The following is a 237,612-nucleotide window of genomic DNA, read 5'->3' as shown; positions in this document are numbered from 1 at the left end:
GAATTGTATTTCCATCAAGTTCGGTCGATTTCCAGTCAGGTTGGTGTTGTACTTTATATATTGTGGGAGAGTAAAATCACCATTTCTGTTCCCTATAAAACTCCAGTCCATTCCGGGAATTTGAAATGGTATTGATCTTAAAACCTACCCATGGGCAGGTGGATGATAAATATAAAGTTTGGTTCAAATATCTTCAGTAGTTTTCAAGTTGTAAGAAATACGCTTTACGCGCACCCGCTCTTGCGTTAAGTCCGGTGGGACTTGTACCGAAAAACGGTCCGTTAATGATATCTCCCTTATTAATCCTGTTATCGAAATGATGCACATGAGAAAGAAGGTTAAGAAATTAATTTTCATTAAGGCAGGTAGATTTCCATTAAGTTTGGTTGTGTATATTTTGAGGGAGGGCAAAATCACAGTTTCGATTTCGTATAAACCCCAAGTCACTTCAAGGATTTAGAATCAATATTTGCCCTAAAACCTACCAAAGGACAGGTGGATTCTAAATATGAAGTTTGGTGGAAAAATATCCAGTAGTTTTCAAGTTATAGAAGGCCAGGCAAACAAACAGACACCAAAGATAAAAATTATGCAGATGGTCATCATTACACCTGAAACGGATAACTGTACGGAAAGTTCGCCAAAATAGTCAATGTACAGACACACGGTTGTTTCGATTTCATTTATATAGATAGAAGATAGACCGCTCCAGACCGACTTGCTTTTATTTATATATAATATACCGAGCCCGATAGCTACAGTCACTTAAGTGCGGCCAGTATCCAGTATTCGGGAGATCGTGTGTTCGAGCCCCACTGTCGGCAGCCCTGAAGATGGTTTTCCGTGGTTTCCCATTTTCACACCAGACAAATGCTGGGACTGTACCTTAATATTTTTGGCTATTTTGCTTAACGTCGCACCTACACAGATATGTCTTATGGCGACGATGGGATAGGAAAGGTCTAGGAAGTGGAAGGAAGCGGGAAACCACGGGAAGCCACAGAAAACCATCTTCAGGGCTGACGACAGTGGGGCTCGAACCCACTATCTCCCGATTACTGGATACTGGCCGCACTTAAGCGACTACAGCTATCGAGCTCGGTGGTACCTTAATTAAGGCCACGGCCGCTTCCTTCCCACTCCCAGCCCCTTCCTGCCTCATCGTCGCCATAAGACCTATCTGTGTCGGCACGACGTAAAGCAAATAACAAAAATATATATATGATATACAGACTAGCAATTATCCGCGGCTTAGCTCACGTGGATTTCGTAATTTGATCAAAGTTATCGTTCCTCGGCATTGTACTAAGACATTATCTGAAAACTCCTAAAGTATAAAAACTCATCCAAAAACTGAGTTTCATTTACCCCAGAAAATATTTCTAAACCATGTTTGTGGTATTACCTTTTGGGGCTAAGACGACCATGCGACATGGAACTGTACATGTGAGAAACAGTTATCTCTCAAGTCGAAAAAATAAATACATGTTTTTTTTATTATTTTAAAGGAGATTCCAAATACCTATTCCGACATCTGTAACGTCTTCAGTTTTTGAGATATAAGTATACTCAAAAAAGCAATTCAACTCCTGTTTTTCACCCCCCTCCTACCCTTTCAGTTGATTCCCCCCTCTCCAAAAGTGCGTGTTTCTGTATTTTTAAAGGAGATTCCAAATACCAATTTTCACATCTTTAACATCTTTCGTCTTTGAGATATAAGTATCCTCACACAAATAATTCAGCTAATTTTTCAATTCAGTCATCCCCCTTAAGTGAATTTTCCGAAGACAAAAGAAAACGCGCTTCTTTACTATGAAAGAATATTCCAAATACAATTATTCTTGCCTCTAACGTCTTCAATTTCTAAGATATAAGTATCCCCATAAAAATAATTAAACTATTTTCCACTTCTGTTCACCCCCTGTTACGTGAGTTCCCCGAAAACAAAAATGTATAGGTTCTTGTTCTTTTTTTAATGCTATTTGCTTTACGTCGCACCGACACAGATAGGTCTTATGGTGACGATAGGATAGGAAAGGCCTAGGAATGGGAAGCGGCCGTGGTGTGAAAATGGGAGACCACGGAAAACCATCTTCAGGGCTGCCGACGGTGGGGTTCGAACCCACTATCTCCTGGATGCAAGCTCACAGCTGCGCGCCCCTAACCCCGCGGCCAACCCCTCCGGTGCCTGTATATTTAAAGGACTTTCCAAATTTCAAATTTCTTGTCTCGAACATGTTAAGTTTTGACATATAATGTAGATGTACCGGTACTCATTCTAAAAATTCTCCCGCTTTTCCAATTCTTTTCAGCCCCTTAACTGGATTTTCAGAAAACAAAAAATACGTGTTTCATTCTTTTTGAAGGAGATTCCAAATACCAGTTTTCATGCCTGTACGTCTGTAACACCTTCAGTTTTTTTTAGACACATGTATATTCATAAGAATAATTCAACGTCTTCTTCACTTCTTTCCACCCCCTCTCCCGCCTTAAGTGGACTTTCCGAAAAAAAAAAAGTTTTTCGTTGTTTTGAAAGGAAATTCAAAATACCAACTTTCACGTCTGTAACAGCTTCATATTTTAAGATAAAGTATCCTGATAAACATATTTCAACTCCTTGTTTACTTGTTATCAACCCCACGCCCCTTACGTCGATATTCCGAAAAACAAAAAAACAAATGCGTGTTCCTTCATTCTTAAAGGATTTTCCAAATACTAATTTACACGTCTTTAACATCTTCAGTTTTTCAGATATAAGTATCCTCATAAAACGAATTCAACTCCTTTTTCACTCCAGCCCGTTTAGTTGATTCCCCCACCCCACCTCCAAAAGGTACGTGTTTCTTTATTCTTTTAAGGTGATTCCAAATACAAATTTCCACCTGTGTAACCTTAAGTTTTTGAGATATAAGTATCTCCATTAAAGGAATTAAATGTTTTCACTTCCTTTCACCCTCCACCCGTAAGTGAATTTTCCGAAAACCAGAAAAAAATGTTCCTTTATTTATAAAGAAGCTCCCAAATGCCAATTATCACGACTGTAACGTCTTCAGTTTTGAGATATATTCATCCTCATAAAAAGGAATTAAACTCCATTTACATCACCCCCTCCCCCAAATTGATCCCCCCAAATGCGTGTTTCTTTATTTATAAAGGAGATTCCGAATACTAATTTTCACGTCTGTAACATCTTTAGTTTTTGTGATATAAATATCCTCATACAAAGTATTCAACTAATTTTTCAATTAATTCACCCCCCTTAAGTCGATTTTCCAAAGACAAAAGATTACGTGTTTCTTTACTTTGAAAGAAAATTCCAAACAAATTTTGATGTCTGTAACACCTTCAGTTTTTGAGATATAAGTATCCTAATTAACATAATTCAACTCCTTTTCCACTCCACCCCCGCCCGTTAAGCTGGTTTCTCCCACCCAAAAAATGCGCGTTTCTTTATTTTTAAAGAAGATTCCTAATACGATTTTTCACGTTCGTAACATCCTTAGATTTTTTGGTATAACATTCTCATACAAATAATCCAACTATTCAATACCTTCACCCCACCCCCCGTTAAGAGTTTCTTTCCGAAAACCAAAGAATACGTGTTTCCTTACATTTAAAGGAGATTACAAATACTAATTTTCACGTCTGCAACATGTTTTTTAGATATACTGTAGGCACGCTAATATTAAAAAATCACCCCTTTTTCAGTTCACCTTAAGCGAGTTTTCCGAAAAAATATTTATGTTTCTTTACATTTACAGGAAATTCCAAATACGCGTTTTCAAATCTGTAATATGTTACGTGTCTGAGATAATTTGCAGATATAGTCTTTTTTAAAAATTCACCCCGTTTGTCACTCCTATTCACCCCCTATTCATCGGATTATCCAAAACCACAAAAATATGTGTTTCCTTATTTTCAAAGGAGATTCCAAATTTCAACTTTGACGTCTGTAACATCTTCAGATTTTGAGATATAAGTCTCCTCATAAAAGGTGTTCAACCATTTTTCCTCCTTTTTTAACCCCCCTTAATGGGATATTCTAAAAATATAAAATTCGTGTTTCTTTAGTTTTAAAGGAGATTCCAAATACCAATTTTTACGTTTGCAAACTTTTAAGTTTTTGAGATATAGATATGCTAATTTTAAAAATTCACTCCCTTAGCGACGGAATATCTAAAAATCCTCCCTTCAACTTTGATGTCTGTAACATCTTCAGATTTTGAGATATAAGTCTCCTCATAAAAGGTGTCCAACCATCTTTCCTCCTTTTTTAACCCTCCTTAATGAGATATTCTAAAAATATAAAATTCGTGTTTCTTTAGTTTTAAAGAAGATTCCAAATACCAATTTTTACGTTTGCAAACTTTTAAGTTTTTGAGATATAGATATGCTCATTTTAAAAATTCACTCCCTTAGCGACGGAATATCTAAAAATCCTCCCTTAGCGAGCACCTACATGTTAATATGAATGTATCCCCAAAATTTCATTTCTGTATGTCCAGTAGTTTTGGCTCGGCGAGGATGAATCAGTCAGTCAGTCAGTCAGTCAGTCAGTCAGTCAGTCAGTCAGTCAGAACATGTTCTTTTATATACTGGTATATAGATGACAGATAAGCAAAAGAACGTTTGTTAGTGCAGACGTCCACTTTGAGATTCACTACTCCTAAACGGTACATGCTATTAACAAACGGTTTGGGCCATTAGACGCCTCTTTTATCCTTATACGTGTTTGGTCCTAAAACATTTTCTCGTATCTCTCAAAGTTATGGGTTAAATTGAGTTCGAAACTTCGGATAAGGTGAAAATTGAATACATTTTTAACATTTTACATTACATTTTGCACACTTAAGTATAAGCAAGAATCATGAAATTTGGTTCACATATGGCTTTTGATTGTGCCAATGTGCACGCCAAACTTGATGAGTCTATCTTTCGTATAAGTGTATCAGACAATGATATATACGTGAAAAAATCACAAAATTTGCGAACAATCCGGAAATACAGCTAAATCTTACGTATAAGGGAGAGAAATACGACAAAATATCGTAGGGCCAAAGTTGTAGATTACTCCAAATTGAGCAGAGGTTGTGCCATCCGTTTTGTGATACGACGTACCGTTTAGCCAACAAATAGCTCAAAAGGAATATCTGCACAGTCATTAAATTCGCCTCCATATTTCGATATTTTGGGTGGTAAAAATTGAAAAATGTGAACATCTTGCAATTTTTCCGTCGGTTGCAATCTAAAAGCTATAATTTCGCCAAATTTCAATTTCTAGCTCGCCTGGCAGATTGTGCCGCCATCTTGATTTGGAGGAAGGGGATAAAAATGAGGAAATTCACGAATTTTTAAGCCCGCCAAACCTATAGGTTGTCGCTGTGGATAAATTATACGACTGCGTTCTTATGCTGAGCCTAAAATTTGAGGCCCACAACGTCCCCCCTTCGGAGAAATTTTAGAATTTTCGATTTTTGTAAGGGTGCAGGGGTCATTAGCTTCTCCGGTACCAAATTTCAAATTTCTGAGATTTCTGGAAATGCCTCATTAATTCACGTCTGTTTTCATTTTTATACCTTTATATATATATCGTTCCATACCGACATGCTTTTATATATATATATATATACATATATATATATATATATATATATAGATGCAAATAATTTTAGAGGAAACGCCTCTATGAGATTTAAAGAGTATTGATTTTAAATGCAGGCGTAGGAAGAGACTACCGTACATTTCAAACCCTCAAGACCAATTTGAATATATATTCCTTGTAAATTATAGCGTATATCCGTACAGAATATTAATATGTGTTTCTTTCGTATATTAAACTTGTGACCAAAGATTGAATTATTCTTCTCATTTAGTAATGTAGTCGTATTTCTCTCACAGTTAAGGTTCCCCTACTATAGAGATAATTGATATTTTCCCTGCGAACGCACCGTAGACCCGAAATGTTCACCGACTCAGCTAGAATGTTACTCGAGTAGGGGAGATGGGACTTCGACGCCGGGCTGAGTTCCAAGCTCTCATCGAAGGTGCTCCATTCTGATATATTTATGAGCCATGATATTTTGTTTATGTACTGAAGCCTCAGACAAGTACAGTATGAAGATCGCTCCGACTCAACTCCATTTCATCTCTAAGGTCAACACACTCTTAAATGAACTTATTTTCTAACTTACATATTTGATCAGTTACCTCTAATATTTTAGTATCTATCTTAAAATTTAGTGATTCACTCAACCCATCTATTTTATTATTGATCGCATTGTTACCATTAATTAATTCTTCCATTCGTTTATTACGATTTTCGTTATTAATATCAATCTTTCCCACCATTCGTTTATTATTATTTTCGTTACTACTAATAGTTATTTCACCCGGCGAGTTGGCCGTGCGCGTAGAGGCGCGGCTGTGAGCTTGCATCCGGGAGATAGTAGGTTCGAATCCCACCATCGGCAGCCCTGAAGATGGTTTTCCGTGGTTTCCCATTTTCACACCAGGCAAATGCTGGGGCTGTACCTTAATTAAGCCCACGGCCACTTCCAACTCCTAGGCCTTTCCTATCCCATTGTCGCCATAAGACCTATCTGTGTCGGTGCGACGTAAAGCCCCTAGCAAAAAATAATTATTTCCATCTGTTTTTTATTATTTTCGTTACTAATATCCATCTATTTCTTATTATTTTCGCTACTAGTAACAATATTTTTACTGAGCTCTGTGATTCTGGACATCAGCAAATTAAGAAGTTGGTTCATCCCCCCTGAGACTTCCTTTCGAGTTTCAACGTGCTTCTCAAATTCTGAACTTTTCTGAGTTACCTCAGAACCTTCCATCGAGTTGATCAGCTCCTTATTCTCAACCTCACCTTCGATATTTGTAGAAGCAATAGCCTCCTCGTCACGTGACTTGCTATTGTCTTCCTTTTTCATCTTTGGTTCACTAGTAATAGTACGGATCTCATTTTCCCTCTACAAATCCTTTCACATGCCCCAAAATACAAATATATAAGACAAAATTACACTCCTTACATTTACCGGTTATAATTCCGTTGACTTAGCCTATATGTGCATATTCTTCCCAAAATCGACCTATGGTTCTGAATTATTCGAGTCCCACGTTGCGGTGACACTTTGTGATTAGGTCAGAAATACATGTAACTATATATGGATTCGAATCTTGAATATCTCTAGGGTGTAGGGTAATCAGCTTACTTTGGCAGCATAACATATAGGTTCTGGGAAAAGGACATTGAATTTGGGTTTCCCCATTAAATCCAGAGGTTATCTGATCTACTATTCAAATAAAACAGTTGTATTTGATACTATTCTTTAAACTGGTAACTGAAATGACAAGACTTGTTGCGATAGTATAGATGATAATATAAGATTCTGAAATTACAACTGAAAGAAACCCTAGGCATTAAATTTGAAATCCTCTTAACCGGAGATTTAAAAGTTGTACAAGAAATTTATCCCTCACTGGTTCACGTAATTGTACCTTGAACACTTAGTGTTATTACGATGTACTCCTTTGAATTGGTATCAGCTGTAGGTATCTCAAAACCTATTTTGGTGATACATACTTTTAATTTTACAAACGAGATACAGCATGGCTTGAAATTATATTCACACTTCACAATCAACTTTACAAGTATTTCACTGATAACTGTTAGGCTGCATTACGAGGACTCAGTATTCGACTGTCACCAAACTGACACAAGAACTCGACTGAACAGATACGCGAAACACACTCCGAACATATAATCCATTTGGTCACTGACGACTATGTATCCTTGTCACTGTTCTATCTTCGACTGACTGACTGACTGACCAACTGTGGCCTCACTCTTCAAATGGCTATCCATCGACCAAGGCTCCATCCATCTGACAACAACACTTTATGGCAAGCCTCTCCATTCAACTCACTCCCTGACCAACTGTCGCTTCACTCTCCTTCCAACTGACTCCAAATGACTAGCTGCTATAGGATACAGCCCTTTACATAGACATTAGTTGTCACATGGTAGTACACCCACGTCAGAGTTAAAACAGACGTTATGTCACGCCCATCCAGCTACAAATGTTACAAATTGTGTTGAAATAGCCCCAGGCAAATTAGGAACTCCCTAAATATTCTCATCGCTAAAAGCATACAATGACAGAGCGATGACTCGACAGTTACTGAAACAGTATTGCACCATATGATGTAATATTTTAAAAGTAGTATCAAAAATAATTTATCCATATCCGCTTTTAATGCTAACACACACACATATACATACATAATAAAGTAAATACAGCAAAACAAGCGAAAATTAATTAACACATAGCGAAATCAGATTATAGAATTGAATCAAATAGTAACAATAGTTATAATGATAGTAATAATAATAATACAGACACAATATTAATACTAATACTAATAATAATACAGAGAAATATTTGTAAAGGGATTTGAACCGTTACAACACTGAGTGAAATGGTAGTTTAGGGAAAGGTTTAAAATTTAATTCTCAAATATTTATATCATTAGCGGTCCTTTCGATAAATACTACATAACTAAAGTTGTATAGATTTAAATTTCTGATCATTTGTCTTATACATTTTTACCGTACCGGGTATGATAACACAGATATTCATGAATTTGTATTTTTGTTGCCAAGTCCATAATATCAACGCCGAGCCACAATAAAATGTGTAAACAGAATTTAGTGAAAATCGGTATATAGAGTTGGAGAATAATAAACTACAGTCTAAGCTATAAACAATTGTATTCACCACGGATGAAACTGTAGTTTAGGGGAAGGCGCCTAAAATTTATTTTTAAGTACCTATGTTACTGGTCCTATCGAAAAGTACTACATAACAAAATTTATAGAGAATACAATTTCCGACAATTTATGTTTTATTCAGTTTTACTGCACCGACTATGATGAGAGTGGTATTTCAGAGTCGGAAGAAAACTAAATGTAAAGGTGTATAATATCGAAAGCGCATAACATTGATCAACAATAACATTACATTGACCACTCTTTGTTGTGATGTTTTTGTCTCCTATGCTGCCACTCAAATCCGATATATGGGATTACTGCTGCGTACCGAGTATAACAATCTGATTGGATACTGGCGGGAAATAGCTGGGGAGTTAGAAAACTTTCTTCTATAGAATGCCATTCCTCTGGTTCATACATTTTCTGATACTGCTGGTACGTAACACACTAGTTCATCATATTATTCCAGCTATTCGATCCCGTTGTTTTGAATGAGTAGTGTGCACACTTAAGGCAGAGGCTCACTTAGTAGTAGTAGTAGTAGTAGTAGTAGTAGTAGTAGTAGTAGTAGTAGTAGTAGTAGTAGCATGACCTGGTCTAGAATTACAATTAGGGCTGTTCCAAATTATGGCACCACAATTCACCACATAACACAACATTCAAAACTGAAAAGAGACGTTCCTGAAAAGCTTCTTCCTCTTAACGTTTATTACATTCTATATTCATTTCATTCCAAATTAGCAGTGAAAAGGGGTTTTTTTCCTCTGGTTTGGAGGAAAAATTTGCCTCCAAATTAGATACCGGTAGAATTTTCCCCCACCAGTGTAGTGAAGTGAGATTTTCTGACTCATCGGGCACTCCTGGGAAACAGATTAGTAAAAGGGCATAGTTCTTGCCGTGGGACTCTCCAGTATTCGACCCCCCTCCGCCCCGTCGATAAAAGACGAAGAGTGTTCACGGATCATAGCTGGGTACGGCTTGGTCATTCCAGCTCTGGAACTTTGGATTGTTAGATAGGCAGCGTAGTACTTTTCGTTAAAAGTGAGGAAATGTGTGGTTTTTTACTTGATCGAGTATTGCATATGAAAGCATTGCTTTTAATCTCGCCATTCCTACTGGCGCCATTGCAATGAACTATGTTCATTTCACTTGGGAAAACCACTAAGACAGTCTTTCTGAGGATGTAAAAAGGCAGGTGGAGAGTGAGTGTCAGTCATTATAATGAAAACTCCTCAACCTGATTGTGACTGATGGTAGGCAAGTGGGCTACAATTACAATGAAAATTCCCTAACCAAGTCTTCATATGTGGAAAGGCGTTTGGTGACTTCTCCGTCGCGTTTCTAGGGTAACGTTAAGAGCTATGCAATTTATTACCATCTTGCTCACAATGTGTACACTACCTAACCTCGAATTCTGTATACAATGGGGTAAAATTCCGTAGTTAAGCATGGGTACATCAGCTAGTAAACCTATCAATTATATAAATGATAACTATAAATTAACCTATAAATAGTTCTTTTCGACTTCATGACGGGGAATCGAACTCACGACTTCCAGGTGAACCGAGCACGTCCTTACCGCCTCGGCCAGGCAACCCCTTCACAGAATGTGTACAAAGATGCATACGCTGCTCTTTTTTTTGTTACTGGTTTAACGTCGCATTTACACATCAAAGGTTTTCGGCAACGAAAGGTTAGGAAAGTACTAGGATTGGGAAGGCAGTGGCCTTGGCCTTAACTGTGATACATTTGCCTGATGTGAAAATGGGAAACCACGGAAAACCATCTTCGGGGCTGCCGACGGTGAGATTCGAACCCACCATCTCCCGAATTCAAGCTCACAGCGCCGCGACCCTAACCGCACGGTCAACTCGCTCGGTCTGCGTGCGATAATAATAATAATAATAATAATAATAATAATAATAATAATAATAATAATAATAATAATCCAATATAAATTCACGACAGGCTTGTTTTTCAAAAGAAAGTTGCAGAAGTGAGAGACAATCCTGATTAACAACCTGCTATGCCACGGACCATCTCGGAGTACGAACTACCGAGGTGAAGCCTGAGGTTGAGGAACCTTTGGCTAGCCTGTGGAGAAAAAGGCGTTAACCTGAGTAAAATGAATAAATAAATACATAAATAGATAAGTAAAAAAATAAATAAACAATACGCGAGCGTTGAAACGACAAGAAAGCCTCTCATAATTGAAACCGCACAGTGTCCTGTACGGCTCATGGGAATGATATGTGCCTTTCTACTCCATTAAAATTACTCCTAAAGGTCGCGTCATTGGTAGCAGTATGGGCGATGGGGATCGAGCGGCGTCCGGCCAGAACGGAACCCGCGATAGAGCGCCTGCAAACAAAGGGAGGACAGAGCAAGAGCCAAGCCCCCGCGGAAATACCCTCTCAACTTGCAGAGAGAGATAGAAGAGGACGCGATGCTGGAGTAGTCAGATACGCCCCGAGGTGTGGCTTAGCTTCCCAGAGTTCCAAACTAACATAAGGAACTTCCGGTTTTTTATGCACGTGTCACGGGTGCCAACGTCGGATTTTGGCGCGTAAAAATGGGATGATATTTTTGATCCAGACATAGGAAAATTATGTGAGACGCACCATTGAATAGAGCGGAATTTTCTGCGGTTCCCAGACTAAAAATATGTAATAACTTATTCAGGGGAAGAAATGAGGTCACCAGCTGTCCAGATGTAATATATCGCTAACACATGTGAATACAACGGCGTCACCCAAGCTAAGAGTCGCGCTCAAAAGATGACTCCACCCTCCAAAGGACGCTATGAATTAATCAAAGGTGGGAAGCAAATTACATAAAAACTGCCGATCGTAGGTCCAGCACGCCTTGCTCAAATGAAAGAGGAGACAGAGGGCTGCAAGAGGCACTATTTAAATGTCTTCAATTCTTGGTATGAAAGGAGCTCTTGTTCTTAATGAACCGTGAACGTGTACGCCCCCAGGCTTCCGGCGGGCAAGATAGTATAGGCCGGGCTGGCCATCACAGGGGACAGTTGTTCTTTGCGGGTCGTTGAGACGGACACTGTGTCCCGCGGTGCTCCAGTTTACAGTCCGAAACCCTTGACCGCTTACTGAAAGTGCTATTGTGTCCAGCACGCCTTTGTGAAGTGAACGGGAGGCCAAACGAGCCTAGGTGAATTGTCTCTGTGCTGCGTGTCAAACTAGTTAATCCGCGAGCATAATTTACAAACAAGTAGCAGAATACGGCTGAGACAGTGCCGGTCTTAATGAGTCAGTGAAATTCATAATTTGGTATCACCCAAAGTGTTACTCTGAATCAGGGGGCTCGAGTCTCGTGAGCCACCCGATTCTTGCTGTGAACGCGCCCGCCGTGATTTGAAAGACCCTCTTATTCGTGGTGTAAACTCTGGAAATAGAGGCCGTGTGACGAGTGTAAAGTGTTACCCATTTTGGATTACTGTAAGATTTCAGCTGTGAACGAGTTCCCCAGGATGTCGGACTTGTATGGACCAGGGATGAAGGACTGCACGCCCGCCACCAACCGCGTGGTCATGCAGTACTAAGAGCTCCATCATGGGTCTCCCGTGGAAGGAGAAACAACGGCCACCAAACAGATGAGTGATGTCCAAATCTAATTTCTAAGCATGTCACATAACCGGGGGATAGGATTAGCTTTCTTTGTAAATATCAAAATGTTGTAAGATAATGCATGTCCTATATGGAAATTTTATTGATCTTTAGATAGTTGAAGTAAATTCAGGGGAGCTAAATTCCCGGACGACTCATTTTTTTTCTTTCTTAATGATTAGCTTATCGTGAGGGTTATATTTCTAGTAATATGTAGAATGTCCTAGCAAATATGGGAACAAGGTTAGGAGAATATTTGAGTTTCCCTTAGGGGTGGTTGGAACAATAGTGCTGGCGAGCAGGGAAAACCATGTCAAAATGTTGGTAGTTACTGTCCCACGTGGCTGTCGTATATGCCGGGGAAACTCATGGGTCAGTCAGTCAATGCATGCCTAGCTTACACATATAATCAGTGCATGTACAGCAAGAAAGAAGAAATCCCGACCGAGAGAGGTATATGTTGTGCTATTTAGGTAGGTGTGAGGAACCATGTGCAAGTCTCCCGTGATTTTTGAGTAATTGGCCAGTATGGTTTGGAGTGTTTTTTTTAATCTATAGCCGGGGTGAGACTCAGGGGCAGGAGTCGCTAATCTTTGGTCAGAAGATCTAAATATAGGTATATTTCCTGTGGTAGGAGCGAGGAGTGTGAAAAGGTGGACTGAAGGGGTCATGAGAGCCTTGTGCCCAAGGGAAGAAGATACGCGATATGAGACGTAGTGAGAGGGCCGAATGCCCGAGGAATTTGCGATGAGATGAGTTAGAAGTGATCGTGCCCACAGTCGACGTCGTGACGTTAATAATGAGAAGGGAGAGAATAAAAGAGTATTTCATGGGAATTCCACGATAATATGAATAAGCAAATGAAGTGGGCCATGGATATATGTCCCCGAGATGAAAGGGGTGGACGTGTGAGGGAGAGAAGAATCTGGCGTGGCCAATGAATGAGAAATGGCCGTGCGGATTGAATGGCTGCCCTTCCTTTTTTTTTGTGAGTGTCTGGCTCTCGCCCTCGTGACAGAAGGATCCCTTGCACCATTGTATTAAGACTTGGAGCCCTGTGTCTACCCGCGCTCCTCTGTTTGGTTTAAATGGCTTAGCTAAGAATACTTGTATAATGATAATATCACGGTGATTTTTAAAGGTATTTAATAAATGAGTAGGGATCTCCCCCAGATATCCGGTGATATGAGACTATAGCTATTCTAGGGATCTACAGAAACCCACAGTACCTCTCGGTCGGGAGTCGGCCAGGTCGACTCCGGATTATGATGGCGCTCTTGAGCGAGCTGCCCCAGGCGTGCGCCTTGGGCCGGAGACATTGATAACCATGCTGTTTCTTTCTAGGAATGGCTCTCCTTTGTGTATGAAGTGTATATATCCATATATCAGTGTATGTTTCGTAATTATGTGCATATATTTTTGAGTTCAAACAGAACCTATGTGCACGTTGTGTGGTCTTGGTGACAGATGAGGAGTCCGGGGTTTAGATAAATGGGATGTGTGTTTGTTTGTGTATCATGTAAATGTTTCTTGTAATATGAAAATTATGTAGCGTAGGCCCCGGTTATGTTCGTGCTAAGAACAACAAGTAATATGTGAATAGGGACATCAGATCATCTCACGGTGTGATCGACAGAATAACATAAAAATTTCATGAACGGTCTGAACTAATGAGGAAAGATGAACGATAGCAAGTCGCAAAACCTCAATCATACCGTTATGCAGACGACGCCCATGGGCGACTCATATTTTAAAGGGATCATTATTTTCTTTACCTCCCATATGTGGAGAGTCATTGTATAGAGCTGTGTCAATTTCTTAATATGTCATATTTGAATAAATTCGTATTCGTAACCCCTATTTTATGATTTTTGTCATTTGTAGCAGTGCTAAGCAGTATCCAATAGGCATTTGAACCCAGAGATCCTACTTTCATATTATAGACATAAGGCTCCATCTTAAGTATTTGTTTCTTTCTTTCGAACGTACCACTCCCCCAAGTGCTCAGGCTGCCGGGCCGGCACAGAAGTAGGAAGGGGAGCGGTTCGAAGCTCGTTAGGCAATTCGACCCGCTCTTCAATCCAATCTCATCCGTGGGTGTTTACACCGTTACGTGGAGGCATTCTTATGCGTGGGTCATCCATTCGAAGCCCGGAAGGGTGTATAATGAAAGTACTGTATTATCAACATATTAATACTGGCATTTGGAAATGTCCTTTGAATATAAATGACACAAAGTAACGCTATTTGTTGCTTCATTATTAAAATAATATTCCTTTGGTGATTATCATTATGAGGGGAAAAATGAACCACTGTTCTCTTTTCAAGTGGCTTCGTGTGGAAAGTAATGGGAAAGTATCACACTCCTCAGTTCCCTAGCACGCCTTTTCAGCAACACTTAGGCTGTTTGTGACAGCTAATAGTAGAGCTGTTGAAGACTAACATACAAAATACTCACTAACATACTGTAGCTCATAGTTCTGGGTTAATTTGAGCTTCAAAATCACTCTCCAGTAGTTGTGAAGAAACTATTTCCGTAAGAATGTAGAAAGGATTTATCCCACACTATCGTAACATGATGCTATAAGAGTCTCCCCAATTTCAGCGAATTCAATGCCTCGTTAAACTCTAATGAATGAAAAATGATAATTTGCTATTTCCGGCTATTGTTCGAAATATAATTACAGTAATGAAGTGGTACACGGTCAAATTTAATGTATTGTACGGACAAAATATTTATCCTACAACTAGACTATTCTTAACCTCCATAATATACATAGAGCGATTAGCCTGTACGGAATTCCTCTTAACTTCAGTACCAATCTAAGATCCACCTACCGATTATAAAGAAGAGAAATGTTGAGGTTGATACAGTAAAACTTGCTCGAAGTCGAATCGCAAAAAAAAACCCCGAATTAGACAAGATTCCGCATTACCCAAAACAGAGTTTTTGGCCAAATAACAATCATTATCACCGTTACACAAAATATGATACAGTATATATATTAAATTGAATGGTTTTTTTAAAACAGCTTTGACAAATCCATACGTCCATTCTACTGGACCGACTTGCATTATTTTTGTTTCGTTTTCACCGGAATTATCTGCCGATGATTCATGAGACATTGATAGGTCTCTTAAGTTCAGCCAACTTTGAGTAATCATAAAATCAAATCATTAAATGATCACTCCAATAACTGCAGGGGAAGGCTTACCTTTAACCGCACTACACTCTGTACTAAAGGATTGCTAAGCAATTAACACTTTCATTACCGGTAAATTCTGCTGTATGTGATTTTCATCCTTAGTAATGTTATTGCATGCAGCCATATTTGATTACTACCTCCGGAGCCAGAGAGGATACTCTTTGATTCTGTGACCTTCCCCAGCTTCTGAATATACTCAACAGATGGCGGAACGTTCCTAATAACTGCTAAGAGAAAACAGTCTACGTACGTACACAAACAGGAAGTTATCAAGTCTACTAGCCTTCTGTATGAACATTAATAAAGCACAGGGACAAACTCTTGAAACAGTGGGTCTACTTTCTCGAACAAGTATACAGCCAAGGCCAACTGTATGTTGCACCATCTCGGGCAAGATCGTTTAAAAATATTAAGATCCAGATACGGCCGAATGGTCGAAGCACAGAGAATATTGTTTGGAAAAAAATGTTATAAACTATATTACCGGTATTAAATGTTCATAACAATTAACTATTGAAAAGTGTAGGCAAAACAATATAAATGCGACAGGCTTATCAAGACGAGTTATCTGACCTATTTATAAGGAATGCTGTGGAGCAGCGTACGGGTCCGCTAGTAGTATTTTAAAATAGTAATTAGAGCTTACCCGTATCTAGCTACGTGTGATGCTCAGCTACCCAGATTGATGTACGTGGTACTGCAGTACACTGATTTATTATTATTATTATTATTATTATTATTATTATTATTATTATTATTATTATTACCCGTGGAGCATGAAGAGGTTAAAGAAGGTGCCGGGGTTAATGGGTCTATCTACAATGTCAAAATTAATTTAAAACTTGAACTGAATGTTATATTTCTTTTAGAACTTCAAACTTAACCATTTTTCACTGAATAAACACTGAAACATCAGGTACAGTACAATGACATTTTCATAAATTGGAACATTCAAGATTCCGACCTTGACAATTCTGGGCTACAAGTCCCTAGGTTACAAATTTACAATAGAAAGTGGTATTATTTAGTTAAGGGCACAATTCCCCTCATTCAAGAGCACTTGCTTCCTAAATTACAATATCTAGCTTCCCAAAGGCACACTTTACTGTTACGAAACTTTGAAAAAGAGCTAACAGGCTCTCAGTTTTCTCAGCCGACTCAAGGCAACATCACATGAAAACCTGACAATCTCTGACTTCTCAAGGCACTATTTACAAATTGAAATATTATTACACAGAGGTATCTCGTACCCACCCTACAGGGCCTTTGCGAAAAAGAACAGCTTAAATAAACGGCCCGAACACAAACTGAATTGAGGTGAACACTGCGCACCAGATAATGAAATATTAAAACCTATAAGGCTCTCAGCCGATGAAACAGGGGCTAATCCCAAGCTACTTGAGGTGGCTCGAATGGAAATAACTTTAATACATGACAGAAATGAAAGGTTGCGAAAATGTAGCCACCTTAAACTAAGATGAAGGGGAGCTCGAGAGGTAACTCACTCTCTATCCCCGATTTACAGTTAAAACTTAAGGAAAATTTTACATTAGCCCACAAGAAGACTTACATTTAGAAACGTTTGTTACATAGTTAAGGATTCGGACCTTCCCTTCGAATAAAGCTGCGGAGGTAGCAACAGAAAGGAGAATTTATGTGGCCATTACCTTATGGATGTTCTGCTGACCGAAGAAAGAGGCGGCCCCGCCTCCTGCCTTAACACACACACTAATACAGACGGATCAATTGACAAGAAAAGATGAAAAGCCGCAGTTTATATACCCTCAGGGAAAGTTCGAGAGGATTGTGGGCTACGCCGGACACACCCTCTCAATTTTATTGGTTAATCACAAAAGTTACACTCAAAATCGAACAATAAGCCTGTGATAGGTAGAAAATTAATTACAGAAATTTTTCATTGGCCAGATTCAAAACTGGCGGAAAAAAAAGGAAGTGTTGTCAACCCAAAAATAAATGAACATGGATTCAGTTATGGAAAACCTAGGAATATGAAACTTCTTTAAGTTATCAGTTCTTCCACCTTGCACCGGAGTGCATGATCAGAGCTTTTTGGTAGTGACATCTATGGAAAAATGTCCAAACTTCTTGATGTCTAGCAAACAAAAGAAGGAGAAAGTCAATCAGTTTAGGAAGCTTCACAATAACACATTTCCTCAATATTTTAGTGGTGACATCTGATTAAAGTACCAACTTCATGTGGTATCACTTTCACCTTTTGACCGATAGAGGAGTTCATTAAGGCGCTTATTTTGAATGCGCGGATTTTAGGTGTACCTTCCGGTACAATTATTATTATTATTATTATTATTATTATTATTATTATTATTATTATTATTATTATTATTATTATTATTATTATTATTATTATTATTGTGCTTTTCTACTACATACAGTATGATACATAGTATGTATACCATTTTGATACCATCACAACACTCTGTACAGTAGGCTTACTTCACAACACTAAGCTTTCTTCTACAGATCACACAATCCTTTTCTTTTCTTTTTTTTTACAATTGGCTTTACGTCGCACCGACACAGATAGGTCTTACGGCGACGGTGGGGTAGGAAAGGCCTAGAAGTGGGAAGGAAGCGGCCGTGGTCTTAATTAAGGTACGGTACAGCCCCAGGGTTTGCCTGGTGTGAAAATGGGAAACCACGGAAAACGATCTTCAGGGCTGCCGACATTGGGGTTCGAACCCAGTATCTCCCGGATGCAAGCTCACAGCTGCGCGCTCCCTACCGCATGGCCAACTCGCCCGGTGATTAAACAATCTAATAATGTCTTTCTGAATACAGTCTTGAGCTCAGTACTTTGATTCCAGCAACACTCTCCAATATAATTTCGTTTCATCATTAATCATTGCCCCAGAAGAGTGCGATAGGCTTCGGCAGCCGGCACAATTCCTATCCTCGCCGCTAGATGTGGGATTCATTCATTCCATTCCTGACCCGAATGAAATTGGAAAAAGGCTGTGGATTTCCATTCCCCTCTCCCTCGTAAAATGTATTTAAATTGTGCTCTGCGCATTTAAAACGTGTTTATTATTATTATTATTATTATTATTATTATTATTATTATTATTATTATTATTATTATTATTATTACGGAATTTTCGTGGTCCACAGAGGGATGAGAAGTGCCTGAGTTGAATGGGTGGTTAAGGAATTAACTAGAGCATGCGCTAGTAATTTTACCAGAGAGCCAATGAAAGGGGCGGGGGAATTATTACAAATAATAATACAAATAATAAGACAAGTTTTAAACGGGTGTTTTTATTATTAAGATCAAAACAAGATTTGAACCCATGAGCAGAATTTAGCACACCAAATTTGGAAATTTTATTTCTTTACTGTTGTTAAAATCAAGAGATAGAAAATCTGAATGAATAACAAACAACTAGCACAGGTTATTAATGAGCCCGTCAGCTCAAACAGTATCAGGGACTTAAAAGTTCGAAATTCAGGTCCAGAAACTTGAGATAATTACCAGTCAGTTAATTTACATAGAAAAGAGCATTATTGCCTTTGATCGGTACAATATTTTACAAGAGCACGATTTTCTCCAAGAAGGTACACTACTAAAGAGTCTGAGCTCCGAAATACCATAGTCTAGCCTTGCAGAGGCAGTCAGTTTCCTTTGATAGAAATTTACACTAGGAAACCTATCGGGTGACCTCACTTTAGGGCGTTCATCAATTACTCCACAATTACAACAACATTAAGCACTGTTCCTAAAGGGAACCAAGACGCCGAAACAGTTACCCAATTAACAGGGACATAATTGCCCATACTACATGGCCTTAATGGAAAAAGAAAATGGTTGCACATAACCGGCCATAAACAAAATGCAAGAGGGCGAAACACCTGCACTCCTTATATAAATTGTTAAAACCCTAAGTGGGCTTGGTACAGAGGCTAATCCTATAAAAATAAGGTGTGACTAAAGGAGGAACATGTAAGGCCGAGATAAGATTTACGAAATTTTGAAGTTTACTATTAAACCCAATTCAGCTTCCCGTCTCAGTGGAGGCTGAACGTGGACTTAAACTGTATTCAGAGCGTCATAGTTCGTTTCAATGACACATAAACAATGGAATCGACTTTAATATCGGTTATTTTCCATTATTGTTAATTGCCATCCCCTCGCATTCCCCACCCCCAGTGGGGGTTGATATGTTTCATCTCCATAGTATTCTTTTTCCAGGTGGTAAGTCATATGTGTACCAAGTTTCGTTGAGAGCTATTCTGGAACATACCCAGCGACCTCATAAACGATGCTATTCGACATTAATATAAGTCATTTTCGTTTATTTTTACATTTCACCACCTCCGCTAGGAGTGGTAGGGGTGTTTAACCCAACAATATTTGCTTCATATAGTAAATCATATGCGTACCAATTTTGTATGAGGGCTATGTGGGAACAAACACTCATGCATCCGTAATTTCGGTCATTTTGGACAATTTCTTCTCCAGCCTTTCTTCATGCCGATGGGGGCTGAAGATGGACTTCAACGACGTCCGGAGTGTCACTATTTTTCTCAGCGACCCCGAACAGTATGGATTCGACACTATTTTCGATCATTATTATAACTCAGCCCCCTCGCCCTCCGCCTTAACGGGTGCTTGTGGTGTCTTGCCACCATGAGGTTTGTCTCCTGATACTAAGTCTCAGGTGTACCAAGTTTGGTTGAAATCGCTCCAGTGGTTTAGGAGATCTAATACATACATTTCCATAGACCTATAGATAGATTAGAGAGACTCGACTTTGCTCTTTGAGAACCTCAGTTGCTCTTCGTTAGGAGTGAGTGACAACTCGTGTCATTCCACCATTGATATTCTATATTTTTCACAGATTTTTAAATATTTTACACATCTAATACACAGCTACGATTTTTATCTCCTCCCCAAAGTGAAAGAATCATTGCGTGGGAGACGGTTTGGAACACGACAGGACATTTGGTGGGTCTAGGTCTATCAGGGCTATTGTACTTTGGGATGTGACTGATGGCACTGTTCGACATTTCTTTGGCGGTGGATTATGCTTCCATTGCATCGATTGTTGTTTCGTCTGTGGCTCATGGTTATGAAGCCATGTCTCATCACCAGTCACAAGCCTAGCCATGAAGTCGGCTGGATTTTGATCATGGCGTTGCAAAAGTTCTCTGCATACGTCCACACGCCTCTGCTTTTCGTCTGCAGACAAAAATCCAGGAATCCAACAACAACAGGTCACTGCACCAAAGGGGTAATCCCACAGAGCGTAGAATAGCCACAGCGGCATACATTGGGGGAGGTCACTGCCTCAAGGGGGTAATCACACAGAGCGTAGAATAACCAGAGTGGCATATAGTGATGGCGTGAAAAATGCGCTATAATTTTACACTTCAAAGGCTAGTATGGGGAGGAGCACTTAGAAATGTCTCATTTTAATCTACTATTACACATAATAATATATAGCCGAAGAGTATTAAATAGACGTATCAAGTAATATATATATATACGGGAAGTGGATGGTAGCATTTTCATTTTCTTGGTAGCCTTTTGGGGGTGGGGGAGATGTGTGTGTGTGTGTGGAATTGTCAGTCGAGATTATTTCTTAAGTCATTAATCAGGGCTGTGGGGAAGTGTCAGTATGTTTTGCAGTGTGTGGAAATGTCAGTGTGGGGAACTGTCATGTAATCGTGTATATTCCACGCAAAGAAGGAACATAAGTTGCCTGCGTAGTAAGTGGTTGAAACGGAGAGTTGACAACGCTGTGTCTCGAATTGGGGAAATCCTGGCACCCCGTGGACGTGGAATGTAAACACAGCCGGCAAGTTAGGTTTCAAAAGGGTGCCGGTCGTTAACGAGGAAATTGCAAAAACTATAGAGGGGAAAGTTAACGGTATGCAGAGTACTAGAATATAGGGTAGGGGTAAGGAAATTATGTCGCTTGCTTCAAGCAACGTTTACGAGCTCGATATTGAGCATCCATTCCACAAATTATTAATTTATAGTTTTCGCCATCATTTCGGTTAAGTCAGGTTTTGCTTTAGCGAAGTTCAGTTAAACGTGATTTTACTATGTACAAAAAGAGTCACTTTTTTCTTTCTTAAACTTCACTGCAAGCAGAACATTTTGATAACTCGGTTTAGCCGGCATTTCGTTATCTTCCAAGTGTCCGGTACAGAGCAAGCTGGGTAAGAATGCCTTCTTCTTCTTCTTCTTCTTCTTCTTCTTCTTCTTCCTATGTTGCTGCTGCTGCTGCTTTTACTGCCTCATTGCACCACTTCAGTCAATAATTCTCTGATCGTCTTCTTCGATAGGTTTTCTTCCCGAACTGCCCAATAGCTTTTCATTCGTTCTGACCTTATCTTATTTTTATTTTTTTCAGTTTCTTTAAATTTCCTTTCTTTTTGTTTTGCAAGTCGTCCAGAGATTTTTCTAGTTCTTCCATATCCTCTATAATTTCCTTAATCCATCCTACTTGTTGCTTCAGATTCCAGAGTTTCTCCATATTTTTCCCTGGTAATCTGGTTTTTGGTGACCTCATAATGTGACCAAAGAATAGATCATCGTTTTCTGTATAGTAAATGTGACGGCCTCCCGTTCCCTGTACACCACTTCATTTGACACTATCCACCATTGTCTCTCCTTTTTATATTTTTTATGCACGTCCTTGCTATTCTTCTCTCCACTGTAACAAAACAGAAGATACATTTTACCAATTAAGTTAAATTAGGTTTGCCAGTGTTATAACTAAACATGTACAGCGTGATGTGTATTTTCTTGATTGTTCCAGAGAAATGTTATCACGGCATTTTCTATTCTTCTCCAGCAAATTGATGAGCTGACTGAAAGTGTGACTTTGAAAGCAAATTGTCTGAGCAACGACTTATGAGGCTGCGCTGGAATTCACATATTCACAATGGCATAATTATGAGGTCAGCCACTAAATGTATAACTCGTTTGAACCCATGACCTTTGTGCCCTAAGAACATTATGCATAATGTAACAATTAAACTAAAAGTTGGATTCTTGATAGCATGGATTTGACACGTGACGAGGGGGTGATTACCTTCGGTCCCACGCTCTGGGGTACGTGACGTCAACCACACGTGTCGACGGCGGAAGAATCTCAAGTCATTTTTATGAACTATTTCAAAGCGCGTGTACATGGCGTGACCACGCCAAGTCAAAAAAATATAGTGCCTATCAAAGGGGGTCAATCATCTCACAAATCGAACCCGTAAAAATTTTAAATGTCCGTGAACACCACCGCCAGAAGTGTAGCAAGCATGTAGTCACTTTCAAAACTCTTGAAATTACAGTTTAGGTAAGTCAGAAAATTTATAGAAATTTTCTTGGCGGCAAAGGGAGAGATCCGAGGAGAGGGGGTAACTGCTATAAATATGAAGGGACGCCATGACGAAGTCTCCTTCTCCGGCATTTGTGATACAAAGCGGACGAAAAATTGTTGAGCTGCTCTGCGAAATCAAACCAACGAAAGTAGACTGAGTTCAACTGCAGATTTTAGCCATTGCGGCTAAGTCTTGACTCCATGAGGAGATAGTTTTCTTGAGTGAAATAATGTACCAGATAGGACGGTCAAAGTACTGAATAAATTCTAATGTGATTAAGTAATTCGTGTGCGTAAATAACTATAGTCCATCGTGTGCACTCAACAAACAAGTGAAGGGTATTTTCTTTTTTTATGCTTTATTCCAGGAAACCTGAAGAAATTTAATAATGAACTGTGAAGCCATGAATGTAAAAATGGCTAAATAAAATGCCAGGGTCACAGGTGAGCCCTATGACGAATACTGGCGTGACATGAGGTAGGTGACTTTCCATCTTACTACCTCTTATATCTTGTCTCGTGATTTCTTGTATTTGAATGGGGATATACGACGCAGTGGTCACCCCCCACTAAGTTTTGTAAATGTGAGAGTACGACTAAAAGAGTCATTTGTTTTATTTTCCACTTGGATAAAATTTTGAAGTCTTGCGAGGGCCGTATAATGTTGTAAAAGTTATTGAATAGGGTTCCGAAGTGATATCACGTCCAATGTAGATCGTCATCCGTGTGAGTGTACTGCCTGTATTTTGTGATGTCAAAGTAAGATGTTCATTCGACGTAAAATTCTTCTTTCTGCAATTTGACGTTAATAATAATAATCCATGGTCACTCATTTTCAATCGAGTGGAAGCGCGCTGTCGGGTGAGAACCTAGGGTGATGAATTTGGTCACGGAGAGAAACATTTTTTTTAATGCCCATTTTAAACTGTGTCTGACTGACAAATAAAAGATCTAGTAGAATGTTTCAGTCATTTCTCGTAAAAATCAAGTTATTAAATACGATATCATTTATGCGAAGTTATTCATGATTAATGCATTGTGCGATATTAGACGTCGGGATTTCTAGTAAGGATTTTATTCCAGTTCTTTGTCGATGATAATTGTGGAGCTGGGAAACAGAGGTTAGTTTGTTGATATGAGATTCGTGAATCAGGTTGGACCTGTCATTGAAGCCGGGACACGGAAGCCCGAGGAATGTTTTATATGAGTTGAGATGAGATGTGCGAATCAGGTTAGAGTCCTGTCATTTGAAGCCGGGACATGATAGTCCGAGGAATATTTCATAATGTTGCGAATGGAAAGAAATTCATAGAAATCCATAGCGGTATAAATTGGCGACGCGTATAATTAGTGTGGGCATCTTGAAGCATAATCTGTGCATTTTGTTGGTTAGAATATCGTATTTGTTTAATTATGTCGGCAGAGTTTAAAAGGTGAGCATTTTGAGAAGCCAGTCAACTGGAACAAACAGGTGTTTCATGTAACTGCCAAGCGAACTGGGGGTGAGAGGCCTCGGCTGAGCGGGGATGTAACGGGAAAAGAGTGGAGTTGAGATTGTACTGTAATTCTCGGCCAGGGGAAACGTTAAAATGCTGGATTTAGTTGAAATTCATAGCCGGTAATGATCTAAGTATTGTGAAATACTGTAATTGGGGACGTAATGAACATTTGAAATCACGAACTTTGAGTATAAGGAACAGAGTAACCCAATTTCAGGGTTGTCCAAAATATAGAGCGATGGTCGTGATGATCGGATTGTCTGTGAGGGGTGTGCAAAATTCATAATGGTAATGACGAGATATGACATCGTAATTATATGGCGAGTTGTTTGGTTTGTACGTAGATTATTAGGATATCCAAGTGTTAATAACGGTTAGGACTAGATTAGATTTTAAGCGTGATATCACGAGACAGGATATATATAGCTGGACATGAATTATGTAAAATTCTTTTCCAGCCAGATAAACGTCGCAATATTGAACTCACATCACAGCTGCGTAGAAATTTGTGAAGAAACCAGAGTCCGCGGAGATAAAATTTGTTGTTCGTTAATATTTCGTTAAATCATTTAAATTTATTTAATTATTAAATTCATTGAAACCGCATTTGAAATAACTTTAATCAAGCGAATAACTTGGAGATGCATTCTGGAAATTTTAGTTTGTTTTCTGGGGAATATTAACATGTAAAGTAACGATTAAGGGGACATATCCGAAGGAAATGGATTTTACTGCCACAAAGTTTGTGAGCATTGCTATTGTTGTAATTATTGAACTTTGATTGATTGAGCAGTGAATGTGCTGGGGATAGTAAAGTGGAACTTTGGTCATCAACCGATGTAACTTAATTGTGTTTAGCCTTCAGCCTAGAAACTTGGATGGTCAGGGGGTCATCAACCTCAGTGACTTAGATTAGGGCCATATGCCATCGTAGCATCATTTCCTTGCGGTCATCATCCACAATGACTTTAAAGTAACTTAGAAGATTAGATGTCGGTCCATGACATAGACGCAGGTCACATCGATTCAATTAAGGGTCCATGCCGTAGAACCACTGTGTGGCACACACCGATTGGACGGCCTTAATTATACTCAGAGTCCAGAGTTCGTGTTACGAGGGCTGGACCATAACGAATCACTATGATGGTACACGTGGTCTAACATGGAAGCCGAATTTAAGGATTTCCAGACTTTCCTTTCTTAAATGATTAATAATTGAGACAATGGTTTCTAGTAAGAATGCCCATTAGGCAGTTACGTTAAAGTCTCACACCAGTGTTCTGACGTTTATGTAAAAATGATTGTGGTGTCCAGTGGACACAATTGACTTCTATGATACCATTGACATGCTTCAGAATTTTCCTGAATAAATAGGAATCTTTTAAACAGACCTTTCATTCCAGTAGATAGATTAGAATTAATGAACCCTACCTTTACCTCAGCAAGTGACGAAGAACCCGAAACGACCCAAGAGACAGATCTCATGAACTTTGCTGATAGGTAAGGAAGGTAGGTATCCCTCAATATGGACCTAAAGGGTTCACGTTCTATGATCGGGAGGAAGATTGCTTATTTTCCAGCGTGCTGTTAAATCCTCGTAGGGTCATAATGTTATCAATGTAGGTTTGTCTACACATTTACACAATACTGTTGATAATGGTGGTTCACATCTACAGTTCAGTTGAGCAAAACAAAATTACTCCCACTCTTAGATACTCATTTGTATCAGCACGATTTGAAATCAAATATCCATTACAACTTTTTCAACAGTGCTCCCATTGTGTAGAAAAACAGCTTCATGTACAGATGTATTTTACTGTGCTAAGACTTCCTTACCGATGTACGGAGGATTCAGGGAATATTTTCCAATAACATATTATTATTATGATCGTTAAAATGTTGAATTCTGAACGGTTTGACACCGTGGTTAGCCGGTTCGAGTACCGATGGTCGAAAACTTTAACCATCGGAATGTTGGCCGGCAGGGTACGGGAGGTGGTGGTATACAATTTCTAATCACTAGATTGCGTGCTAAAAGCCTGGATTAAATTTCAAACCTCTCCGCAGTTCTCATATGGAGTGAGGGCATGTGACGATGTTGGTGGTGATAAGTAAGTCCGTTAGTTGGAGATGTTAAGCCTTGAGCAGACCCCTTGATGCTATTCGACAGGAATAGGCTATGTGCCGACACCGGGTTTCACCATCTCCCTTCCTACTATCATATTTCACGTCATTCATTTCATCTCATTAACTTCTCTGACGAGGTTGACGTCAGGAAGGGCATTCGATTCTAAAAATTCGCTACGAATATTCATGTCACTTCACACCTGACGCCGTAGGGGAACAGCGCAAGGGGTTGGACATACATTATTATTATTATTATTATTATTATTATTATTATTATTATTATTATTATTATTATTATTATTATTATTATACCGGGGGTACACCCGCCACGCGCATTTAAATTAAGCGCCTTCTGTAATGTAAACCTTGAAACTACTAATACAAGAGGTTTCTACATTTCTCGACAGATGTCGCTAATATCAACTTATGTCGCGCCATCTGGAGTGAAGATGAACTATTAATTTTTAAAGTAATTTTGTATGTGAAGGTTTCCTAAACTGAATTGGCTATAGCTTATTTTTGATGTTGAAAAGTTATCAACACTTCTATCTCTTCCCGCCAACTGAAGATGTTGGCCAATGAGAAAATATGTACATTTATTTAAGCAACCAAACACGGTTTTTCATATTAATTGATTATACAATGAAAATTGTAGGTGTGTCAGGGCCTTGGCCCAGAGATTTCTGGAACCTTCTTCTCCGCTCTAAAAGCTGTGGCATTTGGGTCATGTTGTCATTGTGATCGCTTCAGTCTAGGGTGTGTTCGTAACGGAGGCGGGGGTTGCCTCGTCAATCTTCGGGAGGTCCACCAGCTCAAGGTAATGGCAGATCCTGTTTAACATGTGATGGTCTTTCAAAGCTAGCTCGAGAGGAAGGTTGAAGATCTTTAGTGCTGTAACTTTTGTTTTTCCCAAATGTAAATTTAAACCTTAATTGTAAATTTCAAACAAGTCGAACGAACTTCACCGAAATCAGGGAATAGAGAGTGAGGTACCCTCTTGTATTCCCTCTCAACTTGTTATTGAGGTGACTATGATTTTTAACTTTTAAATCTGTCTAGTAATTTCTGTTATCTAATTATTTTTCTCCATGTAGTCACCTACGTTTAGCCTCTGTAACGTCGGGCCATTAGCCCAAATAGGGTTTTATGTATTTCATGTAAATTTCAATGAGTGCAGGTTTTTGTCTCCTTACCATTTCGGTTTTCGGCCAGTAACTTGAACCTTTTGTTTTTACCAAAGGCCATGTAGAATGGGTACTTGTTACTCCTGTTAAAATCTATTTCATTCATTTCATGTTGATGATATCAGACTGTTGAGCAGTTAAGACAGTGAGTACTGTTTAATTTTTAATAAGTAGGTTATGCCTTTGATAGGCCTGGAAAGTGTAAATTTGTAGAGCAAAGATGCTCTTCCTACTGGTGTAAACGAAAGTGGGAGATCCGTCTACGTGACTGTTGATTGAAAGGAGCAGTAGGGTTCATGTAAAATTTGTAATTAGGAGCTTCAAATTCAGCCTGTAAAACTGTTATCTGATTATTCTAGATAGTCTTTCGAGCTCACGAGCTAAATGTGTACCTGATTTTGTTATTTTTTGGCAAAGTGTAAAATATAAATTTGAAAAAAGGAAGAGAATTAAATATAGTTCCAATTTTAAACTTTTAAATTAATCTTCTGACTGTTTTATATCCACCCAATCATGCCCGCACTTTCTTTCACCTCTGCGTTCCATAGAATCCCTGGAACAATTATTATTATTATTATTATTATTATTATTATTATTATTATCATTATTATTATTATTATTACTATTATTATTTTCTTAATCTGCTTACCCTCCAGGGTTGGTTTTTCCCTCGGACTCAGCGAGGGATCTCACCTCTACCGCCTCAAGGGCAGTGTCCTGGAGTTTCAGACTCTGGGTCGGGGGATACAACTGGGAAGGATGACCAGTACCTCGCCCAGGTGGCCTCTCCTGCTATGATGAACAGGGGCATTGCGGGGGGATGGGAAGATTGGAAGGGATAGACAAGGAAGAGGGAAGGAAGCGGTCGTGGCCTGGAGGAGAAGTGGGAAACCACGGAAAACCACTTCGAGGTTGGCTGAGGTGGGAATCGAACCCACGTCTACTCAGTTGACCTCCCGAGGCTGAGTGGACCCCGTTCCAGCCCTCGTACCACTTTTCAAATTTCGTGGCAGAGCCGGGAATCGAACCCGGGCCTCCGGGGGTGGCAGCTAATCACACTAACCACTACACCACAGGGGCGGACATTATTAATATTATTGACCTTAAAGTTACCGAGTCCGTATTCCCCAATTAACTGAGAATTATTGGTGAATATTTGGGCAGTTGGCCGACGAAGAGCTCACGGTGTACTTTGAAGGAAGGTTACTCAGACGTAACAGAAACCCGAAACATCTGCGGGTCACACTTGGTAGAATGCTCAGTAACAAACAATACCTATCAAGAACAGCAGCCAAAATCAAAACTCGAAATACCATTCTCCAGAAACTCTGTAGCACATGATGGGGATCCTCTGCATTGATACTCCGTACCTCGGAGTTGTTGAGGAATATTACTCTCCAACTTGGATGAATAGTACTCACACAGTACTTGTTGACACTCCGCTGAACCACACAATGCGTCTTATAACTGGTACAATCAGATCTACACCTACTTTCTGGCTACCCATACTTAGCCTCATACCTTCCCCTTCTATGCGGCGGGAAAGAGCAGTTGTACGGGAATACAGAAAAACGACTCGCCTCCTTGTTCACGCAGATATACCAACAATCAGTAAAGGAAGGCTTCGCTCTCATCACCTACCCCTGGAAACTGCAAGGATGTTAGTAGACAACGGGGTTAATATACATGACTGCCGGAGACAGAGATGGCAGATTAATGCCACGACAGAACACCTTAAGATGCCGTGCATATCGTCCAAGCCATCCGGCTTTGAATTGCCATGCATAATTTGGTCGGTTCTTAAAAGAATAAGAACCAACACTGGCCCATTTACTGCACAAGTGGAAGAAAATAACTTCTCCTAGTTTTGAGTGTGGCGCTGAAAAGCAGACTGTTTTCACCATGTACTGCATGAATGTCCTCTGAGAGCTTTCCCCGGCGATCCAACAGAGTTCCAGGTTATGGCGGAGGGATCAACAGACTACATTCGTGGCCTGGATATTAGTTTATGTTTATGATATAGTTGTTAATGTTAAATTTTAGTGATGTAGCCATACAATAAATAACTAAATAACTAACTAAATAAATAAATAAATAAATAAATAAATAAATAAATAAATAAATAAATAAATAAATAAATAAATAAATAAATAATGTTTGTCCAACCCTTGTCCCGTTCCCCTACGGCGTCAGGTATGAAGTGAGATGAATATTCGTACGAATTATTATTATTATTATTATTATTATTATTATTATTATTATTATTATTATTATTATTATTATTATTATTATTATTATTATTATTATACCAGGAGTACACCTTCCCTTCTTGTTTGTTTCGTGCGCCTTTTCTACTATGGCCTTCTCTGATAGCAACTCAGAACTTTCGAATTGTTGTCAAAGATTTCCCGTCGATCGTTAGATGGCTCTAACCGTCTAACGTAATTTTGGAATGAACTCTGGAGGGACAAGCCCAAACAAAATTGTGAGAAAGTTTCTGTATTGAAGTTGGTAATCCTATCGTGATTCTGATGTTATATTTTGTGTTTCCAGAGTTGTCTACGTTATTCCTGCTGCCTCCTCCAATTCTAGCCTACAAAAACCTAGAAAGTTAAATTATCACCAAGCACGGACCTGCTTTGTAACTTGTGGTCGCCCAATCATATCCTTGGATTGTAAGGTGTAGTTGGTCGGTAGATGCAGAATTAGTCTTGGCCCATAAGTGGCCACGGCTGGTCTGTGGTCCAACAGCTCTGCACTCTGACCGGCCAACCGAGCAGGGAAGGGGTGGCCACGGCTCTACCGTGGCTCTACGCTTCTGCATTCGGGAGATGGGACAGGGCTGGACCTCACGGCTGGCTCCAACAGTCGACTGTCCTGAGAATGGTTTTTCCGTGGTTTTCCATTCTCCTGCACTAAGGCGACTGCCGGGACTGTTCCTAGTTCAGGCCACGGCCGCCAACCCCCTCACCTTCTCCGAGCATCTCCACCGAAACAAATCGCCCGGCCTGAGAGACGACGTCACCGTCTAAGAGGCCTGCCTCTCTCTTTATGGGAGGAATTAAATCATTTTAATAGTAGTATAGTAGATGTAGTTATATCGTCAAAGATTTAATAAAATACAATTGGTCATAACATGTGAAAAACGGGTAGAAGGTTTTATGTGTAGACCCCATTTCTTAAACCAAAGCTCTTAAGGAATAGATTGAACATACGAAATGCAAGAAATATGGAATATGGTCAAACGTCCTGCAAAGGTACAGGAGTAAACTCTTCGTTGGTTCTTCTCTGCATTCTGCTCTATGATGCAATCTAGCGATTTATTCCCTGCAACATTAACCTCAATCCCATAAATCAATTGGATGGGTCTTATAGGTAGTTAAATCGTCAAGGATTTCATAAAACTGGTCATAATATCGTCCCTGCTCTGGCAAACTAACGAATCTGCAAATTGGCAAAACATTAGGAGAGTTGAAAGAAGTTGTGATTACTCATATCAAATCAATTTTGAAATTTAATGATTGGTTTCATGTGTTAGACATACAGAACGAGCTGCAAATGTGATACAATTTTAGAGGGTTAGACATTATATAAATAATAAAATCTAGACCAAAACTTCACAAGTACACTTTCCCTAGTTTGTCACTTTCGCTAGTTTGCCGTTGTGGGGACGATATGTGATGTACAGTAGAAGGTTTTACGTGTTGACGCCATTTTTGATACACTTCTTACAATTAAAAACAGCGCGCATTCAGATATGTTAATTCGGAAGCTCACTTCCATTATCAGAGAATATGCAAAATTAAAATATTAAAATCCACATAATTGTGTCGCCTTGATTTTAAAGTATAGAGGACAGTTGTGCTTGAGTTGATGGACAATGCCTGGTTCTTGGAGTTATTACGAATTCCATCCGGGGCCATAGGACCAAATGAACATGAATGTTGTTTACCAGTAGCCAGTTTTACAATATTAATGTGCGCTGATATAAAGTGTTCTTAATTTTAAGAAGTGTATCAAACCATCAGCGTCATTTACAATGGCTGTTACTATTTATAATCATTTTGACTCAGCCATTTTTTGATACTAAAACTTACCGAGCTCGATAGGTGCAGTAGCTTAAGTGCGGCCAGTGTCCAGTATTCGGGAGATAGTGGGTTCTAGCTCCACTGTCGGCAGCCCTGAAGATGGTTTTCCGTGGTTTCCCAATTTCACACCAGGCAAATGCTGGGGCTGTACCCTAATTAAGGCCACGGCTACTTCCTTCCCAGTCCTAGACCTTTTCTGTCCCATCGTCGCCATAAGACCTACCTGTGTCGGTGCGACGTAAAGCCAATAGCATATATATAATACCAAAACTCTTAACGGATAGACTGTAGAGACGAATAGCATGGAACATAAAATAGCAAGGGATATTTATGACAACAATCTAGCGATTTATTCTCTGGAAAATTAAGCTCAGTTCCAAAATGAGTGTCAAATGAATGCTTTACAGGTGACAGATTTTGCTCTACGATACAACATGAAACTTAAAATAGCAAGGGATATTTATGACAAAATCTAGCGATTTGTTCTCTGGAAAATTAACCTTAGTTCCTTGATCGAGTATGAAATTATTTCTTTCAGATGTGGATTACTTGCTTCAATCGTATGTACCATAGTTTTGTATCTCCTCTTCGTTTCTTGGTTCTTAAACGATGACGTATTTTCTTGACTTGCGCGAAGTTAGGGCTCTTGGCCCTCTCTTAAACTTAACCTCTGCAGTCATACATCATTGGGAGCAGAAATTAAGAGTACATAATAATAATATATTCACAATAACACATAACTTTTTTCTAACTCACAGTCATTAACGCACCCAGTCATGCAAATTAGTCAGCTGCATTCAGCAGGTAGTCTCGACAAAGCAGTCTTAAATTTTAAGTAGTGAGGTGGTATTTCTGACCCTGACAACCAGGGAATTCCAAAGTCTGGAACCCGTTACAATAAAAGAATTGTTATACATGGAGGATCGGTGCACATGAATGGAAAGGGAGGAGTCAGACCGGGTATTACTGCTGTGAAAGGACGACAAATACTTAAGCTAGGAAAAAATGTGTAGTAGTCTGCCTTCAGTGAGCAGTCGGTATATCTGTATCAGTATGTAATATGTTCGTCGTTTGTCAAGTTTCAGCCATGAAATAGTGTGATAGTATGGGGTGACATGTGTATCAGATTGTAAATAATCTAAGGCAACAATTACATAGCGTTCGCCGCTGAAGTTTCGCTCTTTTGTTGCATCTTCAAGAATAACGTCACATGAGTCGAAGATGGGAAACGCTAGTGATTGTATGAGTTTGACTCTCACATTACAAGGCAAAATACTGCTGTGTATTCCAAGAGAATGTACGCAAACTTTCGAGGTAACGAAATAATACGCATGAACTTAACAACATGTAATATTATATCAACAAACACTTGATAATACATCACAAATAGAAATTGTACCGCTTTTTTTCCCCCTGCAGTTTAGTACTGTTTGAACTTATTGCGAATTATCTATGTCGATTCTTTAAGCTTGTACATCTTTTCTAACCGAGAAATCATTAATCCAGCGCCATACGGTAAACAATATTACGTTTCACAAGCTTTGATGCAATATAATATCATAAACCAGCAGCAGTTTCTACTACTAAGCATGTAGTACTGATTTGACTAAATGATGAAATAGAGGGAAAGATTCAGAGCAGACTTCCCAATCTGCAACTAAAACGAAGACTCTACAGCAGGGCCTCTCAAACGCCCAAAATCTCAAGCGTGCAAATTGAGGCGCAGAGTTCCCGTGCACAGTGCATCGGTCCCACTCGACTCGGCTCGGACCAATGCTTCGTCTCTGGGCTACTCAGATAAAATCGGCTCAACTCGGCTCGGATTTGGAGCGTTAAGGAGCAAGTGAGGAAGAGGGAGGCAGGCGTGGGGAAAAAGAGATACAGCTATTAATCCAGGTTAGAAAAAACAGAGTTAAGAACATACGTATTAAAGTCAACGTTTAAGAATCAATAAAGGAAGAGGAATACAAAACAATGATATATACGATTGAATAGTAGCGGGGATTAGAAAGGGGTAGAGGGGCAGGAATTATTTTAAAAAGCTATTTGAAGAAGCCTTGTTCCCTATCAGCTAATTCTTTCCTTTATTTTCTTTAATTATTAACAAAATAATTAGCGAAAATTCCCACAAAGTGTCGTTTGTCGCGGCTAATTGATTTGTATAGAGCCGCAATAATTAGTGGAGACTTTGCATGTGCTGTGAGGAAGGGTAGTAGGGGTATTTTTTGCCAAGGTCATGGACACTGGGGTATGATTCACCCGTTTGCCGTTCGCATTCATCAGTCTGTCAGTCTCTTTAGTGTCTGTTAGTTTCTTAGTGTGTAGTCAAGTACTAAATGATTTTAATTGTATAATCACGCCGTACTTCTATTTAATTGTAGTACATGCGTAATATTGTTCCTTTGGTGAAAGTTTTATTGTATAGTATTGAATCAAAATCTCAAAAAAATCTAGTATTACCGGACTTAAGCTGGTAAACTTTCAACCAAAAACTTACCATTTTGAAGCTTTTTTTTTCAACTTTGATGTATATGCCTACGTATATCCCACTAACAATGGTACGTTTCGTCGCCTGTAATTTTTATCCTATCCGTTAGGAGTTTTGGTATCAAAAATGGCTGAGTCATGATCATTATAAAAATAAAAGCCGTTTTAAATACTGCCGATGGCTTGATAAGCTTCTTAGAATTAAAAACACTTCATATCAGCACACATTAAAACTGTATAATTGGCTACTGGTAAACAACGTTCATGTTCATTTGGTCCTCCGGCCCCGGATGGGATTCGTAATAACTCCAAGAACCAGGCATTATCAATCAACTCAAGCACAACTGACCTCTACATTTTAAAATCAAGGCGACACAATTATGTGGATTCTAATATTTTAATTTTGAATATTCTCTGATGATGGAAGTAAGCTTCCAAACACCGGTTGTGAATTAAAGAAATTTAATGTGCGCTGATATACACTTTTTTAGTTTTAAGAAGTGTATCGAAAATGGCGTCAACACATAAAACCTTCTACCCGTTTATCGCATATTATGACCAGTTTTATGATAACATCTAGGCATAACATTACATCTTAGCAGAATTTGGAGTGGACTTGAACAACAGACATCATCAGAGAAAGCTTAACTCAGTGTCTGAAAAGAAAAATTCATGGGAAAATTCTCTACGTTGTTTGAAATTAAGACTGGAGTCAGACGGGGTGATGGGTTATCAGTTAACACTGTGTGTAGGAGAAAATTATCCGTGAAGGGGAAGAACAAATTTCCAAGAAAGGTTTATAGAATCGAGTACACACTGGAGGATCGAAGAGGGGTGTCAAGATCAATTGCCTAGCATTTGCTGATGACCTAGTAATGTTGTCCAGAAACATAGGCAGATCTATAGAACAGATAAATCTACTCAAGGAACAAGCAGGAAAAGCAGGCTTCAGATTACCTTTGAAGAAATGTTCATTACAAACCTTAAAACTGCACCCTATCACCTAGTATAGTAATCCGACGAGAAGTCACCAGGATGCGGTGTTAGAGGTCCGAGGGCTGTCGCTCATGCGCCTGTCTCAAGTCTCAAGGCCTGACAATAACCATCTGTACCATCTGTGGAGACTTGCGAACTGAGTTCCTAATGCGAAGTTTCAAAGTGGTACTAGTTACACATTTACTGTATGTGCAGACAAGGTATGTTAGGACTGAGAGAGTTGAGAGCTTCACATACGTCGGCGAGATTGTCAAAATGAAAGCATGTGAAGGAGAAGCAACGAACAGCAGGCGAGAAAAGATAGCCACTGCTTTCCTTAGAACTCACAAACTTTATAAGATGAAAAAATCTCATTTCAGAAAGATCAAACACTACAACACTGTGATTAAAATGGAATGTCCATATGCTAGTGAAGGCCTCCGAATGACTGAGAAGGCTGGTCTAAGAGACGCTGGGAAGATTGAGAGAAAAGTTCTACGCAAGGTAATGGGTCTAAAAATTGTAAACTGACAATATACTGTAGGTTAAGGGGACGTGAATAACTCTAAGAGCAAAATGAACGACTGATGAAGTCTATTAGGAAAAGAAGAATGAAATTCTATGGACACCTTTTCAGAATGGACGGAAAGCGATCGACAAAACAAATCTTTCAGATACTTGAGAGTAGTCCTAAAGTTTCTGACAAGTCGTTCCGGGCAGTGAAGGGAGACTTCAACAAAGCTGGACTAAGGCGAGATGACATCTCAAATCGAGCACAGAACCAGTTAAAAATCAATAAGTTTAAGGGCTTATATGAAGAACAAAAGCGAAAAAGTGGTTGGACGACGGAAATATGGCAGACTGCCAAGAAAAGAATTCAGCAATTCTGGACTGAAAGAAAACCTTCCAAAAATATATAACAGTATTTAACGTTGTCTTAAATGGCCCTGAACGATAATAGTAATAATAATAATAATTATTATTATTATACCGGTTGGTACACCCCGACCCCGCAAGTTTAAATTGTGCGCCTAAAATAATCCCCTACAGGAGAAACTCCGAACTTTAAAATCTGTATTAAATCAATGGTTCCTTGGAAGATGTCACTACGGTAAATTTTGAAGTGTTCTGAACTGTGTCTATTTCGATTCGTGTTTGTTTGCTCTGTAGCAAGAGGTGTGGACATTCTCTTCCAGATGTCACTACCATAAAAACTATGACTGTGCGCCCTGGTGCGAAGTGAACGAACTGTTTTGAAGAAATTTTGTATCCCTAAGTTTGTTCTTTGTTAAATTTCTTTCTTTCATTTTTTGGGTTGGCAATATTGATCTCTTCTTCCGCCAGTTTTGAATTCTACCAATCACTAATTTTCTAAAATAATTTTCAGCCAATCATGTATATCTTCTCCAATGTTGTATGTAACTATTGCGTCCACCAATAAACAGAGTGGGTGTGGCGTTTTTCTTTCATGAAAGGTCTCGAAGTTTCCTTGTGGGTATAAAACTGCTGATTGTCATGGCTCGGCGCCACTTCATCGACATCTTGCTTAGTGTGTGATTATGTAGCAGGGGACGGGAAGCGCCTCTTTCTTCGGGCTGCAGTTCATCAACAAGGTAATGGCCGTTTAATAACTTTTTCTTGCTAGCTCAGCAGTTTAACCCACGGGGCGGGTTCGAAACTTTTCTCATGTAACCTACCTTGTAAAATGTAATATCTTTGTAAAACTCTATATCTTTAACCGCAAATTGGGATATGGAGTGCTTAACCCTCTCGAGCTCCCACTCATATTGTTTTGAGGTGACTACGTTTTCATAACCAATTTTCTTCTCTTCTTGAGGTAATAAAAGTTTTTCTTCTACGAGTCACCTCTCTAGTATGGGATTAGCCCCTGTGTAACCGGCCGAGTGCCACCTAGGTTTTAAGAAGTTTCATGTAGGAGTGCAAGCTACGCCTCCAGCCAATTTGGTATTTTAGGGCCATGTAATTAACCTGTTCTTTTCTGATAAGGCCCAGTAGATTGGGTACATGATACCCCTGTATAAATTTGTAAGTTGTGTCCAAGGGCAAGTGATGGTGAAAGTTGAGGTTGCCTGAAATAGGCGTGAGTAACTGAGAGCCTGTTAGTTCTCTCCGAATTGGATTTTTTGAGTGCTTCTAGAAGGCCTGAAGGTGTTTGTTGGGAGCAAGTGCTCCTTGTATGAAGGGGTTTTCTACCCCATGAATTATGTGTATGTAGGTAAAGCGGAGCTTGGAGCTCAGGATGTATGCCCGAGAGCTTTGTAAAATGTAGGGCTGATAGCCCAAGAGGGTAAAACCCCCCTAAAATTTGGATACCTCTAGTCTTGCTGTTTACTTGTAATAGTACCTCATTTTTGGCTTTAATCATTTCTTGTTGAACTTGTTGATATTCCAAATTATATGTAAATCTTGTTCTGTTTGAAAAATATAACCTTTGTTGAAGTTTTATATTAACTTTAAATTTCGTAGTTAGACCCATTCGCCGTCCGCACCTTCTTTCACCTCTGCTGAACCACCAAAACCCCGTAACAATAATAATAATAATAATAATAATAATAATAATAATAATAATAATAATAATAATAATAATAATAAAATCAATGGTAATCTTCCAGGTTTCACAAGAAGCCTGCTAGTTCTAAGTCTGGGAAACTGGAAGATAATTTGTCTCCAATAATTTTGATAGCCTCTTTCTCCTATGCCAAAATTGGGGTGAAGTAGATATATGTTTGTTCTAAAATTTGCACATGGTGTTAACGGCCGTTCGAAAGTTATTGCGAAATCTACAAAGCCTGGAAAATATCAAAATGAGAGACATGGCTCAAGTAAATGAAAATTATGCCAGGCTCAGCTAGGGGTATCATAGTCACCACCACGCGCTTCCAAGTTGAGAATCCTCGGGGAAACCAATCGGGCAGGAAGACCTCAGTGGCAGTTCTAAATGGGACAGCACCGAAGACGCAAATTGGCGTTCTCTATCTTATGCCTTACACAACATCAGCCGATTTATTTAGCGTAGTTTCAGCAGTGTTCTCTGTTGCTCAGATTTACAGTTCCCCCACTCTGACGGCGAGCAGCTGCCACTGCAGGAAGATAATAAAAAGGACTCGCTGATCTAAAGACATACAAGTTTTGAAAAAGAGATCACCGTAACGACCCCCTGTCCATACATCAGTTCACTGCCAACTAGCGCCAGTGTTTTCCTTTCAGTAATGACTCCACAATTCTGGAGATTAATCATTGGGTAATGAAGTACCCATAAAGAACGATGAAATATTGCTGCTATCGAAGATTGTTTCGCTGTTCGTATTGCACAGCGTGGCGCATTGTCCGTGAGCCAGGTCACTCAAGTGGACCGCTTCCTTCCTGGGCCGCTATGCAGAGCACTGGGAGAATTACAGCAGGTGAGAGAGAAAGGAAATATCTACAGTATTGCCTCAATTACTGTATTTTATGCGCGTTTGATCTAAATTATTTTAATCGATTCCTCTTCAACTACTTACTAGGTTCCATGTTTGTAGACGTCCTTTCAACATGGGACAACCGATGATTGCGGATATTTGCCCCATTTATTCATCATTATCATCAATTTTTCTGATCAATTGTTGCTATTTTGCGATAAATATGGACGTATCCTTTAACTCTCAGCTTACGAAGTAGCATTCCTGAGATGAATACTGGATGGTCATAACACAATATGAATCGCGGTAAGGAGAGCGGAATTCCTTCTTCTTGAGGCCCATCTTTTACTAAAGGTCGACGATCCTCCTGGTATTTTGAACTTTATATTCAGCAACTGTTAGGAGTGAATGTATACCTTTTCCGGTATATCTTATTTTACAAGTTGCTTTACGTAGCACTGACACAGATAGGTCTTATGGAGATGATAGGACAGGAAAGGGCTAGAAGTGGGAAGGAAGCGGCCATGACCTTAATTAAGGTACAGCTCCAGCATCTGCCTGGTGTGAAAACGGGAAACCGCAGAAAACCATCTTCAGGGCTGCCGACAGTGGGGTTCGAACCCACTATCTTCCGAATACTGGATACTGGACGCACTTAAGCGACTGCGACTATCGAGCTCGGTGTGTAGATTCCTAGGACATGATAATCGACGTCTCCCAGATCTGCGTTTCCCAGCAATCTTACCATGGGGTATCAAATGCAAAAGTTTCTACTTCTCTCTCCTCATGATATGACTGAGATATCCAACTTTATAAGCCTTGAGAAAGAGGAGAGCCGCAATGGTTTTACTCACTCATTCCATTAGAACTACACTCTTGACGTGTTCGGTGCACTAGATGCTAAGTATACGCCTGCAGCAACATTTTTGAAAATACGTTCTACAGACGCTCTGTGTTACAGTCCATCTTTGTATGCATACAACAACAAAGGGAAAAGACAAAATTTGCGAATGCGACCTCTACGATCAAGATGGAGTTGTCCACTGATAAAGCAAAATGTATGTCCTATTTATACCCATTTTTGACCTTTAATTATTTCTCATTTTAACTCTTCAGATATTTTATTTCTAGTGTCTGTATTCGATTCTTATCCTTCACTACTACTAGCCAGTTATAAACATTAGAACTACGTACAGAGGTGGTAAAATCATCATACTCAGTGTGAATATTGCAGTATATTATTCAAGTAATCAAGGCGCGGATAATCCTCTTAGTTTTTAAAACTTGTCACAATCTCGTTTGCTCGTAAACTTTCCTTATATGACATTTATTTTGGTGAACAACAAGAAAACAACAAAAAAAAAATCCCAGCTTGCTAATAAACAGAAACAATTCACGGCCAAACATTGGAAGCCATTCACCCTAATGGATATTTACTCGAGTACGCTTACACGAATCACTTTTCCTAGAAAATCTTTCCTCCAAAATGACAAATTCCTAAAACTAGTAAGTCCGAAAGATATCTGAAAATAGGATGAAGTACGAAGAAAATTATATATAATACTTTTTTGGGGACACTCAAATTTCTTGAATGAAATATTGCCGATTTCTTGAGGAAAAAGAGAAAAATCAGTATCGAGGAAAAATTCTTGGGTAGGCAATTAAAATTCTTGAGTAATAAATACACATTGTTTGTTTAATAAAGACAAATTTTTCAATAATATGGGTCTTATGGAAATAAAAACGCAGGCAGTATTTTCAAATATCCATAATGTAACTGAAAAATTATCACTAAAAAGACGACAATTGCAAAAATTAAAGCCAGAAAAGACATTTACAAACTTTATCTCCCTGCTAACTTCATGGTTTACATTCATAATTGGATGGTGTTAAGCGTCAATTCACCAAGCGCCAAAATTGATTTGTTTTAGATTATTGCACCATCTGGTAGCTAAAGGTGCAAACTTTACATAGGTTATTGTGCGGACTTTTATTCTCAATATGATTTCGCAGGAAATGAATTTTGACCAAACGTCAACCTCTCTATCATTAAATTGAAGTTTTGCATCAAGTGACCAACCACTATTTCTGAGTTTGAATTACGCATCTAATGACCACAACACAAGCGTGCAGTCACTTTGTCGTGTGATGTTAAATGTAGATTCTCGCGTCGCAGATTCCCGCGCAGGTTTTCTTCCTTGTTACACAGCTTTCGAGTTCGCATTGTTTCTCTGAAATGTGTCATCATTGTAGTTAACCTACTCTTTCTTTATTTACCGAAATCCCTCATTGTGGTAATAAGCCTAAGAACATAGCAATGGACCGTTATCCTCATATATCTCGGTCTGAGCGAATTCTCTTGTTAGCGAAGAATCAGATGCTTCAGGTGAGTAAACCTCAATAATCTTCTGTTAAATCACAAATCAGTGATTATAGGTATTGTTTTATGACTTTAAAATGCGTTCCTATCTTAGGAAACCGAATATATTTTAGAGGGTGCCATCACACCTGCAATTTATGTGCCCGTTTCAATAAACCCAGATCACTGACAGTCGACGAATAGCTTCATAACGCTGAGTTCAATGACAGATGACCGAAATTCTTTGGTTACATTACACGAATTTGTGGTAAGTTGATGCGGTCCGTTACCGTTACACTTGTTAGATATCATAATACGTCACTACACAATATGCTGCTAAACACACTTCTAAATAAGAAATTCAAACTGTGTACGCACGTTTGCTAGCTTTCCCTAAAATATTGAGTTTTTGTAATCGAAGAACCACTATTCTAGGAAAATAATACAACAGAGGAAGCTGTTTCAATTGCTTTGGAAGAATATGATGAGAAGCAGGCAACTTAAGGTGTAGATCCCACAACATTCTCTCCAGCAGGAGTTAGCCAAAAACACTCAAAACTCTCTCCGGCAGAAGTTAGCCAACAACACTTTACTGCAGTAAACAAATTTCAGGTGTGTTAAATGCGTTACTAAATATACTTAAAATTTCATTGATCTATTTAAGTTTCTTTATGCAGATTTATAACCTTAAATATTATTAATAGCAATAATTTTCTGTTTTTATTTAGGAGAAATCAAGGCCAGTAACTAGTGATTAAAGTGAATTATGCTCTGGAAGACCAAAGAAAGGGCGAAAAAGAATATATCCCAGCCAAAATAGGGAGGGAAAAAAAAGAAATATATAAGGAATGAAACATAACTCAGAGGGGAAAACTGAAGGAATCTAAGGAGTTTCGCGAGTATCTATGCCCTTTCAAATGTCTCTCCAAGTTAGGTGCTGAAAATGCTCAAAACGAATTTCAAAAATTCTATAATACAGATTCTCACGATGCTCAAACACCACTCATTTGCACCATGGTGAGTGAGCACGAAATAAAAAGGAAAAGAGTGAAAGATTCAAAGAGAAAAACAGTGACCAGGAAGTACGTCATATGTTCAGGTTTGCAGGACTTTCTTTCTCCAGAACTTTAGAACTTCCAGTGGCCGAGTACATCTAGCCTTAAGGAAGATAAAAAATCGCCAAGGATATAAGGGACCATCGAGGAATCGCCGGTGGAAGGAACAGATGCCCTCAGGAAAAGTTTCAAGAAATAGTTGACCACATAAATGTTTCCAAAATACAAATCACATTATGCAAAGAACAAACACAGAGAGCATTTCTGGCACCAGATATTACAATGAATGTGATGTACAATTTATATAAGTAGGAGTACGAAAATTCTGTGTCACTTTCTTTGTATAAAAGGATATTCATGACAGAATTCAATTTGCGAATAAAGAGCATCAAGAAGGACACGTGTAACCTCTGTGACATCTTACAGCTCCAGATTAATAATTCCTCGGGCGGCGAAAATAAAAACTTTGAAGACAAGAAGAAGGAACATCTTAAATATTTGAGAACCAAAAATCCTCCGATATGGAAAAATGAAAGTTGGATGAAAAACTGGAGCCGTTTTGTTTTGACCTTGAAGAAAACACTGCCATTGTCTCGTATTCCCACAAATGTCTTTTTTTACAAGCACCAGTTGTGGTTATATAACATAGGGATTCATAGTGGGAAAGATAATAAAGGTTATTGTTATGTCTGGTTGGAAGGAAAGGCAGGACGAGGGGCCCAGGAGGTTGGTTCCTGATTGTACAAGCATCTTATGGAAAACGTGCACAAAGCCAAAGAAGTCATATTGTGGTCAGATTCTTTCTCTCCGTGACAATGCTACAGGAGTTATTGTCCAGGGATCTGCCTGGCATCGAGCGCACCACAGAAACATTAATAGTAATCTTTATAGCATCTCTCCACTCGTTATAAGGCAGTCCTGTATGATCTCGCATCCAAGAGTTTGCTGGTGCGTACTCTTTGTAAAGTTGCATTCCGAGTCCTTTTTGCCGTAGTGAACACCAGGAGGTAAATTCACAGTCCTATTATTTTCTGATTTACGCGAGAAAAAAATCTACTGGTAAGGACATACTCCCTACAAAAAGAACAATGTTTTAATACCATGTATAAATTATCAGTATACATTGAAAATTGTAAAGACAAGAACAAGAGAAGAGAGACATAAAACCCTTAGTTATCTTTTACTCGTATTGGTGGTGGTATATAATTTCTAATGTCACTAGATTGCGTGCCAAAAGCCCGGGTTCAATGCCAAACCTCTTCGCAGTTTTCATATGAAGTGAGAGCACGTGACACCGTTGATGGTGGTTTGTCCGTCGTATGGGGACGTCAAGCCTTGGTGTTATTCGACGGTAGTAAACTATGTGCAGCACCGGGTTTCACCCTTTCTCTTACTAATATCATATAGCCTATCATATCATTTATTTCATCTAATTAACTCCTCTGGTGAGATTGCCGTCAAGAAGGGTACCAGTCGTAAAAATTGGCTACCGGGCAAGTTAGCCGTGCGGTTAGAGGTGCGCGGCTGTGAGCTTGCATCCGGGAGATAGTGGGTTCGAATCCCACTGTCGGCAACCCTGAAGATGGTTTTCCGTGGTTTCCCATTTTCACACCAGACAAATGCTGGGGCTGTATCTTAATTAAGGCCACGACCGCTTCCTTCCAACTCCTAGACCTTTCTTATCCCATCGTCGCCATAAGACCTATCTGTGTCGGTGCGACGTAAAGCCACTAGCAAAAAAAAAAAAAAAAAAAATTGCTACGAAGATTCATCTTACTTAATACCCGACACCGTAGAAAATTGGGACAAAGATTAACACGCACTCGTATTATTTCATAAATCGAGCATAACAAATGTCACTTCAAAAACCCTGGCATTTTGCTCTACAACCTTCAAAACTGCGAGTAATCCAGATGACGCCCACGATCTAGGACAGGGCCTCTCAGGGTGCATGCACCAGTGCATTGCGTTATGCACGGTTCAAAAGACGACTTCGCTTGGTTGACCAGTGTGCAGACCCCCACTCCTCGATTTGGAGCAATAGCGCTGTCTCTCTCTCTTTCCCCACGCTTGTCTCGCTCGCTCTTCCTCACTTGCTCCGTAGCGCTCCTAATCCGAGCTGAGTTGAGCCGATCTTAGCCGACTAGCCCAAAGACGAGGCGTTGGTCCGAGCCGAGCCGAGTGGGACCGATGCACTGTGCACAGGAACTCTGCGCCTCAGTTTGCACACGTGAGATTTTGAGCGTTTGAGAGGCCCTGATCTAGGAGAAGATTCAAGGGGCGTTATATGATTTTATCACAAAATTATGTTCTTATTTTGTGAAAGGTATATTACCATCCACCGAACTGGGACACTTCGGAGTCCCCGATGGAATCTTGGGGAGACTTGATCATAACTGACTAAAGTGGAAGTTAGTAGCGACCGGCTCTTAAGGACTCCCGGACGGTGTCCTCCCTAGAGAACGAAAATAGTTTTTTTATCCTTTCTCGAAATTTTAATCAAAAATTGGATTCGAATAATGCTAGGAAATATACAATTCATTGTAAAACTGCAAATTCTTGTCAATAAGGAAGTCTGTTCAGCAAAATCAAATTTGGGTGACTTTTAGCGCGTAGTTTACTGGTGAATGTTTTCAGGTTGATGATACTGTGTTACGGACTCTCGGGCTTCCGTCCGAGGATACAGTAAGGGTGAGGGGGTTGATATGTAAGGGGGAAGCGCGTTGGTGACCGGCTTCGGAGGGACGAAAGGTGTGGGAAGAGGCTCTAAGCTCGGCAGAGTCCGTAACAGTAAAGGTGTCCTCACTAATCCCTCTATGAGCATGCTCCAGTCAAATCTTCATGGTTGCATATAATAAAATTAAATAATAATTCATGTCATTGTTTGCCCTATTATTTATACTTGAATAAGAATAATACTGAAATGTAACAACTGAGACCAGGAATGTTGATTCAAATTGCAAACGTGAGGTAACATAAGCTTTTAGCTTGCATTCCGCATTTTGTGAGGGCTGGCAGCAGTGAGTTCGTTTTCGCGTGGAAGACTTAAATGAGTAGGCATAAGTTTGTAAATTATGTAAAGTACACAGCGAAGCCCAGCAAGTCTTGAGTAATAATAATAATAATAATAATAATAATAATAATAATAATAATAATAATAATAATAATAATAATAATAATAATAATAATAATAATAATAATAATAATAATAATAATAATAATAATAATAACGGTAAGAAGAGGAAGAAGAAGAAGACTTAAGTGGCCTTGTGAGGGTAAGATGACACCCTACCTTCCGATAACCACTGCTCCTAACTGCCAAGCAACTCTTACGTCGGACGAAAGCGTGCACTCGAAGGCGCAAGATTATTTGTGTTGCTGTAACTGTACAAGAGTATGATCCACAATTTTAGGTTAGGAAATGTTTGTATACGACTAGATCCCAATTTTAGGTTAGGAAATTTTCATAAAATAATTTATAATATAAAGTAGTAAATATCATGTGAGTTTTTAAAGATGTAAGAACATAATGTTGTAAGAAGAATGTGTAGTTAGGGAATATTGCATATGTTCATCATTAAATTTTGTATACATTTCTGTTTGGGTAAGAGTATGTAAACACGGCCTAGCAGTAAAGATTGTGCAAACTGGAAAACGGCGACTATATCGGGAAAGACGGTTGAAATCGGTTAAAAGTGTTGCAACATGTGGTTTAGAAACTCGGGGCAAGGCTGGGAAGTGTAGGGTGAAGATGCTAATCCATCTATGTGGATAAACGTGCGAGATCGCTATTTGCGGGTCGGTAGCTTGGTAACCAATCTGAAAGCTCCAATTTCGAAAGAGGTCACATTGACAAAGAGATGCTTGAAGATGTGGCAGTAGTAGTGTTGTTTCCAGTGGATTTTGGCGGACGCTACGCTACATGGAGCGAGCCTACGTGTACGCGTGCAACGAGAGTCTTAGCGATCTTATTATGGAGTGCTGGAGGAAGCATGCTGTGTGTGCGTGCTACGAGTTACTGTTCACGACTATTGCGGTTGCTGTTCATGGAGACTACCATTACGAAGGTTGCATTACTGTACCGTTATGGAGTCATGGCGAGTGCATAACTCGGCGGAAGATGTTAGGCTACATAGTGGTCTGTTTTAAGTAAGACTGTGGAATATTCCTCTCCGAGGAAATGCACACTGTGGGCAGTGTTTTATAGGTAATCTGGAGGTAATGTTTTGTTGTGCACAGAACTGATAATGACTTGACGAAACCGTAGGCCAATTGTTTACTGTATTACTTGCTTGTTCTTTGAATAATACGAGAGCGTTGTCGTTATATTAATAATCCCGCAGCAGACATTTTACATTGTGGATGTGTATGGCTTATTAATAGAGTATACTGAGGTGACTGGGATTGTTTGTTTTGTACTGTTATAACACGTGGTAAATAGATTCCACGGTGATAATGCTATTGTGCTAATGTATGTAAGGTTAGGAAGGGACAGTTTTTCTATCCGTAGGATATAACCAATTTGAAGCATAGCCTTCAGAACTATGGATAGTTGTGGTGTATAGCTTGTAGATGTTCTTTTGTGTATGATTATATTGGTCTCATCACGTGATGATTGTTGTTGGTGTTTGTCATGTTCTATTTTGTTTTGGGAGTGATTTCATGTAGTAAAAATTGTGTTAAATCTTTTATCAGTGGAGTAAGGAAAAACCTGGCGTGCTACCCAAATTTAATTTCAGGGGTAAACAGTAACAGGTAAGGTTATAAAGCAAGTTTGGAGCCTCGTCAGCCTGATGGCCGTTGCTTTGGGAGAGGGAATTCTTTCATGCTCTACCCAATCAATTATTCCTGTAAATCTTTTGCAGGTGGCGACTAATTTCGTTATTTATATTTTATTCTAGTTACAATTTATCCATTTCGTATTATCATTTCGCCAAAATACAACAGTGCTAGTTATTACTGTAGTGATATGGCGACATGTTGTATTCGTACCAGCAAGGATTTCTCATTCTCAAGCTTTGAGTTCACATGGATAGTGATAATGATCGAAAAAATGAACACTAGCTCCCTGGGATTCATGTTTTGCTTTGCCATGTTTACCTAATTTCCATATAAGATTCTCAATGATACTACACTGTAAATATAATCATCACTGTATAACAGACAACTCATAAGGGCAGCCTTAAGACCCGGTTTCGAAAACATTGTTAATGTTATACTATTTGTTTGTCCAACCCTTGTCCCGTTCCTCTACGGGGTCGTGTATGAGGTGGGATGAATCTGTCGTGGCGGGTTTTTATGATCGGATGCCCTTCCTGACGTCACCCTCATCAGAGGAGTTAATAAGATGAAATGAATGACGTGATATATGATAGTAAGAAGGGAGAGGGTGAAACCCGGTGCCGGCACATAGTCTACTCATGTCAAATAGCACCAAGGGGTCTGCTCGAGGCTTAACGTCCCCATCCGACGGCCGAATCACCAACAACAGCGTCATATGCCCTCACTCCATATGAACACTACGGAGAGGTTTGGAATTTAATCCAGGCTTTTGGCACGCAATCTAGGGATTAGATATTGTATATCACCACCTCCCCTACCCTGCCGGCCAACATTCTGATGGTGAACATTTTCCGACCAACGGGACACAAACCGGCTAACCTCGGCGTCAGACCGTTTAGACTTCAATGCCTTAACGATCATCGCCACCAGGCTAATGTGAAACTTTTTATTTAATATAAAAGAAACTCGATTTTGCTTATCTTTTTTCTGTCAAAGTTGTCAAGAAACGGTGCGGGAGAAGAGTACTACGACCGCTCCCCCCCTCTCCAACCTGAGATTCTACCGGCCGCCACTAGTGGAAGTGGTCCATTTAAAGTACGAATTCTGGTCACTTGTATCAATATTACACGTTTGACCCCGCATTGTACGATTGAAACATAACAAATTGATTCACACGACAGCCAGCGTGTTTAGGTAAAAATTTTCTCCTTGGATGATCTCTTTGCTAGCTGTACTCATCGCTCTCAGTGCAAATTGCGTTTGTTTCTTATACCGTTATCCATGTTATGGAGTTTCTTGAGAATAATTGAGCTCTCCCACGCGCAGAGGAATATGGCTGTCAAATAGAGGTGAGAGCACGCATTCATATAAATCAGATCTCTTTATATCAGCCGTAAGACGTCAACTGCTGAATGCACGACCGACCCTGATATTCATATCATAAAACTTGTGTGTTCTTAAATGCCACGCATATTACTCCGATTAAATATCACTATCGTATGCGTTCTAGATTTGAATTCAGGCTAATTTGTACGTATTCTATAGAGAGCCTGCACGGCCGCTCTTAGCGCCTCTAGCGAAATAAATCGGTAACGTTTTGGTGATCTTGTCTTGAGCGGTCAAGCCAGGCTGTGTAACTGTGGGTGTGAAATTGTGGTAGTTGTAGTGTATCAAAATGCCTAAATCAAAAAGAAACTGCTGTGCAATGAACTACCACAACACACGCATGGAAAAGGAATTACATTTCACACATTTCCTGGTCGTTCATGGGAATCTGACAGACGCAGGAAGTGGATTTGGGCTGTGGGAAGAATAAAGTAAATACTGTACCGTACCCTGGGGTAGGAACCCTGTAGGACGATGCCTCCATTTCCTGACTTAACATCCGACTAACTCAAGTGGGTAGAGAAGTGGGTTAAGTTGTCGCGGTTAAGTCTAAAATTCGAAGTTTAAAACTTATCTCTAAGTATCACAACAGGAATAATGGAGGTTTATCTCTAATGAGAAACACTAATATGGCGTAAGATAGGTTTATTGCATAAAATAACCCGAACCATACTACAATTCACAAGATAAAAATCAAATTAACCAACGGCTTGAAGCTAGCATCGAAATGAAATTAAATACAACCAAGGAAATACGGAAAACAAACATTATCAACGCAAAACAATTAAAATGAGGAAATGAAAATTCCATTTACAAAATTAAATATTGAGAAGTTTCATTATGAATCAACGTTATAGTCCAACGTTCTAGTTCATATGGAGTAACACCGTCGTAATAATCACGATTTTACAGATTTGTTTAATTTCGGGAAGGATGCCGCGATAAGCGCATCTAAACGTGATCTAAATTTGGACGTAGTGGGACATAATGATATGAAATACGAAAAATACTAGTGGCATTTCCCTACTTTATATTTACAACAATCAAAACAAGCTAAAATAATCAAAGTATTTACACTGGATCAGGTGGGTGGAAAACTTACAAAACTACACTGACTCGAAGTGAAACGCGGTTCACCAAAGATCTAGTCGGAACTAGATTAACATTGATCATCAACTCAGCATCGGGCTGTTCCCATTAATCAACAAGACAACAAACCAAAAATCACAATGAAATCACACAAATATACAATCCTGTAAAAGAAACAAACAATATAATTCAATAAACACAAGAAAAGCAACGGGCAACCATCCCGTTCATCTTACTGCATCGGCGTGCAGGGTAGCGCCCTTCATCAACTACAGATTTCCTGCTTGGCAATCAGCTGAAAAGAATATTAAAACTCAAGACTACTCTTGAAAATTCGTCGCTGTTTTGACAAGATTATATCACGGTAAATGCTCATCGCTTCACAAGTATGGTGTAACTTCGGCTGATAAACTGACCTTCATAGCGAGCTAATATTTGAACAACTGCTCGGAGATTCACATACAAAACGTACACATTGCCGGCATGCTACTATATTTCTCAACACACATGTAATAATCACTGGGCCTGACTATTACTTCACGGCAATTCTACGTCTCAATAATAATCCATCATACAATCACAGGCCTATTCTCACTTCACATATTTCTCATAAGATTTCCAGGTATGCACCACTGCCCGCATCATTGACTTCACATATTTTTCAGCATGCACTAAATTCTCATGTATATCCTGTAATCTCATCAGCCTTCTCATTACAAATCAGGGTTCGATTCCCTGTCTAATCATTGTTCAAAACAGTTTCCAACCCATATTAAAAGAACGTATTATAATCAACGGTGCACATACAGCTTCGCACGTCTCACAGCACCTGTAATGAATGCAGCAAGCATCCTATCTGTCACTAATCTCTCTAAATAAATAAATAAATAAATAAATAAAATTAAGTCTCGAAGCTGCGAGTGTGTAACTCGGGATGTTGATGATTTCAGCTATCTAATCCTCCTATTTCTACCAAAACAAAACACAGGAATAACCTTAAGCTAAATAACATGCATAATTCACACCAATAAAATCAAAATAAGACTTATCATTTCCCTCAATATCCCATCTAGCTAATTGTAAAGTAGAAGAAAGAAAAAGAAAGCATGCGATGCCAACCTGTCCGTATTTACAATAGCACAAATATAAAATAAACACATGCCGTCAGGCTAAAATTACACTAAAGAAAATCCCTAATCTAAGCCTCACTAGTATTAATCGTAATTCACAAGGCATGTCATTTAAACATATTACACGCGTCTTATCTTGGCAACTCCCAGGATATCTGGAGCGGGTGACATCCCCACTGTCATGAGTATCTACTCCATGATCATCAGCGTTTCAATAAGAGGATCCAATCTTCTTTCTTCTATAGGCGATGCCATCTTCTTAAAGCTAGTTCCTGTATAACAGCAACACACAAATTTCTGGTCAGTATTTCTTCACCGCTCTCTGTGCACGTTGCACCGAACAAATCCCCTGTCCGCTGCAATTACAAGCCAACGTGAATAAAGTAACACCAGCAACACGTTCACAATGTACAGTAAATATTATGGGTTTAAATACTGTCACTATGAGCGGCCCGCAGATCGATTCGAATAGTCTCTCGCGAAACGCGACCGGCCCGAAAGTAATACACGGATAAGCGTCTCTCGCTCGATTACCAGTCTACGGCGGAAATTACAGTTTGTTCCTTTAATACACGAACTTGTGACATAGCGCACTTGGCTAATTATTGCCGCACATAGTTTACACAACACTGTTCACAAGAAAAGAAATACACCGCCTTGGGTCGGTACGTCCGTAGAAAATTAAACTCCTGCCCACGTGGCAGCAATTACCCGTCCCGCGTACGCTTAAGTATCACACTGATATTCACTATTCGACCGCGCACCCAAAGAAAGGAGAACGGAGCGATGCTCACTACTCGACCGCACACAAAGAAAAGAGAACACTCCCAAAAGGTGGTGTGGTTAAGTAACTAAGCAGACGCCGTTATGGCTAGGGTATTCCCTGGAGATTCAAATGCTCAGCCAATCAGAGCTATTGTTTCACACAGTGTCTTTGCACTGAAATTAATATCAGATGCACTCATGATAACCTGATTACGGCTCAGACAATTTTTGTAATTTATTACTGAATATTTCTAGCTCTCAAATAACAAAACTGACCACTCTTTCTTGCTGAACACACCACGCGTAGAGCAATGTTGTTCATCCTGAAATGTTAACTCTGCGCGGTCCAGTATTCACAATAGCCACGCCCTCGCTTCCTAATTGGCTTAACACACCTCGTGGCCCAACGATCTCTGAACGTGCTGGGCTATGCTGATTCTGAGTAAAATTGGGCCGTTTCACACGGTCACTGGAAAGCTTCGCGCAAGTGTCCCGCGGCATTCTGTCTCCTGGACTTCCGGTCTCAACTGTAATCTGCTACTCTTCTAATGTCTGACTGCAGTCCACGTTTATAATACTGTTTAATACGCCATATAAGGCAATTTAATATTTCACATGAGCCGTCAGGGTACGGCGCAGTGCAGTACCTTATTTCATTTGTGACGTAAATCACACATTTCATATCACATATTTCAAACATACCAGGTATGCCACGCCAAGAACACGTTCTTTAAGTACACTTTGAAATAGTAAATTTCATTTCGAGTATGCATTTGCAGCAGGTTCGTACGTTTACATTCATGTCCTTCCATGTGCGCGTGTCTTGACTACACCGAATATTTATAATAATAATAATAATAATAATAATAATAATAATAATAATAATAATAATAATAATAATAATAATAATAATAATAATGTTTTCCTGCATTTCAGTGCAGATGGAACTCCACGAGAACCCACCAAATGCTCCGTCATTTGTAGTGAACATTTTGTTGGAGGAAAGCCAAGTAATATTGAAAATCATCCATCATGTGTTCATGAGAGCTTTAAGAGGAAACCGAAAAGAGAATGGGGTGTATCTCGGTTTGAAAGAACGAGTAAAGGAATGAAATGCTTAAATATACAAACGTCTCCTAATCAGGAAACTCATGAATTTATTGTGAAAAATTAGTGTGAAAAACTACATGAGTCGGTGCAAGCAGTATTGGAGATTGAAGCAACGACTTTCGAATTCACTTGTGTTTTTAGTGGGAATGATGTAGGCTTACAGTGCAACTCAAGCACAGTACCTCCAAGTATTTCGGAGAAGGTGGATAAAAGCTGTGGTCCCAACACCCCCATGGACATATGCAGGGGATTTCTTTGATACCAGAGCATAAAAGTGAGGATTTAACAAGTGTTTCATTTAAAACATTCAATTTTTTTTACTTTCTTTGTTCCTAAAGTGTCTATAAATATAAGTAGAAACGATGTTGTTTACTCTTTTTAATGAAAATGAAATTGGTTATAATCTTTCCTGTCTTGACCGTCATATTTGGTGTACATCGGACTACTGCTGCGCGAATATTTTTTACTGCTCTCGGAGTAGTCAAAAACCGCACTTCTAAATCTATTTTCTGGCCTAGCACACTATCCGTGCAAAATACTTTGCTTCGGCTTTTAAAACATTTTATCCTAACGCACGAATTATAATAGATTGCACATAAATGAAATCAGAAACGCCAGCAAGAATAGATGAGAGATGTTACTAGTACAAGTCATGTTATACATTTAAATTATATCTTCAACCATTCATCACCTTCACTTGGAAACTGAGTTTTAAATGCTCTATCAAGTATTTTTTCTTTTGTTAGCGTTAATATGAGAAGTATAAAAGTCGTCACTCAAAACAAACTCTCCAGAAATGAACACTGTGGAATCGTCTTGAAGTTGAAGCAACTCGTTCATGAGTTTATTAAAATTTGTTCTTATGCCAATACTGACGCTATTGTTGCACAACTCTTCACACAAACTTTTAGCTACCGATTCAGACTCTGTTTTCAGCTCCGCTCTAATAATTTCAGTCCAAGGCGAATTATCTATATCTGCTTTTCGTACTTCATCGATGGTAATAACAGAACCCTTGTCAGTTCTCGCCGTCTTCTTGGGAAATAGATCTTCAGCCTTCTTCCCTTTCACATATTTTATGGACCGTAGAAGATATAAAATCTACACTGTATTAATCATATTGTGAGCACTTAAATTTATTACATAATTAACAACGATAATTTTACATACCAGCTGTTTTCGAATTTGGCTTCCCCCATTCTTGCGGCAAATTTGTCTTACTACATTCTGAATCAGAATTGTAGTACTGTATAATAGCACATGCGTGTTTACAGCGCCCTCCGGCATCAGCCACACAGTCACAGTTTGATTCAACACAGTTTCGTTGATTGTTAAGCTGTAATAGAAGTTCGAAGTATTACAGACTTCACTAAATCACATAAAATTAAAATGTAAAATATAATTATGTTTAACAATAATGAGGTAACGTAATTACCTCAATTGTAACCTTGTAGGGGCTTTTGCTAACACTTGTCTGTCTTAGGACGAAGCCGGTAAGTGTACAACTGGGAACAGTTCGTCTTTCTTCAACATGCAACACATGGCCACTGTCAACTAGTTTCTGCGCTCTATTCACTGTTGACTTGAGACTATTTTGGAAGTGTATGTACTCAAGCCCATATTGTATTACAACTTCCATAGCACCACTTCATATCTTGACGACAAGATGAAACGATATTTTTTGCCGTTATTATGACGCAAGTCTTCTCTTCAGCGGAACGCACTCTCACCGTATTAATTCTCCGAACTCCACCAGATCGCTCTGTTACTAGTACCGTGCACGCTTCCTATACGCCGGTATTGTAGCTGATATATCCAGGGGATTCAGCTTATGACTTCCTCATATACCGCGGCACATACATCTCATTAAGGACATGTAGAACTGAATGTTGTAAATCCATAACTACTAGGAGAATTATTTTCAAAAGCTTCTCGGTGACATGATCATAATTTTGGGGGTTTATTGAAAAACGAACTTATATGTAAAAATTGACATTTTTAGGTTTTATGCTAATTCATAGCGAAATCGTTCCTTCAACGTGGTGACGAAAGGTTGTTATAATTAGTAACTACAAGTAGTATATTTCACATGAAATAAACAGACTGCCCGTTAAGAGGTATTTTGTGAATACAACTTCGACATTTAAATATGAAATAAACATTTGTACCTAGTACGACAATTTCTGAAAACCTAAAATTTATTTGGAAAGAAAATCTTCCTATTATTTATTCAGTTCGTTTGGTGGTATAAAGTCTTATATAACTTTGTTCACATTTAAAGAACTCTTTAAAAATGTTTATATGTGATGCAATCATTGCTAAAGAAACAATATATTTACTTTTATTCATATGTGGAATATAAATATTATTTTTTCTCTCCGTAAAAGTATGAAGTAGGTCTGATGATTGGAATGACGAAAAAATCCCTCTTTTTCCTCCAAATTTTGGAAACAGATGTCTCTGTCAATGACAACGTTTGGGGAAATTACCAACATTGCCTAAATGGGTTCATTAATAATTCTAAAAAGATCATTATTACAACTAGGTTACCATCTAAATTTCTTGAGAAATTAGAAAAGATTTAGAAAAGAAATAGATATAATCTTGAGATTATATCTATTTCTTTTCTAAATCTTAATGTAAAAGTATACTTTGGGTCAAGGCAGCCTGTACATGAGAGGAAATATTTCATAAATAAGTAAAATATTTTCACAAGAGCCATCGAATTTTATCGTTTATTCTGAATTATATTCTGAATTAGAATGTAATACCACAAATAGTTATAGAGTTAAAGATCATCATGATTTTAAAGGAGTATTTCCCTTGCAATTAATTTTTCATCTAATGAAACCCATGTAGACTAAGTTCAGAGAAGCCTTAGAAGATGAGTGTCCACTGGCATTAATGTCAGTGGTGATGTCCTAAACAACATCCACCTCCTTGATGAAATGAAATGGCGTATGGCTTTTAGTGCCGGGAGTGTCCGAGGACATGTTCGGCTCGCCAGGTGCAGGTCTTTCGATTTGACACCCGTAGGCGACCTGCGCGTCGTGATTAGGATGAAATGATGATGAAGACGACACATACACCCAGCCCCCATGCCAGAGAAATTAACCAATGATGGTTAAAATTCCCGACCCTGCCGGGAATCGAACGCGGGACCCCTGTGACCAAAGGCCAGCACGCTAACCATTTAGCCATGGAGCCGGACACCTCCTTGATGATACGGTAGTACCAGGCAGCAGCCTTACAGAGGTTTAACACAGGATTAAACTATTTTATTCTGTTCATGAACATGGTCAAGATGTTCTCTGAGCCGCAAAAACCAGGCTGTTTTGTGAATCAACGACAATATTGGAGATCAAATGTTACTCCAAAATGCGTGAAATGTGACCCTAATAAAGAAATATTATCTACGATTAAACTGGCCGGAAGTGCACTCGTCAGCATGAGGATTATCCTTTCCAGTAGGAATATCATTCTTCAACTCCATTTTCGCTAGAGGAATAAATATTAATAGCACTGACATGATGGTCCATTTCGATGTGTGTCTCTCTGTACCAACATGCTGTTCGAAGCTGCAAATGTCACTTCTACCTGAAAATTTTCCTTCTGACCATTACTTACGTGCCACATACTCCAGTGAGATAGCAGATGTTTTGAACAAACTGATAGGGTAGCAATAGGGAAGTCCGGACGTCGACAAATTATATATGGAAACATTCGAGAAGTCTGCACTGGCGAAAGTCTGTCTAGTTGGCCTTGACTGTGAGCGGCGGTACACAAACCTATCAAATGGTACCGGTATGTTGATGTCACTTCCTTCCTATTGTACCCGTAAAAATGTGTTCATATCTTTCAGGCGCTTGATATTAAATGAACGAGCATAATTCTTAACCTAGGGAGTGGCTTTATCATTGGAGCTGGTACAGAGAGAGGTATAGTTATCAATTTGAGAGATTATTTTGATAAATTGAGTTTATTGATCATCAAAAGCAAGTTCATATCACCTTCGTACAGCAGCGTGGAAGTGTCGTGGCTGGTTGGTACCTCCAAGTCCTGGGATGGTGCTGGACATCGACTGGGCAGGGACCACACCTGCTCGGATGAGGAGTTCTGGAATGTCTGGAGGTTCTGGAAGTGTCTCGACGTTCTGGAAATCTCGACGTTCTGGAATGTCCCGACGTTCTGAAATGTCTCGAAGATTGGCACACGTTCCTGGGTTCGATTCGAGACGTAACTCACACTTGAATTTCCTGCACGGCACTCCACACATTCAGGGCACTGTCTGAACAGATATGACCTTCTAATTATGGTTACTGCACTCTAGATATTAAATCAAAACGTTCTGGAATAATCACTCGAAGAACAAGTACTGGTAGAAATGCAAGTTCATAATGCAAGCTCACTGTAAGTCAGAATGTTCTAGAGGATTACTGTCACTGCAGTCCTAAATGCATAGTTCCGAAGATTTAAAACATATTGGCAATGAACTGAATAAGTAGCACTCGGAAACTGTCCTGTTGCATTAATAGGCGAAGTGAATAGCCATTAAAGAAAATAATATTTGAAAGAAAAAGTCTGACTTCATAAATTATGGATCACTCAAAATACTGGAAAGTTCTAGGCTTTCTGGAAATGCGATATGCGTATTCTGAATTGTCACAGTCTTTAAGAATCAAAACATAAGTCCCTGTGCAGCACTTGGAAAGTATTGCATATTTCACAATTAAACGTAATGTTTAATGTCCCCTAAGTTTCATAGTCTTTACAAAGCGTAAATTCAATGAGGCACTTGAGAAAACAAGTCACATCGTTCACACGAAGGTTTATGTTGGTGGGGCACAAGTTCATCCTACACGCTCGGAAAGTTTCAATGTTCCAGAAATTGATTCAAAAATACAAGTTCGAATAAGTTCGAAACGTAAGTTCAATGTGGTACACAACACTCGTGAAAATTCAAAGTCCTTTCAATCGTCGTCGAATAAGTAAGTCCCTATGTGGCACTTCAAAAAAAAAGTTCCAATGTGTAGAAATAACAAAGTTCCAATGTGCCAAAATATTAAAGTCCCAACACGACACTCGAAGAAAATAAAATTCCAACGTGTCGAAGTATTAAAGTTCCAACACGACACTCGAAGAAAATAAAGTTCCAATGACAGTGTTCCAGTATGTCACCTTAAGAAAATAATAAAGTCTTATCACGACACTTGGCGAAAATAACTAAGTTCCAATGAGACGCTTCAGAAGAATAACAGAGTTCTTATATGGCACTTTAAGAAAATATCAAAGTCTAATCACGACACACGAAAAAAAAGTTCCAATGTGTCAATATGACAAACTTCCAATACGATGCTCGCAGAAAACAAAGTCCCATTCAGGCACTTCAAGAATATGAGAAAGTCCCGATACAACACTTAGAGAAAATACCGAAATACTTGTATTTCGCAGACTGTCAACTAGAAGTTCGACACACAATACTTCTCCTGTCACCCGTGTCACAGAGACGGCGGAGTGACAGACACTGAATTCGTAGGTCGGGTGGTCCTCCTTTTATACACGTTCGCATGGAAGTGTCTAGAACTCGGGTACTATCTACTCTTATAACTTTTATAATACTTGGTGGATTTTCTTGAAATCTTAACAGATGATGTCCATTGTAAAAGATTTTTAAGATGGCAGTGTCAAAATAGCGATAAAGTAGCTCGAAATGTACTTTTGAGGATGAGCTGGAACATTACCATATATGGTAGCGGATAGCTGGCTTACGGCGGTCACGTCATTCGCTGGGTACGTCACTGCGTTCGGCGGGCTGCCTACCTTCCATCTCGCGCGAAGTTCAACAAACATGCTTCGGACTTCCCTCGTAGCGGTGTTCCCGGTACACTATGAACACACGGAAAAGATAAACTGCTGGAGTTTCTCCCGCATCTCAAGAGGATCCAAGCGAAAATTCAGCTCACGATGATGAGGAAAGTAGAGGGAGAATTCCCATTCCTACCCCACACATTGTACAAGAAGCCTGCACATACCGACCACTATCTGAATAACTACCCCAACCATCGTCTTAAACGGAAGCGGTTAATCTGGTAAGAAGGCTGTTTGAGGGATCCAAGTGGTTGTGTCAGCAGATCTGTATTAGAGGGAAGTGAAACATCCCTTCTGGACTTTATAAGGTAATAGATACGGCAAAACTGTGATCAAAAGGGTTGTTGAGTCCACTCCACGATCTAAAGACAAAAAAGAAGTCACTATTCACCTAAGATTTAAAGAATCATTCTGACAGATAGAGTTGGAGGGAGCAGCACTGCTCGTGCCAATGCGCGGTGTTACCATATTCCTGTATTCCTTTCTCCTTCCAGTAGCTTCCAGCCCAATTGTTCATTCGTTCAGACCACTTTGTTCAGTTGTACATAGCTCAGACGTGAGAGGTTTGGCAACTCCAAGCAACACGAGCTGGCCAGCAGGCTTATCTTCAAGGCAACTGCAGTGAGTCCACTCACGTTTCCATAGCAACCATACCCCATACTTCTTCTTCCCATCCACGCAGATAGTAAACGGACCTCCCTCTAAGAATGTAAGAATGCTTCTTTCAATATTACGACCTTAAAGAGAAAGGCATTTCTTCCTTACACCCCAGTGATTACGGAGAGAACTGGTAAGGTTTCAAAGCGTCACAGCATGAAGGCCGCTTTTACAACTATGAAGGAAATATCCAAGCAGTTACGCTCAGCTAAAGACCTCTCGGGACCGTCTCTCCAGCACATATGTGTACCGTTTTCTCGTTCGTGTGGGAAGATTTATGTCAGTGCCACCAAATGCAGCATTAACGCCAGGATGAATGAACATAAGCGCCATTGTCGTCTCATCCTATCTCTAAAATCTATGATGGTGGAGTAATTTCTTTCTTAGATCATGAGATAAAATCTACGAAAACCACGGTTCTGTCTATCATCAGTCAGTATCATTACTTTTTGCTAGTTGTATTACGTCGCACCGACACAGATAAGTCTTATGGCGACGATGGGAGAAGAAAGGCCTAGAAATGGGATGGAAGCGGCCGTGGCCTTAATTAAGGTACAGACCCAGCATTTGCCTGGTGTGAAAATGGGAAACTACGGAAGACCATTTTCAGGGCTGCCGACAGTGGGGTTCGAACCCACTACCTCCCGGATGCGAGCTCATAGCTGCGCGCTCCTAACCGCACGGTCAACTCGCCCGGTACTATCATTACCGTCTCTACCGAGAAGCTGTGCAGATAATTAAATATGAAAACTGTTCCAACAGAAATGACAAGCGCCTACAGATCAGCGGAGTTTGGAGAAAGATACTCACTGCCAAACGACAGAAGTGCGAAGGTAATGGGACAGAGTAAGCAGGCGTTACCAGCAACAATATGAGAGACAAGATAGTCAATGGTGGTACCACTACCTAGCCTTCAGATACTTTTGTACGGACGCACACCATCTCCTGTCATTCCGTCTTGATAAGGGATACGTGGAGTAGCTGATACGTCGACACTAAGAAATGTCCACACGGCCTAATATCCTGAATGACAATCTCAGCTTGTCAAATGTAGACAGGTATTGATGACCATCAAGGTACATAACCATGAGAAATGAACCGTATGAACTTCTCAAAATCATCATGGAGGGGAAAAGTGAAAGAAGGAAATCTATGGGAAGATGAGGAATTCTAGATTGACGCGTTAGTTCAAACGAAAATCTCGGCCACTTGCTAGGTCTCTTGAAATTTTCGGAGCCGTTGTTCAGTGGGTAATCATAATCAATTGGATAGGCTTACCCAACGTTCGGAGGCAGACGATATACTAAGGAGAAGAGAATATTCTTCGTGATTATTTCGGAGGAGACGACATCCTAAAGAGAAGAGAGTAGCCCCCGTTATTAATTTTTTTGTCGCGATAAACATTCTAAAGAACCAGAAAATATCGTAACTGCGCCTGCGAAAACCGCCATGTGATAATGTTGTGGGAGAAGCACTGACCCGCAACACGTATATTGTCCAGGAGCGAGAATTCTTTTAAATGACTCGCATAATATTGAACCTTAAACGACCGGGCAAGTTGGCCGTGCGGTTAGGAGCCCGCAGCTGTCAGCTTGCATTCGGGAGATAGTGGGTTCGAACCCCACTGTCGGCAGCCCTGAAGATGGTTTTCCGTGGTTTCCCATTTTCACACCAGGCAAATGCTGGGGCTGTACCTTAATTAAGGCCACGGCCACTTCCTTCCCACTCCTAGCCCCTTCCTCTCCCACTGTCGCCATAAAACCTGTCTGTGTCGGTGCAACGTAAAGAAAATAATAAAAAAACCTTAAATGACAGAATCTTATCGGAAAAAGTTCTCTCAGGTACAATGATGATATGTCATTCAAATGGTATTGTGATAAACTCTGAAATATTTCAGAACGTGTGTTTATTCATTGAAAAATATGTCAACAATTTGTTGTTTTTTTAATGTATAAAAGGCGAGGTCTCTGTGTTGTAGTGGTTAGTGTGATTAGCTGCCACCCCCCGGAGATACGAGGACAGGAACGGGGTCCATTCAGCCTCGGGAGGTCAACTGAGTAGAGATGGGTTCGATTCCCACCTCAGCCATCCTGGAAGTAGTTTTCCGCGGCTTCCCACTTCTCCTCCAAGCAAATGGCCGGATGGTACCTAACTTAAGGCCATGGTCGCTTCCTTACCTCTTCCTTGTCTATCCCTTCAAATCTTCCCATCTCCCCGTAAGGCCCCTCTTCAGCATAGTAGGTGAGGCCGGCTGGGCGAGGAAATATACGATCTTGGTAGCAGTGACTTGCGAGAAAAGATGACTGTCGATAATGTTTTGCAGTGACTTGCAAAAAAAGATGACTATCGACAATGTTTTGTTTACGTCCTGTAGGTAAAATGGCGGATAAAAGCAGTAAACTTTCTCCCAGTTTTACTTGTAACGAAATAGAATTGCTTGTGCAATTAGTACAGAAATATGTATATAGTCCGTGAAACAGTGGCCTTATGAATTCCTCCGAAATCTCCCATTTTAATAAAAATACTACGGGAAGCATAAAACCGCAGTGCTATCAGTATCTGACTGAGGGGTTCTACAGCATTATTTCTGAAATAGAGGGAAGTTACTTTATTTTCTAAAATTTACACTTTTGACATTTAAACAGTTCAAAAAGTCACTTTTACATTCTTACCTTTTCGTTGCATGTTTTATTGTAGCATCAATTTGCTGAAATAGGGTTATGACAGTCTGTTTTGTAAGCCTAAACCTATTTAAAAACTATTTTTCATTCCATATATGAAAGTTACGTCCCCTTTCTCGGAAAACTCGTAGTTCCCGTGGTCCTTCAATAATTGGAACCACTTCTTCGTCATCGCTTAGTATTTCTTGAAACACCTCAAAAATATCTTCGTGATCCATTCGTTCTGCGATGTTGTAAGGTTATGTATTGTTAAACTTGAGTTTAAACGGTGGATGAGTGGCAGTATAATTAATCTCTAGTTAAACCTAAGATTAAGTTTTATAATACGTGACTAACAGATAAACCGAAGTTTAAACTGAACCAACAGTTTAAACCTGTATTATAATACCTGCCCTTAGTGTAACACAGCACAGGTAAAAACACTGCTTGCCCTTGTCGTCTCTCGCAACATGGCGACACGCTTCTTACAAAAGACCTGCACCAAATTATTTAAAAATAATTACAGCAATGAAAACTGATACCAAAATATCATATTTTGGTTTAAAATGATGCTTTCTTGATGCGTAATGCATCTGAGATGGTATTTCGAACAAATTTTGATGAACATTTAACCATGACGAAGATAGGACCAAGTGTGAGGACTCAGCCATTATAGCATGGTAGTTTGTGGTGCCGCCACTACAAGCACTGCAAGCGATTATATCCAAAACATGCTCCAGTAATTCTGGCAAGCCGGGTATAGAAAAGTTCGGAAGATGTTACTGTTCGAGATATTTCAGAGAATAAGTTGAATTTCCTTTTCATTCAGTTCCTAAACTCAGTTCAAGCATGTATCTTATGTGGATTGATTAATCCAATAGTTCAGCATACCGTACTGTTTTGTGTCTGGCTGTAAGTCAGGCTATGGTAGAGTAGTTGATGATATGCGATTTTTTCACCACCGAAGGATAGAAATCAATTTCAAAAAGGGGCCAGAGCTATTCCACGGAAGGATGCTGAGTTAACACGCAATAGTAGAATTTGTCATGTTCATTTCTCTGACGATTTGATAGTAAAATCAGGTAATTTTATAGTGACTGGCGAAAAAGTAAATATCACTCGTGTGAGATGGAAATCACGTCCAGGAGCAGTGCCTCACAATTTCCCTAATTTGGCGAAAATACCATTCAAGTGAGATTAAGTCTCGTGAGAATCTCAACAGAAAAAAGAACCTAGAAATTATCAGGAAAAGAAGATTGAAGACGGGAATGCAGCACCGAATGGGGAATTAAAAGGTCATTCTAATGTTGATCAAAATTTGGGTCATTCTAGTGCAATTTCTGATGCCGAAAAGACAATATTACCGCTCAAAAATGCTAACCGAAATTTAATCCAGTCTCAACTCAGCAAAATCGAGAATTAATTTCTTGAGAAGCAGGTTAGAAATACACAGGTATTTAGTTAATCGATGTGGGGTGATATACTTTTTTTATTGTATCGATTCCACGGAGAACATTACAGTTGATCCTTCAGGAGCTGGCTGTTGTATTCGTACTGGGAGTTATGTGCTGTTTATCTGTATATGTACACTCCAGTAAACTGTGCTTTCCGCAACATGCGGTGAAAGCCGTAGCTGTTATTTCCACTTATACTTTTTCTCCATTGTACTCTGCCGTGGAATTTTGATTGTTATCGTGGTATTTTCATTGTTATCTCTCATTAATTTTTAAAGTACAGTGTATATACTTATCAGTTACGGAGTAACACGTTTCCTCTGACATCATTTCTAAGACCAGCTGATCGGTACTGTGGTGCTTGCCCACTCTAGCGCTGCCTGGCGGGGCGCGCTTGATCTCGAGGAGTCCTCACACTTATGCGTATATTTGTCATGATTTAACTTTTATCACACATTTATTCAACAACAATGCATAATGCCAATAAGAAGTAGGTCTAATAACACTCAGTCAATTCAGTTTCGAACGAGCTATTATTGCGCGAAGGTAACAATAGTCTTATGAGTTGTGCTATCTGATATTTTTCAAACATTATTTGAACAGTTCTTGATTTAATTTTTCTCTGATGTAATCGAATAAATTATTATATCTGAAATTCTGGTGTTCCGTAGTTACTGAAAAATGAAACTAACTTCAAGTACGAAGAACTAAATGGTGAATGGTTCAGCAGCTTAGATGTTAAAACACGGAAGCAGTCAAATTAAGCCTATTAAACAAGAATTTTTAATAATCTTACAGTTGTGAAGAAGCTCTTTGTTTATACAATTTGACAATATATTTATAATATCTACTGTACTTACTGTAATGAAATTTATATTAGTTATTCGTAGGTTTTACATTTTATTTGAAGGGGCCCGAAATTTTATTTTGGCAGGCGGGTCCGTATCACAGTCGGTGCGCCCCTTCTCGTACGGTAATAATTCATAGGTTTTACATTTTTTTATTTGAGGGGGCCGAATTTTTATTTGGGCAGGCGGGTCCATATCACAGTCGTTACGCCCCTCTAGTTCGGTAATAGTTATTCATAGGTTTTACATTTTATTTGAGGGGACCCGAATTTTAATTTTGGCAGACGGGTCCGTATCACAGTCGTTACGCCCCTCTCGTTCGATATTACTTGTTCATAGGTTTTTATTTTATTTGAGGGGACCCGAATTTTTATTTTGGCAGGCGGGTCCGCATCACAGTCGTTACGCCCCTTCTCGTACGGTAATAATTCATAGGTTTTACATTTTATTTGAAGGGGCCCGAATATTTATATTGGCAGGCGGGTCCGTATCACAGTCGTTACGTCCCTTCTCGTACGGTAATAGTTATTCATAAGTTTTACATTTTATTTTGAGGGGGCCCGAATTTTTATTTTGACAGGCGGGTCCGTATCACAGTCGTTACGCCCCTCTCGTTCGGTAATAGTTATTCATAGGTTTTACATTTTATTTCAGGGGGCCCGAATTTTTATTTTAGCAGGCGGATCCGTATCACAGTCGTTACGCCCCTGTCGTTCGGTAACAGTTATTCATGGGTTTTACATTTTATTGTAGGGGGCCCGAATTTTTATTTTGGCAGGTGGGTCCGTATCGCAGTCTTTACGTCCCTCTCGCTCGGTAATAGTTATTCATAGGTTTTACATTTTATTTGAGGGGGCCGGAATTTTTATTTTGTCATGCGGGTCCGTAGCACAGTCGTTACGCCCCTTCTTGTGTGATAATAGTTATTTAAGCAACAGCCACGAAAAGTGATCTTTCTTGCTTGTCTTGCTAGTTGCTTTACGTCGCACCGACACAGATAGGTCTTTTGGCGACGATAGGACAGGGAAGGGCTAGGAGTGGGAGGGAAAAGGCCGTGGCCTTATTGAAGGTACAGTCCCAGCATTTGCCTGGTGTGAAAATGGGAAACCACGGAAAACCATCTTCAGGGCTGCCGACAGTGGGGTTCGAACCTACTGTCTCCCGAATACTGGATACCGGCCGCACTTAAGCGACTGCAGCTATCGAGCTCGGTAAAAGTGATCTTTTACGTTACGTGTGAGATGGTTACGTGCTCATCAGAAGAGACAAGGAACGTAAACTTATCACTTTTGTGGCTCTTGTGTTCACTATTTAATTTCGTACTATGGTGAGTTTGCTTATTTTAAATTAAATATTTAATTATAAGTCATTTCGATACGACGCTACGCAAATAATCCTTTGACGATATTTTTCTTGTTTTGTTTCGTTGTGTATGTGTTGCTATGAAAGATATAAGAGGTGCGTACGTGCAGTTATGTGGACATAAATCGTAAAAATTAATGTTATCTTAAGCATTGAAGTGCCCAATAAGTAACCAGAGTCGTAAACATGGTCATCCGATCCTGAATTAATGAAGGTAATACGAACTTTATGGTATACTGTGATTTATACGGTATTCATCTGTCGGAAATGGTGATGGCAGATTACTTGAAATGGGAATGCAAGCACGCCATTTCAATGCTGAAAACATCTCTTAGCGGAATCAAACCACATTAACTCTGACCCGCCAACAACACACACGTCTAGTGTCAGCAGGAACATGAGACTGACGAGGTCGTGTCATTCGAGAGGAAGCCAGCTGAAAATAAGTTAGTTGGTTGGATCCGCATCCTTTCATTTCACGCGATGTTTGATTTGTATCGCCGTTTATTTTCCTGTTTCTCGCATTGCAGATTACATGTACTCACAATCCGCATATGAACGGTTTCACTACTTTGAGCAATTACAGACTATCCACTTCATTACCGTATCGATATTATAATCCAATCAATGAATGAAAAAAGGTTCCACCTAATCGATACTTTCTCTTTTTTATTTAGCTTTGGGCTATTTATAAAGACATTAATAATCACAGAACATGTTTCGATTGCTTAGCAATCATCATCGGCTGTTTACATGTAGCTTAGGTAAAAATAGCATAAAATCAATCTCTTAATTTGCATTAAAACATTAAAAACAGGTGTTAGTAGAAAGCGTATAGGTGGGAGGGGGGAGAGTGCATTGAGGGCGGTTGTTAGTTGAACATTAAACTTAATATTAAAAACACTTATTGGACTAAAATGTATTAGGTTCACTATAAGTCCTGAGAGCTTTTCCAATAAAATCACTTGCTGTTAAAAACTTGGGAGATTTTTGGTAAAATGTTCCTGTTGGAATGTTTATGAAGTGTTTATGTCTTCTTAAAACGGCTTCTGGTTTTCTTCCTCTTCACTTGTCTCTTATTAGGTGGAAAAGTGTGGCCCACTGTTGAATGAAGTCTACTATTTGGTGTTCGAGAATTTGTTAAGTTAGATCGTCTGTATTACGACCTGTAACCGGCAGAAAAATATTGCGTCTATTAGTAGTGGTCGCCTAGAAACGTATTGCATAGGGACGCTATTTAGTATTGACAGATGTGGGAATATAAACCTACCCTTGTCCAGTTTGTTTTCTTTACTTCCCGTGTTGCGGGTGTAGGTTTGTATCTGCTGTTCTCGACCTTGTGTTGTAGCGGTATCGATTAGGTGGAACCTTTTTTTCATTTATTGATTGGATTACTTTGAGCAACACAATTCGTGAAAATCTCAGATATCGCACGATACATTGATTCCAGCTACTCCATTAACAAAATATCTGTACCTTGAATGGTAGATTTCCCATTTAAAAAGGACTAAAGAAGTTCTTACTTTAATCAGAGGAGTTTAGACTAGCGGACTTTACACCTCAACATTAACACATGTATTTTAAGTGTCAATCATTATCATTGTTCTTTTAGTTCTACACAATTTTCTCGGTGTTTTATTTGTATGTAACATATTAAGCTAACATAACATAACATAACATAACATAACATAACATAACATAACATAACATAACATAACATAACATAACATAACATAACATAACATAACATAACAAAACATAACATAACATAACATAACATAACATAACATAACATAACAAAACATAACATAACATAACATAACATAACATAACATAACATAACATAACATAACATAACATAACATAACATAACATAACATAACATAACATAACATAACATAACATAACATAACATAACATAACATAACAAGATTTTTCTATCGTAAAGTGTTACGGTTCGTACATGAATTAGAAAACCTGAAATCACAGACGGACTTGCGTACTCACCAGATCTAAACCCAATGGATTTTGTAGCGTGGGGGTTATTGAAGGATGGAGTTCGTTCAGAAATAAAGTCGGGATCTAGAACGCTTGAATACAACTATTGAGTCTGAATTCACCAAAGTATTGCACCTGTCCAGGGGTCCAGGGCATCATTTAGTTATCTTAGTTCACAAATACAATGTCTGAATTGAATATGTTAGATGAGACCTTCAGAAACCAACCCCCGGCATCGAATTCCATCCTCCCTACTTTCACATCTTCCACGGCAGAGCTTGAGAGAAAAATGGGTCAATGGTTTGTTTGCTATAAAAATGGGCACTAAATTAATTATCTAGAAAGTAGGGGAATCTAAATATGAAAGGAATACGACTTTCACTACCAAATGGTAAAAATGGTGTTCCTTACTTTAAAAACATAACCTTTAACAAACTGAAAAAAACACATGCGAAGTTTGTGAACTTCCTAACTGTCTGACTGACTTTTGAGACATATAAATCTGAATTTAATATGGAAATTATGAATATCTGCATTTAAAATGGAAAATCTGAAAATTAATATTCATTTAATAAAATACAGACTCGTCGAACCCTGTACTCACACTTACTTGTTACCTGCTTACTTACACATACGTTATTTGAAGGGCGCCAGCTGCCACTCAGTACAGCAATAATAGAATGAGACTCTTGCCTATCTCTAGGGTGTGGGGTAATAAGCTTACTTTTGACAACATACCATATAAGTTCTGGGAAAAGGAGATTGGCGTTCGGTTTCCCCATTAATTTTGAGGTTAAGATATTTTACTTTCATTGAAATAAAACTATGAATTCGTTTGATAGAACAATATATATTCTTTAAATAATATATAAAAAAATAGTGAGTCTTGTTGCGATAAAACAGATGAGAATGTGAAATTATGACATTGCAACTGAAAGAAACTAGGCATGAATTTGAATTCTTCTTGACCGGACATTTAACAATTTATACGAAATATTTCCCTCACTGATTCACTTGACTGTACCTTCAACACTTTTAGTGTAATTACGACGTATTCCTTTGATCTGGTGTTTACTGTAGATGTGTCACGCCTAACTTGGTGATACATCCTTGTGACTGCTTCTTCTCCATATCATCTGACTTCTTTGTAAGTCAATATTGGCAGGTCCAGGGTTGCCCTCTCTGACTCCATGGTAAGCCTTGCGTCCGTGTCTTCAACTGAGTGAGCGACCAACCAACTTTTGGCCTCACTCTCTCAATGACCAATGATTAATGGCTCACTGAGTCTTCTCCATCTCTCGTTCACTGACCAACTAAGGCCTCTCGATCTAGTAGACTTCTTCACTGTACTGCTTCCGTTTAAGTAATGACTGACGCTACAATATGCATCCACCTTATATAGACGTTGGTTGACACAGCTACGTAATCTCCAGAAATAGCAATGACATACTCCCACCTACGCGACAGATATTACACACAGTGGTGAAATAGCCCTGCGACGGCCGACTCGCTGAGCGCATATCTAAATAAATACAATGCCGTAGCCATGAAGTGGCGATGACTTGGCAGAATCTCCACTAATCTTGCACAATGTCCCAACGTCACACCCAATCTCTGATATATACAACAATTCTCACTGTACAGGTATTGAGTGGTATTCTACACATATATGTATATATGTATACATCTAAGTACAATCTTGCAAGCAACAGGTAATTGCAAAATCGAATTGAATAAAACGGAGAATTACAATAATAGTAACAATATCACAGATAACATAATAATAATACTGACATAATAATAATAATAATAATAATAATAATAATAATAATAATAATAATAATAATAAAAAAATATAGATAAAATCATACAATAATAAAAATACAGATATCATCTTGTAACGGGATTTGAACCGTTACAATTCGCCTCCCTCATAAATAAATCGAAGAACAAAGAATCGATTGATTTATGAACAAAATTATATATATATATAACACTGACACATAAACACTTTAAATAAGTATACAACAATAATTTTCTTTTTCAGCATCCATACATTTTATAATACATCACATATGAGAATTTTTCTCGCACATTGCCATCGTAGATAACTGTTCAGTGTCCCATTCTCTTTTTATCTCATACAAATCACAAGAGTACAGCACTCAATTTAACACATACAAATAATTTTAAATGATTACACTACATTCTTCTTTTTTTTAACATATCAAAACTTTTTGTGAAATATCACTTATATCAGAACTGTTCTCGCATATTGTTATCACAGATAACTGTCCAATGTCCTGTTCTCCGTTTTTTTGTCACACAGTACATGACAATGTAGCACTTATTCTTCCAATACACCAATACGACACTTGGTTCACACGCATATCGCAGATGTTAGTTTTATTTTGCCAGTTTCTCACAAAATTTAAACATCTTACTCCTATTTCAACAAATCTCACGTGAAATACTTCTTTACATATATAATACTACAAATACCGACAATATCCCCTTCCTGATCTTTTAAGGAATATGCACACTTCCCGATACGGTTCACAACAGTGAAATACCCCTGATACAAAATAATAACTTCAACATATTTCCCGCCTCTGCAGATGATGAAAATGGAACTCTGAGTAGCACTCTGTCACTCAAACTGAATCAATTTTGCCCTTATAAACTTACATATCTCAATAGATCACATCCTTCTTGGCAACAATAATTAAAGAATCAATACTATGGCTACAAGATGGTTCAATTATTCCGTAATCCAGCATAATGTTTATTTGTTCTAAGACGTCACTAGCATTTTTAAGTTGAATGGGGTACTTACCTCCCACAAATGATGAATGGTCATGTACAACAAATTTGTTCATATACGTGTTCTTCCTCACTTACCACTAAATACCTCTCGATGCTTACCTAACATCGAATACAATTACTCCTCCTGTAATTCACTCAAATTACCTCACGTCACTGCCTCATACCGACGATCCCACGGATACTGGTCGTACAGGCACGTAACATACCCAACAAAACATTTCCTCTCACTAGGAACAACTTCACTTACCTCCCATATATTTCAAAGAACACACGTCACCAACACACTTACCTCAGACCATCATAATTAATACGTACTTCTTTGCTAGATTACTCCCAGAACAAACACACACCACCTAAATTAAAGTCTACTCTACTTCCATGATTTGCAACCAAGTCAGCTCCTAAAACAACTGAATACACAAGTTTTGGTACAACAAGGCATGGTTGAAAGTTACATATATCTTCAATTGACTGGTACTGCTATCATTTTATTTACTCACTTTGACTTACCCAACGGCTGTTACAATATCTAATAGTACCTTCATTTACCTTCACAATTTCCATCATCGGAGTTACTATCTCACTACTTACATCATATTCTCAGTATTATAAGTACTTACATCACTTACCAGAACACTTCTTACGTCTAACTTACTGCTACCATTAATTACTGCATGATCTACGACTACGGCACTACTTAAATATCTCACTTAACATTACTTAGGTCACAATCACACTATACGCTTAAATCTACTTTCACTACATAACTACTTATACTAAATACCAGTTCATCTTCTACCTTTGGACTGTTCACTTAATTTACCCGATTCCCTGTGAATCTGAAATACTCGGGCTCGACAACGACACCTGAATAACATTCATATTAAGACTATCATAGTCTCTCTGATAACTCAAACCCGTACGCCTCCCATCTTCCGATTCTCTCTGATTACTCTTCTGACCTTTTCTCTCATAACTCAAATACACACGCCTCCCATCTTCCGATTCTCTCGGATTACTCCTCTGATACTCTCTCTCACAACTCAAATTCATACGCCTCCCATCTTCCGATTCTCTCTCGGTACTCTTCTGACCACTATCACCATCAGCACAACTATTAATCCTCTGCGGATCATAATCACCCCCTCTCCTCTGATACACGGCTAACATTTTCCCCCTTCTCTCTACAATACCACTTTCCCCAGACATCATGCGCTCTCTCTCTCGTCCCTGTAAACATTCTTCCCAAAGCCTGTCAATGAACACTTTAAACTGTCCTAAATTAGACATATTATTCCAGTAAACTCGAAACCATTATCTACTTTCACCGACAAAAACATTAGACAAAATCTCCAACACATATTCCCATTCAATAATATTATTCCTCAACTTACTTGCAAATCTTTTCTCAACTACTTTTACAAATTCTATAGAACTGAACTGTTCTCCAGAAAACTTGGTTAAATCACGATCCCTACTGAATAAACCACTCGCTATTACCACTTCTCTCGCCGCCTCACCTGTACCTTTCTGCCGTATCACTCCCTGGCAGTTCTCAACTTCTTCTTCTTCTTCTTCTTCTTCTTCCGCTGCTCTCTCAGCATTCTCTTCCCCTATTCTCACGTCTTCCTTCAATTCTTCCTCTCTCTCTTTCACCTGCTGTGTTAGCGTTTCCCGTTCGTTCCGTAGTTCAGTGACCTCCACAAGTTTGCTTTCAATCTGTTCATTTCTACTAATCTGTTCCCTCGTCTCTTCCCCAACTGCATTGCAAATCCTGTCCAATCCTTCCTCGACTACCTCATGAATTTCTTCCCGATTACTCGAAATTTTATTACTTAATTCTACGATATTCTCTGTACATATTTCTTTGACTTGCTTGGTCTGAATATGAAGACTGCTCCGATTCAACTTCATTTCATCTTCATTTTCAACACACTCTTTATTTGACTTACGTTCTAACTTACATGTTTGCCCTGTTACCTCTAGTATCTTAGAATCTATATTACTAATGATCGCATTACAATTTTCGTTATTACTGTTAATTAATTCTTCCATCTGTTTCTTATTATTTTCATTACTAATACTACTAAAAAATTCTTTCATCTCTTTCAGCTCTTTCTTATTTTCATTACTGAGCTCGGTAAATCTGGCCATCAACAAATTAAAAAACCTTGGTTTATTCCCCCCGCGATTTCCTTTTGAGTTTCAGTGTGTTTCTCAATTTCTGCACTTTCCTGAATTAATTCAGAAGCTTCCATCGTATTCACCTGTTCCCTACTCTGAATTTCACCTTGGAAGTCCGCAGAAGCAATAACCTCGTCGTCACATGACTTGTTATTGTCTTCCTTGTCCATCTTTGGTTCACTAGTGATAGTACGCGATCTCAAATTAATTTCCCTCTTCAAATTCCTTGACATATCCCCAAAATACAAATATATATCACAAAATTACAATCCTGAATTTTACCGATAATGATTCCGTTGGCTTAAATGCGCACACTCTCCCCAAATGAACCTATGATATGCTGTCATTCAGAACAGATTCTGAATTTATTCGAGCCCCACGTTGGGCGCCACATTGTGAACTTCCTAACTGTCTGACTGACGTTTGAGACATATAAATCTGAATTTAATATGGAAATTATGAATATCTGCATTTAAAATGGAAAATCTGAAAATTAATATTCATTTAATAAAATACAGACTCGTCGAACCCTGTACTCACACTTACTTGTTACCTGCTTACTTACACATACGTTATTTGAAGGGCGCCAGCTGCCACTCAGTACAGCAATAATAGAATGAGACTCTTGCCTATCTCTAGGGTGTGGGGTAATAAGCTTACTTTTGACAACATACCATATAAGTTCTGGGAAAAGGAGATTGGCGTTCGGTTTCCCCATTAATTTTGAGGTTAAGATATTTTACTTTCATTGAAATAAAACTATGAATTCGTTTGATAGAACAATATATATTCTTTAAATAATATATAAAAAAATAGTGAGTCTTGTTGCGATAAAACAGATGAGAATGTGAAATTATGACATTGCAACTGAAAGAAACTAGGCATGAATTTGAATTCTTCTTGACCGGACATTTAACAATTTATACGAAATATTTCCCTCACTGATTCACTTGACTGTACCTTCAACACTTTTAGTGTAATTACGACGTATTCCTTTGATCTGGTGTTTACTGTAGATGTGTCACGCCTAACTTGGTGATACATCCTTGTGACTGCTTCTTCTCCATATCATCTGACTTCTTTGTAAGTCAATATTGGCAGGTCCAGGGTTGCCCTCTCTGACTCCGTGGTAAGCCTTGCGTCCGTGTCTTCAACTGAGTGAGCGACCAACCAACTTTTGGCCTCACTCTCTCAATGACCAATGATTAATGGCTCACTGAGTCTTCTCCATCTCTCGTTCACTGACCAACTAAGGCCTCTCGATCTAGTAGACTTCTTCACTGTACTGCTTCCGTTTAAGTAATGACTGACGCTACAATATGCATCCACCTTATATAGACGTTGGTTGACACAGCTACGTAATCTCCAGAAATAGCAATGACATACTCCTACCTACGCGACAGATATTACACACAGTGGTGAAATAGCCCTGTGGCGGCCGACTCGCTGAGCGCATATCTAAATAAATACAATGCCGTAGCCATGAAGTGGCGATGACTTGGCAGAATCTCCACTAATCTTGCACAATGTCCCAACGTCACACCCAATCTCTGATATATACAACAATTCTCACTGTACAGGTATTGAGTGGTATTCTACACATACGTATATATGTATACATCTAAGTACAATCTTGCAAGCAACAGGCAATTGCAAAATCGAATTGAATAAAACGGAGAATTACAATAATAGTAACAATATCACAGATAATATAATAATAATACTGACATAATAATAATAATAATAATAATAATAATAATAAAATACAGATAAAATCATACAATAATAAAAATACAGATATCATCTTGTAACGGGATTTGAACCGTTACAATTTATATACGAGAAATATGCCATATGATTTTACATAAAAGAAATATACATTAGCTTTCTGAATAGTGACTTAAATGTTTCTTCATTCCCTATCGGATTTGCATCTTTGCACTTCATACTCATAACGTTAACGAAGAGGCGTACCCCATCTAATGAATAAATGCTCGCTGACACCTACGAATTACGTAGGTGGTTTGAAAAGTTATCGGAATGTACTAGAATTAAGTATTTTACCTCGTTAGAACTGCTTTTATTTTTCAACATAGTCTCCCTGTAGACTAATGCATTTAGTCCAGCGATGTTCCAATGCCTTGATCCCATCTCGAAAATGAGATTCCTTCAGGCCTGCAAAATACCTCTCTAATTCGGCTGTCAGTTCTTCCCTTGTAGAAAATCTCCGTCCACTGAGGAAAATTTTCAGCTTGGTTTGGCAAGGAAAAAGGTCATCTTTCATCAGGACAACGCTGCTATAATTTGCTGCATCTAGAATCACTGATAGGCTCAAGTGTACTAGCCTAGTAACAATATTAGTCCTGTAATTCGTTACCTATTTCCTCTCATTTTGCCTATCAGAGTTAATAATAATCAGATAGGTATTGGCGCATCACACGTTCACCCAAACACTGTCTCTTGATACACGAACGCTTCCGATTATTCCAACACTTTGCGTATTACTGATACTACATTTGCCTGATTCACCGCATTTACAATTCGTAGGACGTATTACTCACTGAGTTTATGGTATTTAGCAGACGCTGTCCCTTCTGTCAGTATCACAGACATAAGCCGCTATTTTTTCTTGTAATTTTTACTTCGCGAATATGCTGCCGTGACGTTATTAACATCCCTATGGCACTTCCCTTTCTTTGTCTGTCCCACGTACCAATTAAGTTACGTATATATCAATTCGTACATAATAAACATCCCAATTACAACACGATTCAATGTAACTGAATAGCACTCGCTTCAATAGATTTACGTTGTTTCGCTCGTGACAGTAAAGTTTCACAACGAATGAATAAATTCATAACTCCTTACACTCGGGAAAGTAAATGCACAGGTCAGTAATTGATACCGTGTTTATAGATCACTGGGTAACACAGTATGTGCGAACCGCACAAGATTATGAATACACTGCATACGTGAGTCACTTCATACCAGCACAAGATGTAGAATATATTGAGTAAATTACTTCAGGTAGCTCTTTCCTAAAAAGGGGAGCTGGCCTGGCACTAGTGGAGGTGGAAGGCCACGCCTACTTTCCAAACAACGGTCTGCTAATATTTGCTTCTCACCGTCGATTGAGGTATCAAATGGAAGCTCAAATATTCTTCTTTTTACTTGATTAAATTTCATCCTGATCGCATCGTAGGGTCGCTCACAATCTCTAAGGCGTTACTTGATAATTTTCAGCTTTAGACGGCAAGCCGTGGGGATTCCTGGATTTCTGTCTCACGTTCAAGACCCGCATAAAGTGCGTCATTAGTGATGCATTAATTATGTAAGACATATCTTGATACCGGTACCATAAATCAGTATAAAATCCCCTGATTCGTATGACTCCTTACTCATAAATATTCATCTCATATCTCTCAATTTTTCTTATTATTATTCTTAATAACAACTGAAGACTGTAGGTTGGCATCATTGAATTTGTAGGGAAAATCACAGAGAGTTACTATTTCATGCGTTGACACGCCGTGATAAGACCCTCCTCTTGGCTTGAAACTACTCTCACGCGTAGCGTGGGTTCTCTCTTCCCTCTCAGCGGCGTGAGAGCGCTTTTTCACGGACCCGTTGTACGAGCTCTCTTTTCTCTCGTTACGCGCAACTAGACCCCACTTCTCCTGGCCAGCAGAGGGCCACTCGTGTCCCGGTCTGGGCAAAACATGCTGATTATGACACTATTTATCGTAGAATGTCGCGGAAAACGGCATATTGTATTAACAGGATATTATGACGTGCTCACTACGATGTAGTGAACGGTGTGAGTATCATCCCAGGATAAAACTGCTTCCATACGTACTTTTTATTATAATGTACCCGAGCAGTGAATGCCTTCTTGCTCTCCAGCCAGACACGAGCAAACGGCATATGTTTACATAATGAGAACATCTACCAGGTACTGATTTTAAGGACACGGCGGTACTGTTTGATACGTTCTGTTTACATTTGGATAAGAATCTTTTGCTCAATAAGCTACTGAATGTATCATGGGGCAACTCATTCTAAGTATGTCTTATGAGGGAGAAAGTCCATAACTTTGTGGTGGATAAGACCTTCTTAGGAGGATTTTTAACAGCAAGAGCATAGATGTTGATTGTTTTAATTTTGACTTCATCCAAGAGATCAATGGTGGTTGTTTTTAATATGAAGTTTCAAAGTGTTTCATCAACATTAAGAACAAACATAACAGATATTAATGCAATTTATACAAGCATTATAAAGGAAACCTTTTAGTGTGTGTGTTAATTTGTTTAGCGTTTTTAACTATTTGTGTTTTATGTGTAAGTTAGGTTAATGCATATTAGAATATGAGGAATTTTGGTTAATGATATCAAATTCGCTGTTGACGAGAGTTACCATCTCTCATCGTTTGGCCGGCGGGCGCACCCAGCTTATCTGCCTCCCGTTGACTCATCACTGCCCGTTACACAGCGCAGCGACATAAGGGGAATGCCCGAACTTCGCAGTTCAGGTCCGTGCTTAGAAGCGTATTAAGTATTGATCTTTCGCTGCAACTGTTCTCGAATTGTGAAGTCCTACTTCGGGGTATAATTCTCATAATGCTTCCACATGTATACGCGGTGGAGGATAGGGTGTTCATGTACGATAATTATGTGAAAACAGAGTCTTGCCGGGAAGTCGTTAGGCGATTTGTAATACACTTTTCAGGTGTACGCCCTCCACAAAGAGAGACCGTGCGGAAACTCGTAAACAAATTGAGAGGAACAGTTTCTTTACTCGATAAGAAGCGAAGTGTAAAAAACGGGTACTTAACGAGGAGAAAGTCAATGACATCGCAGAAAGGTTAGAACATACGCCTACAAAATCCCCAAGACAACTTGGACAAGAAGCCGGGGTTTCGAAGAGCTGAGCGTGGCTGGCTACGGAAATGTTGAAAATTGAAACCATTTCCAACATTTCCTCTCATAAGGTACGAGCTTATTTTCTTAATTCTTAATTACTAATTTTCTATATTCATATTTTGTTAGTTCTTATTTCCTTATTTTTAATTTTTACCTCATGTCATATACGGATAAGGTGAGCGAAGTGCTGTCCTTGTTGTTATAGCGCGGATCGGGGAGTGATGAGTCAACGGAAGGCAGATAAGCTGGGCGCGCCTGCCGGCCAACCGACGAGAGAAACTCACTGTAATAAATATTGACAGGGCGGACCTAGCAACTAAACGTGGCATTTTCGTAAGTGACTTATACCCCTTCCGCCTCTGTGGTGTAGTGGTTAGCGTGAATAGCTGCCACCCCCGGAGGTCCGGGTTCGATTCCCGGCTCTGCCACGAAATTTGAACAGTGGTACGAGGGCTGGAACGGGGTCCACTCAGCCTCGGGAGGTCACCTGAGTAGAGGTGGGTTCGATTCCCACCTCAGCCATCCTGGAAGTGGTTTTCCGTGGTTTCCCACTTCTCCTCCAGGCAAATGCCGGGATGGTACCTAACTTAAGGCCACGGCCGCTTCCTTCCCTCTTCCTTGTCTATCCCTTCCAATCTTCCCCATTCCCCGCAAGGCCCCTGTTCAGCATAGCAGGTGAGGCCGCCTGGGCGAGGTACTGGTCATTCTCCCCAGTTGTATACCCCGACCAAGAGTCTGAAGCTCCAGGACACTGCCCTTGAGGCGGTAGAGGTGGGATCCCTCGCTGAGTCTGAGGGAAAAGCCGAACCTGGAGGGTAAACAGATGATGATGATGATGATGATGACTTATAGCCCACCCTGTACAGAAATTCAGACATAGCATTTTCTATAGATAGGATTAATATTTATGCGGATGTTTGAAACTTTGATGAAAATGTAACTAACTCGCGCCCCCACTTCTGCAGGAAGCAGGAAATTGGGAAAATGGATTTGGATATTCTGTCACATTCTGCCTACAATTTTGACGTGGTGTTCTCTGACCTATCGGTTTTGTAAAGGAAAAGATTCCAGGGTCCGAGGGCTGTTTAAACGAAGGTCTGTCGCAAAAGTGTTTTCAAGCTTGCAGAATAGTGGAAAAATATGTGAAGAACTGGAGATTATTTTCAAAAATGAAGAAGAATCTGTGAATGAAGGTGCTTTATTCAATAATAAGAAATCACTGTCCATGAAAAATTGTTGTTCCTTTAAAAAAAATATATTTGTTCGTGGCGTCGACCTCTGCAGATCTTTTGCCACTAGTTTCACCATTAGATAGGAACCTGCGTGTAAGTGTAGTTGCGGAAGGGTAGAGTATTGAATGTGAGGAAAGGAACGTTAAGGACGGCACAAACACCCAGTCCCCAGGCCAAGGATATTAATCATTTTAAATTAAAAACCCCTGACACGGCCGGGAATCGAACCCGGGGCTGCCGGGTGACAGGCGAACGCGTTGCCCCCTACACCGTGTGGCCGGACTTGTTGTTCCTTAGTTTCAGAAAAAGTGCCCTGATGAGTCTTGGTCTTCTAAGCAACCGCTGCTCTATTCCGGCTTCTAATAAAATTTGAGGTTTGTTACTTGTCTTTAACCTCACCAAATCCATGTGTCGCTTAGCCGAAGGTGCGACGATAATCAGTTTTGAATTATTTCTCGAATTAAGGTATCTTGGATTCGGACGTGTGTCACACTCGAGTCAACTAGTAGACGTCATATCACAAGTAGAAGAATGATGACAGTATTATTCAAAGTTCCAAGTACGTGATACCTAACGTATTCGCAGCTGTTATGGTACTCTGATAAATTCTGAATAATAAGACTAATTGTAGATGAAATTTACAGATGATTTATTAGAAACTGATGTGATGTCCTCTCAGCATACAAGCTAGAGTAGATCTGTTTGTATACTGAAAAATCATACCCAGATTACGCTGGCATTAATATACTCTCAAAATTTTGGGTGCGTGTTGCCTCTGGTCTGACTTATTGGACTGTTTATTACTTGATATCAATAAGCTAGGAAGTTGACCGCTATAGTCAATAATCTAAGCAATTAACACGCTTCGTGTTTATGTTTATATTACCACAAATAGTGCTATTGGCTAATGATCAGCACATATTTTAACACAATAAATAAATACAAATTATTTACTTCCTCTTTGAAAAGGATGTCGACTTGAGTCATAACAGAGAACAGATCCTCCTTGAGAAGGAGGCTGACTCGAGTCATATAACAGATTATTTCGTAATAGTTCACACTCGTGTGCAAAAGTTGCCTGCGTGGTTATCCCACACATGTTTGAATTGCGTAATAATGGATGATTTAAGAGTTAAAAAGAACGAAATTATGAGTTTAGTAATTGAAACTAACAGTTTATCTTTTACTCTTCCCGGCAGCATTCCTCTTATGTGGATTACTGGGAGCTCAAGCAAGTGATGTAGACTTCAAGGAGCGTGCCGTTGCAGAAGCTAACAACTACTTCAGTCATCATTTCTACCAGGTAAGACTTGTGCACATGCGGCATGTATAGTATACCATCACTCTGAACCCTTTCATTTTATAACATCACTAGCTGCATACTTCTTTTCACAAGAGATTAATCCTGATGTAAACAAATAGGTGGAGCACCTTGCCTTTGCACATGGACATAGACATAGTTCATTGGAGAAGCAAACGTCGCACTCACTCGACTGTATGCGAGCTCGAAGAAAAGTAGTACGTCGCATTAATATTATTTTATTTTGTTTTATTTTATTTTATTACATTTAGAGAGTTTGGAAGAGTAAGCCATCAAATTAAAATAAGGTTATCATACATACCGGTATAAATATGTTTCTTTATAAAATAGTGATTAAATAACGAGAAATAAAGGCAAAAGGCGCGGTGTAATAATATAGGAAGTCTTCTCGTACAGCGCGAAAATAAGGCGTTGAATCTTGCCGCAGTCAGTGAGTCAATATTCATAGTGAGAGAAAGGGAGCAAGAGGTATGACCATCGCGTGTAGTGAAGCACAAAACAGGAAAAACCGCTCAAAAGTGCATTGTGAGTGTGTTCAATAAACTAAGTGAACAAAATCCAGGTTTAGTCGTTTATTCAGAAGTTCAGATCTTCGCACTGTTGTCGTATGCGATGCGTAGCACTGTTCGTCCGAACACGAGACGTTGTCGGGGTGGAGGTCAGTACTACACGCTCAGCAAATCACAGCTCTTTCTTTGGCGGAGTAGTCATACCATGTTTACATCAGGATTAAACTCTCGTGAAAATAATTGTAGCACCCGGGCCTGCTGAGTAAATTTTTGAATGTTTAATTCTACTATTTGTACCACCTGTTTGAAAGATAATTTTTGTAGATTTCTTTATTGTGACGTTGATTGATATTTAGCAAACTCTTTTGAGGATTTAGAGTTATTGTTGTGTGTTTAAGTTTGAGATCATCTAGTTTCGCGTTAAGCTTTGCCCTTGTGGCAGCTGAGATTCTCTGGGAAGTACCTCGCTCTTCCAAATGAATAGTGAAAAATAAGTTTTAATTCTATGTATTTACGCGTTGCTTTATAGATATAATGTACGCTATTCCAACTCTCACTGGGACTGTCACTAATCAGCTTAATGATCCCAAAAACTGAGGAATCAACAGTTATATAAGTCATTTTGTGCATTTTCGTTTTCAACACTTCTTAACCCCTATGACAATGGAGGCTGAACGCGGACTTCAACTACATCCAGAGCCATGCTAGAACATACCCACATACAACCATAATCTCGTTCATTTTGTGTATTCTCTTTCACCCCTTCTAATCCCAATTCTGACTGGGGCTGAACTTCGTCTTGTACGGCATCCAGAGTGTTACAGTTCATCTCAGCGACCACGAAAACTATGGATTCGACAGTAATATTGGTAGTTTTCGATTATTTGTAAATTTTTTTTGCTATTTGCTTTACGTCGCACCGACACAGATAGGTCTTATGCCGACGATGGGATAGGAAAGGTCTAGGAATGGGAAGGAAGCAGCCATGGCCTTCAGTAAGGTACAGACCAAGCATTTGCCTGGTGTGAAAATGGGAATGCACTGAAAACAATCTTCAGGGCTGCCGACAGTGGGCTTCGAACACACTATCTTCCGGATGCAAGCTCACAGCTGAGCACCCCTAACCGCACGGCCAACTCGCCCGGTATTTTGACATTTCACAAATTCTCATAGAGGAGTTAGTGGTGGCTTACCACCATACTGGATTTTTTTCGGATAGAAAGTCACATACTGTACGTACCAAGTTTGCTTGACAGCTATGCTGCAACATACACACGTACATCCATAATATCTGTCATTTTGGACATTTTCTTTTCCTCCCTTTCTCACCCTCCATGCTGGTGGGGGCTGAAATTCGACGACATCCGCAGTGTCACTATTCATCTCAACGAACCCGAAAACAATGAATTCTACATTAACATTGGACGTTTTCTATTATCTTCATACTAGCGAATGTAAATAGTGTACATGCAGTAAATAAGATTGTTTTAAAATTGCATGTCTCTTAGCGTTATCCGAGAAAGAGCATGGGGAGGTCCCCGTACGTAGTTTCCAATGTAAAGTGTTTGTTACGGATTTGTGATATAACGGCAGGGTCACTTGCCTACTGCCATTCACAATCGAGTTGGGAAGTTTACATTATAATTGCAGGCCCCATTGCCTACTACGCGGACAGAATCGATTTGGGGAGTTTTCGTTAAAATGGCAGCCCCCTTTCCTACTTCCAGACAGATTACAGTTGAGGAGTTTCTATTATAATGGTAGGCAATTACCCTGCTATCTCTCGAAATTGAGTTGTGCAGTTATCATTACAATGCCAGGCCCATTTTCCTACTGCCAGCCAGCTTACTGCCAGTCACACCAAGCTGGTGAGTTTCCATCAAAATAGCAGGCCACTATGCCTAATGCCAGTCACATTTTAGATGAGGACATTTCTTTATAATGGCGGGCACCCTTGCCTACTGCCAAACACAATCGGGTAGGGGAGTTTTAAACAAAACTCCATGCTCACTTGCCTTCTGCAAGTCAAATCGAGAAGGGAACTATTCATTACAATTGTAGGCCTTCCCTACTAATGACAGTTACACAGGAGTTGGAGAAGGAACCCTTTCCTACTGCCAGTCAAAGTCTGTGTGGGGAGTACTGATTACAATATCAGACCCACCCTTTCTCGATCGCTAAAAATCGACATCAGTGAATATATATATAGATCGACATACGAAAGTATATGCGTGTTTACAATATTGAAGACCTTCATTTACAGATTAACTGCTACTAAACGTACGACATATCGACAAAGGATTATACCATAAGACACGCCGGATTTAGTGGCCTAAATGGCTGGTCCTATGATATGTCATCTATTCTTGGGTCAGATTGAGTTAGAAACGTGGAACAGGGTAAAGGTTTTGTAAGATTATCTCACATTACATTACTTTTCAGATAATTATGTGACAGCTACATACATAGCATTTGGCTCACATATGGCTACTGGGTGGGCCAATTTTCGTGAAGAATTTGATGATTCTGTATTTCATATAAGTAATTGAATGTATGAATTATGCATGTGAAAATTCCAAATTGACTTAACATCGATTAATAAAGAAAAATCAAACGTAAAAGGGATACAGATACGGCAAAAAGTCATAAGACCAAGGTTGTAGATCATTCCAAATTGAACGGAGATTGTGCAATCCGTTATGTGATAGGAATTTCCGAAAGTCTGCACCATCATTAAAATTGCCTGCATATTTCGATATTCTTCGGGGATAAAAAGTGAAAAATTTAATGATCTAGGATGTTTTCCGTTCGTTACAGGCTAAAACGTATAATTTTGTCAAATTTCAATTATCTTCTTTTTCTTCTGGCAGATTATGCCGCAATGTGGATTTTAGGCGAGGCGGGTAAAAATTAGGACTTTCAGGAAACTAAACCAAAAATTATGCAGATGGTCATTATTACCCCTTAAACGGAAAGCTGTACGAAAATTTCGCCAAAATAGTCAGTGTAGAGGCACACAGTCGTTACGATTTGATTTATATAGATAAGGAATCTGCTCCATGTAAAACACCTTTTGGGCTATGTCCGCTGGACTTAACCTGCAAAAGTGACCATTCATGATATCTCCCTTATTAATCCTCCTGACGAAAAAATGCACATGAAAAAAAAAAAGGTTTAGAGGTGGAATTCCATCACGTTTGATCGATTTCCAGTCAGGTTGGTCTTGTTCTGTGTATATTGTGGAAGAGTAAAATCACCATTTGTGTTCCCTATAAACCGCCAGTCCATTCTGGAACATGAAATGTTATTTACGTTTAAAACCTACCTTTGGACAGGTGGATGCTAAATGTAAATTTTGGTTCGAATGTCTTCAGTAGTTTTCAAGTTGTAAGGAATACGCTTTACACGCACCCGCTCGTGAGTTAAGTCCGATGGGACTTGTACAGAAAAACGGTCCGTTAATGATATCTCCCTTATTAATCCTCGTATCGAAATGATGCACATGAGAGAAAAGGTTTAGAAATTAATTTCTACCAAGGTAGGTAGATTTCCATTAAGTTTGGTTGTGTATATTTTGTGGAAGTGCAAAATCACTGTTTTGGTTTCGTATAAACCCCCAGTCAGTTCAGGGATTTAGAAACAATATTTGTCCTAAAACCTATCAAGGACAGGTGTATTCTAAATATGAGTCTTGGTGGAAATACATCCAGTAGTTTGTAGCACTCGCGTACATATGGCGTAATTAAGGAAGAAATAATACAGTTAAGAAAGTTGAAAGTAATAGAAAATGGATTATAACTGAGGACAGCCGGATAACGACAAATATGTAAATGCCAAGTGAATGTGTTGGAAAATCAAATGCCCCTCAATAAATTATGCTAGTGTGAATTATGGATATAATAAAGCGGTAACAGAGGAGAAATTTAGGTCCAGTGATTCTTAGGTAAACAAATAATAAGATGATGACTAATGGTGTTATTACTTAATCTATTCGAGGGCGGTTATAACATCCAACGGTATTCCGCCAATATCCCGCAGATAGGCCGATTGACGCTTCTCTTGCCTTCTACCCAAGGAACAACAACGAATTTAAAAGCATGATGAAGAAAATGGCAATACGTTACTTACCTGCTGGCATGCAGTCAGAGACGTTGCCATGGTAACCTGTAGGTTCGTTGTCGGTCTGTCGGTCACTCAATGCAGAGCATGATACCAGATAAATTGTAAATTTCTCCGTCATGTGAAGAGTAAGGTAAATTATGAACATAACGAAAGTTGTTTATAATGAAGAGACGTTTCACGTACGGTAAACGAAGTTTACAGAAAATCAATAGTATAAGAGAAAATGGAGGAAAACCATTCTGGTTTTCCTATAAACCCCCGTCTATTCAAAGATTTTAAAATGATATGCATATCGAAACCTTCCCCGGGATGAGTATACTCCAAATATGAAGTTTGGTTGAGATCTATCTAGCCGTTTCGAAGTGATGGTGGAAAAACCATTCTGGTTTTCCTATAAACCCCCAGTCTATTCAAAGATTTTAAAATAATGTGCATATCGATACCTTCCCCCGGGATGAGTATACTCTAAATATGAAGTTTGGTTGAGATCTATCCAGCCGTTTCGACGTGATGGTGGAAAAACCATTCTGGTTTTCCTATAAACCCCCAGAGTATTCAAAGATTTTAAAATGATATGCATATCGAAACCTTCCCCGGGATGAGTATACTCTAAATATGAAGTTTGGTTGAGATCTATCCAGCCGTTTCGACGTGATAGTGGAACAGACAAACAGACAGACAAACAAACAGACACGAAACGTAAAAACCACCGATTCGGTCTTGAGTTGACCTAAAACGGATAAATATCTGAAAAATTGGCAAAACAAAAGAAATTACAGACAGCGGACCCCCTACAATTTTATTTATATAGATTTCAACCCCGTTCCACCTCACCCCTAGGGGTGCAAGGAATGTCTTAACGTCCCCGAATTTTTATTCGATATTAAGTCATATGTGTACTAAGTTTGATTGAGAGCTATGCTACAACAAATAAACTTACATACATACATACATACACACATAATTTCGGTCATTTTGGACATTCTTTCTCACCCCTTCTATCTCTCGTACCGATTGGGGATGAACTTTAACTTAAAAGGCATCCAGAGTTCCATAATTCATCTCAGTAACCCCGAACACTATGAACTCGATACTAATATTCGTCGTTTCAATTATTTTTACATTTCACTCCTCCCCTATGAGTGTAGGGGTGTCTTAACCCCATAAAATTTTTCCAGATAGTAAGTCATATGTGTATCAACTTTAGCTGAGACCTGTGTTGGAACATACACACATTCATCCATAATCTCGGTCAATTTGGAAGTTTCCTCTCATCCCTTCTCACCACCATGCCTGTGGAGTCAGTACTTTGATTAAAAGGCATCCGGAGGGTCACAGTTCATCGCAGTGATCAAGAAAACTATGGATTTGAGTAATGTTGGCCTTTTTTAATGTTTTTATATTTCAACCCCCTCTCCCCCCGCATAAGAGGAGCTAGTGGTGTCTTACCACCACAGGTTTTTTGCAGATAGAAAGTCATGTTTGTACCAAGTGCGTATGAGAGCTATCCTGGAACATACACACATACATCCATATACTAATCCCAGTCATTTTGGATATTTTTATTTTCCATTCCTTATCAATTCCCCATGCCGATGGGGATGAATTTTGACTTAAAACACATCCAGCGTGTCACTGTGCATCTTAGCGACTCCGAAATTAATGGATTCCACATTGTCGTAAGACGTTTTCTATTATTTTTCTATTTCACCCCTTTCCACCCCACCCCCTAGCTGGCTTAACGCCACAGCATTTTTTTCGAAACTAAGCCATATGTGTACCAAGTTTGGTTTTTATATATGCTAGAATAAACACATATCATAAAGCCGATGACCTAGATGTTAGGCCCCTTTAAACAACAAGCATCATCATCATCATCATCATCAGTGCATACATAATCTTGGTCAATTTGGACATTATTTCTCACCCCTTCTAACTCAATACCGATTGAGGCTGAACTTTGACTTAAACGGCATCCAGAGTACCACAATTCATCTCAGTGACCCCGAAAACTATGTATTCGACACTAATATCGTTCGTTTTCGATTATATTTATATTTCACCCTCTTCCCTTGGGATAGTAACTCAAATGTGTGCCAGTTTTGGTTGAGAGCTGTGCCGGAACACAGCCATTATTTTAGACATTTTCTTTTTCACCCCTTCTCACCACCCCCTCATGTCGTTGGGAGCTGATCTTGGACTTAACGGCATCTGGAGTGTCACTATTCATCTCAGCGACCCCGAAAAAATATTGTTTTTACATTCATCTGGAAGTTATCTATTACTTTTTATATTTCATCCCCCTTTCCACCCATCGCTAGGGGTGTCTTAGCTGCACAGTATTTTTTTTTTCGATACTAAGTCATACGTGTACCAAGTTTCTTAAGAGCTGTGCTAGAACAAACATACACAATCTCGGTCATGTTTGAAATTCTTTCTCACCCGTTCGAACCCCCATTCCGATCGGGGATTAACTTTGACTTAAACTGCATCTGGAGTGCAACAGTTCATCTGAGCGACCCCGAAAACTATGGATTCGACACTAATATTGGTCTTTTTCGATTATTTTGTTTACATTTCTCCCCCTACCTTAGAGGCGCTAGGGATCTCTTACCCTACAGTATATTTTCCAGATAGCAATTCATACTTGCATCAGTTTTGGTTGAGAGCTATGCTAGAACATGCACACATACGTCTATAATCTCGATCATTTGGGACCTTGTCTTTTTCACCCTTTATCACCCCCCTATGACAATAGGGGGATGAACTTGGACTTACACGACGAAAGGAATACCACTGATCTTCTCAGCGTCCCCGAAAACTGTGGACTGGACACTATTTTCTATTTTTTAATATGTCACTCCCTCCCCACTCCAATCCCTAGTCGTATATTAACCCCACGGCGTTTGTTTCCTGATAGTAAGTCATAAGTATGCCAAGTTTGGTTGACTGCCATTATCTTCCTTATCATTATCCTCATGAACCGGCCATAGTTGTGTGAAACTTCATTTTGAATTTGAGTAAGCATTCACGACCACAGTGTACTTCGATATGACTTTCAGATTATGAGGTCGTGTTGAGGACATTTACGAGGGTCGTTCCGAAAGTAATGCACCACATTATTTTTACAAAGCCAATTTCCATTTACATATTATTTTTAAAACAGGCCCAAACTTTGACCTGAGAGAAACCATAGAAAGTTTTCGGGAAAAGACAGGAGATCTTCGCCTGTGGTTTATAGATTTGGAAAATGCATATGATACAGTGCCCAGACAAGAGGGGTGGAGAAGTCTTAGGAAATGGAATGTTCCTGAGAAATATGTTAGATTGGTACAGGAGATGTACAGAAAGGTGAGAGCGAACGTCCACAGTAGTATTGCAGAAACAGGGGGTTGCACCAATTATCCGATTTGAGTCCATTCCTGTTCAGTACTCTAATGGATATAATGACAGAGAAGGTGAGGGAAGCGGAACCATGGTGTATGCAGATGACGTGGTACTGTTTTCAGAGACTAAGGAAGGAGTTCTAAGGAAACAAAACCAGCGGGCCTCAACACTGGAAGTGGGAGAGTGAGAACAAAATATTTTCTTCTTCATGTCGGAGAAAACCTTCAAGTGAATGGTGAAGTCATAAAGAGAGTGAACCACTTCAAATTCGTGGGATCAGTCCTGGAAGAAACTAGAAATGTAGAATTGGAACTCACTAGTAGAATACAGGCAGACTGAAAGAAATAGAGGATACAACAGGGGTACTTTATGACAGAAGGGTGCCAGCCAGGCTTAAAGGAGAACTGTACAAGACACTGATGAGGCCAGCAATGATGTATGGCATCGAAACCTTGCTTTTGAATGAAAGACAAATCAGCAGAATGAGAGCAGCAGAAATGAAGATGCTGAGGTGGACGTGTAGAGTAACCAGACTGGATGGACCATGTTTGAAATGAACATATCAGAAGGACAGTGGAATATGTAGAAATGGCGGGAAATCTTCAAGAGGCACGATTGGGATGGTCTGGCCATTTAACGACAAGAGAGGAGGATTATTAGTTGGGGAAGAGGGTGATGAAAAATGTTTTTTTTTTTTTTTTTTTTTTTGCTAGCGGCTTTACGTCGCACCGATACAGATGGGTCTTATGGCGACGATGGGATAGGAAAGGCCTAGGAGTTGAAAGGAAGCAACCGTGGGCCTTAATTAAGGTACAGCCCCAGCATTTGCCTAGTGTGAAAATGGGGAAACCACGGAAAACCATCTTCAGGGCTGCCAACAGTGGGATTCGAACCCACTATCTCCCGGATGCAAGCTCACAGCCGCGCGCCCCTGACCGCATGGCCAACTCGCCCGGTGTGATGAAAATGGAGATGGAGGGTAAACGAAATAGAGGGAGGTATAGAGGACGCTGAAGATAATTAATATCTGAAGACCTGAAGGAGAAGAGCTTACGTGAGCAGCGGGCATTGGACAGAGAAAAATGGAGGAAACTCATCACCGAGCTCGATAGCTGCAGTCGCTTAAGTGCGGCCAGTATCCAGTAATCGGGAGATAGTGGGTTCAAGCCCCACTGTCGGCAGCCCTGAAAATGGTTTTCCGTGGTTTCCCATTTTCACACCAGGCAAATGCCGGGGCTGTACCTTAATTAAGGCCACGGCCGCTTCCTTCCAATTCCTAGGCCTTTCCTCTCCCATCGTCGCCATAAGACACATCTGTGTCGGTGCGACGTAAAGCAAATAGCAAAGAAAAAAAATAATAAAAATAAAAAAACTCATCAAATATGGCGACCCTATATCAAAACAGGAAAAGCTGGAAGAAGACGGTATTAATTAATTTTCGTTATTTTCACAGTCATCTACATCTTTTAGGTGCTCAATATCACTTCTATTCATGTGAATCAGTCATTTTACACGTGTCAAACATCTCCACTCAGTTAGTTGTTTCAGGAAAAAATTACTGGTGGGGACAGAGGATGGACTGTTCGGCTGGGGTTTTTCATGACAACGTCGCCCGGCACAAGTCTGACTTGGGGCGAAATGACCTCTCTTGATCAACTCTTGTTCTCTTCCAACACTGATAGAATTGAGTTTTAGAGATCTGGTGGGGTCTTTCATTTTTTACATTTTTTGTGGTCCTTGTCTTTTATTTTTGCCAATATCTTAATTTTTCGAAGTGGCAGACCTCCGCCATTTTCCCTCTGATTACTGTTAATAGAAGATGGTTGCCAGATTCAACTTCCTCTTAAAACATCAATCACCACCACCACCACCACAATCTTGTGACAGGTGGGGGATTCCGTAAATCTACTCTATCGCCCCCACGCACAAGGATAAATCTTATGTGTTTCTTCAGTTGAGACACAATCGCCTGCCTCTTCGGCTGAATGTTCAACGTAGTGGCCTTCACTTCAGAGAGCCCTGGGTTCGATTCCTGGGGATTTCCCCTGCATTTGCTTAATTCTTCTAGCTCGGCGCTAGTTACTCGTGTTTGTCTTACACATCTTCATTTACATACGAGGGTTGGGGCATAAGCCTTGGTAAATATGTTTTAGCACGAATGTGGGATGTACCAGACAAATGGAAATATACAGATGGTAACGGGGAAAGTAAGGAGCTGTGGAATGTATGAATAAGCCAAGTAGTAGGATATAAAACCAGGAAACAGTCAGCCATTAAATCCTTGTGTTATATAAATTTTATCCTCATAGAATACAGTAACCTTTATGGTAACGTTTGGATAATTTTCTTCCAAGACCCAAAACAAAGAAAATGGCCGTAGGAGAGCCCCGATGGTGCAACACTCAATGCAACTGACTACATACTATACTTCAGCAAATAAAATTGCACTGGTGTGTCTGTATTAAACAAGTTTAATACTGGCAGTTGTCACAGATTGGTGAGAGCAAGCATTAGAATAAATACTCGCCTAGAATAGAAATGTCTGCGTCCAAGCAGAACTGAACTTCAAGATATATCGGAATATAAAATATAAAAAATATAAAAGTGAGTATAAAAAGAACCTGCAATCAAAACGGTAAATCAATCAATCAATCAATCAATCAATCAATCAATCAATCAATCAATCAATCAATCAATCAATCAATCAATCAATCAATACCGATCTGCAATTAGGGCGGTCGCCCAGGTGGCAGATTCCCTATCTGTTGTTTTCCTAGACTTTTCTTAAATGATTGCAAAGAAATTGGAAATTTATTGAACATCTCCCTTGGTAAGTTATTCCAATCCCTAACTCCCCTTCCTATAACCGAATATTTGCCACAACTTTTCTTCTTGAATTCCAATTGTATCTTCATATTGTGACCTTTCCTGCTTTTAAATACACCACTCATTCGCCTGCTAATGTCATTCCACGCCATCTCTCCACTGACAGCTCGGAACATACCACTTAGTCGAGCAGCTCGTCTCCTTTCTTCCAAGTCTTCCCAGCCCAAACTTCGCAACATTTGTGTAACGCTACTCTTTTGTCGGAAATCACCCAGAACAAATCGAGCTGCTTTTCTTTGGATTTTTTCCAGTTCCTAAATCAAGTAATCCTGGTGAGGGTCCCATACACTGGAACCATACTCTAGTTAGGGTCTCACCAGAGACAAATATGCTCTCTTCTTTACATCCTTACTACAACCTCTAAATACCCTCATAACCATGTGAAGAGATGTGTACCCTTTATTTACAATCATATTTATGTGATTACCCCAATGAAGATCTTTCCTTATATTTATACCAAGGTATTTACAATGATCCCCAAAAGGGAACTTTCACCCCATCAACGCAGTAATTAAAACTGAGAGTACTTTTCCTATTTGCGAAACTCACAACCTGACTTTTAACCCCGTTTATCATCATACCATTGCCTGCTGTCCATCTCACATTATCGAGGTCATTCTGCAGTTGCTCACAATCTTGTAACTTATTTATTACTCTGTACAGAATAACATCATCTGCAAAAAGCCTTATCTCTGATTCCACTTCTTTACTCATATCATTGATATATATATAAGAAAACATAAAGGTCCAATAATACTGCCTTGAGGAATTCCCCTCTTAATTATTACAGGGACAGATAACGCTTCACCTACCCTAATTCTCTGAGTTCTATTTTATAGAAAAAGAGCCACCCATTCAGTCACTCTTTTGTCAAGTCCAATTGCACCCATTTTTGCCAGTAGTCTCCCATGATCTACCCTATCAAATGCCTTAGACAGGTCAATCGCGATACGGTCAAATTGACCTCCTGAATCCAGGATATCTGCTATATCTTGCTGGAATCCTACAAGTTGAGCTTCAGTGGAATAACCTTTCGTAAACCCAAACTGCCTCCTATCAAACCAGTTATTAATTTTGCAAACATGTCTTATATAAACAGAAAGAATGCTTTCCCAAAGCTTACATGCAATGCATGTCAAACTGATTAGCCTGTAGTTTTCAGCTTTATGTCTATAATAATAATGTTATTTGTTTTACGTCCCACTAACTGCTTTTACGGTCTTCGGAGACGCCGAGGAGCCGGAATTTAGTCCCGCAGGAGTTCTTTTACGTGTCAGTAAATCTACCGACACGAAGCTGTCGTATTTGAGCACCTTCAAATACCACCGGACTGAGCCAGGATCGAACCTGCCAAGTTGGGGTTAGAAGGCCAGCGCTTAACCGTCTGAGCCACTCAGCCCGGCTTTATGTCTATCACCCTTTCTTTTATATATAGGGGATACTATAGCAACTCTCCATTCATTTGGTAAAGTTCTTTCATGCAAACAATAATCAAACAAGTACTTCAGATATGGTACTCTATCCCCCTGGATATCAATTAATTACCTCTAAATATCACCGTGTCCACAAAACTGTGGAAAATGTGTGTGCTCTCAACACTCGCAAAGAGAAGACCCCAAGCTCATAGCTGATGCAGTCAGAATGATTGAGCAGAGGAGAAATATAATAGACGGTATTCCCCACACCATAAGCGACTCAACTAAACAGTCTAGGAAAGATATGAGAGCCTATAATAATAGACAAATCCAACTAGAAATAGATGAAAACATGAACTTGAAACTTGTTAAAAAAAAAAAAGGATCTAGAATTAGCTGCATTCAAGAAGCTCAGAGTATAGTGTCATACGAGAAAGAAGAAATCAAATCTTTAATTCATAAATTCTATGAATACCTGTACAACGAGCAGCTACGCACGTGGGTCAAACAAATATCCACAGTTCTAACCCTTCAGGCAAACAACTCAATGTTGAAAACATCCTAGGAATATGAGCTACGAATTTTAGGTAAATCAAATGTAATAAAGTATGATAATATATTCTTTGGAGCCTCCGTGGCTCAGATGGCAGCGCGTCGGCCTCTCACCGCTGGATACCGTGGTTCAAATCCCGGTCACTCCATGTGAAATTTGTGCTGGACAAAGCGGAGGCGGGACAGGTTTTTCTCCGGGTACTCCGGTTTTCCCTGTCATCTTTCATTCCAGCAACACTCTCCATTCTCATTTCATAGCATTTATCAGTCATTAATAAATCACTTTGGGAGTGGCAACCCCATCGTACTAATAGCCTATATATGCTTCATTCATCACATCCCTGACCCGGTCAATGACTGGAAAACAGGTTGTAGGTTTTCAATATATTCTTTATTTATTCCTAAAATTTACAATCCTTTTCTTAACCATCGTTATCTGGTCGATTAGATTAGCAGTGTGCCTTTTTCTACCACTAAGAGCGCTAATGTGAGTCAATGAATTGTTTCACTTAAGCACCACTACGAGCGCTAATGTGAGTCAATGCAGAGGGTAAGCCCTTATAACAACATTCGGTGTGGGCATTTTTCAAAAATCAGAAAAAACGACTGAGGGTATTGAACTAAGGAACACGTTACAGGAATAATTATGTAAATAAGTTAATATGGTTAGGATTTGAATATAAAAAGAAAGCGAGTAAAGGAAGAAGCGATTTTAGGCTGTTTTTCCAGAACTGCATTTGGGCCGGAAATTATTTTTGATTTTTTTTAAAAAGTTTGATAGAGCTATCCAAGACTCACAATATGAAACATTTTCGGATTCTTTAACCCTTCAACGTTCGGCACAATTCAGGGAATTGCTTAATTTTTCGTTTCTCATATAGTGAACCCTACTTTGTCTGCCAAGAAAAGTTTTCTACATTAAAAGTAGGAAGTTCTGACTCAGAGGACATACTTGAGATAACGCGGTATGAACTAAGAGTAGCACTGAAAGAACTGAAAATCCAAAAGAATCCTTAAGAATATTAAGTGACCGACAAAATGCTTAAAGGAAAAACACTGTATGCTGCTCAACAAATATCTCGATGTCTAAACCAGTACTGCTGATATTTGGAGGGTCTGATGCTGTTATTTACCAGAGTTTGGCATTAAAATCTTATAACAGTCTGGTGTCTGTATATCCTACTCTTGTCCCGTTTCTTTGCAGTGTAAGATGTGAAGTGAGATGAATCTTCGTAGCGAGTTTTTACAACCGGATGCCCTTCCTGACGTTAACCAAATCTGAGGAGTTAATGTGATGAAATGAATGACGTGATATATGTTAGAAGGAAGGGAGACGGTGAAACCCGGATCTGGCACATAGCCTACTGCCGTCGAATATAAAATTCTGGGGTGAAAAATTAGAAACTTTTGAATACCATCTTCTAGACTGCGAATAGTGAGGATTGAACTCATTATCTCCCGAATGCAAGCTCACTGCTTTGCGGCTCGTGCCACGTAGCCAATTCACCCGGTAAACCACATCTTATGCCGAGAGCAAGTGATTAGGAAAAAGCCGAGGAGAAGTGGAAGAGAAGAGGAAGAAGAATATGATGATGATGATGCTGATGAATAGTTGAGATATTTTGATGCAAGTGTAATGGACTAGTATAACTTGGAAGCAATTCGCTAACCCATGGATAAATAATGGAAATATCGAGGTCGATTATTTTTATTAGTATGACTTGTGAGGTGTGGCTATGAAGTACGAGTATCTATTAGTATTAGTAATATTATTTACGTAGTTATATACAGACTTGGTATAAATCGTGATCGTATTATTTGTGAGGTTATGTCATGAAACATCTGCAGTATGTATATTAATATGATTTTATTTCATTTAAGAACACGTAATTAATAGTACATAATTTATTATTACCTGTATATTCAACCCTCTACCCTTCCTGCCTTTGAAATGTGGCGCCGGCTCGAGACATCCCAGGGTCGCTGACTGGGTACTACCCTCAGAGATATCTTCAGATATTATAAACTAACCTTAAATTAATCAAGCGGGAAGGATAAAAGAGAAGAAATAAAATAATTAAATAAAAATCCGAATGAGAACATTTACGAATGCAAATTTATTGAAAAGGCTAAACTTTGGCAAAGCAATATACTTCTATACAAACAATAAACTCTTCGGACCAAATATTGTTCACAACCTCTATCACCCTCGACTATAAAATATCAACCTCATGACTCATAGATTTCAAATCCTTCTAAACACATTACTTCATCTTTATTACAATTCCCTTTCATCTTATTCGTCAACTCTACTTCAGTACTTCAAAAATTTTAATCCAATTCCATTCCACTCATATTTTGGTAATACCATATTTCAAAATTTTCAATAATAAAATATTATAATAATCTATCATCATGACCTTTGTTAATTTGTCAAAGTACCTTTTAAAATGTTAATACAACCAAAACTTCTTCCGTTCATTCTTTGAATAACAAATTCGTATTTGCTCTCCATACCTTTAAATTATTTCCTCACCATATTATAAACCTTGTAGTTACCATTTACTAAATACCAAATTATTTATTTAAATACACTCTTCAAAATGAAATGTATGAGGCTGTGTAAATTCATTAAGCAACATCCGCCGTGTAATTCACAACTCATCTTTTAATTAATTAAATCCATTAAATTCATTATAATTTACAAATTCGCAGTTATCAATGTCGGTATAATTGTTACCTTGAAAATCATAAATTTATCCAATCACGTTTGTTAGATTTGGTAATTCAATCCAAAATTTTATATATCATAAAATTATTCATCACAAATTTTATATAAAAAAATAGTCCCTATTATTATTTGAGTCCGAAACTATTTAACTTATTCTTTCTCGGTACCATCCTCCCTCATATAATACTGATAATATGGAACGCACGCACGAAATCGAAAAGTAACCCTGACATAAATAAATTAAATTAATTTACCGATTTATTAAAATGATAAATATCTCACATATGCTTAATTAGCTGTTTTATCATACACAAAACATATGCCTACCCTGTAGCAAGAAACCCTATACTATAATGTTAAATACATCTTAACCTACACTGAATTTACAGACAAGGGTCAGAACCTCATTGTCGCAAGTACATACAACCACATGAACTGAATTCAACATCACAAGAAATATTGCAACTGCAAAATCAAAATTTGCATTGCCCACATATTGAAGAACATATAACATAAACAAACACAACATAATTTCAATCATATAGTCACAGGGGAAATCCTTATACACTGGCTCGGCCGGGCAACGAACTCCGACCCTCAACATGGCACCATTACAGTGACCTATCATTACACTTGCCGCAATGATCTGTCACGAAGTCTAGCTATCATTATTTAATCTAATTGTGCTGTCCTGAGTTCCACAAACAGAATTTTTCTTACGGATGAATGCAATATTTTGTTACTTATAAGACCTTACTACAGCTGCCATAGCCTCTCTAATACACAACGCGCCGTCCTGGTCTGCTGCCTTATCTCACGTCCGACTCATTTCATTGACACGGCATTCTAACATGTTCGCACCCACTTAAATTCTCTCTCTCTCTACTCTAAATGAAGCCATATGTTCCTCCACAATATCATGCGCCTGTGCGAACAGTTACTAATTATATAATACTCTCAATATATTTTATTCATTTCATATTTCACGTATTGTTCTACATTTCTCACTCCATTATCAGGAACACGTATATCATTATGCCGGTATTTACACATATATATGGCGCTACACAATCATTGGTTCGACTCTTGCGGTCGGCATTTTGTGTCTTAGAGGTCCCTATTTCAACACTAGCTAACTACTTCTCGGAAAAATTTTAGGATGACAATTATTCCCTTCAGCACAAAATTTTCTCATTGATTAACGGTGCACGTTACTTACTGATGACATATATTTTCCAAAATCCCACTGTAATGTGCCAGACAGTCCGGGTTCGAATCTTGGGTCAGTGAAAATTTTCTTGACGAACTTTTCATGCGACATGCCAGGTTAATCTATCTATTCCCTCTAACTAATCCTTACTGATGCCTCCTACGTCATTAAATATTCACACACGCACACGCTAATATTTGCTAGAAGATCACGCACTGAGAAAAAAAAACCCATGTTTCACACCCGTAATGGAAAATCATTATTTACACACATTATTTCCACACTCGCGAAGACCATATTTTAACACACGCTAATATCACAATATGTACACCCCCCTAGGCATCAGCATAAAATAAAACCTAAAAAAAAACCTAACTATCCTTGCTACAGTACTTAAAAAGGAAAATAAACGAATAATCATGCATTAATTTATTTACAGTTAACAGCTAATCATGCACATGCTAGATAATGAATCAGGGTACTTATCGACTCGGCGACGCTCCATACTCAGCTCCACGGCCTCATGGTTTCAGGTCGGCCCCATGATGTACTTAAGCCATCATGCTAACGGCCTCAAAACCTGAACCCATACCATTCTCCACACCCATGGTCTTCACTCTTGTTGCTTTCATGAAATCACACGCTCATCACTTCCTACTACACTAAAATACATATAAAAAACACAGATATAGTTAAATTATTCTAGCACATACACTTATTCACAATTGTAATATACACTTTGTCTCTGCCTTCCGCGAGTTTACACGTGGCACTGCGATGCGTCCTTGTTTGATCTCGCTCCGATCCTAATTTTCAGTTAATGTTGTAAAAATTCACCTTCTTGAATTTACAAAAATTTCGGTCATTATTGAGTTAAATGCAAAGTCTATCGGACCCGTAGTATCTTCGACAGCTAGTTATTTGATAGGAAATGCTCTAGATTAGGGTTCTCGTGAACCACATACACGTACGTCCGACACGTTCAAATTTCCGTAGCAGAGTGTCTGTTCTTAGCGGCTCGCGTCCTCTCCATGCACGCCGGATTCTGGATATGGAGCTCGGGGAACCCCATTAACAATGATGTAACATCCCGTCACATATGCCTGCGATTATTTATTCCAATAAATTGTTGCAAATACGCCGTCTTTAATTATTGTTCTCAAAATGGTTTAATCTTGTTTTCACCTTATCCCCTGGTGGATTTAAACATTTTTAGAAGTCATTTATGCGGCACCCATCTTTAATTTACCCCCATCATTCCAAAACCTGCTCTGCTGCGATTCGCTGCCTGAAAATGTTGCCAACTTAAATCTGGTGACTTTGGTCATCACACCTCATGGAATATTCCAATGCTTTCCATTTCATCATAAGATGACCTTGACACGTGGAACTATCTTTAAACCTGGGCAAGCGAAATGGCGCCACACATCCGGCCTATAATGTAACTGCGGCTATTCCCTCATATGCCATTTTTTTAATTTCTAATATTTTTAAAGACAATGATATGAGCCAATTGGGCTCATCTTTCCCCCACTTTCTTTTTGGAAAAATTACTGACAAGGGATTTTTCCAACCACACATCTTCCAAATATATCATTGTCTTTCCATTATTTACTTAACAAATCCAGATTTTAGACTCAAATTTTCTTCCTTAAGACGAGTATTATTCATTGTTAACTTAGTAACCACCTTCTCCATCATTCCTCTTAATTCAATTAATTCTTCACAGGCACATTCTCCGCCAGAACTTTCGTTTTCATCCATTTCTCCTCTGGGCATCTCGTATGTAGTATCGTAGGTTAACATAACATCTTCTTCTTCTTCATCTTCCATCTCATCGTCTTCTCCACCATCTTCTTCTCCTCCTTCATCTTCTTCAGGATGTCCTTCAAGATCGTCTTCGTCAACCATTGTTTCCTGGTCAATATTTCTCCTTGTGGGATAATATAATTTCAAATTTCCAGCATTATAAGTGCTTTCAACTCCTGTCTCTAAGTTTTTGACTTTATAAGAATTATTCTCATAGTCCTGTATGACTTCATATGGCCCAATATAAAGTTCAGCAAATTTATGATAAAATTTTGAACTAGGATTTGAGACTGCAAGTTTCTTCACGAGCACCAATTCTCCCACACGTAAACTTCGGTGGAACCTCTTATTACGCATTCTTCGTAAACGTCGTTCAGCTTGTTCCTTGAGATGCTGAGATGTATTCTGGACGCAAAGCTCGTGTGAAGGTCTTGGATCACTTGGTAACGGGATTATACCTTCCCATGGTCTTTTTGGATACTCATTATGGTGTACGACAGCGGGTATCTGGCCAGTAGATTCATGTATCGTTGAATTAATACTCTCAGTTATGATTGGCAATACTCTGATCCATTTCCAATGTTCATTCCGACAATAAATTCTACAAAACTTCCCAATCTCTCTCATAATTCTCTCAGCAGGATTTGACTGGGGATTTCTAATTGAACTGAGTACATGTCCTATTCCCAAATTCTGAGTATCCCTTTTAAAAATTTCGGACGTAAACTGAGTCCCATGATCTGTTAGTACAAATTCCGGCTTTCCCATCTGAGGTATAATTTTGTTCTTTATTTGACTAATAACGGCTTTCGTAGTTGCTCTTTGGATAGGGCATAATGTCACAAATTTTGTAAACACATCAACGCATACCAGAATATATTTTAATCCTCTACTTGCACGTGGCAAAGGGCCGTAGAAATCCATTGCAAACAACTCTTTAGGCTTAGAGGGTAGCACTGGCCTAGGAATTTGTCTCATTAAAAATGGACAAGGTTTAATTCGCTGACATATATCACATGTCATTATGACTTTCCGCACCATGTCTTTCAAATTTGGCCAAATAAAGGTTTCCTTAATGGTCGCCGTCACCTTATCAATCCCAGCATGTCCTATCGAATGATGTGTAAGCCAGATCAATTCACATCTCAACTGTGGTGGTACAACAATTCTCAATTTCGTGTGCTCTTCATCAATGAATTTGTGAAGTATGCCATTGAAGAAACTGTAATTTATAGCTTGTTTTTCTGCTTCTCTATATTCAACTGTTCCCGACTGCAATTTCTTCTGAAAATAATCCCTCAATTTCTTGGTCTCATCCCACAACTCTTGTGCTTCCGAAATGTTCCTAAGTTTTTCCAAAAACTGATTATCCTCTTGTGTAATTTCAATCAAATTTACTTCTGCTTTTCCAGATTCAGGATTTCTACTCAACGCATCTGCAATCACATTTAACTTGCCAGCACAATGTTCAAGGGTAACATCATACTGCTGAACAAATAAGCCCCATCGGCTAACCCTCTCGCTTGACATAGTTGTCTTGAAAAGGAAGGTTAAGGCTTTATGATCCGTCCGAATGATAATAGGATAGCCATAAATATACTTCCTCCAATGTCCCAATGCTGTAACAATGGCAAGCATCTCCAACTCCGTCGTAGTGTACTTAATTTCGTGAGACCGCAATTTCCGACTCATAAAGGCCAAATAATTTGCTTGGTGATCTTTGTTTTCCGACTCTTGATATAAGACCGCTCCAATTCCCACAGCTGAAGCATCTGTCTGAACTATAAATGGTTTTCCGAAATCTGGGTACCCCAATTTCACACTATTAGCCAATAATTCCTTCGTCTTCAAAAATGCATTTTCACAATTTTCATCCCATTTCCATTTCTTATCCTTCTTTAACAAATCCTGAAGAGGTGCAACAACTTCCGTATACAAAGGACAATGGTCTGAGAAAAAGTTACACATTCCCAAGAACTGACGAACATGTTTGATTCTCATGGGTCTGGGGAAATTTTGTATTGATCTGATCTTTACAGGACTAGGTTTGACGCCATTACCGTCCACAATATGACCTAAAAACATAATACTTCTTTGACAAAAGTGGGACTTTTCAAGATTTACTTTAAAATTTGCACGATTTAAATTTTCCAAAAGTTTGTGCAATACATCAAAATGCTCTTCCAAAGTCTCCGTTGCAATCATGATATCATCTACGTATCTGACCGTAGAATCTTTGACTCCCTGCGTTAAATTCTTATCTAGGGCTCGGATCAAAGCAGAACCAGCTGTCTTCAAACCAAAAGGTAATCGGTTAAAGATATACGTCTGTTGGTCGAACAGAAATCCTGTCAAAACCTTAGTAGCTTCATCCAACTCAATATGGTGATACGATGACGTTAAGTCGATAGTCGTAAAGTAATGTTTGCCTCGGAATTTTATCAGCAATTCCTTGATAGGAGGGGCCTTATCGTATTCAGGCACAAGTCGTTGATTTATGGCCCTTGCGTCCAAGCACACACGGATGCTTCCATTAGGTTTTTCAACAATCACCAAAGGATTCAAAAATGGTGTAGGTTTTTTAGATATTAAACCGTTATCCTCCATTTCCTTGATTACTTCTTTAACTTTAGGGTAAAACTTCTCTGCTACTGGATAAGGTCTTTGTTTAAACGGTTCCCAACTATTTACTTTCAGCTCATATTTATAATTTGGAATCTTCCCCGGTTTGGATCCGAATACTGTTTTATGGTGGCCTAAAATCCCCTTTAATTTTGACTTATCTTCTTCTCCTATCATGGCTTCTGATACTTTATTTTTGACTTTGTCCCCGAAATCTGGTAACTCAGTCTCCCTTTCCAATGCGAAAATCATTTCCTCAAATTCTTCTAGAATAGCATCCTGATTTTGATGTATGTTTCTAACTATCTCTTCCACCGATTGTTCTGCCAACCAAATTCTTTCTTCTCCCTCAACGTTTGGTAGTTGGTTTAACTGAATTTCTGACTGATCATCACTGAGATTGAAGCTTATTACATCCTTTTCCATATCAATAACTGCCTTAAATTCTCGGAGAAAGTCAGCCCCTATAATCATGTTGAATTCCATTCGGTTCATTATAATGAATGGGTGAGACATGACATTACTTCCAACTTCTACATCTACATAAGCTTGACTTTTACATGTTGTAACTTTGTCTGGTATTATGCCTCGAATTTTAACTGATGCTACTGGTATAATTGGTATTTGACATTTCTTCTGCAATTCATCAACTAAAACTTGTGATACCACACTAACGCTGGCTCCAGTATCCACCAAACACCTGACCCTCAGACTCCCAACTCTGACATAAATGACAGGTAACTTCTTTATTTCATTATTTACAAATCTATCTTTATCCTCTACAAGATCTTCTGGTCTAGCTATCCAAGAATCAATGGTTGCAATTGCCCATCCATGATTATCCTGATGGCGACATCCTGCGGTTGCACTATCTTGGAATACTACATTTCGGCTTTTTTTTTAGCTCCACTTCCCTCCATTGAAAACCTCGGGGCATTTATATTTAATCCACCAGATTCCTCTCTACGTCTATGAGCCTGATATTCCCTACTCTCAGCTCCATGACTTCTGTCCTGATTCCCTTGTTGAATCGCACTCTTCCACTGGTCTGACGATACTCCTTTCGTGGCCAACTCCTCAACATATCTTCTAGACTCATTGCTGCGTTCTTGAAGATCCATTCTGTCATTTTCTTCTCTTCTTGGTCGACCTTTTGCATCACCTGATCTATTATATGGTGGATATGGTCTTCTCATCTCTCCAAACCTTCCATATCTATATCGGTACCCTTGTCTTATGTTTCCTCCATAATTCTGATTATAATTTGACTCATAACTTCTATCGTTGACTCGTCCTCTTCCAAATGATTGAGCTTTCCAATTTCTTCCCTGGTATCCTCCTCGATACTCTCTACTCTGATTATCATTGCTCTTGTTGCTGTACGTGTTGGTTCCCTGGGTCTTCCTCTCTGTTGAATTTTCTTCCTTGGTCAAGTCAATGGTATGGACTGTTTCAATGTTCCGACTCCTAGGATTATACAAATTCGATGTTTGATCTAATTGCCTTAACAATACTTCGGCCTCTACAGCTGTTTTCACGTTCGCAGCTATCAATGTCCTTTGCACATCCACAGGTAGCTGTCTTTCGATTGATGCAATTAACTCTTCTTCTGGAGGCGGACAGTCTAACTCCCTAAGCTTCAAAAGTTGCCCACTGAAAAAGTCTGCGTATCTCGTGGGTACTGTGCTCTGGTATTTTCGTGAATACAGTTCAAGTCTGAGTCCTTGTTGAACCTCCTGTCCCCAGTATTTTTGTAAAAAGGCACGCTTGAAACCTTCGTAGTCATCAAAACAATATTTGAATGCTTTAAACCAGATCAATGGTTGTCCATCTAGAAATCGCTCTACAATCCTCAACTGTCTATCCGGATGAATTCTATTGTCCTGAATATATTCTGTCATCTCTCTAAGGAAACTTTTTGGCGTTATCTCGGGTCCACCAGTAAATTTCCTTGGCTTTCCCTCTGATAATCTCATCAATTCAAAATATGGAATTGGTCCCATAATCTGTGGCGTTGAAGTTCGTTCTTCAAATGGTTGGTTGGTAGTTTCAGGTAAACGGGTCTGATCTACTCCATTTCCCAATCCTACACTACTAGAATGGCTTCCTGCTTGCTCTAAGACATTTTGTTTATTTATCATCGATCGCATGAGCAGTTCTCCCTTAGTCTCCTGTAATTTCAATATCTCGACATCTTCCTTAAGTCCCTTGATTTGTCCGATCTCCTCTTTCATTTCTTTCATTAATTCTTCATGTATGTCCACCTTCACTTCCGTCTTATGGCACTTATGAGCCCATTCACTAATTTGCTTCGTTACTTCACAACCTTCAGCTCGAAGATCCGCTTGCACTCCATTTATTTCCTCCAAGAGTTCCTTCCTATTTTCAGCCATCTCTTCTTTCAGTTGGTCTTCTACCTTCTTAACTTCTCCATGGACATTATCTCTTAATTGCAACAACCGGTCATTAAATCCCTCGGCAGTCTTAACAAACGATTCATGTGTTTCTATTTGTAACTTGGTAACTTTGGCGTCTGTCAATACGATCGCTTCCTCAATATCAACCATCTTATCCTTGATCGAATTTACAGCTTTCTGTTGACCCTCGACGTTTATTTCGACTTGACTCAGTTTCTCCGACAACCTGGCATCTACTTGCGATACTGTTAAAGCGACCTGATCTATCTTTTCTTCCAACTTGTCACTGCGGGTAACTGCTTCCATTCGGACCTCTTCTATCTGCTTCTCTAATCTTTGAGCATTCCTATCGCAGCCCTCTTTAACTATAGTTATCTCTGTCGATAGCTGATCTTTGATACTGACCATCTGGTCCCTAACTTCTTTAAATTGTTCATTGACACCTTGAAATTGTTCATTCGCACTCTCCTTAACTTCTTTAAATTGTTCATTGACACCTTGAAATTGTTGGTTAACACCTTGAAATTGTTGGTTAACACCTTGAAATTGTTCATTCGCACTCTCCTTAACTTCCCTAAATTGTTCATTGACACCTTGAAATTGTTCATTCGCACTCTCCTTAACTTCCCTAAATTGTTCATTCATGTCCTCCCTCAGTTCATTCATGAGTTCGGTCATAAGACCCTTCACCACCTCCACATCTACCATATTATCTCACTGAGAAAACGGGCCTTCCCTCTAACCATGTGCCGTGGATATGAGAAAGAATAAGTTCAAATTTCCATAATCATTATCATATAATTTAATTCCAGCTTCTTTACTTTACGTTACGTGGATAATATCAATCAAAAATTTGGCCAAACATTGCCATCTAGAAGCTGTCCCTATTTCATCTACATTTTGCCAAAGTTCTATACAAAGAAAGCAAAACCCGAAAAAAAAAATCACAAACCACTAATTAACACAGCCCCAAAGAAATTTAACATCGAACCACCGAATATCGCGATACTATCATTGGGCTTTCGAATTATTAAGTACTTCACATACAGTACATGCCAGTATACAAACACATGCCCTCAGCATTACGGCGGATATGACCGAAACAATGGCCCATATCGTCGTAAACTGACACCATAACATTTGTCACTGCCATTTTCCACAACTTGAGACCGAGGTCATCTCATCCTTCCACGAAAATCTACAATTTCTTAAACTATTGCCCCTGGCTGAATTTATTTGAAGAATAAACCAGACATTTTTAACCTCGTTTGGATTTAACACAATCCCTCTATTCTTTTGGGCATTTCTATTAAGTGACTGTCATGAGCCTATGTCCATAACAATGGTACTCACGATCTGTTCTCATTCAGTTTCGCAAAATAATCTACATTTACATGTCACTCATAAAATATCTAACAAAAATCGTGAAACCCGAAATTTAGGATTTTCCAAAAAAAATTCCAAAATTTCTATCATCACCATGATCAACTTGGTTCCACTTAATGGGTCAACACACAATCGTGCCCCACGTTGGGCGCCAACTCAACCCTCTACCCTTCCTGCCTTTGAAATGTGGCGCCGGCTCGAGACATCCCAGGGTCGCTGACTGGGTACTACCCTCAGAGATATCTTCAGATATTATAAACTAACCTTAAATTAATCAAGCGGGAAGGATAAAAGAGAAGAAATAAAATAATTAAATAAAAATCCGAATGAGAACATTTACGAATGCAAATTTATTGAAAAGGCTAAACTTTGGCAAAGCAATATACTTCTATACAAACAATAAACTCTTCGGACCAAATATTGTTCACAACCTCTATCACCCTCGACTATAAAATATCAACCTCATGACTCATAGATTTCAAATCCTTCTAAACACATTACTTCATCTTTATTACAATTCCCTTTCATCTTATTCGTCAACTCTACTTCAGTACTTCAAAAATTTTAATCCAATTCCATTCCACTCATATTTTGGTAACACCATATTTCAAAATTTTCAATAATAAAATATTATAATAATCTATCATCATGACCTTTGTTAATTTGTCAAAGTACCTTTTAAAATGTTAATACAACCAAAACTTCTTCCGTTCATTCTTTGAATAACAAATTCGTATTTGCTCTCCATACCTTTAAATTATTTCCTCACCATATTATAAACCTTGTAGTTACCATTTACTAAATACCAAATTATTTATTTAAATACACTCTTCAAAATGAAATGTATGAGGCTGTGTAAATTCATTAAGCAACATCCGCCGTGTAATTCACAACTCATCTTTTAATTAATTAAATCCATTAAATTCATTATAATTTACAAATTCGCAGTTATCAATGTCGGTATAATTGTTACCTTGAAAATCATAAATTTATCCAATCACGTTTGTTAGATTTGGTAATTCAATCCAAAATTTTATATATCATAAAATTATTCATCACAAATTTTATATAAAAAAATAGTCCCTATTATTATTTGAGTCCGAAACTATTTAACTTATTCTTTCTCGGTACCATCCTCCCTCATATAATACTGATAATATGGAACGCACGCACGAAATCGAAAAGTAACCCTGACATAAATAAATTAAATTAATTTACCGATTTATTAAAATGATAAATATCTCACATATGCTTAATTAGCTGTTTTATCATACACAAAACATATGCCTACCCTGTAGCAAGAAACCCTATACTATAATGTTAAATACATCTTAACCTACACTGAATTTACAGACAAGGGTCAGAACCTCATTGTCGCAAGTACATACAACCACATGAACTGAATTCAACATCACAAGAAATATTGCAACTGCAAAATCAAAATTTGCATTGCCCACATATTGAAGAACATATAACATAAACAAACACAACATAATTTCAATCATATAGTCACAGGGGAAATCCTTATACACTGGCTCGGCCGGGCAACGAACTCCGACCCTCAACATGGCACCATTACAGTGACCTATCATTACACTTGCCGCAATGATCTGTCACGAAGTCTAGCTATCATTATTTAATCTAATTGTGCTGTCCTGAGTTCCACAAACAGAATTTTTCTTACGGATGAATGCAATATTTTGTTACTTATAAGACCTTACTACAGCTGCCATAGCCTCTCTAATACACAACGCGCCGTCCTGGTCTGCTGCCTTATCTCACGTCCGACTCATTTCATTGACACGGCATTCTAACATGTTCGCACCCACTTAAATTCTCTCTCTCTCTACTCTAAATGAAGCCATATGTTCCTCCACAATATCATGCGCCTGTGCGAACAGTTACTAATTATATAATACTCTCAATATATTTTATTCATTTCATATTTCACGTATTGTTCTACATTTCTCACTCCATTATCAGGAACACGTATATCATTATGCCGGTATTTACACATATATATGGCGCTACACAATCATTGGTTCGACTCTTGCGGTCGGCATTTTGTGTCTTAGAGGTCCCTATTTCAACACTAGCTAACTACTTCTCGGAAAAATTTTAGGATGACAATTATTCCCTTCAGCACAAAATTTTCTCATTGATTAACGGTGCACGTTACTTACTGATGACATATATTTTCCAAAATCCCACTGTAATGTGCCAGACAGTCCGGGTTCGAATCTTGGGTCAGTGAAAATTTTCTTGACGAACTTTTCATGCGACATGCCAGGTTAATCTATCTATTCCCTCTAACTAATCCTTACTGATGCCTCCTACGTCATTAAATATTCACACACGCACACGCTAATATTTGCTAGAAGATCACGCACTGAGAAAAAAAAACCCATGTTTCACACCCGTAATGGAAAATCATTATTTACACACATTATTTCCACACTCGCGAAGACCATATTTTAACACACGCTAATATCACAATATGTACACCCCCCTAGGCATCAGCATAAAATAAAACCTAAAAAAAACCTAACTATCCTTGCTACAGTACTTAAAAAGGAAAATAAACGAATAATCATGCATTAATTTATTTACAGTTAACAGCTAATCATGCACATGCTAGATAATGAATCAGGGTACTTATCGACTCGGCGACGCTCCATACTCAGCTCCACGGCCTCATGGTTTCAGGTCGGCCCCATGATGTACTTAAGCCATCATGCTAACGGCCTCAAAACCTGAACCCATACCATTCTCCACACCCATGGTCTTCACTCTTGTTGCTTTCATGAAATCACACGCTCATCACTTCCTACTACACTAAAATACATATAAAAAACACAGATATAGTTAAATTATTCTAGCACATACACTTATTCACAATTGTAATATACACTTTGTCTCTGCCTTCCGCGAGTTTACACGTGGCACTGCGATGCGTCCTTGTTTGATCTCGCTCCGATCCTAATTTTCAGTTAATGTTGTAAAAATTCACCTTCTTGAATTTACAAAAATTTCGGTCATTATTGAGTTAAATGCAAAGTCTATCGGACCCGTAGTATCTTCGACAGCTAGTTATTTGATAGGAAATGCTCTAGATTAGGGTTCTCGTGAACCACATACACGTACGTCCGACACGTTCAAATTTCCGTAGCAGAGTGTCTGTTCTTAGCGGCTCGCGTCCTCTCCATGCACGCCGGATTCTGGATATGGAGCTCGGGGAACCCCATTAACAATGATGTAACATCCCGTCACATATGCCTGCGATTATTTATTCCAATAAATTGTTGCAAATACGCCGTCTTTAATTATTGTTCTCAAAATGGTTTAATCTTGTTTTCACCTTATCCCCTGGTGGATTTAAACATTTTTAGAAGTCATTTATGCGGCACCCATCTTTAATTTACCCCCATCATTCCAAAACCTGCTCTGCTGCGATTCGCTGCCTGAAAATGTTGCCAACTTAAATCTGGTGACTTTGGTCATCACACCTCATGGAATATTCCAATGCTTTCCATTTCATCATAAGATGACCTTGACACGTGGAACTATCTTTAAACCTGGGCAAGCGAAATGGCGCCACACATCCGGCCTATAATGTAACTGCGGCTATTCCCTCATATGCCATTTTTTTAATTTCTAATATTTTTAAAGACAATGATATGAGCCAATTGGGCTCAATATATGATGTATAAATACAATGCAATATTGTGCAACACACTTTAATAGTCCAGAACAACGCACTTTGTCACTAGATTTTAATCGAATATTCGATCTATTTGTCAATAGGCTATTCTTCTAGAAGCCTGGCAAAGCAATCTATATAAAGTGGCAGTCTTGGGAGTTGAGTTGAGTTTGTTTTAGCGAGGGTTGTGAAATTCAATGCATGTGACTGGAGCAGAACGGACGTCTTTCTGACTCTATGCATTCCTAACTCTCTGTATTGCCTTTTTAGCGAGCCTTTTGGAAGCCCTTTTGGTACAATAGAGCCTGAGTGTCCGCCTTACCCTGCTGGGTCACTGGGAGAGGAGTATTAGACCCTGAGCGGTCGTTTTGCTTCTTCTTCTGCATGCACATAGGCTCATTTGCTTGGCTCTACCCGACCGTTAACCTTGGAAGCGCTGCAACCATCACGACGATCATTGTTGCAGAGATTCAAACAACAACTGCTGTACGAGGAGATCCACCTCGTTCCCGGCTCAATTAACCTCTTTCTTCCACCCACGCGGAGCACTGTCTCGGACCTTGTCGTGGGGAAACCACTTTTAAAAACTCTTACCTGGTCCGACGCAGCGCTCCAGCACGTGGCTTAGGGACCACCCTAATAAATACGGGCGTCTGCGGCTGCTGTCGATTGCTGCCTAAATACACATAAACAGAAACACCCACCATGGCTAAAACCGGGCCTAAGCCCCTACTGATACTCCCCCTCCGATTCAAATAAGCACCAATCTGCACTGGAAAGTTATCACCTCTATAATACAGCAAACAGTAACCAATACAAGTTATCAGCTTACTCCATCTAGTACCGGCGCTAATGTAAGACTTAAAACTCTAGAAGACTACCACAAACTGACCGAAAAACTCTCCAGTCTAAACATCAGCTACTACACCTTCGCAACAAAAAGAACACTCTACCAACAGACAGTAATTCGAGGCCTACCAATTGACACCACTACAGACGAAATCCTGGAAGACTTAAAAGATAAAGGCTACAACCCCAAATCTGTAACACAAATACACAGAACTATTAACACCAACGACAAAGAGAAGCCCACCAAAATAACACTCCCCCTCTTCATCATTACATATACAAAGACAGAAGACAACAAAGAGTTATCCCAAATTAGTGAGATACTCAGAATTCCAGTAAGGGCAGAAGAAAAGAAGAATACAGACTCAAACAGAGTAATGCAATGTTTTAGGTGTCAAAAGGGTTCGGACACTCACGCGCAGGATGCTTTATGACTCCGAAGTGCGTGAAGTGTGCCGGCCCTCACATGCCTGGCGAATGCACCATCACAAAAAGCGAAGAACTGAAGTGCGCCAACTGCGGAGGAAGCGGGCACCCAGCATCTCACCGGCAATGCCCTAAATATCAACAGTATCTCACTAAAAGACTAAACACCATCCATAAAAAGCAAAACCATGAACAACAAGGAACCACCTCACGTAGTACAAACACCACAGAAACTCCAGGCATTGAAATCACTACAGGGCGATATGACGCCTTAATGACACATTGCGTCCAAAGCGCTGTTGATGATTAGCAAGAATCGCATCATGAGGAGTTTCAACTGACCACGTGTAGAGTGTTATGCAAGCTGATGATGCCATCTCTTCCAAACGTTGTCTCGTCGATGATCAAAGCGGATGATAAAAAAATCGGTATGGTAGAGGCCATGCGCAACGCCTGTACCTCAATACCAAAACGTTGTAGGACATTTTTACCCTGTATACAAAATGTACGCTGTTTGAAAGCTCGCTTCTTCTTCTCCTGCCTGACACTTTCCCCTTTTCATACGCGATGCGCCTTTCTGCATCGTATCCTTTATTTTGTCCTATGTACTTCATCAGCTAGACGAAAACCGACAACTGGTATCTCATTCTGCAAGTAGTTCATCCACATCCACTTTAGGTCTTCGTCTCCCATCTGGGTTGATCTTTATTACTGGTTTTGCAATCTCTTCTGACCAGACAGAAGTCTAGCTTCTCATATTTTCGTTGAAATGGGTTGTTTCTTCTTTTACATTAAAGTATACCACTCATGTTACTCCCCATTACGAGAAGCTCGGCTGGCTAATGCTTAGGCAAATGAGATATTTACACACTTCCACACTCATTTTCCGACTTTTAAATGAAGCAACCCCGCAGTGTATGGAATTCTCTCCCATTGAGAGAAGAACTGCTTGACATAAGGCTCTTTTAAAATATCCTGCCGAGATTTCCTCCTAAGAGGATAGCCAGGTTTTATGAGTGCACGGGTGAATGTGAGAATGAATGAATCAGTACTTAAGTGTTTGGATTAATTCACACTTGTATTAAGGTGCACTATGTCACGTAGAACATTAGTTTCCTGCCTAACTATAGAACCACTGGTGCATATTATGTTTATAAAAATGACTTGTTTGTTTTTAAAATGTTCCTGGGTTATCTGTGGAACGCAGAGGTGAAAGAATGTGCTGTTGGGAATGGGTCTATCTACAATATCAAAGATTAATATAAAACTTTAAAATAAAGGTTATATTTCTTTTCAGATCTCAAACTTAACAAAATTCTTCACTAGGTGAAGGAGCAAGTTATCAGGTACTATAACAATTTTGATACAAGAATAGAAAAACCCAAAAATAGGGAATTTGCCAGTTTTGAGTTTCAAGCTCCAAATTTACAAGTTTACCACTTCACAAATATTGCGTTTAATTAGATAAGGAGAGATATCTCCCAATACACCATTTTCACGAGCACTTCGCTCCAACAGTAAAAATTTACGGCCTTCCAAAGTCGCCACTCGAAAATTACACAAATCTCAGAAAAGAGCTTACATGCTCTACAAATTCAACCAAGGAGGCTGCGCTCCCAAACTACTATAGCCTACTCAAGGCAACTTTACAAAAAACTTATCTCTGGCCTCTCTAGGCACAACCTACAATTTACAGTCTAGTTAATACAAGGGTATCTATTACCCATACTAGTGGGCCTTCGTGAAAAGAAGAACGGATTAAATTACTAGCCCCAACTCAAAAATGTATGGGGGCGTACACTTGTGCTCCTTGAAAACGTTTTAAAACCATACTTAGGCTTGTGGCCGGATGATACAGAGGCTAATGCCACAATACTGAGGTGACTAGAAGGAAAGTTAATTAATGCATTACAGGAAGAAAAACAGTTACAAAATCTTAGTCACCTCAAGACAAATTGAAGGGGAACCTGAGAGGGTAACGCACTCTCTATCCCCGAATTTACAGTTTAAGTATTTATGAAATTTTACATTAGCAAGGAGAAGTTTACAATTTTAGGAAACGGATGGTTACACAGTCAGAAATTAGAACCTTCCCCTCGGGTAAGTTTGCGGGGTTAGCTACAGAGATATAAAACTGGTGGTCATTACCTGGACTGATGTTCTGCCTGCCGAAGAATGAAGCGCCCCGCCTCCTGTCTTAAGACACACGCTCAGAAATCCGACGATCAATAAGGCAAGGTAGCTTGAAAAAGCCGCAGCTTATATACCCGAGAGGAGGGTTCGAGAAGGCTCTCGACTAAATCCGGACACACCCTCTCATTGTATTGGTTAAACAAAAAGCTACAAGAAGCCTATGATTGGCTGAAAAATAATTACAGAAAATTTGTGACTGTCTAGACTCGAAGGCTGGTGGGAAGAGAAGGAAGTGTTGCAAACCCTGAAGTACCAAAATAAATGAAAGTTAATTTAGTTGAGGAAACCTATAAACACAAAAGTTATTTAAATCACTCATTCTTCCACCTTGCACCAGAGTGCATGACCTCAGTTTTTATAATAGAGACATCTATGGAGAAAAGTTCAAACTTCTTGATGTACACCAAAAGAAAACAAAAAAGGAACTCCAGTCAGTTTAGGAAACTTTAAAATAACATATTACTCAGTTATTCAGTAGTGACATCCTCTGATCAATGTCTCAACTTTATGCATTAGCTGTTGCAAGAGTTGTTCGATAGATAGTGTTCCTTAAGGCACTTCTTTTAAATGTGTGGGGTTGAGGTGTACCCACTGATCTCTATACATGGATTGCTGGTAGCTTAGATAGCAGTAAGCCGAATAGAAGATGACTGGCGTAGTAAGATGGCAGCGAGCGCACGGTGTAGTAGACCATGAGGAGCGCACTTGCTTTGTTTATGCTTAGTTCAGTGACGCCAGGCCTCTTGATTGTAGTTCCACAGGTGTTCTGTGCTGTGTTATTGCAAAGAAAATAGTAGTGTATTTTACGAATTTAGGTTCGTTGCCTTGTAGTATGCTTGTAAATTACAAGATTCAATTTCAAGGTGTATGTGTTTATGTGAAATCTGATTGAAGAAACATCCTACGGGGTATTAACATGCCGCAGTGCTCAGCTTATGGATGTACAAACAGAACCGATCAGCAGATGGAGAAATAATTTCGTCGGTGAGTTTTATATTGTACATAATAATCTTCCTAGGGTAGGGTTTTGAGTTTTAGGTTTATTGTGTAAATTTCAATGTGGTAAATTAAGCTGCAGGTTATGTGATATCTTTACAAGTTTTGAATATTTGCTGGTTTTATAAATGTGTACATTTGCTTTATTGATATTTTAATTTAATAAGCTGCGCGTTATTTGATGGAAACAAGAAACAGGAATTAATTATCAAGCACAGATTACGATATGTTGAATCTAGGCCTGTATAGTGAGCTACGTTTAGAGGTACGTCATTTTAAGAATGCATAATTTCGTGGCATATATGTATACAATTTACAGCAATGTTTCCAGAAAATGTTTTTCACTCGTATTGTGTTACCGATCGCTAATTGCATGTATTCAGCACTTAAGTTAATATTTGTCGGCCGTTATTATACACCCATTTTTATTGCTGTCCCGGAGATTTAGTGACCTCGAAATAACGTGTCAGTGATCCCAATGCCCTTATGATTTGAGTAAACATGTCTCTATATTTTTAATTATTCCAATGCGTCATTAATTACGATTTAAAATTGGCTATATTATCATCGCTTTCTCACAAAGAGAGCTCTACAGTAGTATGGGTACGCCAAATGGCGGACCGCGTGCTCGACTTGGCGTTCTTTCTCCTGCAGCGGAGAGCTGCCATCAGCGATCCATGTAATAATCACTGGGTGTACCCCCCGGTACATAAATTATTGTTAGAATAATCATTATTATCCACTGTCATCCAGTTACATAATAGAATATTGTCGTTATCTATATATATATAATAACTTGTCCTGACTGACTGACTGACTGACTGACTGACTGACTGACTGACTGACTGACTGACTGACTGACTGACTGATTCATCACCGCCGAGCCGAAACTACTGGACTTAGAGAAATGAAATTTTGGGGATACAATCATATTAAGATGTAGGTGCTCCCTAAGGGAGGATTTTTTGGATATTCCGTCGGTAAGAGGGTAAAAGGGGTGTGAATTTTTAAAATGAGGATATCTATATCTCAAAAACTTAAAGGTTTAGAGTCATAAAAATTGGTATTTGGAATCTCCTTTAAAAATTAAGAAATGCGAATTTTTTGTTTTCGGAAAATCCCATGAAGGGAGAGAGAAAGGGGGGGGGAAAGGGGTTGTACACCTTTTATGAGGAGACATATATCTCAAAAACTGAAGATGTTACAGTCATGAAAATTTAAATTTGGAACCTCCATTAAAAATAAGGAAATACATATATTTTGTTGTTGGAAAATCCAAATAATGGAAGGTGAAAAGGGGGGTGAATTTTTATAATGAGTGTATCTATATCTCAAAACTTTAAAAGTTTACAGATGTAGAAATTGGTATTTAGAGTCTCCTTTAAAAATAAAGAAACACGTATATTTGTATTCGGAAAATCCCAATATGAGGGGTGAAAAGGAGTGAAAAATGGGTTGAATGCCTTTAATGAGGATACTTATATCTCAGAAACTGAAGATATTACAGACCTGAAAAAAGGTATTTTGGATCGCCTTTAAAAATAAAAAACATATACGTTTTGTTTTTGGAAAATCCAAATAGTGGAGGGTTGAAAGGGGGGTGACTTTTTAAAATGAGCGTATCTATATCTCAAAACTATTAAAGTTTACAGATGTAATAATTGGTAGTTAGAATCTCTTTTTAAAATAAAGATAAAATATTTTTTATTTTTCGAAAAATCCCAATAAGAGGGGTGAAAAGGGGTGAAAAACGGTTAAATGCCTTTAATAAGGATACTTATATCTCAGAAACTGAAGATGTTACAGACCTGAAAATCGGTATTTGGGATCTGCTTTAAAAATAAAGAAACTGTATTTTTTGTTTTTGGAAAATCCAAACAGTGGGGGGGGGGGTGAAAGGGGGGTGTGTTTCAAAAATGAGTGTATCTATATCTCAAAACTTTGAAAGTTTGCAGATGTAAAAATGATATTTAGAATCTCCTTTAAAAATAAAAGAACACGTATTTTTTGGTTTTCTGTAAATCCCAGTAGGAGGGGTGAAAAGTGTGAATAAGGGGTTGAATGTCTTTAATGAGGATACTTATATTTGAGATATTACAGACCTAAAAATTAGTATATGGGATCTCTTTTACAAATAAAGAAACTTTTTTTGAAAATCTAATTAATGGGGGTTATGATGATGATGATGATGCTTGTTGTTTTAAGGGGCCTAACATCGAAGGTCATCGGCCCCTAATGGGGGTTAAACAGGAGTGAAAAATTGGGGTGAATTTTTAGAAAGACTATATCTACAATATATCTCAGAAACGTAAAATGTTACAGACGTAAGAACTGGTATTTGGAATTTCCTGTTAAAGTAAAGAAACAGGTAGGCTATTCTTGGAAAGTCCAATGAAGGGAGGGGTGAGGTGAAAAAAATGAAAAATGAATTGAATTAATTGTATGAGGGAACTTAGATCTAATAAAAACTAAAGTTGTTACAGACGTGAAAATTGGTATTTAGATCTTCTTTAAAAATAAAACAACGCGTTTGGGGGAGGGGAGTAATCGCCTTTGGGGGCGGGTGTGAAAAGGAGTTGAATTCGTTTCATGAGGACACACATCTCAAAAACTGAAGATAATCGGTATTTAGAAGATCCTTTACTATTAAGGTAAAACAAATATTTTTTGCCGGAAAATTCACTTAAGAGGGAGGGGGGTTTGAAAATAAGTGAAAAAAGTCAATTATTTTTATGGGGATACTTGTATCTGAAAACTGAAGGTAACACACGTGAACATTGGTATTTGGAATCTCCTTTAAACATAAAGAAACACGCCTTCCTTTTTCGGGAAGGGGGGGGGGGGGAAATCAACTTAACCGCGGTGGGGTGAAAAAGGAGGTGATACCAATTGATTTTACTGTTCATAATGTACTTACAAGGAGCCTCCGTGGCTCAGGCGGCAGCGCGCCGGCCTCTCACCGCTGGGTTCCGTGGTTAAAATCCCGGTCACTCCATGTGAGATTTGTGCTGGACAAAGCGGAGGCGGGACCGGATTTTCTCCGGGTACTCCGGTTTTCCCCGTCATCATTCATTCCAGAAACACTCTCCAATATCATTTCATTTGTCATTCATTAATCATTGCCCCAGAGGAGTGCGACAGGCTTCGGCAGCCGGCAGAATTCCCATCCTCTCCGCTAGCTGGGGGCTTTATTCGTTCCATTCCTGACCCGGTTGAATGACTGGAAACAGGCTGTGGATTTTCAATGTACTTATTCTGATCATAAACCGATCATTTTTAATCTTTCCTCGGTTCATTTTCAAGAGATATCTTTTCCTTTTGAGAACCTTCTTAGATTACAATAGACTCTCCTGGCATAAAAATACAAATTTAAACACATATGAAATAAACGATTGACGTCCGAAACGGGGGAGGAGCTTACCGTCAGCTGTTTCCAATATGGCGGCGAGATAGTGACGGGATGTAAACACGACAGTGATCGGGTGTGCGTCTGTAGGATTTATTAAGTGTTCAAAATGTATTTGGTGTCGTATGCGCAACTGTTGAGAGTTGTCTGAGATTCCATGCGTCCATTAGTGGAAGGGGAAGAAATATTCAAGCGTAATTACTTGATATGTGTAGGTAAAAAGTTTGAAACAGAAGATGAAACTGGTTGTGTTTACAATCATCTCACATCGATTCAAAACAGCACAAAGTTAATGTTGTCTTGAACAAGGGGGTGAAAATGTGAAGTGCAACTGTAGACAATGAGAAAAAGGATATCTATAATCCAACCATCCCTTTCTTTCTTGAGTCGTATAACCTTAAAAAAATTACGGTGACTAGACTTTTCTTTGGCGCGAGGAGAACAATTCCCAAATCTTTCGTCACATGGCGACAAAAATATAAACTAGCGAGAAGCCTACAAGATGAGATAGTCGTCTCACTCATCAAGTACTCCGTTTCGATTCTTCGTCACCATTTATATGGAGTCCATGCCATTTAACATGGTTAATTGTAACCTATCATTTTTTTAAACATTAATCTTTTTATCTTCCCTCAAAATTGTTATTGTGTATTATTCTGTGTCTTATGGCAAATCTAGGGTGTCCTGGATCAGACTAAATTAAAAAAATAAAGCGGGTTTGTCAGAGAAATGTTACCGCTGACACGCTAATTCACCTTAACAGTTAAGCTACTGTAATTTTCCACTATAAGAGGTTATGGAGTAATTTCTTAGCCAGGTGACGGGGGAGTTACCTGTTTTGTAAACTGTAATCTTGGGGAAGAAAGAAAATAATAATTCTACTAAGTAAATGTTGTAAAGCAAATAAATCTAGGCTTTATACAGGCTTGTGTTGGAACAGCCCACATAAACTTAAATGTTCTTCCATTTTTACCATCAGCACAAAAGTTAGAACTTAGAACCGACAATAATAAGTATAAAAAAATTATAAGTACCTACAGAATATGCAGAGCAAAGTTGGAAAATTATAATTTAAGAGTACTATAACCTCTACAGTCACAGCTGTTTGGGGTTGAAGAATACTTGCTTTGTCCAATTCTACCAAATAATTAGGTTATGGCTTCTAATTTATGATGACCGGGCGAGTTGGCCGTGCGGTTAGGAGCGTGCAGCTGTGAGCTCGCATCCGGGAGACAGTGGGTTCGAACCCCACTGTCGGCAGCCCTGAAGATGGTTTTCCGTGGTATCCCATTTTCTTACCAGGAAAATGCTGGGGCTGTACCTTAATTAAGGCCACGGCCGCTTCCTTCCCATTCCTAGACCTTTCCCGTCACATCGTCGTCATAAGACCTCTCTGTGTCGGTGTAACGTAAAACAAATAGCAAAAAAAGCTAATTTATGACGGCAAAATACTACATATTTTCTTTCATTGATAGAAGTATTATATAGGCAATTTAAATTCAGTGCTTAATTACTATCAGTTAAAGATATTACTCACATGTAGATAGTTAATTTACTGTCTGCTGTTACACATATGAAGAAGTTTACAAAGAGCGGATAACATTCTATGTGCGGCACCGAAGTATTAGGCTACAAGTTTATCAGTATTTTTGATGTAGCTAAATCTTTGTGAATACAAATTAGAGATAATAACTATCAATGAGTACAATAAACAGTACCGGTACCTACGCTGTGGAAAGAAGTCGTCTTCACGAGAATGCAGACTGCGCACTGTCATGTATCGCGCAACGCGTTTTCCAATTGACAGCGCGGAAACCCATCTTTCTCTCTGAACTTTTTGTACAGGAAAGTAGTGACCAGATTTCACATCCGTTTTATACGATTTGCAACCTTATACAGAGCAGTACCTCCTCAAATTTGACAATTTTCTTTCTGTTTCCATCACGACGTCAATGCTTCGCCATGTAAATATACCTCACCAGTCACTATGTTGCAGCTTCAACATTCTACCGCGTGGCTGCGCCATCCAACTTTTCTGACGTCAATAGGAATGAGATTGACCGTTCAATTGTTCACCGCCATAATATGGTCAATAATGCACGGAAGTATGTCATTCGTATCGATAGGAATCCTGCGCACTTGCCTACGGGCGACAATGATGCTGGTCATATTGCCATCAATGATAATGGCAGCAGATGTAATTTACCGCCAAATAGCGGTATTGCATATTGCTGTGGGGTCCAGAATATCAATAATAATAATAATAATAATAATAATAATAATAATAATAATAATAATAATGTTCTGGACCGTCGTCAAAATGTTAAGACCACGCTGGAAACGGGTCCTGGACGGGTAACGACTACGAATGCAGTCCGGCCGCGGGTTTAGTACCGCCAAGACACCCAAGACGACACCACCCCGGATCTCCTCAAGGATTTGATTCACATTCAAAATGCTTATAGGAAAGGATGGCAAAGACTAACGACCCAACTGACCGGGTGGAACACCTGGACCTAGCCCGGGAAGTACGAACTCGACTGCTGGAAAAAAAAATTGAAAAATGGGAGGACCTTTGCCTTAATCTCTCAGAAAACGAGTCAGATCGCGAATATTGGCGGATTATATATAAAACGTTAAGCATTCAATTATAAATTTCAGTATAATACCGTAGCGAAGCACGGGTATCTTGCTAGTGTTATATGCCCCACACAATCAGTCAATAAGTCAGTACTGATCCGCATTTAAGGCAGTCGCCCAGGTGGCAGATTCCCTATCTGTTGTTTTCATAGCCTTTTATTAAATGATTTAAAAGAAATTGGAAATTTGTTGAACATCTCCTTTGGTAAATTATTCCGATTCCTAAATCCCGTTCCTATGAACGAATATTTGCCCCAATTTGTCCTCTTGAATCCCAACTTTATCTTCAACTTGTGATCTTTCCTACTTTTCAATACACCACTCAGACTTATTCGTCTACTAATGTCATTCCACGCCATCCCTCCGCTGACAACTCGGAACATACCATTTAGTCGAGCAGCTCGTCTTCTTTCTCCCAAGTCTTCCCAGCCCAAACATTGCAACATTTCTGTGCAACGAATGTTGCTGTGTAGGAGAGGGAAAAGAGACTTAAACTCGCCACTTGTTAAGACTAACATACATAAATGACAATACTAACATATCCTATGCAATTTCATTCTTTTTGACAACTCAATTTGCATTGTAGCATTTGCGTACGTGACAGAAAGTTCTAGTTCGGACAACGAAGTTCACGGACCTCAGCCGATCTGGAGTTAAGAAAACGAAACCTTGCACGATTAGAGGACATCAGTACGGTTCTTTTATTACCTTATGAAGTCTGAGTAGTAAACTGATATCAATATCATAGTTGGTACAAAGAGATACGGGTCTTCTTTCATCATCCGTAAATAATGTCTCAATAAATTGCTGCAATTGGCATTGATGACAGCGAAGTCTTGACAGCCCGACTGATTATGACTGTCGTTATCGGCTATTTTCCGCAAAGAATCACCCATACAATATCAGGAAGAGGGATATATTGATTTTTATTGATTGGTTGTCCGAAAGATTGTATTATATTTCAGAAATATGTGCATAGGGCTATTCCGTAGCTCAGGCGGCAGCGCGTCGGCCTCCCACCGCTGGATACCGTGATTCAAATCCCGGTCACTCCATGTGAGATTTGTGCTGGACAAAGCGTAGGCCGGACAGGTTTTTCTCCGGGTACTCCGGTTTTCCCTGTCATCTTTCATTCCAGCAACACTCTCCGTTAACATTTCATTTCATCTGTTAGTCATTTATCATTGCCCCAGAGGAGTACGACAGGCTTCGGTACCCGGCACGTTTCCTACTCTCGCCGCTAGATGGGGGCTTCATTCATTCCATTCCTGAACCGGCCTAATAACTGGAAACAGGCTGTGGATTTTCATTTCATTCGTATGGCTATGAAGCCCCATTCAATTTACACTGCATTATCAATTTATTATTGTGTTTTCACTTTCCAATCTCTTATAACCTACATATATTTTACTTACTATAATAATTATTATTATTTTAATTTTAAATTTTCGTTTCGGTCGTCTATGGACCACCACGTATGGCAGTCTTTGCAGTATTTTTAACCTATCTTCCTTCACTCTCTGCCGGTATCTTTTCATCCTCTCTCCAACTTCCTTCTTCTGCTCTTCGGTATAGGACCTACCTTTCCTCACTAGCGATTCCCCAGTGTCCTGGAAACCACAGAACTTTTTGACAAGTTGTATAAATTAATTTCTGTCCATGATATAATCTTCCGGAAACTCCAACTTCTTCAAGTCCAACTTAACTTCTCGAAACCATCTGAGCTCTCTCTTCCTCTTCGTCAGTCTGTTACTGTCCATCCTCAACAAGTGTCAATAGAATTGTAACCTCTCTCTCACCAGTCCAACCAATCCTTCAGTTCTGTGATAGATTTGAGTCTCCTCTCGCCATTTTTTACATTTGGGCTCAGGATTGTTCTTAATATTTTTCTTTCTCTTCCGGATATCTTCAAGTCCACCTTTTCCACACATGTCCAATGTTTGCGCTGTACTCGGGTTTAACAATGGTGTCAAGATGCCTCAGTTTATTTTTTATTTATTTTTTGACTTTTGCGGCGAAGTTATGGTTCGTGGCCCTCTCTTGCACTTAACCACGTGAATTACAATTTGATACATATATAAAAGATGTACTATTCTATTCTAAAATTAAAGATACCTAAATAAAACACATGGTGAACATATACAGAAGAATGAAAGCTAAGCTGAGCAAATAAAACAAAATAACGAGTAATCCGGAAAATTCAAGTAAAAAAGAATGAGAAAAGTCATAATGCAAAGTTACATACTAACTGAAAACATAAGCAGTGCATAAACAGTACACACTAGATAACACATTAACAGAAATAAAAGTGTGGCAATAAATAGTTATCTATGTACAAAAGATAAAACCCTTTTTGTTGTAGGTGTTCCTTATCACTTGAGATGCCATTTCCATTTTCTTCGCACTCTCCTTAGTGGTATTTTCCGAACCATTCTCTTGCAATGTTTCTATTATTATTATTGAAACTAGTTAATAATTAATGTATGTACTGCATATTACTTAATAACTTCATTTCTTACTCACGTAAATAAAAATTCTTTGGCTTTGTGGCAACTGAAATGAACCTGCAAAATCCTTATTGGAAATTGCTCTGGGAAAAGATTTTTGAAACTTTGGAAAGTGATAGTCTTTAATATATAGCTCGGAATATTAATAGTCATAAAGTCTCAAAAAATATACTATACCCTAGTTTTCGAATGAAACAGTTAAGTTCAAATTGGCAGTTTGGTGGTAAATGATTCTCGGCCAAAATTCTTGGAACTTTGGTAAAAGTGTAGATCAAAAGTATCAATGGGCACAAAGTCAATTTTTTTTTTTTCGGATTACAAGCCTTTGAATTTAATTGTTGCATCTCGCAGATGAATGAGGATCGAACACCACCATCATTTTAAGGAAAATGTTTAAACCTAATAAAAGTCGTGAAAGCTCGCGTATGTACAGACACCGGCAGGTCGATGTGTATAATTCTTACAATTTCCTCGTTACCGCCCGGCACGCTTTTGAAGTCCACACTGTGGTCCACGTGAAGTCTGTCATTTACGAAGCAAGCATCCAATTGGTCAAGAGTAACGTCACCTCTCAGACAGCCGTAATTAAGTCATCTGCTATCGGTCAACGGCCGAGCTGGCGGGAGCTTATGTTTAACGTTTGAGTTGCCGGTCGTTAACGAGGAAATTGCGAGAACTGTACAAATAGAACAGGCAGCGTTAAGTGGTGAACGAATTCTTCCGTAACTAGCATGGCTTCAATGCTTTCGTAAGTCAACTAGAGTCGAATTGCTCGTATGTGGGAGGCACACGTGCCTGTAGAACAAATCGCATAAGTAACACTGTGCAACCTGTTAATTTTAGTGGGTATAAGACGTTTAAATATAATCAAATAATACAAAATATTATTTAATTCGCAGCACACTCGTAATATTAACAGAATCATTTTGACAGTTGGGGCTGGAGGGAGGAGCATTGCACGGTGCTGAGACATTCCTGCATTCCTTTCCCCTTCCCTTCACTTCCGGCTCACTTGTTCGTTTCAGACCGTTCTGTTGTAACTCAGATTTGAGAGGTTTGGCAACTTCATGCAACACGAGCTGGCCAGCAGTCTTTTCTCCATGGCAACCGCAGTACATCCGCGCGCGTTTCCATGGCAGTCATACCCCCCTTCTCCCTTCTTCGCGCCCAGGCAAGCAGTGAACTGACCTCCCTCTAAGAATCGTCAGAGTTCATCTTTCTCTATTATGACTATAACAAAAGCTTAAGACCACCAGCGAAAAATCAGTTATTGAACTCTTGGTCCTACATTTATGGTACGGATTGGTCAGCAAATATTTTGTGGCTTATTCGTGTTGATATGCAATTTATAAAAAACAACCGTTGACATATCGAATGAAGTTTAAGATTTATAATTTTTTGGAACATTTTCAGAATCTGTAAAACTACCACGCTTTGAGGTATAAAGACCATCCTGTTCATTAAACTACTGCAGGTATGAGTCTACTTAGATTTTTCTTAACATCTATCGAATAGAGTGGCTGTCTGTTAGGTCATCAGCCCATAGGCTGGTTGGATCTTCAGTAGTATTACTACTACCTTAGCGTACAGAATAGAAGGTGGCGCGACTCCCGGGGTAGCCGTATCTTTGGTCACGGCCGACTTGATGCGTCACTCTAGCTAGGGAGCGCAGGGAGGGCAGCGAGGGATCCAGTTGGCCGTGCTTTAGTATGGGTAGTAGCTGCGCCTCCTGACAGGCTGCGCAGCGGTTGATTGTTGCTGATCGCCTTCTAAACGCCAGTGAGTTTGAAACTTTCTGCAAAATAGTTGCTGTATTTTTTTAAATCCTTATTTCTTTGTGTTTAAGGATGCATGCGATTAAAAATCTATAGCGAAATAATATATACATGTACGTGTTCCGATAACCCGTGAGGAGGTGTTTAAAATGTACAAGCCTTCACAGAATTCTTTACGTTTGTGCTGTATAGTGAATTATAACCTTGTAAGTTCCGTCAAACAAAACTGCGTAAGGGAATAAATCATGTTGTTTTGCTCCCAGGTGTCAACTGGATTCGAAAAATCATCTACAGCAGGTAGGCACTTCTTTTAGACCTCCAAAAGCCGAGGATGATTTATTTAAATGCATTCCGAGAAAAGACATAAACTAACAAATAAGTCTCCGATGATTTCCTTCTTAAAACGGACTCGTTCCTGTTGGAACGAAAGTCGAAATGGCGAGAATAAGATGGAGTTTGAAACCTGGAGCAGTCCCACACATGTTTCCAAACTTGCCTAGATATCTCACGACGCAACAGAAATCTTGCAAATCTCCTCCGAAGAGAACTGTGAAAAAAAAAGACATACCTAAATCGTGTATCAAAATTTCATTAGTTGGTTCACCATTTATAGTACCTGGTACCTCCTATGATGTAGATAGTAAGGTCGATGCCAGCAGAGTTACTGCCAGTCTGAAACGCAAAGTGAAATATCTTCACAGAAATTTAGTGGGAACAAGGAATAAGCTACTGAAATACTGTTATTCCATCTCAATCCCGTTGTAAATGTAAGTAGAATTTCCTTAGTAAGAAGCAAATGTTAATAGATACTATGCTTATAAGAGATGCCAAACAAGTACAACAGGTATGCGATATATGAATTTATTCTGGAAAGCTTGCTTCTCAAAATTAAAACTCCCAAGGGTTACAGGCATTGCCTACGGCACGACTTGCTACCTCTACCTTCTGAAAACCATTTAAGAAACCTGTGTAAGGGGTTTAAATGCTCGTACGGCGCAAATACAAATGCTATCAATGCCATTGCAGGAACATTAAAAAATGAACAGGATGAAAATCAACGTTTAGGCGTAGTGATTTCCGATAAAGTTAAATAGAGGGAAGAAATTCGATTTAATTCTTCCTCCCTCAAACTGGACGGTCTTGTGGACTTACGTGGTTTAACTCCAGGGAACAAAAAGAATACCTTGGCCAACCATGCTTTGGTATTCTTGATTTTCCCCTCCTCCATAACTGGATCCTTTCGGTTGCGGGTTATGCCAGCAAAAATGCAACGCCTGGTGATATCTTGGCAAAAAAATCGTAATGAAAATGATTATACACTTAGAGCAAGCTTAGTTTACTATGTAGCAGGGTGCGTTGCCAAGCAACTAAAGAAAGGAATCAGCTGTCTGAAGTGTGCAACAATCTTTCGAAGTGAAAGGCCGTCGGACACAACAGCTGCAAGTTTCACTAACATGAAGGACTTTGCCTCAATAAATGCCTTTAGGTACCAAACTCACCCGCCCGGAAGTGTCGTCACATTCTTTTACAGGCCGAAGTAGTCGTTGAAAAGAAACTGTCTTCTCTCTCAAATTTGTGGGGTGATATATTATAAGAGTGTTTGGACAGCATTAATGAGATAGTTATAGGGCCGTGTGATTTAGGATGCTGTATGGATAATGAACGGGACCTTATCGTTTTTTTCATTTTATCAAGTGTTGCTTTTTCTTTCGCACGAAAGAAATTAGGAAAGAGCAGTCATCTGCGAAGTCTGCAAAATCGAGCAACTGACAGCTCTAAGTTACGTGGGTGAATTTATATTATATTATATTATATTATATTATATTATATTATATTATATTATATTATATTATATTATATTATATTATATTATATTATATTATAATTAATTTAACGTTCATTTACTGTAGTGTGCAGTAGTGAACGCTCTGTAATGTGGTGATTTTTACACATTCAGTTGTATTTTGATTCTTGTCACAATGTTTTATTTCCTTGTTATATGAACCTATGATGTAGCGTGATATTCCATTACGAACTCAACGAACGTTTGCATTTTATGTACTCACTGTAGAAAATTGTACATCTGGCTCATCTTGTCTAATACATCGTTGTGGAAGCTGTGATAACTAACATTCGGCTGATAGTATTAGTACGGTCCGCACTCAGCGCCAGCCGACGCTGGAGCCTTCTAGCGGCTGGACCATACAAACTCTACGAGTCACGCCAATTTTTATTATATACGCTATGCTAATACTACTACTACCGTTTCTACTACTAAATTGTTTTCATTCCTCCCGTGAAGGAGAAGGCGGGCCTCTCAGACGATCACGTCGTCTCTTAGGCCAGGAGGTTTGGGGTGGTGATGAAGATGTGTGGAGAAAATGAAGGGGTTGGTGGTCGTGGCCTATACTAGGAACTGTTCCGGCAATCGTCGTAGTTCAGGAGAATGGAAAACCACGGAAAACGATTCTAAGGACAGGCGACGTTGGGGACCGGCCCCTCTCCGTGTCCCGAATGCAGTGGTTTAGAGCCTACTTATCCTCTGCACTGTTGGTCGGTCGAACTGCAGAGCTGTCGGACTACGAATCAACCGTGGCCATTTGTAGGGGCCGAAACCTACTCTGCAACCACCGACGTAGCACCACCAAAGGTTATGCGGTTATTAGGAAACCGCAGAATCCCACGATGACGCCAAAACGAGGCCAGAAAGAGTGTATATTGTTATAATAATTTCGTGTGGCTATTTCTAGCCGAGTGCAGCCCTTGTAAGGCAGACCCTCCGATGAGGGTGGGCGGCATCTGCCATGCGTAGGTAACTGCATCTTACTGTGGTGGAGGATAGTGTTATGTGTGGTGTGTGAGTTGCAGGGATGTTGGGGACAGCACAAACACCCAACCCCCGAGCCATTGGAATTAACCAATGAAGGTTAAAATCCCCGACCCGGCCGGGAATCGAACCCGGGACCCTCTGAACCGAAGGCCAGTACGCTGACCATTCAGCCAACGAGTCGGACTAGTGTTTATTGTTGTAAAATACGAAAGATGGAAGTATCATACGTTCGCTTTTCTGCATTTGACCACACTCACTTCGAAATTCTGCAGTGACTGTAACCCCAAAATTAAGACTGTAGTCAGCGATAATTCTGAATCTGTAACATGCCTCGACCCCTGAGATCTGTTGAGCAAACCCTGTATATACTATATGAACTGTGCAAATTCGGTAACGGTATCTCATTCCAAAGATTTCTCAAGCATGTCTAAATACGGTGTTAGCCGTGGCCATTTGTAGGAGCTAGAACCGACTCTGCAAATACCGACGTATGATACTTTCATATTTCGGCTTTTATGGCAATATACCCTTATTGAATAGGCATTTAGAAAACTGAAGTACCAGTAGCCCTATACCCTGCTGTAGTTTAGTGAACAGGATTACCTTTGCACCAAAATGCGGGGTGCTTTTGTTGGTTTCCAAAATATTTGAAAAAAATAACTCTTAAATTTCATTCCATATTTCAACAGTTGGTTTTATAAGTTTTATATTAACACGAATAAGCCAAAAGATATTTTTTAAATCAATTAGTACAGTAAGTGCAGGACAAGGAGTTCATTAACTGATTTTTGCTGGTGGTCTTAAACTTTTGTTACGTATTGTAAAGGAAACTGCCATGCTAATAATAACTTTTCCACCACTGAACGAGGAAGGGATGCCGAGTCCAATAATCTCGCCCCCTGTGGCAGGCAGGTGACACTGCATTTGTTTACACAGAGCTATCATCACAGACAGCGTCTGTACATATTCGAGCTTTGAAATGTTTCATAAGGTTTATAATTTTCCATTACAATTGTACGGAAAGTAAATTCCTGTCCTCGTCACGAGCTGCTGGAGCTCTTTTTTATTGGCTCATTCCCAGTGGATGAGTATACATTTAAAACACATTCCAGCCTCTCCGTCAATCTTAAATTTCTGGCAGTACTGGGAATCGAACAAGGATCCCCCAAGGACGACGGCTAATCGGGCTAACCGTTACACTTCGGTGGTGGTTGTTAAAATGGTAAACGCTAGAAACTCGTTCTTCTCCGAGATACAGAATTTGTCAACTTCATGTGGCTGTAATTCGAAAAATATACATTTGTTGAATGTTGTGCTCGTGACTGGAGCACTCGGAAAGTGGGTGTACAGAGGGATGCTTCGCATTTCGTGGATGGACATAATCGAGAATTCCCAGGTGTTGGATCGACTAGGAAAGAAGACAAGTCATGGCCATGAAAAAGCGGAAGTTGGAATAATTCAGCCATATAATGCGCAATGATAAAGACAGAATCCTCCAACTTGTCAAATAGGGAAGAATACAAAGGCGTAGGAGACTTTGCCAGCGACGAACTCTTTGGCTGAAGAATCTTGTGGACTGGTACGGGTTGAACACGATGTCTTTCTTCCGCGTCACTGCATCCAAATTCAAGATCGCCCCGTTGATCGCCAACCTTCACTAAAATATGGCACATGAAGAAGTGCTCAGTTATACATTTGATCTGCACATTAAGGAGTATCATTGATTAAACTTTCAAGAATTTTGGCCGGGAGCCATTTACCGTTATAGTGTCAAATCCAAAACGGCTGCAATTCGAAAACTACTTTTAAAACATATACATGATGCTGGGCTGGGGTTCTATCTGGAAATAGTGTAAGCAATTTAGTGTGAATAGTTTTGCAGGGACAAGAAATCGACACCGCCGCAACCAGACAACGTTGCATGGATGGAAGAACGACGCCATTTTGGTGGACGGAAAGAAATGTTTTAGGAAGATCTTGATCTTGGACTATTAGCTCTATAACGAGAGGCAGTAAATAAAGCAATGGCGAATAACTTTAACAGGAAATCATTAATTAAAAATTCTGAAGACTGCAGAAGGAAGAGAAAGTTATATATTGGATAGAAATATGCACCCTGGACCAATCGCAGGTCATATTTCTCAAAATACGTATCTTACAAACATTTTGTGCTAAATCAGCGGCCATTCTCTTTGTACGTAGATATTGATAGGTGACATGGCATGGGAGTGCCGTGTGCTTTATCAGCTGCCATATTGTTGGGCGTAGATTATAATGCTATACATTAATTATTCGATCTATCGGAACTCTTCATCTTCCCTGCGGGTGGAGTGAATGGATGCATTATCTGTACCCCCTCCATGTCGTAATAGGCTACTAAGAGCAAGAAAAAACTAAAGAATATGTATTCGTTCTCTCGTCTTTTATCCCCCTGTGGGTAGGGGCAGTAGAATAACACCCACGCCTGTCGTAAGAGGCGACTAAAAGGGGCCCAGGGGCTCTGAACTTTGGAGTGTGGTTTGTTGACCACGGGGCCCTTAGCCGAGTCCTGGCATTGCTTCCACTTACTTGTGCCAGGCTCCTCACTTTCATCTATCCTATCCGATTTCCCCTGGTCTACTCTTGTTCTTTTACGACCCCGACGCTATTAGTTTTGCGAGGGCTAGAAAGTATTTCATTTTCACGCCCTTCGTGGCTTTTGTCTTCCTTGGCCGGTACTTTCATTTTCCGAGGTGTCGGATTCCTTCCATTCTTTCTCTTTGATTAGTGTTATATAAAAGATGGTTGCCTAGTTCTTCTTCCTCTTGTAAAAGTTCAAATCCCGTTACAAGCATTCATTTGTATTTTTATATCTGTATTATTATCATTATTGCTGTTGTTGTATTATTATATCTGTATTATTATTATTATTATTGTAATTATTATTGTTTGATTCATTTCTATAATCTGATTTCGCTATGTATTAATTAATTAATTGTCGCTAGCTTTATTATTGTATTTAATTTATTGTATATATATATGTAGATGTGTGTGTGTGTGTTAGTATTAAAATAATGTAAAGTAAGACTAACTGCCTAATATCAGATATGTTTTATGAAACTTTCTGATTTTGCAACATGTGGTGTAATATTGCTAACGTAATTGTCGAGTTATCGCTCTGTCATTGTATGCATTTAGCGATGAGATCATATTTAGGGAGTCCCTAGTGGGTCTGGGGCTATTTAAACAAAATATGCAACATTCGTAACTGGATGGGAGTGACATAATATCTATTTTGAGCTTTGACGTGGGTGTTATACCATGTGTCAACTAATGGCTATACAGGGTGAACTTTAATAAAACCGACAAACTGCAGGGACTGATTCCTGACTGGAAATGGAGGAAAACATGTCCTGCGAACATGTGTCCGGAAATGGACGGTGTGCGTGCAACGACAACAAATAGTCCCTGAACACAGTACACAGCTGTACACAGTACACGTCACAGCAGATGTTCAAAGTGTCCTCCATGTGCTACAATGCACGCGTTCAGACATCGTATCATGGATTGCCTCACTCTCTCGCACGTTCCGGCCTCTCGCCGAATAGCGTCACAGGCGTCGTGAACACTCTGTTGAAGGGTCTACACATCAGGAACTGGTGCAACATACACAACGCTTTTCAGATGTCCCCAGAGGTAAAACTCCTGGGGGTTTAAGTCCGGTGATCTAGGAGGCCATGCAAAAGGACCTTCGCGTCCTATTCAGCGCCTGGGGAAGATGTCATTGAGGTGTTGGCGAACTGTAATGCGGAAGTGGGGTGGTGCTCCATCATGCAGAAACCACATAACCTGTCTTATTGCCAAAGGCACGTTCTCAAGCAATCCAGGCAGAGTATTCTACAGAAAGTCCAGGTACGTTCCTCCGTTGAGGCGTTGTGGAATAATAACTGGTCCAAGTATGTGGTTGCCAAAAATCCCTGCCCAAACAGTGATGCTGAACCGATGCTGGTGAGACCCTTCAACCATTCCCCGGGGATTTTCTGTAGTCCACTGATGACGATTATGCAGAATGACGATGCCATTTATGGTAAAGTTTGCTTCATCGGTAAAGAGGACCGACGACGGAAATCCCATAACTGTGATGGCGTGGTACAATAACCATCGAGAAAATCCTTCCCGTAGAAGAAAATCCGCTGCTGATAATCCTTGCACTCGTTGCAGGTGATAGGGATAATAGCGGTTGTCATGCAGGACACACTTAATCGTAGTCTGTCTTACACCATGTTGGCGGGCCACTTGCCTGATCTTGTACTAGGGTTCGTCTCAATATCCTGCAGGACCTGTTCCTCCAGATCTGGTGTACGCACAGTCCGCCGCCTCCTGCACGTTCGTCTGTCTGAAAGGACCCATGATCGCTCAAACGTCCAAAAATGGCTTGAAACGTTGTGTGATGTGGTTGGTGTCTGTGAGAATACTTGTTTTGGTATAACCGTGCTGCCTCACGACCGTTTCGATGGGCTTAGCCGTACATAAACACCATCTCGCCTTGTTCCCTACATGAATACCTGACCATTCTGCTTCCAACAGTATCTGCAACAGAAGAAAAGCACTGCAAGTAGCCATCAGAGAAAATTTCATTTGTCCGTGCCCACTACCGTCGCAACGATGCATTTCCGGACACACGTTCATAGGACATTTTTTCCTTCATTTCCAGTCAGCAATAAGTCCATGCAGTATGTCAGTTTTATTAAAGTTCACTCTGTATATATGAGCTGGATCCTATAGCGGCAGTCATTTGGATGGAGAGTTTTGCCATGGAGTGTTGTAGTGAGATGGTAGTGGGGAGTCATTTGGATGGTGAGAACACAGATGGTCAGTGAGTCAGTTGGATATTTCAGTTGGTTGGAAGCAGGTGGCTGGAAGGAGGTGAATGGAGAGAGTTGCCATGAAGTCAATTGGAGTCAATTGGAAGGAGACAAATGGGGAACAGTGACCAAATGGATTATATGTTCGAAGTCTGTTTCGTGCATCTGTTCGGACCGGGCGAGTTAGCCGTGCGGTTAGGGTCGCGCAGCTGTGAGATTGCATCCGGGAGATAGTGGAGACGAACCCTACTGTCGGCAGCCCTGAAGATGGTTTTCCGTGGTTTCCCATTTTCACACCAGGCAAATGCTGGGGCTGTACCTTAATTAAGGCCACGGCCGCTTCCTTCCCACTCCTAGGCCTTTCCTGTCCCATTGTTGCCATAAGACCTATCTGTGTCGGTGCAACGTAAAGCAAATAGCAAAAAAAAAAAAAAGCATCTGTTCGGTTGAGTTCTTGTGTCATTTCGGTGGCAGCCGAATATTGAGTCGTCGTAATGCAGATTAACAGTCATCAGTGAATTACTTCTAAAGTTGATTGTGAAGTGTAAATATAATTTCAAGCCATGCTATATCTCGTTTTTGAAACTAAAAGGAGACAACACAAAATTAGGTTTGAGATACCTACAGCGGATACCAACAAAAAGAAATACAGCGTAATAACACTCAAAGTGTTCGAGGTACAGTCAAGTGAACAGTGAGGGATACATTTCTTGTATAACTTTTTAATGTCCGGTCAAGAAGATTTCAAATTTAAAACCTAGAGTTTCCTTCAGTTATAATGCCAGTTTTATATTATCTTTTGAATTATCGCAGTAAATTTCATTCGTTAATGTCAATTTTTAAAGAATATATTTTGTTTATTATCAAATATATTGATTGCTTCATTTCTATAGTAGATCAGATAAACTCACATTTTAATGGGGAAACCGAACGCTAATTTCCTTTCCCCAGTACCTATATGTTATGCTGTCAAAGGAAGCTTATTACCTCACACCCTAGAGATATTCAAGACTCTCATTCTATTATCGTTACATCTATTTGTAGCTGGCGCCCATCAACAATTGTATGTGTAGGTAAGCAGGTAAGTACAAAGTGTGAGTACATAGTCCGACAATTGAGTATTTTATTTCATGAGTATTTTAATATTGTTTCATTTAAATTCAGTTTCATATTTTTAATCAGTGAGTGATAGTCACTCTCTTAAACCAAACTCACCACCACCTCTCGTCTTTTAACCCCCAAAACGTATCCATGATTCTATGCTTTTCCGTGTAGCGGAGAGATTTACATATATCTTTCCAATTTTTTATTTTGTGCCCTTTGGCACTTTTGATCTACACACTAAGGACTATTATTTACCGAAGTTCTCAAGAATTTTGGCCGATAGCCATTTTTGGTAAGGATTCCCCGGTGTGCCTTACGCATAACTTTGTTTCGCAGGTGCTGAAATGGAAACCCGGGAATTGTGTGTTCAGTCCATTCAGTGCGATGGCGGTGCTGGGCATGGCTTACATAGGAAGTGCGGGAGAAACAGCGACACAAATGGCAAAGTCTCTGAGATTACCGGGGCAAAAGGATGCAACAAAGGCAGGTTTTAAGAGTGTACTAACACGACTTAAGGTAAGTGGACAAAATGTTGGTGCCATTTCTCCTTTTTCTGGGAGAAAACTATATTATTTAGCTTTAATGTTAACAGCAATTTAGCCACTAGTGCACCGATGTAACATTACACATGATATCAACGCGGTATGTTGGTTATTCTGCACTGTTAACAAGGGAACAGGTTTGGTTGAACAGCACTAGTTGGAATGAAACTCGGTAGATGGTCAGTTATTGCACCATAACATCCCAGCACGTCTGCTGTTGTTACAGAGGCTGTGCGCAACATATCAAATTGAGCGATTCTTAACAAGAATCCGATAGTTTCCTAGTTAGTTCGTGGACTTCGGTTTGCATCGGAGACTGTGCGAATGGGTACACATGTGGTTCTGCCGACAGTCCGCCAGCTTATTCAAGAATGGGATTGACGATATCTACGCGATGACATTTATTTATATAAATGAGTGCATTTATACAGTGAGTTTCTCTCATCGATTGGCTGGCAGGAGCGCCCAGCTTATCTGCCTCCCGTTGACTCATCACTGCCCGCTCTGCAGCACAGCAGCAAGGACAGCTCTTCTCTCACTTTATCCGTGCATGACATGAGATAACAATTATAATTAATAAAATGAATAATTAATAGTTAAGAAAATGAGCTTATACCTTGTGACAGGAGATGTTGGAAATGTTCTCCTCCTGCATCCACACATTTCTCCGATTCACAAACATAAGTTCGTCTTCCGTAATTGAGGCTATTTCTCTCCGAAAATGATCTTTCAGTTCGTCCAACGTGTGAGAGTTCCTTGCATACACTTTATTTCTTTAAGCTCCCGCATAAATGAAAGTTCCAAATAGTTAAATCTGGGGGCCGTGATAGCCGTCTTCAAAAATTTCCTCATTTACGTTTAATGTGTCATTAGCTCTATGCGCGGGGGCAGAGTCTTGCTGAAAATATCCATTTCGACGGTCAGTGTCAGTCAGTTCGTCGAAAAATGGTTTGAGTACTGGATCCATGGATCTTTGTGTCTTAAAAAAGGATAGGTCAATTTTAAAATTTTCCTAGCCCGCCATGATGAACTATTCGACACTCCGGCTTCTAGTCAAAGTCGTCTTAGGGATTTTGTAGGCGTATGTTCTGATCTTTCTTTGATTTCGCTTACTTTTTCCTCGTTACGTACACCTGTTTAACACTTCGCTTCTTATCGAATAAAAAAACAGTTCCTCTCAATTTCTTTACGAGCTTCCGTACGATCTCCCTGTGTGAGGACGTACATATGAAAATTGTGTTACAATTTGCCGAACGACTTCCCTTAAAGACTCTGTTTTCACACAATTTCCTCTAGCGTGTACAGATGTGGAGCCATTATGAGAATTATACCCCGAAGTAAGATTTCATAACTCAAGAACAGTTGGAGCGACAGATAAACACTTAATACACGTTCTAAGCACGGACCTGAACTGCGAAGTGCGGGCATTCCCGTGCTGTCGCTGCGCTGTGTAACGGGAACCGATTAGTCAACGGGAGGTAGATAAGCTGAGCGCGCCTGCCGGGGGACCGATGGCAGAAACTCACTGAATGTTTAGTATAAGTTTGCGGGTGTTAGAATTTAGAATAGCAGCGGTATTTATCAGCTTGTAGTGTTGCATCGCGACTCGACTTTTGGGGTCCAGTGCTTCTGTTGTTTTTAGGTGATTATATTTGTAGAAAAAGTGAGAACATACTATTGGAAAAGGTCAACTTGGCGGGATTTCATTTTCTTGGCTCAGTAGCTTTACTTTATAGTAGTTGGCTAGAGCGTCTTATATAGGGTGGGGCTTGGGATGTGAGAAGGTTAAGGAGCCTGTTTGGGTTTGATTGGGAGGTTGTGAACTGATGGGGCTTGGTAGGGGCGATTAGGTTTGAATATTGGGGTCATGGGTTTGCAGTATAAGCGTGGGAATGGAAAAGAGGGATGGAATGTGTGTTCATGTGTGTGAGGTGACGTGTCGTGTAGTACTGCAGTGTGCTCTAATTGCCTTCTTTATGATTGGGCATCCAAGAATCGAAGCACCATGGCTGCCTTGGCAGTTGGCACACTTTGCCTGGTCCCTAGATATCTTACAATCAGTGTGGCTGTGTGGACCGCCACAGGTAGAAATATAAAGTCAGCACCGTAAGGATTGTAACATAATATGTTAGTTTCACAGCTGCTATGCTTACCTATAAATGATTCTGGAGGAGAGATGTGTTCGTTACTCTTGCCAGGCAGAGATGTAGAAGATTACGACGTCACTCCCACTAATGAAATGAAATAGCGTATGGCTTTTAGTGCCGGGAGTGTCCAAGGACAAGTTCGGCTCACCAGATGCAGGTCTTTTGATTTGACGCCAGTAGGCGACCTGCGCGTCGTGGTGAGAATGAAATGATGATGAAGACGACACATACACCCAGCCCCTGTGCTAGCGAAATTAATCAATGATGGTCAAAATACCCTACCCTGCCTGGAATCGAACCCGCGACCCCCTGTGACCAAAGGCCAGCACGCTAACCATTTAGCCATGGGACCGGACAGTCCCACCAATGAAGAGACAGAGATTTCGTTACCAACTACTGCAGAAGGAGAGAGGCTAAAGAGGCTCGCAAAGTTTGAAAGTGTCATGGCGTCAGACGATAACCTTACACTTTCTCAATTCCTCCTTTAATCTCAGGACTTACGGCAAGAAGAAAAAAAAGGCCATTTAGTAGCTGTAACGTATTTTTGCACATACTGGCCAGTCTCTGTCACGAGACCAGTGGCCCTTTCGGGTCCACACTCCCTTGAAGAGGATTTTTTTCTATTGCCGCGATTTAAATGAAGGTCTACTAGAAATTGCCTCACGTGCAGAAAAACGCTAACAACATATCCACACGTCTTAACTTTCAGAAGTGAAAGATCAGACTATTTTTTGCGGCATATCCCATCATATTACGACGGATCATTTGAGGAATATTTAACAAATTATATTGCGCAATTTCTCTTATTCATTCATTAATTCATAAATACTGAAATACTGCATGGTTCTGAGCTTTAGCACTCATGTCTCTTCACTGTAACTGCCTTAGACCTCTTCACAAATTTCTGAACTACATTTATGCTCAAGGTACTAGCCTTGTTGGACGTGTTTTGAGGTATAATTTACTTCCAGAATTCTTTTTTGGGAAGCTTTGATATGAGTTGAGTTTTGTCCTTAACAAATAGTCTCACAGTCGGCATTGCTAAGTGGAAATGATTCTGTCATATGTAAGAACTTTACCAGGTGATTGCACCTGTCTTGCCAGTGCCCAGCGAACATCAGTTCTATCCAGTTACTTAAAGAACGAGGGGAAACGTGGAGTTTTCAAAAAATACACGAATATTAAATCTGTTCTCAAAATCGGGAGATAAGTCTCTGCGATCAGGAGAGAGGAAGAACCAAGACGAGGGAGTCTCCCGCTTAAGATAGGGGGAGATGTCACGTCTGCATATGCCTCAAAGTTTGTATTATCCACTTGTACTACTACTACCACTACTACTACTACTACTACTACTACTACTACTACTACTACTACTACTAAACGTTTTCATTCCTACTCTGAAGGGGGAGGAGGGCCTCTTAGACGATGACGCCGTCACTCAGGCCGGGAGATTTGTTACGGTGAAGGAGATGTGTGGAGAAAGTGAGGGGGTTGGTTGGCCGTGGCCTATACCACGAACTGTCTCGGCATTCGCCTTAGCGCAGGAGAATGGAAAACCACAGAAAACCATTCTCAGGACAGCCGACGGTTGGGGCCAGCCGTGAGGTCCAGCCCTGTCCCGTCTCCCGAATGCAGAGGTGTAGAGCCACGGTAGAGCCCACCTCTTCTCTGCTCGGTTGGCCGGTCAGAGTACAGAGCTGTTGGACCACGGACAAGCCGTGGCCACTTAAGGGACGAAACCCAAGGGTCGAAACCCACTCTGCATCTACCAACGATCCACTTGTACAAGATACACATTTTAAACCAATTTTTGGTCGAAAAACTCAGAAGAGTTCCTTCATAAACGAATACTTACCCTCCGCCCTCACGCACATATTTTCTGTTTTCATGCGATTAGCCAATGTGGGCTCTCTCCATCTTAAGCAGCAGCAAAAACCAAGAAAATATTGCACACGGTTCGTGATCTCTTTGCGAATTTATCTTTCTCCGTCTGCGGATAGTCTCACAAAAGAAAATGAGTGCTTAGTATTGCCCCATTCTTACCGGGCATAGCTCAGCCGGAGAACGAGAGTCCCGAGGGTGGACCGTTCGTTTTCTGGCTTTACTTAATTTTGAAGGCAGGGAAAATACAAGGAGTAGCGACAATAACACACAAATACAAAACAACAGGTTTTGACATTTATTATGAACTAACACATTTAACAACAACAAAATTTTGACTAATAATCTTGATAAACAAAATTAATTCTTCTCTGCCAGTTTTTTCTTTGTCTGCACCAAGCCTCCCTTAATGTTGGTTGACATTATTCTGTAAAAATATACACCTGGATTAGCCTACTTCTGGCTTAACGAAATTATAACAAAATGAAAATTACTTTGTAGGAGGACCTCCTTTCAATAATCAATTAATTTTAACAAATTAAATGAAAATGAAATTAATCTGATTTCCTTTCTCTTGAATATTAAATAATCATATTCATTCATCTCAATATTTCTTTAATTAAATTATTCCTTCCTTAGGATGTCGAATAAAGTGTCATTTCAATTAAAATTGAAAATTAATTAAATCAAAATTTTATCAAAATTGTTACCGTGTTTTTGTGGTAGTTAAGCATGAAAGAAGGTGCTGGGTGGTGAATAGGTCTCAAGCTACTAAAGAGAAATTAAATTTAAAATTTTAACAAGGTTATATTTTCTTTTCAAAATTAGGTAACAACAAATAGAACAGGTACTTAGTAGCCGAAATACAACCTGAAATGTACAATTACAGGGATTAAAGAATTTGGGCTTCGAGCCCTGAAAACACAATTCTTGAGCAACTAGCTCAACTTTACGATATACCAATTTCAACAAAAGGGGCAGAAGACCCCAATCAAACCCTGGAGCCCTTGCTCCAAATTACACACCAAAGCCTCCTCGAGGCATACAACTCTCAGTTTTAGAAAAGAGCCACTCGCTCTTAAAGTTAAGCCTCTCCCAGGCCACACCAAACTCAACTTTCAAGTTGTCCTCAAAGGACATATACACAGGGGTAAAATACCCAACCTACTGAGGTCTATTAGGAGAGAAAAGATTAATACATGACCTCTAAAATACAACTTGAGAGGAGGCGAACTTGCACTCCTAATACACTTTGCTTAAGACCTACTTGGCACTAGGCCGTTACTACAAGGGCTAATCCCATACTACGGAGGTGACTTAATGGCAATTTACATTACATTACGGGAGAATTGGGTGAGAAAAATAAGTTCACCTCAAGACGATGTGAGTGGGAACTCGAGAGGGTTAGCACTCTCTATCCCATAATGTAGCTTTACAAGAGAATAGAAGAAAAGAGTAGTTACATTTTAGGAAAAGGTTACATGATGGAAAACGCTTCGAACCCGCCGCGAGAGTTAAACTGCCGACCTAGCAAGAAAAGAAGATATTAATAGGCCATTACCTGGTAGTAGAACGCTGCCGAGGAAAGAGGCTCTTCCCGCCTCCTGCTATGTACTTAATACACAGAAAGATGGAACAGAAGTGGCCCGGAGACCCTAAAATCAGCAGTTTAAATACTCTCGCAGAGAATTCTAGGCGTTAGGGGAAAGAAAACACCCTCCCACAAAGATTTTATTGGGTAGGACCCCGCAACAGATACAAGTTGGGGGAAGATACCCCTGATTGGCCAGAAATTCATTGAAGAAATTCGTGATTGGATACATTCAAAGCAAGGGGAAGAAAGGGGTAAATATTGCCAACTTAAACAATGATAGAAATAAATTTAACAAAGAACAAACTCCTGAAATTAAATTTTCTCCAACAAAATAGTTCTTTGACTCTGCACTAGGTTGCACTATTGTTGATCTTCAGTAGTGTCCTCTAGAAGAGAAAGTTCACACTTCTTAATACAAGCAAAACAAAAGTACATCGAAAATGACACAGTTCACAAACTCAAAATTTTCCAGGTAGTGACATCTTCTGAGAAATTTGAAAATTAAGACCGTAGATAAAGTTCAGATTTCCTCCAGAAGAGGAGTATTAACTGGCGCAACTTTTAAATAAACGGTGTGGAGGTGTACCGCCCGGTACAGACCTCCCCCCCCAAAAGTTCATCCAAGGGGTAACACAGAAGAACATAAACGTTTGTTTGAAAATAAGTTCCAAGTTTTGATGTTGATATTAAGATAACTTGCAGAAGTTTTTGAGAAATTTCTTAATTCCGTTCCAAAATTTTTGTTGCAGTTGGTAACGTAAGGTTTTTATGTTTATCGAAGTTGAATTTCTGAAGATAAGCTTTTAATACTTAAAGGTGAAGGAAAAATTTGCAATGTCCACCCAATATTGCTGCTGAATTTCCAAGAGTAGTTATTGCTTAGGGTGACAGTCCATATAGCTGATGTAGATTAAGAAGGATGGCCAGACCGGCCGTTGCAGCTTGCGTCCAAGGGAGGCCTCTCGGACCCCTTAAGTACCCTGAGATACCGCTCGCCCGCACTATGAGGGGAGCAGAGGTGTAGAAGCACGCCGCGCCCGCGGTGAACATATACAGGCTGCGGGCCAGTAGCAGGTCGTGCGCCGCACATCAGCCTTGGCCGGGAGGTGAGCTCCGGCTCGCCGTGCACATGTCGTCCTCGCTGGAGAGGAGGGGGCCCATCCCCCTCCCCAGTCGCTGCACGGCGCTGCGCGGCTGCGGGGGCGCTGAAACATTAAAGCTAGGCGGCAGAATTGTGTTGGACAATCATTTTCTTTGAGGGTACAGGCTTGTAGTGAGAGTGAGGGGCCAGCGGCGTGCAGATATTCATGGTATTCATTAAGCCACTGTGTAGAGTGGAGCAGGAGACGGGAGCGTGGTAATGGCCGTGGCAAAGACAGGATGGCAGTTTAATGGGTCGGGGCAGGTTTCACAAACATGCTTACATAAGAAACAAAATCCTATAGAAGGGGCAGAATGCCTTAAAAGTGAAACTCAAAAAAAAATATAACCTTCATATCCTTTCAAAATAATATGAAGCAAGTTAACACAGAAATTACACCGGTTTCACCTGGGACAGGTGAACCCTAAATATCCTCTCGGTGGCTGGATTACTTAGCAATAAGGTAACCGGCGTAAGAAAATCGAGAATGATACAAGGCCCATGAAATCTGGGGGCAAGCTTGCCCGCGGGAACAAAATTTTTGACCATAACCTGGTCACCTACCTTCAAGGTGGTGGGTCTCCGTCCACGATCATACCTTTCCCTAACCTTTTCATGAGATACTTTAAGATTAGCTTTAGCCTTCTTCCAAAGATCTTTAATGTTGTCCGGATCTATTGTCTCGGGCAGAATGTCACTCAGAGACCAGAGGTTAGAGAGCGGCGAGTTGGGAACAAACTTGAACATCAAAGAAGCTGGAGTAAACTTGTGAGATTCATGAACCGCCGAATTCAAAGCAAAAGCTAACCAATGCAGGGACGTGTCCCACCTGGAAGGGTCTTCATGATGATAAGCAATGAGAGCGGACCTGAGATTACGGTTAACTCGTTCAGCCAGAGATGGTTGCGGGTAATAAGCAGAAGTAGTTACATGAGAGATGGACAAGTCAAAACAGAATTTACGAAATAAATTAGATGTAAAAGCCTTAGCATTATCAGATACAATGTATTGGCACGGACCAAAAGAAGCGAAAATAGAATTTAGGCAAGTAATGGTGGACTGAGCGGTAGCCAGCTTAGTCGGAAATAACCAAGAAAATCTGGTAAAACCATCTACGCATACAAAGATAAATTTGTTGGCATTTCCCTTCGACTGGGGGAAGGGTCCTACATAATCAATATACAGGCGTTCCATGGGGCGCGACGCTTGATGAGAAGACAAAAGGCCTACTTTAGTGGACATGGTGGGTTTACTGATCAAACAAGATTTACAAGCTTTTACAAGTTCACGAATTTCACCGTCCATACCTTTCCAGATGAACCTTTCACGAATCTTTTCACGGGTTTTAAAGATTCCAAGATGCCCCCCCAATGGGGTCTCATGATAGTATTTGAAGATCATAGGCACGAGAACAGCTGGAACGACAACTTTCATCATCTTGTCATGCCTCGAAGGGCAACATAAAACACCATTCCTCAGAACATAAGGGACGACATGTTCCCCAGAAGAAAGGGTTTCCATTATCGGAGCCAGCGTCGGATCTTCACGTTGGTATTTCTCGATATCCCTAAAGAGCATGGGGGCATCAGTTAAAATGGCACTAACATCAACTAGTGTGGACTCGGGAGGTGATGAACGGTCGACCGGTTCATGGTTCTCAACGTCGTTTGAAAACATACGGCTGAGTCCATCAGCAACAACATTTTCAGTACCTCTGATATGCCTGACATCGAATTGGAAGGCAGAAATACGGATAGCCCAACGGGCTATACGACCAGTACGACGCGGCCTACCTAAGACCCAGCTTAAGGCTTGGTTATCTGTCTCCAGGTCGAATTTGACATGTTCCAGATAGAGACGGAACTTTTCTAAGGCAAATAAAACTGCCAAACCTTCGAGCTCATAGATGGAATACTTGGCTTCTTGAGCCGACAAAGTCCTAGATGCATAGGCGATGGGGCGCCTCCCTAGTTCAGTCTCTTGAAGAAGGACTGCAGCTACCGCTGACGACGACGCGTCGGTTTGGACGATGAATTTCTTCGAGAAATCAGGCATAGCAAGAACAGGGGCATTACAAAGAGCTAATTTAAGGTCTTCAAAAGCGGCTTGTTGAGAAGGTCCCCACTCGAATTTGATGCCTTTCCTACGAAGAAGGTTTAAGGGCGCCGCTCTATTAGCAAAATTAGGAATGAACTTCCTGAAGAAATTCACCATGCCAATGAACCTGGCGATACCTTTAATGTCCTTGGGAGGTTTAAAATCACGGATGGCCTGAGTTCTAGAATGATCGACAGCTACACCATCAGGTGACACAATATGCCCAAGGAAAGACATAGAGGGCTTAGCGAAGGCAACCTTGGACAACTTAACAGTTAACCCCGCCTTACGAAGGCGATCGAGAACTTCTCGCAGATGATCTAGATGCTCTTCAAAAGTCTCTGAAAATACGACGACATCATCCAAGTAGTGATATAAGTACTCAAATTTGATGTCGGAGAAGACCCTATCTAGTAGCCTAGTGAGTACAGCTGCTCCCGTGGGGAGCCCGAAAGGCACGCGGTTGTATTCATATAAATTCCAGTCCGTGGCAAACGCTGTAAGGTGTTTAGACTCTTCGGCAAGGGGAATTTGATTATAGGCCTGATTCAAGTCCAAGATAGTGAAGAACTTGGCCTTACGAAACCATGAAAAGCAAGAATGAAGGTCGGGAAGGGGCACAGATTGCAACACCACCTTCCGATTGAGAGCCCTGTAATCAATGACAGGCCTGAAGCCTCCTTGGGGTTTCGGGACTAGAAAAATAGGCGATGAATACGCCGACTTAGAGGGCCTAATAATACCATCCTTCAACATCTGATCGATGATTTCTTTCAGAGCCTTCATTTTAGGTGGAGATAGCCTATACGGTGGAAAACGGACAGGAATCGAATCCGTAACCTCAATTTTGTATTCAATAAGGTCAGTAACACCAAGAGAATCAGAGAACACCTCGGGAAACGACTGACACAGTTTGCGAATACTATCAGCCTGCTCCTCAGGTAGATGTCTAAGGTCTAACAACATCTCATCCTGGGTAGGCGAAATAGAAGAACATGACACAGAATTACACTTTAATAGTGGTATTTTACAACTAGAAGCAAATTTGAATGTGCACGACCTAGACTGGAGATCGAGCACAAGACCAGTGTGAGAAATAAAGTCCGCTCCCAGTATGATGGGGCAAGACAAGTGCTTAGCCACAAACAGTTTAATTTTCCAGGTAAATTTAAAAATACGAATTTTGACCAGTACGGAACCTAGAATTTCTAATGGAGATGAATTAGCCGAAACATATTGAATACGAGGAGAGTCATAGACGGGTAGTTTACAAACAGATTTCAATTTCGAGTACCATACAGCCGAAATAATGGAACAAACACTGCCTGAATCTAATAGAGCTGTTATAGGCTCATTATTTAACTCAACCTTAAGAAAAGGAACAGGTGCGGGTGTATCCGCCGCAATCCTAAGACACTCTTTGGGGCATTCAAAAGATGTATTCGAAGACTTATCGTTCCCTGAATTCTCGACCTTTTTGCCAGGGGCTGAGCCTTGGGAAGCAGAATTAGTTGACTCAGCCGAAGCCACTAGTCACTTTTGATTGTTGTTGGAAGTTACACCAGAAGTTGAGCAGGAGGGGGTGCTATTCGAATTGGGACAATTCTTAGCGATATGTGAGAAGGCCCCACATTTAAAACAGCCTTGTGATGAACCAGCTCCATTATTTGCCCTACTAGACTTGATCAGAGGACACTTATTCCGCAGATGGTCAGGCGACCCGCAAGCATAACATTTACGGGGATTGACTGGTCGGCGAGGTGGAGGCCGAGTGTTACAAAAGGAAGGCGGGGGTTCTTTCGCGACACGCAAAGAATCGGCGTATCTAACTCCTTCCGCTGAAACGGCCAATGCTTCAAGTTCAGAGAAAGTTTGCGGGCACGCCGCGAAACACAAATATGACCTATAGGGAGGTGAAATTCCCTCTACAATAGCCTGTACAATCTGATCTTCAGGAAAATGAAGGGCAAACACCCTAGTATAAAACTTAATGTCCTGTATGAAATCAGCCAAGTTTTCATCCAACCTCTGTACTCGATAATAGTATTTCTGAATCAGAGATGACCTCGCGCGGGCAGGAATGAAATTTGCAAGCAAGTGTGCGTGAAAATCTTCAATAGATGACTGTTCAGCAATGGCTCTTACTATTTTATCTGAGAGAACACCAATAGCATACGGATAGATAATTTGCAAAATCTGACAAGGGGAAAGAGAAAACACAAGGGCGTGATCCTGAAATTCCACTAGAAATCTTAAAAACGAAATTACTTCACTGGTGGTGTTGACAGAAAACTTAGAGATACCTCTTAGCAACATTGCCAATGGATGAGGCAAGCTACTAAACCCGGGTGACATAGTAGGTAAAGGTTTCAATGGCAAAGAAGTTAATTCAGAACGGATGTTACCCAACGATGCACGGCGTTCAGACTCGTTGTCCAATGGGGCAGAGATAGTTTGAGCAGCAACGGTTATCCTATTAACTTCTCCCTTGGGAGGCGCTTCCTCACTGCCTGCATTCACTATGGAGGGTTGATCAGATTTGGGAGGAGCCTCCCCCGTTAACAATAGAGTGACTTTACTAGACAATTCAGAAATAGTTTCAAGGAGCGTATTAGCTTGCTTCCTCTGAACGTCATTCACCTTTAGAGACAATAGATCATTAACTCTATTTGCAAAGTGATACAGCCTGCCTTGCACACGCTTAATTTGATTAGGAGATGGATCGTTTTCATCAAAAAAGCTGACTACCGATGCTAGCCCAGTAATATTCTCGACAATCGTGGAAAGAGAGTCGTCAATTTCTTTCTCTCCCAAATTGGGGATGGAAATGGGCAAATCAAGGGACTCTCTAAGCTTGTTAGTGTCTATTGCAACCGTGCCTCCAGATTGAACGTTTCTGATAGTTAACTCATATATCAACTCCTCTTTGCGCAAGTAGTTAAGGAGGAGAACATCGCGAGGGCCGGGCATGATGACAGAACAATTTTGAAAAACTCAAAAAACTCCAGCAACTGAGAAAATTGTTAGAGTTCGAATCAAAGCAATGTTTAGCCGTCAAAAGGGGCTAAATTGAGACCCATTCAACCACGCTCTGCTACCACTTGTTACCGTGTTTTTGTGGTAGTTAAGCATGAAAGAAGGTGCTGGGTGGTGAATAGGTCTCAAGCTACTAAAGAGAAATTAAATTTAAAATTTTAACAAGGTTATATTTTCTTTTCAAAATTAGGTAACAACAAATAGAACAGGTACTTAGTAGCCGAAATACAACCTGAAATGTACAATTACAGGGATTAAAGAATTTGGGCTTCGAGCCCTGAAAACACAATTCTTGAGCAACTAGCTCAACTTTACGATATACCAATTTCAACAAAAGGGGCAGAAGACCCCAATCAAACCCTGGAGCCCTTGCTCCAAATTACACACCAAAGCCTCCTCGAGGCATACAACTCTCAGTTTTAGAAAAGAGCCACTCGCTCTTAAAGTTAAGCCTCTCCCAGGCCACACCAAACTCAACTTTCAAGTTGTCCTCAAAGGACATATACACAGGGGTAAAATACCCAACCTACTGAGGTCTATTAGGAGAGAAAAGATTAATACATGACCTCTAAAATACAACTTGAGAGGAGGCGAACTTGCACTCCTAATACACTTTGCTTAAGACCTACTTGGCACTAGGCCGTTACTACAAGGGCTAATCCCATACTACGGAGGTGACTTAATGGCAATTTACATTACATTACGGGAGAATTGGGTGAGAAAAATAAGTTCACCTCAAGACGATGTGAGTGGGAACTCGAGAGGGTTAGCACTCTCTATCCCATAATGTAGCTTTACAAGAGAATAGAAGAAAAGAGTAGTTACATTTTAGGAAAAGGTTACATGATGGAAAACGCTTCGAACCCGCCGCGAGAGTTAAACTGCCGACCTAGCAAGAAAAGAAGATATTAATAGGCCATTACCTGGTAGTAGAACGCTGCCGAGGAAAGAGGCTCTTCCCGCCTCCTGCTATGTACTTAATACACAGAAAGATGGAACAGAAGTGGCCCGGAGACCCTAAAATCAGCAGTTTAAATACTCTCGCAGAGAATTCTAGGCGTTAGGGGAAAGAAAACACCCTCCCACAAAGATTTTATTGGGTAGGACCCCGCAACAGATACAAGTTGGGGGAAGATACCCCTGATTGGCCAGAAATTCATTGAAGAAATTCGTGATTGGATACATTCAAAGCAAGGGGAAGAAAGGGGTAAATATTGCCAACTTAAACAATGATAGAAATAAATTTAACAAAGAACAAACTCCTGAAATTAAATTTTCTCCAACAAAATAGTTCTTTGACTCTGCACTAGGTTGCACTATTGTTGATCTTCAGTAGTGTCCTCTAGAAGAGAAAGTTCACACTTCTTAATACAAGCAAAACAAAAGTACATCGAAAATGACACAGTTCACAAACTCAAAATTTTCCAGGTAGTGACATCTTCTGAGAAATTTGAAAATTAAGACCGTAGATAAAGTTCAGATTTCCTCCAGAAGAGGAGTATTAACTGGCGCAACTTTTAAATAAACGGTGTGGAGGTGTACCGCCCGGTACAAAAATATTATTCAAAATTGTCTTCACTGGACTTAAATTCTTTTTGCACTATTTTGCTTGTACAATAATTACTTTCCTCAACCTTCCTCAAATATTTCGTCTAACAAACGAAAAAAAATACTTTTTAATATTTTATCTGACAAATGAAAAGTTACCTTTTAATATTTGACACTTTCTGCTAAATTTTTAACATTATCGGCTTTACAAATTTAAATGGTGAACCGAGTCCATGGAAATGATCCTTCCTTATTCATTACCGTGTGATACTCTAAACTTTGTTCTACTTAAATAACCAATAAAATTAATTAAAGGTTTAAATTCAAAAAATTTATGCCATCATAAAGAACGACGCTGATCATCACGATTCAACGTAGCGAACACGTGATCTGGCCAAAATCATGGTCAAAGAAAATATTACAACACGCATTCACACTAGGGCACACAAGAATTATTTACACTATTTACAGCGAATTCTAGCCTTTGAATATTAATTTCTGATTTTGAATCCTAAATGTTGGAAATCTCTCGATGACGGTATCGGACAAAGAAAAACATTTTTTACGTCCCTCTGAAATATGATGAAGTCTAGGTAATCACTTAACAAAGAAATAAAATTAACAAAGTTGTCCATGGTAATATCGGCGGTTGATGCCTGAAGAAATTGTCGATGACAAAAATGCACATAGAACAGGTCAAATACAAGCATTCGCCTTAATGGTTCATGAGTCACGACATTATTATTACTCAACGATACATCTACCAATTAACACGTGCTCCACATGAAGAAATTACGTTCCACAAACGTATTCTCCAAATAAGACTCAATAAATGGATTCACAAGTCACAAACATAGAGTAATAATCCATCCACAAGTCAATAAACTATAATAAATGATCCGACGAGAATCTGCCATATTCCAGGCTCATATTTACCCTAATTGAGCACATATTAACATTATACACACATAATCAAGCAATATTTAAACTCATGATCCTTAATTATTTATTTAACCCGAGATGAAAATTCATTATTATTATTATTATTATTATTATTATTATTATTATTATTATTATTATTATTATTAGATGTGCGAGATCTAAATTCGTGAAATAAGGAATCGACAAAATGTCAGACGACATTAATAAGCCTAAAATCACACATGAAGAAACTTTTACATAGAAATCCGGCGTAACACAACATGCCGAAAGTGTTTTCAAAAGAAAATATTTTTCAAAAATTAAATTGTTAATTATCGGTGAGGACAATAATTTTTAAACACTTTAGACTATCAAATGGGACAGCTAGAATAATCGCTGAAGACATTCACACGTTCTAGCTAAACTAATAGAGATCAAAAATCACACACACATGAATGACAAAAACTACCATCTCCTATCGGAAAGAAGAGTGAAAATATTCAAATCTACTACAAGACTAGAAGAAATATTACCACTAATGAATAAGAAAGCATTATTTCTACAAAGATGAACAGATAAACATTATTAAAGGGTACTCAAATTCATGATGTAACTGGATCTTCGCCGATGATCTGGAACATGTGGTCAGCTCTCTGCCCCGGGGTCGCTATCTCCCCATGGCGAAGATTGCCTACATTTTTAGTAGATCACCGTAGCACCAATATTCCAAATGAAGTAGTGGCAGGCTTCTTCTTCATAACACGACAGCATCTTGATGTACTCGTTCCAGCACGTGGCGGTGTCTTCTCTCTTCTCGTTGAGTAGAGGCTGAAACTAACAAATGGTTTTAGAATATGTTCCAGACACACACGCGATGAAATTAATTACGAAAAATACGTAACTTGTAACGAAGGAGATCTGCTAAGCTCGTAGATTCAATTACTAATGATTTAATAAATAAACATCTTGAAGTGGACAGAAGAAATCATTTCGAAGTTCCAGCACGCAGCAGAGTAGAGCAGCGTAGAGCAGAAATTAGCAGCATAGAGAGCGTTTTTTTCCGAAAACACGGGTTTTTATACATATCCAGGGAAAGGGGTGTGTCACTATAATCGTCCGTAATTGGTTGACGTCTGACGTTCATTTCTAGAAATTACTTCCGCTGGAGATTCACATATACAGACCGCATGTGTCTTGGTGACCTTGGCTCACTCCCTTACTGTGTCACGTGGCCAGCTGATCGCCCGCAGGCCCCCTTGGAAATAGCGGTTCTCGACCTGCTGGGAGCTGTCTCTGTTATACAAGGCTGGGGAATATTGTCCGCTCTGATGAATTGAAGTCTTACACAGGCAAATATAATAAATGCTTATTGTAGGCCAAATTTGAAGGGGACAGTATTGTACGTTCCTTGTATTAATTATTCGCCGCCCGCGGTCTAGGGATAGCACGCTTGCCTCTTACCCGGAGGTACCGGGTATGATTTCCCGACCCCGTGTTGGTGGGGGTGGTAGATTAAGACCCTTGGTATCCCGTGCCTGTCATAAGAGGCGACCAAAAGCAGACCCAGTTGCTCTTAACATGGGAGCGTGGGTTGGCGACTACGCGGCCCTTAGCTGAGTCCTGGTATTGCTTCCACTTACTTGTGCCAGGATCCTCACCTTCATCTATCCTATCCGACCTCCCTTGGTTAACTCTTGTTCTTTTCCGACCCCGACGGTATTAGGTATCAAGGCCCAGGGAGTATTGCATTTTCACGCCCTTCGCGACCCTTGTCATTCTTTGGCCGATATCTTCATTTTTCGAATTGTCGGAACCCTTCCATATTTCCTTTCTGATTAGTGTTTGTAGTAGGTTGTGTCCTACGTAGTAGATTAATGACGCAGTAAACAAATATGCAGAGAGAAGGTGATGGGCCCCAGAGGATAAAAAGATTAGAATAGTGAGAAGGAGAAAATTAAGAGAACAGATAAATTTATTTAATGATCAACTAGAACTATAAGTTTTTGTTAAAAATAGGACACCGACATAATGAAGCGAGCAATGAAATAGTAGCAACAGCTCTTAAAATCAATAGTTACGAAGCAAGAATATGCCACATTTACAAATATCACATAGGTAGTAGGAGTACATCCGACAGGTAAATATAATTTTAGTCGTGACAGAGATATATTTACAGAATCGTAAAGGTATACACAAAATGGTGAAGTAACTTCCCAGCTCTGCCACGAAATTTGAAAAGTGATACGAGGGCTTGAACGGGGTCCACTCAGCCTCGGTAGATCGACTGAGTAGAGGTAGATTCGGGTCGCACCTCAGCCATCCTGGAAGTGGTTTTCCGTGGTTTCCCACTTCTCCTCCAGGCAAATGCCGGGATAGTACGTAACTTAAGACTACGGCTGCTTCCTTCCCTCTTCCTTGTCTATCCCTTCCAACCTTCCCATCCCCCACCTATGCCCCTGTTCAGCATAGCAGGTGAGGTACTGGTCATCCTCCCCAGTTGCATACCCCGACCCAATGTCTCACGCTCGAGGACACTGTCCTTGAGGCGGTAGAGGTGGGATCCCTCACTGAGTCCGAGGGAAAAACCAAACATGGAGGGTAAACAGATTAAGATTGTTGTTTAACGAGAAACATAGTGATATATCAAGTCGTCGACTTCCATTTTCTGCATCAATATTCCTTCATTTTTGGGGAGTGCCAAAGCCGAAATCCATTCCTCACCTAATTCTTAAAGGCAAATATGCCGTCCTATTCTCTTTTTTAATGGCTTATCACTGCTACTAACTTCAGTAGTTACATACTGAAGTCACGAGACATAACAATCAACAAACTAACGTCAATATACAACTATCAATAATGGAGTTTCCCTTACCCAAGTAAATGATAATAAATGATCCATCAAGATATTCATAATTAGGTCGATTTTCATTAATGCTGAATTAAAGAAATACACCACTCTTTCTCACTTAGTCAGCTATGTGGGAAACGACATGGAAAGGAATGTGATTGTAGCGGGAGATCTGAATTTGCCAGATGTAAATTGGGAAGGAAATGCGAACGACAGGAAGCATGACCAACAAATGGCAAATAAGTTAATATGGGAAGGACAACTAATTCAGAAAGTGATGGAACCAACCAGAGGGAAAAATATCCTGGATGTGGTGCTGATAAAACCAGATGAGCTCTATAGGGAAACTGAAGTAATAGATGGTATTAGTGATCATGAAGCTGTTTTTGTGGTAGTTAAAAATAAATGCGATAGAAAGGAAGGTCTTAAAAGTAGGACTGTTAGGCAGTACCATATGGCTGATAAAGCAGGTATGAGGCAGTTTCTAAAAAGTAACTATGATCGGTGGAAAACGGTAAATGAAAATGTAAACAGACTCTGGGATGGGTTTAAAGAAATTGTTGAGGAATGCGAAAACAGGTTTGTACCTTTAAGGGTGGTAAGGAATGGTAAAGACCCACCTTATTATAATAAAGAAATAAAGAGACTAAGAAGGAGGTGCAGACTGGAAAGAAATAGAGTTAGAAATGGCTGTGGAAGTAAGGAGAAATTGAAGGAACTTACTAGAAAATTGAATCTAGCAAAGAAGACAGCTAAGGATAACATGATGGCAAGCATAATTGGCAGTCATACTAATTTTAGTGAAAAATGGAAGGGTATGTTTAGGTATTTTAAGGCAGAAACAGGTTCCAAGAAGGACATTCCAGAAATAATTAATGAACAAGGGGAGTGTGTATGTGAGGATCTTCAAAAGGCAGAAGTATTCAGTCAGCAGTATGTAAAGATTGTTGGTTACAAGGATAATGTCGAGATAGAGGAAGAGACTAAGGCCAAAGAAGTAATAAAATTTACATATGATAACAATGACATTTACAATAAGATACAAAAGTTGAAAACTAGAAAAGCGGCTGGAATTGATCAGATTTCTGGGGATATACTAAAGACAATGGGTTGGAATGTAGTACCATATCTGAAGTACTTATTTGATTATTGTTTGGTCGAAGGAGCTATACCAGATGAATGGAGAGTTGCTATAGTAGCCCCTGTGTATAAAGGAAAGGGTGATAGACATAAAGCTGAAAATTACAGGCCAGTAAGTTTGACATGCATTGTATGTAAGCTTTGGGAAGGCATTCTTTCTGATTATATTAGACATGTTTGTGAAATTAATAACTGGTTCGATAGAAGGCAATTCGGTTTTAGGAAAGGTTATTCCACTGAAGCTCAACTTGTAGGATTCCAGCAAGATATAGCAGATATCTTGGATTCTGGAGGTCAAATGGACTGTATCGCGATTGACCTGTCTAAAGCATTTGATAGGGTGGATCATGGGAGACTACTGGCAAAAATGAGTGCAATTGGACTAGACAAAAGAGTGACTGAATGGGTTGCTATATTTCTAGAAAATAGATCTCAGAGAGTTAGAGTAGGTGAAGCTCTGTCTGACCCTGTAATAGTTGAGAGGGGAGTTCCTCAGGGCAGTGTTATCGGACCTTTATGTTTTCTTATATATATAAATGATATGAGTAAAGGAGTGGAATCGGAGGTAAGGCTTTTTGCGGATGATGTTATTCTCTATAGAGTGATAAATAAGTTACAAGATTGTGAGCAACTGCAACGTGACCTCGAAAATGTTGTGAGATGGACAGCAGCCAATGGTATGTTGATAAACGGGGCTAAAAGTCAGGTTGTGAGTTTCACAAATAGGAAAAGTCCTCTCAGTTTTAATTACTGCGTTGATGGGGTGAAAGTTCCTTTTGGGGATCATTGTAAGTATCTAGGTGTTAATATAAGGAAAGATCTTCACTGGGGTAATCACATAAATGGGATTGTAAATAAAGGGTACCGATCTCTACACATGGTTATGAGGGTGTTTAGGGGTTGTAGTAAGGATGTAAAGGAGAGTGCATATAAATCTCTGGTAAGACCCCAACTAGAGTATGGTTCCAGTGTATGGGACCCTCACCAGGATTACCTGATTCAAGAACTGGAAAAAATCCAAAGAAAAGCAGCTCGATTTGTTCTGGGTGATTTCCGACAAAAGAGTAGCGTTACAAAAATGTTGCAATGTTTGGGTTGGGAAGAATTGAGAGAAAGAAGAAGAGCTGCTCGACTAAGTGGTATGTTCCGAGCTGTCAGCGGAGAGATAGCGTGGAATGACATTAGTAGACGAATAGGTTTGAATGGCGTTTATAAAAGTAGGAAAGATCACGATATGAAGATAAAGTTGGAATTCAAGAGGACAAACTGGGGCAAATATTCATTTATAGGAAGGGGAGTTAGGGATTGGAATAACTTACCAAGGGAGATGTTCAATACATTTCTAATTTCTTTGAAATCATTTCGGAAAAGGCTAGGAAAGCAACAGATAGGGAATCTGCCACCTGGGCGACTGCCCTAAATGCAGATCAGTATTGATTGATTGATTGATTAGCGACGAATTGCTGAACTTTTGATAGAAAACAGATGAGGGTCAGCTATTGCCGAACAGGAGTCTCCATTGATGAAGCCGGGAACAAACATGAAATGTTATCGGAATCAGATTGTTCTCATCAGGAAAGTGTCGCATCAACTTCAAGCCATGTACGTATTGCACCTATAGCCAACAATCATGACATGAAAGAAACTACAATACCCATAATTTCGACTCAAGAAAAGTTGCATTGTGATAAGCAGAATGCAGGTGAATAATTTTCCGTTCTCAATGACAGCCGAGTACTGAAATATTAGTCCGCAACAGGCTTTATAAATTTATTCAGGAATATGGTAGATCTTACAGCTGGATTCTACATAAATATATGGGGAGAGGTGGGGGGCGGGGGCTGTTGGCCCATCCCATGGATGAGTAATTGCAAAGAACAGACACATTGGATTGAATGGAAACATGACAACGGCATCATTACCTAACAAAGCAGTTCAGCAGATGCCACGCCAATTTCTGCTGTGCGCAGACTAGCAAACAAAGCATTATTTAAGTGATAAATTGTTTGAATTCAACGAAATAACTTTGTGACAAGAAAGAAGAAACTCAATCCTTTGAATTTCAGTCATAAAAAAATCACCAAAATCACCAGAATATCAGTTTTTATCTCCGGAGTGTCGCTTGGTAGGCCAAGGCTCCTCAAGAGCTGTAGTGCCAGGGGGTTAGGTTAGTCCAAATTACATTCACCTGGTCGAAGTTACATGCTATCGGTCCATTTTACACGATAACAAATTATAGAATAAACATTTCTTTTAAACAAATCCTAAAGATAATATTAACTTTTATTTTCACCAAATTGTTTGATATATTGTACCAATAATCGTGTATAAAATTTGAGAAATTTTCATAGGGTCAATAGAGTTACGGACACTAAGGCTGATTTATGTTTACGCATATTGTATATTCCCTTGGATACAAACTATCTATTAATACAGCACACTGTCTTTCAATAATGACAGTATCTTGATACGCAACTACAGGTGAATACTTCACAAAAGTCAACAGACTGGCTACCAAAACAGAACTCACCAAAAAGATTAAACATACAAGAATAACAAAACTTACAGTTGTCGGCACTATTGTAGTACTGTACCATCAGGAATACCAATACAAGCATACAATATTTCTGTCTTTATTTTGATATACGCATTGCTATAACTGTATTCTTTGGTGTTTGCTTTGTGTAAATAATTCAGCTCCATTCTTGAACTTTGCCATTATTTGCCGGATTGAAGAGAAACCACGCTGTAATAATACGCACAAGCAAATATATTACATTTGAATATGCCGTAATTCAATAAAAGTACATAAAGGATGTCTGCAAACACCGGGCAAGTTGGCCATGCAGTTAGGAGCGCGCAGCTGTAAGCTTGCATCCGGGATACAGTGGGTTCGAACCGCACTGTCGGCAGCCCTGAAGATGGTTTTCCGTGGTTTCCCATTTTCACACCAGGCAAATGTTGGGGCTGTACCTTAATTAAGGCCACGGCCGCTTCCTTCCCACTCCTAGCCCTTTCCTGTCCCATCGTCGCCATAAGACGTATCTGTGTCGGTGCGACGTAAAGCAAGTAGCAAAAAAAAAAAAAAACCAAAACCACATGCAGTGTAGGATTGAGCAATTGCCGAAATGCGTTCAAGGTCAATGTCTAGCGTTTTAACAAGCCCGTCTTCCGCACTTGCGCACTGAAACTCTCGATTTATAATTTTTGTTACCGGCACATCAAGATGATTCCCCACAAAAAACGAGTTTTTGTTTGTTTTTAAAGGAGATCCAAATACCAATTTTCACGGCTGTAATAACTTTAGTTTTTATTCGATGTAAGTATCCTCATACATTGAATTCAATTAATTTTTCAATTCTTTCACACCCCCGCCCCCCCCCCGTCATTGGATTTTCTTAGAATAGGTATATCATTTCACATCTGCAAAATCTTTCGTTTTTGAGATAATAATGTCTTCATACAAATAATTCAACTAACTTTTCAATTCCCCTCCCACCACCACCTTTAAGCGGATTTCCGAAAACAAAAAAATACGTATTTTAAATTTTTAAAGGAGATTCCAAATACCAAATTTCACGTGTATAACATCCTCAGTTTTTGAGATATCATTATCCTAATTAAAATAATTCAACGCCATTTTCAGTCAATTTTACCCCCAACCCAAGTGGTTTTTCCGAAAACAAAAGTACATGTTTCTTTATTTTATTAAATATAAAAAATACAATTTTTCACTTCTGTAACATATTATACTGTAAACATGCTCATTTTAAAATTTCACCCCCTTTTTAGTCGCCCTTAAGTGGAGTTTCCGAAAAGACATCACCTATGTTTCTTTACTTTTACAGGAGATTCCAAATACCAATGTTTACGTCTGTAACATTTTACGTTTCTGAGATATACTGTAGGTATAGTATTTTTAAAAATTCACCCCAATTTACCACTCTTGTTTAACCCTCATTAATTGGATTTTCCAAAAGCAAAACATACGTGTTTCTTTATTTTTAAAGGAGATCCCAAATACCAATTTTCATGTGTGTAATACCTTCAGTTTCAGAGATATAAGTATCCTCATTGAAGGCATTCAACCCCCTTTTCACCCCTCGAATTGGAATTTTCTGAAAACAAAAAAATACGTGTTTCTTTATTTTTACAGGAGATTACAAATACAAATTTTTACATCTCTAAACTTTTGAAGTTTTGAGATATAGATAATTCATTTTAAAAATTCAGCCCCCTTTTCACCCCATTAGCGACGGAATATCCAAAAATCCTCCCTTAGCGAGCACCTACATTTTAATATAAATGTATCCTCAACATTTCATTTCTTTATGTCCAGTAGTTTTGGCTCGGCGATGATGAGTCAGTCAGTCAGTCAGTCAGTCAGTCAGTCAGTCAGGACATGTTCTTGTATATAGAGAGATTATATCCACGATATAAACAATGACTGTATAGTGCTAATGTGCCATATTAATAACTGTAAGACGTCGTATCGGGAAGTAGGGACCCCAAACTGTATGGTCAGTGACACTGAGTAGTAACTAAAAATCACTACCATCAGTATTAACAGGGGAGAATGAGTAAGGTTGTACCCTTAGTGCAGGGCCTCTCAGAGTGCATGCACTGTGCACGGTGCTAAAGACGACTTCGCTTGGTTGACTAGAGTGCAGACCCCCACTCCTCGATTTGGAGCAATGGCGCTGTCTCTCTCCTTCCCCACGCTTGTCTCGCTCACTCCGCCTGTCTCCCTCTCCCTCACTTGCTCCGTAGCGCTCCAAATCCGAGCCGAGTTGAGCCGAGTTGAGCTGAGCTTAGCCGAGTAGCCCAGATACAAAGCGTTGGTCCGAGCCAAGCCGAGTGGGACCGATGCACTGTGCACAGGAACTATGCACCTCAGTTTGAACGCGTGAGATTTTGGGCGTTTGAGAGGCCCTGCCTTAGTGTATAGGCTTATGTGCCAGGGAGTATAGCTAAGTCCTTATCTGTCTGGACACAGTTTCACAAAATCCTCCTAGCGAAGAAGCGGATATACGCAATAAAATAATGTACAATTTTCACATAATCCACCTTTAAATCGGGGAAAGTGGAGTGAATAATATCTTAACGTGTAATTCCTTACATCGTCATCAGTGATTAAAACAAAACTTTTGCTGTCTAGGGCACTGCTACTGTTTCTTAAAAATGTATTTTTTGTTTTGTTTTTTGTGAGTTGCACGAATTCAGTCTTGTGTTCAGGAAGAGGAAACATTCCGAAAAATAATATATTATTTAAATTGGAAAAGAATCTTGCTGCCTTTACAAAAGTACCACCCAAGGCCCTTTGAGAAGTCCTGGTTCTGAGTATTTGAATTGCCAGAATCGTCTGTTATGAAAATGTTAACTGTTGTCCTTATGTTTTTCTGTATAACTTTCCATTAATTCAGTTTGATCGTTCTTTTAGAAGTTAAACGGCGATGTTACCCTCTTGATGGCCAATAAGTTGTACGTCGATGTGACAGCAAGTGTGAAGAAGTCCTTTAAGGAGAGCATTCGGAAGTACTTCTTGTCGGAGGTGCAGCAGATGGACTTCCTTCGAAAGAAAGAAGAGTCTGTACTGGCTATCAACAAGTGGGTGGAAGACAAGACCTCCCACAATATTAAGGACATTATTTCTCAAGGTGCAGTCCTTATGGAGGTAAGGGAAGTCCGTGTAATTTGGACCTGCGTGTAATTTGGACCGATTAAATTTTTTCTATTCACAAGTTTGATCACCCCCTGTCTGAGGCAAGGTCAGCTAGACAGCTGAGAGTAGCTTTCTTCCTGGAAGTTGCTTTGCTAATCGACTTAAGGTTGTAGGGGAAGGATGAAATCAATTTTAATACTAACATTCTTTGTAAGCGTATACGGTGACAAGTAAGTATACAGTGAATTAGTTACTCGTATTTCATCCATGGGCGTGTTTAGATTTTGTAAGTAGGCCTACTGATGAAACATCTAGGTAAGTTTTAACATACACTGCCAGAGCAAATGTCATGGGATAGCGGAGCACTGATGCGCAGGTGTGTTGTCTGCGCACCACACGCCCCCAGTTGTATAGGAGACCTTATGAGCAGTGGATGTGCATGTGACAGGTGTAACATGGAACGTCGTCGTGAGCTGACACCGTTCGAACGGGGTATGGTGGTCGGTGTCCGACGGATGGGAAGTGCGATTTCGGAAGTGGTACGGGAATTCGGCTTCACAGATCAACCGTATCCAGGGTGTATCGTGAATGCTGAATGCGGGTATCACCGTCCACAACAGACGAACGACCGGCCGTCCAGCCACCCTCGATGACCGTGACCAGCGACATCTGAGACGGATTGCCAATAGTGACAGACGGGCAACCGTGCAACAAATCACGGTTCAATTCAACACAGGTCGTGCTAGACACGTCTCCCAATGGACAATCCGTAGGAACATGGGTTCTATGGGGTATGGGAGCCGGCGCCGCACACGGGTGCCACTGTTAACCCAACGTCATCGGGCACAACGACGCGCATTTGTCGCCAGTCACCAGGGATGGACACTGGAACAATGGCGTAACGTGATATGGTCGGACGAATCACGATTTCAACTGCACCATGCCGATGGGAGGCACCGTGTATGGCGCAGACCACATGAAGCGATGGATCCCACCTGCCTTGAAGGTGTAGTCCAGGGCGCTGGTGTCTCTCGTATGGTCTGGGGTGCATTTTTCTGGTATGGAATGGGCCTCCAAGTTGTTCTGGAAGACACTTTGAATGGTACGCGGTATGCTCGAAGACCATCTCCACCCATTTTTGGCCTTCGAGCACCCAGACGGTTCTGCGGTGTTTCAAGATGCTAACGCGCCACCACAACGCTCCCACGTCACCCGAGAATGGTTCCATGAACATGCAGCGGAGGTCCAACGACTGATGGCCACCCAGGAGCCCCGATATGAACCCTATCGAGCATATCTGGGATGTCCTGGAACGCAGGCTCCGTGCCATGGATCCTGCACCCACGAACAGACCAGCATTGGCGGCCGCTCTGCAAATGATTTGGTGTCAGCTGCGTCCAGGGGACAACCAGGGACTTCTTGACTCACTTCCACGGCGTATCATTGCAGTTCGCAGGGCCAGAGGAGGCCCCACACGCTATTAGGTGACTATCCCATGACATTTGCTAAGTCAGTGTAGTTTAATTCAAAACTTTTTAAATACATTGTATATTATTTATTTTATTAAATATTTGCGTGTCGTGTAATTTGGACCGTTATAACAATTGTAATAATTCTAAAAGAGCTTGTTTTATAATTCGAGACTGGCACCGCGGTGTAGGGGTAGCGTATCTGCCTCTTAACCGGAGGTCCCGGGTTCGATTCCCAACCAGGTCAGGGATTTCTACCTGTATCTGAGGGCTGGTTCGAAGTCCACTTGGCCTATATGATTACAATTGAGGAGCTATCTGACGGCGGCATTGTACGTGTCAAGTATTATAATGACGATTAGATTCAGTGCAATAGTTTCAAAAGGTGGGCTTACGCAAACTGCCTCAAAATTCAGGATGAATTGTTTTATCATTATCCTACATTAGTGATGACCACAATTCATAATGTCGTATTTTACTGCCTAGTATTTCATAATGAATATATTAAAGAAATAAGTGTTTATATTTACCAGTCCATCTTACACGTCACCTTGTCGAAGTTACACGCCATCGGTCAAAATTACACAATAGCAAAGTATAAAATAAACATTTATTTTAAACAAATCCGAAAGATAATATTAAATTTTATTTTCACCACATTATTTGATATACTGTACTAATTATCGTGTATAAATTTTGAGAAATTTTCATTAAGGTCAATAGAGTTATGGACGTTTAAATTTAAGTGGTCCAAATTACACGGATTTCCCCTGTTCTGTATAACATAGTAACTTTGAAACAATAATTGATAGAAAATATATCTAAATGCAATGAATTATCTTGATTAACCAACTTGCACAGTGTTTGAGAAATTTACAGCAATTGACGAAATATTCCGAAGATTATAATTGTGTTGTAGGAATTTAACTGAGTAACTGAGATGAATTTACATGTGGATTTGGACTTCTCACGTTAACCTCATTTTTCATGAAACCATTACACGTTACTTCACTGTCCTCGAGGATTCATTTAGGCAATAATCATAAACAGTCTCCAGTGGAATTCTGAAAACTTCAGTTGGAAAATTCTTGCCAACTTTTTTACGTGCTATGAATGGGGTATTTATGTGCTAGAACAAAAATGGAATTTGTTTCAGAATGCTGAAGGGTTCTACATAGGCTCTTCAATTTAAAAAAAAAATATGCCATTAATATTCACGATCAGTCCACTGTAGGTGAATCTGGTAGAATTTTTCCTTGTTATCCTCTGTCTGTTGTAAGAGGTGAATAAAAGAAGACAACCCCGCCCCCAACGTCTCCCATCTTGTTATTTTTGGGGAGCACTAGCTGAGTCTGGCATTGATTCATCTTACTTTTTTCAAGCTGTTCAGTGTCATCCTTCCTATAGGACCTCCGTTAGTCAACTCCACTCCACTTCGGTATTAGGTTTGCGAGGCCTAGAGTGTCTTTTATTTTCACGTCCCTCGCGGACTTTTACTTTCTTTTCCCCGACACCCCCATTCTTTAAAGAGTCAGACCTTATCATTTTTCCCCTAATTAGTGTTACGAAAGGATGACTCTCCCAGTTGTACTTAACCTTAAAACAATAAAATTCGCACTCGTATAATTTTACCGCTACAGTGAAAGGCATAGGATCAAGGATTGCTTTTAGGGTTAAAAGACGAGAGAGAGGGTACAGATTATTTCATTCCTCCCTCTTAGTAGCCTTTTACGACATGTATGGAGTACAAATAATCCCTCCTTTGTCTTCACCCAAAATGGAATAAAGAGTTCCAATAAACTGAAAGAAAAATGTGTGTGTTAACAAAATAATGGTGTGGTTCATGAAATGAAAGATATTCTAGACCTTGTAAAAATATTATTATTATTATTATTATTATTATTATTATTATTATTATTATTATTTACAATTTGCTTTACATCACACCGACACACATAGGCCTAGGTCGTATGGCGACAATGGGATAGAAAAGGCTTAGGAGTGGGAAGGAAGCGACCGTGGCCTTAATTAAGGTACAGCCCCCAGCATTTGACTGGTGTGAAAATGGGAAACAACGGAAAACCATTTTCAAGGCTGCGGAGAACCACGGAAAACCATCTTCAAGGTTGAGGATAGTGGAGTTCGAACCCACTATATCCTGGATGCAAGCTAACAGCTGCGCGGCCCTAACTAGTCCTGTATATGCTTGTTTCTTATTCCAAGGCCCTGGGCTTGTTTTCTGGCCAGTTCAATGATTTTGTTTTAATTCTGGACTGAAGAGTAGAACAAGGTTCACTTGGTACAAGATTTTTTCAAACTCTGATACCTAGTTTACACGATGCCAGTTGATGAGACAATTGATGACGATAGTTGTCCTCTAATTATTGCGGGACAGTCTCTGGCCACTCCACGTGAACGAGAACCCGTTCACACGAGGAAGCTATTGCCACGCTACTACTGTAGATGACGAGAAATGGCTGAATGCGCAGCGTCTGTAATATCCCATGAGGAATTACATTTGTTTTGTAATTATATGTGCCGGGAATTCATTGCTGAGTCTTGCAAAGTTTTGGCCTCAATCACATCAAATCCTGGTCCCACAAACATCATCGTTCCCTATACAGCTCAGCGAATTTTACGTTAGTATCGTCACCCTAGTTTGAAGCCATAATTACGCGAACAACTTGCAAATAATTTAAACATTGAAGTATTTAAATCATCAAGACCACGCTGTCGACCACACCTCTCGGTTGACACAAGCGAACTGGCACAAAATAAATATACAGCTACTGGCCTGTCACGTTCACACGGCGCCAACTGTCCCAACAATACTGAGCTCCGGGTGGTGGGCGTTGCAGCTGGGCGCAGTTCGTTTCACTCAGTCCACTTCTGGAGACAATCGATTGTCTGGGCAATTGGGAGGCAATTGTCTAGACAACTGGACCGAAGTGTTCACACGTAGCTAATAACTGCAAGCCAGTCAACTGTCTACTGACAATTGTCTCATCAACTGACATCGTGTAAACTAGGGAGTAACAGGAAGAAAGCGCACAGTGAGAAGATGGCGCTACTGACCTAGTGTACATAGACGAACACCGGTTGCCATGGTTACAATGGTGTCGGGGAATAATTGATGACCCTAAATCCAGATAGACACCCATCCCAGAAACATATCTATGTCAAAATGAATAAAGATTTCAGATCTCTTCCTATGGATATGAGCGATTTTAGAGGTTATATTAGGCTAACGCCACACAGAAGCCAGTTTGAAGCTTGGAGAAGTAACAAGCGAGAGCAAGCAGGAAAGCAGCAATGAGATGAGCTGGTACGTTGGCCAGACAGGAAGCGGTATTGCAACAGCAATTGTATAGACAACATGCCGCCAGTGCTATTACGATTTGAGAAATTATTGATAAATGACTTTTCTTCAGAATGAATAATTGATTTGATTGACAGTCAGAGACAGTGGACTCATGAAATTAATTTCAATGGGAAGAACTTGTATAAAGTTATGCAACTGCATTGAACGATTTTTTTAATAATTGCAAATATCTGTAGAGACATGTGTAAATTATTACAAAAACTGGAACCAAGGTTGCAGAGAATGGAACTAAGTAACAGAAAAAGAATAATGGCAGAGGAAAAGCTTGCTGTTACTTTGAGATAAGATAAATACTAATACTTGTTCTACTGTATTTAAAATGGTATTTTATTGATTAAGAACTGAAAGAAGCACACTTTCGTATAAAGGTAGAAAATGGATATATTATATCATTTATGCATGGAACTTCGTAGAAAGTACGTAAATTAAACAATTGAATCGATTTATTGATAAATAGGGTTCCAGAGAGCAAGGCCTCTGTCGAGAGGAACAATACATAGATAATTACAACAATAGAATTATACTGGTTTTATATATGATTTAACTATCACTATTTACCTAATGGAGAGGATTATATTAAGTAGGCGGATTATTGTCAAAGTAACGATACAGGAGGAACAACTATTTCGACTTTTAATGTCCCTTTGAAAATAAAAAATCTAAGAGGAATAACTGATACACATTCAGAGTGCCTAAGAGGTACTTCTTAAGCTTATTACGAAATGGGACAGTTTTAGAGATAATTGTAATATTATCAGGAGCACTGTTATATTCAAGTATGTGTTGCACTCCCTTAGTGCTAAACTTTGTTGTATAATTGTGAAAAACGTGTAATTAATTTTTTGACTTGTCTTATATAAATGAATTTCAGTGACTTAAGAAAATTTAGAGTTGGCGAATATTTCATTATGCAAGACTTTATGAATAACAAGTGATGCATTTAATGAGATTAATAGTTAAAGTGGTAATATGTTGGTTTCAGAATACATTTTATTTCGAGAATATAGTTGATGGAATCCATACATAACTCTGAAAATTCTGTTTTGTAAGACCCTCAAAGTGTTCAAAGTATTTAGGGTTGCTTTGCCCCGAATGAAACACAAATAAGAAAGTCGACATTGTACCATTGTGAAATAAATTAGACGAAGAGTGTCAGTTGTTAGCAGGTACTTAACTCCTACACTGCATGAATTTATTTACACACACAACTCTGACGTGAAAAAGTTATAACAGGGAGATTTGATATGTAACAACACACTGACAACAGATTTTTTCATATAATTGATCATACTGGTGTGCAAAAAGAGAAAATTCAGGAGTGTGCAGAAATGCTAAATCATGCACTGAAAGCTGCTTACATACGTTACCTCAGTGCAATATATGAGAAGTAGTAATGTTTATTATACGTAAGAACATTGAACTCAAATAAACTGATTTTTATAGAATTAAACGAGATTTAATACACTGATGGAACTGGAAAATAATAGCCTGCTCAAATGGATAGATCATGTCCACAGTTCAATTGATGAGATAGCCTTTGAAACAATCTGCATTCTTTTCAAACACAATGCTGCTCAGTCAGGCCATCCATCAACGGCTGCTAATTTCAAATGAGCACCAGCCATAAGCAAAGATTGCACGGCTGTTAGGCAAACACTGTTTGGCCATCCATCCATACTTCTCATCACAGCCTGTACGGTTGCTAGGTAACACTGTCTAACCGTCCATCCATACTTAACATCCTGCTGTTTGACCGGGCGAGTTGGCCGTGCGCGTAGAGGCGCGCGGCTGTGAGCTTGCATCCGGGAGATAGTAGGTTCGAATCCCACTATCGGCAGCCCTGAAAATGGTTTTTCGTGGTTTCCCATTTTCACACCAGGCAAATGCTGGGGCTGTACCTTAAGGCCACGGCCGCTTCCTTCCAACTCCTAGGCCTTTCCCATCCCATCGTCGCCATAAGACCTATCTGTGTCGGTGCGACGTAAAGCCCCTAGCAAAAAAAAAAAAAAATTAACATCCTGCACGGTTGCTAGGTAGCATTGCCTGGCCATCCATTCGCACTTTACATCATAGCCTTCACGGCTGCTAGGAAACATTGTCTTGCCTCAGAAATCGCATATATTCAGAGCCGGAGAAAAAAAAAAAAGAGCTCGTAATATTGTCATTGCCTTTACGTTCCACTGAGTACTTGACGGTCTTTGGAGGCTCCGAGGTGCCGGAATTTAGTCCCGCAGGAGTTCTTTTACCTGCCAACCTGGGGTCAGAAGACCAGCGCCTCAACCTTCTGCGCCACACAGCACGTCAGTAAGCGCTCACCAAGGGAGGTCAGATAGGATTAATGAAAGCAAGGAACCTTACACAACTAATTGGAAGGAATGTCAGACTCAGCTAAGCAACCATGGTCGCCAAATCACTCTCCCACGTTGCGAGCTCCTGGTCCACTTTTCAGTAAAATTGGAAATGGCAATGACGTATGGCTTTTAGTGCTGGGAGTGCCCGAGGACAAGTTCGGCTCGCCAGATGCAGGCCTTTTGATATGACACCCGTAGGTGACCTGCGCATCGTGATGTGAATGAAATGATGATGAAGACGACACGTACACCCAGCTCCCGAGCCAGCGAAATTAATCAATAATAGTTAAAATTCCCGACCCTGCCGGTAATCGAACCCGGGAGCCCTTGACCAGAGGCCAGCACGCTAAACATTTAGCCACGGAGCCGGACACCACTTTTCAGTCACCCCTTACAACAGGCAGAGGATACCGTGTCTGTATTCCACCTCCTCCAGCCACAGCTGGAGATGTAAAGGAGAGGTCATGTAAGTCACTGGTAAGACCCCAAAAAGAGTATGGTTTCAGTGTATGGGACCTTCACCAAGATTACCTGATTCGAGAATCAATCAATCAGTCACTACTGATCTGCATTTAGGGCAATCGTCCATGTGGCAAATTCCCTATCTGTTGTTTTCCTTTCTTAAATGATACTGGAAGAGATCCGCGGGAAAGCAGCATGACTTGTTCTCGGCGATTTCCGACAAACGAGTAGTGCTTCGAAAATGTTGCAGACTTGAGGCTGGGGAGACTAGTCCGCCTGGATGTTATGAAAGATGCTTCTCATAGGATCAATCAAGCCGCAATGACACTTAATGGTGCAGTAAAGAAAGTAATGGCTAACTACCACAGCACTTCATCATGCTTTATTACGCGTCATTATAGCAACGCCATCGGTGTTTAAGATTTCCCTCTATTCGCTTCGATAGCCAATCCGTGCACTGTAAACTAGACAGACAGACTTCTGATGTACATACACAGTGTTTAGCTGGAAGACAATAGCTAGAGAGTTTTCGAATGAGTCGGCTGCACGGTGTAGAGGTAGCTGCCTGTCTCTTACGTGGAGAGTCCGAATTCCACTCCCGGCCAGGTTAATGAGTTTTACCTGGATCCTGGAGCTGGTTCGAAGTCCACTCAGCCTACGTGATTACAATTGAGGAGCTATCTGGCGGTGAGATTGTGGTCCCGGTCTAGAAAGTCAGGAGTAACGGCCGCTAGGATTCGTTATGCTGACCACATGAAACTTCCTAATCTGCAGGTCATCGGGCTGAGCAGTGATCGCTTGGTAGGTCATGGACCTTAGGGCTGTTGCACCGTAGGGTTTTTTTTTTTTTTTGAGCGTATTTGATTACGATGAAGGTGCGAATGAATCGTACATTCAAATAAATTGGTTCATGGACCATTTTTGCCTGTTGGAAATAAGTTAGATATTTACGTATTGGAAAGCCAACCCGGTATCTTCAGCATTAAATATAACAATGTAATTAAAAATAATATAATGTAATCAATTCAATTTATATAAAAAAGATGTGTGTTAATAACTTTTTATTTCGCTTTTAAACAAATGGTTTTAAATCATCTAACAGTTGAATTAAAAGTGCGGATGAAGCCGCCGCGAGTACATGCTGGTAAAAGGTGGTCATAGGAACTGACATTAATAAAAAACTAATTAATGTACCACACAGAGGCTTGCGGTGACCTTTCTCGCTAAGGACTAGAATAAATACAAAGGGAGGATGATTGTAAATAAAGGGTACAGATCTCTGCACATGGTTATGAAGGTACTTAGGAGTTGTACTAGGGATGTAAAGGAGAGAACGTCTCTGGTAAGACGCCAACTAGAGTATGGTTCCAGTGTATGGGACCCCCACCAGGATTACTGAACTGGAAAAAATCCAAGGAAAAGCAGCTCGATTTGTTCTGGGTTATTTCCGACAAAAGAGGAGATTTACAAAAAATGTTGCAAAGTTTGGGCTGGGAAGACTTGGGAGAAAGGAGACGAGCTGCTCGACTAAGTGGTATGTTCCGAGCTGTCAGTGGAGTTATGGCGTGGAATGACATCAGTAGACGAATAAGATTGAGTGGTGTCTTTAAAAGTAGGAAAGATCACATTATGAAGATAAAGATGGAATTCAAGAGAACAAATTGGGACAAATATTCGTTTATAGGAAGAGGTGTTACCAAGGGAGATGTTCAATAAATTTCCAATTTCTTTGCAATCTTTTAATCAAAGGCTAGGAAAACAACAGATAGGGAATCTGCCACCTAGGTCACTGCCCTAAATGCAGATCAATATTGATTGATTGACTTCCCATTACTCGGGTCAAAATTTACAGAAATCCAATAAATATAGTCCTGCACATAATTTAACTACATACATACCTTAACAAATTAATAAAAATATGATTAAGCAATTAAATATAGGCCTAAATATAAATAAAATCAACTACAACAAACTCAACTTTATTTGTGTATTAGTGTAATGCTTCTGTCGCCTTTCTGAAGGAATTTCTCGATAACTGCGTCGTAGAAGGATTTTTCACTTTGAAATTCATCTCGCAATCCTTTTTCAATTGACAACAGGGAAAGTGTAGAAAGTCTATTCTCGCTTTGCGAGTTACGAAGAAGACGTCTTTACAGGTTTCAAACAAGAGAATTTTCGCTCTACAGTGGATGTGCTGACTGGTATTGTTGATAACAAACAATATAATTTATATGTTTAGGTAAACGCTTCATCTGTCAAGCCTCTTTCTTTGAAGAACTGCATAATTTCAGTGACAGTTTTGTTCTAAAAGTCTGAGAGCCTATATTGTATACCGATATTAATTCTCTCCGTAAATTTCAAAAATTGGAAAAACTCCCTTAACTTGATTTAAGAGTCAAAAACAAGTCATCAGGAAATCGAATTTTGAGCACTGACATTTCTTTGAATCAAATAGCTCAAGAAATTGCAAATCACTGAAATCTTGAAATCTCACTTTCATTTTCCCAACCTCAGTATCAATAATTTCATTGTAGGGAAGCACATATTTCATTTTTGGCCCTAGTGAGTCATCTTCTCAACGTCTCTTCTTAGGAGGTTCCACATTATCGTATTCTACTTTCAAAATAATTTCTGGCGTTTCTAAGGTGAGCTATCATCACTTTTATTCTGTCGATGCAGTATTTCACATTCAATATTTTACTTTTAAGGATGTTGAATAGTGTTTCCGGGAGCGAAAAGATATGTCAGAAAACTTTCAGTAGAAGTGCAAAATCAAAATCCTTTAATGACGATACATAGCCTTTTTCAGTAATGAAAGCTTCCGTGATCCAACTGTCTGGATCTTCAGCAACACGTTAAAAATATCTATCAGCTCTGTTTTTCATTCACTGCATTCACTCTTCTGGAATTGAAATTCCATCTTGTATTGGCAATACTAGGAAATAGTTTCGTTACTTCAAATTCAGCAAGTGCGTTAACGCGTTTCGATGAATGTGAAAAGAAATTTGGAATGCCACTCAGCGTTTTAAACCATACCTTACATTCCTTGACTTGGGAAATAACGGAGTTGAATTTGTGAGCATAGCAGTGTATGAAGAGTGTACTGGGGCACCTGTTTTTCACAGGAGTTTGTAAACCGTTTAAGTGTCCAGAAAATGTTGCATCTCCATCATAAGCTGTGCTATAAGCTTTTGCTGGTAATTGAAATGAAAGAGGATTTAAAAACCATGATCGCTTACAGCAATCACAGTGCGATCAGTAATGACATCTGTAGAACCAATCTCTCATGAATAATACCATATTTCACGTATCGATTGACGATTGAAAGTTGAGAGAGCTTTGCAAAGCCTGTAGTTCCGTCGAACATTATTGCTGTAAAACTAGCCTGGTTTATTTCTGACTTAATCTTATCCAGAATTACGTCACTAACACTTGCAATAATATCGTTCTGAATGCTGTTAGATGTTCCTTTAAACACCACCGTGTTGTGAAGATGAAAATTCCATTTACTATCGTATTTAGAAAGTAACTTAATTAGGTCAATGTAGTTTCCCTGGCTGACAGAATCTTCCCGCTCGTTATGACCTCTAAATGGCAGCTCATGTTTAGCCAACACACAGCAGACATCATTATTTAATCGTTTCATTAGTTCTAGGCTTGAATTAAACTCTGCATTGTTTTGAAACATCTAACCTTGTTTTCTCACTCAACTGACAATTAATTCTGGTTCTCCCGAAAGTTTTCACTTTAGTTATTGCGAACAGGTGTCAATGACACTTTTCGTGGCGCGCTTTGGCTTTGTGAAAATTACTGATGTCACAAAATCCATCATTATTCCACACTCCGTTTCCTGTTTCGAACAAAATGGATAGCCAACAGTACAGTTTGTTTCTTGATTTGAAGAAGCATAAAAGTCCGTTTCGAAATTACGATTATCATCTTTCATTTTTGTCTTTATGGAAATGCTTGGAGTTGGCCTACCTTTCGTTATTACTTGTTGCATTTCTTCAAAATTGAGGCCTCCAAATGATACCACGAATAATTGATCGAAAATACAGCACTCAGGCTGCCAGTCCCTTCTCCTATTCTTTGCATTGTCGCTTGACGTAATGCCACAGGGAGATGCTACTGCTTGAGCCAGCGCCCTGCAGCAGGAGACTAGATTTCTCAACCAAGTCCCCTTCCATTTCGAGTAACTTTCAACACATAATCTAATACTTTCACATTTAAATATTTCTCTTTCAGCATCGAGATCAATAATAATGTAAGCTTCATCATCATCAGTCGTATTACTCATTACTTAGTGTCGTGACCCCATTTTCTTTGTCTCCAGATAGTCACATGCTTCACAAAGTGTCGACATCCAAATCGATCTTCCGCTTTTCTTAGGACGTTCCGAAGAGGAAGGCCGGTTATATTCCTAGCCATATCTAGCCACCTGCTTGCTGTCCTTTCACATGGTCTTCTGCCTTCTATTTTGCCTTCTATGATAGTCTTTTCTAGGTTGTCTCCATCCCTTCTTAAGATATGTCCAATAAAATGAAGTATTATTTCATTGGCACATGTAGAGAGAAGTTTCACTATCTTCAGCTATTTAATGATGGACTCATTTGTTCGCCTTTGGTTCCAAGCTGCACGTACCATTCTACGCCAACACCACATCTCAAAGGCATCGATGTGGTCTTTGTCTCACAACCGTAAGAGAGCACGTAAGATACTAGTACTTCAACCAATCGAATCTTCGTGATTTTGGATATTGCCCTGTTCTGCCAGATCATCCTGGACCATACGCCTTCTTATCTCTTAATCGCCATTACCTGTCTCACTTATACATGACCCAACCTATACAAGGTCATTAACCAACTCCATTCCCTTTAATCGACCTGTGAGGTGCATTTGATTTCCACGATCGATGATCATGAGTTTGGTCTTCTTCAAACTGATTTCTAACCCGTAAATGAGACTTGCATCCTTTACTCGTGCAAGTAAATCGGCAAGCTCACCTTCTTCTTCTTCTTCTTCTTCTTCTTCTTCATCTGCTTACCCTCCAAGGTTAACTTTTCCCTCGGACTCAGCGAGGGATCCCACCTCTACCGCCTCAAGGGCAGTGTCCTGGAGCTTCAGACTCTGGGTCGTGGGGATACAACTGGGGAGGATGGCCAGAACCTCACCCAGGCGGCCTCTCCTGCTATGCTGAACAGGGGCCTTGCGGTGGGATTGGAAGATTGGAAGGAATAGACAAGGAAAGAACAAATGCTCTATTAAATCGAATCAACGAGTAAACTCCCGCCGTAACCAATAGCTAGGGAGACAATACACAGCCTTGTCTTACGCCTTTGGATACACAGAAAAAGTCTGAGGTATCATCATCCACCCTTACGGTCGCCAAGTTACGGTCATAAAGGCCTTTCGGCAGTGATATGAGATGTGTTGGAACACCGAATTCATCTAACACACACATTGCCGCACTCAACACAGTCAAAAGCCTTTTTGTAATCTACAAAGCAGATAAAAACAGGAACACAAAACTCACGACATTTTTCAATTATTTGCCACATGTTCAGAATTTGCTCTCATGTACCTTTACCTTCCACAAAACCTGCTTATTCCACGGGTATCTGAGGTTGTAATAAAGACTTCAAGCGTTGATTTGGTATGTGTAGTAGGACTTTGCTTGCATGGGATAGAAGTGCTATGGTTCGGTAGTCAGAGCAATCCATAACGGACCCTTTCTTGTATAGGTCGAATTAAGATAGAACTTGTCCAGTCTTTTGGCCACTCCCCTGTCTTCCAAACCTTGTTGCATGATGAGTGCAATACGTGGATGCCTTCCTCTCCCATCTCTTTAAGCATTTCTCCTGAAACACCATCGATACCCGGTGATATGTTAATTTTCAAATGTTTAATTGGATTCTCTATTTCACTGAACAAAATATCAGGTTCCTATTGAGGCTGTTTCATTATTTCCTGATTTAATATGTTATTTTATTTAGAATATAGTTGTTTGCAGTATTGTTGCACCTTTCTACAGCTTCCTTTTTATCTCCGATGAGGTTACCATTTTCATTATGTATTACCCATGTGCGTGGTTTAAACCCTCGGGTAATGCTGTGCAATTTTTGTAAAGGTTCTGGTTTTGATGTTCTTCTATTTCCTCGCATGCACTGTTGAGAAAGTGTGTCTTATCAGGTCTGCAATTACGCTGTATTTCACGGCAAAGTGTCACGTATTTATCGCTGTCCTCTATGGTATATATACCACGTTTCTTCAAATTACTTCTCACTTCAATTAGCAATAATGTGGTTTGTGAAATCCAGGGGTGTTTCGCATTTGAAAATCTAATATCTGGTTAAGGAATAGATGAGGAAATGATCTCTTTCATTTTATCCCATGTTTGTGAGAGTGATTCATTCTCATCTTTATTAAAAACATGTTTGCATCCGGGAGATAGTAGGTTCGAATCCCACTATCGGCAGCCCTGAAGATGGTTTTCCGTGGTTTCCCATTTTCACACCAGGCAAATGCTGGGGCTGTACCTTAATTAGGGCCACGGCCGCTTCCTTCCAACTCCTAGGCCTTTCCTATCCCACCGTCGCCATAAGACCTATCTGTGTCGGTGCGATGTAAAGCCCCTAGCAAAAAAAAATTATTAAAAACATGTTGCTTTGGTCTTATGTTTTCTCCAAATTAATGGAGGGTTTTCTGATCAGTAATACAAACCCTTTCAACTGTTAACTTCTTGGTCAGTTTGATTCTCATCTTCATGGCGATCATAATGTGATCAATGCCACAATCTGCTCCACGCAAGGTCTTACAGTCTAGAATGGAAGTCCTTCAAGGTTGTCGTACCAAGATGAAATCAATCTAATTTCTGGTCCTATCACCTGGAGAAACCCCTGTATACCTACGTCTTGGATGATGCTGGAAGAGTGTATTACAAATAACAAAATTATTGTTGACACAGAACTCCAAAAACCGCTCACCTCGTTCATTTCTCTCACCGAGGGCATAGTATCCAACCACAGACCTCATGTGGCTTTCGTTATCAGTGTCTCCTTCCTTAGCATTGAAATCACCTTTGATTATTAACTTTTCCTTGTTTTGTATTTTCTTGATGACATGTTCTAATTTGTTTGTTTTAATCTTGTCAATCTTATGTTAATATTAAGGACACTTCCTCTAAAGCATTACTTTGTCAATTTTATATATTTTTCATCTAAACAGTGTTATGTGGCTGAAGATGTTGATAATATACGAAACATGTACCACTTTTGACCATTAAAAATTGCCTTAAGCAATCATTGTATCGACTAGGTGGAAAATAAATAAATACTTAATTGTGAATGTTCTAATAGCTCATTAAATTCGTTAATCTCGTCCTCAGATGCTGCTGACGTAGGAGCATAAACCTGAACCAAATTGATTTTACAAGGAGAAGCGCTAAACTTAAATTTTACACTATAAAAAAGAAAATGAAAAATCAATTTACTTGCTGCAGAACACCACTGTTACCACAGTTCAAATAGTCTGAACGTTATGAAGTCAAATTTATAAAAGCTAGAATGGCTACTTTGTGGTAAAACTTACTACTATTCCTCTGGTGCATTCATTGATCGGTTTCAAATTCAAGAACGTTATAGAAATCCATCTCCTTAATTCACTCTCTTTCTACTGTCGAATGCAAAAGAAATGGAATTCAGACTGGAAGGAAGTTCAACTTACATACACCCTATCTGATCAAATGCATCCCTCCAAGTACTTGAATGAGTCTTTAGAAGAAGCTGGCGAACAATCGAGAAGGCTCCCTGAATGATCTGGAAGCGAAAACTGTGAGTTGTCTTTCGTCTATAAAAGATGGAAAACGGGGATACCTCAATCTGTCTCGAGTCACTGAGTCTACGACGAGTCTGGGCTTGACTACGCAAAGTGAGGCGAGTTGTGACGTGAACTGCTACCGAAACGACACTGAGCTGTGGGAGGCCGTATTGGACAGCACGAGTTTGACGCTTCAGAGGGCAGTGTTTTCGACTGTGTTTGTAAGAACAAACTGCATGAAGTGGAAAGCTCAAACGCGAGTGAACTAGAAATCCACATACAAATAACTGTAATTTATCATTTGACAGTAAAACATACTACCTCTCTAGTTGTAATTATTATTTAAGGACTTCGATAACCCGCAACAATACTCTGACAGTGAATGTCGAGAATTCAGTGGGACTGGCCAAAAGCGATAATGCCTGCTCAGCGGCGACAATGTGTTCAGAGCAACACAATAGGTCCGTTGAAGTGCTTAGGCTCGCGAGTAGTAGGGTTAGGAGTGTTTTAAATCACTGGCGTCAGAATGTTTCTGCTGAGTCAGCACCCGAGGTAATTGACCCCGGGGTCATTGACCCCATGACATCATGACGACGTGACCGTGACGTCACGACCACGTGCTATTGTTTGCAAACAATGCCGCGTGCTTTTTGATAGCTGTCATCTTGACGAACCCTAACCTCACTTTTAGGGCAACAGAACATCGCTAACCTCACTGCTGGCACCTTGACAGGGCCATACCTCAATTGCTACCAAGTTATGTACGTGGGGGCGCGGAATTTGAAATCCATGTGCTTTTTGACAGCTGTCAAACGGACACTATCCTCACTTTCAAGGACAACAGAACATCGCTAACACCAGTGCTATCATCTTAACAGGGCCTAACCTCACTGCTGCCATCTTATTCATGTAGGGGCGAGAGAATTTCAAATCAACGTGCTTTTTGACAGCTGTCAAGATGACAGGTCCTAACCACGTGGGCGCTGTTAACCTCACTGCTGCCATCTTAACGATGTAGGGGCGCGGAATTTAAATCCACGTGCTTTTTGACAGCTGTCAAGATGACAGATCCTAAACATGTGGGCGCGGTTAACCTCACTGCTTCCATTTTAACGATGTAGGAGCCCGGAATTTAAAATCCACGTGCTTTTTGACAGCTGCTAAGATGGCAGGTCCTAACCACGTGGGTACTGCTAACAACACTGCTGCCATCTTGACAGGGCCTAACATCATTATTGCAACCTTAAGCACGTAGGGGCGCGGAATTTAAAATCGGCATGTTTTGTCGTAGGTACGACATCGTAACACGTAAAACCTAGAATTATTGTGTTTAATATATTTTAATTAGAGTTTATTTAATGCTAAATTATCTTTTATTAAGTGTTAAACATGACTAGTATATGGTTTCTCTGTAAATATGTAGTATCAAATTGTATAACCTCAAATACGTATTGTATAACCTAAAAATCTATAGAGTCGAAAGCTGTAGAAAATTCCATAATGTTCGTATATTAGACTTATTGTACTATATTTGGTATAAATGAAGGGTTCTGGAAACTTACATTAAGGTTTTATTATCCAGATACATGTAGAGACATTACGAATGTTGTAGATATTTCCATGTAGATTTTTAAATATCGAAAGAACATTCGAGTACCCATTCGACTAGCTGGTCGATCGATGTTTCGAGTGTGGTTCATTGGAGTGTCGTAAGAACTTCTTCCAGAAGTCGATCATTCTAGATGGTTGATCGAATGGTATAAATATCGAGCTGTCAGTCAGTGAAGGCAGTTCTCAGTTCTAAGTTCGCTGATGTTGGTTCTTGGGACTCAGGCAAGTGATGGACTGGGAGTGACTGTTGGGCTCCGAGGTGGAGTCTGAGTACTGGACTCAAGTGAGTCGGGCGGCGAATTCGAAAGAGAGTATGTTATAGTGCGCTCGTCAGTGTCGTTGATATCTGTACTTGTCAGAATCGACTTCAGGGTACTCCGCTATTGAGTGTTTTATATAGTGTCATTTGCGACTGTGTATAAATGTGTGTTGGGTCGTACAGTATAAATCAAGTGATTTATATAAGGAAGTGAACGTGTTCTCGTGTGATATTTATTTACGTCAAATAAAATCGCAACGTAGAACGATAGTTTTTTGGCAGCTGTCAAGATGACAGCAGCAATCTTTAACAATGTGGGCATGGATTTTAAAATCCACATGCTTTTGACAGCTGTCATATCCTTTGAGCACGTGAACGCTGAATTTAAACAAATGAACGTGGGTAACCTCAGTGCTACCATCTTGACAACGCCAAACCTCGCTGCTACCACCTTAACTATGTAGGGAGCGCGGAATTTAAATGATCTTGACAGGATTTAGCCAAGCTGCAGAATTTTTTTGAACGACTTAAAGCCAGGGGCCTAACCACAGTGGATTAAGGCAAGCTACCGACATGCCCATTCCCGTTACTATCTTGGAGGGGTTCTAAGGACTATAGTTTAAGGCAAGCTGCCCTTTTCGACATGACCCTTCCCTTTACCATCTTGGAGTGGATCTAATCTCAGAGGTTTCAGGCAAGCTTCCCTTCTCGACATGACCCTTCCAGACATAGTTTTAAAACAAGCTGCCCTTCTCGACATGGTCCCCTCCGACACCATTTTGAAAGGAGGATTACAGTTTTAAAGCAAGCTGCCCTTCTCATCATAGTTCCTTCCCAACACCATTTTGGAGAGAGGATTAAGCAAGCTGCCCTTCTCGACATGATACCTTCCCGACACTATTTTTGGAGAGAGGATTATAGTTTTAAAGCAAGCTACCCTTTTGAAAATAGTTCGTTCCCGATACCATTTTGGAGAGGGGATTAAGCAAGCTGCCCTTCTCGACATGGCCCCTTCCCGACACTACTTTTGAAGAGAGGATAAAGTCAGCTGCCCTTTCATGACATGGTTCCATCCCGGCATTTTGAAGAGAGGATTCAGCAAGCCCTTCTCGACATGATCCCTTCCCGGTACTATTTTTGGAGAGAGGATTACAGTGTTGTCGAGAAGGGCAGCTTCCATGAAAACTATAACGGGAAGGGTCTTGTTGAGAAGGTCAGCTCGGAAAGGGTCCTGTCGGAAAGGGCAGCCTGCCCTAAAACTTAGACCAATTCAGGATGGTAGCGGGAAGGGGCATGTCGAGAAGGGCAGTTTGCCTTAAACTTCTGAGGTTAGAACCCCTCCAAGATGGTAACGGGAAGGAGCATGTCGAGGAGGGCAGCTTGCCTTAATCTCTAGTCCTTAAGTCCCCTCCAAGGTGGTGTCATATCGAGTAGGGCAGCTTGCCTTAATCCACTCTGGTTAGGCCCCCTGGTTTTAGAATCTTAGATAAATTCCGTGGCGTGTCTAAGTCCTGTCAAGATAATTTAAATTCCGCGCTCCCTATATAGTTAAGATGGTAGCAGTGAGGTTTGGCGCTGTCAAGATGGCAGCAGTGAGGTTAGCCACGTTCAAAACAAGTGGACGAGGTTAGGACCTGACAGCTGTCAAGAAGGCACGTGAATTTTAAATTCCGCGCTACAACGTGCATAAGGTGGCAGCAATCAATTTTAGTCCCGTCAAGATGGCAGCAGTGAGTTAGCGATGTTCTGTTGTCTCTGAAAATGAGTATAGTGTCCGTTTCATAGCTGTCAGGGAAGTTCTGACAGAAGCTGGTTAATAAATGAGCAGGTGCCCAGAGTGATCTGCAAGTGGAAACTACGAGAATCTTCTGCGAGTCCATATATAGAGCCCAGCTGGCGAATGCCAGAAAGTCTCAAGTGAATCGTTCGCGAGTGAACGCATGCAGTCCCGAGACAATCAAGTAATTTCAGCGAGGAGTGTGTACGTCAGACGGCTACACGAGTTCAGTGCGGCATGTTAAATGAAATGAAATGTCGTATGGCTTTTAGTGCCGGGATATCCCAGGACGGGTTCGGCTCGCCAGGTGCAGGTCTTTCTATTTGACTCCCGTAGGCGACCTGCGCGTCGTGATGAGAATGAAATGATGATGAAGACAACACATACACCCAGCCCCCGTGCCATTGGAATTAACCAATTAAGGTTAAAATCCCCGACTCGACCGGGAATCGAACCCGGGACCCTCTGAACCGAAGGCCAGTACGCTGACCGTTCAGCCAACGAGTCGGACGGCATGTTAAATGAACTGCGCTAGAGAGGCCATGCGGAGAGAGAAGTTTGACGCACCCAAAGGCTGTGTGTGAGTAAAGAAAAGTGTGTCGAGTGGAAAACTGAAACTTGTGAATTGCTGTGAGTTTAGTGGACGATAAAACACACTATCTTTATGAGTACATTTATACCTAGGCTCTGCTCTGTCAGCGGATGGTGCAAAAGGTGTAGACGTAACGCACAGAATGAATCTTTCACAAGGTAAATGGCATAGTCTTTCTGGATTTTTGTATGACTGACGAATGTCCGTAAGAACAAAGGGCAAGGTATGCAAGACTGCTATTCACTCGGTCATGCTCTATGACAGCGAATGCCGGGCTGCCAAGAAAATCCACATTACCGAGATGCGAATGTTACGGTAGTCAAGGGACAGAGTGCGAAATAAGTACTAGAGAGGAAGTTTCAAAGTTAAGTCCATCACGAAAAAAATATATGAGAACAGGCTAAGGTGGTATTCACGTATGGTACGCTGGCCCTATGAATATTGTCACGTGCCAGCTCTCTGACCATTGCCCACGTCGGTATTCCCTGGAAGGAACTAGGGTGTTTGCTGGGAGCTTCAAGCCTTTGGACATAAGAACAACCTCTCGTCGCTATTGCTCTCTTCGTCTATTTTCTCTAGCATCTTCTGAAAAGCGAAACGATAATATTCTCCTTCCGGCCGCACACCAAAAAGTCTGGAACTTCATCATCGGGGATATAAAGGTGAGTGTCCCACCGGAGTCACTGTCAGAGTATCGTCGTGTTGGAGTGTTCTTCGAATTCGGAGTGGGCTACTGTATGTGGAGTCAGTGTGTTGAACAGCCAGTGTGAGTAGAGTTGGAGAAGTGTTAATTGTCGTTGTTGTGAGAAGTACTGCAGTGCTGGTTAACACTGTTGAGTTATTGATGTTATGTGACCACTGTTTAGTTTTCAGCGTTGAGTTGTTCACTGTGTGGAGCGGCCACGTGAAATGACTGTGTGAGCGAGGGATTTCTCTGGAATCGACCAAAAGAACAGTCATCGTGCGTCGTAACTGCTAACAGATTGTATGTTTGAACTGGTCTGAGTGCAGCTGTTGTGTGAAGAGACTGAGCGTCCAGAGCAAAGTGAAAGTGAGGCCTGTTAATCAGAATTATCACCCTTCCCAGGTAATACCAGGCATCCGGATTACCTGCTGTGAGAAGGACACAGACTTTATAAATAGGCACTAATTATGGAAATGTTGTCATTTAATCTCAAATATAATTGTATGTGTATGTACTAACTGACCCTTTCTGGTTTAAATTAGATCGATAAAACAAAGAGTGCCTTTTTAAGAGTATGAAATCAGAAAGAGCCTATCACCACAAATAAAAGACGCCCTGGAAGACCTCTGACTACCTGGATGACGACTGTACAGAACGATACGAAGAATCTTTGACCAAAGGGAGATTTGGGAATGATCAGACATAAATGGCACCTCCTGATTAAGAAAGCTGACCCCTTTTAACCGGAATAAAGCGAAGAAGGAACTTTAGTTTTAAGGATCGTGATAAGCCTCACAATATATGTAATGTACTTGCTGTTAAATGTATTTGAAAGATGAATATCTAACAACTATTTTTAAATATTTAATTAAATCAATGTTAATATTTCCGGTTGATGAACAATGAGAAATATATACTTTATCTTTGTTTGCAGCTCTGAGGAGGAGTTGATGCAAATGACCTGAAAACGGGAGATGGCCGCCAGCAGATTCGGGCTCCTCATAAACGAAGCTAAGACGGATTACCTCGTTGTGACTCAAAGGCAATGTCAAGCTAAGGTAGCTGAGCATGGGAGATCGGTTCTATAGGAAAGTCTGCGAATTCAAATACCTGGGAGCGCTTTTCACTGACAACTCGTCATGCGAAGTCGAAATCAACGCCAGGATCCAGATAGGAAACCGATCTTTCTACAGCTGCAATTTCTCCACTCCAAATGTTTCTCGAATCAGTTCAAGATTTGACTGTACAAAATCCTGATCCAGCCTGTTGTACTGTATGGCTGTCAGATGTGGAGTATCCGAAATTAGGATTTTCATAAACTCCTCGGTTTTTGAGACAAAAGTTTTACGAAATATCTTCGATCTGGTGTTGGACGCAAACACGGGTGAATGGAGGATCAGACACAATCGTGAGTTAGAGGAACTGTACCGAGATGCCATAGCAGTGACCATCAGGAGCAAGCACGTGGCTAGGATTGAAGACCACAGATAGTCAAGGATGGTCCCCACAGGATGGAGACCCTTTGGTAGGACGAGGAAAAGGTAGAGGGATGGCCTGCATGAGGACCTGCAACGGTCAGCGATAGAAATAGACGAATGGCGAATGGCAGCGCTGGATAGAACACGATGGAGGAGACTTGTAGCGGCGCAGAGTCGGCTAGGCCTGATGGCGTAAAATAAAACAAATAAACTTGTGCTTACATTTTAGAGAGGCTGCCTGGACGAGGCGGCAAAGGCGCGCTCAGAACACCCAGAGAGACGTGGGGTTCGATTCCCCGAAAGGAAGTTGAAAATTAAGAAAAGAGGTTTCCACTTCTGGAGGTTCACACACCCTACAACTAATAGGAGTACCTGTTTAATTCCTGGGTGCAAAGACGGTCGGGCGTAGAGCTAACCAATCTACACCATCAAGTAACGAGGTTACGGATAGTGGAAGCCTTTACCTTCCACCTCTCCAAGGGCCTGTACAGAGTTGCCTTTGCTTTACTTTCTTACTTACATTTTAGGGGGAAGTAAAGGGTAATTTGAAGTATCGATGTCGTTTGTACAAAATTATTTTCTATTTTTTTTTGTTTCAGATGCTATTGATCCTATGGGTCTGATGCTTCTCGTCAATGCTATGTACTTCAAAGGCAAGTGGTCGCACAATTTTTCTCCGGCTGACACCCACTCAGACACGTTTCACTCGTACAATAACAAATCCGTTGATATTGACATGATGTTTACCAGAGGACTGTTTAATTTCGCCGAGTTTGATTCCTATCGAGTCTTGAAAATGTATTATAAGGTAAGACTTTACAGTTCCATTAGTATCACTAAGGAACACTGCCCAAAGTGTACACCCCGATTTTGATTAAACTAGTGTCAGTAAAAATCCTTTTTAAAATGACAAACAATGACGCCTACAGTGTCTAAACCGAGTGAGTGGCTGCGTGGTTTGTATTACATAGCCGTCTCTTTGCATTCGGGAGATAATGGGTTCGAACCCAACTGTCGGCTGCCCGAAACGTGGTATCCCGTGTTTCCAATTTTCACACAAGGTAAATGCTAGTAACGGATGGCTTGATGCTAAAGTGAACCAATTGCAAAATTGGAATTTATCTGTTCCCTATAGTAGAACAGAAATGCAAAAGACAATGTCTCGAGACATCTCTGCAAACTTACAAGTAACAAGAATAATGTACAGGTTATGTATGAATAAAGAAAATATTTCAATTATAACGTTTTTCATTCTTCAAAATCAATGTTAAAGATGATATATAGTTGGTTCACTCTGGCGTCAGACCCTCCGTCTTAGGCAACGGTCGCTTCTTTCCTAGCCCATTGTTGCCATAAGAATTATCTTTGTCGGTGCGACGTAAAGCTAACAGTAAATAAATAAATACAAATCCACAGCTTGTTTCCAGTCATTCGACCGCGTCAAAAATGGAATGAATGAAGTCCCCATCTAGCAGCGAGGATAGGAAATGTACCGGCTGCCGAGGCAATGATTAATGACTGACAGATGCAATGAAATGATAGTGGAGAGTGTTGCTGGAATGAAAGATGAGAGGGAAAACTGTAGTACCCGTACAAAAACCTGTGCCGCCTCCCCTTTGTCCAGCACAAATCTCACATGGAGTGACTGGCATATGAACCACGAAACCCAGCGTGAGACGCCGACGCGCTGCCGCCTGAGCAACGGAAGCTATAAATAAATAAATAAATAAATAAATAAATAAATAAATAAATAAATAAATAAATAAATAAATAAATAAATAAATAAATAAATAAATAAATAAATAAATAAATAAATAAATACATTGTCCACAATCGTCAATGTCCTGGTGAGCAAAGATAACTATATTATTTCGTAACTGTCAACGCTTAGCTGGGTAAAAATACTTGGTTTACTGATACTACTCATCACTCAACCCACTGTAATTGATTAGTGTCATATATTTTAGCGGTTATCTTAAAACTAATCTTCTTAAAAGAGCCTGCTGTTCTGATTTGTTTTATTTAGACTTCAGAGTTTAATAACGTGCCCATTTTCTTCTTCTTCTTCTGTCACTTTTCTTATACCTATAGGGTCGCGAGTGCGAACTGCGTAACTCATGTGGATTTCGCCCTGTTTTACGACCGGATGCCTTTTAATTTTCACAGTTCCCTTATCAGTCTCGAAGCTCTTCCAAGCCCATCTATCCGTAACGTACTAATACAGACTTTCAGTTCATGCCAGCTGCGCAAGGTCCGTGGCTGAATAATCGTCTAACATGCCTCTCCTTGCCGTTGCCTACGAGATATACAAGGCCGGGATATAGCTACTAATTTGCCGCTGAAAAGACGGTTTGGCCGCTAGATGTCAGCTTTCTGTTCTGCTCTTGGCGGATTTTAACATTGTGATGTATTTATTGTTATTATTATTTATTGTCTTGTTTTATATGGCGGGACTCAGGCTATGAAGCCTGCTATTCTGTCCGACCATACATACACCTACATGAAGAGTTGAATATACACGATATTATCTACAACTTAATATCTTAAGGTATCAATTAAATGTTTTAATTAACCTAATAACTTAGCTATGACCTAATCCTACTATGTTATAAGAAATTATTATTACTTATTAACCAGTTTTGACAGAGTTTCTTAAAGCGGAGGTGGTTTGGCACGCTCCTAATTTCAGCAGGTAGGGAATTCCAAATTCGGCTGGCGGCGACTACAAATGATCTACTGTAGCCAGTTGAGCGGAATGGGAATGCTTAGTACTGAGGTGGATGGTGATCTGGTAGGAATACTAGAAGGTGATGCTAGGTAATGGAATTGTGTGGCAAGGTATTCAGGTGTGTTAAGATTCAGTATACGATGTAACAGGGAAACAGTGTGTAAGTTTCGTCGTTCTCTTAAGCGTAGCCATGAAAGCCTACCAAATGCGGGAGAAATATGGCTAAACCTTGGTATATCTGAAATAAATCGAACGCATGCGTTATGTGCCGTTTGGAGCTTGATGGAAAGTGAGGCGTTCAGGTTACTGTATACTGCGTCACAGTAGTCGAATATTGGCATTATCATACTTTGGATAAGCAGTTTTCTTACATTTTGGGGGAGTAAATCTCCGAGTTTCTTAAGGCAATGTAAGGAATGAAACACTCGCTGGTATATACCTGTTACATGATTGTTCCAACTAAGGTTTTTATCCATTATTATCCCTAAGTTTTAACTGTGCCTTTGAATTGTAACTGAGTGCCTCTTAATGTTACTGAGTGGGTATGGGCGTCTGTAAGTCGTGCGTGGGTTTTTTTTGGTAGCTAAAAGAATACACTGCGATTTTTGGGCATTGATTTTTAGTGCATGGTCATCGGTCCACTACATATTCTTCCTAGGTCGTCATTCATATTATTTATTGCAGTCGGTAAGTCACGAGGGTGTACATGTGTATATATTTGTATGTCGTCTGCGTACACATGATATTGACAATGTTTAATTACTTGTGTTAGTCCTGAAATGAAGATCGAAAATAGGAGTGGCGCTAGCACTGACCCCTGTTGCATTCCAGTCTCTACAGATTGTCATGAAGAGAAATTTTCACCTGTAGATACACACTGCCGGCGATCAGAGAGATAGGAATACATCCAGGATAGTGTGCTTTGTGAGAAATTAAGAGCACTTAATTTTGCTATTAGTATGTCCGTGTCGACGCAGTCGAAGGCCTTACTAAGGTCTAGAAGAGTTAAAACAGTAACTTCTCCCTTATCCATAGCTACTCCTATGTCGTTTGTAACTTTAAGCAGTGCAGTAGTCGTGCTATGATTCTTCTAAAACCAGACTGGTATTTGTCAAGAAGCATATTGTTATTTAAATATGCGGTTATTTGTCTGTGAACTATTTTCTCCAAAATTTTGGACAGAAATGGTAAAATGCAAATGGATTGAAAGTCTTTGGGTTCCACGGGATTGTTGGTCTTGGGGAGTGGGCGAACAATTGCACATTTCCAAAGGGAAGGGAATATGCTGGTTATCAGTGAGGTATTAATGATGTCGGTTGGAGTTGGTAGGATTACGTCTAAAGTTTTTAACAGTAGCTGTGGAACAATCTCGTCACATCCTGTCGCAGTTGTCTTTATTGATCGTGCAATTTGTCTCACTTCTGCAGGAGTTACGAGGGAAAAATATAACTTTTCTCCTCCATTATTAGTATTGCCATTGTGTAGAATTTTGTTAATCGTCCGTTCTTTTGTTGCCTCGTCAATGTTAACGGATCTTGTAGTAAAGTATTGGTTTAAATCATCCAGTGATAGTTTAATGTCAGCAGTATGTATTTTATTTCCACATATGCCCATTTTGTTAATGGTTTTCCAGATTGTTGTCGTGTTCCGGGTTAGCAAAATGTTCTGTGAGTGTCTTATTTCAGCATTCCTTACGGCCTGTGTGGTCCTGTTACGAAGGGTCTTGTACAGGTCAAATTCGTTTGGTATTTGGCTAGTTTTAAATTTTCTCAAAGCTTTGTCTCTCTCTGTCATTAAGTATCGTATTTCCTGAGTACTCCTGTACGGAGTAATTGTGATGTTGTGTTGATTTTATGCAATTTATTGTGCGTATTGTTTGTGTCGGCAAGTGTCCGTGAGGTTGAAAAGCATGGTGCAGTGTTGTGTACCTCTATGTACTTCGGATACCGCTAAAAAGCAAGAAAATGTGACGTTTCATAATTTTCCTTCGGAGTGCGGTTTAAGAGAGAAGTGCAGGCAAACTATTTCGAGGCACGAGTATGTAGCTTGCATTTTAATACATCCGATTTCAGTGTAAGCATATCAATCAAGCGAATTCTCCCCAACGAAGTTCATTCTGTTTTTAGTGTATATCCTGTTCACAACAGAAAAGTGCCAAACGCAAGAAGGCTCCAGCTCCTAAAAAATACCGGATTGCCATCATAATTTAGTAACATTTCTGATTGAAACAACTATGAACGTACCATATCTTCAGCATATAACTGATCTACGTCACCCACAAACAAGAAAGAAGTACCGTACCTACAAGTCTCGTTTCTATGTCAAGGAAAGGCTACGATTATAGGGGCCTATATGTTAAATCTAAATATATATTGATGAGATTTCAAATGCCAGATTATGGACAACAATCTTTATATTGAGAAGTAGGATACGGTAATGAAAACAGAATTTTTTTTAAGGTATCTGAACTTGACCAAAAATAAACCAAATTGAAAATAATGGTACAAATTATCATTTAGAAGCTTTATTCCTGTTAGAACAAACTGAATCTTACAGGAAGAAAAAGTGAAATACGGAGAAACGACGCTAAAAATGTGCGTCCTCTGGCATAGGAAAGCATCTACCAGTTACAGATTTGAGATCCTTGCAATGCCTAATTGTACCACACCAGACAATGCTGAAAAATTGTACAGGATTGTCTAATGGCAAAACGGGCATAACATCGCTCTCCAAACAGCGGCTTCAATACGAATGTCGAAACATCAGATGTGTGGAGGAAGAGGTAGGATAGCTGATAATTTATAAGATGGCGATTAAACCCAAAGTTATTTATGACCGTAATCTAGATCAGTTTATCTGATACACTGAGGCAGCATTAGAGAAAACGGGAAGAAGTGACAAGCTCGCTAATGTACTTCTCTGATTCTTTCGTGAATTACTTATTTCGTTTAAACAAAGTGTAAGAAATACGTTGTAGAAAGTAAGTCATAAAACTACTCTTGGTCTATTTCTTTATCTCACATCTGTTTGGTGTCTTCTGAAATTGCTAGTTTTAATGAATGGAACGTGTTGCAATGAGCGGGCGAGACGACTCAGTAAAGAGAACTCTAGCGGCGCTTGTCGGAAGTATATCGAGGCCGAGTGTAGTGTGCTGTCTTTCCCGACCTTACGTATCATGTAGGCAACGTCCTTGCAAAGGGAGCTCTCCGTCCGTACCTAGGCAAGAGGAATTGTGAGGTGTGGTGGGAGATGTCGGCCAGCACGAAGACGAAGTCAGAAAATCACAGAACCAGGTATATGTGCTAGGCGCATGCGTAATACGCTATTCTCGCTCGTCTTCGTAACTGCAAGTCGTGTTGTTTGGGTTAGAAAACTGGCAAGCATCATTGCTACCAAAAGTCACATTATACTGCCAAACTCCGACACATATTTTCCGTTAATTTTCTCCCAAATATGTCAGTACTTACTAAACATCTATCCATTTGCTTCCTTTGGGGTAATTACTTTTTGGAAGGAAACTTAACTTGAAAGTCATCGAGACAAAGCGTACCAGGAAGGTAATAACGATGAAACTGATAATTGCCTAGCTCACACGAGTTCTTAAAATTAAGTTACCAATGTTATCAACAATGCGAACGTACATCCTTTAAGTCTCCTCGTATTTTTCAACTGTCTACAAAAGTTTGTTGAGCCATCGGCGACGAAAGTCACGAGCCGCTACTCATTCATCAAAATCGGAATGTAAAATTTAGGCAGTGTTCCTTGTTATATGTAGACATGTTTATTAGTTTGTGTTCGACCATACTATAATGCGCTAATTACATGTGGCGTAACTGTATCCTTATTACACGGACATTCATCATAGTTCTGTTGTTATTCGAATGATCGATTTCTAGCTAGTCATATCTGCGATATCTGATGTCGATTAATATTGTACAAAATCAAATAAACATTAACCCAACTTCGACTTCGAACACTCCATTCCCGAGTTAAATTTCACAAACTGCACAATCAGTAACCAGTATTTGACATAAAATCAATTCTGTTCAGGTTAATAATATAATAAATTTATTCCATTACCAGTGTTTTAATAGTGAATAATTATATTTTCATTTCAGTGATGTACATCTTGTAACGAGGTGTGTCAAATGAATGAAGAGTTGCTATAGTAGCTCCGGTGTGCAGGAGAAAGGGTCATAAACATAAAGCGGATAATTACAGAGCAGTCAGCTTGACATATGTAGTATATAAGCTTTTGGAAAGCATTACTACTTATTATCAGTCAATAAATCAGTCAACATTGATCTGCATTTAGAGCTGTCGCCCAGATGGCAGATTTCTTATAACTTCTATACCTAATCTGTTCATGATCTCAAAGAAATTCGAAATTAATTACATATCTATCTTGATAAATTATTCCAATCCCTAATTCCTCCTCCTATGAACGAGCATTTGCCCCAACGTGCCCTCTTGAATTCCGACTTTACCTTCATTTTATGATTTTAGACATGATTTTTTTATATTACTAAATGATTTTATAATGAGCTTCCGTGGCTCAGGCGGCAGCAGTCTGGCCCACGGGCGCCCTTAGGATAGTTTGTAGGAGGGGGGTGCTATACCTGGGGGTATGTAGTATTTTTAAGATTTTGGAAGATGAATGTCGACTTGTATTCCATGGTAGAATACCGCACACGGTATCCCTTATCACTTCTACGTAATACCGATTTTTAAACCACTTTCTTGAAAGGAAAACAGCTGACTATATTATATTTTTTCCTTTCTCTGAGAGGTAGAGGTGGGGGGGCGTCCCCACCTTGCCCCCGGGTATGGGCGCCCATGGCTGGCCTTTCACCGCTGGGTTCCGTGGTTCAAAGCCCGGTCACTCCATGTGAGATTTGTGCTGGAAAAAGCGGAGACGGGACAGGATTTTCTCCGGGTGCTCAGCTTTTCCTTGTCATCTTTCATTCTAGCAACACTCTCCAATATCATTTCATTTCATCCGTCAGTCATTAATCATTGCCCCAGAGGAGTGCGACAGGTTTCAGCAGCCGGCACAATTCTTATCCTCGCCGCTAGATGGGGCTTCATCCATTCCATTCCTGATCCGATTGAATGTCTGGAAACAGACTCTGGGTTTTTACTTTTCAAATGGTTTTATAGAAGACAGTTTGGGTTTAGGAAAGGTTATTCCGGCAAGGTTCAACTTGCAGGATTCCAGCAAGATATAAGATATATTTTACATTCAGCAGGTCAAATGGACTGTATCGCTATTGACTTATCCCAGACCTTTGACAAAGTAGATCACGGAAGATTAGTGACCAAAATGAGGTCTACTGGACTGGACAAATGAGTGACTGAATGGGTGGCTAAGTTTCTAGAAAACAGAACTCACATAATTAGAGTAGACGATGCATTATCCGGTTCAGTAATGATTAAGAAGAGAGTCCATCAAGGCAGTTGTACTGGACCTTTGGGTTTTCTGATACGTGCAAATGACATGAGTAAAGAACGGAAATCACAAATATGGATTTTTGCGGATGATCTTGTACTGTGGGTGACTGCGTAAAGAGATGGACAGCATATGATGGTATGATGGTAAATGGGGTGAAAAGTCAGGTTGGGGTCGTAGCTATCAGCCTGCATTAGGGAAATAGTGGGTTCGAACCCTTCTGTCGGCAAATCCTGGGGATGGTTTTCCGTTGTTTACCATTTTCACACCAGGAAATGCTGTACCTGTACCTTAGCTAAGGCCACGGTCGCTTCTTTTCCACCCCTAGCCTTTTCCTGTCCCATGGTCGCCATAAGACCTATCTGTATCGGTGCGACGTAAAGCAAATTGAAAATGTCAGGTTGTAAGTTTCACCAAGGGGAAAAGTCCTCTCAGGTTTTATCACTATGTTGATGGGGTGACAGTAACTCATGGTGGTCACTGTAAGTAATCAGATAAACGATATTATAAATAAAGGTTACAGATCTCTTCTTACGGTTATGAGGGTATTGAGGGGTTTTAAGTGCGTAAAGGAGAGGGCGTATAAGTTACTGGTAACACCCCAGTTAGAGTATAGTTCTAGTGTATGAGACCCTCACCAGGGTCACTTGATTTGGGAAAAGAAAAAGATCCGAAGGAAAGCAGCAACATTTTTTCTGGGTCATTTCCAATAAAGGAGCAGCGTAACAAAAATGCTGCAAATTTTGGACTGGGAAGACTTGTGAGTAAGGAAACCACCCGCTCGACTAAGCGGTATGTTTTGAGCTGTCAGTGGAGAGATGGCGTGGAACACCACTAGCAGATGATTAAGCTTGAGTGGAGCTTTTAAACACAGGAAAGATCACAATAAGAAGATAAAGTTGGAATATTATTCTTATTCTTATTCTTGATCTGTTTACCCTCCAGGATAGGTTTTTCCCTCGGACTCAGCGAGGGATTCCACCTCTACCTCCTCAAGGGCAGTGTCCTGGAGCGTCAGACTCTGGGTTGGAGGATACAGCTGGGGAGAATTACCAGTACCTCGCCCAGGCGGCCTCAGCTGCTATGCTGAACAGGGGCCATGTGGGGGATGGCAAGTTTGGAAGGGAGAGACAAGGAAGAGGGAAGGAAGCGGCCGTGGCCGTTAAGTTAGGTACCATCCCGGCATTTGCCTGGAGGAGAAGTGGGAAACCACGGGAAAATCACTTCGAGAAGAGCTGAGGTGGAAATCGAACCCACCTCTACTCATTTGACCTCCCGAGGCTTAGTGGACCCGTTCCAGCCCTCGTACTACTTTCCAAATTTCGTGGCAGAGCCGGGAATCGAACCCGGACGTCCGGTGGTGGCAGCCAAACACACTAATCACTACACCACAGCGGCGGACAAGTTGGAATTCAAGAGGACAAAAATACTCGTTTATAGGGAGAATTAGAGAATGGAATAATTTGATGATGATGATGATTGTTGTTTAAAGGGGCCTAACATCTAGGTCATCGGCCCCAATGGAATAATTTACCAAGGGAGATGTTTCATAAATAATTTCCAACTCCTTTGACATCATTTAAAAAAAGACTAGATAAAAGATTAGGAATATGTCACGTGGGGGACAACCATATATGCTGATCAGTGGCAATTGATTGATTGATTGATTGATTGATTGATTGATTGATTGATTGATTGATTGATTGATTGATTGATACTTGTTGTAAAGTTTATTTGTTTTGATATTATATCGAAGTAGGCTTATGCTTAGATGATATACACACGGTGTTGCACTTTAATGAAATACCGATTAGAAGAAGAAAGTACATCCCTAGAAATACATTGTGAAAACTCAAAATTTAGACATTTGATTACGTTGGAATAAAAAATGCTTTTACTTTGCGAATAACGAAATCACTCAAATGTTTTACAGTGTTGACAAAAAAAGACAAGGTTAGCAACCCAGGGCGTTCTTACATCACCACTAAAAGAGTGCGAAATGAATTTATGAATGTGAACAGATGGTTTTGTTGTAGTAAGGTTTGGATGTATGTTGTCAGATTTTATAGACGTTGCCAGGTCAATATCTTTAACGATGGATGCATATCTGCGAAGAAATGCACTCGCAGAATAGAGATAAGGCTCTGTATTTGCCGGAGCCATGCGCCTTGCCTTTGGAATGAGCACATCCTCACCAGTCAGCCTGCTGAATGGTGGACAGGCTTTCTGACAGTTTCACGAAGTGACATCTGAATGGGGATGAAATTTAGTCACACTTTTTTTTTCTAGTGGCATAACGTCGCACTGACACAGATAGGTCTTATAGCGACGATGGGGTAGGAAAGGGCTATGAGTTGGAAGGAACCGGCCGTGGCCTTAATTAAGGCCCCAGCATTTACCTGGTGTGAAAATGGTAAATCACGGAAAACTATCTTCAGGGCTGCCGACAGTGGGATTCGAACCCACTATCTCCCGGATGCAAGCTCACAGCTGCGCGCCCCTAACCGCATGGCCAACTTGGCGGTAGTGACACTTTTACGGAATGGTCATTGTAAATGGAAATCCGAGGTTTGGATTATTAAACCCCTGGCACGAGAGTAAAGGTAGAGGGATGAGTTTAATCTTATTGGAGTTCGGGTTAATGGGAAAATTCCTTCGACTATGAAACTTCCAAACATAAGGGGACGGGTTGGTAAAAAAGGTCACTGCTCACTGTTACCTAACCTAATTAATGTAAATTGTAAAGATTCTACATAAAGACTTCATATGAGTTCAAACCCCACTGCTGGCAGCCGTGAAGAAGGTTTCCCACGGTTTCCCAATTTCACACCAGGCAAATGCTGGGGCTGCATCTTAATTAAGACCTTTCCTATCCCGTCGTATCCATCAGACCTATCTGTGTCAGTGCGACTTAAATCAAATTGTAAAAAAGGAAATAAATAATCAACGGTCTACTCATGCGTTTCTTCTCAAGTGACAAACTTGGGCAAATATTCGTTTATAGGAAAAGGAATTACGGATCGGAAACTGCCACCTGGGCAACAGTCCTAAATGCAGATCATTGGTAAATGATAATGATGATGATGATATTTATGTTAAGAATGCTCCTAAAAATACACTAAATATCACTAAAATATCTCAAGCCTTTTCTGAGTTACGGTGGAACAAACCTATTTGCAAACATCACACACACTCAAGAGATTCTTTTATTAACTAGCTTCGTAATGTCAAATTCATTGCCTGTATCTCATTTCTGTCAAAGACCATTACCTTAGACTTACTGGCATTAATTTTCATGAAGTAACTAAAGAACATGATTTCCATGTTCGACAAAACTAACTTGATGTCATCTTCACTTTATCTTATCATTGCTATGAGATCCTCATACCTCAACATACAAACCTTTTCACTTCATTCTTTTTATATTAGTAAGATATTGATTCTAAACAGTGTGATTAATTTTATGTTTTATCTCTATCCTACACATTCGTGCGGCTATTACACGCTATTTTAAAGTGACGACCCACCCAATTAATTTGAAGGTGTGTGTGGCTTATCGACTGGAAAGCTCATGTTAACTCTAAGTACCTTGATCATTAGTTTACTTTGATAATCTCTTCGTTTCCTACAGAATCGGAACATCAGTATGGTGGTGTTACTCCCCAATGAAATCAGTGGCATAACAGGTCTCGAGGAAATTCTTCCATCCTTGGATTGGACGTCCATTGATAAGAAAAGCGCACTACCTTCAACGGTGGAACTTTCGTTACCCAAGTTCAAGATGGAAACACAAGTCAAAATGAAGGACATACTTATTGAGGTAATGCTATCTAATTTGCTACTCTAACTTCTGTGTCTGAGCTTTTAGTCATGGCTGGGAAGTAATTGAGAAAATATAATCCAGTAACTCATGACGAGTGTATTTTCAGTAATATTGACCTTGAATCATTACTTTTTCCTAAATATAAATTTTATATTACTTCTTACATAAAATTGTGAAAATAAAAATCCACATCCTGTTTCCAGTCATTCAACCGGGTCAGGAATGGAACGAATAAAGCCCCCAGCTAGCGGTGAGGATAGGAATTGTGCCAGCTGCCGAAGCCTGTCGCACTCCTCTGGGGCAATGATTAATAAATGACAGATGAAATGAAATGGTATTGGAGAGTGTTGCTGGAATGAAATATGAGAGGGAAAACCGGATTAATCGGAGAAAAACCTATCCCGCCTCTGCTTTGTCCAGCACAAATCTCACAGGGAGTGACCGGGGTTTGATCCACGAAACCCAGCGGTGTGAGGCCGGCGCACTGCCGCCTGACCCACGGAAGCTCTCCATAAAATTGTAATCGTTACATTCTAGCCATTGATTTAGATCACGCCGGGCTGAGTGGCTCAGATGGTTAAGGCGCTGGCCTTCTAACCCCAACTTGGCAGGTTCGATCCTGGTTCAGTCCGGTTTTATTTGAAGGTGCTCAAATACGACAGCCTCGTGTCGGTAGATTTACTGGCACGTAAAATAACTCCTGTGGGACTAAATTCCGGCTCCTCGGCGTCTCCGAAGACCGTAAAAGTTGTTAATGGGACGTAAAGCAAATAACATTATTATTATTATTATTATTATTATTATTATTATTATTATTATTATTATTATTATTATTATTTAGATCACACGGAAGTAGAAACGCGGAAAAATGTAATGATAATGAAATAACATTTTAATTCTACTGCATCAGAACCAGTAGCTTCATTAATTCTGGATGAGGTACTTTCTTACATCTCTAGTACTTCCAAAGACATCATACTTACGCGAACAATATTCTTTCTTTCTTTCTTTCTTTCTTTCTTTCTATCTTTCTTTCTTTCTTTCTCTCTTAATCTGCTTACCCTACAGGGTTGGTTTATCCCTCGGACTTAGCGTGGGATCCCACCTCTACCGCCTCAAGGAAAGTGTCCTGGAGCGTGACACATTCGGTCGGGGATACAGCTGGAGAGGATGACCGGTACTTCGCCCAGGCGGCCTCATCTGCTACAGTATGTTGAACAGGGGCCTTGGTGGGTGATTGGAAGATTGGAAGGGAGAGACAATGAAGAGGGAAGGAAGCGCCCGTGGCCTTAAGTTAGGGACCATCCCGGAGGAGAAGTTGGAAACCACGGAAAACCACTTCCAGGATGGATGAGATGGGAATCGAAAACCCCACTACTCATTTGACCTCCCGAGGCTGAGAGGACTCCGTTCCAGCCTTCGTACCACTTTTCAAATTTCATGACAGAGCCGGAAATCGGACCCGGACCTCCGAGAGTGGCAGTGAATTACGCTAACCACTACACCACAGAGGAGGTCAGAAAGCAAATTGCGTTTAAATAATGTTCTCTCGGGATTGGCTAACCTGCTTGACAATTTTTATATACTACTACTACTACTACTATTTCATTCCTCCCCTGAAGGGGGAGGCGGGCCTCTTAGACAGTGACGCCGTCTCTCAGGCCGGGAGATCTGTGACGGTGAAGGAGATGCTCGGAGAAGGGGGGGGGGGTTGGCTGCCGTGGTCTATACTCGGAACTGTCCCGGCATTCGCCTTAGTGCAGGAGAATGGAAAACCACTGGAAATCATTCTCAGGACAGCCGACGGTTGGGGCCAGCCGTGAGGTCCAGCCCTGTCCCGTCTCCCGAATGCAGAGGCGTAGAGCCACGGTAGAGCCGTTGCCACCTCTCCTCTGCTCGGTTGACGGGTCAGAGTGCACAGCTGTTGAACCATGGACCACTTAAGGGCCGAGACCCACTCTGCGTCTACAGACCATGTTTTACCTGACTTGTTTATCATTCATTGAAGACTGAAAAGTCTATAGCGATCTAATTCATTTTAAGTAATGGAATTATGGAAAATTTGCAGATTGAGAAGGGTTGTAAATGAAAGTAAGTAATCCTCATCACGAAGCGCAGGTCACCTATGGGTGTCAAACCAAAAGACCTGCATCTGGCGAGCCGAACATGTCTTCGGACACCCCCGAGCTAAAAGCCATACGCCATTTCATTTCTTTCATTCTTTCAGACTGTTCTCAAATCAAAATGTTTCTGAGTTTAACATCCCCCGCATTGAGAACATTATCAGTAATGACACTGAGAGTTCCAATCAGCATTAAAGTGAATAACTGCGAGAACTTTTATGGCTAGTTCCATATACAGACTCGCCAAGAAACATCGAACAAAAAATAGACGTCACCCGTCTCAGTGGAAAAGTCCGGTAAAGTATGACTGCCATGGCTAAATGGTTAGCGTGCTGAACTTTGGTCACAGGGGTCCCGGGTTCGATTCCCGGCGCGGTCTGGGATTGTAACCCTCATTGGTTAATTTCCCTGGCACGGTGGCTGGGTGTATGTGATGTCTCCATCATCATTTCATCCTCATCACGACGCGCAGGTCGCCTATGGACATCAAATCAAAAGACCTGCACCTGGCAAGCCGAACCCGTCCTGGGATCTCCCGGCACTAAAAGCCATACGCCATTTCATTTTTTTTTTTTTTTTTGCTAGTTGCTTTACGTCGCACCGACACAGATAGGTCTTATGGCGACGATGGGACAGGGAAGGGCTAGGAGTGGGAAGGAAGCGGCCGTGGCCTTAATTAAGGTACAGCCCCAGCATTTGCCTGGTGTGAAAATGGGAAACCACGGAAAACCATTTTCAGGGCTGCCGACAGTGGGGTTCGAACCTACTATCTCCCGAATACTGGATACTGGCCGCAATTAAGCGACTGCAGCTATCGAGCTCGGTCATTTCATTTTTATCAACACGGAAAGGAGTATGTTTCCAGAAAAGAAAGAAAAACAGTCTTAACATTGGAAGACTGTTCAAATGCTTGTAAGTTCCATTGTGCTTCCAACTCTACAGAAGACGAATTCTTATTATCAGTAAACCACAAACAGAAACATTATTTCTTAATACCAGACAGTATTTATTCTAAAAGAGGTGTAAATAAATGGTTCAAAGCGCTCTAAGGCATTCAATAACTGTACAGAAGACGAATTCTTATTATCAGTAAACCACAAACAGAAACATTATTTCTTAATACCAGACAGTATTTATTCTAAAAGAGGTGTAAATAAATGGTTCAAAGCGCTCTAAGGCATTCAATAATAATAATAATGTTATTTGTTTTACGTCCCACTAACTACTCTTTTACGGTTTTCGGAGACGCCGAGGTGCCGGAATTTAGTCCCACAGGAGTTCTTTTACGTGCCAGTAAATCTACCGACACGAGGCTGACGTATTTGAGCACCTTCAAATACCATCGGACTGAGCCAGGATCGAACCTGCCAAGTTGGGGTCAGAAGGCCAGGGCCTTAACGGTCTGAGCCACTCAGCCCGGCTAAGGCATTCAAATATGAATTTCTTAAAAATGATTGCCTTTGTTTTTGTGCACACTAGTTGTAAGCCAGAAACCTGTTTATAATGTCCGTAAGTACAAAAGTGTCCACCTCTGTGGTGTAGTGGTTAGCGTGATTAGCTGCCACCCCCGGAGGCCTGGGTTCGATTCTCGGTTCTGCCACGAAATTTGAAAAGTGGTACGAGGGCAGGAACGGGGTCCACTCAGCCTCAGGACTTCAAGTGAGTAGCCATCCTCGAAGTGATTTTCCATGGTTTCCCACTTCTCCAGACAAATGCCGGGATGGTACCAAACTTAAAGCCACGGCCGCTTCCTTCCCTCTACCTTGCCTGTCCCTTCCAATCTTCCCATCCCTCCACAAAGCCCCTGTTCAGCATAGCAGGTGAGGCCACCTGGGCGAGGTACTGATCATTCTCCCCAGTTATCTCCCGACCCAGAATCTGAACTCCAGGACATTGCCCTTGAGGCAGTAGAGGTGGGATCCCTGAGTCCGAGGGAAAAACCGACCCTGGAGGGTAAACAGATAAAGAAGAAGAAGAAGTACAAAAGTAATGTAGGAATACCAAACTATGATCAAAGAGATAGTGTACCAGAGATGAAGTCTCAATGAAAAGAAGGATAAAGTTAGGAATCATATATAATCCCTTCCAACGTGTGAATCGAAGTACTGTAGAGCTAATAAGTTAGTAAAAAACTGTACCTTGATCCTGTCACGAAAAATTGTATCAATTGTACATAAAAGCGTGTGAGACAGAAGGATCCAACTTTGCAATTTGGAAATATAAAATATAATTAATAAATTTAAAAAATCTATGAGGGTTGAAACTGTAATAGTGGTAACTATTTAATTACAACTGATATAAAATATATCTTAACCTGCAAAAGATCTGGTGAAATTGCTGGGACAGAGTCTTGAAGAAGGAATACAAGTTGAAAATAAATAAGTCCAAAACAAAAGTAATGGAGTGCGGTCGAACAAATTCAGGTGATACAGGAAATATTTGATTAGGAAATGAAGTCTTAAAGGAAGTAAATGAATATTGTTACTTGAATAGTAAGATAACTAATGATGGTAGAAGTAAGGACATAAAATAAAGACTGGCAAAAGCAAGAAATGCCTTTCTTAAGAAAATAAATTTGCTCACTTCGAACATTGATATAGGAATTAGAAAAATGTTTTTGAAGACTTTCATCTGGAGCGTGGCATTGTATGGAAATGAAACATGGACGATAACTATCTCAGAAAGAAAGGGGATAGAAGCTTTTGAAATGTGGTGTTACAGAAGAATGCTGAAGGTGAGATGGGTAGATAGAATCACGTATGAAAGGATACTGAATCGAATTGGTGAGAGGAGATCGATTTGGCTATATTTGACCAGAAGAAGAGATAGAATTATAGGGCACATCTTAAGACACCCAGGACTTGTACAGTTGGTTTTTGAGGGAAGTGTAATGGGTAAGAACGGTAGGGGTAAACCAAGATACGAATATGACAAGCAGATTAGTGCAGATGTAGGATGTAGAAGTGAAAAGGTTAGCAGAGTATAGGGTGGTATGGAGTGCTGTATCAAACCAGTCTATGGACTGATGACTTAAACAACAACAACAAAAGATATACATGTTACCAAGTTTTACTGCTCTTCAAAGTGGTCACCAGCATTTTGTACAACTCGTTGCCAGCGATGTGGAAGTCGTAGAATACATTTAGCAGCACCTGTTGTGTTGATAGTTCGAATGGAGCGATCTCCTGTCTGTGGAATCTCTGGAACAGACCTGAAGCGAATGCCACAAAGTAGTTCCATCATCTTAGGAATCAAGTCAAAATCACAAGGGCTTAGTATGGTAGTATGGTACATCAATTCCCAGCTCCATCGACCGAACAAATCAGCCACAGTCTGGGCTGTGTGCGGCCGAGCGTTGTCATGCGAAATGACAGGTGGGTTCTGCAAAAAGTGTTACCACTTCTTCCTCAAAAGTGGTCGCAGATTGTATTCCAAAAAATCAACGGTAATACTGCTAATTGACGGTCTGCTGTGGAGGAACGTAATACGTTAGGATAACACCATCACAGTCATACACGAGAACAACCATAACTTTTACACTGCTGGGGTTCTGCCGAACTGACCCGTAATGATACCATTCGTTCGATTCGTGTTTCAGTTGTGGCTCACACTATTCAGCCCATGTCTCATCCAGTGTAATGATACAGCGTAAGAAAGCCTCTCCTTCGCACTCAAGGTGCTCCAAGTGGTCACAAGCAGCGTAGTGTCGTAACCATTTCTGCATTTACATCAAATCACGCGGAACCCATCGTGATGCAATTTTTGCATGCCCAGGCGTTTCTTCACAATGTGATGCACAGTCGTTTGGGCTGATCCGTTGTCTCTGGCCAGCTTACGAATATTATGGCGTCGATCAGTGTCCAGTAACGCGGCACTTCTTCTTACTGACACTAGGACGACCTAGCCGACGCATGTGTGCCACATTTTGGCGTACCTCGTTGAAGGCTTTCACCCACCGTAGCACTGTTCTGTAAGGAAACGCAGATTCCCCGCAAGCCTCTTGAAGACCTTGAGGACACTGTCGTGCTGTACGACCTCTGGCAAATTCAATCCTTGTCCAACGCCGTTGTTCTTGTTTCGAAAACATCGTGATAACACTACGTTACACGCTAGCTAACACGAGGCTCTGTTCCTCACGTCAGTTAGCATGCGTGTGATGTGGGAAAGGAGAGTGCATGAGTTCTGAGATCAGGTAGGTATGTAACAAACGTGTGCTATCAGCGACATTATTAGCTTCCGTTGCATGGCGTCTCGACAGCAGTGTTGCCGCTATTAAAGTTTCAACTTTCGTATTTTTACATACGTTCCACCCTCACTTCTGCCGCTGGTACAGTGGCTTTCTACTATCCTGACACGATCCACCAGTTGATACTTCCTCTGTTCTCTTCCTTTCTTTCCGCTCTCTATTCCTTCTAAGGCGACTACCAGCAACAATCCCTTCGCTGCCATTGCCCAAGCCAGTCCCCCTTCCTTGTTCGGTTACCTTTAAAAATGTTCCACTTTCCTTAACTCTGTCCAGTACCTACCTCCTCATTCCGTACACTCTCCGCCCAGTATATATCGTCCATTCTCCTTCGCAACAACATATCAAATACATCCAGTATCCTTTCATCTCTCTTCCTTAGCATCCAGCATGTCCGACTCGTTGGCTGAATGGTCAGCGTACTGGCCTTCGGTTCAGAGGGTCCCGGGTTCGATTCCCGGCCGGGTCGGGGATTTTAACCTTCATTGGTAATTCCAGTGGCCCGGGGGGCTGGGTGTTTGTGCTGTCCCCAACATCCCTGCAACTCACACACCACACAACACTATCCTCCACCTCAAGAACACGCAGTTACGTACATATAGCAGATGCCGCCCACCCTCATCGGAGGGTCTGCCTTACAAGGATTGCACTTGGCTAGAAATAGCCACACGAAATTAAAAAAATTAGCATCCAGCATCCATACAGGTCCAGACTTCACCAGCTTCTTCTTTAGCCCCATGTCCAAGAGTCCACAGAGAAGTTTCTTCTTTCTGTTAAGGCCTCCTTAACTGTGGCAATGTGTGCGCTCACATCCCCACTTCATGTCGTATATCTGTTATTATGCTTTAGGATATAAGGAGCGATCAAAAAGTTTCCGCTTGACGCCTGTACAGTCCTGAATCAGGATGCCAGTCAGGGAAAATTAACGTGAGCATTGAGGCACTCACCTCATCGACGCACCAGGTTGAAGATCCCCGTCTTCTGCGGCGTGAAGAAGTCCGTAACACTATCCTCCGACAGGAAGCGTCGACCACTCAGGGCCTTTTTAAGGGGAACGAAGGCGTGATAATCAAGTTAGGAGAGATCAGGTTTATAGGGCCGATGATCGACTGTCTCCCACTTGAGTTGGCGTACCATCTGCGTGACGACCTTTGCGGCATGGGGATGGGTATTATCATGAAGCAGCAGGACCCCTTGGCGCAGTTTTCCCGGACGTTTCGTCTTAATTTTCTGCCATAAATTTTCCAGTGTTGCGCAGTACCGTTACCCAGTGATGGAGACACTAGGTTCCTTAAAATCAATCAGCAATGGGAGTCGGTAATCAGAGAACAGGGCGATCATCACCTTTCCCGCCGACGGTTGACTCTTGAACTTCTTGCGACGAGAGGACGACGGATGACACCAATGCATCGTCGACGCTTTTGATTCCGGTTCCCAGTGGTGGCACCATCTTTCCTCGTCTGCAACAGTGCGCTCCAGGAACGTGCTGTCTTCCAGATTGAAACGCATCAGGTGCTGCAGGCAAATAGCCATTCGGTGTGCTTTTTGTTCCGCATTCAGCGCCCGGGGTATCCATTGGCTGCAGACCTTTCGGTAGCCTAACTCCTGCCGGATAATGTACTGGACGCTACTGAAGCTGATGGCTGGATCCATTGCTAGCGCACAAATTGTTATGCGCCGGTCCGCCCTAATCGCTTCATCCATCGCCCGCTTGTTGTTGTCCGTAATGGATGAGGCTGGCCTCCCAGATTGACCGGCATCTTCTGTCAAAACGCGACCCTTACGGAACTTGGTGCACCATTCCAAAACGGTGGTTTTCAACTGACATGCTGCCCCATAACAGCCTTCATTCTCCGATGGATGTCCACCGGTATTTGTCCTCCGGCAGTCAAGAACAGAATAACAGCGCGTTGGTCCTGTTTGGACGCGTTTCCTGATAACGTCGCCGTAGTTCATGTGGCCGCATTTAACACACGCACCGAGGCATGACACGACTACCACACTAATCCCTTTGCCTACATGTTTATGCTCATATACCCGCTCCGGATCAGTGCTACGTTGTATGTCCGCTGCAGCAACGCCCTCAAACGGAAACGTTTTGGTCACGCCTTATATTCGAAAACTGATACTCTTTTAATGTTGTCCTTGCCTATCTTGGGGTTGCCTTATTTCCTCTTAATTTGCATTCCATGTTGCTCACTAAACTAAAGCATAACTAAAAGAATTGAAGAAAAACATAATAACAACCCTAAATAGGACATAAAATCAAAGCTACAAGAAAAATACCATGAAATTGATTATGGAGTCTTATCAGACAACATATTTACTATTAATATAACGAAAAATGAAAGTATGAATATGTTTGAAATAATTCGAAATAAAACAAGCAAAATGTTAATTGTTGACGAACCGATATCTAATGTTCAGCTACCGTGACTCAGTCCTTAATAGTCAACCAAAACATGGGAATATATTTCATGGTGTGTTGAAAATGTTTAGTCATTTCCATGTCATAGTACCTGCTTTTGTACTACCTCTAACATGATTATAATTTACGTACTTTTGTCACTTACATTTTTAAGGTGAACTATCCCTGTTACTCCAATAACTTTCGTTAAAAAGTTCACTTTTCCCTGACCTGGATTAATTGCCATAGTCTCTTTCAAGCCTCTTCGAAATAACCTTCTCAGTACTTGTAATATTTGTTTAAAATTGATGGATGTTGCTTTTGTTATTTCTTTAAGTTGCTCAACCCTGAGGACTCTATTCCATTTAAGATTTTTATCTAACTGATTGGAGTAAATTAGAAGATAAGTTTAATCAACTTACTTCGAAATACATGCGTTCAGGAAATCATACGGAAGAGTTCTATAAATCGTCGCCAATTAGTTAATGCTCTTTATTATGTAGAGCATTTAAAAAGATGGTATGTCATTCTGTAAGTAATTCTTTTCTCTTCCAGCTAGGAATGACACACATGTTCACCAGAATAGCAAACTTTTCCGGTATATCAAAACACGATATTTTCGTGGGGAACGTGGTACAGAAGACATTCCTGGATGTCACGGAAGAAGGCACGGAAGCAGCTTCCTCAACAGGTAAGGTGGTCTCTTACCTTCTAATAAGGGGGATTAGAACGTCGATGTTAAAATTGCCAAAATGTATCCTGAAAAATTAGAGCTTGGGTTTCTAAATTTGTAGAGATAATTGGCAGACTAATTCCTAATTGACAGTACGAGGGCCATCTAGAAATTAAGCTTCCCCATTTTTTTAAAAAGAAGACACAGTTACATGAAAAATTTTATTGGAGCTATTTTTCGTCATAATCACCACCAGAACTGAGACACTTGTAACGCGGGATAAATTTTGGTATGCGGTTGTCGCAGAAGTCTCCCGCCTGTGAATGGAACACGCATGTGACGTTCGTCTTCAGCTCTTCGTCCGTGCGAAAATACTGAAGTGGGACAGGAATTTCTTGAGGTGCAAGAGAAGATGAAAATCACTGGGAGAAAGATCAGGACTGTACGGTGGACGATCAAACATCTTCCAGCAGAACTCCTGCAGAGCAGTTGCCGAGCACCGAGCCGTATGTGGGCGACCACTGCCATAGATCAACATAACACCTGCACTGAGCATTCCTCGCCTCTGGTTTTGACTGGCCCATCGCAGTTTGCCTAGAAAATTTATCACAGATCGAACCTCGCAGGCGACGGGAGAAAGAATACTAGCTGCCATTTCGAACCAATGCTGCTGCGGGGACATGTCTGGCCGGTATATGATTACTACGTCATAGATCTGTTGCGCATGCGCAAATTTCCCGGATAAATTACTTTACAAGAAAATAAATAGGGAAAGTTTATGGATAGCCTACGTGTATTTAAATTCTTCGTATAATCCTTCTCCTACGCCTTTTCTGATCTGTCTCATATAGCGGGTCTTCGTATATTGCCTTGTTCCATTTCTTCCATAACCTCAATTAGAAAACTGATATACCTATACTGAACCCTTTTTGGTCCATACTTTCTTACCTATCAGCAAAGTTCATGAGATCTGTCTCTTGGGTAGTATCGGGTTCTTCGTCACTTGCTGAGATAAAGGTAGGGTTCAGTAATTCTAATCTATCTACTCAAGTGAAAGGTTTGTTTAAAAAATGGTCCTATTTATTCAAGTATTTCATGAAGCATTTTTGATTTATCATCGGTATCATTTAACTCAATCGTGTCCACTGGACACCACAATTATTTTACATAGAGGGTCAGAACACTGGTGTGAGCCTTTGACGTAACTGCCTGATGGGCATTGTCTCAATTATTAATTAAAGAAAGGAAAGTCTGGAAATCCTTAAATTCGGCTTCCATGTGAGACTACATGTAACATCATAGTGATTCTTTATGGTCCAGCCCTCGAAACACGAACTCTGGACTCTGGGTATAATTAAGGCAGTCCAATCGGTGTGTGCCACACAGTGGTTATACGGCATGAACCCTTAATTGAATCGACGTGACCTGCGAGTATGTCATGGACCGACATCTAAACTTCTAAGTTACTTTAAAGCCATTGTGGATGATGACCGCAAGGAAAATGATGCTACAGTGGCATATGGCCCTAATCTAAGTCACTGAGGTTGATGAACCCCTTGACCATCTAATTTTCTAAGCTGAAGGCTAAACACAATTAAGTTACATCGGTTGATGACCAAAGTTTCCACTTTACTATCCCCAACACATTCACTGCTCAATCAATCAAAGTTAAATAATACAACAATAGCAATGCTCACAATACTTTGTGGCAGTATAATCCATTACCTTCGGATATGTCCCCTTAATCGTTACGTTAACATTTACACATTCCCCAGTAAACAAACTAAGTTTTCCAGAATGCATCTCCAAGTTATTCGCGTGTTTTAAAGTTATTTCAAAAGACGGTTTCCACTGAATTTAATAATTAAATAAATTTAAATGATTTAATGAAATCTTAAAGAACAACAAATTTTATCTCCGCGGACGGATGGTTTCTTCACAAATTCCTACGCAATTGTGACGTAAAATTTTTAATCCTGTGATGTTTATCTGTTGATTCCGATAGCTGGAAAAGAACTATTACATCATTCATGTCCAGTTTATATCTTGTTTCATGACCTCACACTTTAAATCTAATCTAACCCTAGCCATTATTAACACTTGGATAACCCTAATAATTACGTGCAAACAAAAGTAATTCACCGTATAATGTAAGACAATTACGATGTCATATCTAGTCATGACATTCCATAAAGTTTGCGCACCCCTCACAGACAAAACAATCATCACTACCATCGCTCTATATTTTGGACAACCCTGAATTTGGCTAATCTTGCTCATTATACTCTAAGTTCGTGGTCTCAAATGCACATTACGTTCTCAATTAAACAAATTTACCGTATCTAATAACACACACGTTATTCCCGGATGAAAATTTCAACTAAATCCAACATTTAACGTTATCCTCTGCCGAGAAATGCAATCTCAATTCAATGCGTAATACACTCTGCATGTTCCGTTATCCGGGCGGCGAACACCTATCAGCCGACGGCATTTCGCCCCAACGCTCGCTTGGCAGTGATATGAGACATCTGGTCGTTCTACCTGACTGGCCTCTCAGAATGCAACCTTTAATCTCAGCCGACATAATTACACAAATACGATATTCTAACCAACAAAATGCACATAGATTATACTTCAAAATGCCCACAATAATTGTACACGTCGCAAATTAATACCGGCGCGGATTCTTGTACACTGCTTTCCATTCCCAACATTATAAAATCTTCCTCGGGCTCCCACAAGTCCCGGCTTCATTGACAGGTCTCCAACACCTGATTCATAAATCCCATCTCGACTCACACGACAAAACTAACCTCTGTTTCCCAAACTCACGACTATCACTGACAAAAGAACTGGAATAAAATCCTTACTAGAATCCATGACGTCTAATAACGCACAGTGCTTTAATAATGAATAACTTCGCATAAGATGATATCGTATTTTTATAACTGGATTTTCCCAAAAATGACTGTAAAATTCTACTAAATCTTTTTTTTTATTGTCAGCCAGACTCAGTTAAAATGGGCCTAGAAAAACGTTTCACTCCGTGACCAAATTCATCACTCTATACTCTCACCCGATAGCGCGCTTCCACTCGAATGAAAATGGGTAACTATGGATTTCTTATATTATTTACGTCAAAATTTCAGACAGAAAAATTTTACGTCGAATGAACTTCTTAATTTGACATCACAAAATATAGACAATAAACACACGGAAATGACGATCTACAATGGACGTGATATCACTTCGAAACCCTATTTATTAACCTTTTTCCAACATCATACGGCACTCGCAAGACTTCGAAAATTTATCCAAGTGGAAAATAAAACAAATGACCCTTTTTCGTCGTATTCTGACATTTACAAAAACCACACAGGGACGACCAACTGCGTCGTATATACCCCCTTCAAATACAGATAATTTAGACATCATGAAACAAGATATAATAGGTGGTAAGATGGTAAGTCACATACCTTAAGTCACGCCAGCGTTCATCATAGGGCTCACCTGTGACCCTGGCATTTTTATTTAGCCATTTTTACATTTCTGGTTGTACAGATCATTTTATTATTCCGGTTTCCTGGAAATAAAGCATAAAAAAAGAAAATGCCCTTCACCTGTTCTTGTTGAGCGCACACGATGGGCTGTAATTATTTCCGCACACGAATTACTTTATCACATACAAATTTATTCGGTACCTTGACCATCCTATTTGGTACAATTATTTCCACTCAAGAAAACTATCTCCACATGGAGTCAAGACTCCAGCCACAACGGCTAAAATCTGTTGGTTGGACTTAGTCTACTTTTGTCGTTCGATTTTACAGAGCAGCTCAACCCTCTGTCTTCAGCCTCGTGATACAAAATGCAGGGGCTTCATCATGGCGTCACTTCTTATTTATAGAAAGTTCCCCCTCTCTCCGGGCATCTCCCTTTGCCGCCAAGGAAATTTCTGTAACTTTTCTGACTTAACTAAACGGTAATTACAAGAGTTTTGAAGGTGACTATATACTTGCTACATTTCCGGCGGTAGTGTTCATGGACAGTTAAAATTTATACATATTCAATTAGCTGGATAAATGACCTCATTTGATAGGCACTATATTTTGTCGACTTGGCTTGGGTACGCCATACACACGCGCTCTTCTGAAATAGTCCACAAAAATGACTTAAGATTCTTCCGCCGTCGACACGTGCGTATGACGTCACGTATCCTAGAGCGTGGGACAGAAGGTAGCCAACCCCTCGCCACGTGTCAACTCCGTGCTATCAAGAATCGAACTTCTTATTCCAATTGACAATTTAATACATAATATTCTTAGGGCACAAAGGTCATGGGTTCAATACAGATGTTCCTTTATCAAGCAGGCGTCCATTCAGAAGCATTTTTCTTAAAAATCTTGTAATCTGAATAGGTCTTGGTCACTATTAGTTCGGATTGTCTAATGGTTGAGAATCTATGTAACTAAAATTGCTATTTTGCCTCTACATTTCAAATATTGCCTCATTCTCCGTATTTTTCTTCGATTGGGTATAAACCTTATCATATGGACTCAGTTACTGTGTGCAGGCATTTTAATTTTATGCCAATTTAGGCTGCCTGAGCGTCAATTTCATCGTTCGGTTTTTAATCTACTAGATAACAGAGTAAATCGGAGTACCGTAGGATGATCACTAGCTGAGATTTAGTTCACTTTGTCGGGTAATCCACAAATGTGTCACCTGAGATCTTTGTATCCCCAGACCATACAACATAGAGTGCCGAACGGAGTTATTCTTCTCTCTCAAATTTGAATCCCGCTGCCAGGTACGACACTAAGATCTTGGGATCAGGAAGTCGACACTCTACCACTAATCCACGGAGGAAGCGAATTACCCACCGTATTTATTTTTTAGGATAAAATGTATTAACCCGGCAGGACGCGCGCTTTCTGTCGAGACGCAAGGACGCGCGATGGGTGAAAATTACCCACAAGCAAAAAAAATCCTCCTTAATTCTAAATTATAATTATTGAAAATCACGTAAATGATCATACATTTATAATACCAATGTAGTTGGTCCGTTATTGGACATTAAACATTTCCCAGCTAACTCATTCCTGGTTGCCAGCGTTTCGCCTCAGTGTGCTAAGTTGGGCTCATCAGTTGGTAAATAGCACACTTACCAAGACGTTAGTGCATACTGTGGAGGCTTGCTTGCTTAATAAGTTATTTCAATTCTTACCCCTAAGTGGGGTAAGCGGGTCTTCAGCTAAACTAGTAGCTCTTTGACTGTGGAGGCCACTGCGTAGGATACTTCGAACCACCGGCAGTGCCAATGCGCTATGAGAGACTTTGTCTCTTTTTCAAAAATTGATGCCTGGCTGGCCATCAGATGATATAGATGTTGATTCCCATAGGGAACCTGAAATATATGTCCCGAATGAGTAAATTTATAATACCAATATAGTTGGTCCGTTATTGGACATTATGAATTTCCCAACGAACTCACTCGTGGTAATTTTTCAGTGCTTCGGACTGAGCAGTGGTCGCTTGATAGGCCAAGGCACATCAGGGGTGTGGTTTGGTTTGAAATCATTTAAGGTTTAATTATTTATAGTATGGCTTTTAGTGTTGGGAGTGTCCGACTACAATGTGCGGATCATCTATGGGCGACCTGCGTGTCTGGATTTTGGATGATGATAAGGAGGTAGAGAGAGGATGAAAATTCGGTGTCGGCACATAGCCTGCTCCTGTCAAATAACACCAAGGGATCTGCTCAAAATTTAATGTCTCCATCCGACGGGCGAATCACCATTAACAGCGTCATATGCCTTAGGGCGATGGCACACACGGCGGTTTTCGCCGAGTCGGCAGCAGAGTTGGCGGCAACGCTTTCCAAAACACACGTGTCTGTGAATGAACTGCAGTGTGATTGCGGACACGACGGAATATGGACCCTGACAGATTTATTTATTGGAGGAAGAGTTTATAATTATTTTGTTACTGATTTATTTATCTTGGAAGAGAATAAATACTAAAAGAAAGAGTCGACGAATGTGGGGGCATCCTATTTTGAATGATCCAGTAATAAAAGGTGAATTTTATACTTTATTCGAACAAGCAGCAAGAGATGAAGAAAAGTTCTTTAATTTCACCTGGATGTTGTTTTAGAAGTTGGTTTACGTCGCTCCGACACAGATAAGTCTTATGACGACGAAGAGATAGGAAAGGGCTTGAAGTGGGAAGGAAGCGACTGTGGCCTTAATTAAGGTACAATCCCATCATTTGCCTGTCGTGAAAATGGGGAAACCATGGGAAAACATCTTCAGGGCTGCCGACAGTGGGGTTCGAACCCACTATCTCCCGAATGCAAGCTCACAGCGTCGCGCTCCTAACCGCACGGCCAACTCGCTCGGTCATCCGAATGTTAATCGCTTGTATCGACGGATTACTTAATTTGCTAAAAAGAAAAAAAATACTCGTATGAGAATCAGAATAACCCAGGAGGAGAAATTTGTTATCTCTGTGGTAAATACCAAACACACACTGGTATCTTAAACTGAATTTAGTTTTATTTATTTTTAATCAATAATCAAATTACAAATTATATGAAAACATTACGCGCGCCGATTCAGAAACCGCTATGTTTTACTCCATAGCAATACTGCGGAGAGATTTGGAATTGAATCCAGGCTTTTTGCACGCAATCTAGTGATCAGAATTTGCATAGACCTACCGCCACTTCTCCTACACTGCCGGCCAATATTCCGACGGTGAAAAATTTTTCAGCAACGGAACTCGAACCGACTAACTATTGAGTCAGGCCTTACATAAAGAAAATACTACGTAAGCAATTGATAAAGAATCTGCCACTTGTGTGACAACCCTAAATACAGTTCAGTGGTGATTGATTGACTGATTGATTGATTGACTGATTGATTGATTGATCGATCGATCGATCGATCGATTGATTGATTGATTGATTGATTGATTGTTTGATTGATTGATTGATTGATTGATTGATTGATTGATTGATTGATTGATTGATTGATTGATTGATTGATTGATTGATTGATTGATTGATTAAATACAGTAGAGAGCATCCGTAACTCAGGTGACAGCGCACTCACCACTGGGTTCCGTAGTTTAAATTCTGATAACTCCTTGTGAGATTTGTGCTGGACAAAGCGGAGACGGGACGGGTTTTTCTCCGGGTACTCTGGTGTTCCCTGTGATATTTAATTCCAGCAACACTCCCCAATATCATTTCATCTATCAGTCACATATTGTTGACCCAGAGAAGTGCGACAGGCTTCGGTAGCCGGCACAGTTCCTATCATTGCCGCTAGATGGGAGCTTAATTCATTCCTTTCCTGACTCGGTTGAATGACTTGAAACAGGCTGTGGATTTTAAAAAAGTAGAGAGAGAATCGAGAACAAAGAACTTCATGAACGTCCGTGCCCTCTGCTGTTATTTATTTGCAGTACAGCTACGTGAAATTCTAAGTCTCCTTGCATCTTGTTTTTTACCTTCTGCACTCGCATTTGAACGTACTTGTCGAACCCATTTCATGTCCTTGAAGTACTTAGCACACACCACTTGACAGCCTCTCCAGAAATGTTTGAGATCAAATACACGTGCCGGGGAGTTCCAATTCTTGAAGGTCTTCCCACAAAATGTACTGGAATCTATCATGTAAGTGTTAAGGAGAATCGTCAATCTTGCCACAATCCGGACTGAACTAAACATAATTCACCGAGCGAGCTGACTGCGCGGTGCGAGTTGTGCAGTTGTTAGCTTACATTCTACATGTGGTGGCTTTGAACTCCACCCATCGGCAGAATTTTCCCACCAGGCAAACATGTTGTGAGATGGACAGCAAGCCATGGTATGTTGATAAATGGTGTTAAAAGTCAGGTTGTGAGTCTCAAAATAGGAAAAGTCCTCTCAGTTTTAATTACTGCGTTGATGGGGCGAAAGTTCCTTATGCGGATCACTGTAAGTACCTAGGTGTTAATATAAGGAAAGATCTTCATTGGAGTCATCACATAAATGCGATTGTAAATAAAGGGTACAGATCTCTGCACATGGTTATGAGGGTGTTTAAGGGTTGCAGTAATATGTAAAGTCTCTAGACCCAATAAGAACAACCTACTGCTTTGTGAAGGGAGCAGGTATATATTTAGTGGGAATGAAGGAAAAACATGGTAGCAAAAGATCTTAGAGGTCGACGCTAAATAGGAACTAATATTTAGAGGCCCCATGAAGAAAGGAAGAAGAAGAAGACCGCAACTAGAGTATAGTTCCAGCATATGGGAGCCTCACCAGGATTACTTGATTCGAGAGCTGGAAATAATCCAAAGAAAAGCAGCTCGATTTGTTCTGGGTGACTTCTGACAAAACAGTAGCGTTACAAAAATTTTGAGCTAGCGAGTTGGCCGTGCGGTTAAGGGCGCGCAGCTATGAGCTCGCACCGGGGAGATAGTGGGTTCGAACCCCACTGTCGGTAGCCCTGAAGATGGTTTTTCGTGGTTTCAATTTTCACACCAGACAAATGCTGGGGCTGTACCTTAATTAAGACCACGGCCTCCACGCGCAGCCCTTTCCTTTCTCATCGTCGCCATAAATCGTATCTGTGTCGGTACGACGTAAAGCCAATTGAAAAATAAATTCAATTGTAATTGTAATTTCAACAGGAGATAATAACAAGGTTCCTCTGACTGGGCTAAATGATTTGTTTTGTGTTACGTTATTTATTAAGTAAATGTATTTAACCTGCATCTTTAGCGTGTTTACAAAACAGGAAATTTAATAACTTATTAATTTATATACGTGTAGACATTCCACTCGATAATAGAGTTGCTTGTATGAAACAAAATCTAATACTGTTCGGGGAAATACTTGTGTAGAAGGCATAGGCTTACGTCTGTTTGGAGCTTCGGCTGCATTTCGACCAGGTTGTCCAGATTAAAATAATGTTTGCGTATTCGTCGCTGCTGAACACACTATCCATTGCCGATATGCAGACAGCAAACATAGTGCGGCTGTACCATACGCCAGCCTATAACTATGCGGTGCAGAACGATGTCTACTATTGCAAGGGGTGCATTAGACCAGTAGCGCTGAGTAACGTGTTGCGAGCGACAGGCTGGTTCTTATCTCTTCATATTCTGACGTAACCTGCCTGCTGGCAGTAGTGCCCCTGTGAAAATCAGTTGGTAGATATTCCATTCATCATTTGTGCATGCGGGACATTTGTAAGTAGAAAGTACGGTCTTCGGGAGCCACCTGGTATATATATCTTGCTGAAATTCTACAAGTAAAGCCGCACTGGAATAACCTTTAACAAATTAGTAATTCCGCACACTTACATTATATAATCAGGTCGAGTACTTTGCCAAAGCTTATATGTAACACATATCAAGCTAACTGGCCTGTAATTATTATTAAACTCATCGTTCACCCCTGCCGACAACATATCGGAGACAAATTCGCTCTGCAAGACAGCAATGCACGCCCGCAGAGCTATCGTCATATTGACATTATACTCAGGAAGACTCAGATCAGTCGGATAGAATGGTCTGCGATGTCTGCTGGTATGAATCCGATTGAACGTGTCTGGGTCCAGCTGAAACAGTTGACCTCCGAAGGGCGCAGTCCAAGAGTATAATAATTTCGTGTGGCTATTTCTAGCCGATGAGGGTGGGCGGCATCTGCTATGTGTAGGTAACTGCGTGTTATTGTGGTGGAGGATAGTGTTACGTGTGGTGTGTGAGTTGCAGGGATGTTAGGGACAGCATAAACACCCAGCCCCCAAGCCACTGGAATTAACCAATGAGGGTTAAATTCCCCGACCTGGCCGGAAATCGAGCCTGGGATTCTCTGAACCGAAGGCCAGTACGCTGACCATTCAGCCAACGAGTCGGACGCTGCCCAAGAGTGGGACAGGGTATAATAGGACGGCCTCAACCGCCAGGTAGACAGCATGCCACGAATGATCAAACATGCCTCAACACCAAATGCAGTTTTATGATTTCCGGGTTTGGTGAACGGATGCCTTTTGCCAAATAATGTGTCGTGTTTCCCTTAGGTTTTTGTGCATTCTTCAAATCAAAAATATTGTTCGTTCCTGGTGATTGATCTGTACTACTCGTGCGGAATGGAATTTTTGAACTCGTGTAATTTAAGCACGAGATGTTCTTTCCACACATTGGAAAAATGTCCATTTTTCGGACTAGAGCATTAATGACTACTCTGGAACGAGTTTCTTATTAAATGACACTTCAATTTAATTAGGAATTTTTTTCATGGAATGAAAGACTGATAATTTCAACATTTTATATTTTTAGTGTTCCTACTTCCCTTCAGATCATGTTTCATTCCTTGTGTATTGCAGGTCTTAAGATGATTGGGAGAAGAAGGTTTTCTCAGGAACCAGTTCAGATATTCCGAGCTGATCATCCGTTCATCTTCCTCATCAGAGACGAGATAACTGGGACGATACTTTTCTGTGGTCGTTATTCTGATCCCAGGTAAGATAGCCTTATTCTGTACTAGAGGTACCCATGCACTTCCTTACACTTTCGAATCGCAATGTGTATTAATGAAAAAGTTCTATTGTAAATGCATATTTCCTCTGCGGTGTTAGTAGCAGTGAACGGGAGATAGACACTGATCGATAAAGGAAGGAATAACAATAAAGCTGTTTACCATCTGTTCATTTAGTATGCACATGAACTTGAACGTAATACAATCTTCACCGAGCTCGAGAGCTGCAGTCACTTAAGTGCGGCCAGTATCCAGTACTCGGGAGATAGTGGGTTCGAACCCCACTGTCGGCAGCCCTGAAGATGGTTTTCCGTGGTTTCCCATTTTCACACCAGGCAAATGCTGGGGCTGTACCCTAATTAAGGCCACGACCGCTTCCTTCCCAGTCCTAGCCCTTTCTTCTCCCATCGTCGCCATAAGACTTAACTATGCCGGTGCGACGTCAAACCAATAGCAAAAAATACAATCTTCTTCTTCTTCTTAATCTGTTTACCCTCCAGGGTTGGCTTTTCCCTCGGACTCAGCGAGGGATCCCACCTCTACCGCCTTACTTGCGAAAATGCCCAGTCAGCAGTCTATTACAGGAACCTTACGTTGGCAGAGATATAATGCGCAAGGGAACACCAGAGAGCCGAACAACCGCAAAGAAGTGGTTTCCGATCAAGAAACCTTGAAGATGGCCGACGAAACTTCTTTTTTGCTGGCCGACGATGGAGAACAAGACAGAATTATAGTTTTCTGTGGGGACAAGAGCAAAGAGAGTTTGAAATGTTTTAAAAACTTTTCACGGATTGTACCTTTGAGTGCACTAGTATACAGTTTTAACAGATATACAGCATAAATGAGGATTTTGGTAGTGCGGATGAAGAAACTAACGTCAACCCCATTGTGTTTGTCCTATTGCCCAACAAGAAGAAATAAACGTACTCTCGATTGTATCAATTAATCCGTCAAGCTCTTCCAGAGCGGAACCAGAAGTGGTAAAAGTGGTAAAAAATGGCATTCCTCCTCCTTCTTCTTCTTCTTCTTCTTCTTCTTCTTCTTCTCGTACGGAACTGGGTCACTTAGGATGACGCGGAATCAACATTTGTTGAGCTTTCGTCCTTGCCCAATAGTTCATTTTCATCGACTGTTGTAATTTCTGTTTCTCCGTCCAAGTATGTCGTGTTGGTTTCTCCTCATCTTCCTCAAATCCCCTTGTGTGAACTATTTTCCTGATTACATTTCTATCTTGCAGATTTGGTGTGAGGTCTTTCTCTACTTGCTTATAATATTTTAATCTCGTACGTTTGATTTCCAGAAACTCGAGTATTCGATCAGTAAATCTGGTGTTATTCACTCTTTACAAATGGTCACAGTCTCATTGTATCAGTAGATTTAGATATTTTAAAATATAATTCCGAGTTGGGTTTGAGGTAATGTATTCTACTTTTAATTCTGGGCCCTGATATTTTTGTTATGACTTCCTTTTCTAATATCTAATTGTTCCTTTAAATTTTGATGATGTAATATGAGCGTTTCTGAAGCATTAAGAGCTTCAGGTTTGATCAGTCAAGTAATGACGAACTTTACAGTTCCAGGACAAGTATTATTTTTGTTATAAACATTCAATGTGTGTTAAAAAGCAATTTCCATTTTCTGAATTATTGAAGCTGCTGATTTATTTTCACTGCCATTTTCAGGTATCCATTCACCTAAGTACTTACATTCTTATACTCTTGCAATTTTATTCATATCAATGGTAAGTTCAGATGGAGTGTTTTTTATATTTGTCATAGTTTTTTCATACGAAATTTCAAATCCTACTTTTGCTGCCTGGTCTTCCAGTATAGCAGTCTCTTTCTGAGCATCAGTCTTTGACAATTGCCATATCATCAGCAAACGCTAGATGATGATGATGATGATGATGATAATAATAATAATAATAATAATAATAATAATAATAATAATAATAATAATAATAATAATAATAATAATGATGTTTCGTGGTGTCCGTGGTTCATAGGGGAATAGGAAGCACCTGGGTTGAATGGCTGTACAGGGTATTATTTAGACCAAGTTTTATTATGAAAACGTTGGGAATTTTATTTCTTTCCTTTCCCAAAATTGAGAGATAAAAAATTAATAGAACACAAAAGCAATTTGAGTAACTTAATAATGAGCTCGTCAGCTCTAACAATGCCTCGGACTTAGAAGTCCTAAATCAGGTGCAAAATAACTTGCGATAAGCTCCCATTCTTTCAAATACATTTGAACATAATTTGAGCATACTTTCTCCTGACAGGTACAATTTTGTGAAAGAGCAAAGTTTGTTCCGAACAGGTACACTTTCTAGAATACTCAACTCCAAGATACAAGAGTCTAGCCTCGAACAGGCAATCAGTTTATTTTCACACGTAAATTACACTAGGCAGCCCATAGGGCGACCCTACCTCAAAATGTTCATACACGGTTACTCCATGGTGGGCTCATCAATTGCAATGCTCCACAATAAGTTCAATTACTGTGCCCAAAGGGAACCAAAGTTCAGTTACCCTAATTATAATACACCGAGCTCGATAGCTGCAGTCGCTTAAGTGCGTCCAGTATCCAGTATTCGGGAGATAGTAGGTTCGAACCCCACTATCGGCAGCCCTGAAGATGGTTTTCCGTGGTTTCCCATTTTCATAACAGGCAAATGCTGGGGCTGTACCTCAATTAAGGCCACGGCCGCTTCCTTCCCACTCCTAGCCCCTTCCTGTCCCATAGTCGCCGTAAGACCTATTTGTGTCGGTGCGACTTAAAGCAACTAGCGAAAAAATACAGAATAAACAGAGGCATAATTAGCCATACCGCAAGGCCTAAAGAGTAAAAGAAAATGTTGCAAAAACTGACCATCAACAAAAGCCAAGGAGGCGAAACACAAGCACTGTTATAGAAATTTCTGGAAGAATAAGAACCTATGTGGGCTTAAGGACAAATGACACAGGGGCTAATCCCATACTAATGAAATGTCGTATGGCTTTTAGTGCCGGGATATCCCAGGACGGGTTCGGCTCGCCAGCTGCAGGTCTTTCTATTTGACTCCCGTAGGCGACCTGCGCGTCGTGTTGAGGATGAAATGATGATGAAGACAACACATACACCCAGCCCCCGTACCATTGGAATTAACCAATTACGGTTAAAATCCACGACCCGGCCGGGAATCGAACCCGGGACCCTCTGAACCGAAGGCCAGTACGCTGACCGTACAGCCAATGAGTCGGACATCCCACACTAAAGAAGGATGACTAAAGGAGGAACATTTAAAGCCAAGACAAGATTTTAAAAATTTAGAGGTTGAAAACTTTAGTCACCCAATTCAAAAGTTGAAGGGGAGACGACTGAGGGTCACCACTCGCATTCCCTTATATTACATATTTTCCCGTAGGGAATAGAACTAGAGTCAGAAGACTGCATTTCAACAACCAAAATACACAATTACTTAAGAAACGGCTGAAACCTTCCCCTCAAACTACCCGCAGGCACTATCACATGTTTAGGTAAATTCTGCCTTTACTTTGTATCGCTGGATCTTCTTCAGGCAGACCGCGCCCCTGCCTCCTTAGCCTTCTATGGCCTCCGTCAAGTCGTACTCTCAAGCACTGGAGCAATTCAGACAAGACGGTCCTAAACTGCCCTGTTTATAAATTTCCATAGAGGAAAGTTCCAGATTAAATTAAACTACAATATGCAGATAGGCTAAATTTCCATACACACCCCCGGGTTTGATTGGCTTGAGAATATATTTACAACCATATGATGGGTAGATTACAACAGAGGAGGAACCAGCTGAAGTGTTGCCAACTTCGGTACATAAAAGAAACAATCCTAAAAAAAAACGTTTACCAACTCCCAAAATAAACATTTCTCTGTTAAGTAGTTTGTGTCTAGTCATAAGAGTGCGCTAATAAATCGATGTTACAGCCCTCTAGCCGTCCAAGAAGGAAGTTTTTGGGAGTTTAAAAGTTCAAGTCCGTTGGCATAGATGGCCTTAGAGGAGGCGCGCTGTTTCAATAGCCGGGAAAGGTATACCCCTGGTACAATAATAATAATGATAATAATAGTAGAAGTAGTAGTATTATTAGTAGTAGAGTATTAAAGGGTACAACAACTTATGACAATTATTATGAAAAACCTTTATATATATTGAAAGGATACGACAAAGATTTTAAAACTGGCAATCGGGATTTCGGCTCATCCAGTTATTCGCTTACAACTAATAATAACCCTCTATTATTTTTAAGTTATCCCGATTAAATACAAAGTGCTTTACTAGTGTAGTTTAAATCTTTTAGGCTTAGTCTGGTTGTAGTGTAAATGCAGTATCTATACAAATATGTGATATCATTTAACTTTAATAGTTGCTGTTGTGAATGAGTCTTACAAAAGGTTATATAATTGTCTACCTAATTTCTGCATTTTATACTTACTAATTTAATGTACGAATGATGTTTCGCTATAACAAATTTCAAGTGTAGAACGGTACCTACCTGTAAAGATGTATTGAGTTGTAAAATAAAATAAAATAAAAAATGTTAGTGTTCATTTCTGTAAGAATCTACAGAATGAGAAACTACACTAAGCTTTGTCGTGCAGATCGCCGAGAACCTGGGTGTGAATTTTTTGAAATAGTTTTTTTTTTCTTCCCGCGCCCTTTACTTCGCCAATTGCGTCCGTTTATTTACTTCTAGCTGCGCATCGTTCGGAACTCCACACTTGTGACTGCTTGAAAGGCCATCAATAATTTTATTTCCTCTTGATTTTATAATCGCACAATACTTGTCCGATTGTTGCCTACACAATTCCAAGTAAGAGTATCGTCCATCAGTTGACGCTTCCTCCTATATGCGTATCGTTCGAAGTGCGCACACAGACCGACCTTAGTCGTAGCACACAACTGAAAATCCACAGTCTGTTTCCAGTCATTCGACCGGGTCAGGAATGGAATGAATGAAGCCCCATCTAGCGGCTAGGATAGGAAAAGTACCGGCTGCCGAAGCCTGTCGCACTCCTCTGAGGCAATGATAAATGACTGACAGATGAAATGATATGTTAATGGAGCGTGTTGCTGGAATGAAAGATGACAGGATAAACCGGAGTTCCCGGAAAAAAATCCTGCCCCGCCTCCACTTTGTCCAGCACAAATCTCACATGGAGTGATCGGGATCTCAACCACGGTATCCAGCAGTGAGAGGCCGACGCGCTGCCGTCTGAAGCACGGAGGCTTCTAGTACACAACTTCATGTTACAATTCCGAAATTGTAAAAGCCGCATGGTGTAACCACAACTGATGTTAACCTTCCATCGAACACAATCCCGTGTGGCCTTTAAGCCCAAATCGGCCATTTCATCAGAATTTTTTATTTTACTTGATAATGAAATAAGGCAATAGTTTTCAAATATTCACAATAATAGTAATATTATCCATCCTTGTCCTCGTCAGCACATTGCGCCCGAACACGATGTAGGTCGATATTTCTATTGTACTGTTTTGTTTCAGGATTTATACTAAAAAACTCGACTTTCTTATGATAATATTTATGTAAACATAAGTGATAATTATAGTTTAATGGGCAATTAAAATAATATAGACGCTTCCTTCAACAAATCGTCGTTGCCGGGAAGAAACATCCTATGTGATAATATTTTTGAAGATGTACTGACCCGCAGCGCATACATCATGAAGAGCGAGAATGCTTCGACAATATTCACACAATATTGCACCTTAGATGAGAGAACCTTACCGGCCAAAGTTCTAAGCTAAAAAATTTCACATAGGAGATTTTGTCCCGGCAGCGACGAAATGTTTTTCTCATCTGTCATCAAGTGGTGCGGATTGTCCTCGCATAAATATTTGTGGATTATGGGAAAACTGTTGGCAGGTAGATAAGGACCTAGTTGGTACGAAATCAAATGGTATGGAATGTCCGTGGTCCGGACACCCTTCAGGAGTCTGTGAGACCCCACGTCAGTAGCTGAGGGTTAAGACACACCCGAACTATATGAATTAAGAGGAAGGATACAAAATCAGCAATTCTTGGATGCCTATTGTACATAAATTACAAAATGCAGGTCAGAACATGAGCATACAGAACGAACCCTCAAGTTACGTAACAGCACCGGCAATCCGCAGCTAACTGGCAAGTGACTCCCGACTTTTCAAGAGGCCCTGCGAGGCTTACGTCAACCAAAGAGAAGAGAGCAAAACGGCTATTTGAAGGCCAAGCGCTATAAGTACTCTCGTAGTTGCAGTGTTGCCAACTCAGCGGATTTTTCCCCAAATTTGGCGGATTTTTAAATAGAACAGCGGATTTTTTCATTTAGCGGACAGCGGATTTTTTGACGGATTGTCAAACTTCTTTTAGCGATTTTCAGCGGTGACAATGTCACCTTTCATCGCCAGGAAAAAAAATATAGAACTTACTACGGCAAAATAGTCTACTTATTCCCATTGTATTGAACTTATACTGAATACTACGACTCGTTTTCTAGACCAGCTCTGGCCCACAGCCTCAGTCAGAATTTGTTAAAATCGTTGCTGCACTCTTGAGGAGCCGGGTAGTGCCGTGTTTGATAACGTGTTTCTTTCGATATGAGGTTTTTTTGGCACGTCAATATGTCGAAAGAAGAGGTTAAAAAATAGTCAGATATTTCGTAAAGAGTGGTTAAACAATTAAACTTTAAAATACTAGTTGGTTGAGCTTCCCACTGAGCCCAAATATCTACGATGCATCTATTGGCGGTGTAATATAAATGCGAAATTGTTTGACATTATTTCTTTCCGATCTTATCAAAAGCAATGAAAACAGTCATGAAAATGAAAATAACTTTCGAAATAGATTTGGAAATTTCCGTATGTGCTTTGCTGCTGTGAAGTGCGAGCATATACTTTGAAAAATAATGGTACCATGTGGCTTCATATGAAACCACAAGACCTCAATCCAGCACATCTGCTTCAAAGCATATATTGCGGGGAGGAGAAGAAGATGAACTCCGTTCTGAAACTTGTGAGTGTTGAGTTAATCTTTTTAATTAAAACAGCTGGTATATGCTATTTTGCTTCAGTTCGAAATTTAGCGGAATAATAGCGGATATTCAACTAAAATTTAGCGGAGAAAAGACTTATGGGTTGGCAACACTGCGTAGTTGATTTAACTGCATAAGAGACTGATTACCTCGTATCGAGTAAGGATATTTCAGTCGCCTTGACAAAGTATACTGCAATGTATTTGAAATGTCGTGAAACTGTATAAAATGTACAGAAAACAACAACACGGTTCAACTGGAAAGAAGAACGAAATAATAATAATAATAATAATAATAATAATAATAATAATAATAATAATAATAATAATAATAATAATACATTATTTTAACAGCCAACGTGAGTGTTTTGTACCTCAGCACATGGTTTTCATAAAAATTATACCACGTACCGGTACCTTCTGCACACAGCTCAATAGATGATCTCTGAAAGTGCAGCGGTGTGCAGGAGGAAATGGAATGTGCTCTGGAGCTGCAGGTGGGCACATGGTCTGCTAGTGGGTCGCGGCGAGCAGTATCTCATATTGACCTCAACGGAAATATTGAACCACCTGAACAGGTTTATCGGTCTATAATTTTGTGGGAATAATCTATCCTTCCCTGACTTTGGAATGACTATCATCTTACCAGTCTTCCAAATATCAGGGAAGTATCCCAATTTCAAACAGGCCGAAAAGATAGTAGTCAAAAATATTACTGCCCTGTGTATATTAATGTTCAGTCTTCAGCCCTAAGGCTGGTTGGATCCTCAACAGCTCTGTCATCAGCTGTCATAGATTGCCTAGGCATTACTGAGGAAGCGTACTAGGGAAATGAGGAGTGAGGTAATTTCCCGTTGCTTTCCTCACTGAGCCAGAAGTTGCTATTACATATCAGTCTGCCAAGCCCACTGAAATGCATGCACAAACCAATCCTATGATTAACAATTTCACACCATTCATAGCAGGGATTGGGTGCATGAGCATTACTAGCATCGCTCATACCTCAGTCACTTTCATATTGTCAAAGCCAAGGATGAGACAGAAACAGATCAATGAAAATAGCAAAATTGCTCTAGCCTATACCAGAAGACATAGTGCACTGTAAACATTAGGTCCTGCCAGCAAAGGCATAACTGCCCTATATGGCAGTGATTTAATTTCTTTTTTGCATACCCTGTCATCATCTGGAGACTTATTTAAATATTTAATGACCCTGCGAATCTCGCGAGGCTGGATGTCAGGAATGTCATTGTCAGGGGTCCATTGTCTTTTTAAAGTCGAGGCTTTTCTTCGTATCTTACGGGTCCGTAGTTCGTTTTCGTCATCGTCTTCGTCAGAAAGATCGTGAGTTACGCATTGATTTTCAATAGAGTCAGCAAAAGCCTCATAAGGGGAGAAGACCAAACCGTTTCGGCCGTGAATAGCACGCCGCGGTTGCTTGGTTCGAGTAGACTGCGAATAATACGCCAACAGAACATTCTACATACTCAATTTATAATTGTTATTATCACTATTAATATCCCTTTAAGTATACTTATTTATTTGACAGAGCTGACAGAGGAAGGCCCACTTTCTTTCATCATCCGTCAGTGTTAGAGAAGTCTTCCTCGTGAATATACCTGTTTTCTCTTCTGAATGCGTGGAGCTAAGTCTCCGCGAGTCCTTTGCTGGAGAGTCGGATTGAAGCATTCAAAATATACTTGCACAGAAGAATGCTTCAAATATCCTGAGTAGGAAAGAAGTCCTCAACTTGTTAAATAAGAAAAACGAGCTTATAACGACCATCAAGGAACGAAAGCTCAGGTACATCATGAGAGGGGAAAATGGAAGGGAGACGATCTGATTTAAAGAGCTGCGCCGTTGGCATGGACGAACTTCCATCGACATCTTTCGAGCCGCTGTTTCGAGAGTTGTCATAATCAGTTTGATCACCAATCTTCGTAGGGAGACGGCGTCCTAAGAAGAATATGGTAACTGATATAATATATAATCGAGAGGCCTGGCACTTCCAAACGGACAGAAAAGGTCTAATATGATAGCTTATAACGTACAAGATCGTGTAAAATAGACAAATCAAATTTCAGACATTTCACTTATATAAGTGATTTTCAGAAGATTATTGCTCATTTATGCGAGTAAAATCTCGTAAGCCTGAGTGCCATTCGTTGCTGTATCTTAGTCTAGATTCCATATGCGGAAATTTTCAGAATTAATGTTTTCGGGCCCTCTGGGATGGGGGTGGTATAATACATCCCCAGTGTCCCTAGTATCTCATGAGAGGTAACGAAAGGGGACTCCAGAGGCTCCCAAACTAGGAGAGTGAATTGGCAACTACGGGGCACTTAGCTTAGTCTGTCATTGTTTTCACGTACTTGTGCCAGTCTCTTCACTTTTTCCTATCCGACCTTCTTCGGTCAACTCTTCTTCTTTTCCAACCCCGACGGTTTTAGGTTTGTCTTTAATTTTGACGCCCTCCATAGCACTATCGTCTCTTTTTCCGACACGTTCATTTTTCTATGTGCCGGACCTCTTCCATTTTACCCCTAATTAGTGTTTAAATAGGATGGTTGGCCAATCTTACTCCCTCTTAAAAAATAATCAATAGTAATTAATCTTGGCTATGATCCAGACAAAAATTACACCCAGCTAGTCCATATTAATGACGGTACAACGTATTACGTAGTGCCAGCTCCCCATAACTTCTGCCAAGTAGCAGTATCACTTCTAAGAATCGTTCTTTTCGATCAGTTAAGAATCATTACTGTCTTAATATTTCGAAAATGTCCCTACATTTGGGGTATAGACGAACTTTCCTGGAATTCGTTCTTTTATTTTTCGGTTCGTTTTGTTTGTGATTCTTAGTTACAGTACGGTTCATCCAGGGTGGCTCTGCAGTAGATATGCTCTAATTAGAAATGTGTACTAGGTTACTTTCTTTGGGACAAAGATAAGCTGGTACAGAGATACACGTTCTAATATACTTAAATTACTGCCATTACCCACTACTCTTTCGGGGGTTGTTGGAGACCTGTAACGGCGTGGTTTGGATTGGTTTCTGCCTATTTCCATGCGGTAAATAATAGTTCAAATTCTTCCATTATCACTATCACAGATCCTCATCATGCCATTAATTTTACTCCATCAAAGCCCAATGAAAATGTGTTATAAAATACCATTCGCCATGAGTGGCGCCAATCCACTTTACATACATGGTTTAGGGTAGACATTTTTTCAACAGGAGAACTGCAGTTTTGTTCATGGGAAGCTGTTCATGAGCTGTTAAATCAATAGTTGTTAGATAATTCCATCAGACCATCAGAAAGAAATCTTAGCCTTCGCCAAATAGCTGTCTAAAATTTCAACTTTACAATAAATATATGTGTGAAGAGCAAAATACCTCAAACCAAGCAAGTAGCCATGCGGTTAGGGTTTCGCTGTGAGCTTGCATTCTGGAGATAGTGAATTAAAATCCCACTGTTGGCAGCCCTGAAGATGGTTTTCCGTTGTTTCCCATTTTCACACCAGCAAATGCTGGGACTGTACCTTAATTAAGGCCATGGCCGCTTCCTTTCCACTCCTAGCCCTTTCCTATCGCATAGTGCCCGTAAGACCTATCTGTGTCGGCGAGACGTAAAGCAAATTCTTCTTTTTAAGAGAAACGCCAGAAACTAGAAGTATACCTGTTGTTCTTTGTAGAATCAGATCAGTATTTTCGATCATTTTGAGAAGAATCTGACTGAGCTGTACAGAGAACAACACTACAAACGAGGCTATTGGTATCAAAAGGAGCAATCTCCACCTTCCTGTACTTTACAGTGGGAGTGATTTTTTACTTAATACATTTCTATTCACTCTATCTGGGTGATTTTTGTCTTATATACACAATAGACAGGCTGTGAGCGAGTAATCAAAGAAAACCTATCATATAATTAATCGTTAATTAGGTATTTTAAATTGTATTTCGGAGATTGTCCCTTTTGATACCAACTTTCAGATTTTAGTGGATATTGCTCTTTTTGATACCAACACGTAAGGAGATTGCTCTTTTTGCTAAAAACTTACAGAATTGTGATACCTACACTATTTTCTTTACACTAGATTGAAAGGTCAAGAATGTCACTATAATGTACTGTAAATTTATTTAAGAGTTACAAAAGTGATGAATAATATTACCTAGACTGAAAAACGGAAGACCACCAGCACGAAACCCATCAGTATAGATTTCCAAACAAATTACCAATACATTCAATATAGGGTACCACAAAATTTAAAAATTAACATTATCCTTCAGATAGTTAGTAAAAAGAATGAAGAGAAGTCTCTAAACTAAGGATAGCTGTTATAATAAAGTGCCCTATGTTTGTGATCTTTTCATATGGATACTGACTATACAAGAGTATATAAGTCCATTTCCCAATTGAATTTCTACCTGGTAAAAGAAATTTACTGACTGAATGTTATTGCCACTTTCTTTGCAACAAGTGATTTCCATTTCCTATGATCGTGAGTCTATTTCCTCGCTTTTGTGGGTGACACAGGTGTCACGTTTTGCGGTAGCATGTCCATCACAGAATACACTGAAGAAAGCTACAGTTTGTTTTGGTAATATAATATGTTCGTGCACGTTCATATACTTTCAAAACACCGAAAATACCTCCAGTATAACTCTAAAACCGAAAAATAGGCATGCATAAGCAAGACAGTCTCAATTTATAACTCAATTGAACCAATATGGCAGCACTCACATGGCGTGAGCAGGAAGAGCTGATTGGTAGTTCTGGAGATTGTCCCTTTTGATACCAACAGATGGCGGAGATTGTTCTGTTTGAAATTCACACTGTACTTTCGTGCTCTGAAACGATGGGATTTTGTTCTTTTTGAAAATGACAAACAACATAGTGTTAAAGACAGCTATTAATACAACACAACGGTATCAGTAACTCATTTCCAACGAAAAGTGGAGATTGCTCCTTTTGATACCAATAGCCTCAAACAAAATATTTCAAAACTTTCAATTTTAAACTTTAAACCCTTAATGCTATGCGTAAACTGTTCAGAGAATATCATTACCAAAAAATGAGCTTTTTTAAAAAACTTTTAATTTTACATGTATTTTATGTGCACTGATACATCCAAAGGGAAGAAAACCCTAATTATTTTCCTACATAATATTGGGATGAAAAATATCAGGGTTTTAGCCCAAGAAATAATGTTCTGCCTGCGTCTACTGTTTGATCAATGTAAACCTTATTTGAGGGAAAGTTATATTTCCATTCAGGAATTAATTCTTCAAAACTCTCCATTCATTTTCTCTTATAGTTAAAGGATAAAACTATTAGATAACAATGAGATCTATAAATTGATCGTTCTGACCCAACAATCGCTTTTCATCTGTCCAGTAAAAGCACATTTGCATGAGTTCTTTTGAACACTGTATCATGTTATGAACAATTGCGAGTATATTATGTCGTAAATTTCTATTGTTTGTATAGGGTCAGCATAGACGATTGACGTGGGCTGTAAACAAGATCGTAATATTGTGGCAGAAGAAGAGAACATCAGTCAACAGATCACCTGCAGGAATGTATTAAATAATTTCATTTAGCGTAATTTCAATATGTTTCAAGACATTCAGATCATAATAATTACCATTACCCACAATCATTGAAAATGATAATAAAGATAATGGTTTTTGGAAATAACGTTTGTTTCATTTTGGTTAAAATAGAAACTACCTTAGCTGTCAAACAGCACTGATCTTACATTGAAGATATCATCATTGCGCCTAGAAAAACCGCTATGTGATAATATTTCAGTTTAGAACTCTGACCAGAAATGTTCTGTCATCTAAGGTTCAGTATTGTATGACGAATTTTCGTTGTACGCTATACATGTGCTGCGGGTCAGTATTTATCTCCTAAACATTGACACACAGTGGTTTTTCGAGGCGCAAAGATCGATATAGTCACTGACAAAATAAGCTAAACATTCTGAAGAAATGAACTAATTTTGGCGTAGTTTGAAATACGCTATAAAACTATCGACGGTTGTGTTAATGATTAGCGGTGGACGTTTCGATTTTGGTAAAATATCAGATCAATGCCAGAAAGGATCCCAGATGCCTTTTAACATATTGGGCAAATTTGACCATGTCCAAAAAATAAGCTCAAGTTCGAAATATACGATGATTTTTTCAATTTTCACGGGATGGTGAAATTAATTTTATTTTTAAGTACAGCTAAATAAATAGCGTGCTAGCCATGTTTATGACGTCACAGATTACATTATTAATATAGCTGCAGGAAATAGAGGCAGTCATTTTTCCTATGACGTAACTCTTAAATAGCAAAATGTCAAAAGCAAATAATGAATATAAAACAAAATAGAATGGTTTTGAAAAACAATTAAATCACACATAACCATAGGAAGTAATGTCAAGAAAACAGAAAGGCATGCGGAAATACTGACAATCCTACACATATTCAAAGCAACCCGATCTTCAACAATGTAAAGCTTGGAACATCACTACTTACGATTATGTGTATCTAACTGTCAAAAACGACAGGATAATAACACTGCCAAATAACTTATTAAGGCGAATTAAACTGTAATACATTACTCACAATTCACTGGACGTTTGGATTCTTATATACTTCTTGTCAAAAATAGAATTGCCTAATTTGTATTTTCATGGAAAACTAACAATTTTCCTTTCCATTTCATATGTGCTCTAACTAAATCATATCACAGTTCTTCTTCTTCTTCTTCTTCTTCTTCTTCTTCTTCTTCTTCTTCTTCTTCTTCTTCTTCTTCTTCTTCTCCTTCTTAGTACTTATCCTGCTTAATGGTAGGGTCTGCTATTCTGCACTTCCTCTTACACTTGATCCGGTATTGTGCATCTTCAGGAGAGACTTTCATCACACGCATGTCCTCCTGCAGAGTGTCGAGCCAGCGCCTCTTTGGTCGCCCTGGTGATCTGCGGCCCTCAGGGCTTAAGTTTAATGCCCTTCTCGCAAAAGAAGAACCGTTTTTGCGTAGCACGTGGCCATACCCAGTGGCGAAGCGTGAACTAAGTAAGGGGGTAGACACAGATTTATTTTATTTAAACTGTTTTAATCATATTATTATATGGAATTTTGTTTTCGACGCAAACATCTGTATTCAGTATTATATTAATGAATATGAAAATAAGACAAACCCTATAACAACCTATAACCCTACGTGCACTTGCTTTATTTTTAAATATAGACGAAATAGGCCGCGGGAGTTGTCAAATGACAACATACTTTTAGAAAAAAATAGCAATATATTTCATTGTTATGTATATTGAATAAGAGAAATAAGAAATAAATAGTTGTTCGTACAAGTCACCTTAAACAATATTCTTGTAAATGAGTTTAATCCGCCTGTCCTTTATTTCGGCAAATATATCTATTACTCTCGTCTTGAAGTCAGGCGTCTTGCTAAGATTCCACAGAAATTTCTTTTCTATAGCTAGAGTTCCCAAGTTAGACAGTCTCTGGTTAGTCATCCAATTTCTTAAATACGTTTTAATTAATTTGAATGCACTCATAGCCCGTTCACTAGAAAATGACTTTAACGGAATATACAGCATCAAGTTAAGCAATTTTTTTCGTATGCGTACTCTGGAGTACCTTATTAAGACTGGAAGCCAATAGTTATTGGGGTTATAATGCCGCAACTAATATTGGCGGGCAAGAAAATATACGTACTTGAAAGGTTTTGATGCTGTCATTCATTTATTAGGTGTAAGTTTACTATACTTCGTATTTAAATATTATTAATTTATTTTTAAACGTGTCTTATAATAAAGTAAATTCAAATTAATAACATTAAAAGCATGTCTAAGATGGTAGCCAATAAGAGCACCTTTATAAGAGAGATCCAAATACTAGCCAATGAGAGCAAGAAGAGACGCTGGTAAGTCTGTCTACTGGGCGGAGATATCTCGCTATAGGAAAGTCATAGTTCCACAGTCAGCACCTACAGATAGCGTTAGTGTTGCTCTATCTGAAAGCTTTGAAAATCAAAGGGAAAATACACAGAATGGACAGCGTCTACTTTCGCCTACGTGCTTCGTGTAACTAACGCGAGCCTTAGCATTGCCGAAGTGAGACGAAAATAAGTAAAGCGGGGAATACAATAATGTCACGAATCTGGAAATATTTAATGTTCTAAAAAGTAATTGAATTAACTAAACAATATTTCTTTCACAAAATGTTAAGGGTACACGCTGTCTCCCCTGTCTCCCCTGACGCTTCGCCCCTGGCCATACCATAGCATTTTCTCAGGAACTGGGCCCCATACCAAATGCCATCCGAACTTCCTCATTTCTGATGTGGTCCTGTCTAGTGAATGAATCCCATTTGGCCAGCGAAACATCTCCATGGCATGCAGTTGTTGTTCATGTCTCCTTGTGACCGGCCAACACTCGGCTCCATACAGTGCCACTGGCCTAATGATGGTTCTATAGATTTTGGATTTCAGATACATTGGCAACCTCCGATGACAAAGGACTCCTATGACTTGGTGTCACTTCATCCAGACAACGTTCATTCTGCTTCAAACATTTGGGAGCGTGTCACCATCCGATTGGATAAGTGATCCCAGATATTTAAATTGAGAATTTTTGAGAATTTCAACGCCGTCGATGTTAACTGACCCATCACTTTGTATCCCACTCCGACGTTAAGTTACAGGAAGTATCTGTCCAAGGAGTTTCTCCAATGTTGGACTAGCAGTTGAAAATCACACTAAGATACATATTTACACGACATCTACACAACATTCCACTTCTAACACCAGCTGTCAACTAACCAAGTTATTCAGCTGTCGAAGTTTGAAACATAAAAAAGGTGATAATTGCATGTGTTCAACAGCATATTTTCGTAAAATTGCAAGTAATGTTTTACAAAGTTCATGTCCTTGACCACATTCGTGACGCAAATAAATACAAATTGTCACCCACTGAGTTTTGAAATGTTTGTAAAAGGAATGTAACGTCATAATTATGACGTCATTAAAGTATTTCAGTTCCTAGTGAATGACTAAATAAAATCCATCGCGCTTGTGCAGTACTGACAATTCGGACTTAATTTTCAGATATTAAATCCCTGTTTGTCGTTTAACACGCGTTGACGTCGACTCATCAGTTACTCTGTAAACATTGTTGACATGTACTCTCCTAGTCAGGCATTTACTAGCAATGTCTTAATCTTGCATTAGTTCTGATAGACTGTCCAGACTGTGATAGACTGTATGGACTGAGTTCACACTGAAAAGAAAAATGGTTTCCACTTTAACAAAAAGGAACCCCTACATGTCAATTGGCAATGATCGGCTTCTTAACTCAAACCGCATTTAATTTTTCTTCCTACTCTTCTTCGACCTTGGCCAGCTGTGAACCACGTGAAGTAACTTCGTGATTTTCTTTCTTTCCTTGCCTGTCTGTCTTCCGAGAAGATTTTTATATTCTTTCATTATATTCCCTCCTTTTCCTTCGAACAGACAGATTCTCCTTTACTTCTTCCCTTTCCCCTGGAAAGCCCCCCAACTCTTCAATCCTTTGTATGAAATTGTATCCAACTAATATCTCTTTTCCTCTTTCTTTCTTTCTTTCTTTCTTTCTTTCTTTCTTTCTTAATATGTTTACTATCCAGGGTTGGTTTTTCCCTGGGATTCAGCGGGGGATCCCACCTCCACCGCCTCAAGGGCAGTGTCCTGGAGCTTCAGACTCCGGGTCGGAGGATACAACTGGGGAGGAGGACCAGTAACTCACCCAGGCGGCCTCACCTGCTATGCTGAACAGGGGCCTTGTGGGGGGATGGGAAGATTGGAAGGGATAGACAAGGAAGAGGGAAGGAAGCGGCCGTGGCCTTAAGTTAGGTACCATCCCGGCATTTGCCTGGAGGAGAAGTGGGAAACCACGGAAAACCACTTCCAGGATGGCTGAGGTGGGAATCGAACCCACCTCTACTCAGTTGACCTCCCGAGGCTGAGTGAACCCCGTTCCAGCCCTCATACCACTTTTCAAATTTCGTGGCAGAGCCGTGACTCGAACCCGGGACTCTGGGGGTGGCAGCTAATCACACTAACCACTACACCACAAGGATTTTTACGTGTTTCCACTACTTCTCGTATAATCCTATACCTATAGTGCTTAGTGTGGAGAAGAGCTCGAACACCTTGGAACAAGATATCATGGCCCCTTGATAGGGCATGCTCAGTTGGTGCGTGCTGGTTGAGACGGATATTTCCTTGGTGTTCCTTGATACGAGTACCAATGGGCCGGCATATTTGGGCAATGTATACCTAATGAACCATGTTCTCAAAATTTTCCTAAAATTAGTACATGCAAGCATATACAGCAAATGTGAATCCTACATGGGTAGCACCCAGTTCGTTGGCACCCGAGAGGTACTGCTGGAGATGCAGGTTTTGGTACAAAGAAGCATAGATATGTTCGTGAATGTATATGCTTGTTTTGTTAATTATGAAAAAGCTTTCGACCACGTGAAACACTGCTGCATATCTTACATGGTATCGGCATGGATGGTAGAGATATCCGAATTATTGCCAACCTCCAAGGGCCAACCTCTATTGGAAGAAGATCGCATCAGTTAAGGATGATATAGCACAAACGCCTGTGCTATTGAAATAAAGCAAGGAGTGAGGCATGACTGTGTTCTATCTCCACTCCTCTTCAATATTTACTCTGAAAGGGCATTTTCTGAAGCTCTAGAAGGAAAACAGGAGGGCGCCGTTGTTAATGGGATGACAATAAATAATCTGCGATATGCAGATGAAGCTGTTCTGCTTGCAACAAGTGCCGAAGGTCTGCAGACTTTACTAAACTGTGTGGTTGAACACAGTGTTGCAGCAGGTCTGCGTTTAAACACGAAAAAGACCAAAGTAATGGTCATAATACAACCTGTCATTCAACCTGTTAACTTGACGATAGCTTGCACATCACTGGAGCAAGTCCAACGCTTTAATTATATTGGCAGTGTACTTGATCACAGCTAGAACAATGCTGTTGAAATTCGATCCCAGATTGAACGGGCGAAGACTGCATTCAAGAGAATGCTTTGTTTTTTTTGCTAGTTGCTTTACGTCGCACCGACACATATAGGTCTTATGGCTAGGAGTGGGAAGGAAGCGGCCGTGGCCTTAATTAAGGTACAGCCCCAGCATTTGACTGGTGTGAAAATGGGAAACCACGGAAAACCATTTTCAGGGCTGCCGACAGTGGGGTTCGAACCTACTATCTCCCGAATACTGGATACTGGCCGCACTTAAGCGACTGCAGCTATCGAGCTCGGTTCCAACAGAATGAGCAGACTTCTCTGTAACAGGGACTTTAAGATCAATCTCCGTCTCCGTTTACTTCGGTGTTACGTATTTTCTGTCTTATTTTATGGTGCCGAGACTTGGATCCTAACACAGAACACCACCAAAATACTTCGATATTTTGAGATGTGGTGCAACCTGCTCCGAATAACATGGGTTGACAGAAGTACTCCAATGCCTGAACTTGAAACTATTCCCCAACCGCAACGTTTTAGCAAACTTCTTCCCACTATTGCAAACACCTGTCCAGGATTACTAGCTGAACTTTCCGGCATGGCAGTGCAATAATAACTTCTGGGAGGCTGTAATAACGGAGGTGGCGGACCCTTGTGGTCGACTGTAGTAATGACTTATCTGGCTTGTTGAAGGTAGGTCCTTTCATTCACAATACCACAGATCAAATTGCCAAGATCCTCCACGAGCACAATATAAAAACCATGTTTGGCACCGTCACAAAAATTGCTCACACTGTAGGTAAATGCAATGACAAATTGTTACCACTATTACACCCTGTGGTTTACAAAATTTCCTGTACTTACGATAAGGTATTCTTATTATTATTCTTTTTCTTCTTATGTTTGTACCATAACCTTAGCTCTAGCTAAACAACATCAAAAAGAAGAAAGTTGAGTAGGCCTACTTATGCCATACCATTTCTAAATGATAAATATAAACTCATTTAGCTTATTAACGTAAATAAATAAATGAATACTGGATTAAAGCCACTATATTTATTTAGTGAAGCCGAGCTTTCAGCCAAATTGCATTAGCCTTCATCAGGGATGTTAAGTTCTGCTTCCGACAGTGAGCAAAGAAATTCAAAGAAACGTCGAAGTCATGACCGTACTATCCACGGCCTACCTCACTAATTGGACACAAGGATCGTCGCGCTGTGATTCACCGCCCTATGTCGATCGTTTCGTGAGTACGTCCCGCTGTAAATGGTGGGTGTTATGCATGTAATTCTGCAGTACAGGTCTCCATATATTTGATAACTTGAAGCCGTCTTCCCTGTTGATGTTATTTGGGCGCAGCTCTATCTCTATGGCTTCTCTTACCAGTCGAGCATAGAAGTCTTTCACACGCGCGATGACCTTCGCCTGGTCAAAGAGGATTTCATGGTCTGTACTGTAGAAATGTTCTAGTATGGCAGACTGGCTTACGCCATTCGCTCTTTCATCCTTGTTGGTACGCGTAACATCGCCTATCTCTTCGGAGAATAGGTGACACATACAGATAACCAGGATTAGGCATCGGCGGATTCAAAGTAGGTTTCACCGGGCTGAGAGGCTCAGACAGTTGAAGCGCTGGCCTCCTGACACCAACTTTGCAGGTTCGATTATGGCTCAGTCCGGTGGAATTTGAAGGTGCTCAGATACGTCAGCCTCGTGTTGGTAGATTTACTGGCACATAAAAGAACCCCTGTGGGACCAAATTCTGGCGACTCGGCGTCTCCTAAAACCGTAAAAGTTAGTTAGAGTAGCAAAAGTACCTATATAAGTAAAATCGTAACGACCGTGTGTCTGTAAATTGACTATAATGGCGAAATTTCCGTACAGTTATCCGTTTCAGGTGTAATAATGATCATCTGCATGTTTTTTTAGCTTTGGTGTCTCTTTGTATGTTTGTTTGTCTGAACTCTTATAACTTGAAAACTATTGGATATATTTCTACCAAACTTGATATTTAGAATACACCTGTCTTCGGGTAGGTTTTAGAGCCAATGTTATTTCTGAATACCTAAATCTACTGAGGGTGTCTCCGAAACAGAAACCATGATTTTGCACTCCCGAAAAAAAATGCACATCCAAAATTAATGGAAATCTACCATGCTTAATGGAAATCAATTTCTGAAACATTTTTCTCATTTGCATCATGTGCATAGGAGGATTAATAAGGGAGATATCATTAACGGACGGTTTTTCAGCACAAGTCCCAACTTTGTCAATATGTCATACCGTTTAGCAGCAGTTAATCTGTAATTTAAATATGCATACCCTTTCGTATGTCGATCTATATATATTCATTGATGTCGATTTGTAGCCGTCTGGAAAGGGTGTGTCTGCTATTGTAATCAGTACTCCCCACATCGACTTTGACTGGCAGTAGGAATGGGGGCCTTCTCCAACTCCTGTGTAACTGTCATTTGTAAGGAGGGCTTACTATAGTAGTGAATAATTCCCTTCTTAATTTGATTTCCAGAAGACAAGGGAGCATGCAATTTTGTTCAAACCTCCCTTATCTGATTGTGTTTGGCTGTAGGCAAGGGTGCTCACCATTATAAACAAATGTACCCATCTAAAATGTGACTGGCATTAGACATAGTGGCCTGCTATTTTAATGGAAACTCACCAACTCGGTGTGACTGGCAGTAAGCTGGCTGCCAATAGGGAAAGGGGCTTGTCATTATAATGGTAACAGCACAACTCAATTTTGACTGGCAGTAGGGAAGTTTCCTGCCATTATATTAAAAGCTCCTCAACTGTAATCTGCCTGGAAATAGGAAAGGGGGCCTGCCATTGTAAGGAAAATTTCCCAAATCGGTTGTGACTACGTAGTAGACAATGGGGCCTGCCATTATAATGTAAACTTCCCAAAACGATTGTGAACGGCAGTAGGCAAGTGAGCCTGCCGTTATCATCACAACTCCGCACCTCAGACTTTACATTGGAAACAACGTATGGGCACATGCACATGCTGTTTCTTGGATAGAGCTAAGAGAAATGCAATTTAAAAAATCGTATTCACTGCGTGTACAGTAATTTACTTCGATATCCGTTTACAATGTTGGATACCGTAGCGAAGCACGGATACATTTGCTAGTTATTATTAAAGTAGGTTTCGGCCTACAAGTTGTCACGGTTGGTCCGTGGTCCGACAACTCTGCATTCCCACCGACCAACCGAGCAGAAGACGAATGGCCACGGTCACTGCTCTACCGTGGCCTTACACCTCTGCACTCGGGCGAGACGGAGAGGGGCTGTCCCCTACCGTTAGTTGCTCTGAGAATGGTTTTCCGTACTTGTTAATTCTCTTGCGCTAAGGCGAGTGTCTGGACATTTCCTAGTATATGCCTCGAACGCCAAGCCCCTCACCTTCTCCACACATCTCCATCACCACCACGAATATCCGGGCCTAAGAGACGGCGTCGCCGTCTAAATGGCCCACCTTCCTCTTCAGGGTAGGAACGAAAACAATTTAGTAGTAGTAGGGTAGTTGGGTTAGGAAATAGATTCACCTGTTAGACATGCGCGGAGCGTAGAATACGCTGTTGAAAGAATTGGCTGCAGAGGGTCCCTTTCCTGTAAGAAACACCTGAGATGCCCGCCGAGAAGTTCAATAAGCTACTGCCAGTAAGTGAAGGACGGAGTAGGGTAGGCTTCGGCTTAACAGCGGCTAGCTTTGGCTAGCCCTACAGTCGGGAGTCGGAGAGGCAGGTCCCCATCGTCGGCTGTCCTGAGAATTGTTTTCTGTAGTTTTCCATTCACCTCTACTAAGGCGAATGCCGGAACTGTTCCTTTTGCCACGGCCGCACCCACCTCACCTTGTCCGCAGATCTTATCAACAACATAAGTCTCCCTGACCTGAGAGACGACGTTACCGTCTAGGAGGCCCATAAGGATACGAAATGAAAATATTTAAGTAGTAATGAATGAAACCGTGAATCGAAAGGAAAATGCCATAATGAGTATGGCAATATATCCTAGAATGAAGCTGGAAGTAAGACTTCCTTATCTGGGTAGTGACGACTGCATCGAATCCTTTTTTATACAAAGTAACTTTCAACGTCTGCATCAACGAATTATGGGTCTTTCAGCTCGAGGACAAGCGTTTCAAACATAACTTCCCGCTTGCTTCCATTCACATACTTAAATTTCATCTCTCGTCCACTTCTTAGAACTTAACAATGCCGTTTGAAATTTCTACTAACTCATTTTTGAAAAAAAATTCTATTTGTTTTACGTCTCACCCACACAGATAGGTCTTATGGCGACGATGGGACAGGAAGGGGCTAGGAATGGGAAAGAAGCGGCCGTGGCCTTAATTAAGGTACAGCCCCAGCATTTGCCTTGTGTGAAGATGGGAAACGACGGAAAACCATCTTCAGGGCTGCCGACAGTGGGGTTCGAACCTACTATCTCCCGAATATTGGATACTGGCCGCACTTAAGCGATTGCAGCTATCCAGCTCGGTCATGTTTTTTTTAAAAAAAACATGCATGGCCATTTCCTAAGTGCTTCTTGACCTTCACTCAAAGTACGATAGATGGCACTTTGGGAGGTCAGTGTTCATTACTCCGCCACTCGTTCGTATCGTAAACCAGAATAAAGGCCAGTGATAAGGCGTGATCAAAACGTTTCCGTTTGAGGGCGTTGCTGTAGCGGACACAACCAATACCAATACAATACTGATAATAAAACCACAATCAATAATGTCACTAACAACTGACAAACAAGAATACGCCAGTTATTCTTGCCACCTGCCTGCTGTCATTTCTTGATGGATACAGTACTTTTGCATCCATCTCTTGGCATAGGCCAGAGCAAAGTGTAGCTTCCTCCGAAGTCCCAGTCTTATCAATGGCTGTGACAATATGGAAGCCCCTGGGGTATGGGTGGTGCTGAGTAATGGCATTCAGAGTAAAACCAGTGCGTCTGAGTGTCATGAAAGGTGTTGCTCATAGGGTCAGTTGTGCTACAATTGCACTGCCTGGCCCAGTGAGGAAAGCAATGGTAAACTACCTCACTCCTCGTCTTGCCTAGTACGCCTCATTTTGGTACTGTCATTGGTTTTTGTGGTTTTCCTATAACTGCATAGCCTTTGGTTGTGCCATTTGAGGATCCTACCAGCCTCTGGGCTGATGACCTAACACACACACACACACACACACACACACACACACACACACACACACACACACACACACACACACACACACACACACACACACACACACATTCTTGCCACAAAAAACAGCGGAAAAATCAAGTAGAGCATACCAAAGCTATACAAATTGTGGTCAGTACCTGGAAGGGTCACCGTACAGGACTACCACATGCCGCTGAAACACATAACAATAAACACTATACACCTCAGCCGTGATGTAATACCACGCGTGAATGACTAAAAATCAAACTACCTTTTACAGATGCCATATAATACAGATAACTATTTTAATTTTAAATGTTCCTATTATTATTACCAAAAAGAATATACGTATTTCAAATGCATATATTTATTAAACTATAAGACATATTAATATGAAACTTTGAACACATATTTATGAACCTCTCAAGTTTAGATTACAGATGTTCAATATGTCCTCCATCGGCGACACGAACAATATCACATGAATACTCAAATTCCTCCCATACTCGGGCAAGCATGTCCTTCGTCACTGATGTTATGGCAGTACGGATCCGGTTCTTCAACTCTTCGAGGTTCTGTGGGAGTGGTGGTACATAAACGTTTATTTAACGGAACCGCACAGGAAAAAGTCACAGAGTGTCAAATCCGGTGACCATGGAGCCCAGCTGAGACATGCTAAGTCGCCAGCTTCTTGACGACCAATCCAACGGTTCGGTAGAGTTTCATTCAGATATTCAGGAATGTGGCGACTCCAGTGAGGGGGTTGTTGAAAAATGAACTTGTCTTCGTGCAGCCTCGGAAACAACCAGTTTTGTAACATAACGAAATACTACTGACCGTTAACCGTGTTTTCATCAAATAAGAATGGGTCGTAAACAGATGATCGGGATATCGCACAAAACACATTGACTTTGGGCGAATCTCGTACATGTTCAATGACTGCATGTGGGTTCTGTTGGCCCCAAATTCAAACATTGTGTTTGTTCACCTGACCATGGGAAGTCGCTTCGTCACTGAACATGATGCGTTGTGTGAAAGTGTTATCATTGTCAATAGCATCAAGAATCTCGTTATAAAATGCCACACATTTGCGTTTGTCATCAGGACGCAGAGCTTATAACAGCTGTAACTTGTACGGCTTCATAACCAACCGACGTCTCAAAACACGCCAAATTGTTGTTGTAGGCACTTTTAACTTCCGACTGGCACGGCGAGTTGATTTTGAAGGACTACGTTGGAAAGCAGTTTCAATTCGTGCTACGTTTTCTTCAGGAACACGAGGGCGGCCAGGACTCTTTCCTTAACATACACATCCTGTATCTACAATCTGTCGATTCCATCTGCGAATATTCCACCCGTTCGGAGGATCAATGTGGTACCTCAACCTGAAACGTCTTTGCACTGTAATCACGGAATTGGACTTCGCAAACTCGAGAACACAAAATTATTTCTGCTGCGGAGTAGCGATTTTAAACATATGACGGTTACCAAGCAAAACAGAAGATAACTGACATCTAGCGGCTATTACTATAAACTAGACTATGTATTCGTTTCACGAATAGCCGAGCTGAGGTGCAGCGATCGATAGTTTGGACAAAATAATACTTTGTAATACGTATATTCTTTTTGAAACACCCCGTATTATTATATTTATTTTTCCGAACAGACCAGGCGAGGAGCGCAATAAAGTGCACCGGTACTGGTAACTAATTAAGGCGAACCTGGGGTGCCCTCACTGTTACATTTGGCAAAGGAATTAGTGTGGTAGTCGTGTCTTGCCGAGGTGCGTGCGTGAACTATGACTACGGCTACGTCAACTATGACAACGTTACTACGAAATGCGTCCAAACAGGACCAACGTGCTGTTATTCTGTTCTTGACTGCCGAAGGAAAAACACCGATGGACATCCATCGGTGAATGAAGACTGTGTATGGGGCAGCATATCTGTCGAAAACCACCGCTCTGAAATGGTTCACCAAGTTCCATGCGAGTCGCGTTTCGACACAAGACTCCCATCCCCATACCGCAAAGATCGTCACGCAGAAGGCACGCCAACTCAAGTGGGAGACACTCGAGCACTCGCCCTATAGTCCTGATCACGCCTTCGGTCTCCCCGACGAGACCTTGAAGGGTCGGCGCTTCCTGTCGGGCGAGGATGTGCAGCAGGCGGTTACGGACTTCTTCACGCAGCAGGACACGGTGTTTTATCACACGGGGATCTTCAACCTGGTGAGTCGGTAGGATGAGTGCCTCAATGATCACGGCGATTTTGCCTGATTGGCATCCCGATTCAGGACTGTACGGCCGTCGAACGGTAACTTTTTGATCGCCCCTTACAAATAATGTGAGAAAAGAACCAGAATCATAGATAAGGCTTGATTGAAGGTAGTGTTATACGGTACGGAGTAATAAATAAGTTAAAGGTTTGTGAGCGACTGATAAAAGGTCTCGATTTTTTCTTCTTTTTTTAAGTTTTTATTCAGTTTTCTGAAGGGGGATAGGTGGGCCTCTTAAAGGTTAACGCCCTTTCTCTCAGGCCAAAAGGATTTGTAGAGGTGACTTGAGGTGCGGGGAAGGTGAGGGTTTGGCGGCCGTGGCTTATAAAAGGATCTGTCCCGGCATTTGCCTTAGTGCAGGAGAATGGTAAACCACGGAATATCATTCTCAGGACAGCCGACGGTGGGGACAATTCCCTCCGCTTCCAGGATGTGCAACCGCAAGGCCAGCCAAAACTGGCCGCTGATAAGCCGAAGCCTTCTCAACTCCGTGTCGCTCTATCAATCTAAAAGAACTCAACAATGTTCGACAGCAGACAATGGCATGATGTGCTGATATGGCTTTAAAACTGAAATACACCGCGATTGTAGGGACATCATGGAAAAAGATTAAGAAACGTAATTAAAAAGTATATTCTTGAACTTTATTACTCCAAAGTACATATAAACTTAATCAGTTTTTGTTGAAGAATCAGCGAGAGTCACTGCATTCATAGTTTGTTTGTGCCGCCATCTACCAGTTCTTTACGAACTACATTACGTAACTTAGTGTTTGCTGACTTTGCGGGCAGTGTTGCCAGGTCTCCCGAAATTTCAGATCTCCCGATTTTTGTTTGCAATACACAAGAAAACACACAAAAAAAAACTCTCGTAATTTCTTCTAATCCAAATTTAGGGAAATTGAATAATAGTGATTAATGGTGCATGATATATTTGTGCCGAAAAACTCTTTCCTCGTCTCACTGCATGACGTTTTATCGATAAGTACTTTCTCGCATTCATTTTAGGCTCGAATTGCGTTATCTCTCCCCTGTTATTGAACTCAAAACTCACGCTTGACTGCACCATTCGAAGGGAAATCACCGACCCGCGTATAGAATATAAAATCTGTATCCTGCTACGACTTCAAAATTGGCACAGAATTTCTACGCCTGATGAATAACTACATCTACAGGAAGAGTGGAAGAGAAGAAGAAGAGGAAGAAGAAGTGGTAGAAGAAGGAGAAGAAGAAGAAGCAGCATAGAGTGGCCAGAGAGTAGGCCTACGGGTGAGTGAAATTGTATATTTTTCTCATAGTAACTTCAAATGACTTGCATTCTTTAATTTAATTATATTATTTCAGTGCTCGAGAAACTACCGAAATTTTCATTAAAACTCTCGAAATGTTTACGTACAATCTACCGATTTTTTATTTGTAGACCTGGCAGCACTGTTTGCGGGTTGCTTACCAAGTGGGTTGGGATTTGCCCAAACACGACTTTACCCGCGTGATGAGGTCAAATGAGGTGAAGAACTAGATGGGGTTTACAAATGGACATCAGTGGAGTGAG

At 40.2% G+C, this 237,612-nt stretch overlaps 1 protein-coding gene across 1 annotated transcript; it reads left to right on the top strand.

Moving 5' to 3' along the window:
• Positions 1 to 46,093: 46,093 nt before the first annotated feature.
• Positions 46,094 to 223,196, top strand: LOC136875953 (serpin B6). The gene is made up of 10 exons (XM_068228277.1): positions 46,094 to 46,320; positions 59,721 to 59,791; positions 79,641 to 79,744; positions 132,415 to 132,594; positions 156,414 to 156,630; positions 179,116 to 179,324; positions 190,325 to 190,513; positions 199,845 to 199,980; positions 210,348 to 210,483; positions 223,038 to 223,196. Exons 1-10 carry the CDS (start codon positions 46,094 to 46,096, stop codon positions 223,054 to 223,056), a joined length of 1,488 nt encoding a protein of 495 aa, XP_068084378.1. The 3' UTR covers positions 223,057 to 223,196.
• The last annotated feature ends 14,416 nt before the right edge of the window (positions 223,197 to 237,612 follow it).

This window comes from Anabrus simplex, chromosome 6 (assembly GCF_040414725.1).
Source record: "Anabrus simplex isolate iqAnaSimp1 chromosome 6, ASM4041472v1, whole genome shotgun sequence".
Taxonomy (NCBI): Eukaryota; Metazoa; Arthropoda; class Insecta; order Orthoptera; family Tettigoniidae; genus Anabrus; species Anabrus simplex.
The sequence above is the reverse complement of the archived record's forward strand: the minus strand, read 5'-3'. Positions and strand labels throughout refer to the sequence as shown.

Excerpts from the sequence above, each read along its gene's own strand:
- LOC136875953 (XM_068228277.1), top strand. The coding sequence starts at position 46,094 with ATGGAGCGAGCCTACGTGTACGCGTGCAACGAGAGTCTTAGCGATCTT. Across the intron at positions 46,321-59,720 it reads TACATAGTGGTCTGTTTTAA|AAATGACAAGCGCCTACAGA; the intron begins GTAAGACTGTGG and ends CTGTTCCAACAG. Across the intron at positions 179,325-190,324 it reads TCTTGAAAATGTATTATAAG|AATCGGAACATCAGTATGGT; the intron begins GTAAGACTTTAC and ends CGTTTCCTACAG.